This window comes from Pezoporus wallicus, unplaced genomic scaffold (genome assembly GCF_028554395.1).
Source record: "Pezoporus wallicus isolate ANWC-B61680 ecotype Strahan unplaced genomic scaffold, APGP_CSIRO_Pwel_v1 contig_7073, whole genome shotgun sequence".
Taxonomy (NCBI): Eukaryota; Metazoa; Chordata; class Aves; order Psittaciformes; family Psittacidae; genus Pezoporus; species Pezoporus wallicus.
In genome coordinates, this window is record NW_026641326.1 from 3,549,908 (window position 1) to 3,838,265 (window position 288,358).

General features: G+C 41.1%; 1 protein-coding gene and 1 long non-coding RNA gene across 3 annotated transcripts; one reads left to right on the plus strand and one right to left on the minus strand.

Annotated features, from left to right (window-relative positions):
• Nucleotides 1–66,728: 66,728 nt before the first annotated feature.
• Nucleotides 66,729–209,575, minus strand: PDZRN3 (PDZ domain containing ring finger 3). Of its 2 annotated transcripts, XM_057422868.1 has the most exons (10): nt 208,809–209,575; nt 202,803–202,889; nt 201,535–201,642; nt 83,826–84,079; nt 81,234–81,321; nt 73,133–73,231; nt 72,179–72,241; nt 71,390–71,491; nt 70,202–70,318; nt 66,729–69,154 (listed from the first exon to the last, which is right to left on the minus strand). In XM_057422868.1, the coding sequence occupies exons 1-10, from the start codon at nt 209,523–209,525 to the stop codon at nt 67,604–67,606; spliced, it is 3,186 nt and encodes a 1,061-aa protein (XP_057278851.1). In that variant the 5' UTR covers nt 209,526–209,575; the 3' UTR covers nt 66,729–67,603. The 2 variants fall into 2 exon arrangements, with proteins under 2 accessions (XP_057278851.1, XP_057278852.1); XM_057422869.1 differs by lacking the exons at nt 201,535–201,642; nt 202,803–202,889; nt 208,809–209,575 and adding an exon at nt 99,626–99,934.
• A 51,313-nt stretch (nt 209,576–260,888) lies between these two features.
• Nucleotides 260,889–276,991, plus strand: LOC130606493 (uncharacterized). The gene is made up of 4 exons (XR_008973982.1): nt 260,889–261,203; nt 261,887–262,051; nt 276,260–276,440; nt 276,937–276,991. It is a non-coding gene; the product is annotated as an uncharacterized LOC130606493 (long non-coding RNA).
• The last annotated feature ends 11,367 nt before the right edge of the window (nt 276,992–288,358 follow it).

Genomic DNA, 288,358 nt, shown 5'->3' on the forward strand with positions numbered 1-288,358 from the left:
CTTGCTTAAGCAGTCGCTGTGCTTGGTGAAGCAGAACCCTAGGAGTCAAAGTTGCTAGAACAGTGAAGCAGAATAGTAAGGGTTACAGCTGCTAGGCAGAATTGTAGTAGGTAAGATTCATAACTTAACATTTAAGACATTCTTGTTTAAACAGTATCTTTAGAAAGAAAAGGAACAAAAGACAGCCAGAGTAACAAAATTTGCAAACTTGACAAGTTTCTGCTTTAAGATACATAAAACCGGCTTGTACCAAACCTGAGGTTTGGACAGGAGCTGAAACCCCATTGAGTCTGTGTGAAAGCAAGAGGTTACTCGCAGTGATGAAGAGGAACCACAGGCCTTCATCCTCATGACCCCCTAACGACCACCACCAGGAGGCACTGCACAGGCACACCAATGGGACGAATGCCAGAAAACTAATTATAATACTAGACGGGAATAGGTTTTGCATATGTATTAGGCGTGAAGCAATCTCATGTTTAGGTAATCATTATATGTAATATAAACGAACTGAATGGCGAGGGAAAGGTGCGCATGCTTTTGGAGGAACGATCCCCCATGCGCCTCAGCGCTGAATAAAGCATGCCTACTTTACAACTCTAACGAGCTGTGGAGTCTATCCGTGTATCACTCCATTTCCTTCAAGTACCTGAGCTGCTCTGTCAGCCCTGAGTTTTAGGCCTCAGGCCCGACTTTAATACTTGCAATAGAGGAAGCTTGCCCCTGCAGCATGTGCTGGGGTTATAAAGCCTCGCCCCCCTCCAGAGCGATGTCTCCCACTAACCCAGGCTGCGTCACCGCCTCATTAAGGTAATTAACCAGGTGCGCCGCTGGGCTGGGCTCTGCTCCCCTTACAAGCAGCGGCTGAGCGCAGCGGGGCGGCGCCATGTGGCGGCCCTCGGTCAGGGCTCCGTGAGGCGGCGGGGAGTGAGACCGAGGCCGTGGTCCCGGCGCCGGGCCGGGGCGGGCCGAGCCGAGCTCTGCTGGTGGGAAACGAGAGTTTTCCCGAGTGAGAGCCCGGGGGAGGCGGCGGGGCCTCTCCCGGGTGGCTCCGGTGACAAATCCCTGCTGACAGACCCCGGCCTCCGCAGGGAGGTGGCCTCCGGGACGCGCTGCAGGTCAGTGAGGATGTCCCCAGATACTTAGGGTAAATCACCTCAGCAGCAAGTTAAGCCGTTGTTCCTCGTGTCGTCCTCTGCTTCCACTCTATGAGGAACACGGCTGGTGACCAAATTCCTGCAGGCACTTCTCATTGTGTTGGCAACCCCCTTGGTTTATCCACCCACCCTGATTTGTGCTTGCCAGACTAAACAAACACATCCTCCTGCCCTTCCCTCACCATATGTGCTGTTCTGAGCCTTTGCTCTTCTCCCATGTGTCTCTCTGTGTCCAAACCAGGACCCAGGATGCCAGCTGGAGCCTCCCAAGCGATGCCTCTGGAGTGTTCTGTGTACGTTTCCAGGTGAGAGTCGACTGTATTTGATTTGAGGTCCACCATGACCTCCACGTCATTTTCTGCCCAAGTTGTTTCTGAGCTGCCATGTCGTGTGGCATGTATTTTACCTCAAGCATACTGTTCCCCTCCCTCATCTTCTCCCAGCTGCATTGTGATGTTTTGCACCCTTTCCAATTTTTTGTTTTATTTTTAATTCTCATCCTGTTCCATGAGGTCTTTAGAAGTGGTTTTCCCTTCACTGTGCTCTCAGGGCCACTTCACCTGCAGTGCCATCTTGTTATTAACACTCTGGAGCAGACACCTGTGGGATTCAAACTGTCCTTAAGCTGTGCTGGAGGCGAGCACAGAGAAAGCAGCGCTCCCAGCCTTTATCTCTGAGACAGTGCAGTTCATGTTTGCTTCATTATTCTCTACTTACGCAACAAGTGCAATAGTTGTGCGTTAGGGTCTTCAGTGAGGGCTGGTACTGGTGTGGGCCAAGCGGCTCGTCCCTGTGGGTTTCAGGTGAACCGTGGCAGGCAACAGTTCCAGACTTCTCCCACCCCTTGCTGTGCCCCTCAGGCAGCATTGGTACCATTCACCTCTCAGCACTGTTTCTTGCAATAAGCCGGGGCTGCTGGTGAAACCTTTGCAATGCCCGGAGGCAGAACTGAAGAAATGACCTGGGAAAGCTGCCTGGCTGCCAACTGCTGCCTGTCTTGCTCTGGGCTCCGAGGTGGTTCCAGCAGTGACCACAAAGTCTTCCTGGTCCATTTTTAATGCTCAAACTTGCAGAACATCAGTCACAAGGATTGAGAAAGGGTGCTGAAAAGCAGGATGGGGCAGAGGGGTTCCTTGAGCATTTATTTCTTGGTCATTCATCCTGGAGAAGGCTCTGAGGTGACCTTAGAGCAGCTTCCAGTGCCTAAAGGGGCTACAAGAAACCTGGAGAGGGGCTTTGGGCAAGGGCCTGTAGGGACAGGACAAAGGGAATGGCTTTAACCTGCCAGAGGGGAGATGGAGATGAGCTCTTAGGCAGAAGTTCTTCCCTGTGAGGGTGCTGAGGTGCTGGCACAGGGTGCCCAGAGAAGCAGTGTTCAAGGCCAGGTTGGATGGGGCTTGGAGCAAGCTGCAATAGTGGAAGGTGTCCCTGCCCATGGCAGGGGATTGGAACTGGATGAGCTTTAGGGTTCCTTCAAGCCATACATTCTGTGATTCTATGATTCTGCTTCTGTGCAGTTGAACAATGCAGGGTTGTTTGAAACACCTGATGAAAAGGTTCAAACCAGGCTGCAGAGTGGCCAAGAGCCCTTCTTAACGTTGTTTTGTGATCTTGTGGGGAACAAAAATGAGGGTGATTGATAGAAAGGCTGGTGAGAAAGTGGAGCCTTCTCTGCCTGCAGCACCGACAGCACGCTGTAGTAACGAGTGTGGAGACGGTGAACTCGGCCAAGCACAGCAGTCTTCACACTCTTCAGCTCGCGAGCGGAAGGACGTGGATTCCCGGCGTAGGTAAGCAGGGGAAGGAAACTTATGTTCAGGTTCCTTCCTGTAATGAGGAACCCGAGAGCGGGGAATGCAGAGCTGCCCTCTGGGACATGGGGGCAAGGCATGGGGAATAATCTGAAGCACGGATGGGAGACGTTGGGCCTCTGGCTGCACACTGGAGACCCGCATTCCCTGGATGGCATTCCTGCATTCCCTCTCTTCCTGGAGGTCAGAGGCTCCCTGTGGCACCACTACATTTGCGTGTGCCAAGTGGAGGAGAGGTCTCTGGCACCTGACAATGACAATAAAGCTCTCTCGGCAGTGCTCTTCTTGCCGAGCAACACGGTTACACCCGGGAGAGGAGCTGAGGCACCCACCGACCCTGTGGGCGCTTTGTGAGGAGGGCGCGGCCTCTGAGGGTCCAGAGAGCGGCTGGCCGGGACCGCAGACCCCCAAACCCTCCTGCCGGCTCTCCCTGAGGCGGGCAGCGGGGCCATTCACTCCTCCGCGCCGTCTCCCGCCCCTCGGTCCGGCCGTTCGCGCGCCGCCGGAACAGGCTGCGGCCGGCAGAGGGCGCCGCCGCGTCGGGATGGTGCCGCGGCGCCATTTTGCGGTCGGCGGGTGGCGCTGGGTGCCCGCGGCGCTGGGTGTGTGAGGCGCTGCTCGCGATGAGGTGGCGGCAATGGCGGCCGGGCCCTGCAGGTGTGTGCTCCGCCGGCAGCGGTCCCTGTGCGGAGCGGACCGCCGGGGCTGTGCTGAGGTGCGCTGCGCAATGCCGGGAGTGGAAAGGACAAAGGCGTGAAAAGAGGGACGATTTAAATAGGGGGATAGCAGTCATAACTGCTCTTATGTTTTTACATCGGAAATAGCCTTATCTTCAGTGGGATGTGCTGAGACATGAAACAGCTTCTGCAGCAACTCTGTCAAACACCTCACCTAAGTGCTGAGAAATTAAATTGACTTCCTCCAGATCAGGAGATGAGCATCCAAATTCAAGGTTTTGGTTTTGTTTGTTTTTAAATCAAAGATAATTCTATAATTCTAAGTTTTGCCCTTCTAAAGATTCACACCTTCACAGACTTTCCTCTCGCACCCTTACTCCAAGTGAAAGTCGGGTTGTTTCTGTATTGATTTCATGACTCCAGGAGGTGGAGCTTTTGAACAGATGCTACAACACAGTAGAACAGGCACTGGAGATGCTGTGGGAGTTATCAGCCTAAGAGGTGAGCCTTGCGAAGGGTTTTTTGCTCCTTCCCTGGCCAAAGTTGGAAAGTGCTGTAACTTTGTTACTGTATCTGTAGGTTACAACAGGCTGCAGGTTTAACACCAGTTTGCTTGAGAGGGGTTGATCCTGTCAGGGATTCAGTGGCGAGAGTGCTGCTAGCCTGGCTTGTCAGGAAAATCAGGGGAAGGGATACAGTGCAGCATACTTGCATTGTGTCCGAGCCTCTGCTTCCCCTCTACAGTCCCCCAAACCTCACAAACCATTGGAACAAGACCATGGAAAAGGTTTCATCAAATCAGTGTGAGTAACAGGAAGCTTTTATGCTCTGTGTGCTGCATTGAGGAGGGGCATTATCTGTTCTCCTTGCTCATAGTGCTTGGGAAAAGGAGTTATGGATTTAGATGGCCACAGGGAAAGAGGCCAGGTGCTGGGGTGGTGGTGAGGATAAGTGATGTTCTGGAATAGGTCACCCAGCTTTCATAAAGCCCTGCTTCCCCATGATGGAGCCAAGCCCTATGATTTGAGATGGACTAGATGACTTCTTCAGGCAATTTCTGCCTCTTTTTTTTAACTCCTTGTAATTCAACACTTCTGGAAGGTTTCTGTTTTATTGGGCAATGGGAAAGTATGAAATTGTGCATTGCCCTGCCCTTGGAATCAAAATACATCAAATCCAGAACCTCAAGTCTGATCCTCAGATGCAGTGTCTGGGAAACTGAGGATGCCTCCTGCAAGGAATTATGGAATCATAGAATAGTTAGGGTTGGAAAGGACCTTAGCATCATCTAGTTCCAGTTACATGGCAAATGAGAGATTAATTGGTTTTTTTCTTTCTTTCTCCAGGTAGTTTCTTTTTTATCTCGTATTTTCAGTACCTAAAGCCTTTTCCAGTCTAGTTTTAGAAGAGATGTGATAAAGCTCAGTTGCTTGAGGTATTTAAGATAATTCTACTCTCCAGTGTGCTTGCTTTTCAGGAATGGTTGGTTATTTGGTTTTTTTTTTCCCTTAGATCCTCAGAAACCCTCTTTATTCCATCCTGTTTCCCCAAGATATACTTGAAGGTATGGTAATTCTTCTAACTTACATCTATTACTGAGGGACAAGCCTTTCCCTTTGGAGCCACTCCTCTCATGTGTTGAGTCATGTTGACTCATTATCTTTGCTCACAAATGAGTCCCAATGAGTTCAGGTGCTCTTTCCTGAACTCCAAGGCCTGTCGTGCATTTTATTACAACTTGTAAAGATGGTAAGGAGACATGCTGGGTTCTCCATCTAGTAAATGACTGTTTATGTGCGAGTCAGAGAGGGGCTCCTACTTACCACTGGCGTCACTTACCTCCCTGGGAATCTTAGTGAGGAGTGACTGAACCTGTTTACGTGGGCCTCCTTGCTTCATGCAGGTACCACATCCAGGACTTTGCCTTTGGATGTTACAGGTGCTGGCACACCCTCCTACAACAGCAGGCCCTGGTCAGGGACTGTCTGCACTCTAAGTTTATTCGAGGAGCGATTCCTTTAAGTTCCTGAAAAGTGCTGGTAGCAGGATGTTGACACATGTCCTTTCCCTGCAAAAGTGACTGCTCTGATCACTGGGCTGTCAGGTGGTGCCCAAACTTGATCTTTTTTTTTCCTGTGGATCCATACAACTTTGTCCCTTCTTGTGTACAAGGGATAAATTAAAGTCATGTGGACAATAAAAAACTTATTATGAGGCACTTCTTTCTGTGTAATAGTGTAATTTAGAACAAAGTCTACCTTAAATGGCAAAAGGAATGCTTGTTTTCTCAGTGATCTAGGAATATCAGAGTACGTCTGTGCTCAGAGTCTTACCAGCTTCTTTCTACTTCTGTTCTTTTGATTATTTATTCCTTTTTGCATTTTCTTTGACTTTCAGCTCAAAAGAGCTGTGTGCCATGCACCAAAGGCCTGCCTCTTCAGATCTCTGACTGTGGGCCTTGGATATCTTGTTTAAATACATGTATTCAAAGGGGCCCGTGTGTGGCAAAGACCAGAACTAGGCACAGAGCCTCTGCTTAGAGACTTGGCAGTACCACTGCTGAAATACCCCACAGAAAATAGACCTGACTGTGGGGTCTCAAAGGAGATTGTTCTCTAAACAGCAGTTTTGCATTACCAAGGCATTATTGCAGAACTCTGTTAGTTCACAGAAACCTTAGGCAGGCTTTCTCAGCCAAGTGAATACCCTTGTATTCCCATATATAGCTATCTTGTATAGCTAGATATGAATATGGAGAGGTAGGAACCTTTAGAGGTAAGTTACTCTGCAGTTGCAAAAAAACCAGCTCTTAAACATAAACATTTTCTTTCCCTTCATTTGAAATAGTTAACAGTGGTCATTTCACCTTTATATATTTTTTAGTAATTTTCAAATAATAAAATGAACTTCCAATTTAGGAACTTAATGAAAAACATTAACCCAATCTTTGCATCCTCATAAGAGGGTCAATATATGGATGTATCTTTTGTAGTGCCTGGCAATAAACTCTCAGATGTTTGTAAAACAGGCTACTCACAATTTTGTAGAGTAACACCCCCCCCACACCCCCCCCAGAAACTGAAAAACAGGTTCTCAATGAAAAATTGAGGACTTTGAGAAGAATCCTTCATGTGAGTATGTAGGAGGGATCTTCACCATTAACATCTACTTTATTTCAGCTTGGAGGATGTCTGTTAACAATGCAAGCTCATCAGCCTAGCAGTAGTGGAGTAGGGTCAAGAGGTTGGGCTTGGTGCAGGTTTGAGGTTGTTGGGTTTTGCTGTTTCTCTACAGGTAAGGAGGGACATTTCTTATAACTTCTTTGTGACTTTTCCTCCCCTAATAGAACCTAAGCTACTGTTTTCAATTCAGTTAAATCTGTTTTAACTAGAAGGAAGGCTATGTGATGTCTGGGGTGTGATGTATTAATAAAATGGCTGGGACATTGACCTAACATGAAAGATGTGGTTTTGATGAAGGAGGTGTATTTCCTTCTAAATGGGAAAGGAGGCAAGAAGCCCAGCTCTGATGTTACTTCAGCTGAATTTTAGCCAAGTAATGCTGGACTGACCAGCCTCTCCTGCCCTGTTTTAAAATGGATGACAAGAGAAGTGCCTGTAGTGCATTACCTGCTTGGACTTAAGCCACTGTCTCCTTTTAGGAAACTGTAGTAGTTTATAAAGTGCAACATCTTCAGGGACCAGTATGGCTTTGATCAGCTTTTGTTAATGAGTGAAGCAACTAATAATGCACTCGCTTTCCAACAGCAGTATCTTTCTCTCATGAGATGCCAGCAAGTACTTTAGTGATTTTTGAGGTTTGACACAGGATGGTTGTGTTACCACCTGGTTGCACAGAGAAAAGAAGTATTAGGTGATCTCCTTGGGGAGATGAAGCACAAAAAAGTAAGTGTGAACTGTGTGGCTACCACAGCATAAAAATCATTTTCTGTTGTGCAGGTGAACTAAAAAGTAAAGGCAGACAGACAAATGAGCCCTTCCAGGCTGATATATCTGTGCTCTCCAAAGCAGTAGTGCAAGGAATATCTGATCTCACCACAGGTGAACTGGAGCAGCAGCATGGCAAAGAGAACTGAGCCTCCCAGCTAATGGTGTGATGGAGCAGGCTGCCCTGTGAGCACAAGGTCTTCTCTTGCTCTGTGTGAATTTCTGGCCAGGGCAAGTAATGTATTGATTCTTACTTTCTGTGGGGTGTCTGGCTGTTAGATCTGCCTTTGATTTTTCTTTTTAGTGCTACTTTTAACTATGACTCTGCTCACTTCCCAGCATGCAGGAATACATGACTGGATTTGCTCTTTCTAGCTGAGCTGTGGAAAAAAGTTCATGTGGGACAGTAGTAGCTTCAGCTTGTGTGTACACCCCAAGGCAAACTGGGTTTGATCTGTGAATCATAAAAGGGCTTTAGGTGGGAGTGCTGAATTCTTTTGCATGGGGTTAATTAAGAAGTTTGAGAGAAGTCATCCAGCCTCCCATAGCTAAAATAATTCCCCATATAGCACCTTCTGCAGGGATACATCTCTTGTTTGTAGCTGTATTATTCTTCTGCAGTCAGCAGCAGGCTGAGTGTGGTGTCTGGCATTGCTCTCCTGTGCGTGCTCTCGGACTGAGAAGGCAGCTGAACCGTGTGATCTGATAATGCAGGGCCTTGCCCGCTTTCATGTGGTAGGTATTCACACTTGGGGATGTCTGATGTTTCTCTGGAAACGTGCACTCTGATTCCAAACACTACTCAGCTGCACTTCTGCTTTAGCAGTCTCTGCCTGGGACTTGCACTGGTACAGATATGTTGGTGAATTTAGCTTCTTCCAGCAGACTGCCTGATCTGGTGTGTACTTTATGTGTGAATTTATGGGAGAATGTGCTGCTGTATGGGCTCTTTCCCCTTTCCCACCCACCCCTGGAATTGTTTAGCACAGACTATATTGAAGAGGGCATGACAGCTAGCACTGGACAGATGGGAAGGGCAACTGATAGTAAACTAGTCCTTTGAGTGATCTATGGGCAAAATCTGAGAGGTCAACCGTAAGATCTTTGATCAGGCACTCACTTAAAGGACAGACTTGACAGGAATGCAGAATTAAGCCTGACAATAAAAGTAGTTCCTAGAACTACTAGCAAGTTTCACTGATAAGGAGCTCCAAGTCTTGGCATGTCTTAACATTTGTGATTCATTCCAGAAGTAATACAGAACCAATATTTTCTATAACTGCATTTAAAAGAAGTGTCATTTTATGTTGGAGTCTGCTGCTTTTAGCAATGAAATTATTTGCTGGTGAACCTGTCAGGTTGTGGCTGCACAGTCTCTCTTTGGCTGGTGGTTGTTAGAAGCAGTGCTCCTGTGCCAGTGGTTGCCCTTTAGACCCGAATACATCTGGTACTATTTAAATATGTAGGAAGGCTGGGCAGCTTTTTTAATTTTAAACCAGCATTATTTGAACTAGGTCAATCTTTATAAAAGTGTAATGAGAAAACTGTAATGCAGGAGAGGGATAAGACAAAGGAAGGGGGGAAATGGAGAAGGAAAGCTGTAGGTAGATCAAACAGTTTGTGGCAGAGTGTGAATCTGAACCTCTTACTTCTGAGTAAGGAAGTAAGAACTCAGTTCCCAGAACTCAAAGCATTCAATACTGTTCTAATGTTACCCTGTCCTTAGCTGTCACCTGGGCATGAGGCTGTTCAAAGGATCCGAATGTGTCTTTGTGATGTTTGCTGATCTAAATCTACTGCACATGGCTGGAGGAGCTGGTTAACTTCTTGTGTGAAAGGTTAGTCTGCAGCTGAAATTGCTTTAGGTGGCTCAGCTGTATTTTGTCAATAGAATGTGCCATCAGTGGAGGAATTGGCAGTAAAGTAGCTTCTGTGTGCTTGTAAATGGAAATCACATTTGAAGGGCAGCAATAGAGTATTTGCTAGATGCAATCAGCAATTGTATCATTACAAAGTTGGTTTTCTGGGATTCAGAATTTGAATGTGTTTAATTGCAATGGGCTGATACGATTTATAGCTTGGACGTGATACTTTTTCATCTATTTTGGCTGCTGGAAAGTGAACTGTGAGATGTGAGTTGTATGCTAGCGAGTTCAGTGGAGGGAAGAAAGTGATGCATTCCTCATGTATTTATGTGTTGGGAATATACCCTGTAACATCTCTGTAAAAGTCTTGAATGTTTGCAGGGTGGTGTTCTCTTGGCATGGTGATCTTTTTCTTTCTAGGTAGATGAGATGGAAATATCTTGCCAAGTGATGAACATTTCATAACCATGAGCACATTTTAGTGTTGATTTCTGTCCGTAGCTGAAACATGTGGAGCAGGTTGACCTATTTATTTAGACTGTATTGATGGGGGCCTACAAGCTTTTTCTGCATGGTGTGGCTGTCAGAGTAAGGCTTGATCTTCATTGGAGTCTTCAGGTATCACTGTAGAACAAGTGATCTTGGACAGCGTTTCAACGCATCTTATTTGTCCACACAAAGTAGGTTCCTACTTGTAAAGGACCTTTTAAGAAAGTATTTAAGAGCAGCACATTCTGGTTTGCGTGGAGGGAAACAGCAAAAATTGTCACCTAATCTTGATCAGCTATATCATGTTGTCTGTCTCTGTCCATGAGTGCAATGAGGCACACCTTGCTCATATTTGAAAATTGGCCGTCAAAATTATGCAGTTCCATGAACTCTTCACTATTCTTTATGAAATACTGTCATTAGTTGATAGAACTATGAAATTTTCTATAGCTGGACCATGGTAAAACTTCTAATGAGTCAGTCCAGCCCATATGTGTTTTGTACAAAGCAGTTCAGTGCCACTCTTGGATACCAGTTTAATCCTTCTCCAAGCAGTCTGTGAGTCAGTGTCCCAGGGTGTCAGCCTGCAGGAAAATACATGACTCTTTGCTGCTTGGTACCATTTCAAGGCAAATGTGAAAATGAGCTGAGGCTGCTGCCGTGCTGAGCTGCCACACAGAACTGAGATGATCTTGCTGGCCCTTTTCTGTGGGAATACAGTTGTGCCTCTCTTTGCTGTGGCTGTGGCTCTGTTGATCACGTCTCTCCACTGTAATACAGTGGTGATGGGGACTGGCTTTTTTTGATCAAAACATATATTTGGCTGTGAGTAGAGATGCTGTTGCTGCTTCTGGCTTAATCTGTTCTTCCTGCTGATCTCTGCCCTGAGTCGCAGCAGTTTGGGTAATTGGTGACACAAGATTTGTTTGTTTAGGTTTTTTTAGACTTAGCTCTTCAATAAAGAGCCCTGAACAGCAGACATGCTCTGGGGTACGTCACCCAAGCGAGGGGGCTGTCCTCAGTGAGCACTGTCCTGCCTGAGGATAAAAAGATGGGATTATGGAGCAGCTGTATTCCCTCACTGCAGGGAAGGGAGAAGGGGTAGGTTTGTGGAAGCTGCTGGTGGAGAAGGACTCTGTTTAATGCCAAGCAACCTAAAATAAAAAATATATATATTCAGACTAGGGAACTGATTCAAGGAATATGGAAATACTAAAACAAATCCAAATGCACTGTCCCTGGCAGTGTTCAGTGCCAGGTTGGACAGAGCTTTGGGTGACATGGTATAGGGTGAGGCATCCCTGCCCATGGCAGGGAGGTTGGAACTAGATGACCTTAAGGTCCTTTCCAGCCCTAACCATTCTATGAGTCTGTTTTTTTTGCATGAGCCTCAGACCTCGGGAAGTAAACAGGTTTGTTCTTTGCTGTTCACATGGTTTAGTAAAAGTAAGATGCCTCTTTTTTTTTCCTGCAGGCTTTTCATGTTGTTTTTTTTCCTTGTTGCAGTAGAATGTAGGCTTGGTAGCTTAAGGACCAAAAGGATTAATAGATTTGGTTTATACTAATGAAGTACCAAGCAGCCTCAGCCAGAGATCAGGGCTTTTTCATATAAAATATTATGCAGGTTTCTAAGAGAACAGAGAAAAGCCCTTCTGCCATGCTATGCAGTTTATCAGTTTTCTACAGCTTAAGACCCAGACGCTTCTGAGGGCACGTGTTCAATGAAGGTTTAAATCAAATGCGGGTGATATTATGTAGGAATATTAAATGAAAAAGCTAGTTTGATGTCAGCAGTTTTGACCAGTGTACAATAATTTTTAGCTTTTGTACAAAAGCAGCAGCCGGTTTAGTACTCTGGTGACTACTTAGAAAGAACGTGCTCTGTAAAGGTGAGAGGAAAGCTTTGAGTAAGTGTTTACCAATCACAACGCAAGATGCTTAAGAAAGATAATGTGAGGCATGGACAGACTCTCCCAAAATCCACAGAATGCCGTGAAAGTGATGATATAATAGGTGAGAGTAGGAGGAATAACTGGCATGTCATATTAACTGTAGATGAAGCACTTCTATATATGCTGGAGGAGTGTGGATGTGTGAAGAGCCAGGCATGTCGATTATCCTGTACCTGACCCACATCCAGTCTGGTCAAGAAGCAGAGTTGGGTGGGTACAAGGAGACTCCAAAGTCTCTTCTGGAGTTTGGACTCTGGCTGCTCTTGTATAACGAAGAAAACAAGGAATTTGATCCAGGTCTCTCATGCCCTGTAATAATGTCATTCTTGCTGGTTTTCCTTTGGCCTTGGGGGCCAAAAAATTGTTAGAAAGATGGAATGAGATACCATCATGCTCATGACTAGATTTTTTTCCCCCTCCTTTTTTTACTTTTTTTGCTCCTGTTGCTCACTCAATTATAAAACCTGGATAAATGTGTATTCTGGTCTAAATATTACTAATGTTGGCAGTAATTGAAGGTGAAACTGGCAAATGTATCTCTCAAGCCATTTCACAGAGTAATCATTTATGAACGTAGCTGTATTAATTTGTTTAGTGAGATGCAGAGAAGCAATAAAAGTGATTGACTAAAAACAATTAGAACAGTAAAAGTAAATTGTTGTGTGCATTAAAACCTGCTGAGCCTGTCAGAGGAAAATTGTAGGTTTAAATGTGAAAATTAAAGCTATTGATTTTAGCTGGTGTGTATGTGGCTACCAGAGTCCTAATTTGTTTGAGTTTTCTTAGCTGAAAGTTGCTGAGACAAGAATAAAGATAATCCTAACACTCACTCCCAAAAAGGCATAAGGCTTCAGAAAGACGTATGTGATAAATATTTGGGTTGTCTTGGGAAGATGGGAATGTGTTTTTGAGGACTTATATTAACTGTCATTATCTTGATACTGCAGAACTGCATGTAAATATTTACCAATAATGGTAACTTATTGTACTTCGGAGAAGATGAAGAATGAGACATTGACATGAGGGAAAATACAGCATTGATACAGACTAGATTACAGGCTTCTCGCTTAATTTATGTATGTGGCGTTATTGTCATTTTATTTTTATGTCTTATAGTAAATCTTGCATTCAGTGAACTATTATTTTTTAGTATTCAATTTATAGCACAAAAAGAGTGCTGTATTTGGGCAAGTATTAAGGGATAGTGGTGGGGAATGAAAATCCAGGCTGTGCATGAATCGAATGAGCCAGGGCTTTAAACAAGTATTATGTGTGTTGACTTGCCAATGTTAAGCAATAGGTCATGGTATTATTTCCTCTTATAGTTTCTTTAGATCTCTTTATAAATCACCCTTTGGACTGTAAAATGTATTATTTGATGGTTAAGTAATTGATCAATAGACAGCGGTTTTTAAATCTTGCTTTGAGGAGTGTAAAGCACATCTTCCAATAGCCTTAGTGTTTGGGTTTTTTTTTCCCCATTTTTAGGAAGCAGACTCTAAGTTTTATGTCTTACAAACATTGAATCAGTCTGGAATAAAAATCTGTGACCTGCAAGTGATAGGTGCTGGGGAGCTCAGCTGCTACAGCCTTGACAGGGTTGCGGTACAGAGCATTGGGTGGCATGCACGAAGGGGTCCAGAGCAGCAGTGACCTGGTGATAAACCCTGACTCTAGGCCTTATGAGGAGGGAACCTCATACAGAGGAGTGATGAACTCCTGGCTGGAAAGTGGAGTGGCCGATTTGGGTGGGTGGTTCGACATACCTGCAGGACAGCTGTGAATCCAGAGTTGTGGGATGTTTATGGAGCCGGGTACCCAGGATAAAAGCAGCTGGCAGAAGTCCTGTCTACATGATTGACATCAACATCAACTCCTAAACTGGCCCTTTCTGCCTTCCAGTCTGCTGGGCTGAGAGAGGGAGGGCAGCTTGGAGCAAAGAGCCACATTATGTGTGCACAGCACAGCGTCACAGGCAAGTGTTTGTCACACCAAACCATTTCCCTTTGTGGAAATAACCTGCTGGAGAGAAGTGACTGCTGTGATGACAGAAGTGAGAGGGGAGAGATGAGGAAGAGTTTGACTCTTTCTACATGCATGAGAAACACAGAGTTCACAGGTAGTGTTTGTCTCAATAGGGGATTTTTGTTAAAATGAAAAATTCAGATGCTAGACCCAGTTGATTTGAACGCTGTGGCACACAGCAAACTATTGGGAGCCTGTTCCACCAGATGAACTTTTTAAGCTTATATTTGCAGTAGATAACACAATAGAGAATACAAGTAACTTGCAGTCGCTACACAGCTAGCTGAAGTTTCTCTTTACTTGTCAAAATAACCAGCTCTGTCATCATGCAGGGGGGTGGAAACATCAATAGTGGTGTCACTGAAATGCCATCAAGAAAGAATTATCCACCTTTTAAGGTAGTTGTTCAGTGATTTATTTTTCTTAAACAGTAGCTCTATAATCCTTGTTTAGCGATAGCAGTTGTGTTGCTTTTCAGCTGTTTTTGCTGGATCAGAAATCCAGGGGAGGAACTGTGTGCATCTGCTGCCGTGTGCCATTTGCTACCAGATCCTGTCCTCCGGTACAATGCAAGTCCCAGAGCACTGCAGGAGTGCGCCAGGCCGTATGTCTGTTCCATCACGTGTAAGTGCCTGAGGGAGGGGAGAGGTCCCTGCAAGAGGGTTAACTTCGAGCAGTTATAAGGAAGCTGTCAAAAGGGGTGTCTCTTCTGGGCTCTGATTCAGCAAAGCTTGTGAGCATCTGCTGAAGTGCTTTGTTGAATCAAGTTCTAGCAGAGAAACTTGTCAAAAGCATTTTACCTCTATCTAAGCAACTGTCATGCTAATCTTAAGCCTTCCAGAAACTTTGTGCAAAGTGTATTTTTCTAATAGTGACTCTCAGTTTGAAGGAAGGTTTTATAATGTATGTCAGTTGTAGACTGCAGGTTAAGCCAGAGTAGTTTTTCTATTTCTACCTTTTCCTAGAAAATCACAAGAAACCACAATCCTTATTAAAACTAGCATTAAGCCCTTGTGTCACATTAATGCAACAGCCTGTGTCATTAGCATATGCTTAATAAAGCACTACTTTGCATCTCTGAAGTAGATTGCCTTGTAGCATCTGTATCACCTCTAGCAGGACTGTTACCCCTGACAAGTTTTCAGTTGAAGTAGAGATGGTGACGAAGAGGTGAGGCATGACTTTCATGGGAGGCCACTCTGTGAAAACTGTGATAAAGCTCTTCTGTAGAGTATGTTTTCTTTGTTCTGAATTCTTGGTAATGGTGCAAGTGATTACTGGGAAGTGTGGTCCTCAAAGTCAAAGGGAAAACTAACAGCATTCCAGTGAACTGAGCATGTCTTCTCACTATGTGTACCATAAGTGACAGCTTAGTTCTCAAGCAGTTGTGTCTCCTTTTCCATTAACTAATGAAATTCACTGCTCAGGCAGTGATCCTTGTAGATGATTAGGGCAAACATGTCCATGTGCCCACAAATGGACAATAGCTTTCATGAGTATGCTATAGCAACAAAGTGAGATAGTTAAATTTTATGGTCTTACATATGCAGTAGATGTCCTGACTGTACATTTTTATATAAATAATCATTTATTCACACCAATTTTATTTTCATCAGTGTAAAACTCAGTGAGGTTTATGTTTAGCATTATCACAGGAGGAAACTATTCCCTTGAGAGCAGAAACCTAGTGAATTTTCAAATAAGCACCACACCAGCATTTCCTTCCTTGTGGAGACTGTAGCATTCAGCAATTCCAATTCTGCTGGGAGCTATAGCATGGCACCATTATAGCAAATAATTTGAGTGGTTATGCTCCTAAGTACTCTTCCTGGCAATACCATGCTGAGCATTTGAGGCAAAGCGGATGTGATTTTTATCTGTGGTTTAAGAATAAGAGCGTTTCTTTTCCTATTTATAAAGATGGGACTTGATCAGGACCCAGGACATAAATATGTTTAGGTGAAGGTTGATGTTAAAAAAATAATCACCTACCTGTTTGTAAAGGGAGATAGGAGCTTCACATGGCAAATTCTATCTCCCTCCCTGCGGGAAGCAGATCCGTGCACCCAGCCCAGCGTGTCACTAAGGTAGGTGGTATGGATGTATACAACTACAAGGTTGTATACTGCTAATACAAATGTGAACTTTTAAGGCTTATGCAAATGGAAATCTCCACACTGAGAAACGTGAGCAGGGAGAAACAAGACTGATTTTTTTTTTTCCCTTAGTGGCTAGCAAAGATACTCACTGCACTACTACTGGGATATTAGAACTGTATTGACTCTTTTAAGTGTGAACCTTGGACTGTTCCTTTGGAATCATGAAGTAATTAAGATTAAATATTCATTTTGATACTTAATGTATCTCAGTCCGGGGTAACATACTGATTGTGATGTGTTCTGGTATGTGCTGTAAGCTCTGCTCACCTGTGGAGATGATTTTTTTTTTTTGAGGGACCATATTTTAGGATTGTAAAGGGTGCAGAAATTCTTGTCTGGAATTGCAACTCCTAGTATTGAAGCTGAGGTGATATTAGTCCTGAGCCACCTTTCTGTCCATAAAATGACTTCAGGTATTGTAGAAACTCAGTTTTTGTTCTTTTCCAATTTTTGTTCTTTTCTACCATATACATAATTGAAACTATAAAGTCCAACCTTGTTATAGAATCATAGAATAGTTAGGGTTGGAAAGGACCTTAAGATCATCTAGTTCCACCCCCCTCCCCCCCCCCCGCCATGGGGAGGGACACCTCACACTAAGCCTTGTCAACAAGGCTCTGTCCAACCTGGACTTGAACACTGCCAGGGATGGAGCATTCACAACTTCCTTGGGCAACTCATTCCAATGCCTCACCACCCTTACAGTAAAGAATTTCTTCCTTATATCCCATCTAAACTTCCCCTGTTTAAGTTTTAACCCATTCCCCCTTTCATTACAGTCCCCTATCATTACAGCATCCCTATAGCCCCCCTTCAGACACTGGAAGGCTGCTATGAGGTCTTCATGCAGCCTTCTCTTCTCCAGGCTGAGCAGCCCCAATTTTCTCAGCCTATCTTAATATGGGAGGTGCTCCAGCCCCTGATCATCCTTGTAGCCCTCCTCTGGACTTGTTCCAACAGTTCCATGTCCTTCTTATGTTGAGGACACCAGAATTGCACACAATACTTCAGGTGAGGTCTCACAAGAGCAGAGTAGAGGGGCAGGATCACCTCCTTGGACCTGCTGGTCACGCTCCTTTTGATGCAGCCCAGGATACGGTTGGCTTTCTGGGCTGTGAGCGCACACTGAAGCCGGCTCATGTTCATTTTCTCATCAACCAACACCCCCAAGTCCTTCTCTGCAGGGCTGCTCTGAATCTCTTCTCTGCCCAACCTGTAGCTGTGCCTGGGATTGCTCCGACCCAGGTGTAGGACCTTGCACTTGGCATGGTTAAACTTCATGAGGTTGGCATCAGCCCACCTCACAAGCGTGTCAAGGTCCCTCTGGATGGCATTCCTTCCCTCCAGGGTATCAACCGAACCACACAGCTTGGTGTCATCGGCAAACTTGCTGAGGGCGCACTCAATCCCACTGTCCATGTCAGCGACAAAGATGTTGAACAAGACCGGTCCCAACACCGATCCCTGAGGGACACCACTCGTTACTGGTCTCCAGCCGGACATGGAGCCATTGACCACAACTCTTTGTGTGCGGCCATCCAGCCAGTTCTTTATCCACCGAGTGGTCCATCCATCAAATTGATGTCTCTCCAATTTAGAGACAAGGATGTTGTGTGGGACTGTGTCAAGCACTTTGTACAAGTCCAGGTAGATGACATCAACTGCTCTACCCCTGTCCATCAGTTCTGTAGCCCCATCGTAGAAGGCCACAAAACTGGTTGTAGAACATGAACACATAACTTTTGTTATGTGAAATGAACATGAACACATAACTTCTAGTGCAAACTGGATTTAATATATATGCAAATAACCTTTATCATAGAAATAAAATTTCATATTCATAATTAGTAATTCCACTTATGCTGTGTAGTATGCAATGGCATTGAAGTGCCAAATAGATTTTGATTTTTAAACCCCCCAACCAAGATGGACTCTGACTTTTGGCAGTAGTTATGAAGCAGAGCAATGAGAAACAGTCCTAAACACACAGTCCCATTCGTTCTGAGGAATTTTTTAATGAAGATTGGAGTGGGTCCTAAAAAGTAAGTCATGTATACTGTCACCCCTAAACTTCACTAGCTGGTCGTAAACTCCTTTGGGGTATATGCTGGAAGGCTTTTACATGTGGATAGCTGTATCTTGCATGCTAAAATCAAACGTCAATGTGTGATGTGGAATCTGGATTCATCAGGCTGAAGGTGGAGTTAACAGATAAGCTGTTACAAAGCTGCTGAAGGGAAATCTGCACAGAAGATGGTAGTGTCTACCCTGATTTTTCAGTCTGGAGGCTCCAAGGCTGTTTTCATTCCTCAGATGGAAACCATATTCCTTTTCTTTAAGGTTTGATTGACTGAAGGCTTGGGAAATGACTGTAAGTTGCAAGACCACCTCTGTAGCAGGGGTAAACCCCTGCCCAACAGATCTCTTGCTTTAGGTTAGTGTTCCCTTCAGTGTTGTATTGACTTTTTCCAGCTGAGCAGCTGGTTTTCTTTGCCCTCAGTTATCAAAGAGGAAAAATAAAATAGGAATATGTTCCGTAGTACCAGAGCACACTCACTGTTTGCTTAAATCTGAAGGGTAACGTGTGAGTTGCTCTTAAATTGGAATATTAATCAAGAGAAATGTATGCAAAGCTGTTTTACTGTGTCACTTCTTGACACCTGAGCTGAGTGCTGTGTTATATTTCATTGTCTTTGCATCCTCTTTCTTTGCTCATCTCAATATGCTGGGAGAAGCTTGCTCACACCATCCTTCTTTTGTAGAGTGAATGCATTAGGACCTGTGCTGGAAAAATGATACCACTCCATTGAGTTGAACTGAGGGTTTTGGTGAAAACCTTACTTAATCACAGTTTTAGGCATAGTTTCAAACAAAATAGAAATCAGTCCAGATCTGTTTGCAAACCTTCCAGGCAGATTTGGGCTTTAGTTCAAACTTCAGAAAACACAGGCCAAGTTTTACATAATGCACTGAAATCCAAACTTGCAAGGATTTGGTCACTCTCACAGAAACTTCATACAGCTCCAGTGAGATACCTCTTCCAAACATTTAAACTCTGTGCCATGAAGAGATGAATTCTCCCTTTCTACAGCTCTGCAGGAAAAGAAAGTCACTGTGACTGTTGTGTTTGGAATTGTATGTGCACTTACAGGAGGGGTTTGCAGAGGAACGTTTGTTTTGCTGCATGGCTGGGGGAAGAAAAAAATTGTACGGTATTACAGTGCTAGTTTCACGTGTGTTATGGTGGATAACTATAGCACTGCCAAGAGAGAAATTATAGCAGGACTTGATGAGAAGCAAGGTGGCATTTCAAGAAATGAAGAGCTGTGTTTCTGCTGGAGGAATGCCGGTTCTCTGGGGTCCTGCACAGGAATAAAAGTAATGAAATAAAATTGATGTTTGCATGAAATTCTGCAGCTGTGCAGTGCTTCTACAGAGAAACAAGAAGATGTAGAATGAACCCAAAGCTTAACATAAATGTTCCCGTGGGCTCTGCTGGCTCTGGGATTTTGCCTGGCCTCTGAGGATTTTGTCATGATGATGTGCTGGAATCCTGTCCTCTGAAGTACAGACAGCTCTGTTGTGGCAGAGGTGTGTGTCCTATTTGTGAGGGTCTGAAGTCCTGACGAGATAGTTAACTTACTCGTCTAGATTGGCTTTAATTAGCCTAACTGGCTGCAGTGCATTTAATTTTGCATGTTTAATGAAATAATAAATGAAATGAAAATAACAGGTAATAAAACCTGTTCTGTGTGTATTTCACAGCAGGTTTTGGGCTCAGTGTGTTCCTCTACTTTGCTGTTTTTTAAAGAAATTGCTTGACTTGGTCGAGTCATTTGGTGCAAACGTTACGTTCATTCAATGCAATTACTGTTCAGTAAGTCTCTGGCAAGAGCAGTGGCATTTGACAGCACTCCTCCACTATTGATTTAAATCTATCCGAAACAAATGATGTGAAGTCTCTGAAAGGATGTGGAAGATTCCCTTCCCCTGGTAATACATAACCTTGAACTTGCAGTCAAGCAGTTTGCTTAACAATTTCACAAGGTGAGCTCAATACAGACATTGTCAAACACTATCTTTTTAATGTTTTCATAGCTAATTATATTGTTTCTTTCTAACTAATGCTGGGAAAATAATTATTTTATGAACCATGATTTTATTTTTTCAATTCTAAGAACACTTTAGATTCACTGATGCAGGTTTGTTCTTCAAACTGTGCTCCACATTGTAACAGCTTTTAGTTATAAATGTTTTTGCAGCTTTAAGTTTGAGAGTAAAAAAGAAAGCCTTTGTTTGCTTAATGAATGTGGCTTTATGGATCCATATAACATCAGTGCCTTAATTACCACAAATGGCTAATAACCGCTTCCCTGTATATGGGAATGGGCGGTGCAGTGTGACTGTCATTAGGAACAATTGCATTTTCTCTCGGTAAGTTGGTGAAAAATGTAAATCCTACAGATAAGTGCCTGAGGGCATGTTGGATCACCGTGCAGCAGAACTCTTGTTACAGAAATGGCTTCCTCTGCTGGAGTTGAAGCAGAAGAAATGGGATGAACATTTGTGCATAAGCCACAGTATTTTTTATGCTCTTTGTGAACATTTTGCAGTAAGATGTCTGGTGTATAGTTTTCTTGGATTACTGGGAAGAGCTGAATATTGGCAGAGGAGTGGTTAGGATGTGTTTTTTCCTAGTAAGATACAAGTCCTTGGCTTTGGGCAGTTAAACCAACCCTGTGTTCCATGGGATACAGTCAAAAAAGTTGTCTTGTTCTTCCTAATTGAAGGAGCTCACAAAAAGTCTCTTGTGATTGACAGAGAAAAAGGAAAGTTGGCCTTTGCCTTTCACAAGCTCCTTAAGAGACAAACCATACCCTGGCTGGCTGGGTGGGAATGTCACAGGCCGGGATGCCAGCTCTTCCAATGAATTAACAAAAGCTGAACATCTCGCTGCTGTTAATTTCAAGGAATGCAAACAATTCTGTATGGGGAGCATCTTAACAAGTTTCATTTACCAAATTGATGCTCTGATTAGGGAGTTACTTCAAATCAGGAATAAGATTCTCTATTGGGACCTATTGGGTCTAATAGAGTTCCTGACTTTCTAGCTCATTGTGGGTGATGTGAAAATCTGCTTTTGATCTTGCATTGCTCTTTTTATGACTTCCAAAGGGGTAACTTCTCCAACATGGCTCAGAGAGGGTCCGCACAGATCTTTGAGAACTTCAGAGCTGTAGAATAAATGGGCAAATCCAATATAGTGCTGCTTGTGGTTTCCCTGTCAAGATATAGGAAACTTCAACCTCACTGGAGTCCTGTTAGCTGAAAGCATGGCACTGTTAGAAATGCATAGAAGGAAGGGAACAAGACAGCAGAGTGCTTGTGGTTTAAAGCTTGGATGTGATTTGGGGTGTGTTTGCTCTGGCACACCAGCAGGTGCTAGTGGGAGTTCTCGGCAACCTGATCCTTGTGTCATGGGGGCAGATGAGGTGCTTTAGTCTTGTGTAGATGTCGGTTTATGGTGGTGAGCTGGCATTGGAATAGCTCTGTGCTTTGTTGCTCTGTGCCATGCTGACGGTATAGTGCCTTTTTCAATTATCAGTATGATGAGCTGATGTTCTGAGGCCTATGGAGAACGCACAGGCTGCTTTGGGAACGGTTTCACTTTGTTCTGTTCTTGCATTGCATTGTGAATCTTCATTTTGCAGAAAGCTGCCATGCCATAAATCGAGACGAAGGCAACACAAGATAAATGAGCTGTACCATCCTTTATGTGGAAGATTTTATGATGTATTCTTCCCTGTACGAGACTCCTATCGTACTTACCTCTTAAAACGAAGACTGGTGAATAATGGCTTAGGCAAGCAATAAATACATAATGCAATGCCACCTTTGAACCCTGTAGCTTATGTGTAGGTCAAAGATTATATGGGTTGTAATCATGATTTATGCGTTCAGTCTCTTGATATTTTTTAGACCATCTTTGCTTGTCTGTTGGTATGACTTTAATTATTCAATTTATTTTTAGGAGACTGCTATGATGTTTCTGTTACTCCTACAAAGTACACTTTCCATTTTTCTGAATATGATATAACTCAAACTTTGTTCACTGTACAAAAACTTGTGTTCAGTAGATGAGTGTGCTCAGAAAATTGTGAGTAAAGATGTCTATGCAAGTGTCTATTCAAGATTAACAACTTGTTAGAGAAAACCTGATTTGTTACTGGTAACAGGTTTAGCAGTTTCTTATAGCAAATGATGCAAACTTACTTCCTAATCATTGCAGAACAACAATTACACACAGACACCTCAACAGCTTCCATATTAATTAATATCTCTCACTGGGTCATTTGAAACTTTAACTGATGAATGATGACTATCTCAGAGCTTCCAAGCTTAATGTTGTTTGATGTTAAAAGTGCATCAGTCAGTCCTTAAGCATAACTTAAGCACCTGCCACTATCTAATTATTTTGTTATTTCCATGTCTCTGTTTTATGCTGCTTGGTTGCTGTAGCTGAGCTATGAGCTTACCTCATAAGCTTACCTGGCGAAGAGCTTTCTGACCTGATGGAAGCAAATACCGTCATTTAGTTCCACTTTCTGCTATTCTTGCTGTTTGGCTTGCAGGGGCTTTGCTGCAAATGAGAGACCTGCACGCAGTACCCCAGAATAGTAGCTTTCACACAAAGCTTTGTTTTTAATCTTGCCCTTTCAGGCTAAACTGCCAGATTTGGTGACAAGTGAGCACATTCTGTCTGCTGTTGCAAAGCAGCTCCACAACTCTGTTCAGACACTGTGGATGGGCTTGCTTCCCTTCTTGGTTCTTTCCTTTACTCTGTAATTTGAAGTTAACTGTTCTGTGGAGCAGTAGGTGCTCTTGCTTTGCTTTGTTGCTTGTAGGACTGCTCAGCATGTAGCTTTCCTGCTTTGCCTTGTGCTGCTATTTGTCAGGCTAGTTCTGTGTTCCTTGTTCTTGAGTCCCAAGGACATCTCAAGTAAATCTCCTCTTGGAAGATACTGGCTTTATGGTTTATATGCTCAAACAGTGATGCAGCAGCCACGTAAGTCAGTGTATTCTTTCTTGACTGGCATGCTCTTGGAGGTCTGTCACTTCAGGGTTGAATGACAGACATGATCCATTCCCTCCTTTTTTAGTGTGTGCACTACCACAAATGTGCATTCACTGAGTGTGACCGTGATGTGCTACTGACAACATCAGGCTTTATCTTGCTGGGTTTTTCTCTGGTGGTTGATAATTTGTAGGCTGAAGGAAGATGCTTCTGGCTTTGAGAGGGATGGTGTAAGTGCAGCCTGAATGCACTGAGGGGCTGGGTGGCACAGACTCTGATGAAGTACTGCTTACCTGGCACTGCTGTAATGCGCTGGCACTGGCACATTGGATCTTCAGTGTCAAGATTTTAACCCACTGCCTCTAAAGCATATGACCAAAAGGTTTCAAAGCCACATTGTTGTCTTGGGTATCATGGATATTGTCATGTTTTCATGGATATTTTAATCCACTGTTAGCTATATTAATGTAACTTTTATTTTGTGTTTCAGTTGTAATGATCTGTGTAATCCCATTAACCATCTGGGAGCTCAAGCACGGCCCATCAGAAGAAAACCTCAGAACAGCAACAGTCAAATGTAAGTGGTACTGAACATACACAGTTAACAATCAAGTGTAATTGCAAGAAATAGTGTTTGGAATAGATGACTGTACTCCCGCCCCAGGGCATTGTGGCAGATGCAACATAAGGTTTAATAAACTAGGTCCCCATTGCCAGTATTACTCTGTATAAGAGTAATAATAACACTGAGAGTGAAAACATCCATCAAAAGCTGACAAATCTCACACAGTTTATACATATGCACGTGCATATCCTAAAGATGCTACTTAAATCTGATGGAACTGCAAATAAAAATTTTTTAGTGGTCTTAATGAAACATCATTTTGTGCTTATTACTGCTTTCATGTGAGGTTATTTTTGGCAATCATCTGAGTGTTGTTGGAAAAGGTGCCTGTAATTACAAAAGTAAATAGCAATATGTTGCCTGGTAAATCATAGGTACAATAGCTCTATTCAGAGAGAAGCTGAAAGTTAAAACTTTAAACATAGCAAATATTTGCACTTATTTTTAGCACAGAGGCTGTGTCTGTCTTGTTGCGTATTCCACCAAGAAACCCTGCTAGACAAATGACTCTTATTTCAGTTTGTGGGTGGCCTAGTTGCAGATGTATGTTTTTTTTTTTTTTCAAGAACCAGAAAAAGAACATATGTATGATAAAAACTGTGTGTGTGTGTGTGTGTAGTTTATGTGGTTTTTTTTTTTGTGTGTGTGGATTTTTTATGTTTAAAGTCCCAAAACAAATACCAAGGAGGACATCCCCTTGAGCTGACCTGGCTACTGCTGCTGTGAGTCCCATGAGTACCTGATGCAGGGGCCTGATCTCTTTGTTGGAGCTGGCAATATTCCCTACAGGATTCAGCTCTGACTTAAGGCATGATTTCTTCGGCAGTTGCCTGATAGGCCATGTCATCCTCCTTCCTCCTCTAGAATACCTACTGAAATAAAGTGTTCTAAGATATATTGGTGAAAACATGTATGGGCATGAGTGGGAAGGGGGAAGCTGTATACTTAACAATTCTTATGGCAAGATCCAGTAAGTGTCAGTGTCCTAGTTGAGTAGGAAGGACAGAAAGCTGCATGTTACGTATGAATTTAAAATGTTGGTGTCGGTTAAAAACCTATGGTTCAACTGTGTGTAAGTAGTTACTTTCAAATGGTATTTGTTCTTCACTTAAAATGAACACACAGCTTCAGAGTTCAGCTTCCAGATCCATCTTTCTGCCTTGAAGTTTGAAACTTCAGTGATACCTGGGATGCTGTGGCACTGGATGCAGGAAGTGAGGGACTCTTAATCCCGCCAGGCAGAATCTCAGGCCCCACTGCAAATCATGTTATCCTTGTTTTGTGGTGTGGGTTAAGGAACTTCTCTCATGTCACCAAGCATGCTGGCCATAGGGACTTCCTCTCATGTGATCCATCAGTTTGGAGCAAAGCAAGCACAGGCTCTTCCAGAGCAATGCTGAACACTTATCCTTCCTGCTGATGGTAGTGGAAGATCCAAGGAAACCAAGTAGCAGTGTGCCTATACCTTGTCAAAGCCTGTGAAAGTTGAGGTTGGAATAAGCTTAGTTAGGCTTTTATTGGAACCTGTTGCGGAAAAAATGCACTTAGTTTTCAGACAAACATCCTATTTGCACTCAAATGCAAATACTAACACTTGTTTAAACCTGTTGCAGGTGCTTAAATTATGCATTGACTCCAGCAGAGTTAATAACACAAGTAAAAGGAAACCTAGCCATGGGGCTTGCTTAATGTTACCTTAGAGACTGGGTTTGTTCCTTCGAAAATGTATGCTTACTCATTAGTAAGCTATTCCATAAACTTCCACTTTTCTTCTGCATAAAATCTGTGGCTATTGGAGCATGTAGTCTTTGACCTTCCAAATTAATACCTTGTAGGATATTAATGTTGTACATCCCTTTGGGGAGAGTTAAGCAGGGAGAGAGACTCTCTGAAATCAGTCTCTGAATACAACTGTTCAGACTTCCAAGGCTCCTACTCCAGCAGTGTTCAGAAGCCTGGGTGTGTCTGGTTTTGAGCCTTTTCTTGTGCTTACCAAGCATTAGGAGCTATGTAGAAATGCTTATTAGTTGTTATTACTGTCATAAAACTCATGATAGGACCTGAACTGTACAAAGGGGCTTCCCAATTCAGGAAGGTGATATATAGGCCACACTGGAAATCAGGTTTGTTGAAGTTAATATTCTTTAAATGTGTTCTTTATATATCTTATTAGATATATTTGTAGCCAATGACCAATAAAATAGTGTTGGGTTTTGCAGGTATTTTTTTCCCTTGAATGTGTGATACATTCACAGTTTCTAAAAGGAGGGGTTTGTTGATATTGTATTGCTCTGCTGCAAGAGCTGATATATTAAACATTATCCCAGAGGATATCTCTGGTCTTTAATTAACTTTTTTCCCATGGGCCTATAATATAGCATTATACAATATTTGGTCAGTACCCTGCTCTCCTACTCCTGTGCAGGACTTATTGGCTCTCATTTCCTGGGGGAGCATTATGAGTGCAGACAGGAAGAATGCATCAAATGAAAAGTTAATTGTGTTTAAGCTGTGGGTGAGAGGGAAACAGGATTGAGACTTGCATTCTATTGTCCCTCTATAATAAGAAAAGCTAAATATACAGTTTCTTAGGCCACTAACCCAGGAAAGAAGGGGAGAAAGAACTACCCCAGTCACAGAAAGAATGAAATATAAAATATGCAGGCAGCCACAGGAAACTTGATACTTTAGTTTGAATGCTCGTTACAGGTGATGGAGGTACGAACATGCCAGTATTCATAGGGATTACTTCCTGAGGAAGGATAAAATCCTGTCTGCTCCCTGAAGGCCATTATGATTTGTCCTGTTACTGAAATTCCATTGTGCAAAAAATCAACAATGAGGGATGGAATAGAGGAACTTTAGCCCTTCACAGGTTTATTGTAAATAAGTACAATGTATTTGATGTCCTGCTGAGGGCAGCTTCATGCCTGAGTCTTGGCTGGCATGGGTTCTTTTAGGGGGAAGCAAAATGGAGCACGTCTGAGAATAGATTGTGAGCCACTTTTAAGTGCTCCAGTCCCAGCTACATGGCTTACTCATGCAAAATCTGTTTTGTGCAAGGACATGAGCTCCCAAGGGGGTGATAACATGAGAAATAGCAGCTGTTTCAGAGCAGGATTTCCAATATCCCCCTCATTTGAGATGTCCCTATTGCTTATAAGACATTTTCATTGGAAAAGCTCCAACTGTCAGCAGCAATTTACCCAGCAAGGGTCTGTTATTTTGTACCCTAATATGGTTAATGGGGCTGTGTGGAAGCAGATCTTTAGATGTCTGTTTGATGTGTGAAAAGATATTTCCCCCCATGGTTTCAGTGAGATGGTTCTAGGGTTTAATTTTTGGGTTTAAGGCTTTATATGAACTAAAACTTGGTGAAAATTGCTGGATCAAAAAGGTGGATGACTTCTGGTTTAGTTCTGTGCCTTCTGTCCAAACCAGTTGAAGTCTTACCTAGCACTGGTATTTCAGGACAGCTTTAATCAAGGTTTATTTAATACTAGATCATCATTAATTCAATAATTTGTGAACCAGAGAAATTTTGTCTTGCATGTGAGGTGTGTAACTTGACTGAAAATGGATTGTGTTTGTCTAGAATTTATCTGACTTTGCCTGGTCATATTCCAGGTTTGAATGGTAGAGGCCAGCTTCAGAGGCAGAGCTGGGTTGACTTCTAGTGACTGGAGAATATAGTGGGGAAGAAGGAGGGGTGCAGAAAACAGACAGAAACGCTGCTGTGTGGTAATTCACTTGGAATGTGATTTGAATATAGCCACAGTCTGTAGAGTACACAGATCTGCGTGTGTTGAGTCAGAGCAGCTCAAGACCCTTCCAGTAGTGAGTATGTGTGTTCTTGTAAATCAGAATTATTAACTAGTGTGCTGGGACCTAATGCGTCAACTGCACATGGCAAGTGTCTCGCCATTGTGGAGGCTTTGTTACTTGGATGGCTGTAACCTCGAGAGACTTCAGGTTTCATTGCACTGTTCATACACTTAATTAAAAAAGACTCTGTTTAGTCTGCTGTCCAATTCTGCAGATACCTGCATGTTCTTACCTGCATTAATGAGAGTAGTTTTGCTGGAAATTGCTGGAGATTGTCATAAAATAAAATTCTACATAATGATGGACTAAGCAGACTGAGGAGTACTTCTATATCCCACAGTATTGCTGCAAGGCCAATGCTGCTGCTGTTTAAGCAAGGCAGGTTATTAGTAAGCCTGTGTTCAGTTTTTAGCATATGCCACGCCTTGTCACAGCATAATCTGAGAAGCTATGCCCTGTGTTACTGTCACATCGAGGTATACTGATCACTTTGAATTTTGCTGTCAATGTGATAGGACAGCATGTGACTGACGCTTGTTAACACAGTGAAAGCAATCGGGAATCTTGATTGGCAATGCAGCTAAAAAAAAGCAGTTTTCTGAAAGTAGCCTGGTGAAAGGGGTCTGGAAGAAGAAAGGAGGGGTGGGCAAAGGAGTATATTTAGCTTTTTAATGTACAGGAATTCCTACATGCATCTTTCTGGTGGTTCGGAGTTTTTTAAGAATGCATAGATGAAGTGCTTAAATGTGTTAACGCTTTTCTAAGACAACACTTGTATTAAGAATGCAATCGCACAGATACTGCTGAGCCTGGCTTTAAATGTTATGTCCATAATATCAAACCAAGGTGATTGGATCGAGCATCCAGGCTGTTTGTACAGAACATGTTTAAATTAATTTAGAAATGGTATTTTTCATTGAGATGGACAAAGTCATTTTCTTGGCTATTTGTTACATGATGGGCTTTTCTCTGAAGGTGAACGTTATGCAAAGTGCTATGTTTAACCATTTCTTTGCATATTGTTTTTCTTATATACAAGAATATAAACTTGTTGCTGTGCTGCTAATCTTGGAGACAGCACATTATAAGAACAAAAATATCTCCTGATACCAAACCTCACAAACTGTGATTAAAATAACTGGCAGTGGCTTGATGAGGAGCTATAAAGGGGTGTTTTTAACTACCTTCTCAACCTTTAGTTCTTTTATCAGGACACTGTTAGATCAAATTCAGTATCAATATAATTTAATTATGCAGTTTCGGGTAGGTTTAAATAAAGGTGATCGCAGCTTATATTGGTTCATGGAGACATCATAAGAACCTTTATTTAAACTTTGTACAGGATTATTTTCTTGTGTAGGTAAAGGAGATGCGTTTGAGATGAGTATGGTTCTGTGTGGAGGGTGGGAAATGGAATTAATCCTACCCATTGATTTGTGATGATCTGTAACTTATGACACTGATTAGCTGTCTGGTCTTAGATTTTACAAGGAAATTCAGACTGTAGGCATAATTACATGGTGTGAAGAGTGGGTATACAAGTTCAGTAGCTAGTAACTAGACATGTACCTTTCTACCAGCTGGATACCATGAGTGCCGCAGAAGCTATCTCTGAAGGAGCTGTAGTTAGGATGCCCTATCACTCAGCACCAGGCTGTGCAGATAATATCTGGCAACCTCAGAAATCAGAGCTAGGTCATCATTTGGTTTAGCTGCATATGGTAGATGCATCTATGTAATGGTTACATGTATGAAAGAAAGAAAAGTTGTGTATGTGTGCTGAGAAAGGAGTTAAACAGGTTGTTTCAGTTTCGCTGTGGTGGGGAGGTAAAGGTGCAACTGTGTATTTTTGTGTTACCACTGCAGAACTCATCCAAGCCTGAAGTTTCTTTGTTAAAGTATATGATGCTGAGTTACAGCAGCATCTTTGCTGGAGCTGTCGCTGGGGCAAATCCACCTGTCAACAAAGCAGCTCTGTTGCTCAATCTTTAATGCTTTGCAGGGTTTGCTAGTGGCCAATGTAAAAATCCCACTGGAGATTAATTATTAAATATGTTCTTTTCCTTACTGGAGATTTATAGCACTTTGTGTCAGATAACACCTAGGTCTTTGGAGAATGCTATGATGCCAAGTGTCAGTTCTGTTAACATCCATTACAAGATGAAGATTCATGCTGTGGTGCAAATGGTACTTGAAGTCTTCTACTACATATGTGCCTGTCTATAGCTAAATATCCCTCTGGAGACTGGCAGTTCAGTTGCTACTCTCTTGATGCAGCTTATTCCATCTGTCACTGATGCTTCAGCACCAAAGTGACACTTCTGAAATAATAAGGGCCTGGATCTATTCTGACCAGTTTAGAACTCATCAAAACTCTTCTGCCTTCTAAAGTTAGGTCCTACCTGAAAATAATAGTAGTTTGAGAGAAAGGGTCTGTCCCCCCCTAGGAGGCTTTGAGTCCTAGGCTTAACTTGGTAAAATAGCGCTCTGAAGGCAGCAGGGCTGTTGGCAGTACATAAAAGAGTTTATATGTGGGTCTATGTATGGATTTGCCAAGATTTTGAATCTCAAGGAGAATTTAAAGCATCTGAATCTTTCATTATCTCAGCTCTGGTAAAATATGAAGGCTTTTGTGCTGTGGCATGGTGCTATTTTATTATAATTTATTTTTCAGTAGGCCTCAGGAAGCAGAGGAATTGCTTTCAAACAGCCTAATTTATGGTCTAATATTTATATAGGACTGATTCACAAATAATTAGATATCTGTGCTGGTATTGACTTTCCTTTTAAAGGGCAATAACTTAAGTCTAAAGAAATTGGTGTGGAATTTTCCCCATTCCAGAATCTAAAAGTATTTGTTTTTCAGAGTAAACTGTGGATGACACTCACTTCCCTGCATGTAAAGTAGTGAAAAAAACTCCTATGTTGGTTTGGATACAGAAGAACATAGGCTTGCTTTTTTTTAATGTCCGATAACCACCATGTCCCACTGCAAGATTGATGTTCTCAACACTAACTACATTACTTGGTGCCTCCATGAGAAACTGAATTCTGGGGTTTCTTAAATCTTGCCCTGGGAATTGTTTTCCTTCCAAGTTACAAAATCCACACACCCATCTTGTGACTGCTTTGTGCTTAACAGATGTTCCTTAAAAGTGGCCAAATGAGACCAACTAGGGCTTCTAAAAGAAGCTATTGAAGAGCAAGAGAAGTAGGATGGGTGCAGTGCAACCTGCAAAACCTGAGGCACCACTTATCTCTTACTTAACTGCTCTTCAAACTCTTGATACCCAAAGTTGTGAATGAGCCATATGGCAGATTTGGCAGTAGGCATTTAACCCATTGCCCAGACCTTCCTTTTCCTAATGCTCCTGGAATGGAAACCAGTTCTGCCCCATAGAAACTGTTTTGGCTGTATGTGAGCCTTTGGCAGATGGGCAGATGTCATCCTGATGTTCCCAAATGGCAGAGTAAATAAGGACTTGATGCATCGGGATGGTCTGCCTGAGCTCCCCAGAGACTAAGAATGCCAATCTCATCATGTCATTTCCCAGGGCTCTTTTAATGGGAGGGTTATTTTCTTGGTTACAGTACTTGGTAGGCAATGGATCCTTTTGTTTTATCAGCCTTACCTGACATTAGGATTAAGGCTAATGCGGACTAAATGCTGTGTTTTGGAAAGGAGGAGTGGAACACTTGTGGGAAGCAGGACAGGGATTTTAAGCTGAAAGTGCAATGGTCCTTTTGTAATGAAGTTCAAACTGTTTTTAAAAGCTTCAGAAATGCATTAATTTGGATTCTTCCATGAGGAGATTGTGTTGCATCTTTTTGGTTTTGAAAAGCAGCAAATGAATGGAATTACTTGTATTTGGACAGGACCTTGCACTGTACAGTTATGCTGTCTCTTAATGGCAGAGATAAAGCAGGGAAGACTTGGAAAACTCATTTGGACTTTGTAAAAGTGTAGCAACATTGGGCCAGTATTGTGAATGAGATTCCAGGGTATGATGTATGTGTTAAGACAACTTGGATAACAAGCCAACAGCAAGGTCTGCTTTGCGCTTAAATATTTTACCAAATGGCATGAGCTGAAGCTTGTGCACAAGTGTGAACTTGCAAAGAGCGTATCAGCATTTCAAAACTGAGTATGGATATTTCTGCTGAGAGCTACCTAATGGTGGAGAATTGTTTGGGGTATGGAATAATTGCTGCTGTTCTTTGGCTAATGTTAATATTTGTCTTTTTTTGGATACTTTCACACTGTTAACTTGCGATGGGCCCATTTTTTAAGGTGATATGGAATTATGTAGCCTTGTAATCTGTATCACACTCTTGAATTTAAATTGAGCACAGTCGCTGTCCTGAGAATTCCCTCTCCCCCTGGAGCACTGGTGCTCTTGGAGTGGAACTAGATAAAGAAAGTAACAAACTCTCTGCTTTGAAGAATGGTCTGTAGAGGTCACAGATTTGTGGAAACTTCTTATATATAGTAAAAACAAAGCAAGAAGCTACCTGCTTGTTGCAAGCTCCAGTGAACTGGGGGGGGGGGGGGGGGGTAATGTTTGATTTCTATTTCTTTTAAATTACATAATTGCTACACTTGGGTTGTGGATTACCAGAGCAAGTAATATTCTGCATCCAGTTGGAGCTATAATGGTACAAAGCAAACCACAGAATATCCATTTAAATTACTTTAATGGTTTAAAAACCTGTGGGGAATTTCCCATTCTGTGCAGTGCTGTACCTGGCAAGACTGATTCTAGCAGTGCCTGTGGCTTTGGAGCGTCTGCTGCTCTCTGGTGATGTGTGTGCCTTAGGAGGTGCTGCTGAGCCCAGCATCTGAGCTTGTTAGGAGGAAGCTGGAATGTGACATTCCCAGCTATCTGTGGAGCTGTCTTATTAGGAAGCAAAGAGAACTTTGTGCTTTCACTTCTCCTTTAAAGTTGGCAGTGAATAGGAAAATGTTACTTTGCATCTGCAAACATTGAGATTTTAAACCCCACATTGCTATGGCATCATTTCAGGCTTCCAGTGTTGGAATGGAAGAGGGGCATCTAGGTCTTAATAGGCACTTGCCTGGCAATTACAGCACTTGCATGATTCAAATCCCTGCTCCTATTTAATATGAGGTTTTAGAAAACAGGGTTTTCTAAGGAGGGAGGGAGAAACTCCAAGTGTCTGCATGCGACATAAGAGAATAATCATCTGGCTGGTACTTAACAACTGAAGTATTCTACATCTGAAGTTAGTCTCCCTGGACTAATGAAAGTATTTCTCACACATTTTCATGACTCTTGTGTCAGAAGATTTATCTCATTTCTGAGAAGACCTGTACTACCAAAATCATTGGGCTTTCAGTAGAAATGGCCCAGCCAAATTGTACTGAGCCAAAACCCAAAAGCCATTGAGCTGGGAAACTGAGCTGAGTCTAAAGAAAGCAGTAGTGGTTACTTAGAAGAAATCTTAAGAACCTGCAACAGGCTGTTTTTTTTTTTTTGTTTGGCTATTTAGAGGCTTCCCCAGTTTTAGCTCAATGGTTATTAAAGAGATTTCTACCTACATTTTCCCACCCCCCAACATTTAGGGTGTTTTTTTTTACTTCTTAAGAGCATTTGTGTTTGATTCTTGTAGAGCTTTTACTTATATAATCATATGAGGGAAGGGTATCCAAGCAGAGTAAGCAGCAGTGTGATACAAAAACATAAATGATGCAATCTGAATTTTCATTCATAATTAAAATATTTACTTTCTAGATTTATCTTACTTAACATTTCCCAGAGCTGCTGACAACGCCTCTCTCCTTTCCGTGCACAAGCCTTTCCAGCACCCTGGGCACTTGCTGTGCTGAAGCCTGCACCTCTGCTAGGTTTGTTACCCTGTGACACACTTGCCACTTACTGTACAGATAATAGGCTCAGAAACCTGAGGTCAGATTTAGTGTGTACTGGGCTATGGATTTCTGCATCACATTGTATTCCCTGAGCATTTGTTGTCTCTGAACTTGCTCTTTAAATGATGTGCTTTTGTGGGGTATGCACAGTCATTTTGTGCTGCCTTTCATAGTCAGGGTTGTGCTCTGTGGAAACCCTCTGTCAGAACAGAGCTCTTGTGCAGTAAGATAAGACAAAGAATGGTAACTGGGAGAAAACAGATTTGGCTATCTGTGTCAATTATAACCCTCAAACACTACAGAGAAGCAGTGTAATGGGCTGGGCAAGATGGAGCAAAACTCCAGCACAGCAAAGGTCAGACAGTGTTTCTCACAGCATAGCTTTACTCTGCTGACCCCTGAATGTGCAGGTGTGACAGTACATCTGGACCCAGCCGGCTATACTTGTCCATTCTCTGTTGCTGCCCCTGGCTGCATTTGCTGCCGTGTAGTGCTTCACATTGTTATGATCATCCTGTAAATGGTTCCCCAAGATAAAAAGGTAAGAACATAACCTGGTGTTTCAACCCTTTGTGGTTAGGAACAAATCCTAACTGAAATGTTAGAATTTTGTGTTAGAAACATGGATCTTAGACACCAAGAGCTTGTTGGGGCTCTCTTTGGCAGACTGGGGAGGCATGCTGCTAGTGGTGGGTAAAACCGAACAAAAGAACAAAAGGAGGAGGAAATATGTGGAGTTTAGGGGGAGGCACTGTCATATGGCAGTTTTATGGACACTGGTTTATGGAGGCTGGTAATGGTTCATCTATGCTTTGTGTGGCACTTGCAGGCTTGGAAGGTCCGTTTTGTTGCCTGCAGCGCTGATGAATGTGTAATTATACATAAAGGTGTCCTATAGGCATCTGAGATAACGGTTCTTGCTGCTGTTATTTAATGCTGAGAGCTTTACTCTGCAAGAGACTTCTTATTAGCATGTTTTACTTAATTTGCTCTTTGTTATCAATTTACTGTCCTGCAGTTACTCCTGCAAATTATAGCTTGGAATTTGCTAAAAGCATGCATTGCCACTGGTGCTGAAGAATCTTTGCCTCAGTAGAGTCATGTTGTACTTTGTAGGAATGTCACTGATGATGAGGTAAGGTAGAAACAAGTCTGGCTTTTAGTCATGGAGTGATGGTTCTGTGTCTTAATGGTGTTTTTGTACCTTCAGTTGACTTACTCTCCTTTTGGCAGGGTAGGCTGTAGAATGAAGCCAGTGTGATTAAGCCTCTCCAATGTTATATTTCATACGTAATCATATCACTCTATGGTCAGTGCAGAGCTCTTATAACCTACAAGCTTTATTTCATCGTTGTAGCTTCTCTCTGAAATGAAGAATGTGTTCTCTTCAAAAAAACTGATCAGTAGAGCTTAGGCACTCTCACAACTGCAGCAGCTCTTTGTCTATTATTTTGTATGTGATTGCTATAGCAGGATTGCCATTCTTGTTGGCAGTCCCTCAGAAGGCACGAAGGTCCAAAAGGCCTGGACGTGTAACTCTGTCTTCACATCAAGCTCAGCAGTGCTTCTTTGCTTCTGTACAGAAAGAAATGAACTGTACAAGATATTTGGGTGTCCTCATTGGGAATGATAGCATGAACACCATTGTCCAGCTCTCCTTTTCCTACTTTTACTTTTTCTAGCTATAAAGAACAAACAAATACTTATTCTTCTTGTCCCTTTTCTAGGTTCTAGCCATACTCTGTTCTGAGATTACACATTAAATCAGACACATCACTCAACAAGCCAGGTTTTCATCATTTGACCCCTTCAGTACTCTCTACAAGTACACTAAAGAGACAATATAAACTGCTGATCTGTGATCTCAACAGGAAGTTTTGTGTTCCTTACAGAATCATTTTGTCCTGTGACTCAAATTCTGTGGGATCATGGGTCATGCAATACAATTACCCAATTTGTGGAATGCAAGGATGTTCTAGAAAGGTGGAATTGTACCAAGGTTCCCATGGAGACCTGCAGAAGGAAAGCAACTAGAAAAAGTGGACATTACTTTCAGGGTAAACAGAAACTACACCAGACACTTGGGCTCCTGCTAAAGAACAGCTTTTTCTTTGTCATGGTTTCCTATTAGGGGAAGGGAAACATTGAAAGAGCACGTGGAGAAGGTCACCATGGCAGTTGGGGGAATGAGATGAATGGTTTTATAGTTCTGTTTTTCTGTTATGGTGATGTTTTTCCCCAGTTCTTTCCCACGTTTTTAGTGGACTACTGCCAAACAGAGCAGAGTTACTAAGACAAGATGACCAGTACAGCTTTTTGTACAGAGAATGAGCAAAGTGAGATGTGTCTGTCTGCCCTGCAGCAGGTACTTAGGTGCAGTATGTGCTTTACTGCTTACATGCTTCTCAGGATCTTGGATGGAAATCAGACTTACTTGAACAGTCAATGTCCTTTGAGACATAACATCACAGTACTTATCCTCCATTAGCTGTGGATTTCACTTTTACTGAGGTATTTGGCTGACCTCTAATTCAATTTTCCTGATAGTTCATTGATTCTTTTTTTTTAAGAGGTTGAATAGACCCCTTTTGTTCAGTTCAGAGGTCTGTGAGTATTTACCTGTTTACATCTCTGGAACTGTCTTTGAATGTCTTGGTTCTTACCCTTTTACTCTTTGGCAGCCTTTACAGGACTTTCCTTTTGGCAGAGACAACCACATATGTGTGACTTCTGCTGTTAGTTTCTTCTTCTCAGATCGACATGGGAAAGTTAAAAATAAATCAGCTTTTAACTGCAATATTCTCAGCACAGATTGCATGTGTTGTCCACAGCCTCTCTGCTTCGTGGGCTGTAATGGTGAGGTCTTAATAGTATACCTCAACAAGAGCTTTTACGAAGACCAGAAAGTTCAGTCCATCATTTAGTCTGACTTCCTGTGTCACACAGCCAATGGACCCTCACCCATCAATCTCTATGTCAAGTCGATAGCTTCTCTTTGGGCTCTGACATACCATTTGAGAGAAACAACCAGCCTCAAGTTCAAGACTCCCAAGGAAATAGAGATTACTCCATTCTTGGGTACATAATTTTCACTATTATAATCTTTAGATTCATGCAGTTCAGGTAGATATATGTTGTCTGATGGCGCCTCTGAAAGCACAGTAATCAAAGGGATTCAGGTAGGCCATGAAGTCATGAGTGACATAGAATCATAGAATAGTTAGGGTTGTACATCAGAGTATTTGTAGAATTAGGCTGTGACCTTGTCACAGAAGGACTTTGCTGTGAGTTGGCACAGCAAAGTGGCTGAAATAAAGGGGAGTATGAGCCCTGTTCTTCTTTCATGTGACCTGTGTTTCTGTTGTAAAAAGTTCATCTCCTGTTTGAAGCACAAGCTGTTATGATTCATGGTAGCACCTTATTTTGCAAATATCAGTTCTGCAGTAAAATGCAGAGCTAATTATGTGCTGATTGCTGGGCTAAGAAGGGCAGTGTCTTGGCAACCCAGAGTACAGAGCTGCGAACATGTGTGGCAACGATTACAGCCTCCCAGAAATATGAAAATACATTTGCAGCTCATCCAAAGGGTGCATTTCTGATGGGGGGAAAAACGTGGTGGCATCTTTTGAGTCTGTACTGGAATGCTTCTGAAATGGCTGATTGTGTAGGGAAAAATATTTGTACTAATACAGACAATTAAACACCCAGCCAGGGGATGGAGTCACGTCAAGATTTTAGATCAAGACTGAAGTTTTTCCAAATAATATGCTTTAATCAGCTGGGAAACCTTTGGAATGGACTAACACATGGCAACAATGGTCCTATTGAGTTTTGGCTATGTGAGTATAGACCTCAATATAGCTATAGAGGTATAAAATAGCTATGTATAATACTCTCTGTTTAAATAAAAGCAATTCACATTTGAATCCAGCATGGATATGCTATAGAAGCAGTGATATATTTTTGTGCCTGGTACATTATCTTTGTGACTCTGCTGTATGAGATTTACATGAATAATGTACCAAAAGACTACAGAAGATACAGCACTTCTTGATGGAGAATTATATAAGAATTTTGCTTTGTCTGTCTTGGATAATATATAACTTAACCATTCATTTGATGGATGAACTTCGTGTGAGCAGGGTTTGTTGAGTAGGTTGAAAATCAAAGAGCAATGATTTCCAAACACCCTCCCCCAGTTTCCAGACAATGATCCATGAGTATTAAATCTCTCAGTTTAATTATGCTATAAGTTGCAGGGGAAAAATGCACACAAAGAAATCAAATGAGGTCTGTGAGGCATTATCTTTCCTATAGTAGTCAGTGGAGGAGGCTCTGTTGCATTTGTCAGAGATGCACATAGGCAAGTGTGCTTGGAGATGAGTGTAGATGTTTAGCAGTCTGTCCAAAAGCCAACTTCATGTTTCATATGATGTGTGGAAAACACAGAACAAAAATCTCTGGTAGGCTGTGAGGTACAGAGAAGTTAGACTCATGTAACTCAGCTGTGGAGAGTTCTCAACAGAAGTATCATTACATACACACTGTACATTTTTCATTTTCGTCAATGCCTATCAATGGCAGCTGATGGAGATGGTATTGCTCTCAATGGATTCTTGCCTGACCCACTGTAGTCATGCTTATGTGCAACCAATAACCTTTTTTCTCTAAATCAGACTTTTGGAAGGTCCTCACTCAAACACAAGATTAGACCTTAGACAACTTACTAGGGGAAGGCTTAGATTCAGAGGTGGCTTCAGAAGTTGGGTTACATGAAACTTAGCATTGCAGCAGACCTCTGTGATGGGCAGCCAACAGAGAATGTTACTGTGATGATTACGAGGCTCATCTCCGTAAGGGTCTATGCCCAAATCACTCCGGGTAGTAGCTAATGCCAGTTGTGCACAAGACCAGAAAAACAAAAGCTGAGTGCCTCTGGTGTGGTTGACATGCTAAGTAGGATGGCTCTGATTTAAGCAATGAGCCTCGTGTGAAGAATTAGTACAACTGGATGGCACACTCTGTGTGAATTTGGCTGAAAGACACTGGTTTTTTGGCTGGGTGTTTGGCAAAGATGGAATGGAAGTGCTGTGAGCCGGGTACACAGAGCTGCCCATCTGCAGAACTTTGACCTATGCCAGTTGCCTTACACTGGGTTGTTGGAGGAGTGAGCATCATGGTTAAACCTTTGTTTAACTTCCTCTCATCGCTTTCTCACCTATTCTGAAGCAGGTTCTGTGCATGGCTTCAGAGCTTCAGTCCCCGCTGCAAGCTGTCTGAAGTTGGTTGTGTTTCAGGTGTTGGTGACCAGTAATCACATATTGGTTCACCCAGTAATCACCTTTTTATATGCTGAAAGGGTGCAAACTTAGAGTAATGCAGGTAGTTTACTAGCAAGTCCCTCCAGCAGATGTACTTGGTATTTTAACCATAAGCAAGTGTAGAAAAGCATGATGGGAGTGGGAAGGAACACACAAAAAATGGTATTTTAAAGGTTCTGAGTTAAATACAAGTTGAAAACTGGAGCACAGCAGCAACACATGGTGCAGAAGCAAAGAACAGCCATGTTAAATGCTTTCTTATTTCTGCCCTTACTGAAGTTTGTGGAACTGGTCTCTGTGCTTCAAGTTACACATGTGGCATGTATATCTGTGCGACCAGTTGTATGCAATGGGATGAGGCTCATTTGTGAGATAATTATGTGGGGTATTTTTTCTCTGTGAAAAAGCCACTGTAATGGAATGGTACAACAGAAGCTGTAGAGAATTTTCAGCTAATTTCTCCCAATTCCCATTGCTATGTTGTGTAATACCTGTGTTTTGTGGTTATTAGGTCTGGTTCTGATTCTACGATTCTATATTTCTTGAGCTATTAATTAAAACTTAGTGGTCCCCATGTACAAAATGTAGTAAAAGCAAATACAACATCTTTTCAAGCTAGTTTTGTTTAAATGTATTACAGGTAACTTAATATAATTTGGATTATATGGTTGGAAGTGCTTAAGCGGTCAAACATCCTTTTAGTTATGCTGCTTACTCCACAATTGAAATGAGAAGCAAAGCCTGGGCTGTTTCACTTTTGCTTTTATTACTTTATGTGCACCTTTACGCCTTTAGAAATTGATGAAAATGAATGCTGTACAGAGCAATGTTTAATTCAACAAAATCTGCATCAGTCTCTGGAAGTTGCTTGAAAACATTTCTGATGGGATTAGGTCTTGTTTACTTTTATAGTCCTTTATGTCAAATTGTAATCTTGCTTTCATCTAGTATTTTTAGTTCTGCTCGCTCAAAAATAAACCCTTATAAAATATCTAAGAAGTTATTTTTGTAACTTAAACTATTTCTTGCAGCAAACCAGACTCTTACATGAAAGTTTTCTATTTTGGGGGAAGTGGGGAAGTGATGATACTTAAAAAGCCCAGCTAACATCTTTAAGTAAATAATTTGATTCTGCAAAGTTGTCATGATTCCAAGGAGATGACTTGTGCTGAACACAGAGCAGGCAGTGGCTGATCAGCAGGTTGCAGCAGGGCCGTTAAATGAGGGGTGAAGACAATGTGAGTGCAAAGCCAGCGCAGTTGCTTTTTCACAGCTGATAGGCACTGTTGCAGGTGCATTTTCTTAATGAAGGTTAATTTGTCTCATATTTTAACCTGACAATACTTGGTGTTGTTACTATATAGGTTTACTTAAAGAGGCAGAATTGGGGTTTTCTTATGTGAGATTGGGTATTTGATTTCAAGAGTCATCTGTTAGCATTGAATATGAACTAAAGTTATTCAGAACAGTCCCATTACATAGACATTTTATGAAAGAAAAAGCATTTTGGTTATTTTGACAAATTGGAGCAAGGCCAAATTCTCCTGGCTTCTCTGGATATAAATCATGGGAGACTGAGATAAAATTGAAAAGATTGCTGTTGATTAAGACTTGCTGAGGAAGAACCAGAAATGGCAGCTTGAGTACCACAGAGAGTTAATAAAATGGTCTTGTAGTAATGTTCCTCTTCAGCATGTGTTCTTTAATACTAAGCCACGGCACACAGTTCAGGAAAATACCAGTTTGGCACAGTGTCCCACCAGTGTTTCCAGTTGAGCAAGGGGGAAGCTGTCTCTTGTCCAAGTATATTTCCAACGAAGGACCTACAGCCCCTCCCAAAGGAAGAAGCTGTCAGACTGGCTCACACCGTGTTGGATGGGCAGAAGCAAGCTTTACACATTTTCACTTGGGTGCCCCTTAGTTACTACTGCTACTGGCTAGTGAGACACACTTGCAAGAAGCAATATGCTGGCCTGCTGGGTAGTCTATTGTCACATTAGAACAAGAGGGGTTTGCAGGAGTGTGAGCTACTGGCCTGGCTTAGGTTTAACAAGATCACCCTATGCAGTTTAATTGTAATTGTAAAAAAAAAAAGAAAAAGGTAGATCTTCTGCAGTTTCTTATTAAGCATCATGTGTAAATTATCCATTGTTATCCTACTGTACTTCGTAGCATTTTAAATCTCATATGCCCCTTGTATTGACTGTTTTTCATCCAATATGAGCTCTCATGAATGCAGGATGCTGAAGTACTGGGTTAAAATCAATTCCACCCTTCTGAAATATTACCTCTATGCCAGCGACTTCCGCTTCAGGGAATCTAGTTCAATATCCTATCTTACACTCATATAGATGACTTCTTTAGCTTTCTTATTTCTGGAACATGCAAAGGGATATTCCTACTATTGTAAAGTAAATAACACCGAAAAATCAATGGGGAAAAAGGGTCTTTGATCTCTCTGGCAATTGGGAAGGGAATTTAGAGCTTTTTTCCTCACTTGAGTTCTGATCCTGGTGAGTAATAACCAAAACACACCATTGCCATGATATTTATACAATAAGCCAGTGACTTTAGTTTGGTCCATAGTAGATACTCATGGAAGATAAAACAGCATAACTGCTGACATATGAGCTGAGAGTCTCAGTGAGGAGGCCAACAAAATCAATGAAGATATATTAAGCTCTTTCTCACACTTCAGACAGAGCCCTTCTGGTTCCGCAGGTAGGTAGCGCAGGGTGGTGTGTGTCTGCTGGCATTTGCAATGTTATTATAATTGCATGGGTACAGGATTGCTATGAGGATTTCCATGTTACAAAAGTTCTTATCTCGTTCACTCACTAAGTTGTCTTTAGAAGTGGGTTTTAGTAAGGAAGTGGCTGTGTAATAAAATAAAGCTAGATTAGAGTAACAGGGGATGCTATTTTGGGATACTTTACTAGATGTTGCTTATGGTGGGGTACAGTGTTATGGTATAATGTGGTGTGGTAAAGAACAAAGTGGGTGGATATTTGACAAGGGTTGTACTTAATTCATATGATCCATTACTTTTTTTCTGATTTACTCAGAACCATTCTTGAAAATGATCCCTCAGTTCTGTTGAGAGACTGGTTTGAGCAGTGCCTTTAGCATCTATGTCTGCATCTACACATACAGATATGTTTTCCATCAACGGGAATCACAGCCTTACTTGAGGAATTGTATAGAGAAGATGATGAATGTGCTGCAGTCTAAATTAACAGCCTAAGTCCTCAGTTATGCAGAAAGAGCTAAGAAGGTTCCTTGATAGAGTCAGAGCCTCTATGAAAACTGAGAATAAAGGGAGTTTTGGTCAGTCACAAGGATTAAGGCAGAGGAAACAGTTTAATAAGGTGGGATTTTGAAAATGTGAGGTTTCAGGGCCTCATTTTTTGAAAGGAATTAATGCCTATAGAGTAAAGTCTTCTCTCCATTCTCACAGACTCAGTTTCCACAGTGCTCCTATGGTCTGTGAGGCCACAAGTTCAGGGGACAGTGAGGTATGAAGATACTTGCTTTTAAACCAGAATCATTGATCAATCCAAATTTAACTTAAAGACAGAATAAAACAAAACAGCCACAGAGCAGCAACATTTATAATGAGTTAAGAACAAGGAATGCTTGTGGCTCTACCTCTGATGTGCAAGATACTGATAGGTCAGTGGTGTCGGTACCACGTGCTGGAGTGGGCTGCAGGGATTGTTAGTGAGGATCTAAGAAGACATTGTAGTGTAGGATTGACAGCAGTGCAGCTGCATTTTGTGTGCTTCCTTCCAGCTTCAGCACCTTCTCATGCAGTTGCACTTCTCCTAGTTGCAGAGCTGGGTGACTTGCATATTTCCATAACACACTTTTCTTTGGGATAGACATACCCAGTGCTTATATGAGGAATCAGCAGTTTTTCAGAGCTAGTTTTGCAGGCTCCCAAGTACTGAGATAAGTTAATTTTATTTCTGCCTCACCAGGGGAATGATAAACACAAATCTTGCTTCTGACTGAAATCAAATAAAAATCATTGCTCCCCAAAATGCAGTCAAATTGCATTTGGGATGCTGACACTAGTTTCAAGAAGCATATCCATCCAAACAAGAGTGTTACTCTCAAATCAGATTATGATGAGGTCCTGCTCAGAATGGTACTGGACTTCCAAATGTGCTATCCTGCATATTTGGACAAATGCTATCCTGCTGATGTTAAATAATTGGGTGATAACTGGAGGGACTCTTAAGGTACTCTCAGTTTCACCTGATTTTGAGAAAAGAGGTTTTTTTTCGTAGCCTATGAGCAACTTCTTACATTTACTTTGCAGATGGTAAAATTTCACTTTGATGCATCATGTGTGTGTTCTTGAAAGATGTGCTCTTAATGCTTAGTATTTTATGTGCATACATAATACCTGATGCCTCAGGTACTATGCTTAACCTTAATGTTTCATGTAATGCATTTTTAAGCTACATTCTTGCTCTTTATATTGATTAAATTTCTGATAAACTTGCTGGTGAATAGTGATATTTTATTTTTAGTAGTAAGTTCCCAGAGCTTATTTGATGTATGATTAATAGCACCCATGCTAGACTGCCCTACTGCTCATAATCTAGTTTATTTTGATTAAATGTGGAGTTAAGATTTCTCATTAGGCAAAGTTCTGTCTGTCTGAATTACAGCCTACTTAGTTGTCTTCTCTACCCCTGTGTAGGAAGCTCAGATGTGGCTTAGTAAACAATGAGGATCTTATCTGTAATCAGACACCCCTCCATCCCATTACAACTGTCCTCATGTTTTTCATCCCTGATACACAAAGTGTTGGCACTGCCATGCAAAAAAACCCTCACAGATGCTCTGATGCCTTCATTAACCCTTTAGGGGAAGGTTTGAGAGGGCTTTGGAGATTTTCATACAGATAAAGAGATAATGCGCTTGCACACATAAGTTATCTTTGGAGATTAAGGTTAACATGGTTTGTGCTTTTGTGTTTAATAAAGCTATGGTCACCATATATGCAAATAGATCATTAGATGTATTTGCCTGTATTTTAAGTATATACTTAAGGAGATACATTTGTGATTTTACCTCAACCATTTTATTGTTGGTAACAGAGGTTTCTATGTACAAATCGGTGTGTGTGTGTGTGTGTTTCCACAACATTTTATTTCCAGTGCTGTTGTGGACCAAAATACGTGATATACCTGGCAAGTGATACTCCTGTTTGAGTTGAAGGGCTGAGTATAATGATTTTCTTTTATAAAAACAATGCTTAAACTCAAAATAACTGTTTTTTTTTTTTCTTACTGAACAATGGCCGTTTTGAATCCTGCCAGCTTGAAGCACAAAGACCATTTTTAATAAGGTGGTTTGTTCCAAATGAGCACCTCAAGGATTCCTCAGATCCATCCTTTTTTTTTTTTTAATCTAGACATTTTCTCTGGCTGGAATTGGCAAATTTACATGAAACATGAGCTGGAATTTCTGAATCTCTACAAGCCCTATCAGTATTCTTGCAGATGTCTGCAGGTCACATGCAGTGGGTCTGAAATGCTCTGTGTGTGTACTATATAGGTCATACGTGTAAACCCAAAGAGGAATACGGTGGCTCTGCTGGACAAGGCCTCAGTGGCCAAGCTGATGATCTGTTATGTACAAAACCAGCTTCCGCAAGAGCAGCTGGTAAAGAAGGGGTATCCTCATGGTTAAGGCAGTTGTGTGACACAGGAGACAGGTTCAAGTCTTTGGTGGGAAATTCCTGACCAATTCTTCTCAGGGTAGTGCTAGGGTCTGTCTGAGCTTTCCTCTTGTAATGTGCCTCTTGTTTGTCTTTTGATGCAATCCTGACCTGTATTCTGGTTGATGCTTTTCAGAAGCGTAATGCTCTACAGCTTCGTGCATTGCAAAAGGACAATTATTACACAGCTTTGCCTCATTGAATGCAGTAGGTGCAACTAGGATCGTAAATCTCCTAGATGACAAAACATAAAATGTACATGGAAGATCTAATCTATCCTGTTCTGACTGATAAAAAAGAAGGGTCGCTAGTGGGTAGTAAATTAAGATGCAGTATAAAAGTTGTACCTGTAGGTGTTAAATCATTTAACCATGTTGGGCTCACAGGACTGTCTTTGCTAATAACTACAGTGCAGATTATGTGCCATTGGGCTAGGAAAGAACACAAGGGAAGGTCAGCACCTGCCCAGCCTTTCCTGTATAAATAATGGCTTTTGCAGATCCTCATGGATTACTTTAGCTATTTTTGTGATTATACAGTGTTTCATCAGGATATTATCAAAGCACTGGGCAGTGTGGCAGTGTTGCATACCTTTAAGGCAGTGTAGGAAACGAGTGGGCAAAGACAGAGTTCCTTCACTTTGGGGGTCCAGGGTGTGTTTTGCTTAGATTTCTTATACAAAGAAAATCACTGAGCTGCAGAAATGGATGAATCTATATATAAACCCATATATCTGAGCCTTTGTGATAAAGGCTATTCTGGGTGTTCCCCCACTCTGCTAGGTGTCCTTTGAGATATATATATATATATATATATATTTAATCTTCTCAGTTTGGTTGCAGAAATACATTGTAGTGTTGGTGTCTAGCAGGCTTGCTCCTCTCCATTATAACCAGTGTCACAAGGCAAGTCTCTGAGCTCCTGCTATGTGTGCAGATGCACAGGTGCATGTGCATGGAACACACTGGTAATGATTGCAAGCCTGACTCAGTAGATTTTGTTTATAATTCTCCCTCTTCACTTTAAAACTGAGTTGTAGCATTTGCCCTTGCAATTGTATTGAAATCCTCACTGCAACAGACTTTCCTGCTGAGCCCAGGCTGCTTGTGTGAAAGTAAAGCAGGTGGTGAGCATGCTGTGAGTTGGAGGATTTAGGCAAAGAATGGATTATGTATTTCATTGAAATTTTAAGCTCTTCCTCCCTTCTCTTGGTTCAGAGGCTGGAAATATCAGATAGATCCTAAAACTAGGGTCTTAAAGTGTATGCCTGAAAACCTCTACTTCAGCTCAGTAATCTGCCTTCCCCCCACGTATTTTACAAAGGACTTTGTTAAAACCAGAAATTCACCTTTAAGATTGCTGATGAGGAAATCTGTTCTTCATGAAACAAGTGTGTACAGGGTATTGTTTGCTACATAAAGACCCAGTGTTTTGGACTGCATTTTCCAAAATCTGATACAGAATGACCCATGCATAATAAAAGAGCTCTTCTGCATGCTCTTACTTTGTGACTAAAAGAAGCTGCACAGGTTAATGGGAGTCAAGACCCTTCTGAGTTTGCCACCACTTGCTGAGTCAATTTAGGCCTCAATTGTCAAGATACCTGACAGCACTGATATAACTCTGCTCCTGCTGACATCAGAAGGGGTTAAGGTTAGCCTAAAGCTAAGTGCCTTTTGGAAAGCTCAGTGCTGGACTCTTGGTGCCTCTGTCCAAGCTGTGAAAAGGGAAGCATTGTGCTAGGAGAGGCAGGTTACTTGGAAATGTATGGCTGGATAATGTGTTACAGAGTAGCAGTGTTGAGGGGAGATGGCAGGTTCTCTTCAGTCATCAGAGCAGACAAAATATTCCAGTTTTGGTGTACATTGAAGTTTTCAAGGTAAGCTGTTTTAATGCTCTCTGGAAGCAGTGGAGCAAATATGCTATCAGGCTTTTTGACTAATTTACCTGCTGAAGGAAAGAAGGACAGAAATTGTGGAAAAGGTGGACTTCATCCCATGTCCTGATTCTTCCAAACCCCCAAATAACGTGAATAACCAATGTCAGTTTAGGAGTATAGAATGAAACCCTGGTCCAGCAGGGGGGGGGAAACCACTGCAGCAGTGCAGAGCGTTACAGTTTTCTGTGAGGTTGTGTGAGTTGTTCATGGTCAGGAATCAGGAAGCCAACTACTTTATGAGCTGCTTTTTGTTGCTGCATATGGAGAGAAAAAGTGAGCTGCTTTTCTGCTGAGCAGTGAAGTGAGAGCTGTGGGAACTCTGCCTGGGAGGTGGCAAGGATGGAGCAGAAGGGCTCTCCTCCTGGGGTTGCAGATTTGGCCAGATCCAAACCGGCTGAAGTGAGACATAAATGTAGTTTGTCAAAAGTATGGCCAGGGTTCTTGTGCATGAATCTTACCTTAATTTGGGGTTGACAACAGAGTGTCCCAGCGAGAGGGTTTCACTTGGGATCAATATGAAAGGTTTGGATTGCTCTGGGGGCATTGTGCTGCAAAGGAAGTAGAAGTTGTGTCTGTAACTTCAACAAAGTTGTCAGCTTGAAATATCTTGTGGAAAAAACGCTTATCAAGGTAGATTGTTTTCTATATACAAAGCGGTGTGGTTGGAGTTTCAATTCTTATAGGAATTTCTACTATCAATGTTTTTAAAAAGAGATGTTATAAAATTTTGAAATGAGTAAGTATTTCCTTGCAAGTGTGCTTGTGTAGAAAGGGAAGGTGAGAAGTATATGGGGGGTGAAATTGCTTCAGCATCCAACATGTTATCAGCCCTCTTTGTTATTCCATTTGTTTTGGGAGGGGAGGTGCATCATGTCGCCTGCTTTTGTGGAATGAGATCAAGCGGTAAGAAATGAACACCTAGAAGATAATCAGAGCCAGGTCAGGATGATCATGTTGCTCCATGTTGCTCTCCTGAAAAACAAAAGCAAAATGAATTTGTCCATGGCAGATTGATTCATACGTGGCATCCGGTTGAATCCTGGCCTCCTACTGATGCTCCTTCCCCAGCAGCAGCAGCAGTGTCTCAGGTCAGGCACAGAATAGCAATGCCAAGTCATGGTGGATATTTTGCTAATGCCCCTGTGGAGGTTTGAAGTGCTGTAAAGGCAGGATGGGCTGCTCTAGGGCTGGCTAATGTTAACACCCAGAGCTCTATTTTGCTTTGCCTTTTGGTTTAAATAGGTTGGTATTAGTGTTACAGCTGTGTTCTGTGCCTTGTGGCACTATTACAATGAAAGATCTGTCAGCATTTTCAGGAAAAGGTGTTAATTTCAGGCACTTACAACTCAGCAATAAAAATTTGCTTCCAGCAGGAATGTGAAATACAAGTGCTTAGTAGTGGTGTTAATATTTATGCACAATCTTTCATAACAATGGCTTAGCAATTTAAAAGTGATTTCAGCTTCACACACTTCTCTGCCTGCACCTTGGAAGGCTGCTTTTCTCACTGGCCGTATGGGTACCAGGTATATTTTGTGCTAGAGATGACAATTTGTCTACAGGGAACAGTCATTTCTTAGCTGAGAATCCAAAATTATGGATACCAGCAATCATAGCAATAACTACCAGTTTCCGTGTTAAACTTCTTACAGCTTTCGTCACCATGGTATCTCCCAATTGTGGCTGAGCGAGGATCCTTTTGGGAAGAAAAGCAAAAAAGACCACCAAGACATGCTGCATGGAATAAATTCCCTTTTTTACTCTAATGAGAAGTTTGTTTGGCTGAGTCTTCCAACGTATTTGCTTTGTTTGGGAGTTTGCCAAAGGTTTTTGTACTTATTCTTTAGTTTGCATCACATTCTCAAAGTTGTAATGCTAATTTGGTGATTTTTCATGTCAAAACTGTAGTGTTTTTGTACCATTTTTTAAAAAAATCTATCTTTTCAAAATCTCTTGCCATTTGAAGAAAATGGCAGCAGTCAATCTTTAGAAGAATCTTACATTGTCAAGGACTATTAATTGCATAGAGATTTGTTGGGCAGAACCTCAGCTGTTCCCCAGTATGGATATCTCAGTTTATCCCACCATGGAAGATAACTTCTGCAGCCAAGAGTGTCATAGAAGCATAAGGAATCTTTCCAACCGTGACCATGATTTCATATTATTAATATTAGTACCTGAATTTCAAGTACAGTAAGATTTGGGTGAGATGGTATTTAGTTACTGCTTACAGTAGTGCTATGGTCAAAACTGGGACCTGTGATGCAGGGTAACATAGAAGAGAAAGAACTTGGCTCCTAAGTAGCGTTACTGACCAATTGCAGTCAGTGGATGTTTTGAGATCTTCGAGCTGTGATGTGGCAGTTTATTTCCAATCACCCAGAACCAGGGATGGGTGAGTTTGAGCAATGGTCTCCCTTTGAGCTCCCTGAGCAATAACACTGAATAAGAGCACACAGCTCATGACCTGCTTTGCCTGGACCATCTGATAAACTCCCAGTGATGGCAGCAGCACTGGACAGAACTTGTGGTTCATCTCTTGAGTCTGGAGGGTTAATACAGTTTACTGAGAAGTCAGGTGTCTCTTGGCAGAATTCCCCATCATAGCTTCTAGTTTTGCTGATGTCTATTTGGGAAAACCTCAGAACTGCACAGAAATCAGGTTTTGTGGTCCTGTGTCTCCTGTTAGAGATGCAGCTTCTGAGGAGCCACACACCCCACAGGTACCTGTCCCGGTGTCAATGGGACCTCCTGTGCAAGTAAAGACCTATGGGGTGCTTGGGGTTTTGGAGGTTGCTCTGCAGCCCTATGGCCTCTACCAAATTTGGGGTTGGCAAAATATCCTGCAACCCTGTCTCTTTCAATTTTTTCTCAACTGCTTGGCACGTTCCTTTCTCTTTACCCTTTCCATGTAGTAAATCTTGCTCTTGCTGACAGCCCTGGTAATTGCCTTATGTAGAATGAAAGTCTTCTATTATCTTTCTCCATTTTTATAGTATGCAGGCTTCCACAGCTAAGTTTAAAAGGACAGAAAAATTCATGGTGTTTGCAGTAAGAGCATGTTTTATGCTTGCCTGCTGCTAAAGCAGAGGGAATACTGCCCTGATATGGAGATGTCAGGGGCACAGGCCTGTATCTAAGGCAGTAAATGTTTCTTTTATTTCTTATTCCACTTTATGCTGGCTGCTATTAATTTTAAACTTTTCTTGGCATTTGCAGCAATAAAAAGGATAAAACCCTGAGGCTTTGTTCTGCTTCTGAACCAAGCCTTCAAACTTCAAATGAAACTTAGGAATATCCTGCTTTCAGAGAAAGCTGGGCTCTCTTATAAATATATGTAAGCATTGGGACACCACTGCCTTCAGGCTGAAGGCATTATCTATTTCTGATGAACTCCATACAGAGTATGCCCAATGTGGATGAATAGAGGCAAATGTCTAAAACTCTTTATATAAAAAAAAATCTATCTTCCAAACTCTGATGATGCTGTCCAACTGTGGTGTTAATGCTGCTTTGTGGTTTTTACCTTAAGCCCTCTGAGGTGCAACAGGTAAAGAGTATGTCTTTGGTTACAGCCCCTGGTGCTTTTATATAACTCAGTGCAGAGGCCATGCCTTCAGTGTGCAGCCTGAGCTGGGAGAGGGCTGTGCATTGTGTCTGGTGATGCACAGCATCCTGAGTCCCCTGTGTACACCAGTGCTGTGGACGCTCCCTGTCGCAGGAGATGTGGTGGCACAAGGTTCAGCTCCAGGCATTCTGCTTTGTGGTGATTCATTTTAAACTTGGCCTCACTTTTACAGAGAAACCTCAGAGTACCCAGGGAAAACAATGACATGCTTGCTGCTCTTGATTTTGTGGATTGATTTGTGTACATCAGGATTCCAAAGCCTCCACAACTTGAGCTCAAATGACAGAATACGTGATGCTTGGCAGTGGTACATAGGGCTGGAAAGAAATCCAATTGTATTTAACTGTGAGACGAATTTCCACAACCTTTGATTTAATCACTGGAGTATTGACAGGAAGGTTTGGCTCAGTACTTCTCCATTTAGCTGTGCTATTTGGTTACTAGACTGGAACCGCATACAGCAGGTATTGTCATGTTAGTGAAAAGCATCCCACAGCAAGTTCTGCTCTGGCACGCAGTCTGAACAACGAAGAAATAACAATTCCTTGCTTGACCAAAGACCGTTCATGAAGTTGGGCTTGCTGGAACATGAAGAACTCTGTAATAATCTCTTGTGAATATGTGATAGACTCTGCTCTTCTGCCTGTGAGAACTGTACTGCTCAGGGCTTGGCACCCTAAACCCAATCTAATCTGCAGTGTGGGCACAGTTTTAAATGCTGACACTGTCTGGAAGCTGTGAGTGAGACCCAGTTTGGTGTTGTTCATCTTCTGTATTGTATTAATTGCAACCCTGAAAATAAATATTTGTTATGTAATTATGTAGCAGTGATGAACATGATTTTACTGTCCAAGTTTTCAAGGGACTTTTAGCCAAGATGCTGCTTTATTTTGTCTTGGGGGGCAGAAGTGAAAGATTCCTTTTTCTGAAGTGCTATTTTCATTCTGCTCTGTACAAATAAGAAAAGAAATGCTCCCCCCAGCTTTTTTGACATGACACCAAAGAGGATCTAATCTTCATAAATCTTTTCAAGGGTGCCTAAATTTACTTATGGTTGGTTTAGTTCAGTTTGCATGCCATAGTGCTGTCTTCTGTTAAACAGTTGATACACCACCCAGCTTTTCACATTAATCACTGCACTCTGTGCTCAGTTCTTCCAGCTGAAGAGCCGTCTATTGAGTTTCAGTAACCACAGCCAAATGATCCGATTTTTCTGTTGGTTGTTTTAGCCAGTGTTTAATAAGCCTATGGCTGGTATTGCACCAGCAAAGGTAAGTTTTGCGATAGCGCATTGGTACATCTGTCATTTTCTTCTCTAATTCTGTAACAGAAATCATAACTAACATGGGAGCTTGTTCATGAATTTAAGATTTGTCAGTAATAGACTACAAAAGCTGCCTTGATTGGAGCAGATATGATTGCCTTTTGTTTTCAGAGTCCACTGGTTCTTGCCTCCCAGCCTGTGTCAGCCCCAACTCTGCCCTGGGTCTCTCACCCTCATTTCCTCCTTAACCTCCCCCATCTTTTCAGCTTCCCCTCCCACTTATGGTCTCAACTCTCCCCTTCCCCTTCTGGACTCAACTCTTCCCTTGGCCTTCCACCCCTTGGTTGGCCTTCTCTCTATCTTGGGCCTCCCACCCCTCACTTGGCATACACCATTTCCTCAGCCTCCCAACCCCTGTTGGCCCTCAACTCTTTCCTGGATTCCCACCCCCTGTTGGCCTCTGTTTTGTTCTTGGCCTCAGTCCCTATTAGTCTTATCATTTTTCCCAGCCTCTCAACCCTGTCAGCCTTCAACACCCCGTCAACCTCTATTTGTTTCCCAGCATCCCAATCCCAGTAAGAATCCCACACCCTGTCGGCCTCACACCCCCATTCAGCCTCCACCTTTCTCCTGGCCACCCACCCCTGTCAGCCTCAACATTTTTCCCACACCCTGCCAGCCTCCTGCTGCCTGTCAATATCCACTTCTTTCCTGGCTTCCCAACCCACTCTCAGTGTCCCAGCCCATGTCAGCCTCCTACCCCCTATTGGCCTCTAATATTTTCTCATCTCCTGCCTGCTCCCTGCCTACACTTCACTCTGGTGTCCAGCTCCCTCTTGGCCTGCAGTTTTTCCCATTCTCCCAGCCCCTATCAGCCATTGAATTCACCCCTCAGCCTGCTGCCCTCAGTGGGTGTGGGCCCTGTCCTGACTTTGTCTCTCTGTGTAAACACGTCCCTAGTATTGCAGTTCAGGCTGTTTTCCAGACCAGGTGATGACTGTTTTGGGAGAGTGTCCAAAACCTCACAGACATTGCATCCTTTTCTCATTTTGATTAGGAAAAAAAGAATAACCTTGAAAGAGTCCCAACTTTCGTGGTGCTACTGGCACTGTGCTGTGGAGACGGGCATAGGTGAGCTGAGCTGGCTGGGATGAGCTACATGGTGTGGACCCAGCTCTGCCACAGCTCCACGCTCTGTGGGACCTCCCAAAGGGAGACAGCAGAGCAGCTCTTTGCACTGGGAGCCTTCACATGGCTCTCTGGAAGCAGGGGTGCCTTCCTCCATGCAGGTGGAGCTCCCTGTGGATGTGTTGAGAAAGGTTTTAATTTCTTTACTTTAGATAAGAGGTGTCAGCACTGCTGACTGTGAATTTCTGGTTAGAGTTGGCCCCAGTCTCTAAATCTGGCCCTGTCTCACCTACACTTCACCACTGAAATTCCCTGCATCTGTGCGGCTGTGCCTCTGAGTCTGCTTTAGTATCTTTAAATACTGTATTCCTTTTCTAATATTTAGATGTGTTCTTACGTCCATCTTTTAAGTGCTATGATATCTAGCATTGCTGTATTATGAACAGTAAATTCTCCATTACTTTGTGTATGCACACACAACAATATATGTAAGGCACTATTTTGTGTGTGTATTTATGTGAACTCCTAGAGATGATCAGTAGGGTAAAGACGTGCAAGTGATGGGGGTTTGGAGCTGTACTTCCCTCACATACAGCTGACAGTCTTTTTGAATCTACTTTGATAGTCTCATGGAGGTTTGAGTTACTTGCCTCTGTGAAACCAAACGGTGGGACTTGTAAGGACAGTGCGGTTGTGAAGGGCTTATGCCTGTTCCCACAGAAGGCAGTCCTGGTGCTTCTCTTCATCCATGATGTGCAGTTCAGATTTCATGTAGTAAAGCTCCTGTCATGTTAGCTGCCCGCTCAGCAGCGAAAGGGTTGTCTGGTAATGAGGTGATCTGCAAATACCAAATCACATACAACTATTGAATGAATAGCCCAAATGATTCATTAAAAATACACAAACACAAATGGCTGTAGAGTAAGAAAGTCCCAGCTGTTTGTTCTCCTAGAATTCTTAGGAACACAAGTTTCACTAAGGTGCCTGAACCATCTTCTGGAAATGGGAGAGGAAGGACAGGAATCCTCCTGCCTTTAAGAGAAAAGCACAACAGGAGACATTGCTCTGCTGTAGTTCATGTGGGGTGTTGCTCTAATCCATAAAGCACAGTCACATATTCATATTCCAAAAGCGCATAACTTATTTCATGATAACAGTTCTCCCTGGAGTGGCCTTTCTGGTATTCTGAAAGCATTTCTTGTGGAGAAAATCTCTCTATTTTTGGTGCTGACAGTTTTAAAAATATCGAACAATAGTTTCAACTGAGATAGTGTTTCACAGAGATTAAAGCAGCTCTTCAGCCTTCGCTCATTCCAAGCTGGGGGGCAGGAGGAGGGGAAAGAAATTCTTTATGTAAAGACTAATAAAATGTAGAACTTCCAGCATCAGTGTTTGTCAGGTCCAAAGAGAAATGTTTCATAGTTTTCTTCTAGGAGGCCAAACTGTGGAGTTTTCTGTGATGAGAATAGCTGCCTCTGTAGTACTCTGTCAGGTTCTTCCAGGTGCTTGAGCCACCTGTGAGGGCAGTGAGCAAGACAGCGAGTGACATTTGCTTCTTGAGGGAGAGGGTTGTGCTGAAAACCTGTGTGTTGTGGGTGGTGAGCCTCTTGCTTTCTAAACAGCACACAAAGCATTGCAACATTGGGTTTTGGATTTGAACACATCCTCTGCAGATACATATCCTCAGATGATTACAATACGTTACACAAAACTGGTTCAGCTGTTGTTGTGATGCTACAGGAGAGTTTTACTTTGACAGGCTTTTGAAAGCACATTTCAGAGCTCAGAATTTATTATTCTATCACTTTTCAAATGAAAGAATTTATATGCACATTTCCTGATGTTTTGTATTAATTCTTCTGCTATTGAGTGATCTGCCATTCTCCAGTGCAAACAGTATACATACAGAACTGCATAAGCAAGTGGGATTTCCTTTGGCTGGGTACTTTCTGCATTTCCTGTATCCCAGAGAGATTGGGATGTAAATGAACATGGTGATCTTGGCTGGGCTGAGTTGCTGTGAGGAGTCTGGAGTCCTGTATGCCTTTCACCACTAGATTAAATTGCCCTTCCATTCTGGGGGAGGTGAAATACGGGTGGTGCAGCAGTTGTTTGTGTTTGTTTTTAATAACAAGCTTTCAGGCAATAACAGGCAGGCAGTGTCAGCCTGATGTATTCTGGTTTGATTTCAGGCATTACACAAGGGAGCAGACTATTTTCACATCTCCCCCTAGAGCTCTTTAGCAACAACAGCAGCAATAATAATAACAATCCAGGTTATTAAAAAAAAAAGAAAAGAAAGAAGAAAACATCACACCAGTTGCCTTAAGGAGTAGCACAAAGCCATGGGAAGGCCCACTGAACCGGGCATCTTTGCTCCCAGTGTAAGACCAGTGCATGTAAATAACAATATACAGTAGCGTGGCACAACGAGCATTTGTGATATTCAGGAGAAATAGGTAAAAATATTGGGCTTTTCACCAAAAATATAATATTCTCAACCCTTTTTATGTAGGAAAATTCATTTTTGCCTGAGCTTATTAGAACAAGTGCTGAGAGAAGGTGTGAAACTGCAGTGAGTCAGACTAATGCCCAGGGTGGCTACCTGGAAAAAGGCAGTGAGTGTCTAGGCTGAAGGGATGGGCTCAGGGGTTTGAGGAATGGCAAATGTCAATAGAGGGAAGAGCTGATGCCTTTTTAATGGGAGAAGGGTCAGTGGGTTGGCAGGAGAACTGATGAACTGCCAGGATAATATGCTGTGTGTAACACCGGGGCAGTGCCAGGTCTTCTGTTTTAAGAGCGCAGTGTCTGTCTCCAGGAAATGGCACAGACTTACCTTTTTTCTGAGTTTCAGACTTGCCATCTTATATAGCTTTAGTTAGATCTTTTCTTTTCTTTCTGTGTTTCTTTTTTAATCTAAAATGATTAAAAAGAGAGCCTCTAGGCTCTTTTGTGCTGGAAATCTCAAGCGGGCACAATGTTGGATTTCCTGGGTGGTTATCAGGTGTGTTTGTATGGTGCTGGAGAAAGGAGGTTAAAAGAGGAGTTCAGGAAAGGGGGAGCAGTGCTGGAGGGAAGAATTGTGTAAATCTTTTGTGCTCTCTCAGCAAAGTTTGTATGAACATTTCATCAGAGCAGAAGCAGCAGAAATGAAACTTTTATCAGGTTGGAAGAGGGTGGTGGCATTCCAGAAACGTTAAGAGTGTGTGACCTTATTTTTTCCATTCAGAACCAGATGTGGAGATAAGGCTTGGACTGGAAAAAACATAATCCTCTAATTGTGTAGCTAGGGAGGGAGGGGGGAAAAATGGTATTACAGTGGATGGAGCCAGGTGCGGAGCCAGTTGTGTCAGACATGGAAGGTTCTTCTAAGTTTTAAGCTGTCATCTGCATCCCTGATGCCATCATAGGCAGAAGATATTCTTTCATCAGCAGTTATCATGAAGAACTGCATTAATTGCAAGGGGTTTGCATTGATTTGTCTGAGCTGACTTTTTCTCCTTCAAGTCTTTGAGGCAATAGCTACCAAAGAGTTAAAGGAACTGCAGTGAATACATGGCGGGTAGCTGCACTGTCAGATGAGAATTATGCTAATGGAAAGGACATAAGAAGCAAACTTGAAGTGTGCATATTAGTGAGCATGGTCGTTGGTTAGTGTTTTAACATGTGTATAGTGGTATGATTCAAAGGATGTTGAAGATCTTTCTGTCTCCATTTCTACTGCTGGGTGTTTTGCCGTATATGAAAATGATCCAGAAATGCAGGTTGCACTTAAAACAGCCAGTGTGATTTTTCAGATTGAGAGAAGCAAAAAACATCTCTTTGTTTCTTTCTTCTTTTAACCTTCCCCTTGTTCTTCAAAACAAGGCATTAATCAATGACAGTAGAAACTGCTGCTGTTAGGGCTGTCAATGTTTATAGCTTTGGGTTTAATAGCAAGGACATAAATACATACTTTTCATTACATTTTTGCTGTTATTTGCTCATCATCCACAGTATCTGATATTATCATAACTCTTTAGTTGAAGCTATTAAAGTTATGGTTTGTAGCTCACACTGGCACGAAGCAGACAGAGAGCCATAAAAGCAAAAAAGCCTCATAGATTGAGATTCAACTATTAGGCAGGATGGGTCGTTTTCTCACTATTCACATAACAGCAACTCTAATCTTGGTAGATAGTATTTTTGACCTTTCTTTCTTATCCTGTCCTCTCCCCCCTATAAGATTTCTGATCATCACACTCGGTGCTTGTGAGGCAATGCCTGGAGAACTGTGTCCAGTTCTGGTCTCTGCAGTTCAAAACTGACACACAGACTGGGGAAGGTCTTCACAGGGACCCACATGGAGAAGGCAAGGGCAATGGGCACAAGTTGCATCAGGAGAGGTTTCATCTTGGTATAAGAAAGACAGTTGTTACAGTGAGAACAATCACCCAGTTCTGGACTGTGACAGTAAAGCTTCACTGGATCACTTATTTAGAACAGTGGAAGATCTTTGCGGAGAAATTTCCGTCTCTCTGTATTCAGCTCTGCCTGGGAAATTCCTCCGCTGGGGCCCTCCTCATAAGTACTTTATTGGGAGGACTCCTTGCTGTCAATACTTTGGCCTGTTTACAAGTGGGTGGGTAGAAAGACAATGAACTAATAAGACTAGTTTATCAATTAAAGATTGCCAATAAGAAAGCCTCAGTTGAGACTTGTCAGGATAGGAATAATCTGAGATGGTGACTTCATGGGTATAAATCATTCATCTTCTGGCAGAAGATGCCTGGCTTCCTTCAGCTGTGGCTGGAAATTACTAGCCAGGAAGTCTAGATCTAATTCAGATCTAGTTTTAACTGTGCCAGTTCTTGTGGTGTTGGAGGCTCTGATAAGGTATGGCCTAATCTTTCTGCCATAGTAGGAAGGATCTACATTCATAAGGGCCTGATCAAAAATCCACTACCTTTAGTGAGTTTTGAACTAACCTCTGAGGACTCCCAGCCATTTCATACCTTGTCTCAGTTTAAATCTGCTTATTAGAATATAAATTTACAAAGAGTACCAATGCTTTTACATCTGTCCCCGTTCAGAACTAGTCAGTCAGCTGCTGGCAGAGACTTTTGCAGGGTTTTCCCAGCTTTCTGCAAATAATCCAGGCTTATCCTTAAATAGCATAACTGTGTCAGAGCATTTTAAGATTTATTTTAGTATCTAATATTCCATGTTACTATCAAACAAAATAAAACATCCTTTAAAAAAAGTCTATACAAATCTAATTTTATTCTCTCCAAAGAAGTAGCAACTTCTGAACAAGTTTGATTTGTATTTCAAGTAAAAGGTTATTCTTTTTAATCTGCTAAATGCTTGTAGTAACTCTGCTTCACAAAAAGAAACCAGAAGTAAATGCACTTCCCATCTCCCTATGTAGCAGTGCAGTTACTGCTTTTAGTCATCTGAACTGGTACGTTAATTGTATCTCTGACTATGGGGTCCTTAAATCCTTGCTGAGCCAAGTTCTGTCCCCTGTGATGTCTGGGCTTTGTCAGCAAAGCAAATTCCACTGCATCCAGGTTTTCCAGTGTGCCTGTGTGTATGAAACAATCACTGTTCCTAGATTGCACTGAAGGCTGCAGCCACCCTTTGAGGCAGGATGTTGTCGTGGTTTAACCTCAGATGTTCTGTTTGTGGTTGCTTTCCTGCATGGATGCGCATGTACATGTGCACGTTTTCATTTAGGTACCATGCCCAGCTTCAGTGTAGTGGCTGAGCTTGTCGTTGTCATGTTCTATCCCTTGTCTTAACCTCAGCCCGTTTTTCATCCCATTGAGATGAGAGCCTTACACTGAGCAGGACTGGAGCTGTAAGTGGATTCACCCATTACAAGGGGTCCTCATGACATTGGTGTGATATATATCTACTGGAGAGAGCTTTTCCTGCTGCTGCACTTTGGCATCCGGTTCTTCTTTTCCTGTTCTCACCAATGGTGTTGCAGCTGAATTTGTATTTCAGTACCACAGAGAGGACACTGTTTGAATTGGAAGAGACTAGAAATGTCTCAAACAAGAGATGAAAACACTTCATTGTGTGTCCTGGCTCATGTGGTGATACGCATGGAGGTCTGATGTATCAGTAGTTCCCTTCCCCTCACTCCCATCTTCATTCCTAAGTCAGAGAAAGGGTGAAACCTCTTGAGGCCTTGTGAATAACCTGCTGTAGTGTTTCCATATGACTGATGATCTATGCAAGTAAGGGCCTTTGTGTCAATGTTTGAACAAGCATACTTTTGTGGCCTATAAGTAGAAGTTTGGTTGTACAGGCAGGAGCAGAGACAGCGAGCAGAGCACTGTGATTGTTGGCTAAATGAGAAGACTACAGATGCTTTATTCAGTGGCAGTGTTTTTTTAGCTGGTCACCTCCTGTCCTGGCTGAATTCCTCTTGACATCTGACCACCGGCTGATAGTCCTGATGATTTGCCTTTCTGTAGTGAGATCTCACACAAGACTGCCACTCCTGAGAGAGAACCCACTTCAGACTGGTCCAAGGTGGGGAAGAATCACAAGCTAGCATACAAATCCTGTGACAGGCTTGCAGTTGCTGCCTTTTGTAATGTTCTCTGTTCACTGTGGGTACTCATTTCTAAACCCTTTTAGCCCTCTTGTATGGTGTAGCTTCATCAGGCATTAATTGCTTTGGAGCAGTTCTACCTCTGCAGAGGAGAATAGCGTACCTCTGCCTGGGAATAGATTGTTCTGTTTTGCTTGCCACAACCATTTATGTATTTGATGAGCAGATGAGGTCTACCTGGTGTATCAGTCTTCAGAGAGTATTTGACTTACCTTTCATAGGAAAGTGCTGGCTGCATTTGTGGGCGTCATTGGAGTGAAGATTCTTAATTTGGTCCAAATGGATTTAAAATAATTTGTTAGTACTTTTTCAGATGAGTGATGTGCTTGGTCACTGACCTTGTAGGTGTAAGTCGTGTTCCTGTTTGTTTTAAGAAAAGAGTTTTGCTGGCTGAACTGATCAACCAGGAAAGTGACAAGAGAGGTGAGAGATGTTTGAGGGGTTGCTGGCATAGTTAAAGGAAAAAGGAGAATATTATGAAGTACTTTGCTGGGTGCCTTGCTACTGCTTGGGGGTTGGTACATGGGTAACCTGAGTTGGAAGCAGGTTTCTTCCTCCTACAGTGGAGAGGATGAAAGTCTGAACTGCATTTTTAAGGCCACCTTGTTGCCTCAGATGTTGGTGATGACTTGAGGTTTAAAGCTGTGCTGGGAATACACAAACCCTTTGGCAGGCACTTGTTATTTAGCAGAATTACTGCATTTTGGGCTTCTGTACCCTGGCTGATGACACTAATCTCCATGTTAGGAGACAAAGTACCAGCTGTGCCTCGTCCTATTTGTACTACTTTAGCCACATGGATGTTCATCCATTTAATTTGGAAATATTTCTCTGCACTCATCAACAGCCACATTTCACAAACTGAAATTGCCATATTTATTCTGACTTAGTTTTGAAAACGACAGATGCTACAGTGCTGTAAAACATGGTGAAAGGGTTTTCGAGCTTTGGTTTTGTTTCTCATTTGAGGGTGTTTGATATATAAGCTATTAATGCTCCTGAGTGAAGCTACTTTTCTTCAGCAAGGTCTGCTCCCATAAAGTCAAGTGAAGCTTCCATTGTGGAGAGAGGTGACTGGTGCTGTTTATGCTTAGATAAAGGACTTGGAAACTGTACTGGGACTCAGGAAAGAGAAGAGTTGGTGCACAGTGACTCACGAATACACGCAGATGTCTTGTATGATGGTTATTACTTTTTCTTAATAATGTGACTTTTTCCCCAGCCTGAATAATTCAAAAGAACAATACTGCTGTGTGCACACCTGAAGCTGTGTAACCTTCTCTGTCCTCTGGGCGTGTGGTGTATGTGCTGCTTCCAGTGCAGATATTTTAATAGGATAAATACAAAACCATCTGCCAAGTCTTGTGTGTCAAGTGAGAGCCTTGCACACTGCTTCTCCTCATGCCTGACCACATTCAGGGCTGTGGTACGACAGTTCTGCAGCAAGATGCAAAAGCCTGGCTCCCAGTCGTGGACACAGCGACCAGCTGTGGGGTGCCTGGGGTCACCGATGGGGACAGGGATGGTGCCACCATGCTGCTTACCTGGGTCCTGGGACCCAAAGGACTCTGGTAATACAGGCACTGCCTTGTCCCGCAGCTGAAGGGCCATTCACATCACCTTTCTAAAACCTGAGGCTCTGCCATTGTCTGCATTAGGAAAGTTGGTACAAAGTGTGCTTAATGAAAAGCCTGGCATGACTAGGACATGAAGGACACGCTGTAGTGTCCAGCAGAAAATGCTTGTGGAGAAGAGAGCTGGAGGCCTGTGTTGAAACTATTAATTCCCCCTTTAATGCCTGCTTCATTGTGCCTTTGGGCTTTGTCTTAAGGTGTCACAGATTGCAGCTTTCTTTGTTTATCTCATGTTTAGTAATCCTTGATAGTGTCATGTGGGAGCAGTGGATGGGGCTAGAAGATCTCCAGGCCTTCCAGCCTCAATTATTCTGTAGTACAGATGGGCAGAGATACCTACAAAGACTTCCAGAAAGAATAAATGAAGCAATATAGGGAGGGTCAGTCTTTCCTTATTAGAGATAGTTTTTGATGGCTTTGAAATAGAAATACTAAAAAATGCTTATCAGTTTGTTATTGAACACTCATGTGGTGCTTGCCTCTGCCTTGAGTTCAGTTTGTGAGCAGAAGTCTGGGGTTTCTTTGAATCAGATTTCAAATGCACTAGAGCAGAGGAGTGTTTTCTGGAATAGCTCTGTAAAATTGGCTTTGTTTTTTGTTACATTTGGCATCTGTGCTTACTGGACCTTATGATGTAACCGAGTTGTGCTGCTCGTGGAAATTATTGCTGCTTTTATTTTGGCTGCTGCCTCGAGGCCTGTGGACTGGTAAATGTTGGATGCTTGCATTTAACTGGAGCTAAGCAGAAATTTGTCAAAGCTTGGGTGCTTTCAATTTAGAGCCTTTTGATTTACTTTTATTAAACAATTATAGATGGATTTGCCTTTTGGGGAGTCTTTGTTTATGGCATTCTAAGCTAACAAAGCTCAGCTAAGCTGAAGGATGGATTATCGAAAATCAAAGCTTGCTCTCCTAATAGGGACAATGGAATCCCGCCTGGTCCGAGCCTCGCCATGACACCTGGGAGGCCTCCACTCCAGTATGATAAAGTATTTTCTTTGAGAGAAGGTCAACAAAAGTTCACTTTTACAGAGAAGTTCTTTCTCTCAGTTAATGGGGCTCCCTGTTGCATGGTCCTGCAGTTGCTTAACATAAAAAGGATGGATTGTCAAAGAAATTACCTTTAAAGTTCCTCCCTGGCAAACTTATGTGAAAGGACAGACCACGTGTTCTCTCCTGGCCAGACAGAGCAGTCCATGACCCAGCCAACCAAGCTATCATGCCCCTTTGCACTTTTGCAGTTTAGGATTTGTCAGCATTTGGATTTGAACCCCATGTTTCTGGGCAAGTGCCATTCTTTAGGCTTGTATTTTATAATAGAATCTCCTACCTGGGTTTCAGAGCAAGCCGTTTTATACTTTTATGTTGTGGAAATGAAGGCATTTCCAAGCCTTTGGGGATTTTTCTAGTCCCAACACAACAGATTTATAATTTAATGTTAAAATGTTTTGTGGTTATCATATCACGTGTGAGATGGACTAGGTCCTTAAGGACATAGAAGCAGAGCCAGACTTGGCCAGGGTTTGTTTTTGGTGTACGTTAGGTATGTGATATCCTGCATATGTAATTGATCCCGAGTCATAGCTGGGCCCAGACCCAACTGCAAACCTGCAGGGATTGTTCTTTCAGGTCCCTTTCTGACTTCGCTGACTCATTTTTTCCCAGTAAAGGGAGAGACGGGAGTAGGGTGTGAGAAAGCCATTACATAAGGCCAACATCATCTGCTGGGAGAGATAGGCATGGACTGTTTGGGCTTGCTTTGACTTGATTTTTCATAGAGGTGCTAGAAGAAGACTTTTGAGAAATTTAGTTATCTTTTAAAAATCACTTTGATTTTATATAGAAAGAAAAGGTGAGACTGTCAGCCCAGAGTTTCATTCAGGCTTTGACTCTAGTGGAGCTGCCCTGATTTTCTAATATTGGCATTATATTTGTGCAAATTAAGCCCCCAATTAGAGCATTGTTACCAAGTCATTATTTTCATTATTAATTGATTTGATAAAATCTCCTCTAAGAAACATTCTGTTCCTCAGAAGAGGGCAGTTTTCCGTAGGAAACTAGTAGAACTTTGTTCCCATTTTGGACTTGCTCAGTAAAGAGCATTGCGATTATGCTGTTAGATCCATGATGTTGATTTTGGTAACAGAATTCAGATAAAGCTTTAATTCCCAATTTTCGAAGAGGTAGATTGCATCCAGTAGAGTAGACATTTAGCTTTAAAATTCATTTTAGTTTTGTTTTCTACCTAGTTTTCAGAGTGGGCCATTGCATGTTTTTATGCTACAGAAATGAGGCTATTTCTAGTGTTCAGGGCATTTTAGGATTCCAGCAAGAAGGTTTAGGTCACAGCTGAGAGGAGGGCTTGACACAGGAATGCTTGTAAGCAGTGCCTGCTAACTTGTGAGCCTGGTTTATGATCAGTCCTGCAACAGGAATAGTTGCACCATTTATTTTGTAATATGAGCTCTAACACAGATCTCCTGGAGCAGGGCACAGCTTGGGGTGGCACTGTATTAGTAGGATGATTAATATTTTTTAAGTGGCCATTAGCTGGTATGTGGGAGGTGTGGGCAGCAGCAGAAACGCAAGCTGTGCTCTGGGATACGAGGCTGTGATGGCCCTTCTCTTCATACCCTTCACTAATACAGTTTAGGATAATTAACTATGTAAGTTAATAGCCTGTTTTCAAACCCTCTAGATTAGTTGGAGTCTTTCAGATCACATAAGTGGGCTTTGAGTCAGGCCTGTGTATTAAAGCCCTCATGCTCGAGCATGGAATCAGCCCAGCTAAACCTTATGTGTACCCCCCCTTATTTTTTTTTAATGTATAATATACCGCTGCCACGACTACCATCAGGTTCTCCAGTAGCCAGTCATGTTTCCCATGCCATGAACTGGGAGTGAGATTTGCCTGCAGAATCCCTGAATCCGGTACTATGTTGTGTCATGACAGACAGTGAGAGAAAAGGGACATTAATTCTACATGTTTGCATTTGACCAGTGAGCACATCTTCACAAACCCTGGGCAGCTGAGGAGCTGTACTCACGCAAGACAGCCACCTCCCTTCCAGATTGACTCTGGCTGGAAGCTCTTCTGATGGAGAAATGAAGCTGCTGGGATGAAATCCCAAGCAGAACCTTTGCTATTTTGTCACACTAAAGAATTTACATCTAATAAACGCAGGGGCCTTGGGCTGGATGTACAATATCTGCTGTGACAGTTTTGGCCTTTCTTTTGTTTTTTTGAGCTTTCCCTCTAATTAGTTTATGTTCCAATAAATCCTTAATACAACTGCTTTAAACCCAATTGAAAATGAAACAAAAAGAGGAGTTTAAATGGCTCATGGCTTGCTCTGTATGGCTCCCAGGCATCCGAGCAATTCTGCTAACAAGTATCCTGTAACCTATTTGCAAAGGCCACTAGCAGATAATTATATTTGGTTAATTTACATACTTTCAGTTTCTAATCCTAATGAGTTCTCAACCAGCAGTCCCTGGGCAATATGTTGTGTTACCTCATTCTATTTGCCATCCCTACTGTGCAAGTTCTCTTCTTTTAATTTACAAAACAATGCTGTTAGGTTTGGTTCAGGGCTTTCCCATTTCAGCGCACATCTACACTGGGTGATTCCATGCCGACTGAAACCCTATTTGCAAATAAGTATTTTACATTTTTATAGATCTTCCATTTGGGAGCCATTCTGCAGTTTAGGGAACCTGACCTCGGTTTGACACAGAGCCTATTTTCATTGCAAAGAATCAGGCTAAATTCTGCACTGGCCAGTATCCAGGGCATCCTGGTGACATCTCTAGTTTGCTGAAGGGGGGTATGTGTTGGTCAAGGATGGGGACTGGGGTGTTGGTCTGTAATGGTGTCATGCTGCTACCACAGCAAAGGTGGAAGTGGGGTGTGGGGTAGTAGGAATGAATAACGGCTGTGTGAGAGCCGCTGGGAGCTTGTAAGGCTCTGGTAAAACTCAGGGTGCTTGGCAATTGCTTGTTCCCATTTTGTGTATTTAGAATTTAGGATCTATTCCTGTGTACAGACTATTTTGGGATCAGTTATCAGCCAAGTCTGAGATTACACTCAGTCAAGTGGCTGAGGAGGAAGGGAACAGGAGAGGGACGGAAAAGACTTATACTTTCAGGTGAGCAACACTCCATTTTGCTCCTTCCCTTCAAACAACATTTAGAATGGGCCCTCCTCATGGAAGGAGCATATCTGCCAGTACTGATCACTGCAGGAGCCTGAGTAATTGGGATTGAAGTTGAGTGTCGAGCCAAGGACAATCCAGCATGCTGAGTCAGCATCTTGCAGTCAAGCCCCTGTGTCCATTCTGTGAGGATGGCTCTGTTGCTCTGCAGGGCTGTGCAGCACTTGGTGGAGAGCACTGGGTTTCAGCTAAAGCCTGTTGTAAGACTGGAGATGAAATCTCCACTGCTGCATGGAGATTTCTTGAATGCAATGTCCTGTAGGCAACTAGAATAATTTCAGTTGTTACCTTTTAATCACTGGGGTATGTACTACAATGCAATCTTCAGAAAAGCTGTTGGATGAAATATTTCCTCTCCGGCATCAAAGGCTGCTTTCTGGTCTGATTTATTTCACTGTAATGAGGTCATCTTTGGACTAACGTTATGGTAATTTCCAATGTTCTCTTGCAAGCAAAAGAAAGACCCCAAACCTCCTTTTTACACCACCACATTAAGTACTCTGATGAAAAAGAGTGTGTGATAAGGTACCTGAGAACGGGAAAGGATTTGCAAGGCTTTTGTCCAGATTTCCAGGAAAACTGATAGACTCTATGAACTTCTGCTAGTTAATAAATCATCAGGAGAGGGGTGATTTTTAACTGACCAAAATAACAGCAAATGTTTAGTGACGAAAACCTCAAAAGGTGTGAGAATAATTCTTAGCCAATAATTTTATTTCAACATGTTAAAGAATGTGAACTTTGTACTGTTGATGCTTTGGTGTAATTTCTGTACATCACACTTGAGTTCCCAAATACTTTTCTGCTGTTATGCACATGCATGCAAAGCTTGGCACTTAAGAACTGATGCCTAAAGGAAACATTACCTGTGAAGTTATTCCAAAGCAGCCTGTTTTTGTGAGGAGCACCTTGATGATAATTCTCCTTAGAGCATTTAAAATCTTACTTTAGTATTTCCAGGTAGATGAAAGATGGCTTAACTGTCTTTTCATGCCTGATTGTGATTCCACACTAATCATAGCTGTGCCTGTGCATCTGAACTTTAGGAGAGGCAGTATTTGGCAGTGGCTCTCACACCTGCAATTGGGATGAACAGAATATGAACTCAGAGTAAAGCAGATTTAAGCCACAGACAGCAAGTGTCTTAGGTTGAAGAGTCAGAGTGCTGTGAAAATCATGTGTTTTTCCTACTGTATCACTCATGATAATAATGGCTGGTAAGATGTCAGGTGAAATCCTGGCTCTAGCAAAGTCAACATAAAATCTTTCATAGACTCTACTAGGATTGGTACTTTATCCCAAAGGAAAATATCATCTGAAGATAAATTTACAGAGGCTTATTGACAGGAGTGCCAGATTTCAAGGGGCACTGGTAATTTATAGGGCTGAAGATACACTTTTGGGTAGTAGTTTTTAGGTGGGTTTTAAATACCACTAAGAAACCACAAACCAAAGCAGAACAGGAGAGAAGAAGTCTTATTTCTTTCTCACAGGTCATCCTAAATGCCTTGTGAGTTGAAGATATGCATTGCTTGATTCTGCTTTTGATATTCCTTGTACTTCTCTCTTGCCTCTTACTTCCATCCCTCCTTCCCTCTAGAAAACCTCAATCCAAATTCCCCACAAAGCCACGATGCAGAGTATTCCATCAGGTTTGTCTCTGGGAGGCTGTCCAGGCATTTCTGCAGCACAGGAGCTACGCTTGAGGAAAGAACACTCTTACGTGGTGAAACCAGAGGGGGGTCAAAAGAATTTAAACTAGTTTGAAATACAAAACAATAATTTATTTGACTTCATTTTACTTGTTAACGTTTATAGCTAATGATGATTTCATGGAACTGCTTTTATAATTCAATACATTCAAATCTATAAAGCAAACAGTTACTACCATGGGCTTTTCAAATTCCACAAACTGTCTTACAGAAACAAATGAGCTGTACATGCACATCTTTTCAATAGGTTGCAACATTTGCAAACATGCTTGAAACTCCTTTAAAGCTGCAGGACAGTGTCCTCTGCGTCAGGCTTTTCAGATGAAACCTATAGACTGTCTTCAGAAACCTTAAAAAGGAAACTGTTTAGATTTTGAGCATAACTCTAAAAACTGCTGTTTGATAAATGTCAAATATTACAAGAGAAATGACTCTAATTCTGAGTTTAAACCATCAGCTAAATATTGATAAACAGCACTCTGTGTAGAAGTGAACAACAGCAAAAGAATAGCACAAAATATGGTTTCACAAAAAATAGGTATGTGCAGTTACCCCTGTGGGTTTTTTGCAAACTTTTAGGTAAAGAAAAGCATGGGTACCTTTTAATATGAATATAGTCTAAGCAAATTACCTGTGTAAGTATGGTTAATACATTTCTGATATTTAAACACTTCATGTAAAAGGTAACAAGTAAAAAAGTACAATCAGTATTCCAAAAAGCACTGCTAATATTGCCATTGATGGACATGGGCAAGCTTCCTCTCCACTTTATAATGGAGATCCTGGCACCCACAGTTGTAGAGTTCAGTATTTGAACTATAAACTCGATGACTGTATCTTATATACAAAACTCTTGCCACATTGAACGAGGCATTGATTTCTACCCCAATGGTAGTGTTTTATGTACATAACTTAGCAATGGTGATTATACAGTAGTCACTGACAGGAAGGAATTGTACACCCGTGTGCCGTCTGGTGACTTAGTGCCATGGGTTAGCAGTTCCTGGATTGTCATCCAATTGTCAAATATTTTTTTATTTCTCTTCTTCATCATTTTTTTGTGGCTCAGTTCAATGATATTCATCTCTTTCTTTTCTTCTGCACCTTGCTGTTCCTTTAAGCAATCTAACCTGCTCTGCATCATAAACTCGCGCCTCTTCCTCTGCTCCTTCGCTTTCACTAAATGCTGCTTCCGCTCTTCCTTGCTCCAGTAACGGCCCATCTTCATTTCACTGATGGCATCATCGTCGGTGGTCATACCACTGCGCTCCTCCTTAATCTTTATGGCACGTTCTCTCAGCAGCCTGTCCCTCACTGGCCTCTTTGTAATGTAGCGGGTTCCATCGCTTCTGACCTTGACTTTCCACTCCATCCTTGGTTCACTCTGGCTTGAATTAAAGTCTTTGCACATACTCACCAGACTCATTTGGCTCTGTGCATACTCCACTGCAGATTTCTGTTGGATCAGCTGCATGTAGCTCTGATAATGCTGTGCATGGGCAGGAATATGAGCATGCTTATATGGTGAGTGATGGTATGGGGATACATAGGAACCAGAAGGTTTCTGACTGTGAGTAGGGCTTTTGCTTCCATCACTGGCTTTTCTCTCCTTGCTTTCCAGCTGCTTGCCAAGGTCAGGATCTTTCACAGAGGCATGGCATTTACCAGTGCTGGATTCATGACTTTCTGAGCTAGCAAATAAATTCTTTTGGGAGACATTATATGCCACTGCCCCCTCATTACCTTGACAGTTAATGCCTTCTGCAGTTCTGCGCAGCGAATTGTCAGGGGAGATCTCCAGCGTGAGTGGTGTGCTGCGGCAGCTTTCGCCTGTGTTATAGGCACTCGAGCTATCCTTGTCAGACTTCTCAGGGAGCTCCGTAATGTCTGAGAGCTCGTGCCTGCGAACATCGATGCTTGTGTTATAGTTGCGGAACCCGCTGTTATGTAACATCCAGGGCTCTCGGTACTGATCCTTCAGCTGCTGCATTTTATGAGCTCTCACAATATTCAGGCACTCCAGCTCGATATTGCGCAGCTCCTCGTTCAGCATCTCCAGCTCTCTGTCAACGCTTTCTTGGTCGCTTTTGCTCATATCCAGAGTGCTGTTGTGGTAATACAGGCTGTAAGGGTTGGCAGACTTCACCTGGCACTTCAGTTCCAGCAGTTCCCGGAATCGCTCACATTCATCCACAGGGATGCCAAGGAAGTCGACATCTGTGCAGTCGGCCGAGATAAACGACTCGTTGCTGAACTGCATATCGCCACTTCCCAGGGTGTCATGACTGTACATCAGCTTCTTCTGGCTCCCTAAAGTGTTGGAGGAGGTGGTGTGATCATCCGCGTTATTCTCCTGCTCGGAGCTCTCGTCGTTACGAGTGCTGTCGTCTGTGCGCCCCACACCACTGTCTTTCTCGTGCTGGTTAGATAAAATAGTGGCTGTATCTGTGGTACCTCCATCCTCCTCATGCTTCTTCTAACAGCAAAAATGAAAAGACAGAGAAATTATTGCAAGGACATGAAATATTTCAGGGTGTTTATTTTTCAATCAGTTTCTCAATCGTTGTTACACTTTCTGCATCTTTGCTTTTACTTGTGTGGTAAGAATACTATTATAGAATCATAGAATAGTTAGGGTTGGAAAGGACCTTAAGATCATCTAGTTCCAACCCCCTTGCAGGGACACCTCACACTAAACCATCTCACCCAAGGCTTTGTCCAACCTGGCCTTGAACACTGCCAGGGATGAAATGCTGACCAAACCCACAGCCTGCTGTGGATGTTCTTTTCAGAAGAACCTGAGGTCTGCTTTTCAGCAGTTATATAGCAACAGTGGTAGAAGTCACATTTCCAAAATGTTTCTTCTCCCACTTAGAAGCCCAAAAGTATCCAGTCTACTGCAGTGCCAAGAGAATATGGCTCTTCAAAACACACAGATGCCACAGAGAATATAGTTTTAGAAAACTCCAGCCAAAACCAGAAAAACTATTAATGAACTTTTATGATTGTATGAATTGTGGCAGAACGATGGGGAATAGAAGCCCATATCTGTGGCCCTGTATATAAACTTTGCTATATAAAACCTTCTTCTTTGCCTTACTCCCCATACCTAGACCTTACTTGAGTCATTTGCTTGAGTCATCTATTTGGATTTTAAGGTTTCGGGAGGCAGGGTGCTTTCAGTATGTGCATGCATATCAGATAGGGGATTTTATAAGTTAGTCTTCTGACTGCTCTATCTACTGTACACATAGTTTATACTGTCAGTGACCACAGACAGAACAGTGGATTTCTAACTGTGACCATTGCTGTTAGAGGCAAAAGTAAAAAAAAAAGGTAACATTTTAAAACCTTTTGGTCCCCAACATGAGGTTTGGGGCAGTCATGTAATGTCTTGATTTTATAGAAAGCCCTTTTGCCTTGATCGTTATTTGAGACACTAAGTGTATTCAGTCAAGTTCAGTGCTGGAATATGGAGTGCAATGTGAAATTGTGACACTGCTGCACAACAGAGTGGCAGTACCTGCTGGAGCATGCTGGCAGTAAATTGCATTGCCTGGTGGTGCTGTTCCTCTAACATGTCCATGTGCAAGTCATCCAGAAAATCATTTCTGTCATCATCCATCCATCCTTCATCCAGCTATGTGAAAAGGGAGGGAAAACCAAACCAAATGTTGTCAAAAGAATGAAGACTGACTTAAATTACATTCCTTCTTTGTGGAAAGTCATTGAGAAATCTCAGGGGATTCCTTCCTGTGACAGTGCTGCCATTTCGTGAGAAGGAGCACACATCTCCTGTGCTAAGTGTGGGTACTGACTGTCCTACCTCCCCTCACAGCCACCTTCATCTCAAGCAGCATGATTTTATCTTCAACAGATATAAAACAAACCCAGCCTTTTCATCCATGGAAATAATTCTAAGAGTTGGGGCTGTTCTGGTTTGTGCATGACTTGATTAGAATGTATAGAAATACTCCCGAGCCCAAAGCCTGAGCACACCATGTGCGAGGTGGCATCAAGGGCCAGAGGGAAAAATGCTGGCTAGGGGTCTGTGAGACTTCTTTACTCCTAGCTTCAGTCATCCCCAAGGGGAAGATCAGAAGCATCCAAACTGACAGGATAGCCATGAGCCTGATCCTGTGTCTCCAGGTGTACTGGCAAGGGTTGCTCTCCCAGCAGGAGCAGCAGAGACAGATCAAAGAACAATGCTCATGGCTGTTTGTTCAACATCTTTGTTGTGCTAATTCCTGCTCTATAAAGGGATCTGGTTCAACCTTTTATTACAGCTGAGGATGCCTCTTGACAGTATTTAACTGCATTAAGAGATGGAGTATAAAGGGCTAAATAATAGGTGTTTTAATGAATGGATAATCAATAGCTATAGGAATTAAGAGTTCAGTATGTTCTTCAAAGCCATGGCTTGAAACCATCCATAATACCTTGCACTGATGTTTGTAATAGCATTGCAGCATATATAAATCACCAAACACCTTATAAATTGAACTTGAAAATATAGACATAAGTGCCATGACTGCTGAATTCCATTATTTTAGATCACCTATATGTCCAGACAAACTGTGTTAACATGGTTTTGGGTAGATCTGGTAGATTTAAGTAGATTAAAATTCTTCAAAAGAACTGCTTTCTACAAAACCGCAGATCTTTTGATAAAGACTAAAGAGAGGGTGTTTTTTTTTAGTTCCTACAGTACCTGAAGTTCTGGTCTTGCAACAAGCAAGGAGATATTCTTGCTCTCTTCACTGGTGAGAAGTGCCACTGCTTCTTCTCGGTTCTGCACCTCTATGCCATTGATCTTTAAAGAAAAGAGCAACACAATGAAATCTTTTCATAAGGATACTTAAATGCTGCTGTGATGGTTCTACAGAGTGGCATGGCTGGACAGATCCCAGTGCTGTGTGGGCCAGGCACACACACTATTCACATCTCCAGCATGTAAGTGTTGGGGAAGTGTGTTGGTTTGGACATGAGAAGCTGTTCCACACCTCTGCATGTGATGTGCAGAGCTTTGTTACAAGGAGAGAAACTGGAGAAGCACAGTTAGGCAGGAGCAGAATCAAACAGCAGGTCTGGTGGGTGGGAAGGAACAGGAGCATCCTAGTGTGGGACAGGTGAGATTGAGGTTGTGTGTGCTGCTGCCAGAGACTGGATGGGATGTGGACCTCTACTCATGTTAGTGTCTATGCAGACTTCTGACAAAGCCCCTGTGGCGTAGGATTGTTGCACCTGGAAGACAACTCATGCCTGCATACAGAACTAGACATTCTGCCTCCTGAGCAAGTACTAACATCCCTGTTAGTGCTGGCCAGGACTATCAAAGTCTGACTGGGACATGGCAGAGGAAAGGGAAATACCCTCATAAAATTAAAAGGAAGTACATAAATACCAGTCAGAAGGGAATAATTTGTAGAAATTATGCTGAAATAAAGACATTGCAGCAGGTTGCAGTGTGTTAGCAGATTCCAACCATTTACACGTGTACCTGAATAATGCGATCCCCTTCTCGGAGTCGACCGTCTTTTGCAGCAATACTATTGGGATCGATCTACAAAATAAAGAGAGCTGTGAGTGCTTTGGAGGTTTGAGAACTCAGTATTTACTTCCTGTGGTAAACCCAGTATTGGTAACATAACTGATACTGTAAGCTAGTGTGTCTGTTGCTGCTGCTATATCTATAGTGTTATGTCCCGATTAGTGATTATAGGACTTACTCTTGCTTGTGTCAGACAAAAAGTGAAATGCCAGTTAAAATGATGAAGTCAAACCCATTTCTTCCTGATATGTGTCTTCAGAGAATGTAGGTTTATCATGTTTGCATGACACTGAGTTACCTCATAATTTAACTTTTTGCTTTACAACACAGTGCTCTGATTAGAACCACTTTTTGCATACAGAGCAGGAAGGATTATATCTTAAGTGATGCATTTTAATGGCAGATTTTAGATTCAGTTATGAGTTTCTTTCCCCAAACTGCTGTTACTAATTTGAAATGGATTTGCATGCTAAAAAGATTATGTATAAAATGCTACTTATTGCATGAAAGAGAGCAGAAAGAGACAAAAGGGCCCCAAATCTTTGCAAATAGAAGTGCGGGGTGGTGATTTCGTCTTTATTTTATGTTGTTTCTGGGATAGACAATAAAAATTAAAGGGGGAATATATATGTTTTCAAAATATTTTGAAAACATCATCTGAAACTGAATGCTGAGACTGTGTTAGGGGAAAAACGAACACTAAATACTAACAGAACGAAGTTTGGCTCAGTGGATGCAGGATTTCACTCCGTTTGGAGGAAAGGAATAATAATTAGATTTCTTCCAATTACTGCATTCTGACTCCTTTTCACACATGGTACAAACAGAGGATGAATGTCCTAAATGTCCAACACTGCAATTTTAACAACAAATTGTATCTTATGGAAATCAGCTCAATCTTACCTCACTCACATAAATACCCATGTCATCTTCATCATCCGTTCTGTAACATACAGTAAGGCCAAGCTTGTCCTGGCTGTTCACTCGATGTAAATCTACTTCCTGAGGTTTAAAAAAAAAAAAAGAAAGAAAAAGGGAAAGCAAACCCACTGTCAGTGAGACACTGGTGACTGATGGAAGCAATTTTTCAAATACAATGAATATATTTTGCTTAAGTGATATAGTGGATCTCTTTTCATTTCACTTGTGGACGAGGTTAACTTACTGAGCAAAACGTGATTATATGCAGACAATCAATACCTGGGGCATTTTTGACCTTTCAATCAATATGAAGTCATTTTGAAAACAGACCCTTTATTGATCTTAAAGAAGAAAAATTACCTATATTTCATGTAGTGGTAAGACTTCAAACACTAAAATACTTATAAAGTATGATTTCAATATTTGCCACAGCTGATATATATTTCCTTATAAGCAGGGAAATTTTCTGGCTTTTTAGAGAAATACATAATACTTTATTACTTGAACTTGTCTAATCTTTACAAGATGATGTAATAAATTTCTTAAAAGTGTGACTGAAGATCAATACATTGTCAACAAAGCAGTTGGTATTGGTAATAGAAATATAATAAGCACTTTAATCTCTTGCAAGGGTTTGGTTTCAGCAGGTCATGGTTTATTATTCTAGTGCTCTTTGGTGGTCTTGTTAAATCTTGGAGACATTTAAGTGATCTTAAAACTATATGCTTCCTCTGCTTTTTTTGCCATGAGGATTTCATGTGGGTTGTGTTTTCCTATGTTTGCTGCTGCTCTGTGACACTGGGTTGTAAAATCCACGTAGATGCCCACAGGCTGCAGGATGCTCCTGCCTAGTGCACAGTTAGTGTGACCATCCACCTTTCAGCTCTACCTTCTTGCTACTCAGGGACAGCCAGGAGCCTAAAGACCTTGGGGAGCCTTGTATGCTTAACCAGCTTGTTGCCACTACTGTGTCAGTCCTGAGGATATTGTTGCAGGGAGAGAAGATGTTTCTTCATAGGTAGAGGTGTAATAGCAACTGTAGTTGTGTTTTTTACTTCCCTTATGTTGTGGTTTAAACTCAGTCAGCCATGCAGTCTCTCTCTCACTCCCTCCTCTTCCTCCCCCTGGCTCCTGGAGGGATGGGGAGGAGAATCGAAAGAATGTAACTCCCATGGGTTGAGACAAGAGCAGTCCAGTAACTAAGGTATAACACAAACCACTGCTGCTACCACCAATAGTAATAATAAGGGAAATAACAAGGGAAGAGAATACAGCCGCTCACCACCTGCCGACCGATACCCAGTACGACCGAGCAGTGATCTAGCCCTTCCAGGTAACTGCCCCCAGTTCTACATCCTGGGCATGCCGTGATATGGAATACCTCTTTGGCTAGTTTGGGTCAGTGTCCTGTCTCTGCTTCCTCCCGGCTTCCCCTTTTCCCTGGCAGAGCATGAGACTCAGAAAGTCCTTGGTCAAACTAAACAATACTGAGCACCAACTAAAACCATTGGTGTTATCAGTGCTGTTTCCAGGCCGAAAGTCAAAACCACAGCACTGCACCAGCTACTAAGAAGGAGAAAAAATGACTGCTACTGCTGAACCCAGGACACCTTAGAAGAGTGTTTGGCAGTGAACAAGGCTCTGAAAGGTCCCACTCCTGTGCAGCTAACACCAGGCAGGATGAAGGAGGCAACTGTGGGGTTCAAGCCCCATTACTGAGAAGGGAAAGAGTGGAACCAGGCAAAGATCCCTGTGTGGGATCCGAGGGGTGCCCCAGCCCCAGGGCTGACCCTGAATCTCATGTCTGTGCATGGCCCTGTCCCTTCCAGTGGAAAAGTTCTGATAACAAGACTCATTATTTCTGAATGTGTCTCTGTTTTGACCTGCACTGTGCCATTTGTAAGAGGCAAGACAGTAAAACAAGCTGATATGAATAATTTATTGGCATGTCTAGATGACAGCTGCCAAGATCAGCAATCTCATGTTATTTACTTGTCAACATGTGTAATTTCTTTCTTCTTTTTTTTTCCCCAAAAAGAACTGTGGCTGTAAATGTCAGTGACATTTCAGATGGTATTTAAATGGTTTTAGTCAATAGTATCTGTGGTGAACTGCTGCTCTTTTTCTCCCCCTTTTGTTACTTAAGGGTTTGAATACAGTGCTTTGGTAGTGTTTTTTTTTTTCAGACTTCTAAAGCTTTGGGGGCTTTTTAGAGAGGAGATGGAAATTCTTCAGATGAAAAGATGAGACAAAGTGGATTCGATTGTGATCTCATTTGATCCTTGGGAACGCCACTGCAGCCAATGCTTTCATTCCATATTTAACCAGGGTGTGAAATGGGGATGAGGTGGGAATTCATGAATTAGGCCTAATTCAGGCATAGGATGATTCCCATATTTCAAGCATAAAGATTTCGTATCTTCGGGAAAGTCTTTCTAAAGTTTACTGCTTTCACAATATGGCAAGAAACTAGTGCTGTAGCTCATTCTGCTGTTTGTCACACTGGTAGTGAAAATGCATATATATATATGTAATGCTAAAAACACCCCACAAAACCAAACAACAAAGCATGGTGACCTTGGTCAGTATGTAAATAGGTCCTATGTAACCATAAACACTTGCCAGCACCTTTTGAAGCAGAAGGAATGGAGGAACTAAGCTATCAGTTTCATTCTTACCTGCCGCATGTTTTAACAATAGGTGTTTTTCCAACAGTGTACAACTATAAAGGGTATTACTGAAATAATTAAAAAGTACGTATGGGTTTATAGGTAAAAAGCACCATCCAAGACATCACCTGTGCTATACTGGAAAGTAATAAATCATCTGGTAAATGAAATAATATGTACTTTAAAAGGAAACCATATATATATTGTTTAAAAACAACTCACAAATAAAGCAGCAAAAAGCTAAAGCAAACAAAAAGATTTAGAGCAGGTGTTTAGAACCTGAATTTTTATGAGTAAGTAATTGACAGACTTACCCTTGGGTACAATCCCTCTAGTCCTTTGTCGGAACAGAATAAGTGGGTTTGATGCTACCCAAACATGATAATTTTGGGAACTTCAAGATAGAAACAGCTGCTTTCTGTAGGTCTTTGCGTCAGTGAAGTTTTAATATAATCATAAAGGTTTGAAATGTTTGAGAGATAAAAGTGTGCAATTCCGGTTGGAGTTGAAGAATCAAAACCAGAGTCTTCAAAGCAAAGTTTATTTTCCATATTCAGAGTCAAGTCTGTATAATGTACAAGTACATGAAAGGGGGGAAATAGAAAACTGGCAGCTACAAGTACAAGGTGTTACGGTTGGTTGTGTAACTGTACCAGGAATTAACATGGGTCTACAGAACTTTGTAGGTGTAGTTTTGCAGTGCCACAAGACTTGCTGTTTCTTACTCCTGTGTCTTAGTGCTGCACATCTGTGCAGCCCAAGTGCCTGATCCTGCAATGGTCCTGCTGCAGAGAACAGCCGCTGCGTGCACAGAGACCCCACCAGGCCCTGCTCTTTCAGATCAGGCTGGTGCACTGTACAGTCACCAGCTGAAAGCGTATTTACTGCTCAACTGGGGCTCTTTATAAAATAATATGAAACCTATCAGCCACCTACATTGCAGAAGGGAGACACTGAAGTTATTCAACACCTGGTCTAGATGTGCAGAAATTAATTAGCAGACAACAGTGATGTCCACAAAGTGTGGGTTACCGGGGCTACATTAATACAATAAATGTAAAATTTTCATATAGGATGTAACTTTTAAACTCACAAATAATGAAAATCTGCTTCTGTAAAAGGTAAAAAAGTGACATTTTGAAAGATGTTCAAGAGAAATATTTGTATGGTATTACACAATAGAGTCTGCAAAAGAGAACTGGCTGAAAGATTACTGGCTCTTTATCAAATGTTGAGCCAAGGAGGGCTCAAAGAGCTAGCTGCTGAAATCCATATGGCATTTGTAGCAAGACAAGAAGAAATGAACATGCTCTATGACATTATACCTGTAACCGCTCATAATAATGAATTATGAGTAAGTGATAATGGTAAATTAACCTCTCTAAGCTCAGAAGATCCTTCATTTGCAAGAGATTATTGAATTATTGTACTGCTGATTTAAATTTATGGCCTGCCTGTGAAGTTTAAAAAATCTACATCCTTTCTATAACAAGACAGAAATGAGCAGTGGAACTCTGAAATGAGAGGACAACAATGGGTAAAGTAAGCTCAAACATTCACAAAGCATTATCCAAAGCCTGCATAATAAGTACTCTGTCCTTTTGTCTCTCTCCCTAAGAAGTGCTGTTGTGTGTCCTGACACACCTGACCAGCAGAGTGCAATTTTTTGCTATTCCATTAAGTTTCACCCAGAAAAGCATGTCAGGGAAATAACAATCGATAAAGAACTATTTCCTTTTATAATGCATGAGGCCTTCTCACTCATTTTGGCAACTGACCTTGATTCAGCAGAAGGAAAAATCTTGTTCTTCTGTCTTGAAGATAAGGAAAGTGATCTTTACATTTGTCTGTTCCTATAAATGTGGTTTCAATGTAGGTAAAAGCCAAAATCCAACCCCTCCACTTTTCAGAGAAGAAAATTTCATAAAATAGGTTTTCTTTCAAACATTCTTCACACTAGAGAAGAAGTAAAAACCTGCCTGGAGGTTATTGTGCCAGCCCAACGTTGTGATGGTAGTTCTGTGATGGACCACAGAGACTGGTCTTAAGTCATTAGTGGTGCCAGGGAAAGCCAGATAAAACTGTTTCTCACCCGGGTGAAAAGAGTTTTAGGATGCCTGAGTAAGGTAACTTGAAAGATGCCCAGGCTCTTTGCCAAGCAGATGGCCAGCCGTCCATGATTAAGACCTTTCTCATGCAGTAAAGAGGTGTTAAGGCCAGTTTGAAGTCCTCCAGAGAGCTAGGGGAGAACAACCTTTCAGTATTAGCTTGTCAGCAAGTTGGAATGTTTTACCACTGTTGGATTTGTTCCAAACAAAGAACATACAAATACTTGCCTCAAAAAGCACAGTTATGAAGTTGAAGGAAGGTACTGCTTTTTAATCCTTTACAAATTCAATCACTGCGTTAGCAGCACTGCTAGGGCTGAAGTCCTTTGTATTCAGAGACATTAATGCCTTGAGAAGCTCCTGATCAGTGCAACTCCCTGCAGAGCAGGAGTTTTCATTGTAAAGACATATATTCACATAAAATATGCTTTCAAACGCTTTATAGCCAAGATGGAATAAAAATTGCAGAGTGTGTGACGGAGCCTACTGATTCCCATGTGTCTTGCAAACAGATGAGAGAAGTAAAAGCAAACTTTCAACCACAGTACTGAAGTACACAGTAAAGGGCAGAGCCTGAAACCCTGGTACTCAGCTTTATTTATGGTTTCCTGAAAGCAGGGAAGTATTAATTTCAAATTTTGAAGCCCAGATTTTCGTGCTCAGTGTGTTCATTTCTTGCTCATCAGATGTTACGGTTTTATGCTTGGAACACTGAGCTGTGTGCTGGGAGGGCAAAAAGCTATTTGCATATATCTGTTGTACTTCACTCTTTTGATGTGAAGGCTTCACTTCTGTCCAAGATCGAGTGAGAGTATCAGAAGGGAGGTTTCTTAGCAGTTAGCGAACATTTCATGTAGTTTTCAGCCCCGAGATTTACTTAGTCTCAACTAGCCATCCAGCTGAGTTCAGTTCTCAGAAAGAAAGCAAGACCTAAGTGCAAGCTGCATATAGGAAAGGGTAAAGACAGAAAGTCAGATGGGAGAGAACAAGCTCCCTTTTTGATGTGGAATGTACTCCCTTGTAATGTGAGAAAGTGAACACAGTGAGAAAGGCCTCACTTGGGCTGTGTGTCTGACAGCTGGACAGACTTGTTTGAATAAACATATTAAGGCATAATGCCGCCGAGGAATCCTGGAGTGACATTATTCTTCCTTTATGAGCCTGAAATGACTTCTGGCTGGGCCTCTGTGAAGAATGAATATACTTTTAATTTCTAATAAAACAGTAGTTGAGGATTTAGTCCCGCTTTCCTTGTGGCATGGAAACTTCAAAGGAGAAGAAATGGTCTTTATTTTTTTTTGTAGTAGGGAATATATGGCAGTTACCTCTGAGTCATCCATTAAAGACAAATATTGAGAGGTAAAACTGAGAACACAATTTTGGCATCTTGGCAATACTGCCAGCCTAAATTGTTTCCTACGGATATTTACGTTAGAAACTTGCTGTGAACTTGGGTATTTCACTGGTTTTGCCTTGTTTACTTGTTACAAATCACTAGCCAGTCAGTTATAGGCCATAAAAGTTTAGACGAGGAGCTTCTGATTGAAATTCAAAGCACGCTTTATGGACACAGGATGCCAGAAGGCTGACTTGATGGCTTTCTTACTTTAGACATTGCTGCTGCAGTCAATGAAACAGTGCCTTTGTGGTCTTTTAAAACGTATCTATCAAAAGGCAAACAAAAAAGCAACTAGCCAGTTGAGTCCCTGTTAGCACTTTGACCTTCCCATTGATCACAGTCTCTACAATTTGAACAAGAATCTTTAGTGGTTTTTAAGAACGCTATTAGGCTACAGAGACTTTTCTAATGTTCATCTCCCTGTGTTACTGAGCTGATCACCTCTTGCCATGAAGTACTATATCAATGTCAAAATTATTAATGTTGTGGTTTAAGGCATATTAACGTCTGGCTACTGAAGTGCATGTGTTTAAACTGTTTCCAGCTCAACTGGTTGACGTTCTAATGGAAGCAATATAATTTCTCCTCAATATTAGATTTCCTAAAAGATAGTTTTTGAAAAGACACTGGCAGAAAATACTGATTTGTTCTACATTTTCCCTTACGACTGAAATCTATATTGTATTTGTTTTTCTTTAAGGAAAAAAAAATGCACTTGTTTGAAAAGTAAGGCCTTGAAGTCTGCTAAACAGCATTTGTTTTACTGGCACTTTGATTTTATCCTGCCTTTGATTCGTGTTTGTATACCGAGATGAATTGCTACCAGATCTGCAGCATTTGAAAACCGCGTGCACATTTTTTATGGGGTTTTAGTCCTTGATCCCACAAACACTTTTCTAGAAGGGAACAACTTTGTGCTTGTAGAACATCTGAACTCTGCTCCCACTGAAGCTGTTGATAAATGTACCACTGATTTAAACAGAGCTACAGACAAGTCAGCATTGCTTGCTCTGACAAATAGGCATTAGCAGGGCCAGGATCTAAGAAATCAGAAATCAGAAGTGCAAGCAAGCTAAGAGTAAACTATTCACTTACTGATAAACTTGAATGGATTAGCTGGGTCAGACATTGCTGGCAGTATTTGAAGTATTGAGATACTTTACTGCTATTTATTACAAACAATTTAAAACACTTCAGTGGGTCAGTACAGCTTAAGTGTCTTGCAGAACTAAGGCCCACAATTTATATGCTGTGCTCTGAATGGTTGGGAGCAGCTTATTAAAATTAAGTATGGGAAAGCTGAAGATGAACTTCTGATGGGATATACAAGTACTAAAATCCCAAGTGATGTTTAAAGATTTGGCAATGGGAAATGGACTTGCATACCTTTGTGACTGGTTCAACTTTTATTATCTATAATTTTCATTACTTAGAAGTTACATATGTATACATATGAAAAGAGAGGAACAGCTTAGTATAGTGGCAAATCTATTCTGGTCTTGTCTTGTAAACTTACAATACTTCTAAATTATATGATCAAGAACATCTGTTTCTCAGCTGGGGAATATTTTAAGGGAAACTCACATTTTTATTGTGACTATGTGGAACAGTGCCTGCCACTCACAAACTTGGAAAGTCTAAACCAGCACAGGTATACAGAATTTAATGAATGGAATCAGTGACTTCATTATTTATGTTAATTTGTTAACTGAAGTTCTAGCTTATCAGTCCACCATGCACAGTTAAATACACTGATAAAGGTATCAATAAGGTTTCCAACCTGCAAAGTAACTAATAAGCAACTGTATAAGTATCTGCTTTGAAATGTCTTTTTGCTTTATATACAAATAAAAACCATGACAAGTGCATGTAAGCTGTCAGTAAGTGAAATAGTAAAGACCAAGTACCTCTAATTCCAACTCATCTCGGTCCATTTCTTGATGAATTCCTCCCATGTAGTCGTTTGGGTCATAGTATTCATGCACTGATGGATGGCTGGGAAAAAAAAGGTGTGTTTTAGAACCGCACTAAGGACTCACTATGACAGCACTCAGCACTCAGTACTAACTAGAGTTAGCACATTAATCCATTCTGAGCTTAGAGCAAGTCATTGTGAACATGATGGACTAACAACCACACCAAGAAGTTGCCCATCGTTAATGAATGCATTGTACCACTTACACCAATAAAACAAAAATTACATGTATTGTAAGAGAAGTCCAAAGCATTTGGCACCTATTAATGAATGTGAGACTTGTAAAAAGCTTTAAAATTTACTAATGGATTTTCTCCAAATGTAAAGCTGACTTGGGGAAAAAATACACAGCAGCCAAGTAGGGTCAGGGGTACGAGGTGATTGCTGAGAGGGCAGGTATTTGTCAGGGTTCAAGATGAGAGGGGATACTAGATTATTTACTTGTGAGCTCAGGTTATTTGCAGACATGAAAGTAAAACCATTCCTGGCTGGCTGCTTGGCATTTCTACTTTGCTTTAAAGACAGAAAACTTTATCCAACTGCTAAGTATTATAAAAATAATTTGCCATCCAACTGTTTGGATCAGCGGCATTCTGTTGATGGGTTTGAATGAAACAGGCTGTGCCTAATGAGTTAAATACTGTTTAAATATGCATCACTCTTGATATTGCCATTCACTACTGGCATGTTGCTTTTCACAACTTGAGCTCTCCAACTCTTTGCTATCTATACTTTGAAAACTGTAAGCAGTAACACTCTTGTGATCACTCTTTTCTATGCTGGAATTATTTTCTGCAATGAAAGTAAGCTCCCTTTAATTCTCCGTTAACTAGATACATGTTTCTTTGTAAGTGTGAGGCTATTTACGTAACAGCATCTGCTAACTGGCTGAGATACCGATCTTGTTATATGCAGGCTAGATTAATGTGAATGGGATTTGGAGAAGTTACAGAAAGCATTAGGAAAAAACAACTCTGTTTGCCTGCACATGCTGGGTGACAGCACACTCAAACAGCTAATGGACTGCCCTTGTGTGCAGGGAGAGCCGTGAGGCAGGCTGGGTACTTGAGACCAAGATCTACAGCTCAAAGTAAGGCCATTGATGATACCAGCAGTTGCAACAATTAAGGGGGAATATGAAGTTTCTTGATAGGACTTACTTACCAATACCACTGGTATTATACAGGCATGTGGCAACCTAAATGATTCATCACAAATTAATCTTTGCTGTTTCCCTAATGTAATTGGTTTTGCAGTTGAAAAGTTGCAGGCATTGAAAACCCCTCTTGTTGGGGGTATGCAAGGTAGGTGATCTTAGTATAAGCGTGTCCTCTCCACGGTGTGCTAAGCTCTGCTGCTTGTTGACAACAAACAAGCTCAAAGCTACAGCCTTTTGTCAAACATTTCCACTAAAACATGCAGCTGCACTTGAATTTTCAATGGGCTGGGAATAAGTGGCTGTGCAGTAATATCTGATGGAACCGTCTTTCAAATAACCAACATTACTGAGAGTCGTGAAAGGAACAGACATTGTACATAGAAGCCCAGTTCCTGGCTGAACATATGAATGTTAACATGCTATGAAAGTAACTTAAGAGCAGTACAGCATCAGTGGCTGTTGGTAGTCAAAGCCTATTTCGTAGGAGTGCCGTGTGGCATGTCTGGAGGGGTGTGCTGGGGTGTGTTTGTGTGCTGATCCAAGTTCAGAGCTTGTGCTGCCTGCAGGCTCCCCTTCCAGAGCGGTGCTGTGCAGCCAGGACACGTGCACACTGCTGCTGCCTCTCACCAATGTACAGGATCATCTCAAAACGAGGTACTGCTGTTGATTGACCAGATCAGGGTCTCTCATACACAGCAACCGAGATGTTCAGAGTCCTTTCTGTTCCTTTTTCCCCTGTGGAGATGCGTGGCAAGATGACAGGCAATATGCATGGGTTCCTTGGGGAGCTGTTTTCCTCTTGAACAGCATGTGAGGGCGTGGTGTGTGTGTGCCAGCAGATAATTGTCATTTTTATTTGTAAGCACAAAAGCATCAAACTACCATTAACAATAATTAAAATTTGATTCTAAAACATCCATGACAGCACTGGTAAGTAATTTTAGTCCTAGAAAATAACTTATTTGAGTAACATCGCTGCAGGGTTGTAATAAAGTAATTAATACACTGGAACAGAATGTAGCAGCTCTTAGCATTACACAATTTATGGCAGCCATAAAAAATAAAGTTAAAACATAAGCAACCCAAAGAGGCAGTGAGAGGAATTATAAGAAGCAATAACTTTATCCATCAAATGCCAGCAAAAAATAAGCTTTATGAGGCCATGTTGTGACTTAGTGGCATTACTCATGTGAGTAATGGCTTGCTAATGTGTAGGAAAAATGAAAATGTTTTGAGTTACGGCTCAATGGCGTATGAATTCTGGCTACGCATTCACCAGCAAGTAAAGGTGAGTTGATGAACTACTTCTAAATGTCACATGAAGGAATGCAAGGATTTTCAGGGGCTTCACAAACTGATACTTACTCTTCAGGTAGGAGGTATGGGTCTAGCACAGAGACGGGTGGCGTAGGTGAGCCCATCTTGCTTAGAGCCATGATGTGTTCAAAAGTGATATCTGTCTGTGTGCCCACATCTACGAGCTGACAGTCCTGAGCAGGAGTGAAGCCCTTGGTGCGTGGAGTTCTTCTGAGGACCTGCACCACAATGGGCTCCTTTGCTGTCTTGAATGCTTCCACTGCCTGCTCATGTGTTGCTTTAGATAAATCCTTCCCATTGACCTGCAGGAAGAAAGCAAGCAAAGCAATGAGAGAAACAGTCAGGAAGTAAAGGATATCTTTGTTGGTTTTGGCTGTTAATGCAAAAGTCTCAGCTTTTATCTAAAGGTATATACATCAAGAACTAGGAGCTATTGTGCTGTTATGCATCTCTCATTTCCCCCTTTCACTATGTAACTTTACGAATCTTGTGCTCTGCTTTTAATTTTGATAGTTTGATTTTGCTGGATTCACTCTTCCAGCTAAAGTATAAACCAGCATCCTGTTTGTTTCTTGCAGATTAGAAATCTCTCAGCCCTTGTTTAAACAGAACTATTACTGATTCTCTTGTAATTTTTCTAGATTTTGTTTTTTAATCTTTTAACCTTTTTTTTGCTGAACATAACTCCTGGGACAAGACCTGAAATTGAAAAATTGTGTATTTGTGTCTGATAAACAGCATTTCAGATGAAGCACCATGATGGTACGCAGTCACTGCAAGAAAAATCTGCATCTTAGGGATGGGCATGGACATCATCTGGGGTACTGAAGGGAAATAATAAGGAAAAAGCAGTCATGGGCTTTTTGGCTTTTAACTAATTTTTTGTCTGTATAGCTTAGTCACTTTCCATCCCCAGATCTCACCACCATTATCTCCTGGCTTAATGAATCCTTATACATTGCAGACCATCTTTGCTAAACATGACTGAGACCCCACTGAGACCTGCCAATACTTGACATGGAAGGTGGGGGTCTGAGAAGAGAATTTGAACATAGATCCCTCCTGTCTCAAAGTAGTGAAGCTTCTGTTCATAGCAGCAAAAGTGAAATGAGGCATTAAATTCTATACAGTTTTCAGTCTTTGGCAAGCAGAGGTGTCCTTCCTGATCCAGAGAGAGGTGTTGAGCACTTCCAGCCCACTGTGGCTTTGCATTTCACTCATGCTCAGCTTCCTACCGCACATGGTTTCTAATGATCTTTTCCATAAGTACTGAAGTGTACCCAAGGGCTGCAAAGGAGATGAGGTCACATTGGTCAGAGTTCCTATAAAGCTGCAGAACCCCAATTCCCATTTTGAGTTTTGGTTTGTGAAAGGTTTTAATGTTTCTGTGTGTCTCCAACTGTACGGACTGTAATTTTATGGCAGCTAAACAGAATGAACAGTTTGGAACGAACTGAAAACAGGTAACTATAGTGAAAAGACTGTGTGCCCACTTCCAGCTGCTTCCAGCTCAACATGGGCATCTCTCTTGAAATCTGGACTGTTTATTGTTAAGGTATCCACAAAACCAAACGCTCTATGGGCTCGTATGCAAAAACTGTCACAGAAATAGTGGGAACCACTGGTAACGCCAATAAGTTTTTATACTCTTTTAACATGCAAACTGTTGGCAATTTAATACAGATGAAAAGAAGCTGTCCAGAGCAATTTGTTTGTGAAAGTTGTATAGTGAAGCTACAATCTTAAAGCATCATACTATCATATAATTGTTACCATGTTCTTTGGACTGGGGCAAGCACTGGCTGACATGCAGAGATAAACTGCAGTTCCAGATTAAAAGATGCTGCTAGCAGTGACAGCAAAGACCCCTGTCGCAGAAGTCCTTCTCATCAAGGAGCATGCTTTATATATAGATTTTCTTTGTGAATGATGTCTTGCATTGTACTCCTTGCAGTCAGAGAGCTACTGACTTGATAAACTGCATTACAGTTATCTATTATCAGAGGTGTGGGATGCACAGTGGAAACTGTTGCTGTCTGCATGGAAGAGTATCTTTTTCTTTCCAAGGCATAAAGATAATGAATCGCCGTGATTGGACATAGATGCAATAGTGTCCAGCCTCAGGTATTAGTGGTGGCTGCTGCTTTGTCATTTCATCAGTTTTATCCATGTCTGAAATATACACTAATGTGGCAATTCTGCCACATCACCTTCTTGAATATGACTGAATCTCTAAAATGTATGCCCAGATTCTGCTGTCTTTACTTGTATCAGGTCACGCTTAGTTCACACTGTGCTATGCCATGTTTAGTTCCATTAAAGTAAGTTGGGCAACTGAACGAGTAACATTACTCAGCCCAGTAACTGAATTTAGCCCATACTTAACATATTGCCTACAGCAAAATGCTGGGCAGTAATGAAGAAGGTTAACTTGAGTGCAGAATAGATTGAAAAGGCTAAATTCCTGCTGAATTACCTTGTGCACATAACACTTTTTACGCTGTCATCTCTGGTTTATCTTTGAGAGGTGATGACACCAGTTTTTTTGTTAAGCCAGCCGAGAATGGAAGGTGTTAGCATTACATTTACATTACAGAAACACTTGCACTGAACACAATTGCTCCCAGTAATGCATGTAAAGTTTGGCCTGGTCAAATTAAGTATCATTAACTCGCCCAATTGAGCAGATTACTTTAAAACAATTTGTACAGCTGTAAAATGAAGTTCAGTGTAATGTTTTCTCTGGAAAAAAGAAATGCTGATTATGGTTCGAGTTTTATTATTTGCTGCAAATTAAATGTTGCACATTTTACTGTGTGCATCCTAATGTTTTTTTTTTTTGTGCAACTAAATCCAGCAAGCAATCAAAATCATAGAATCTAAATTGCATCCAGTGTAGTGTTCTTCAGAAATGTGCTCTTGAATAGAATAACTCTTGAACAGGAAACTTTTCACGTGAGCTGCTTTCTACATCTTTATGCTAAAGCCTGGTAAAATCATGCAAAGGATATAGCTTCCTGGTTTATTTCCCAATATTGTGAGGAACTTGGCTTACAGACACTTTAGTACAGGCTGCATTTTAGTTCAGGTTATTTAGGACACTTTGGTTTTGCAGATCCATAGACTGGCATCCTCTGGGCTTTTGTACGCAACTGCTATATAAACAATTTTAACTCCAAAGTCAGGCTGATATCGTGCAGGGAACAGGCGGCAGTCTGAATGTATCATAAATTGCTAACTACAGGAGTTATTTCTAAGCAGTGTTCTGACTACTTTCTACAAGCTGATAATGCAGTGAAAAACAGGAGTGCTGCACAGCCAGGCGAAGGACCTGAGACCATATTTTAGGCTTCGGGATGAAAACCAGCTACGTGTTAATCTAATACCTCTCCTCCTGCAAAGGAAACCTTGTGTAGAAAAGGTTTGTGACTTTCTGGCGATACTCAGCATTTTATAGGCCTGCCTACTGCATCACTGAGTGCCCTCTCTGCCAGCAGAACTAATACCTGCAGGTTTCCACAAATGCCCATTCATCAGTGGCTTAACTGTAGGTCCTGGGCAGTGAATTAGACTGTTGAGGAACATGTGCTCATCTTGTTCTGCTTCATTAGCTACAAGGATAGCCCCAGTGGAGGGGCTGGAGAAAACCTGCAGGCAGGGATGTTACAAGTGCTGTAAGTAATGGCATCAGGTCTGCTCTGCCAGAGCCTTTCATCTAGTATTGCTGGCTCCAGGTCAGAACTGAGCATTTCAGTGGGTATTTGTATTCAACAATCTCTACATGGGCATTTCAGAATACTAGGACTCTGCAGAGCATGATAGATAAATAACTCTTAAGGGGGGATTTATATTTGATATATATACAATTTTATATCATGGGCTTGATAAGATGGCAATGATTATAGTAAAATGAAAACCTAACTCACTGTACTGTTATTATTATGGGTTTCTTAACCCACTGCTAAAATATGGTTGGGGATTTTGTCTTTAGAAGTTAATAATTCTATGAAACCTTGGGAGTACCCACATCCTATCAGGCAAGCCGTCTATGGACAGTAGCCATTCACAGGCTCAGTCTGCGCATCTCTTCTAAGAGACCAATTCCTAAACCCAAACTGAGTGAAATCCTTTTAGCTCTTCAGGTTTCTGTTTTTGTCAGCAGTCTTGGTCAGTGTGGTGCACTGCTGACCTACTAGATGTGTTCAGAACTGCACTAACAAAATAAGAGTTAATGGATTGCACAGAGCTATCACTATTAACCATTTAGATTCTGAATGTGGAATGATGGAACAATTAGTAATGGTGCAAAAATGTGCTCTCAAGTGATTTACGGCAGGGAAATTACACTCTAAACCTGGCACCTGAAAAAATGGACACATTATGACGTAAATACCAAGTAGTGAATAGTTTGTATTTACTGGTTTTTTTTTTTTTTTTTTAGTATTTCCCATCCCAGCACATCAATAATATAATTTTCCATTGAAATGAGGAAGGGAATGCTGAAATATCTGGATAACAAAACCTCATAATTCTCAAGTCAGCTTATGTATAACAGAGCTAAATTGCTTTTTCCAGCTAGAAAAAGTAGCAAGTATTAGTATTTTATTTTTAGTAGCACAGAAATGATGCAGAAGAAAAATATGATGATACCAAATGGCCTTATTTCTGGTGTCCATGTAGAATTAGTGCTTGTGGCTAATCCTGAATCCTTTGACACTTTAGCAAATAGATGATATTAAGATGTTTAGTTTCTGTCTGGAAAATTCATCACAATTGACAATTATTCCCAGTGCTTAAAAGCCAATAAATATATCTGTATAGTTTCAATTGTTAAAACAAAATCCCAGTGGCTCTATAATCATAGAATTCATTCCTAATGCTGTTCAATTGTACTCAGCAAAATTCTTCCTTAAAAATAGTTGCATCTGAAATAACACAGGAAAAAATATCCATGCAAATGAATGCTTCAGAAGAGTGCCAAAACCTACAAATATGCATAATTTCTTAGGAACATGCCATGTGACAGAGACAATGGGATCTTTCATGGCACAAAAGATGGATAAATTAACTTGTCTGAAATGTTGAAATGCTTAGTTTTGGATCTTCTTTGCATTGGAAATATACTGAATATGGAGAAAGCTGTAGTTCTCTGCAGTGTATGATGTTAAACTGAACTGAATGGACCTTGATGAAATTTGTGGTGGAGCCAGACAGGCTCAGCATCTGCATGAGACACAGAGATAAATACTCTGAATTAAGACCATACAGCAAATAAGGATGGGATGCTTAAGTTTTTTAAAATATAAATTATGTAATGTTTATGAATTAGAATAGTATTTAGAATATTTGAATTTATAGTATATACTGTATATTATGTTCTTTTGCACAAAAGTAGGCCGCAGAGAACACACTACCTTAAAATCTACATTGTAAAGGCAGTAAGAAATCTATACGTAAACACAGCATGGTCCTGTCTGGGAGTTCAGTGTCTCCTGGAAGTTTTCTTTTAATACTTGGAATGAAAATAACACAATCCCTTGAGCTTGATGTCATGGCTCACTAAAGTCATCGGAAGTTTTGCCTTTGCAGTAACTTAGTTCAGGCACTGAGTGAAACAGAGATGAGTCTAATAAAAAAGCAAGATGTTATGAAGCTGAGTGTGCCATCAGTATTCAACTGGCATGGCCAAACTGTGATTATGGAAAAAAAAAAGTCATCATAGCCAAATAAGTCAAAATTTTAAAGTAAACTATATGCTGTATCTGGCCAAAAATGGAAGCAGCAGATGAACTTCACTGTCCAACCTTAAACACCAGGTGAAACTGCTGAAGAACAACCCATGACAGTTAGGAGATGTGAAAGCAGCAAGTACAACATGACTGCGCCTTAAGACCAAGCATCTAAGAGCCATGAAAAAGGCTAGAAATGTTTTAGTGCTGTCTTGGAGATAAAATGAGTAAAAATATGCAGCAAGATCTTGCTGGGTGTAGTGTTGGTAAGACCCACGTGCATTGAGTCTCTGTTCAAATCTCTCTTGCATTGATAGCTACTTATAAAGGAGGTTGTCAGATACAATATATTCTGAACCTGCATCATGTAATGTGGCATGCATATGTATTATAGAGTATACAATGCTAACACTACACATGGCCACTAGAGAGGGAGAAAGAACGTATCAGTGGTGGGCAAATCAACAAGGAGAAAGGAAGAAAACCAGGAACTGACGTCTTTTTAGGCTTGTGAAGAATTTGCACTACTGAGCTAGGACATGGCTTTCCAGATAATTTTCCGGTGCTGCAAGAGTGTAAGGCATTGGATATACAACAGCTTCTCTCTCTGTCAGAGCTGTGTGAAATGTTTGGCATCCATCCTGTGGAAATCTATTAATTCTGGCTATATGTCATGGTGAAATTCCTTTTGTGAGTACAGACTTTCTCATGTTGCTTTAAACTGTACGTACGTGCTTTTACTTCTACTTAACAATTTTTGTACTGGGAGGTTTGGGATCCTCCAACAATCCCCAAGCCAACTGCTGCTGTTTAGATGCTAATTTCAGGCCAGATCCTCCTGAGGTCAAATTTGGCACAGGTTCTGGAGGCTGGGAGCCTTCCAGCCTTTGTGCAGCGAGGCTGGTCCTGGGCAAGGCAGAGGGAGTATGCAGCCATGGCTGAGATTACAGAACTGCGCTCTGTTCATAGAAAACACACTCTTTTGTCTGAGGCATGAGGAAAGTATTTTGATAGGGTAGTACACGGTTGTGTAGGCTACATACATGTCATTTTATCAGTAGCTGCTGTTTAATTATTTAGCAAAGTAAGCACTTTACATGTTTTACTTTTCGGTGTGGGTAGGGAAGCCTGTTTGCCACTTTCTTGATGGCAGACATAAATTGTGGCCTTTCAGGTGTATCAAAATGTGCCACTTGTTTACACAGACAAAATTTCCTCCTGGTTACCACCAGTTCTTATTTTCTGTTCCTTCTGATACAATGCTTATAGAAAACGTGGTGTCTGTTCTTTCTCTGTTCCTGTGCTAGCAGAATTTACACACCTGGGTTATTTACACAAGAAAGTGTTCCTTGAACTGACCTGGAGAGGTGATAGAAGGGCATCAGGACAGGGCTGTGCTAGAAAAGAGCTTTGCAGAACCTCATGAGGCAGGATTCTCAATGTAGGTGAGAAGTTCTGCATTCAAGCATGTGCAAACATCATTTGCAATAGTACAGATGGAGTAACTCTGGCCACTCATGGAAGCAGTGAACTGAAAGGCTGAGAAAGCCAGAAAATCTCTGCATGTAGAGTTTATGGTGTGTAGTTATAATTATTTTGTACTTTATTTTTGCTTAAATAGCGTATATAACATTGTTTGCTGAATGTTGGTAGTACACAACAGATACTAGAAAGGTTTTCAATACAAGAAAATTATTTTTCCATCCATCAAATTAGACTGATTTATATGGGTTTAATGTCATGAATGGTAAACATTTGTATGCATTGTACGGCTTGTTGGTTCTTCTGTGCTTCACAAATGTCACAGAGAAAAAAACTTTTTTGCTTAAGAATGAGTAAGCAGCTTTTCTTTGTAGAAATTCATGCAAATCCTTGGGAAGTGCACTATAAAAATGCTAGTTCTTTTAGACTACAGACGTCTGTGCTCCATTTAAAACGCTCTTTATGGTCTGATTCACTTCTTTAGCAAGTTCTTAAGAAGTCTGCATATTAAGAAAAAGCAGCAGAACTTTAAAGATTTTTATAGAAACTGGAGCAGCAAAAAGCCCATTTTCTAAACCCCCTTTTCCTCAGGAATTGGAGAAAGGAGGTTCAAAATACAGGTTAATTCTTCTTGCAGCTCCATCTAATCCCTCTTTTATTTCCCTCATATGGACGGTCTCTCTCTTTTCCAAAAACCAGAATTATATTGTTTAGTAATAGACTGTTTCCATGTGTGTGCATTTCCCTTCTGCCTTGTGAGCCATCCATGACAAAATAGTTAAGACCAAAGAAAAATTCTTTACTTGAGAGTACAGAATACATTTGTTCTCTAAACCTTTAACTTCCAAACGGAAAATCTTGGGAGAAAGACCCTTGAAATAAAGGAATTTTTATTCTGCTAGTAATTAGCACATTTACGTATTAACAGGGCAACGCTAGTACTGTTTATAGCATACTAAGATGTGCCTGCTTTTGGTTGGAGGCTCCGGCTCCACCCCTATGTATCACAACTCAAAACCAGAGGGAATGAAAACAGATTTAGACTAATGCTGGGGATTGTGAGACCTTGTACTTTCCTTATAAGCAAAGTTTATTTGGAACCCTTCTTCTTAAATATGCATTCATCGTGTTAAATGGCTTTCTATCAGGGCAGAAGTACTTCTCTATGTTCTTTCAGCATGAAAAAAGTAATCTTTCATGTATCTGTTCATGGCTTAATAACCCTGGCCCATGTGAAAACCAGAAGTTTACAGGCGCTCCCTTTTTAACGACTCTGCCATTTCAGTAGCATGACCCCGAGGGAGCCAATCAATTATATTTGTGAGTGAGGTACAAATGACAGCCATAGCTAATCATGAATTACTAATGACCAGAATCAGCAAGTGCAATTACCCCCCTTCTCTCCTTCTTCAGATTTACCCATGTATAGCACTGTGCCTCCAGTCTGGCACCTTGGGCTGCTGCTGCTGGCACATTACATCGAAATGCTCTTGCCCTTCTATGTACTCTTCCCAAGAGGCAAAACCTAAGTCTGTGTATTCGCCTAGTAAGCAAATTACAGTATTGTTTTGAAGGAGAACTTCTAAAATAGCTGTGTTTTTCTATGTTTATGTTTACTAGACTACACAATGATAGTAAATAGCATAAAAAGATTAATCTGTTCAGTTGAGGGTGTAATGTTACATGGATTTAAGCTACACTGGAGTAACATACGAAACCAGTTATTTCCCTGACTCAGGCCAAAGTCCCTGTAGCCCTTTCTCCAACAGTGGCATGCAGAGGCTGCTTTGAAAATGGGGTAAGATGTATTTAGAGGGAGTTTTCCCCTGCCATGCTTTTCCAGCACCTACAGCTCAAATAGTTGATAGCCTAGAACTGTTTAACACCATACCTCAATTAGAGTAGTTCAAGTTGGTGTATAGACCAGGCCTTGAAGTAATACTAGTATTATTTTAGTAGCATATCAGTCTGTGCAAACAAAGTGTCTCTGGAAAGCCTGCTCCAAGCAAAAAGACACAAAGTGTATTGTACAGATGAGAAAATGAAACACAATCCAAGTTAGTGATCTTCCCAGAGGTCACATGAGAGTGCACCACAACTGAAATCTGGACACTGATCTGCAAGACACTGTGTTTAAGACCATTCCAATTCATGACATTCCCATTTCAGCACTGTTGCTCATCGTTTGTAGCTTTGAAGTCCATCCTCTCACTCCCTCCCTTCTGCCACAAATGTCTCAAGTGACATGAGACACGGAAAAAGCAGTTGTGGGGTAGCTCTGAAGATAATCTGGGTTGAAGAGGGTTATTGAAGTTGGTGCCAAGAAAAGACGGAAAAATCACCCAATGCTGTTATCTGGCAGCCAGGCAGCAGTGACAGGTCCAAGTGGGTTTGTCAGTAAGAGGGCCTGCTGCTTCAGTAGCTACCTGGTACCTGCAGAGTAGGCTTTGTCATCATGGGCCATCCACTTCCTGAAGCAGAGCTGTGGTTTTGGCTGAAGAAAACTAACCTCAGAAGGTGTTGTGTAGGTAGGAGTCCCACCACCTCCTCACTTTATCCTTCCAGTCCTTCCTGCCTGGTCATGGCATAACGTTCTCATAGTGTCCTATTGATAAAAACACCTTCATTCTCTTTTTTTGGCTGAAATTGCTGGCAGTTAGGCAGATGCTGTCAGGTCAGAGACTACTCGCTGTAAATGCACGATCCAGGAAAATGATGCATAAATCAAATATGGTTTTAGTCTGACCATACAATTATCCTTTCTGTGAAGGAGAACACTTATTTCTCAAGGGTTCCCAAGGAGTCTGATGGTAGTGTTTGAGAAACAGAGTGCTACTGAATGCAGCTAAGGGGGTGTCTCAGTGTAAAGCCAGTGGACAATGTGTCCAATCACCTACAACATGTCCATGTTCAGAATTATTGATACGAGTAAGAAAGCACTGCCATAATGTTTAACCATTTTTCTTTTAGATGGTGGCCTCTGCCTTTTTTTCTGGAGATACGATGTGTTAATAGGAAGGCTTCTTTCAATAATCACTGTTTAAAGTACTGAATATTGTAGTCTTGTTTAAAGTTTATGTGTATTTTATATTATTTATTCTGTCAAATCCCAACCTCATACTGAGCTCGGGAGGGCTGGCTGGACCTGTCTACATTTACCCACTGAGTTTCCAAAAGGAACAATCCCTATGTACGTATAAAGGAAAAGTTGTCCTGTCCTAGTGAAAATGAAACCTAACCTTTTGTTTCATTATTAATGAACACACCAAAACACATTTATTAAATCTGCACTTTTTCATTACTCCATATGTTTCCTTTTTCCCAGCCCATGTCTGACATGTGACAGTAAAGCACAGCGTGATTGTCCCTAGTGCCTTCTCCCTTGTGACTTCCTGCCACCTGCTTCATAGCGTTAAACAGATGTGTAAGTGTAAAGCATTACAAAACTCATCTTTTCAATCATTTATCACCTAAAAAAAATCCAAATAAATCTATGCTTTGATTAAGCATTTTATCTGCTCAATGTAAAGAAGAAAGGCACCACAGATTTTAGGAAGATTATGTAGCAATAAAATATTCCACATGCACAGCAAGTCAGATTATCCAGTTATATCACAGGTGACCATTAGGCATTTTATTTCATATCACATCTTGTTTATTTTCCTTTAGTTCCCAAAATATTCCTCTAACACGCAATAGATTTCTCTGGAAGATACTTTTTTTGACAGAGGCATTGCATTATTCATCATCAAGTGAAGAGGAAAATTTCAATTGCCAGTTTCTGGTAAATGTCTAATTAAGAAAGGGGACTTCTGAGCCACAGACAGGCGCCACAATCATTAAAGGGCAGTTTTCTGAAGATTATGAGTCTCCAGTCTGTCAAGCAGAGTTTTTCTTCAGCTGAACTAATTCAGCAGCAGAAAACCTTGTCTAGAACAAAGCCCTCGGAATTAACATCTTGTTTAAGCAAACACATGCCTACTTTGAAGTAAGTGTGATAGGTTCACAATTGTTATTGAGGTCAAGTTTAATGGTAGTGAAGTGACAGAATATAACTTCAACACTACTCTTAATTTCAGCTGCAGCACAGATTGTACATACAGAGTATCTGAAACTATACAGTGTATTTCAAGCAGACTAGTTTACTATAATTGGCACAACCAGTCCAGTTTTAACATGGAAAACTACTGATATGTAGACCAACTAATTCTCTGGCTGCCTAATTAAATTTGAGGGTGTGAAAAGCATATGTACAGAGGCAATTATTTTTGTTTCCCAAATCTTACAGTTTTGATTAGAATTTTTCTGAGCTGCATATTTATTTTGTCAAGCTTCATTTTAGCCCTGATTTAGGATCACATCACTGCTCAGTAGGTTTAAGCCTAGTTAGACTACATCCTTACATCAGGCTTACTTAATGACTGATTATTTTAGTCTAATTTTTGCAGATCTAAACATGTGAATGGAATTCTAATGGTGAAGGGACCTAAATCAATGATCATCTCAGTGCAACTGGTTTGTGTGCGAGTTCTGTTGAAGGAATAGTCTTCTTGCAAGTGATGCTGCTGGAAGTTGCCAGTGAAATATAGTGTCAGTTAGTTCTTCATCACTACCATCTTCTCATTAGAACAGCAATTTGTATGCTGACCTTGGTTCTTTATAACCTTGGCTGTGGCGTATCTTAGTCTAGTTTAAAAGACAAATCCAGCTTGCCCACTATTGTTTTTACCCACAGTCATTTGTACTTGTCTCAGAGATGTGCCAGGCCGACAGCATGTGAACAGGGCTTTCAAGTTACTAAAACACTATAAAGGTCACTACAACTGTTTATTTATATATGAACTTTAGTATTTGTGGAAGTTGCCAGCTCAACAACCATGGAGGCAGAAATCTTCTGACCTCGGCCTGTCTGAAGCAAGGGCAATGGCAACGTGAGCTTCTTTCCTACCAGCGTTTCTATCCTTATTCTGGAGGGATGGCCTGGAAGAAGGAGATAGTCTCCATACTCACTGATCGCACGATTTCTCAGCTGGAGGTGCCAGTTTTGATGTGTATTTTTTATGGTATATTCCCACCATGAGAACTGGATGAAGTCCCACCATTCTGACTCCCAGGGAACAGCATTTTGAGTAATATTTGTGCAGTTTTGGTCATCTGCGATTTAAAATTCTGTGTTCTGATCCTTGAAAATACCAAGTGTCCATTTAGGAAATGATTTCACACCTCCCAGACTGTGTGTGAACATGTGCTTAGTAGGAAACAGGTACTGAGAAAGTTTTCCTAAGCTGAGATCTGAATCTTTTTAAATTTTATTTTACACACTCAGAAGTGCTCTCAGATGATTCATTCTTCTGTAAGTTTCCTTCAATAAAAATTACTTTTTGGTCCTACAGGAAGTGGCCTTCAAAGGGAAAAGCCCTTATTTCTGTTATTGTTTGTATGGGAGCTGATGACATTGTGAAAAGTGAACTGATCTAAAACACCCTCCCAATTTTCTGGTTTTCTTTCTTCCCCCTTTTCCCTCTATTTTCATAACCTTCTTTCTTTTGAAGAAATTTTCCATTTAAGTAGAACCCCAAAATCTAATAGCATATCATGACTTCATTTCATACGCTGCATGCAACTGGGAACCAAACCTCAGGATACATCTAAGATATTATGTGCATCATGTTGCTGCCACAAGCACGCTTATTGTCAGTGACATTGTTCTGCATGAAGATTTCAAGCTGCCTCAGTCCCCTTTGTATCTAATACAAAGCACTGATATGCACAGCCACAATAGACTTTAATGACGAGGTGTCTTAATTTGGTTTTTATGATGTGATTAAAGGTACAATAAGGTATGTGTTCAACAAGAGGGAAGACCATTGTTCTGCATCATTAGGCTCACAGCAGCCCAAAAAGAAATTGTAGGCAATGTGCCAAAGCCCTTAATGAAGAGGATCTCTTTGAATTATCTATGGATGAGGAAGGGATAAAGCCTGAGCCCTGGTATATTTGATCCTCTTTGTGCTCTCTGTTATGAGGACTTATGGAGCCAGACGTACTGGACCTTCTGGAATTGTAATTTATTGAAGCATTAATTTCCCAGCCACGCTAAAGCTCTTGGCCTAATAGAGAAAGTGCAGTTATGTCCTATTATTAATTCTTGCAAGTGTTTTCGGAATTCCCACATCTCGGAGTCATGAACTTATACAAAATAAGGCTAAGGAGATTTATTTGTAACAATGCTCGGTATTTCCTAAAACCAAGTTATGCAAATTTTGTCTAACTCACACTTTAATAAAAGCTCCTTCTAGCTTTCTCAGAAATGGCAATGTCATCTTATCACCTGATATTAGGGTTACATGGATGATACCAAATAAAACCACTGTAAGAGGTCTTTGTTCTCACTAGCATATATTGCAACTTTTGTCTTTTATATTCTGCTATTTTACATGACAATGATTCTTCATTTCCCTCACCATTAAACTTTAAGTGATGGCTTTTATGTGTAGGTTACATTAGGATGCATTTTTATAGTTCCAGTGACATTTAATTATCTGGATGTAGTCCATAAGGTATAGGATTCGCTCCCTCCTATCTTGTGAAACAGAGAAATCAAAATAGCACCCTGCTAAAATAATTTTATGCAATAATTTATATTCTGGAATAATCGGGGATTATAGTCTTAAATAATTCAGGTTCTACTATGTTAGAAATCCCAGCTTTATAGGATTACATGCACCTCTCACTTCTGTGGAAGCTGGGGGTATTCCAACCATGTTTCCCAAAGGACTTCCCTGCTTAAAGTTAATCACAAGTGCTGTGCCCTGTGCTCCACACGTTGCTGAAACAAGGCTGCAGCACTTTGCAGGTTCATTTCTAAATCCAACCTAGCGTCAGGGGATCTGCACCTGCAGCCAGCACTGGATAGTTCAGTCAGCTCAGATATCAGTGAGACTGTTCCTGTGACTGATTTTTAAGGACGTGTATTTAAAGAATGTTGTCCTGCATCTGTTGAGAGATGTCAGTAACTTGCAAAGGTTCTCTGCCACCTTCATTTCTCAATAACAATTGTGCAAGCTTCCTAAACAACCGAAACATCCATAAGTTGTTGCTGTCTGAGTTTGTTCTGGTTGTTGCGCTCCTGAATGCGATTCACAATCCTTAAACCCAGACTGAATGAAAACTTGGTGACCTTGTGGGATAAGTAACTACTACCACAGCCGCTGCCTGATCTGAACAGAGCATTCACACAAGCGGTACCAGGCACCAGGTCTGCTGCTGTACTGAAACTAGTTGTCAGTACCAAATAAAGTCTGAGAAACCTGATTACCTATCTCCGAAATTCTTCCCACCATCACATGCATAGGAGCCTAGCAAGTGGAAGTGAGCCATTATAAATAGAAATGACAGTAGACATGTCTTCCTATTTGCTCTCACAAGTTTTCTTTTTCTTCCACAAAGCGTGAGTGTCCTTTGGGTGAGCGAGCAAAGATTAGATCAGAACTAAGCCTTTAAAATTTAATCACTTCCCTACCAGCATAACATACAAACCACATATTTTATTCACTTTGTTGTCAGTGACATCAGTATCTGGGATGAGATGCAGGGGGTGATACAGCAAGGACACAGGATTTCTTTCACTCCGCTGAGCAATCCCCTCTGCCGGTGAGCGCTGAACACAGCAGCGCAGGGAAATGCCAACCAGCTCGACACCCCTGTGACTGCCCGTCATTGTCACTTACCCTAAACCACCTCAGGAGTAGCAAGGTGGTAGAGTACAGCTGGAAGGAGCTGGGCAGCTTCTGTGTATCATCTGGAGGGTTCATACAGAGAACCCACTACACATATTCAGAGATTACAGTAAGCTATCTATGATTATTTCAAGAGAGAGCTGTAGGAGTGTGATCCTAAACACCTGGCCATTGCTATGCATGATTCTATCACACTGTTTGGTCCAAATCGTACTTCAGATGTGACAGAGTGAGAAATTTCAGAAACAGACAGAAGGAAAAAGCAGAAACAGGAAACAACATTTTTGTAATAGAGGCTAATGTGTTACCACATTTTTAGAACACTTATCAGATGCTCAATATGAGTAAGTTGATATATAAAGATCTGTAGAACTGTTTTACTTTGCTGTCAGATCTAACTTTTTTTTTAGCTGACATGTCTACAAGGTGCAAAAACAACTACTTAGACAAGAATAGACACTTAAAGACCACACTGAGCACTGAATGAGTGCCTTGCACAGAAATAAGTGTCTATGTACTCGTAAACAGATACAATCCATTCCTTGCACATCTTCCCTAACTTCTTCAAAGAGTGTGTGACTAAGCCATGATCCTTGGTAAGAAATTTTCTGTAATGCACACTGGAGAAATTAACACCAGAGTCCTGTTTTGTGATGGAAAGTTTTGTAAAAAGTCTGATGTATAATAGCATACATTTAAATACTGCATATTCTGCAAGTGGGAATGGGAAGGTACATCATAAAAACATAATCATTCTCATACACTTATCAATAAGGCAATCCCCCTTTCATTGCCACTTGTGTAAGCACTTTTTGGTATTCTGTTTTCCCTGTCATTAACAGTGGTCACAAGCCCAAAAGAGAATATTTGTTTCTAGAAATGAAATCTAATTCTTTACCTGACAAACTTCATACAGTAACTTGTACTGTTCCTCTTGCTTCTGCAGAGTGCACAGGCTGCATCCCATGTTTAAGTAAGTGGCAGAAATAATCTTCCTTATTCGCCAGAGCAGCCACAGCAATCTCTGTTAGCAAGCATGCATGCAGGTATCCCTGAGACCCCAGGTGAGCGGGCTGGACCGCAGCGCTTCCCGGTGGTCTCACACAGGCTGCTGCAGAGCGACTGTGCTCTCGCCTTCCGTGCTCTCCCTCCGTCCTTCCCTGGCAGCACACAGCACTCCCTCTGCCGCTCTGCCGGCTGCCGCACTGTGCTCCAGTGCGCGCACTATATACTGCTACTCATGCATATTAATCAGCTCTCATTGACTATTCATAACAGACAGTGATACAGAAGCTATAATTGCCAGCTATGACAGCTGAAATTTCTCTAATTAACAGGCAAGTGCTTCAGTAGCTGGCATAATAAAAGACACTAACAATTTTGTAAACCATTTTGTAGCAATTACAAATAAACATGACTACGTTTTACTACGGTCCCTCAGGATAATTCTTAACATATTTAAGCAGGCTGCGAGTACAGTTTAAATGTAAGTCACAATGAAATGAATGTAATGGTACAAAACTCAGTGGTGGCTGTGGCAAAGTTGAATATGCTTGGTAGCATTTATTTTCCTCTCCTACTGTGGTGCCATCTGAGAGCCTCAGTTTTACAGCAGGAGATGACTGAACAAGGCATTTAGCAAGCAGAGAAAGGGCATCTCTGTCCCTGAAAGCCTACGTGAAGCCTTAGGACCTGCTACAAAGCAGAAGAGATCTATGTGAATGTATGTGAATTCAGGGAAAAAAAGAAAAGGAGTGCCTTGGATTAATATTTATAATTCTCTTTAATATTTATACAAGTGAAAAGTGGGCATCTATGCTACTGACTCTCATTGTATTTGAAGAGCGTAACTAATAGCTTCACATATAATTTGTTACATTAGAAATGAACTTTACCAGATTATAAAAATATGTGGAATAAAATAAGTATGGCATTTATAAGTATGCAGTATGTGAGTGCCTAGATCCACACTGAACCTGTGCCATAGATGCAAAAGATAAAACATCAGTGAACTGCCCAGTGAACTAGAAAAGTCCTCATAAGTCATAATCTTTATGGATATTTTCCAGTCTGTAGGAAACACTACCTTGTGTTATGAGTTTGGATTGACCATGTGTTCTCCAATAGTTCAAGCATTCAGAAGGTATGCATTTTTACAATCCTTATTTCAGTTTGTTCTGCTACAAAGAAGAGCAGATGATAGAACAGCTAGGAATGAGACCAAAGGTACAGTTCTAATGCAGGCGTTGCATGGCAGAGGCCCTGGATCTTGTGCTGTGCTTATCTGATTTCTACCTATTTGCTTAGTGAGTTTCTGTGGATGACAATGGAAATGTTGTGCAAGGATTATCTGTAGCTTTTATGTCCAGACTCTGTGCATAGGTATCTTGCTGTAGGTATCTTGTAGGATACCCAGCTATTGCTATGCGTGTACCGACTCACAGTTTGCATTAAAATGATCAGCTCCTGAAACACAGTTCACGCTGGCCATATGTGTTAGTACTACGCCTCAGTAAACAGACACTGTGACAGGAAGAGGTCCCTTAACTCTGAGCCTGTGTTTTGGTAGCAAAATCCGCTTACCTACAGGAAAAGAAAGAAATGAGACCTCTTCAAATCCCTGCCAAACATCTGAAAGCAGGTAGGGACTCCACTCCTGTGTATGACTGGGATATTTCCCTGGGGAGATCACCGCTGCAATGGCGGTAGAACTTGCTAAGTTAGAGCAAGTCAGAGGTAGCCTTGACCTTACTCTTGGCCCTGTAAGCTGAAGAATGATCCAGGCTATCCTGGTTAGAATCACAGAATTCCAGGTTGGAAGGTCCAATGTTTCTTAGTGAAGCTTATCTCAGTTAGATAGAGCAACAACACACCACGGGCTTCTCCAAAGGTGGTTGAAAGCCAGTGGCTGTGGATCCTGAGCAACTGGAAAGTTCTTGCATGAGGGAACTGGTGTTCCCCAAGAGCAGAAAAGATGATGATGATAACTGAATTAAGAAAAAAAAGAAGACCCTAGTGAAATGGTAGGAAAATCTATGGCTTTGATTAGCTGGTTTCTGATTTTGTAACTTAATTAAGCAACTTCAGAGTAAACTTTCAAAACTTGTCTATGATTTGGAGTCTTTTCATGCAATTCAGTTTCTTCTTAAATACTATTTGCTATTGAAGTGTTATTGTTCAGTTCAGGTGCCGGAGTTCAGTCAGGATTTTCTTTAGCAATAGCACACAGCTGGATGTGATTAGAAATAGAACAGAAACATTCAGGATATTTCACTTCCAGTTTCAACGGAAATGCACCTATTGTTTATTTTCCTATAGTAACATGATAGACTACATGAGGTAACACTTCATCTGATTCAGAAAGATAATCTGTAAATCAGGAGAATAAGCACAGGACTGTTGTTTTGATGTAGGAATGGAGGGATCCCATCCATGTGATGTTTCAGATTCTTCAGCTAATAAAGCCTGAGCATGTTGCTCAGCACCAAACTGTGGCTTATCAATGCAATTGGCTTCATTGCACTGTTGCTGTGGTAAATAAGCTATCCTGACAGTCAGGCCAAGGCTTATCTCAACGGAGATGTTTTCCATTATGGAAATCTAACTTGTATTTCTCTATTCATCTCATAGGCAGAAATGGTAGTATTGCCTCAGGTTAATATAGACTAGTTTGTACAGTGCTTTGCCAAACTTTTAACATTTGGGCTGTAAGCTTGTGTTCTGGGCATTGTCCAATGCTGATTTTTGCTTTTAATGGTACACTTGAGCCAAAGTGTTTCAGTCATTTCCAAGAGTAAGATTAAAGAAAAAAACCAACATTGTTTGCCCATGTTAAGAAATTCTGGATATGTTTTCTTTGAGAAAGTTTTACTATCAACATAATTTGAAACAAGAATTTGAAGTTTGGCACAGGGACAGTTTGTATTGTTCCTGTGAAATCTGCTAAATTTGGTCAGCTTTTAAGCTGTTGCGGTTTGCATGTTCTCAGTACAAAGTTGCTCTGAGTTTCTGGTTTAATTCTCATGAGACTTCTGCCACAGCAAATGAGTTTGGTGGGTGATGCCAGAAGGTCTGACAAGACCAGTTCCATTTCCTAATTGCTCTTTGTGAGGTTTGAGGATTGATATCAAGAACAAAGAGATCTTCTCAGTGCTCCTCACTGCTGGACCCAGCCAGCCAGAAAGAGCCCCCTGAGCTGTCCGGGATCAGTGGATGTTAACTGTGTGATATTATAGCATACGTATGAGTTACAGGAACCCTTGTCCATGCTTGCTGTACGTGGTGAAGGTAAATAGTCTTCCTTTGGTTTGTCCACATAAAGCATCTTGTTACAGGATCTGTCATCTGCGTTTACAATGTGTCATGTGTGGTCTCACCAGTGTGCCACAGATAATAAGCTTAGCAAAATGTATGTGTAGTGGATGGCTTATATCACGTGTAATGTGAATATTATAGTGGTCCCAGCTGAATCTGAGCAATCCAGACTGAATGGGAAGTTGGTGAGCCAGCTGACTAGGAACAATAGTAAATAGCCTTTGAATATACAAGGTGCCAGCAAAAGCTTTCATTAGCATTTATCTAGATTACTTGCTCCCTGACTGATCACATGTGACCAAGTCTGCAGTAAACCCTTTTACCAAGATACCTGGCTCCAACTATCAGACATTTGTTTTTGTGTGTGCAAGCTAATTCCCAGGGAACAGAGGAGTGGAAAGCAGCCAGCCTGCATGGGCCACCATGAAGGGCAGGGTGCTGCTCTCGTCTCTGGGAAGCTGGATGTCCTGGACAGACGGTGGGTGCTGGTGATGAGGGAATCCTGCCACAGACCATAGGCTGGTTTTGCTGTTTGTATTTGTCTTAGTTGCAGCTCACAATCTCTCAGCTTGTAGCTACAAGCCCAGTATATATTTCACTATTTAAATGTTTTATTTATGTTAACCATTAAGCCCGTCAGGTGTTGGCAGGTAAGGGGAATCTACAGGAGACCAATGCACTTGAGGCGTCCTGCCTGTCTGCACGGGATGGTGAACCAGAATAAAGAGGGAAATAAAGCACTCATGAGGGACCTGCACCCTGGAGGGGAACATTATTAGGGAACTCAAAGGCCAAAAAGCGCTCTCTGCCAGCTTTTCAAGGGTAAGGGCTTCGGCTGCCAAGTGTTGGCTCTTAGACAACAGTTCCCACCAGCAAGAATAAACTCATGTCCTTTGTGCGAGGAGCAGATGGCACATAGCTACTTCACAGATCTGGGCAGACACCAAACACTTGCACTCGGTTCTGGGAGTTCCTAATGTTTGAGTGGCTGAGTGCAATATTAGTAATGGTTTGGCATTGTTTATTTTGTTTCTTTAAATGCAAGTTGGCTTTCCCAGTATGCAGTAACCATTTAATGTTATATTTTTGTACATATACTTAGCAAGTTCTGTTTAAACAAACGATTCCTATTTAAGCCGCGCTATTAGGGAAATGTTTGCTTAATGTATCAATACTTTAATTACTTTTCTTGTTTTTACAAATATTTAAGACGTGAGAAACAAAAGCTAGGGAAGAGAACAGCTGTGACTATAAATAATTCTAACATTGGTGTGCTGTATAAACAGAAGTCAGGAAACTGTACAGATGATGAGTACATAGAGTGGTGCAAAAGAAAGCTGTTTGTGCTACACAACTGTGCTTTAAAGTAAGTTATCTGGAATTTTTCACTGTGTTAGGGTGCTTCTCAATTATAGCCATTGGGTTACCTCTATTAAAGCCTGAGTGCCTCTGTTGAGAATGTGGTTAGATTGGAGTTCTGTTTCCCTGTGTTTATTTGGAGATTTTCAGTACTACAATCCACTGATAGCGCTGAAGTGATGGACTCTTAATAATACATTTAATTAGTGTGGATCTCCTTTAAAAATACCCGTCTGAACAGTCCTTTGTTGAATATGTGAAAGCAAACCAGGGTTTTCTACGGCATTGTGCAGGCACACAGTTAAATACATACGCTAAATATAACAGCAAAAAGATCTCAATTCTGTATTATTTTTTGCATGTGGGCATAGCAATCTGCCTGTGCATTGGAAGCCTCAAGTCTGGAGCCAAAATATTTAAACTAAAACATACCACAAGAGAGGATGTGAAAGCAAATGTAAAACTTTGGCTTTATTCCCATCAGTTAATGTTGAAGTCTTGAGATCCTTATTTGCTCCACTTAGCATCTCTGAAAGGGTTCCAATTCTCAGAAGTAACTTAAATGAAATGATACTTCTTGTTAAACCACTGAAGGAACTCTTCTGTCCTGTAAGCTCTTTAAGGAGTCTGATACCTCTTTAATTTATGCCACTTGAGAAAGACAGTAACATTATAGGAACATTAGAGCAGCATCACTGTAAGCGTTGCAAAGTCAGTAGATACGAGAATGCTATTGTGTTAATTCAGTCTTTCATGAAGCAGAAATTATGAGGTCAGCATAGGGTAAATAACTGTTTAATATGCCACTGAGACCTTATGATGGGGAGAATTAGGATGCTAAGAGCTGGCCTGTGGGCTATGAAACTCCTCCTACTGTGGGCTGCCTCTTTGGGTGTCTGTTACAGCAGTGCCAAGAGGCCTTGGTCAAAGATTAAGACCAAAGGGGATCTCTGAACCAGAGAATGTGCATGCTGGATTTACGGTGATGACACTGTGATGGAAGTGGGTGAAACAGGGTTTTAGCTACTGAGGGCAGAGGATGAACTAATCAAAAGGGAGTGCTCTTTCACCTAATCATAAACCAGCTCCAAAATCACCATCTGCTAGCTACGATACTTGAAGCCTAGCAATGCGCAAGCGAGGGACCTGAAGGCAGATCACACCTTAAAGAGCTGTTCTTTAGCTCAAATCCCTGATGCACTATCCTTGTCCATTCTCCCATTCATGACCCAATGTAGTCAAGCCACTATGAACCACAAAAACAAACGTATGGAAGACTTGCACGGGAATGAGAAAATCTGATTACAGGCTGGATCTGTGCTCTAAAAGCTTCTTCCGTGTTAGCTGAAACCTCAGCTTCCTTGCAAAAAAGCAACTTTTATTTCCTGGGTTTGTCACTGGAACAGCCAAGCTCATCTCTCTAATTTGTTACTGGCTATTTAACTAGCTACATTCTGTTTAAGAAGAATGACAAATTTAAGCTTGGACAAATTGTCAGTTTTTTACATGGTAAAAGCTGTGATTATCGTTAGCAGTTACAAGAATAGGAAGCAGAGAACTAAGAATATTTAAAGGAAGAAAGTGGATAATGAAAGCATAGGAGTGTGGAGTCAAATGTTAGTTATACACTTGTGTTTATAAGGTTCATGTGCTCTCAAATCTATAATTACTTACAGAGCACATATCTCCCTTTTGATTTTGCTTTTTGCTATGAGATGTCACTTTAGAGGGATAGCATTGGTAAGCATAGACTGCTTTAAGTGATGGTTCATTTTAAAAGTGCTAATACACTTTTAATAATCTCAGAGCAAGCAAAATGATTCAGTGTACTTGAATGCCGCATAAAAACTATTGACATAATGCTTAATCTTTAAAACTGATAGACACATAGCCAAAAGCTAATAAAGTTCATTCTAATACAAGCGATCAAGTAAAATAGTATATCATAGTCTGTGTTAGCTTTGGATCCGGATCATATAACTGTAGCCCAGGGACAAAGAAAATTGAAGTGATTTAGAAAGGTACCCAGTAGGATATATCTGATATTAGGCAGTTTGCTGAAGCAAAACAGTAATGTCAGAAAGATACAAAGGTGTAAAATCTATTTGACTGTGTCCAAATGCTTCTACTCTTTGACCTTAATGTCTCCAGATGAACTGCCGTTAGAGTCAGCTGAATAATGCTTAATAATATATGGCCAGAAACTGCCAAGACCTGCTACAGATCACAGCCTCCACTTACTTCTGTATTTTAACTACTGTATTCATATTACGAATTTGAAGCCATTGTATTTGAAAAGATATTAACTTTCATTTCTCAGTTTTTACTGCTCCACACTTAATTTGGAACAGAGCAGAACAGGAATCCCATCTATGGTTCATCAGGTTTTATACTAACCATCTAATGAAAAGCGTATTTGGGAATATTGACTATTAATAGTAAATGGCAGGCAAAATGGAAAGAATTACTTATATGTTTGCCTTTGTGTTCATTTCTAGGTTCAAGTGGACAATAAGGAATCTGACTGCAAATTCACTGGTAGAGCTCCTATGCAGAAAAGACCTTGAATGAAGCTGGATGTAAGACTTTCAGGAACAAAGGAAACGTAAGTGTTCATTTCTGTCTTTGAGTTGGGAAAATGCATTTGTGCTGAAGGAGACTGGCATTAGCTCCAGCATTGGTCAGTGTGATTAATTCCACTGTAGGCACACAGAGAGGCCATCAGTGACTGCAGGACTCTGCTGGGTGTGTGATGCAGCAGTCATCTCTGCTTCAGCAAAAGTACAGTCAAAAGAGAATAGATGTATGAAGTAAGAGGAAGGAGCAACAGAGGCAGTTTGCAGTCCCAGAGGCAGGCTGTGCCTTTGCTGCAAACTTCACCTGTGCATTCACAGCACCAACTATGACTTAATCTTGAAACTGTGGAAGAAGACAAAGGATGGCTGAGGTCCTATTGAGTGCTCTAGTGTTTAGCATATGAAATACATCAACAACATAGCATCATATTTGGTTTCCATTTATCCTCCTTGCAATATAATCTCATCAGCATATGAAATTGCAGCGAAGCTTGTTCATTTCTTGCTTCTTTATGAAATCAATACTATTGCAGTAACACTGATTTGCTAAAAGACACTCTAAGGCATTAATCTGATCTCTGATACAAGGAGGACACTTTTTATGCCTAACTTGATTCATCTTCAATGAGGAATTCTAGTTCAATGAGTAAAGTCTGCTGTTGGAGGGCACACAGTTCCCAACTTTGCTCCTTTTATAGGTAACATTACTGAGCTTTATCTTCAATGGCAATGGAAGTGATTTCCTCCTGTTATTAGCACTGTATTTCTATGAAGTCCTGTGAATCAATGGGAGGTTACATGTTTACCTTAATGAAAAAGATAAATTACTTCCATAAGTTATTGTATTGGCTAACTGCATAGAGTTATTATGTAGATATACTTCCTCTGCAATTTCTTCCCTCAAAATACATATTCCAATAACCACTATTGATTACACAGTATTGAAACGAACACACATATACAAACATTTGATACAAGAAATGGAAAAGTACATAGGCAATCAGACACAGTGATGAATACCAATAATAAGCCAGGAATGCTCATTCCTATTGGAAGACACATTCCCCCACTAATCTTGTCATTTCCAATGAAGTCCCAGAGCTGCAGGCTTTCCATGATGCACAAACTGCGCTCCACTTTTCCTGCACTTTCGTCTTACTGAGAAAGTTAAGACACACGTGTGTTTCTCTGCATTTCTCTGCAGAAAGACCAGTGTCCTTAATGAGAATTTTACAGGCAGAATGTAAATTAGAAGACAAATATTAATTAATGAGATTATCTCGTAATGCACAAAATAAGTGGATGTGGTTCCTCCAAAGTCTTACTGCCTGTCTGGAGTTTCTGTCCTGCTGGTTATCTGCAGTGTGACACTGGGCTAGGAAGCTTGAAAGTTTTTATGATTTATGGTATGACTGTAGCTTTGCAGGTTAGTTTTCTATGTTGTGGTTATTGTTATGGTGGGTTGTGGCTTGTCTAGTTTGGGTTATCAGGTGTAGTTGAGAAATAAGTTAATGTTTTCGTGAAATATCCCCTCTCCACTTTCGTTATCCTTTGTTGCTCCCCCAAATAAGAGGGCTGCTGCACAGCTCCCTGCTTTCTATTAAGATCATTTTTGTCTGCTCTGAATGTGATGATACAAAACTCATGCTTTTTTTAGGGTAGTGCAATGTAATGAATGTACTGGATTGCATGTACATGTCTAGAGGCACAATCGGTTCATGGCCGGGAGGAAGAGACTAGATTTCCGAGAAATACACCTACGAAAGCATTAAGTAACTCACAAATAAAGCACAGAAAATGGGGGTGCCTACTTAAAATACGAGATTGGTTGCCAATATGACAATCAACACAATTTCCTATGGTACTTACGATCTGTTTCTGTTTATCTGCTGCAGTTAGAAGGTTATAAACTACCAAGCGTGTATTACTAAGTCTTTGAAATTCAGGTTTCTGTGTGCTTTCTTTGAGTTTCATGTTCTTAGAGAAGGAGAGAAATTACAATAATTACAGCTTAAAATATTCTCATTTCATGGTGTGGCTAACAAGTGAAACTACAAGTAATGATGTAATCTAACATGTCAAAAACAAAAATGAAAAGAGGAGACAGAAGGCAGGATGGAGCCAAGGGATGCGATGTGCCATGTCATCTTCTAATTAACTAACTGATCCTTTAAACTGTCAAAATCAGCAAGGAACTCCATGGCCCAGTGTCTTATTAATATTCATACTAGGCCACTAGAAGCAATGATTCCAGTCCCAGTGGTTATAGTTAAACATTAAAAAAGAGGAAGCCAGGCTAGCCAGGGCTGCAACAGCTTCGCATTCATAAGGAAATGAAGGCAGGCCACCCTGCTTCCTCCAAACCTCTGCTGGGGGATATTCTCTGAGGATGCATATTGATTTCTGGATTATTATGGGGGTTGTATATTGAAAAAAACAATTCTTTTTCTTCTTGCTATGAGCTGCCACATTTTTAATCACATTGAGCTCTATGTTGTCAAGTGGAAGATGCATGTAACGCTTTGTAATATGAGCCCATTCTTAATTTTGCACACACCAAATGAATCCACAGTTAATAAACCCGTTGTTTAGAGGAATGGGTGAACTCATTTTGCCTTGTAGGATGCAGTTCAGGATTGGTTTAGCAGAAATCTGGGGCCTGCAAGAAAAATAATTGTCCATAATCTTCTTAAAATACAATTATTCTCTTACATTTCAGACTGCCAGTCTTTTCCCAGCTCCCAGTTTCCTGAACCTTGAAGTCTAAGGGAGCAGCTGACATTTGGTTTCTCCATTAATTTTCTGTTTAATTCTTCATGGCAGGACAATGCTTTAAAAAGTAAAATCCTCTCTGCTCTTCATTACATGTACTATTTTAGGGCCCAGTACAGGTCTGCCATGGGCAGGGATGTGCCTGTGTGCAGTAGGAGATGGGGATGAGGAGGGAATTCATCACGCTCTGAAGTCAAAGGCAGTTTTGGCATCAGCCTTGTATAAGTCATTTTAACTATGAGGGGGAAGTTAATAGTAATTTTAACTATTTTGAGGGCAGTTAATCCCATTTTACACTTGCCATTTCTATCTGTGCATGACACAGTAAAAAGCAATATATTATGCAGCACTTTATAGCAGTATGATCAGTAAAGGAGTAGCTGAGCCATAAATCAGGTGCTGTATCTCTAAATGAAAAAATAATTAAATAGTTTGAATCTCATTAATTGATATCTTTGATTTAATTGATCTACTAAAGGAAAATGTCTTGGGTTACCACCCTGCTCCTGTTCTCTACTGTGCCCTTTACCAGTTTCCTTTGATCTAACTTTTCCACACTTTCACACAGCATCTAGAGGACATAAAGCATTGCATCAACCACCTTTCACAGCCCTCTGCAGATCCTTGTCCCATGGGAGCAGGCAGGGTGAGGAGCAAGTGCTTAATGAGTAGAGGAGCCTGGCTCCTCCTGATGCTGTGGGCATCTGCAGCTCTCCTGCATCCCTCACCAGCCACCAGAACCATGCTAACAGGTTGACTTTGGATTCTCAACATGAAGTCCTCTCAAGTCACAGCAGGCCAGTTTTGGTAACTTAACTAATGGCCCCTGGGGTTTCTCTATCAGCCACAGGCCATGCCCTGGAGGACTGTCAGCATAGCAAGGTCCTGCACAAGCCCCTGGGACCTCAGAAGTGGTGTGGAGCTCATGTTACTTCCTTGAGAACAGTCTTCCCTGATCATGAATACACTAAGCCTGCACCTAAAATGTGCATAAAAATGGATGGCCTGTGCCTATGGAGATCTGGTATTTGTCTGGGCAGCCTCTCAGTGCTTTCTCACCCAGAAAGGAACCTAATCTCCAAGCAAAGATATCAACCCAAATATTTAACAACACAGATTTTATTCCATTGTTTAAGCTCTGCTATGGATGAAAGGATGGCTCAATAGGAAAAAAAATAGAAATTAAATACTCTAAACTGTGTATCAGCCAGGTTAACATCAGGCATTTAGCTGACACTAAGATTTGTTTGGGATATTAATGTCTATCTGTTTCCCTGCTGGCCTTTATATTAAATCTATTCAAGCAGTTTATAGTCCTTATTGTGAAAGTTGTCTGAATGAAACTATCTATGCACATTGGTAAATCAGTAGGAAACAAGAATCTGGAGTCACAGCAATGCTGTATTCAGAGCTAGACTGTTTTTCTCCAGTAGCTTGTTGGCTTATTTTGCATTTCTGTCAAGCAGTTTATAGAATAGTATCTTGTTCATGTGCAGTTTTATAGCGATTCTTTATCTGAGAGCGTTAATCACCCTCTACTTGAAATCTGCTTTAAAGGAGAGGAAGCCGACTTCACCTTTTTTAGTGTTTTCCAGTATTTTTCCATATAGGATCACATACAAGTACAGTCATAAACACTTCCCTGTATCTAGTATGTGTTCCTTAATTAATGCATGCTTCAGAAAACCTTCCCCATAACTTGCATAGGAACATTTATGTTTCAAACATTATCCATTTAGTTTCAGTGTTCGTTTGAAAGCATTTCAAACATTTGCTATCTCTGCACTTGTATTTTCTTCCTTATTGTAACATTAATTTTGTTTTGAATTAGAAAAGGGTAAAAAACCAACTTTGGATAACAAGACTTTCCTAAATTCAAGCTTTCCTGAAAATACTTCTTGTGCAGGAGGTAGCAGGGCCAATAGTGTGTGGGGATCCTCTGCTTGTAAACCGGGGGATCTGTACACAGATTACATTCAAATGCATTTGAGTCTGTGGAAAGAATGGGATTCCCAGCACTCCTCTTTTTAGCTTCCAGAAAAGTCTCTGATTAAGCTCTGCTGAAAGGCTCCTGGTTCTGCCTGTCATTCAATAGTATTTTAATATGTCCCCTACATGTTGAAAAGACAGCTGTCTTCTCGTCATAACAATATCCTGTTGATGCACACACTATAGTTGTAAGTTAATGTATAATTTATGAATTAGGTTTTTCAATAGTCCATGAGGGGGTATATTAACTATACATGTTTTGTAAATTTTCCATCTCATTTTGGCACAGGATAAGTTATCAGTAATCTCAGGAGAGAGATCTATGTGTATGAGTGTATGTGCGTATTTTATGTTGGTAATATGTTAATAACATGGTTATCTAGAGAGCATATCAGAAAATACACACGCCTGCAATTTTACCTGATTTTATTGCAAAGTGATAGTAAGGGTTTTCTGAAGGAATAAACATTACAGTGTTTGGTTGATTCCTTTAAAAAGCTACTGCACAATTGTATTTGTCCTCAGCTTGTTTTTCTGCATAATTTAAAAGACAGCTGTCATATCTACATGCTATCCTGTCTAAAATCTGACATTTATACAGTGTTAAATAAACCCCATACTGTGCTCAGCACTCTAATGTGAGCCTTCCCCTGGCCAGCAGCCGTGGCTGGGGATGCCCGTGCAGGGTGGTAGGGCACCGAACCATGCAGGCTGGGCTTAAACCAAACCTGGCTGTACTTTGGGAGAGGGTCAGAAGTTAAGGGTCAGATAAGATGAGGCTGTACATTGCTGTTTGCTGGCTGAGACGTGGTGCTGTGTCTGCCAGGGAGGAGGTCTGGGTGGTAAATGGCTGTGCCATCGCTGAGCCACTCAGGTAGCACCCCATCACCTAAAACTCACCCCAGGACTGGGGTATGTGGCTAATCCACAGCCTGAAAATGGTTTAGAGGAACAATACTGAGAGAGCTTGAATGGAACAAAATGCTGGAAGAACAACAGCAAAAACTCATCAAATCACGCTGCACTATGAGAATGAGCGGGAGTTTCTGCAGAAACAGAGTTCAAGTTAATTGCATGGTAGAGACTGGGACTCAGGATCTGATTTATGCACTGCAAATATATATATCCTTTGGAGAAAAGGCCATTTCCTGTTTAAAAATTTAAAAATGCTTGATTAGAATCTGTGGATACCAACCCAAACACATTACACTACTTAATCCATTAAAACTCTGAAAGCCCGTTACTTATCGTACAGTGATGGACTGATTGTATTTAATCTTTCCTCCTGTGAAGTTGTTTTCATTTCCTGCAGCAGTGTGCACTCCCAGCAACAACACCCCAGCACAGAGTGTTCACTGGCCACCGCTGCAGCTGATTATAAAAGTCTATTGTCACTTGTAGCTGTTTTCATATAAATATTGTCCATTTTATGAATCCTTATTATTCTCATTGTAAAGCAACGTGAAAGCTGGAGCTGGATGGTAATAAGGGTACCTGAGCAAGCAACACTGAAAACTTCTTATCTTTACCATTAAATTAAGTCAGTGTCATAAACTCTAATAACATTCAAATGTTTGCTACACTACATTACTTCATGAACAGCACTTTTTAACTGAAGCTAACCACAGAGTATATGTGTTTCTTAGAGGGGAAAGAAAAAGGCGATCTTGACATTTACTGTATTTGTCCAATAATTGTTATTTACCAAGTAACAAAGGTAAATACTCTTCTTAGATTAACTTTCCCTGCTGAATAAATAACACACAGGCAACGCTGCAGCCAGACCCTTTCTTTCTCATACCTACTCGTGGATGTTTTGTACAGCTGAGGCTCTCTTAGAAGTGGTGTTCAGACCAGTTAAAGGATCTATGAAGTAGAAACAATCACTGAGTTGGAGCACAGGGCAAAGCCCTGGTATGGAACATTAGTGTCATAGATAATTCATTTCTGTACAGATAAAGCTCAGAAATCTTTTCCTGTGGAGTTTCTCAGTCAGGGCTAATTTCATATTTAGGTCTCTCTTTATCCTTAGATCGGTGAACATACAAGCTTCTTAAAGCTGTTTTCCCGGGTCTGTGCTTCTAAGTGATTTCCTCTCCCTCTACCACTCACACACTTCAAAAGACAGAGCTGTAACAACAACAAAAAAGTACTAAACTGCAGTGTCCTGAGCTCCTCCAATTTTAAAATAACAGAGTAGTTTTTTAAACAGGATATGTTCTCAAAAAGGTGGAATACATACAGGACGGATCACTTCCACAGTACATTTTAGACTGAGAGGTGGAAGCGTTTGCTTGGTTTTGGTTTTCATTTAAAGAGTTCCCATTATGTTGCATCCACCCTGATTTTCCTCTTAGTACCTTCTGTATAAATTCCATTGGGAACTTTCTGTAATAAATTTGGGAAAAATGGTGCCAGAGAGTCAATGACTTCACAGTTCATGGAACTGTAAGTCTGGTGCTTTTTCCTTTCTCTTAAGCACAGATCTACCTAAAACTTGGGATTTATGTTAGTGCTTTTTCAATTTAATGTGGTGATTCAGTAGGCAGAAATAAACAGATGGCTTCTGCGTTCTTCTGCAGAATCTGGATTTGTTGGGTTTTAGTTCAGACATGAAGAACAGTAGGAAAGAAGAATGGGAAGACTTATTGTTGTTCCACACATCATCTCTGAATGGCAGGAGGGCAAGAACTGCCGTTATAAAATATAATGTAGTCAGAAACCTCCAAAGGGTGTTATGTTGGGATTTTTAAATGCCTAACATTGATTTAATTCAAAATGATGCCCCAATGGAAACATGATTATTATATCTGTTAACATATCTCCAGGAATCTAAAAAGCATTGACGCATCAGTCAGGTATAGTTACCGTTACATCTTTAAGTTCTTCAGTAAGTCATTTTTAAGATAATTCTATCTGATGGTATGGTTTTTAATAATCGCCATTTGTTCAAAGAAGTGAATCAGCAGGAAGAAATCATGTGAATCTTTTCCCTGCTACTGCAGATAGAGCCTTTTAGTTGCTCTGGTAGTTACTCCGATCAGTCTACAGGACTTGTATGATTAGCCTGCAAACTTTGCTCCTACCTGCAAGAGAAAGAATTAATCTTTTCCCCTGTCACAGCACACAGCCGGCATTGTACTCTTGGTCAGGTGGCAATTTCTTAAGTCTCATGCTTAGAGTTAAAATCTTGCTCTTGAGTTACAATATGAGACTAGGATTTAAGTATCTGTTTTGTGTGATTAAGAGTAATTCTGAGCAATTAAAGAAAACAGTTCATTTGTGGCAGGTGGCAGAAAGCTAAAGAAGATAATTACTCTTTTTAGCCATCTGTGTTAACTGCCATTAGCGGAATTAAACTGAGATTCACCACTTTGAAATTTGAGGCAAAGTTCCTTTCCCTTAACTACATAATAGAACATTGTCTGAAGTCTAATTACCAAACAAAAGTAGGTTCCCCCTGCTTGCCAGGAGGTGCCTATTTGTTATTTTTACTTAAAATGTTGGCACTTTGAGACATGATAAATTGAAGAACTGCTTGTCCTGAATGTCTCTGAGTAACATGTTGGCTCTGAAAAACTGCTCAACTTTGAGTGAGTTTATCCCCAAAAGTCCTCATCTACACCATCAGCTACTGCTGAAATAACCTTCTATTGAAAAGTAGAAACATTTCTGTGCCTTGCATCAAGTGTCACAATTCTGAAATAACCCAGTACCCCTCCCTATGTCTGCTGATGACCTGAGAGCTTCAACTGCTGCTCGTAACGCTGTTAAATGATAGGGAGTCACATCACTGCTGAGGCATCTATGCTGCAGAAGGGTATGAGCAGTTTCGGAAGTATTTGTTGAGATATGGAAGGTACACATCATCAGAGCAAAAAAGCAACCGTGGGAATGGGAAATCTTTCCTCATATAAGCAGCAGCGGGAGGAATGTACACAGAGCATAGTTATTCCTGCCTCTGGAAACTACCAGAAGCTGGCTGGGGTGTACAAACCCATTCTGTATCTCTCTAGCTGCATAAAGAGTATGTAGCACCCAGCAGTTACAGGCCGATGTAAAAGAAAAATACAACTGTGGCAAAGCAGTCGCATCTGAAATTCTAGTGTTTCTTCTGATGTCTCTAGTTCCTACAAATTGTAAGGAGGCAGCGTTTCATCCATATAGTACCTGGCTCATGTTTAACCTTCTGGTATTTATCAATCCTGTCTCCTCTGTACTTTCACTTTGGGTATTAGCATTCTGAAAATTCATGTCTCACACTTGTAACCACACAAGAGACAGATGCAGGAGCTGTATTAGCTGGAGAAAAGGTTACTCTGGAACAGTTACTTAAGTTTTCCAAGTACTAATGATACTTTTGAGTACTGAAGTTCTTGGGCTTGGGATTTTTTATGGTAAACATTATGCTTAATCACCAGTAGGAGTTTCATTTTCACAGGATGATCCCAGCTAATTACTGAATCTTTCTCACTGATTGATAGCAACTGCATTTCATTGAAAAATGGGGGGATTATGTTAAGGAAATTACATTTGACTTTAATGACTGTAATGACCATTTTTAAATTTAAGAGAACATTATGATTTCTCTCTTGTGTGAAATAGTTTACAATTTTGTTTTTCAAAACCCAGATCTGCATTTAATGTCAGCACTTGTGTAATTGTGCTACAATTACTCTTTAGCTAGGAGAGAAAGAGGACACCTAGAAGAATACTGTACAACAGGTCTGGCTGCAGAAGGTACTGTTCTGTAAAGGCAGAACAGAACGGTCACCTGAGATGGTCTTTAAGTAAGGCATATGTTCACAGTCTGGTCTTCTTTACTGGGAGGGTGCTGAGGCACTGGCACAGGGTGCCCAGAGAAGCTGTGGCTGACCCATCCCTGGCAGTGTTCAAGGCCAGGTTGGACGGGGCTTGGAGCAAGCTGCTCTAGTGGGAAGGTGTCCCTGCCCATGAGAGGGGGTTGGAACTGGATGAGCTTTAAGGTCCCTTCCAACCCAAACCAGTCTGGGATTTAGCTGACGTAACAGACATACAAGAAATGAAGGACTGAGGATGGAATCCCCAAAATCTTAGCTCTTACAAGTATCTTAGGTATCTCTTAACAGCATTTTTTGTGTGATGGGCTCTCTGATGACAGCATGGGCTACTGCTGCTGGAGCAGCAACTCTGACTTTGCCAGAGGTTTTCTCCTTTTCCTTTTTCAGCAGAATCAGTATGAAGACAGTTCTGCGTGATTTGTAAATACATAGTCTGTGTTGGCAAACTGGCATTAACAAAAACTGCTTTCTGTTGCCAAGAAATAGGAAGTTTCTCTTATCATAGTATTTGAAGTGATTGGCAACATGTGAGCAAAACATACCCAGTTAGTGCAAGACCTCTTACTCTGTATAGGGACTTAGGGCATCTCTTAGATGTACCTCCTGTGGAGAAACAGCGTGCCTTCCCGAGTGCTTTTAGACTTCAGATTTACGCAGTCTGAGGTGGAGATGCTATGGACTCTAATGGAGAGAGTATTTATCTTCATTTTTGCAATTACTGACAGGGAAGCAAAGGCTTGTACAGTTGGGTCTGCAGAAATAAAGGACATACAGAATAAAATGAGCCATGTTCTCAAGATGGAAATCTGGAGGGTTTATTCCCTTGCCTTCATTTCTGTGCCTTGTGAGTCACTTGTGTAAGGAAATAACACATTCTGTGTTTTCTCCAGAGTAACTTCACTGTTAGTCTGTAAGGGCAGGGTTCACTTACAGAAATGTAGATACAGATACCTGGTGCCACAGGTCATCCACACACTTGGCAGGTAAGATGCAGGACTTAGAAGGACCTGCAGCCCTTTGAAGCAGTATCTGGGGGCCAGTCCTGATACTCAAGTGCCTAAAATGCTGATAAACCTGCCTGTTGAGGCAGCAAGATCCCTGTTCAGGTGTTGTATGAACACTATTGCCAAGCTGATCAGGCAGCTGGAACAAGCTGAGCTGTAGTCACATCTAGACAAATTAAGTATGTGTTTGCATAGGTTAGATGTGATTCTGTATAAAGCTTCTCCCTGTGTTTATTGTGCTGTGCTCCAGAAGTCATTGCAATGTTCCGTTAGCTAGTGAGATGTCTTTATTTGAAATAAAGGGAATATTTGCTATGGAGGAAATATAAACAAGTTGAATTATAATGAACAGCTTTATGTTAAATACACACGACAGTTATTCAAATCTCCTCTATGAGCCAGAAATGCTGGAAGTGATGTTGCTAAACTTGCTTTGCTGTGCAGCTCTATGTCCTTCCTAGATACTCTTCATTATTCCCTTTCTGAGCTGTGTTCTGGGACTTTAATACAAAAGAAAGAAGGGCGGGGGAGGCAGAATTTGTGGAGGAGAACAAAAGCCCTTCAAATAAGTCTTTTAGACACTTTTCACATTCTAATTGAATAAATTGTACAGAAAATCCTATGTCTGTAGTATACAACTCCCCAGGTGCTCTCAGCGACTATATCCACAGCTGTTTATATTCAAACTAGGTAATTTAATACACTTACATCTGTATATATTGTACAGTGTCTTTTAAAATCAAATGCCTTTGAGTTTTGACTTAGAACAAAGCAAACACCCTGTGAAGAGACACTGCGTCTCTCCTTGGACGTTACCATTCATCTCTGAATAGCTAAGCAACATTAAAAATAGAGCATTATGCTGAGACATAAGCCCTGTTTTAAACCAGTGCGTAATGTCACTAACATGACATACATGCACAGAAAAATGTATGTATCATGTCAGCTGGCAAATCAGCTACTGCCTGGTGCTCCCCAAGGGGAGGGATTCATGCATGAGGCTGCCAAAAGAAGGGTCATGATTCAGTTTGGCAGGGGCATAGCCTGTCCACATTTTGCTCTAATTGCTGCTTGTCATGTGAGATGTGGTCCTGGGTGACACTGTGGCTAGAATAATACAGAAAATAGACACCCACGACCTCATATATGCCAGAATCCCGAAATGCTCTGTTTATTTTGCCAGTGATCATTAACAACTAAAATAATTAGTGTTTCATTTTTCTCCCATTTTTTTTCCCCATCATTTCTTCCTGAGTGATGCAGGAGTCAACATAAAGAAACCACAGTACATTAAACCAGGCTCATTTTTCCTGGCTGATTTCTAATCTTACAGCCAAACTGCTTGTGCCTCACTTTGTAACTTCATCAACCCAGGGAAGAAAGGCTAAAGATACTTAAGTCTCCCTGTGAAGCCTGATGGCTAGGAATGTCCTACAGTTTATTCACAGCAGGAAGCAGTGTAATTGTCAGCTCCCTGTTTCTCCCCTAAAGAGCTGTTCTTTGGTGAAGGCAGGGAAAAAAACTATGAACAAGAGTTTACAAATTTGGCATCTGGTATTGAAACTGCAGAGGCTGAAAATGACTCAGCAGCTACAAACTACGGGACAGAGCAGCACTCTGCATGTAACGACACCTCTCCTTTTGCAACTCTGCTGTCTACAGAACAGGCTGGATTTACTGGAGGTGCAGTTTTTTGAACGGGGTAGACTGGGGAGGAAGAAACTGCATGTAGTTTGGTGTGGCTTTGCTGGAGACGAGGAAAATTATAGGAAAGACTGCAGGACAGTGGAGGGATGGAGTTTTTTTATTAATGCATGACTGGGATACATTCACAGGTTGCATAAGGCTTTATGCAATCCTATGGTCTGTATATTATTACAGTGATCATATAGTCCCTTTACTGAGCTCAGATCTCATAAAATGATGTAAACCAACCATGAACGACTGCAGAGTATTCCACTGTCGTTATGGTACCTCTGGGTGCAGATGCATCCCAGCCTGTCTTATGTGTCCTACTGAGACAGGAGTGCTGCTTTGCAATAGGACTTCTTGCCTTGCCACAGGTCAGTGGGAGATGTTATGGCCCAGGGCAAAGGTTATGGTGGCAGCAGATGTAGTGGGGTGGCAGAGGATGGCAGGACCCTTTACAGACCAGCAGGGCAGGCAAGCAGAGGGGAAGCTCCAGACATAACATGAGTGGTGACCCTAAAAGCTGCCCAGGACCTGGACACAATGTCCTGAGTCCCGCAGGGAAGCAGTGCACAGAGCCCAGCCACCCTGGTTCTCCAGCTGATCATTTACAGGCACCAAGAGAAAGGCCTTTGTTCCACTTGTCCCCAGTAAGCTCTCTGATTCCTTGTGCAATTATCATTAAGAGTGTGTCCAGTGTTTGAAGGAGTTGGCCATTTAATTGTATAAAAGCAAAGGTTTAACCACAAAAGCTGCCAGGCACTCCCACAATTATCATTTATCAGCCAAACAGAATGTCCTCGGGTTATGTATTCATCAAATGTTTATTGATTTAAGCTCTGGGCATTTTAAAGGATTAGGAATTATTACTTCTGATTTAAATAGTGACATATTAAACACAAAACAGTGTTTTATAAAGGAACAGATTTTAAGAGTTGCACAACAGAAATAATAGTGAACATGAGCCCCTCTCCAGTGCTTTGGAACTAAAAGATGGTCTCTATATACAGCAAGTAGCCAAGGATTAAAGTGGGCCCATTTTTCACTTCAGGAGAGACTTTGCTCATCTCTGTTACTCCGTTCAGAGTAGTAAAGGGTATTATGTCCCCTGAAAATCTTTGCAATTAATAGATATATGGAGGGCAGCTTCTCCTGCTCCTTACCCTGATCTGGTTCTAGCAGAGTAATTATTCATAACACCTGAAAAATTACAAAACTTCCTTGGTTTTAATTCAAAATGCTGACAGCAATCATGGGTTGGGTATTTGAACTCTACTGGGACCAGTATTGGGTCACTCAGGAGAGGTGCTGTCTGCTTAGGAAGGAATCTTCCCACCCATTTCGGGGGAAGCTGATCACCACAGAGGTGCAGCCATCAGCATGCAGTCTGAAACAGAAATGACACATGGCTTGGGAGAACAAAGCACTTGCAAGCTTTGTCCAGGATGTAGATATATTATCTATTGAACTGTGCCTCTGAAACAGCTTAATCAGATCAAATAATCCCCTGGACATGGAGCCGATCTTTACGGAGGGCTCAGCGGTGAGGAGTCACACGGGCTGAAGATGAGCCACCAAACCAGCCCAGGATGGCCCCTGCCACCAAACACGCATCTGCAGAACTAGCTGTACCCTGAGCAGCCTGGGTACACTTTCTGCTTCACCTGGCCCTTATCTTCCCTTAAGGAAGTTCGTTTAAGGATGTGTTTATATATACAAAGGGCATTATCATTTAACATTTTACCTTGGCCTTTATAGGCTTGTCTTACATGTAGTGTGAAATTCATTTATAGCTGAAGCCTATTTTGAGTGAAGGGCATCTTACACAGCAATTTATCACTGGCTAAAGAGCCTGGGGCTAGGAGTAGACATTTACTTACAGAATCTTTAGACTATTTTAAACAGGCCTTTGGGACCTCCCTACTGACCAGCCTATAACATGCCCTTCTGTAGCATCTCTCTGTGCTATTTCTTTTAATTGACTAACCTCAACACTGGCTGTTCAAAATCACTTTAACCCAAACATGCCCCCGGTCTGAAGCTCCTAATGACCTTCCCCTGGCCCTAAACACATACAGCTGAGACAATGCAAACATCATTTGGAAGATGAGTAAATTCAATAACTCAATTACCACTGCACCAAAATAACATTTATCAAACACTGGCCACAGTGGTTTGTATCTTCAGCTCTCTCTGTTTCAATGGCACGGCATTTGGGTGAAAGTAACTAATCGATTTAGGAATGATTAAATAGAAATTTGTAACACTTGGCATTATTAAACCTTCAATCTTCATTACAACTGCTTAACAATTACATCATGGGCTGTGTAAAATAAATTAACAGTAGCTGGAAACAATCTTATCATAAATAAAGACAGCAAAGGTATTAGACTAGTGTTCAATAGGAAGTCTAATAAAAATACATATATTGTGGCATTATTGGTAGGTTGTAAATAACAAGGCTTGGAGGAGTTTCCAAACTGGAAGATTTTTAAATCCCAACTTCCCCCCCCCAGCTGGAATCTAGCATTGATCTCATTTGTTTTAAAAGGTCTAATTTAGTGGTAGAGCCAGCAGCCTGAGGGCTAGAGATGAGTTAACAGGTCACCCCCTGCATCCTCCTCTGAACCAGAAGAAACACTTCCCTTACAGCTGCTCTGAATCCCAGGTTCTCCTCATGGCCTCCACGCTCTCACCCTTTGCCTGAAGTTCAGTGAGTTTCTAGTTCTACCTGCTCCTTCAGACATCCAGGAGTGCCTCTCCTTTTCCTCTTTCAGGACCAAATCATTCAGCATCTTACCTAAGTTAATTTCTGAAACAATTCTGGAAGTCCTGTAAAATTCTTTCACGTGTTTTCCTACATCTTTGTTCAAAGCCCAACTTTTCCGCAAACATCCAAAGTGGGCAAATCACGCTGTATATAAGGCACCTATTTTGAAACCTTCACTTACCACTAAATGATATCACAGCATTTCTTTAAAAATAACCCTGGCAGGTGATGTGAAAGCAGCTCGTGAGTACTGCCCTGTTTTACACTGTAGCTATTGCTCATCCCTCTTTGGACCTCTCCCCTGGTATTGGAGAATGGGGACCAGAAAGTTCCAAAAAGAAACCATAATCTTTACCTCCACATGTAGGTTCCAAAAATAAAGTAGCCTTTTCTTTCATTTCCTATTACCACCTCTTCTGGACATTGAAAAAGAAACAAGCAATGACCCTGATTCTGAATGACTAATGAAGTAAAAACAAAAACAGAAATGAGAAGATATAGCAAATATTTACCGAACAGTATTCAGCTATTTAGATAGCTGAATGTTATGTTATAACGTGTTATACATGTGTTATACAAAACAGGGAAGTTTTCCAACACATCGACTACTACTATTACAATGAAAAATAGCTTGTATCACTGTTCTCCTGTTAAAACTGGGATGTAAATTTAAGCCACCACGTACCATGACATATAATAAATCAGATGTTATTGACAGTGGTAAATATAGTCCCTTGCTTCTTTCTCAGAGATGAATCAAAAGAAAAGATGGCTACATTAAAGCAGCTCAGGCCTATAATTTTCTTCTAGTCCCAAGCATATAGCAAATGCAGTTATGTTCAAAGTTGTGTGTTTTAAAAGCTCAGAAACCAGGTCATTAAGCAAAAGCCATCAGCATGGGGTACGACCACTCAAGGCCCTTTATTTATTTATTTAATTTAAAGACTTTTTTCTTAAATGAATGGAAAGGGAAAAGAAAAGCCCCAAAGATGAATGTTCAGGTGTAAAGGCAGCAAGCTGTGAACTGAGCTCTACGATAAAACAAGGTGGTTCTTAATCCTCTAAAGTTACAGCGCACATGCCTACGCTCCAGGAGGATAAATGAAGTGTGCGTGTAAGGCTTGAGTTCAAAGTTTAGCATTATTTAACTGAAGACCATAAAGTTAAAATCACAGTTCTGAACTGATTAATTGATTGTACACCACTTGATTAATTGATTGTACACCACTTGATTAGAGTTCTTGCTTGTTTACTTCTATCAAACCTTGCACATGTATGTGCTCAAATCCATGCAAATATATGCTGGGAGAATCCTTGCTATCAGGAGGGGGCCTCTTTATGTGAGTAATGCTTTGCTACAAAGGACACCAGTAATTCGTTTTTAAAGTGAAAGCATCCACTTCAAACTTTACCGCTACGGGTTGCTACAAGGTTAGCTTCTGTCCCTTCATCCCATCCCATAAACATCTTTAGTATGAAAATAATATGAAGAATGGGTAGAACAGAAAGCTGAAGAAGGCTTTATTAACCTTTATCCTCAAGGAAGTACTCAGTGTTCCCAGGGAATGCTGCCCACTAACAGCCCTGTCATTACACACACCTCTGGTGTTCCAGACGAAGCTGTAGCACAACTAACAGCAAGAGGGTGTCCATATAAAACCAGATCTGGAAAGATGGCACCGCTTTGCAGAAAAATATATTTTGTCCTAAAACTTGGATTCTGATACAGCAGACTGCAAAGTGCAATATCTGCCTCACTGAAATCCATTTAATAGTTACATTAACTTTTGTGTGTCCTCAATTAGCCCTAAACCAGCTCATTTCATAAACTGACAGATCTATTATTACAATACAATATTTGGATGCTAGAATATTTCCAAAGCATGATTAAAAAAACCCCAAACAACATATTTAGACCATTTAAAGTGAAATTTGGTATAATTTGTTATTAACTGTGTTGCAGTCATTAACATAAAATACATAAACCACTTTTCCCAGACAGAGGAACGTGTGTACCATGTATCATTTACTGCACAAGAGGGCTGTTATTAACTTTCCACAAATATGATTTTGGGAAGTTCTGTTCCTCTTACAAGCAAGTTCTGCTGATCAGCTGTGAAGTCTCACATGTTAAATAGAACAGTGTTAAAACCATGGATTGACTGGGGTCTGGCAACTGGAAAAGCCTTGTTTTATCTCAAGGCTAGTGGCTTGATTTATCCCAGGCCAGTGGTTGATGAACTTTGTTCCAGCTGTCACTGTCAGGGCCTGGGTGGGCTTGGATCAGGATTGGGGGATGTCATTAAAATCTAACATGAATCAGTATCCTGAAAACATACCCAAAATGATAAACCCCAAAGTATTAACCTATTGTTCCAAAGCAACAGGTTTCCAAGTTGTACTGAACTTGGATGAATGGGGGAGGAAGTTTCTGCTGTTTCAGGCTGTTTCATATCGTGCCACGTTTCTCTAAAAACAGAGCTTGTCCTTAAAAGGCCAGGAAAGATGATGACATTGATCCAGAAAGATGAAGCATGTTTCTACACCCACAGCCTTAGAAGCCAAGTCCAAAGCTGTACAAAGTCAACAGAGGAATTTCCATAGACTTCAAATGCCTTCACATCAGGCTCTGGGGAGCACACATGTCCCATGAGAGCCTGAGGAAAGAATCAAAGAGTCTAGAGATTCAGATGCTTCCACTTGGTTTATTTTATGACCACACCACACTATATCAGAGATTATCTCTGTGACTGGTGTAATTGTAATTTGTATAGGGCAGGGCTAACATCATCAGTGCCACAGCCTAAGCAGCCCCCATCCCAGAGCTGACATCTCACTTCATCAAACCCTGCTGAGACAGATTTTGTTTTCATTATTTTTTAAAATAGTAATAACTCAACCAGAAAATGTGAAACATGCCTTAACTTTTGATAGCCTTGTGCTGAGGTGTATTTGCATTAACTCCCCAGGCTAGAATATGAATTCAGGATTCAGTTGGTGGTCTCAACTAATTCCTACTTCACTGTCTACAGTCCTCAGGTTTTGAATATCGATGATTTCTAGGTTCATTATCTAAGATTGATCCTGTATTCCATTTCTTGGCCATTATAAACCATTTATGCCATACACCCATGCATGCAGGAAGGAAGGATTTTGTATCTGAATTTCTGAATCTTCATTTTGGCTAAAATATTTGCAAGATGTTACAATTCCCACAGTATCATGGCATCTGGTCAGTAATTCAGGCATTGAAAACAACCAGTGAGAAGCAGACAGTTCCTCTTAAATGAAGACTGCAAAGATGCTACAACCAAGACTTAAGAATCAGTAGTTGACCCTAGTCCCAAAGCTTGTAATCATGTGCATTATTTCCTCTCTCTGACTGGAAGGTGCTCTAACACTGAATCGTGTCTACTCGGACTGTTAGTTCAGTCCCAAGATGCCTGAAGCTTGGACAGACAGCTGAGCTTGGTTATCAGTGACAATGTCTGGGCATCTTTTCAAATGTTTAACTTTGTTAAGCTTTGTTTAGCTTTTGCAGACAGTTTTAAGACTTGCTACTGACGTACATCCCACTACGTTTTGCACTAAGCTAACTGCAGAGTAATTGGTAGCAGATGCAGGCCAATACTGCAACAAGCATGGTTGTCGTGTTATCGGTTCACATGACAGCAGATGATCCTTCCTGAGTTGGAAGCAAGAATCACTTTGAAATGATTACTAAACCAGCATGTGTCATGGCCATAGGGTGAGGCACACAATCTTGGGGATACTGGGCATGGTTAGGACTCAAACATAGTAAAGATGTTTGAGTTCAGCTCTCCACGCTTCCCCGTGGTAGTTCTCCTGGTTTTGTTTATTTATGGAGAAATAAAGAGTATAATGTGGAACAGTAAAGCTAATCTAAAACATCTCAGCTAGATGTGTTTTAGTTGGCAGGATAATAATAACTTAGTAATAACCTCACAACAGCACTAGGTGTATCACAGAACGAATACAGCCTGTGCTCATAAATGTCCAAGTGTTTATGGAGCAGGATAAATTTATTCCCAGAGTTCACCAGCTGCTACTGAGCAAGTTATCACTGTTCTGGTTCAGATTTTCTATAGATGTTGCTGGGGAGCTGTGCCTACTCACACACTTCAATCATCGGGATGCTGGGAGAAAGACACTACGTGCTGCTTGCAAAGACCCATCAAGTTGTCAGCCGTCGTACCACCTGACACTGTTTTTATTTTGTGTAGAATGTACACACCTACTCTTGTCAGTCTGGTGTTTGGGAGATGTTAGCACAGATACTCTGATTCTGTTTGAATTCCAAAGGCAATGCAGCTACAACAGGGGATGCCTGTAATCACATCTAGCCTCTGAGAAAGCAGTACTGCAGCGTGCCTTCTCTGTACTGTTGTTATTCTCTAACTTACATTGGAAGCAATGTTTGAATGTACAGCTGGTTGTAGATTGAGTAGCACCAAAGAGACATATTGTCATGGGATATCCTGATCAGTTCAACAGTAAAATTAACAAACTGGTTAAAACAGGGGAGGACTAATGACTTTCCTTGAGTTTCAGCTTCTCATGTTTCTTCTTTTTTCTAAACTCTTAAGGTTGGGTCTCAAAAGAGACAAAGGAGAGGAAGACCTCAATTTAGATGACTGTTTAAGTTGGCACATCCATCTCATCAATTTGCTAGAGCCTATGGTTGCTCTTAAAGAACATACAGCTCACATGCACCTGTGACCTCACTCTTTAATGCATGTTTAAAGCCCAGTGTTACCAGGTGAACTTTGTTTAAAAGCAATTTTAGTTTCAGATGTAATTTTTGTATTGACATCTTTGGCATCGCAAACGAACCCAAAATTGTAAATCTTAATTACAAACCCATGAAAAATGCAGTTCCTGTGTAGGTACCAAACAGCCATACTTGTGTTGGTGCAAATGAGGCTATCCTAACACAATAATCAAATGAGTTTCTCATAAACTCTTCTGTAATCCAATAAAGTCACAGCCTTTTTTTTTTTTTAACCTTTATCAATCTCAATCTGTAATATTTACATACATATCACAGATAGGGGATGAAAGGGAACTGGAATAACTGACAAGCAAACTGAGATAAATGAGAAATAACCAATCATTATGGCAAAGAAGCAAAAGGCAGCATTATGGAGAAACTTTATCGAGTAATTAATGATCTATCTGGGAATAATTACATATGACTCACTGCTTCCATTTTCTTAAATGGATTTTAAAGCTATTAAATATCCCCTTAACAGTAAACAGCATGTGAGATACTGCTTTGGCACTTTTGTCCACAAAATTTTATCTTAATCAGTGAATATGGATAGTCTTGAGGAGGAGGGGATGAGCAGATACAGCTGTCAGGTAGTGAGGGATGGGCATGCTTGCAAGAGAAAGGATGAGATAATGGATAAGAAGATACAGAGCCTTGCATATTAACAGTGTTAAAATCACCTACATTATGCAGATCCAAGTAGCAGACTATGTCTTTTTATGGCCAGCACAGTATGGGTAGGAAAGTTGCAGAGAATGCCTATCACAAACACTCTGTAACTGGCATTTCTGATGTGCAGACACAGAATGACGTTGGAGAAGGAAATCCCACCATGTGCATCAGTTTGAGTGAGCAAAATAATCTAAGGGGGATTTAACTGCAGAAGATGCTCTACAGAAACCCCTCCAAGAGTTTCAGGCCAACACTCATGGCATTGCACTGCATTTTTTATTGAAAAAAATAAATTCAAATGCTGATGAATGTAAACTAGAGAGAGATCCAAGAGGACCCAAACTAGGGAGAATCTCACCCAGGGAGAGTCTCAAATTCCACAGAACAGCCAGAAAATGCATTTTCATTCCCTTTTCCTATGCAAAACAATAAGGCATTACTCCAGTCTGTGGGTAGTGTGGGTTTGAAGAGAGTACTGCGTGTAGGTTTCTTATTGAGTACCCTGAAGAATAAATTATTATGGAAGTATTAGCTGCATTGTTTTAAAAATAAACCAATTCAACTGCTGTTTAAAGCACCCAATGCTTTCAGCAGCGACAGGGATGGAGGGAGCCTACCTGACAGAATAAACTGCTCAGGTTAGACAACTCTAGCAAGGAACACTTTGTTGCATGCTCTAATCTTCCATAAAGAATGTAGCAATCCAAAAGCAAAGAACATAAGCCCCAACACAAAAGCTATCCTCAAGGAGCAAAACTCTTGCAGCACACAGCTGTTTCACTTAATGGCTACAGCTGTTTTTTTTCTAAAGCTAAAATTTGCTTAAAATTGCACAGAAATTTCACTTGTGAGTCTGTTTGAATGCAATTCACACACAAACTGAACATCCCACCAAAAATAATTCCATCGAAACATCAGCAGCCTTTAAATGCTCTATTTCAAAAATCCCAGCCTTTGCCATTAAATTCTTCTTCTTTTTCACCAAAAATAGTGTATTATGCAGACATGGTAAGTATATGAGATGGGTTAATGTCATTATTGGTGTTCTGTATGAGCGCTAATGACCTTGCATAAAGCAGACATAAATTATTTTCACATACCATCCCTCGAGTAGCTTTATGAAAATGGATGTAGTGATTGTGTACTTAGCTCTTCAATTAAATGCCAGAGAAAAAGTGACTTTGGTATGGTTTTGCCACTCGATTTCATGGAATGATCATTCCCAAAAGTGACAGTAACCTACTTTTATGCTAAAGGGCAGTGATTTGAAGGACCATATTAACAAATCTTAGCTGTTGTATTTTGCATTTAATTTCAACTCAAAATGCAATTTAATTGGGAAGACGTTTATTTAAATATTGAAATGCAAGCAAAGACAATTTTTTAATCAGAAAGGAAGAAAAATGAATACTTCTGTATTCATCTCATACATGATTGTCCTGGTTTCAACCACAACGTTTATGACGTATATGAAATATGCAGAAAATACTTGTTAAAAACATGACTGAGTTTGATTTTGAAATGTAGTGCATAGATCAGTTTTGTAGCTATTGCCAAGCTCATACAATGAAGAAAAGACAGTTTTACACAGTTAGGTGCTTTGCATTCTACAAACTAAACCAGATGTATCAGTAAACACATCAGTTGAGATCAGCTTTAACTGCAACTTTTAGATGCAGATGTGACTTTCTGTTGCTGGGGCATTCACAGCTGCAGTGCAGGCTGTGACCATGTGCTAACCTTTCACTTGAGCTGCCAGTGTTAGAAAGTGGCCTAAAGAATACTCCTGATCTCACTCAGATAAGCTTCCTGGAAGTAACGTGCTGTGTTTAAAGGATTCTCAATCAATTAAACAGAAATGCAACACAACGCAGGCACATGTGTGCAATCCTGCTTGTGAAACTTCTGATTCCACAGATGTTAGTGGATTAAATTCTCCCACTGTCAGCGTTTTTTCTCAAAAACCCCTCAGATTTCTACATTGAGAAACAAATATGCAACAACTTGATATATATTGCTTTAACTGTTTCATATACCAGGATCAACAAGAGCATAAGAAGTGTAAGAAAGCAGCTGAATTAAACATTTTTCATAATAGGCAACATATTCTGGCATATCCTCACAAAAGTTAGTTTTCATCTTGTGTCTGCTTAGTTTGAAGCAGAGCAACCCTCCTTTGGAAATAACACCTGAGCTGAAGTTCAAGCAGCTTGTGAGCTTCATTAGCTCAACCTGCTGCTTATAACAACATGCAGTTAAAACCAATGCTACTCATAGACTGGGAATTAGCGTGTGGATAAACTTGAGACAGGGCAACACTTCATTTAAACTTCAGTTAATAGTGAGCAGCTAAGCTCCAGAAGACATGCCATGTGGGCTTAGGAGCAATGCACTGAATGCAGCCCACCTTGGCCAAATCTTCCAGCTTCAACTTGAACACCCAGCTCTCAGCTGATACAATAGATCACTCTGTTCCCAGTGCCAGCTTTTGCTAGCCAAGAAATGCATGCGGAATTGCATCATAAGTAAAATAGAACAGGGATTATTTCATTTTATTTCTGTTGCTCCTGAATTCATAGCTGAGCAATTGCACAGTGCAATGTATGAGCACCTAAATGTGTGTGCTTTTCTGTATGTAAGAGCTAAAATAACCAGCTTGGAACAGTGTCGCCTTTTCTGCTTCCCAGCATATAGGGAAAGTACGGCTAATTGTTATCTTTGGCCTCAGTATGACTTTATAAAAGCAATGCATAAAAAATGTGTTGACAGAAAGCTGAAGTGCCACGGTCTTTTCTTTTTGATCATCTCAACTTAAAATAGCTTTGACTCTATGTAATTCTTCCTTTCCATTTAATTCGCTGGTTGAAGACGTGAAAACAACTGTTTCCAGAGATAAACCCATGGAATTAAAATTATAGTGTCCGTTAGTTCCTTACTCCTATGCTGGTAAATTAATTCATAAATGGGAATATTAATACTTCTGATGAAAATACATCCTATAACTGCCTTGCCTAACAGATAAAGGCCCAAGAGAAAGACAAAGGGAAAAAATGTATTAAAGAAAATTAGTGTTTTCATTTTGGCCATGAAGTTTTGAGTTGCAAATGAAGATAAGGAAATGAACTGTATTTCCTGTTTATGTTACCGGGATTCTCATTAGGTGTCTACTCTTTGACCTGTGTTGTTATGAGAAAGAAACTAAGACAAGGAAGCTTATACTAATGAGAGGCAAGAATATCCCTGCATATTCACAATTAGAATAAATGTACTGGGGAGCCAGATGGGACCCTTAAAATCTTCCACAATTATATGCCTGCCACGGATAATGGCAAAGATTCCGCAATGGCTATTTAAAAGCAACAGTTAAATGAATAGATTAGCAGACTACTTTTGGTTTTTATTTGTCTTCTCCCCCCTTTGGTTGTGTTTTGATGTTTGGTGAGTTCTGGGGAAGAGAGAAGGGTGGGAGAGAGGTGAGAGGTGATTTACTGCAATGTTGTCATTTAAAATGGTACATTTCATACAGCCCAACTGGAAACAGTTATTTGCTTGGTAGAAAGACAGCTGAGGAGCTGAATAAATTTAGAAGGAAAAAAAAAGCCTATGGTGGCTTTCATAAGTAGCAACTAATTCTGTCATTTTTATCTAACTAAAACACCAGTGTCCTTGCTTCTACCACAGCTTGCGGTATTGCTTCTCTGCTTATAATCCCCCCTTTCCTCATGCGCCTTTCCTCTGAACCGTATCATTCTTGGGTTTTGGTCTTTCTCTGTATTGAGTGCCTTTTGCACGTGTGAATATGATTTTGTGCGCCTGCTTCTTGCTGATCAAAGAATACCCGTTTTTCTTCAGAATACACGTTTCCTGAATTGGTTATTCATGATGCTTCAAAAAAATCTGCTTGTGCTCAACTCTGTCACTTTTGTTTGGTGACTTCAGAGCAACTTGTACATTAGATATTAGCAATCCTGAAAATCAGACCCCTTCAAGGTATCTGTAACTGAACATGACCACATAAAGTGAAAAGAGAGGTTAATTCCTACAGAGACTGATCGACCATCTTTTAATTGCGTGGTCTAGTGTAGTTCAAACATGTATTTACAAACCCCAAAGACCCTGCTTGAGCTTCTGTCACAGACCCTGTGCCAAGAATTGGTGGGTGTGAGTGCGTTCGAATGCCCATGACGAGGAGAACACTCCATGCAAGGCATCTATCTCAGTATGAGTACAACAGAAAGCAGTGAAAAGCTTCTTGAAAATTTGAAAACCAGTTGTGCTTCACTTGATTTAAATCTGAAGATAATGCAGGAAGCAAATAACCAATACCAGTCTTAAATCTCTCTGTGGTATATGGACCATGGGTTTATTTAACTGCACCAAGTGCTGAAAACAGTCATTTAGGAAAACATATTTTGGCACCATAAACAAAGTCCAATTACTTCATTTTACTGTGGCATTCAACAAAATTACCAAATAAATAAAACCTTTGGCAAGGCTTTAAGATCCACAAGAGTATCCAGCAGTGCAACAAACAAAACAGTCTAGTTCTGACTGTTATAAAGTGGGTAATAGACACAGTGGGCCCAATTTTCCAAACCTTACAGTAATTTCAAGAGCCCTGCAGAGTGCTCGCTTTTCACTTGTTTGCCTCACCTCCTTCACTGGGGCTCGTAATGAATTTAAACTGTATAATTCAAGAACAGTCGATTCATTGTACAGTCAACTTTGTAGAGTTTCTAAATTATAGGTACGCTCATTGGAAATAATGATGGAAAACCTGAAATTGCAATTGTATCTGCCTTGGGTCACTTGCATTTGAATTCAGCATTGCTCGGTGAGCTTTACGCCAGCTCCCTTGGACCCAGGGCAGCAGACCGCTGACTGCGACACAAAGCACAGCCTGAGCCCATTAACTGTGAGGCTCAGTAGTGTAAATTAGCCTACAGAGAGCACCTGGTTGGCAAAGCTAGACTGCTGCCTTTTTTGGTGTACCCTCTATATACTGTCCAAAGATAGCCCGAGAGCACGCTGGCTTTCCATGGAGTAGAGCTAAGAAATGACCTGCCAGTAGGTGCTCCTCCCAGCCCCCTGCACCCCATCCTGCAACACAGCTTGTCACTCATAAATTGGTGGAGAAATAGGTTTGTTTCCTTCTCATAAGGGATGCTGTTTGTCTGAAACGCAGTGTTGCCTGTTGGTGGCCCTGCAGGTGAATAAGGGCTGTTTGCACAGAAGTCCACGCTGAGTGCTCAACAAATTTAGGGTTTGTCTAAACTTCAGAAGAATGGGGTACAATTTCAAGGCAATCAACATGAAAAGATTACTGCCAGTCAGCTAGGCTGCTTGCCCTGTGCATGTGTAGGCTGTCAGCCCCCCACAATTACAAGGCGAACCCTGCAACGGTGGTGGAATGGGAGCTTATAGACAAGAAATTATTGATGGTCAGCTGACGAATGGTAACTCATTAAGCCGTGGTAATATTATTGCTTGCAATGCTCCGTCCATACAGTTAATCAATTTTTCTAAGTGAATGAAACTGAATTAAGGCCGCTTTAATTCCAAATTAGAATGTTGACACAAGCAGTTAGTGAAGTTTGACTAATCCATTTAAAACAAACTTATATTTGTTTCAGTAGCCATATGTAGATAACTCTGGGATAGGTTCAACACAGCTACTTCAGGCTTAGTCCCTCTAAACAGCCCAACTTAATCCAGCCCTTACCCTGTAAAGATGGAAATCCCATACCATAAGATAAAGCTATAAAGCTGAATATCTTAGCTCAGTATCTACTTGGCTGTGATATATATTATATATGACAAATATTTAGGTACTTTTTATCAAGTGGATGATGAACAGGGCAAGATGAAACACTGAATGCAGAAAAAGAATATAAGCAATCACTACTTAAATCAGTTTATGCATTTACTCTTCATGTGTCATCAGCATCTTACCTCAAGCGTGCATGGACAAACAAAACCAAGTTGCAAGAACAAAGCAGATTTGGTTAAGAAATAATGCTGATAAACATACAGGAAACAACACATAGAAAAAACTTACTGCAAGTTTTTTCTGTCACTTAGGTATATTGGCCATTCAGTCTTCATTCATGACCACTCTTAGAAATGTGTGCAGCTTGTCTCATTTTTAACTGCACAGCAGTGGAAGAATAATAGTGATACTCAGAGTGTTAATGCCCTTTTAACTTCCATTATGCTTCGGAGTTAACAAGCCATCACAAGGAATTCTGCCATGTCTCATTTCTCTGAAAGCTTATTTCACCTTAACATCTTTTAGATACAGCTTCAAGCATCTGCCCTTCAATTTATATGTTGAAGATTTACTTCAAATCCGTTAGGCCTACAGACTTACTTTGCCTTCATGCTAGATGTTTTACTTTTTTATAGTAAAGAAGGTTTAGTATAGACCAATGGCTGTCATATCAAATAATTCACAGGAAACACTGGAAAAGTAAAAGCATTGGCACAGCGTGCCACACAGAAGAAATATCGCACCAAGACTTGAGAAGACACTGTTGCCTTCTTAAAGCTGATGAGAATTTTGCCACTGACTTAGTGGAGACAGGTTTACACCCACAGCATCTTGAAAGTGAATGCTTAGCCGCTGAAGCACGTGATGGCAGCCACCCCAGAAAAACACCAGCTTGCTGAATCATGACATATGCTGACTCAATGCAAAACTTGTTCTTAGCTCATGGACTGAGGTTTTGGCATGACTTTGTACCTGCTCTCATTTGATTTGCCACAGCATTACACAGGGATGGCATAAAGCTAAGTGAAGGAAATCTTCTAACAAACACAAAATGGAGATGACAGGATCACAGAATAGCCAAGACACTGAACAATGGCAGGACACAAGATGACTGGAAGCAACTGCTAAAGGAAATTAAGATTTATTTCCTGCCCTGAAATATGTGGAACAAAATCAATTTATTAAATTTTATTTCATCCCATGAGAAGATACATCTCTGAAATGCACCTCCTGTGTTCAAAATATTCTGAACACAGACTCAGGTTATTCTTCTCCATTTAGTTCCTTTCTATAGAAGCAGTTGTGTCACTCCCCTCTGTGTTCTGGTACGCAGAAAAGTCTGGTTAGGGATAGTTTTATTGTACTGACTGTTACGGGCTCCTCAAAACAGAATGAGACTTGGCCACTATCCTGTGTCTCACTAATGCCAAAGTTATCTCCCCAAGTTACACAGTCATTCCGTTGGGTTAATATGGATTTGTGTAACAAAAGTTATCAGATTATTTTAAATACTAACCTGCCTCCAAGGAGTAATTAGTCACAAAAGAATCAAGCACCTGAACACAACTGGGTATCTCTTATCTCTTCTTGTTCATCCCTATGGCCTGAAATAACAGCAAAATAAAGGGGAGCAAAGTCCTTAATTAGTTCTAAGCACTCTGCTGGTCCAACTCATAATGAATCTTTTAAGCCACTCAGAACAGAGTTGGTGCACCACAGTGAAAACTTTTTTGTACCTGCCTACCCAGGAATAGTGCAGTGCAAAAAGCCTGGAGTTCTGAAACTATCCTGAAGCCAAGTAAACAGACTTTTGCAATCAAAGAAAGTATTGTCCTGTGTGGACTGAAACAGCTCCAGCCCTGGGCAAAGAGGAAAGGTTTTCCTGAGAGCTATCTATAGCAAATGAGATGTAGTACAGAAATCTAGTAAGTGCCCTTCACACTGTTTTCTCTAAAGCAGTCTCCAATGAATACATTTCAGGCAGCCTTGTCAGTGCTCAATGTGAGATGGGCCAGAAGGTGAAAGACTGGTACTTCTTCAGTCCCCCGGGATTGCCAGCCCCTTAACAAAGACTATTCAAATCATCTAATTAACTAACAACCCTACTTCCAAAGATCCTTCCAGGTGCCCATAGAAAGACAGTTTCTGTTAGGTTGGCATCATTTCCATCTAATATTTTTTCCCTTAAAAGGAATTTTGCACAGTTGGCTGAAAGCTTTTCATCTTACCTGGGGATAAGAATCCTGAGTACTATAAATGTGGGGCTCAGCAATGTTCTTTCTACCTGCTGATGTTTGTTTCGACTATTGCTCACACAAGTAAAGATACCTAATTCTAGAAAATAACTGCAGTTTATTTGATACTGTGCATGAAATAAGCTTACATGTAGCTCATTACAGGCATGAGAGGGAGTCAGGTATTATGAAAGAACAGCATTTACTTTAAGGTGATGCATTTCTTTTTGGGCTAAGTATTTGGGCTAAACTCCATTCCCTTCTTGTTGGTTTGGATGCTAAGGAGCTATCCATCTCTGCACCTCTATAGCCTGAGTACATCCCTTTCCCAGGAAAGCCAATGTCATTGATTAAGAAGAGAACTGCCTAGTTAGCTACCTATCCATTCTTCGGCAGGGAGAGACTTGACCATGTGTTATATCCTAATCTCTAGCATTACAAACAGGTCCTGGTTTTCCTAGAATTAATGGTTACAGACGTATCGATCTAGGTGTGAGAAAGGTCACACTCCCAAAAGCCAGACACATAAATGAGAAAAATGGAAATGAAACAGCTTTACTCTTCCCGCTGTGTGTTAACAGCTGCTGAGCTGCAAAGCATCTTTCCAAAACTGTTTGTCTGCATACAGGGCTGAGACAGGGAGTTAAAATTTGCCTTAGCTACAGTGTCCCAGTTTACTATATCCTAGCTTGTGACATTCCGACTCGTACAAGCCTCACCATCATTACCAATACTGTGTTTTAATCACAGAGAATGTCACCTTCGTATTAAAATGATCCACGCAGTTTTCAGCGTATGTGATTCAGCAGAGTCCTCTGAGGCTGAAGTATGCCCATGATATTATTCATTGTTTTATACTGAATGAAGAGAGAAACTAATTCAGCGTCCTTTTGTACTGGGAATAGTATAATGCATGTGATTTTCCACTTTGAAAAGATATTTAATAATCCCATTTAATGTTGAGTTAAACATTTCATTGTTTGCCATGACTAATCCAGAGATTTGAAGGGAAAATTCCACTTTAAAGTGTAATGGAGCTTCTCTGTTCCTTCCCTTCTGAATTAGTACTAACACAATTTTGAGAGTAAGTACCAATTTGTGGAGCTATTTTGTAGCATGTGTCCTAACACACTTATCATGAGCACAGTGAAATAGAGGGTGCTTTGGATAACAAATGCAAATTCGGTCAGACTGGTAAAACCAGTGCAGTCTTCACTTAGAGAAACCTTCTAATGAAACGAATAAACTTATTCTGAAAGATGTTCAATGGAGGATGCAGAATAGGATTATTCTACTCCATCAAGCACCCTTTTGATGTTTAATGAAACTACAACAGCAGGTAAATTATGGGTTTGTGTTCACTGCACACTTTTTAATGAGATTATAAAGAAAAATCCAATATATTACAAGTGGGTCAAATATATTTTTGTGTCTCTGTCTTGAGAGAAAACCTCCAGAATGATCACTTAGAAGTATGCATCTGACTACTGACAGAACGTTTAAATAAACACAGTTATTAAAACATAAAACCAGTGAATGTTGCTATTTACTGACACTTTCAAGCATCAGAAAAGCATCAGAATGCTTTTGAGTCTGTCATGGCCAGTGAATACGCTCATAAAAGTATGTAAATATTTATGGGTACACAGTAATGCACTTTAATAACAAATTCTACTGTAGTATTTTAAAGAAACACAACTGCCCCAGCCACTGTTGATAGTGCTGTCATTTAAGAAAAAATAACACTGTATGTATGAGTGTGGAGGGGAAACAGACACTGAAGCATGTGCCACACTGCACGGGGTTACAGCCCTGTTAACATTTCCAAGTAAATGAGCCTTATTATTCAAATACCTCAATTACAGGAGCTCTTTGTCAATGTGAAGTAATTGTGTATGTCATACCTATATGTATGAAGGTGATACTGGTACAAAAGTGCTTTCTGTTTAACTAACCCTGCTCCTGGTGACAGCAAGCATCAAGCTCCTTTTAACTTCCAGAGGAGCCCAATTAGGCTGAACGAAAAGTGGAGCTCTGAAAGCTCCCACCTGGAATAAACCATGGCACCAAGCCACTGATGCACTTTTGTGTCTCATTTGCTCACTTAAACCAGCTCCCAGTGCTGTCCAAAGCACTGAGCTGCTTCAATCACGTTTGCAATGATTGCTTCTTTCTCCTGAGCAAAAGTTACACCGCCCTTTTGTCCAAAATGGGTCAGTGCCCACCTAAGGCCTGAAACAAACATAAAGATTTCATCACCTCTAATTCTGCTGTGAGGAGGAGCCTGCGGCGCTGGATCCTCCAGCCCAGTCGATGCGTGTGGGCTCAGGACCCATTCATCTGGCACTTCTGCAAGCCAGGCATTCTGTTTGCAAAACAAAGTCTTTCAGTCCTGGCCAAATGGCTAAATCACTCTTCTTCCACTTGTCAATGCTTCTGGTTGTAAAAAGACAAGTTGTCTGGGGAGGGCTGGATGCATGTCTCAGCAGTCTGAATTGGACATGAACTAATTGGAAGCTTCACTGGAGATGAACTAATATCACACGCGCTGTCTGCCAGGCAGGCAGCGGCTCTCAGTCGCTTTGCACCAGAAGTCAAAGGAGGGCCAGATTAAAAAGAATGATTTAACAGCACAGAATTCATGTTGCCTTTTCTCCTGAGATGACCGTGTTTGATGGCTCCAGTGCCACCTTTCAGGACCTGCTGGGAGTTGTGACGGGAGATGGACAAACTGACATTCACAGGCTCAGATTTGTGGAATTTGGGAAAACTTTCCCTTTTGCTTGCCCACTTCACTAAATCCTCCAGAGCTAAAGTCAAGATCGGTGTGACAGCCATGTGATGTAAACTGAGTAGCACATATATTCAGCATTTACAATTTTGATAGTAGGTTTCTTTTACTCAAGCGACTTACACATTTTGGCAGTAATACCAGTTCCAATGGTAAAAGCACATATCATACCATGAAACTTGCATCTTAGGGAAAAATTAACACTCCTTTTCACTGAACCAACAGGAAAAACATGATTACCGGGCTTGGCAATAATGGCTTAAAGCATGTTTTCTGTTTTTAGAAAAGAACAAGGTTATGCTTCAGATTCATCTACAGCCCACTCTACTGACTCTTTGCTGTCACTGCACGACAGCCCTCACAGGAAAGGTCTTTACATTTGCCTAATGTGAAGTAGTATTACTGCACCAGGGAATGTGACATACTGCAGTAATGTGAGAAGCCGCAAAATTTACAGTAATTGTTATAATGAAATGGAATGCCTTTACTTTAACTCCTCATTCAGATTTGATTAAAAGTTAGTCAGTGAGGTTTTATAGGCTTTGGCTTAGGTGTTAAGACCCATGAAGTCAATGAGATTGAGAAGGTGCTCAAATGTTTTGTTAACAGGCCTGGATTGAAGCACATATTTTATAGGTCTGCTGGTGCCTTTGGCTCTCATTACCAGGCTCTGTCAGGTTTAGCTGTGGCAGTTGTTCCTACCCCCAGCTGTCTGCTTTGTGTTGATGCCTATCGCTGCTGTTGCAGCAGAGGGTATGCGTCTGTACATCAGTGTAGCTCACACTTGTATTCCACACTCCCCTCATCAGTGCTTTAGGCTGAAATACCAGGCTGTGAACTGGGGCACTTGAAGTGCTGACACGTGTCCCATTCTGTCACCCTTCCAAAAGGACGCTGATGCTGGAAGGCAGTTATTAGGTGAACAGCTGGAGGTGGTCATGTCTTAAGCCACTGCAGCTAAATCTGCCAAATCTCATCTGTCAGAGCACGCAGTTTATATGTTTAGCTTGATGTGTATGGAACCTTTGGATTACCAAATTACTACTTTACATACAATGCATTACCCCAGATGAGATCAACTAAAGCGAAATGCAAGTAACAACTGGAACATCTGAATGCTTCAATAGAAAACACATTGTTAAGATAACTGAGAGAAAATACAGGATGCCTAAACTTTGGACATAATTTAATAATATTCTTTGGGAGAAAAACAAAAAGATGTTATCTGCTTGCTTGATAAATGCTTCAAACTTACAAAGGTCTGATCTTCATCTGTTTTAAGTCAGAGTGACTACACTTAAGTCATAGGAGCCATGAAAGTCAACAGCAGATGAAGAGCTGGCCCTAGTTTGCTATTCACTAATCTTCAGGGAAATCGGAAGATTATGGACAGAATAGTTTCTTTCTCCAAGATAAGGAAATATAATACCCCTACAGTGCCTCTTATCCACCCTCAAATTCAATCTGGAAAGTTTTTCCTATTTTCTGAGCTTTTTGTAGTATCTCTGTTCTATAAATGTAGCCTTTCCAAGTTTAGAGGCATTTTTAATGTGTTAAAGCTGTTGTTCCATTTCTGGCCACAGCTCCCTCTTCTCCTGATTCCTCTCAAAAAATTGAAACCTGTTCTTTTCCTGCTCCTTTCACTCTTCAGAAAAGTTTCTTCCTCTCTTTTGTGAAAGCAAATGCTTGCTCAAGTTACAATTCCCCTTGAGTCTCTCCATTGTGTCCCAGCTTTTGACCTTCTCAGTGCAATGTGCATGTGTTTGTGTCCATGCGTGGGACAGGGCAAACCAAACTGAGATCTCAGCATTGTTTGCTTCATGGTAATTCTCATCACCATCACACCTAATATGTTTATAAAAGTAAACTGGGTTATAGATGAACTCAGAGGCAGGAACTGAACTGTATTCTCCCGCTGTTTCTAGTGCTGTAGTGCCATCTAGTGAAGTATCTACAGTAATCATTCTAGCATGTGAATCAAGTCCATTTTTGCATTAATAGCACATTTAAATATAATGCTGAGTACATATACTACTGTTCTCTATGAGTGTGCAAAATTCCATACAAACAGTGATCAGAAAAAATCAACTTTTAACTCACGTAGCTTCTTAAAAGTACCTCAAAATGTGTTTCCAAGGCACTCAGGTTGCATGTAATCTAACATTCCATTGCACGCATAAAACTTGATTCTGAAGTCTTTGATAAAGCCATTCCAAGTAGAGACAAAGGAGCCAGTTGTACCCAGTTTGTAGACTAAACATCTAACTTGTATAACTGGTCTCAAAAAGCTGCTGACACTATTTGCCACATTTGCAACGGAATGTAAGGGCCTGTTATTTACCTACAGTATTTCCTTGAAATCTTCAATCCTGCACAGCTGCTTATTTGTATGAGATGCTCAAAACTGCCTAGAAAAGCAGCTCATGAGCCAGTGGCTTCAAATGGGAAATCTCACATGTAACCCTTCCCCATTCCTCCAGGTAGGATCCAGGATTTCTTTCATTAGTGTTTAACCTCCTTTGGGAGAGCAGCACTGTGAGTCAGGGCTTGGCACAGCACAGGCAACTGACTCAGTGCCCAGGACTCTGTCCAGCACAGCCCACAGGGGATTCCAAGATGTGCCCCTCTGCCAGCGATGGGCATCAGGGTAAGAGCTCTTGGTGTTACGCTGCAGCCACCAAGCACCCCTTGCAGCTGGCCTGCTTCATGTCCAGCTTCCTTCCAACCTGACCCTTTCCCCCACCATGGTACCACGAGCACTGCAGTCAGTATATGACAGAACTGGCACATGAGGTACCACTGCCATGGGGGGACTGGAACAAGGTAACGGGGGCAGCTGCAGGGTCTGTGTGAGGGACGAGCACCCCAGCGAGGATGTTGTGTGAGTCTCAGGAGCAATTTGTCAGCCTGGACAGATCTGTGTGTAGGTGACACTGCTATCCTTTAATCAGCGAAAGAGAGAAATGAATAGTCATTGTCCACCTGGTCCTGTTTGATTATGGATATCATTAGTCTCAAGTACAAATAGTTGATAATATGTCAGTGAAATCATACAAACATTGTTTTTAAAACTCCATCATTATGTCATCTTAGTCTACCTTAAAACTCCTGTAGAGAATTATCACATGATCAAAGGTGCTTTCTTTTATCTTATATGTTTCCATCTCACCTCTACTATTACTGCTTCTTATGGTACTGTAAAAGTCACGCTGGGCTTACAAACCATATACACTGTGTGATGGGCTGTCACAGATGGAGACAGCCTCTGCCCAGAGGATTGCAAATCACGGATCGGACCCAGAATCAGTTAATGAATGTCTTTTCACTGATCTCAGTGAGGTCTGGAGCAGGCCTAACAGCAAAGATGTTGTCCATTAAGTTGAATTTTCTTTTGGATGACATTTTGGAACTGTTAGCATAGTTCACATTTCAGTTTCCATTGTCTGCAACCATATGAACTTAATATTTTACAACAGTTTTACATACAGATTGTAAATCTGATTTCAGTTACTTCTACTGCTGCTTTATTTCATTTAAGGAAATTGGTATTAAATTGTTGGATATATTTACGTGTCCACATTTGTTACTATTTTAGCCTGTCTGAAGTACCCTGCAACCTACAATGCTTCATTCTCACCATTAATTAAAACCCTTGCAAAGTTAACACACCCAGGAAGGACTGGTGAGCGAGCATTGTGTAACACATGAACTCATATAAACTCTAAATGTGACTTAATTAGTTGATAATGGATCATTAATTACAAAGCCAGTGAAATGAAACATATTGTTGTGGGAACGCATAATGGAACTATTGAGAAAGAATAAATTTGTTTTTAGTGAGTACTTGTCTGCTAAGAAAACCACCTGTGCAAATAACTGGCTCAAATCAGATGACAAGCAGATTTTTTATTGCACAAGAAAGATTTTGGTTTCCATGACAATGCACTTAGGTCAAAGTAGCAAATTCTATCTTTTTCTGCAATAAACATCTCATTTACTCCAACAGGTTTAACTCGCAGGTTTATAATGTGTCTAAAATATATTTATTAGCTAGCAATTATTTAATACAGCAGCTTCTGCCCAGAAATTGCTGTCCAGCAACTAGGGATTCAGCTAGAAGTGTATGGGATCTATCCTAAGCCCTTTGGCATTTTCAACAAATGCTGTAATGCTGTTTGGCTCACAGTAACCTACTGTGAGCTCTGGGGAGAGCTAAGCAAACAGTTTAAATGTTACACAAAAGTTTTTATTCAATTGAATTCAAGCATTTATAAAATTATATGAAATTAGGTCATATTCATAGCTTGTCCAGTATTTAACATTTTCACCAGTAACTGCCTGTACATCTAATTTAAAATTTAATGACATTACTTAAAAAAAAAAGGTTTTGCTGATCTAAGGGCAAATATGCTTTATTTATAGGCTCTTTCTCAGACTGAGAATGGAAAGTACAAATGTGTTACTCATTAAGCCCCACGTTCTTACGTGGCTGGATGTCTAAATCACTGCTTCCCCAGGGTGCCTACACCAAAAAGTGCTGGAGTCAGCGAAAATAGAAAAATAGGTGTTCTCATTTCCAGTGTTCCCAATCAAAGAAACAATTAGTAACTCTCTGAAATAATGAGGGGTCTATTCACCAGAGCTGCCTGGAAGCAGCTCTGAACGCCGAGACCTGATGGAATTACATCTCAGCCGGCCAAACAACTGAATGGTGCTTCCATAGCAGGAGCTGATCCGAGCCCAGGATAGTCACCTTTGTGTTGACTTGGCAAGTCACTGAGTGCAGCACCGCTGTTTCCCTGCTTTCTGTACTGGTTTCTTCTGATTCTGGCCAACTCTGTGCAAGTGGTGAGTGTGCAAGGGCTCGCAGCCATGGCTGGGTGCAAAAGCCAAGGACATGCCATGTACTGGAACATATATTTGCATTAGGTGTGACATTTTGCCTTGCTAAGGACTAGTACCTAAAATACTCCCCTTCTCTTGGAAACACTGCTTCCTGCAGGGAGGAGGAGGAGGAGCCTCCACGAAGCTCCTCCAGCTTGTCCAAATGTGCTCTCTACAGTCTCCTCCCAGTACCTTTGGAAGTTCTTGGCTGGTTTCTGCCGTCCCTGGCAGATGGTGGAAGCACAGAAGACAACCCAGCTGTGGTGAAGGCTGGCGGGGGGCAGGAGCCTGGTGGCTGAGGAGCACATATGCAACTCTGGGCAAGCCCCAGCATGCTGGAATATTGCTTGGTGGATATGTCAGAGGGAGACAGGGAAGGCTCAGGCTTCTGCGACAGAGGGAGACAAAGGATTTAGGAAAATCCTTTAGGAAAAGGGGCTTTAAATTATAGAAAAATGGTTTGATTGGCTTTTCTGGCAGCAGGACAACCTTTTGTCTTTAATTTCATCAGCCCAGGCTACATAGTAAATAGAACACACCTCGTTCTATCTCGTGGGCACATAGTGACATTATTGGCATCCATAATTACAGACCACCTTTTGAAAAGTGTTTCTTTCACAAAGACTTTCTTCCCTTGTTTCAGTCTGAGCCATGTTCAAGAAAGGGGTAAGGCAGAGAGAGGTGCTGCAGTTCCAGCCTTAGTCTGGAGCTCTGTATGCACACCAGAGCCAGTTGATTTCTAGTGGCAGTTCTTTGTGTAGAAGGACACACTGGACCTTTTCTGTATTAAACAAGCTGGATCTAGGGATGAGTTAGCACAAAGGAGAATTCATGCAGCAGCAGCAGCGGGCAGGACAGCAGGGACTGGATTACAGCCACAGTTCTGGAGTAGAACAGTCTGAAGATACTTAACAGTATTTAATGGTCACTTTGGAAAATGAAGTGCAATAATCACCTTCGAGTCTGTCATTCAAAGGTAGATTGTGTTGTGCATGAAAAGAGGCAGCTGTATCAAACACCTTTCAATGACAGATTTTTTGGAGCAGAATCTCTGAAGACAGCCTGTGTAAACTCTGTTCCTCTTCCCTCAACTTTCAGCTAAAAGATGTTTAGAAAGACTTTTTTTTTCCCCCTTTCAGTTAACAGTACATAAATACAAGTCACACCCTACTGAGACTTCTTTAGGACAAAAACTGAGTATAAGGTTCTTAATAAAAGGTGGAGTATGTTTTACATAATTCTGCTCCCAATATCCACTATTCCCAAGTGAAGAAAGAATAACAAAGCTTATAAGGTGAGACTGAAAAAGAGCTAGTGAGGCAAGAGCTGGTGGAAGTTAGGAAAACTCCAGCATGCTCAAACATCAGAGATGTTGCTTCCCATCCTCAGAGCACATCTTTTAATCTGAACATCCCCTGCACACAATGAATGGCAGTTCAGTGTGGAAAATGTTCCTTGGATTAGCTATGCCCTACCCCTACCTCCGGTCCCGCCTATTTAAACATTGCACAAGCCAATGCAGACAGCTTATTCTGTTTCATCATCTTCTTTGATTAATATCTATAGCCAATGTGTTAATTACTATGCAAAATAAGAGTCAAATTCTGGGAGCAGTGACATGCAAATAATCAGAAGAACCAGAACACATCAATACAGGTTTCCAGAACTGGACACCAACTCTTGTGATAGCTGGCTGGACACGTTAGGTGTCCTTTTGTTTAGTTTTGGGGTTGTTTAGTTGTCAGCCTGGTCTGAGCTGAAGAGGTGACACCAGCTCTCCCCATGCACAGAGCAGGCTGGCACTAGATGGCTCCCGAGCGACAGGCTTGGTTGGGTTTTTTCTTAATAGAGCTTTCTAATAATATCTTCACTTTCTGGCTTAGAACTTTGCCCAAAACTTCTGTTCCCTCCTGTTCATACAGTGTTTTTTTGCAATTCAGCTTTACATTCATAAGCACCGTGCAGTTTGCTGCTTCTTGAAGCAGACAGGAGAAAATAGGACTCTGCCGTGCCCTTGGCATGGGGCTTAAGAAGAACTGGCTGGAACTGCCAGAGTTGCCGTCACAAGACATAGCTGTGGAAGCAGGAAGCATGTCCTGACTCCCACCAAAGCTTTCATGAAGACTTGCAGAACTAGCTAGGAGCCAGCTTAATTGGCACTAATTGGCTTCCCTTGGCTGGTCATGTCTCTTTGGAAGTGACTTCATGTTCCTTTTCACAGAGAAGCACGTACACCTGGGTCCTTCTGAGACAGTGACGGCGATCTCCCCATTTCAGGAGGCAAACAGCTACCATCAAGCTTAGGTTTTCAAAAGCAATGGACTTTGTAAGCAACTGAATGCTCTTGAATTCTTCTCCCTGATGTGCTGTGGTGATCACACAGAAGTTCAAGTTTTGACAGCAGCACAGCTCTGAGCTCCCCAGAAAGTCTACAAACTGAGAGATTTAGTAGCTTATCTCCAGTAAACAGAAATAAACAGAAACCTACTTTCCTCTCTGTGAAAACAGATAGAGGAGCATACTTTCTAAACACAGCACGCACTTACAGTCCTAAGGTAAAGCTTCCCATCTGGGGAATGTGTCATGGAAAAGTAGGTCAGTTTGCCTATCCCTGGATATGTATTCAGTGGCTTGGACACATGCACTAGTGATGCAGAAATGTTGGCGCAATACACTCTAGACCTCAAGCTCTCTAATGACAGGTTTCAGATGTAAGTAGAGTTTTATGAAGATTACAAGCACTGAGACCACTGCAGTTTCTAACCCATTTAATGATGGCTGTATGGCACAGTGGTTGGCCTTGGGGGCTGTTCTGCTCTTGGAGTATGACTGCTCCCACTGCTGAACCTCAGGCAGCGTCAGTGGTACCCAGGTGCCTATTTCTCTACTCCTACTCCCGTTTTCTCCTGGAAGGAAAGGTGCTTGTGTGGGCAGAAGGGGCCCAGGGGTGGTCTGACAGCAGGAATGCAGTGTACCAGCATGACCTATTCTTTTAATCTCTGCTATCAGGAATTGCTCTTTTGCAATTTCACAGTTCTCTGGGTAAGGAGAAGCGTGTCACTACCACCTCCTACAAGTACAATCATCCTCAAACTTCCTGGATGTGCGGAAAGGGTCTACTTTACAGATCAGGAAGGTTGCCTTAATAGTCTTGCAATCCTGTGCTGAGATGCAACCTACTGAACAGTCCAGTCCCTGCAGCTGCACTGTTCAAGAAAAGAACAAAGCACCAAACTGAGAGCATTACCTGCAAACATTTGTGGCATTGCCATCAACTTGAACATCATGTGGAGGCCCAATGTAGAAAATACCAATTTCTATCAAGTTCTTCACTTTTCCATTCCATATTAATGAACCACTTTATTGATGCTGGAACAAAGAAAAGTGGCACTTCCTTGTGCATATTGGATAGATTTTCTCAAGTCCATCCTCCCCATTAGATTAGGCAATGCCAGCATTTAAAGCTTTTAACCATTTGCATTTTGAGGGATGAGGCAGAGTAAAATGATCTTTTGATGCACACTAAACTTACCAAAGCACTGCTCAGTAAACCTATTGTGAGCTAGCAGCAGACAGGAAACACCTGGCCTTCTGTGGTAAAACATCACTGGGACTGCACTGTACATTTTGGAACAGATCATTTTGAATTGTTAATAAATATTCATCTTATTGCATTAAAACACTGTGTGTCCAGTGTATAAACACTGGTGGAGCTAAATTAAATATGTGCGATGTTAGTCATCTTGACTTCTTCCCCCTACAATGAATACTTGACTTCCCTTCCAAGAACATCCGAAGTTTTAAAACCTTAAAACCCCAGAAGATAGTTCTATCGGATATACAATTTAAATATCTCTGTTTCTGTTATTCTTTGTTAACACATTTCTCCCATCTTTTCTAAATGGCTCATTATAAAGCTAACTAAAATGAAGCCTTTGTTTCCTTTCCTGGGAAAAGCCCTGCACCTTGGCAAACACAGCCCTGTAGGCTCATACAGGAATTCGCTGCTGCTCCCCTAATGGTCTCAATTTGAAAAACAAATCTAGAGATGTCCCTAATTATGTGAAAGCCAAAGGGCAAATGGTATAGAAAATCCTCAGGCCTTTCCTCAAGAAAGACACAAAATGTGCGTATCTATTTCTGCTGCATTGGCATCACTTCTGCTTGTGATAAAGGCCTTCAGAATCACGCCCCAAATTGAGAAGGATTTCCCAGTTTCAGAAATGATTATTTAATTGTTGCAAATCAGCTCTGAACTGAATGAAGACCTGAACCTTCTGCTACAGCGTGTCACCTTGTGAAAATGGGGGTGATGTGGCTGCAGGGGACACAGCTGACAGAAGATCCAATTTGGACTCGGCTCCAAATCATAACATAGATCCATTAAAGGTCACAATAAACAAGTCTTGCATGCATCCAGCTGCAGATGCTTATACATAAGGCTAATCTTTGATAGATAATTTGCTCAGGTTTGGGGGCTGGTTCCGTGTTTCTCTTGCCTAACTATAATTCTTAAAGCATGCTTGCTGATAACTGTGTTTCCATGTCCTAACAGCTCTCATTGTTTAGGTTTAGCATAAGCATTCACCAATTTTCAACTAAAGTATATCGCCCATGGAAAATTAATATCTTTTTCTGTCTTTTCTCAAAGCATTTTAGTACTCAGGAAAACAAGATACCATAAATCTAAGGAAAGAAAAGCTGCTTTCAATTGAACAGGAAGAAAAAAGAAAAGGCAAAGTCTGTTGTGCATGTGTGTCAACAGCTTTCAAAGCTGCCATCTGAGCACAAAAAAGCAATCAGAAAAGTCATAGTGCTCATGCAAAAAAAATTTCCCTTGGTGAGAACTCCACAAGCACTGAAGCAGCCTTAAAACTTGGCTTATTGTGTCTGTCTGTAGCTCTGCGAAGAGGACTGCTTGTTTCTATTTTCTGAATGTGTTGAAAACTAGAACATGGCAGCTGTAATTCTGCTGTACAGCTCCCCCAAACAAACACCCAAACAACCCTGACCACCTGTTTTGAGCAGACTTCAGCTGTGGAAAATGCCTCTCCAAAGGGAAAGTGTTGGAGAATATTTGTCAGACCCTGAAAGCAAGTGGGTTCTAGCTGAGATTTATCTATATGCATAGCACCGTATTATTTATTAAATACGTATTGCTTTGTCCCTTCTGCCCCAGGGAGGTTATTTATTTGTGCTGTCGTCAGTGCTGTAAAGAGGAGTATTTCTTTACAGTGAGATGCATGATGTAGGTAGGACAGAAATTTCAGCCTCAGTCATTCCTGCTGTCCTATGGGGCACCGGAGCCCAGCACCCATCTGGCTGGATGAGAAGCTCAGTGCAGACCCTGCTGCTGGGTGGGTAGAGCATGCTGTGTTAGAGAGGACAGGAGCCCATTTAACAGTCAGCTCCTCCTGGAGCTGGCCCTTTGGCTGGGCACTTCATGTTTCTTTGCCTGGCCCAGGTAACCAGTGTAGTTTCCTTCATTCATATTTGCCTCTAGAGGGGATGAAGGTCATCTGGAATAGACAGCACTTTGGGGAGACCTAGGCACTGCTCACAGACTCCTCCTCCTTTTAAATACCAGTCACTTGCCCCATGGAGCATACCCTGTATGCTGTGGCAGTCACAAAATCAAGTACTATGGTAAATGAATGGAACCGTACTTAGTACAACATCTGCTCTGCAAATTGTCTCTGAACCATCTTTCTTTTTCGTGACATACACAGCAGTGATGTTTTTTAACTAGACCTTTACAGTGCTATGGTTAAAGAATGCCATAACCCTCCTGCCTGGCTCCATCAGCTGGCGCTGCCTGAGGAAAGCCATGGAGCTGCTCTGCACATAGCTCCTTACCGCTGCTGCTCCAGGCACCCTCCCAGCCATTGCCACTATCAATTTCCTGTTTTCTGTTCACACAAATAATCTTGCAAAATCAACAACATTTGGGAAGGCCATTGTGTTCAACAGGTATTAGTATTTCCATAAGGAATCAGGCAGGCTGGTGTTTAAATGACAGAATACAAACACAGTGAGACACCCAAAGCATTCAAATAAATTCTTATTAAAATGAGTGGTAAAAGAGGTAGAAAAGGTACATGCAAAGCATCCTGTGGAAGTTTGTAAACTTCTGTTTAGCAGCATTGCCTATAAAATAGTAGGGTAGAGTAATAAAACCAGATGCCAAATACTCAGCTTGAAGATGGACAGACAGGGTGGAAGGGCTTCTTAAGTGGATGAGATGCTATTCCCCAAGCCATCTAACCTGACGCAATTTGCATGCAATAAATAGATCACAGATCCTCTCATAGGAGGATTGTTTTTGCTAAGTGGTAGCTAAGCAAAGCATTCAGTAGCCTGCTTTTCTTTTTTTGTTTTGGCTGATCATGGCCAGTGTGACGGCAATGAAATGGATGTAATTGAAGATTAGCTCATCCACCTTGAACAGATTTAATAATCCTCATTATCTTTTTTATGCCAGCTCCCTCCTCTACTACAGAAGGAGAAGCTCCTATTACTAACAGGCCATCTGACTCCCAGCCCAGCAGTGCTGACTGTCCTCACTGCCAGGTATCCTCATGTTTTCCATCTACTGCCTAGAGGCTTCCAGGGCACTGAGGTGACTTCACCCCACCACAGACATTCATGTGGAGACTGATCTTTTTCCCTGCTATGTTCAAAACACTAATGGTCTTACTTGGTATCTGGAGACCTTTCATTTTAGAATTTACTCCAGCTGGACTGCAGAGCTGGATTGAGATTTCCTTGGTAGCCTTGCCCCACACTGCAATGCTGAGAAAAAGCTCAGCCTGTTCACAACCTCTCCTGCTCTCATGAATGGCTTGTTTGTATGGGTGGTTTTGCCACCAGGCTTGGTACTATGAACACTCTCACTGTTACTGTTTAACTACAGTAAATCAGTTAAAGACTAACTGTGGTGTTCCGGAGAAATATTTTATTTCATGCAATGAGACTGGCCTACAGTCATGTATCTGACTTCCAGACTGGAAAGACTATAAAGAACAATGATTTTGAACTTCGCTGCATTTTTTCAGTGACTTATACACACACAGAGTAAGGAAGAGAAGGACTTTGTGCTTTAGCAAGCTCAGATGTGAATACATCTTCCTTTTCCAATACCGTACTGGCAGAGAAAATATTCTACTGGGTCTGAAAAAAATTAGCAGATAGGTGTAACTGTGAATGTATTTTTAATGAAAGATTTCACTGTGCCTCTCTCTAGCTAACTAAATATGCACCAAAGAGCTAAAAGCAGATGTTATTATGATAACTCCTAAGTGACCAGTTCAAACATGCCCTGCCTGGCGGATGTTAGGGTAAATGCTTTTCCAATAAACTCTCCAGATTCTAAACTACAGCATTTCATTTTTCCAGAAGCCTCTCAAGTATGACCATGTGGATTTGCAATGGCAGAAACATCCTGCTCACAGCTGATGTTTTGTCAAGCTATTTGCTTCCCCAAGCCAAGTCAGGAGAAAAGACATAAATATTCTTACAAGCAGGTCACTTATTTTCCAGCTGACATGAGTTTTGCATGCCGCTATTTTCACTGTATTTTCCCTACACACACAGAGTCCATATTGTTATAGGGAAAGTTTATATGAGAAAATTGACCTGGCACAGTTTAAATTCTTCTGGCAAAACTGGAGTAAAAACCTGTGTGGACACTCTTTGCACTGGAGATTGGATATTTTCAGTTAATGAAAAGCTATTAGGAAAGGATTCAGATGAACTAAATGAGAAGATTTAATTTGAAAGATGGAGTTTGGCACCACTTAACCGTGTTTAAAAACAAACAAACAAACAAACAAACAGATTCAAACTGTACCATGGTGACTTTTCCATGCAGAAAACCCCTTAAATTCTCTATCATTTTGAGATCCTATGCTTTCTGCAACCAACCTGACCGGCTTTAGGACACAGAGAGGATGGTAAGTCTGTTTTGCATTACTCACCATCTGAATAGGGACTAATCCCACTAAAACATGTAGACATAAACCAGTGAGAGATGAAAATCAATGCAAACTGATAGGCAGCATGTAAGGAAAATCCGACATGCAAAATATTAGAGAAAATGAGTTTTAAATCCCTGTATGAACAGAATTAACTTGTGACATCTGAAACATGATTTAATACTACACCAGATGCTTGCGTTTTTAGAAAAGCATATGACAATTTTGCACAGAATTTTTGCTTTAATTATTAGTGTGTGAAAACAGCGTGAAGGAGGTGATCACAGTAAGTCTGAAGCTTTGCTCTGATTAACAAATTAGCCAGTTATAAACAGATCAACAGTTCTAAACAGTCAGAAAAGCTGATGACCCTTGAAAGCGGGCTTAAGCTTTCATTGGGCCACTTATTACAGACCACTTGCTTTGGATGCAAACAATATCAGGTGTGCCCCCTTGGACCAGAAAATCTCTTTTATTAAAAAATGAAAGAGCACTCAGTTTTCACTAGCTGCTTTGAAGTAATGGCAGTTATTCCTAGTAAGAGGGATTTTCAAGACCCAAAGGGTCTGTATTTAAAAAGAGACTGCTTACACTGGCATGCTCCAATTTAATTAACTCAGATTTGTAAATGGAAGATCTATGTTAGTTGTGTTTGTAATAGGAAATACAAAAGTAAAAAGAGTTTGTAATCAAATGAAACATATAGAAAGGGGGTAGTATTTTAGAAGTTAACACATCAGAAAATATGATGTTGAAATGAATTTCTCTTCTGACGCTGTGCTGTCATACACTGTAACATTAAGTCAATCACAGAATGGTTTGGGTTGGAAGGGACCTTGAAGATACTTAGTTCCAACCCCCTAACACCTTCACTAGACCAGGTTGCTCAGTCTTCATAACCGAGTTTGAAAATGCTCTTGTATTTTTCTTTGTCATGAAAGCAGTTTCAGTATTAACATGCAGCTCCTCTTTGATACTTTGAGCAAATGCAGGTCCTGACCTTGCAGGTACTTTTGCATGAGTAACTTTATGTATATAAACAAACGTATTGCACATACAGTGCTGGGAATCCAGAATTCCTTTCTCCAAGAAGAGAGGGTGGCTTGTCAGTACATCCCTTAACTACAGAAAGGTGACATCTGACAGAGCTACCATAGCTGAAAACACATCCATTTCTGTAGCCCACTCATTACAGAATGCACCCTATGACAGGCTAGCAACTCAATGGATTGGTGAGTTTATTCAGAGATAATGCTTAGACACACGGGTCCAGAACATACTTTCTCAGTGTCCAGGTTTCAAGCTGCTGGTTTCAGTTCCAAAGGATGACCTCGTCTAGCTTGGGAATTTTCACATGAAGGCTGTTAGTGCATCTGGTTTGATTTGTTTCTAATCAACCAGTGTGGATTTTTAAAATGCATTCCCTTGGGAAGTTGAGCTGATATTTTCAAGGAAAACAATAACGAAAATTCAGCTTTGACGTGCACATTTTTTCTGCTTATACAACAAAAACTTTTGCTTTCAAGTCTGTGGTGTTCCAGAGACGCTGGGGACCAGAACTATTTTCTTCATGCCAAAGTATGCATTTCTTTTCTAAGTAGATTATTTAAAGAAACCTGTCCTGTTAAATGGGACTTCACAGTGCATCAGTGCTTAAATGCAAATTGTATCAAAATCTGTATTAAACAACAACAATAATATTGCAGATCTATTTATTTTTATCACCTACTGAAATCACCTGTTGGAATGTGAGTTTTCTGTGAGTCAGACCTCTGCCCTGGTAGGGTGGAAGACCTAAGGAGGCACCGAGAGAGCAGACTCCAAACCTGGCTGCAGTGGACGCTGCTTACACTTATCCTACATCTGTGGCCCCTGTGGTGAGGCCTGATTCTCTCCTGCTTGCGTTTTCACTTGGCTTCAACATCAGAGTCTGCTGGTTTCCTGTTCTGTGTCATGTCCCAGTTCCCATTTTTGCCTGGATATTTATCATTCTACTAGTTGCCCTCCAGTGTCAGTTGACAACTGTAATTAATGGGTTTGATAGCTGTCTTGCTTCATCCCTACCACTTTCTGGACCACTAAAATTCAGCCCTTTGAAGCATTTACCAATGTCCCTATGCTTTGGTTGATGCTCGCCTGCAGAACATGCAGTGCTAAGTAGCACTTCCACCCTTCCTACCTTTAATATAGAAAAGTTAGGGAGGTTTCCAAACCAACAGTATTTCACAGAACCTAGTAAGATCAATCAGCCATGAGCATAATATCCCCAAGGAAGCTGTGGATTCCCCAACACTGGACACTTAAGATTTGGCTGGACAGGGTGCTGCAACATCTAGCCTAGGTCCTGCTTGCCTAGAAGGGTTGGACCAGATGATCCTTGAGGTCCCTTTCCAGCCCTTCTATGATTTATGTTCTTGTACATTATATATTTTAGTTGAGATTGGTAAAAATACCTGTAATTAGTCATCCCCAGCAGCTTTTCAGCCCATCTTTTCAGTTACTTGCGCTTCACCAGTTTTATGCAGGAGGCTGAAATGATCCATGCTGGATATCTGCTTCACATATAGTTTTGTGGAAAAAATTTCAAGCAAAAAAAAAATAAAGCTCAGCTGTTTCTGAGAATGAACATAGGGGGAAATGAGCTGTTTTGAACACAGTAAACATCAGGACATCAAACCTCTTACTTCTCAGGCGGGCTGTGGTGGCACACTGCTTTAGCAGGTAAGGTCACCACTAAGGCCGTGCTGGGTATAAGCTGCATCAGTGCTGCTGGTCCAGCACCAGGGAAAAGGAACTGGAAGGACATGTGCTGTATGAGAAACCAGGAAGACAGGGGATGATGATGGGAGAGGTTTTCTGGGAAGCGTTGCTGTACTGGTGTTCTGCAGATCACTCAAAATGAGCTTTCTGCAGGTGGCCACAAGCTGAATGTTCCCCAGAGTGTTAATGCCCAGCAGGAGGCCCCTCATGTGGCTGCTCTGCTGGAGTGCTGTCACCCCACAACCTCCCGCTACGGAGGTGTCCCTGCACTAAGCATTCAAAGTGATGCTGCAACTCTAAATACTCGAGAGATCAGGTCTAAGGTTTACAACCTGTCAAATCTGGCCTGTCACCCACCACAGGATGACTTTTTTCCCTGTACTTCAGGTTCCTACCTCTTAATATCATCTCACTTTGCAGTTGGGAAGATTAATTAATGTTTGTGAAAAAGACACGAAAAGGGACAACCGTGGCAAAATCAGCAAGTCTGTTCCTGAAGCAAAGTTCAGGCTGTGTCAGTAAGTCACCCATGTGAAACACCCCCTGAACAATGCGGGTAACACAAAAGTGCTGAAAAGCCGCTCATCCCACCCAGTGCCACTAGCTGTGTGCACTGAAGGGAGGTTTTGGGGACATGATGTGATCATAAGAATAGAGGAAAGAATATACAGCTGCCCTGGCTGTTGAGCCTTTCAATGTACAATTTCACAATCTTTTAATGCAGTCTGAATGTGTAACATGCGACACATGAATTCAAATGTGGAAGCTCTTTGTATGCAGCTCCTCGCTGTTTGCTTTAGAAATTCCTAACTGCCCGACTGATGCAGACCCGCACGTACAATAACCCTCAACAAATTGCTCTCGCTGATAATCGAGGTGGCAAGGGCCAAGGTCAGAGTTCAGCTCTTTCTGATGTCAAGGGCCTTCCACTAAAGCCCAAAGCAGCATGTGATGCAGGAGTGCTCTTTAATGCCTGCTGCCATTAAAGGCTGCGCTCCTTCACGCTTCGCTGGAAGCTGGCTGGGACACTTGCTTACATGAGTGGGTAGTTTAAAGCTCCTGTTGGTTAATCCCCCAAACAGCCCAGTGACTGCTTTCATGAAGTATACTGGGAAGATTAAAACTGCCTGGGTTTTTTCCCCTCCTGAAGTTCACAAGAAGCTGCCAGTTTAATTTGAAAAGCCTAAAAGAGCACCTGAAAATGCATTTGAAACAAAAACAGATGGATGAAGGGTATGGACATTAGAGTTTCATGGTTTCCAGACAAGCTTCAAGTGATTATTTAACACATTTTATACGAAGCATTAGAACAATATAGATTATATCTCTGTTATAGTTGGGGTAATGCTACAGACCTAGAGGGGGAAAGGTTAGTCTGATATTGAAAGCTTTTCTTCTCCTCAGTCAAGCTTTTATGTTCTCTAAGGAAAGCTGGCATGCCTAAACAGATTATAGGGGAATATCTGACACTTTTATTATTGCTTTTCAGGAAGAAGCCAATATTCAATATGAAACAATACTTTTAAAATTTAGAAACGTGAATGTTAACTGTTTATCATTCTAACCTCAGCAGCCAAAGTCAGGCTCACATTTATTACAAGGTGAAATCACAAGGAGCTGGAAGGCAGTGTGTCAGTGTTCAGCTCTTCTGAACGTTTAGGTGCTTATCTCTTCTTACTGTATTCAAAAGGGAGTTGGGTGCCTAATGTGGGGACCTGGATTTCATTAGGCAGCAAGGATCTTCAATAGGGGATATATATACATACACACATATATAGGAGCTCAGTTTTGCACCATTTTATGTCTATTTTTGGACCTAAAATGGAATTTAGCCATGGCATGATGATATTCCTTCTTGCCCCAAGGTTTTCTGTACTATGTATGTACTGTGTCTCCTCCTCTTTGGCCACATTCCACAGGAATTGGTTTTTTTCTGCTTTAAACATATGTAATTTTGGATAATCTTTTTTTTTTTCTGTGCAGATATGCATGTTTTTTCATATCACTGTTTCTTATGATGACCAAGAACCAACATCCCTTATTCTCACATTTAAATTCTCTAGATAATCCAAACACTTTCTGTTACTAAACCTGAAGGTAGAAGTAACTACAGGAAAAACACATTGTTGAACTTTCCATTCTTTGAAATCCTCTGCTTTCTTATGGCTCCAGTCAGTGGTGCAGCATGCAGAGTAAGTTAAGTTAGTACAAATCAAGATGTGTGATAATCTGCTTAATGAACTTCAAACTAATGGTCTCTACACTTCCCATCTGTGAGCTCTTAGTCCTTGCGCAGTCTGTTTTCTACTGTGGGGGTCTTCAGGCAGATCTGATGCAGAACATTGGAAAAACGTGTAATTTGAAGTGATACAACCAACTTGCAATTATCCTCCTCAGGACTGCTTGCTATGGTTTTTTTCTGGTGGTTCATGCTTTCATCTTACTGCTTGGGAACAGCATTTGAAGATTCAGCAGTAAAGCGCTACCACTGATCTGAACTGTAACTAACTGCCCAGGCTTGCTCCTCAGGGTTACTGTACTTCCTGTTATTTTGGGCATACACTTTCTTATGGGTTTAACAGCACACGCTGATGTTTCAATCCCAACGCCCTTTATAAGATGTGAAAGTGCAGCCTCGGAGTGCCGCTGTGCCTGTCTGCGTTGCAATGAATGGCTGGCTCCTTGACATGGAGCAATGGAAACTCCCTTGGAATCTGCGCCCTGTGCTGTTACTGGGTGTTTTGATGTGAGCTTGGAAATTTTACAACTTGCTTATTCATATTTGTAAATGGTCCAAAGCAATGAGCCAACTTCTTACCAACACACTGGCCATTCTTCTGGAAGTGTGAAAAGATGACAGCATTTTCTTCCATCTCAGTAGAAAATGTCTTTCCCAATGTAAATATTGGCTAATGAAATGCACTCCTCATTTCTACACCAGCATCTTTTTTCTTCTTCAGACTGCAACTTGAAGTATTTATAAGTTATGCTGATTATAAATAGCATATTTTTTTAGTTCCAAGGGAATTTTTTCACTCCCAGTCAACTGCTTTTATCACTTCGTACTCCATTAATACACTTACTTTGTACTAACTAGGAACGAAGAAGTCTGAAGGTATGCAGAACACATAAATGCAATCAGAAGGTAAAATAATGCTACTTTTTGTACTAAAATCTGTAACTAGTTACTCTAACAAAATCATATGGGAAGGCAATCTGATCCACATCTTGCCTGTTCAGAATTGTTTATGGTATGTGATTAGCCTTCAATAAGTCAAAGATGTGAATTTGTATTTTCTTTTGCACCCAGGCAAGGCAACAAGTAAATATTATATGACTTCAGAGGAATTTAGCATATGATAATAAAGCGGATCAAAAATCAAGCCAATTGCCTAGGCAAATAAACAGTTCCCATAACTCCACAGATCTTTAATTGGAGTTAGAAAGTAAATAGTTGTGGTGGGTTGACCCTGGCTGGATGCCATGTGCCCACCAAAGCTGCTCTGGCACTCCTCAGCTGGACAGGGGAGAGAAAATACAACTCAGGGCTCGTGGGTTGAGACAAGAACAGGGTGAGATCACCCACCAGTTAGTGTTATGGCCAAAACAGACTTGTAAATTAGTTTAATTTATTACTGATCAAATCAGGGTAGAATTATAAGAAATAAAAACTGAATCTTAAACTCCCTTCTCCTCACCCCTCCCTTCTTCCCAGGATTAACTTTATTCCTGATTTTCTCTACCTTCTCCCTGCCCGTGGTGCTGGGGGACAGGGAATGGGGGTTGCGGTCAGTGCATCCCACATTGTCTCTGTGGCTCCTTCCTCCTCAGGGGAGGGCTCCTCACACTCTTCTTGTGCTCCACCATGGATCTCCATGGGCTGCGGGGGCACTGCCTGCCTGACCACAGTCTGCTTCATGGGCCACAGGGGAATCTCTGCTCCAGTGGACCACCACTGTCACTGATGGGCTTGGCCTTTGCCAGCAGCAGATCTGCCTTGGAGCTGGCTGGCATTGGCTCTGGTGGACATGGGAGATACTTTCAGCAGCCTCTGACAGAAGCCACCCCTGTAGGCCCCCCACTACCAAAACAGCCACATAAACCCAACACAATAGTCAAGCAGCTTTCAAACAAATTCAACTGAGTAATATGAGACATGAGAAATCTCTTTTAATTTAGTTACAACAAAAAGGAAATGATGAAATGAAAACAAAAGAATAGGACTGATCTTTTGCTGTCAGTGTTCTTTTTTGGTTGAACACAAAAAGCAGTGATTTACATGAACTAAAAACCAAACCCATCATTTTTTAACTGACCATATTATTTTCCAGGAAACTGATGAGATGATGACAGCTTCTCCAGGCTTTCCCATAAATTGCATTCCTCAGAATTTTACTAACACAGCACTGAACTGCTACAGTATTTCATGTGTATGAATTAATCTCTGAATTAATGTTACGGCTGTGCTTTACTCATTTACTATTACTTACATGCACATATATGCCATGATTATTTATAAAGGAATAAAGTTCACATTTTCTACATAAATATATACTCTTTATGTCTCTCATGACTTACTCTCATTAGCTATATACTAAATGATGTTAGACATGAGACTGAGTATGTTGACTCTGGAATGCAGCAGTTACACGTGGTTGACTGGCCTCATTGCTAAGGTTTATAGTGTAGTTTCATAGTTCATAATACAGCCCATTTTTACAATATAACACCCCTGCTAATAAGTTTGTTACATAAGGCCACTACTAAATAATGAAACCACTATTATGTTTAATTTACCTATTAAATTCTCTGTAGCAGTAAATGCTCTTACGGAGTTTGTTATTAATGTGAATAACCTCAAGATTGCTGCCAACGCTTCAAACATAACATTTCTGTAAAGATGCTGCAATCAAATGATACAGTGCTTTACAACTTACTCCTTATTACAAAATCAGGGTGGGATTCCCTTTAATTATATGAGATCCCCAGAAATGTTATGGACTCAGTGGAATGGACCAAAGGGCATAAAGTTGTGCCCAACTGCTAGATCCTTTCAGGTGCCCCTTCCATAGGATTGCAGCATGCAGAGGAATATGTAACATTGCCATTTGTTTCTGGATTAACTCAGTTAAGTAATTTATGTAATTTATGTTGAGCTTTCAAGTATGCATGAAATGCAAGGAAGTATCACAACTGTGAAGATTTACTTTCAAACTTCCACTTATTTCCATTACGGACAGTAGAGGAGCTCTAGAGAAGATGTCAAAGGGGCTGTAAGTCCTCCTGAACACAAAGATGCAGTGACACCCTGGGGACAGCCCATTCACAGAATATAACCCTCTCTAGCCCCAGCCTGAACAGATGATGGATGACAAACAGCTTTTTGTTATAACAAAAAAGTACCTAACTGTAAAAACATAAATATTACTTACCATCATCATTAAGGAACTCTGAAATAAAAGCTTTTCAGAGTAATAAACTCCATAAATAACAGGTTTTGTTTTTCTAAAAGAAGTCAACTTTAACAAAGATCTGCCTTAATAAATCTGCACTGTGACCTCAGGATTCAGTTTTAACAAGTTGGTTTTAATCCTGTTAGTTTAAGATCAAAGAAAAAGATTCATGGGCAGGGTTAAATGGAGAAACATTGAAGGATTTAGAAAAATATGGCCAATGCCCACACCAGTCCTTCTGTCCTAATTAAGTTTATGTTTTTCTAAGTATTGCTGGCAGGAACTGATACTCAGAGACCTAAGCCAAAGTAGCTCACTTTAACCCGAGGGCATTTTTTCACTTACTTTGACTGTATTTTAGGTTTTCGAGATTGAAGTATTTAGCTTAGTTTCCTAATAGCTATCTTTTGGGTTTTCAAGCTACACTTCAGGGCAAGTTAAGTACTTGTTACTTCTCCATCTTATTTCTACTTTTGGCTGAGTAAAATCTTCCATTAACTTTCACTGATCTCATTCTATACAGTGGTCTGAACAAATGCTATAGGACTTGCACTTCTGATTGCCTCATGGATCACCTGAAGATGAATGATAGTTTCTGCTCTTAAATGACTTTCCTTGTCTTTTACACATTGTAGTACATGAAATGAGATTGCCCTGAGACAGAATGGAGAGGCCAAAATCTGCTTATCAAAGTTCTGGTGGTAAATTATGCAGTGTTGTCTCTGTGGCCTTTCTGGAAACCAGGCAATGAACAGTTAACTTGGGCCATCCATTTCTGCATCTGTATGTATACATGCAATGTACAGTCTTAATTAAAACCAATCTAACTGCTGAAGTGTAACATTACTGAGCATGACATGTATTCTGTCATGACTTCAAAATGCAAATATGCTTTTTGACTTGTTATGGAAGTCCTGCTTGCCACACATTTCTAAATAAAGCCCAAGAGACTGGATTTACATCTTCCCCCTCTTAACCCTTCTCTTAATCACTTCCCTCTAATTCCACTTTTTTTCTATGTGTGTGGCTTGAGCAAAGCCTCTTCTCTGTAATTGTCTTCTAAACTGGCAAAAGGACAGTGCAGGGTGTGACCCTCCTCCAGTTTTCTGTGCACAATTATATCCTCCTGGGCCCCATTCTCCTAGGAGCTCTCCCACGTCCCTGCTAAGTAGCCAAGATTGCACAAAGCAGTCAGATTCCTGTTTCACATCTGTGTCTTCCTACAGCAACTGGAGCCATAAAATGAGTTGTCATCACAGTATCTGATAATACTCTGAGCCAGAGGTATGTTCACATCTGCGAGTGAGTGGGCTCCCTCCTTTTAGGTACAAAGGATGGTACATCCCACTGCACTACACTTAGTGTTAAGTGGTACTCTTAGTGGTGAGAGATGCTGCAGAGAATTTCAGAGGAGCAGAGAAAGGTCCACACAAAAGAGGAGAGCACTGTCACCAGAGAAATACTGGAGTAAAGAGTTCCTCAAAATGCTTCTCTGGCAAAGATTCATTTTGAGCTATTACATTTACTGTGTATTTTGCAGCCACTCATAAGATTTCACTGAGTATAGGTGTCTCTCAGTTTATGTAAGCAGTGACAATGCTTTGTAGCACAGCAGTGCACAATAGGGCATGTATGAGTACACACCCTAGGTTGTACACTACCCTTGTTTACAAGTTAGTGTTACACAGTGTTACGTATAAGGATGCTACTCCTAGGCAGTCCTAGCTGGTACCCTCAGAAAAGACTGGAGAGAATGTGTGCTTAAACAACAGTCAATATTGTATTCCTGAAGACCTAAAGACCAATTTTATAGAAAAAAAACCCATACCTTGTATGTTAGTCTAACTTTACTGGTGTTACCTTAATTCTCTTCTGTTTGTTAAACACACATGGTTTTGCCACCCGTTATTCAACAGTGAGCTCGTCTGACAGCTCTTGGCATACAGTGATTTTTAATAACTACCATCCATTGGCAGACACTTACTTCTTTAATAAGTACCATCCACTAAGCACACATACCAGAGATATAAAATAGTTTTATTAAACTAAGCAGAGGCACAAACCATTAAAATTATTTTCTTACTAATAAAAGTCAAATGTTTACATTTATTAGCACTATATTGAGTTCAAACTGTATAAATGAGAGGCTATTTTGCAATACCTCCCACAACAGTTTTTATGGGGTTTTAGAATAAATCTTAAAAAAGACAGCATTTTCTTACAAAACATAGCATCTTCCAACATTTTGATTGTTCCTAGCTGCGTTGTCCTAATGAGGGAGCAGCAGCAGAAGCTGCCCATTCCACCCCCCTTGCTCCAGCATCGTTCTTTCTCTGGGACCAGATGTCAGTGTGTCACCTCCATCCCTCACGAGTCTTCTGCTGCGGAGCAGGAGCTGGGCTCACCATGGTGCAAACTCAGCAGCACTGAGTGCTCAAGCTACTCCGTCACCTGGACTACTCCTGATTCCATCTCCTGATAATCCAATTTATCACCTCAGTGACTGAAATTAACCGTCAACAGAAGCAAGCCAGCGTGAGCCGTGCCCTGCAGCCAATCCTAGCCATGCGAGACTGGTTCTCTGAGCCACCAAAGAAGCAAAACCTGTTACTTTTCCCCAGACTGATTCAGTTTCTGTGGACAGTCTTTTGTTCCTCTTTTGTGACCATCAGCAGAGAGGCCAGTTTGGTTTAACTGCTTTTAACTGGGTTTTAGTAGAGTAGTTTAGCATACTAGACCAACACAACCATACTGAGAGCTACCTTAATTGTCTGGGCTGTGCAAATCAGTGCAGGTGACCTAAAAGTGAATTTAAATGATAATGAAAAATCTATCTAGGCCCCTGGCTATTTAATTTGCTTTATGACACCACAACTGCAACATGAAAAGCTTCAGGCCTTCAAGACGCATAATGTAACTTAGCTTTATTTCTGTCCTTAATAGAAGCTTATAGAAAAATGGGAAAACATTCACTATTCACTGCACACTGAAGTAACAACTGTATCTGCTTTACATGGAAATTAGTATCACCAGCTATTGCACACTTTCCAGAAGAATCTCCTCAAAAGAACGAGCCAGGAAAGCATTCTTACTACGTGAACAGTCAATATATTATGCTAAGCTACAGTAACAAGCCATGTGTAATGTACCACGTAATAGTTAGAAATAATTGTTGTTAAAAGACAGCATTCCCAAATACTTCTGATTCTGACTGGTGTAGTTTGGTATTTAAGAGTCGACATAATGAGCAGGGACTGTTAGAGCCATGCTGACTTGTGCCCTGCTAGTAGGGGCACTTTTGAACAGTCTCAAGCAAAAGAAATCTCAGAATCTGCAAATGTCATTATTTTGGAATTGATCTCTGACCAATAATCCTAACCGCTCATATCTAACTCTCTCCCTTCTTCCTCACCCTTCTCCACCTCTTTGTAAGGTTTCTGAAGTACCAGGCAGAAACAGGGGAAGGACATGAGCCAGCAGATCCCCCAGCATCACTGACAAAAACATTTTCAGACTCAAGTATCACTGTAGTAAGAATGTTGTGAAATATACCATGAGTTCTCACTGGCACATCCCAGTTCCTCCATGCTGTGAAACAGCACTGTGCTCTGAACCACAATATATATGGTCATACAAAACACATCAAATATGTAGCACTTAAGTAATGCTGTGGATGCTGCCGCAATGTGGATGATGGTATACAGAAGCATGAAGCACTTTGGTACCTTCTACTGCATTTTTCTTCTGGTGTTCTGTTTGTTTCTTTTGGGTAACATGGAATCAGGTCAGCATCTCTATCATACTACATATCTCTATCGTACTGTATACTTATTAAAGTCATCAAAACATAAGATTTACTTGTAGGTGCTTGTACAACTGCAGCATTGTATCAACTACACAGAGTATCTGGAACTCCTTCTGATTTCTCAGATGTCTTTAATTTTCTGCAGTAATGTAGGTAAGATTCAATGCAAAGCCTGGCAAACAAACCTCTGGCATTGCAATAACTATCCATAGTTATTATATGGATAATAATCCATATTTCCAGAGAGAGATTGATTTTTTCTTATTATATTTATTATAATTTTCTTTATTATTTATTATAATGATATTTTCTTTATTATTATATAAATATATATTTATTATGCTAGAAGAATTTACAAAATGAGGGTTTATTTTCTCCCCAAACTCTTACACGATACTTACTAAGTTTCAGACTTACACCCCTATTTTGTGCAAGATGTTTCTGTACTAGAGAGTCCTATGGCAAGAGTCACCTGGTTCTCTCAAAGGATGCAGCAGTGTCATGGCTGCACACACATGCCTCCAGGGATGTACAAGCAGAGCTCCCAGGCTGTAGTTCCTGGGGAGAAAAAGCCTTGAACGTCCTGCCTCATGCCTCTGCAAAGATACTGCAGCGCAGGCTTGTTCTCAGGTGGTATCTCTTGCCGCTCATTTCCTTTTGCCAAAGAGGGAATGGGAAAAGAAGAAATGTGTTATTGTCTTCACTCAGCTAGTGTGAACTCAGGGAAATGCTGGGGTGAATTCCCAGCTGGTGTCAGTCCCACAGCCCTTGATGTCAGCAGATCTGCGTTGAAGAATTGCAAACTTGAGCATATTTGGATCACATGCTGTTTCTTTATGGTTCTATAGATGTGACAGATTTTCTGCTGAGTCCCAGCTGCTCTCACTTTCCTGTTTCATGCACCAGATCCTCAACTAGGGTAAAATCACGGATGACTGGGTCAAACCATGACTATGCCAGGTTACACAGCCTAACAGCTAAACTCCCTGGAAGTTGTTGTGCGAGTGTAAACAGCGCAGTGCCGCTGTGTACAAAACAGGCAGCAGATATTCTGGTCTTGGAAATGTCTGGAATGAGTCGCAGCGTGTAGATGGCTGGCTGGAGGAGGCTGTGGAGCCTGCAGAGTGCTTGGGCTGACTGTGATTTATGTTTGCTTCCAGGTGCATGTAAATTTTCCATCCCCCATATAGACTCCAGCACTGTGCTCCACAGTCACAGGAGATTAAAATTCCTGCACATTTTCTATAAGTATCAGCCGTGTTGAGAAAGCAGCACTGGGCAGCACCGTTTGTTTTATGCTCACAAGAATCCTCTGCAGATACATGTATTTTCTTAGCATTTCGTATTAGCATGAATTAAAATATTCCATTTGGGCAAAATGTTGTTTTAGTTAATTTCCTACAGACTTGTTTTCAGCCCGTTTCCAAGTGAATGGTGAATAGGTCTTCAGTTGAACACAGCGCTTTCAGAGCCTGCTGCTTAGAATAGCTCCCCGCTTCTCAAGTATTAATTGTATCTGGTTATGTTTAAATGTCATTAAAATATGCAGCAAGTGATCTATGGGGATTCATATTTCTACCAAAAATCGAGCCTGCACCTTAACTTCCCACTGCAGGAATCTGGGATGGGTTTTTCCCACTGTGCCTGTCGCAAACATCTGCCACTCCTGAACACTGACAAGAGAACTTGCAATCCAAATTTTCACATTGTAGCTGCATGCTTTTAAGACAGAATATTCCGATTTTATCCATAAACTGTTTCAAGAAAGGAAAGGGGGTAGAGGAGGCAAGGAAGTAAGCCAAAGCGCTTTGACTTGCTTTCTGTTTTCAAGTGTCTCAGTGAGCACAGTGCCAAGAAAAACAAAGTCCAGAGCAGTGAGCAGCGGGGAGATCCTGTTACAGCAGCCGAGCACCTCAGGAGACGGGGCTGCCTCCACCGAGGGGAAGGCAAAGAAGGGGAGAAATGGGGACCTGGCTGCCCATGAGCCCCAGCAGCTGCCTCCTTGGGTGGCGTAAGGACAGGGACCGCATCCTGCAGCCTGCCCTCACAGGATGGGGATCAGTGGGTTGTTCATGTGAGCAGGATAAGCGGAATCTGACCCTGGCTGGAGAAGAGCTTTCAGAAACGGGTAATGGGAGAGGGCTTATTATTATCAGAATAATAGTAAAAATAGGAGAAGTGTAAGCGAACATACATATGGGACTACTAACTGCTATCCAGCCAGTGTGGCCAGCTCTGGCTTTTACAGTTTCACCCATGACCTTACCGTAAGAGAATCAAAAAACAAAACCACTCCCTCCCCAGCATATGTATGTATTTTCTCGGTGTATTTGTTAAGTCTTATTTGAGACAGCCAGTATTTTTGTCTAGTTAGAGTATTGATGGTAGTGAATTGCTCTAGTAGAGTACTATTGTCCTCTAGTGAAGGGTAAGGCAGCAACTCACTTGTCTTATACATTAGTACAGGGAATTGGGACAAGCCTACAAAGCTCCTATTTATCACCCTTTTAAGAAGAAAGCAGGGCTGGTATTCCTTCCAGACAGGCAAAGAGGGAATGGGAAAAATGCACAGAGCACATAACATATCAGCATACAGACGGAGCCTTTTACTGCCACGGGTAAGTGCCAGACTGTCCCCCACCTTACTCAAGCTACACACGAAGCCTCAGTCTTTCACAGGGAAGATAGAAGAACAGAAGGAGCTAGCTGGCTAAGCAGAACCTGTGAAACTGTTACAGGCAGTTACACTGGACCTGCTGTCACCACACACTGTCACTGAAATGCGGCAGAGCTGCTGCCGCTGAGCACCAGGAGCTGAGCTGAACCTCGCGTGTTTCTAAAGTAGCATTATTTTATGAGGGGCAGCCTGTCAGGGCTGCAGCAGGTGGTGTGTGAACTTTCATGGTGGTGCAGTGACCTGCAACAACCCTGCTATTCCTGTCCTTTGCTTCTCCAAGGGGGAGCTGCCAGTCTCCTAGTGACACAGACTCTGCTGGGTTGTGAATGCCAGCAATGGCACAGGCCACTTGCAGAAAGACTGGCACCTTCAAGGAGTGTGCAAAACGAGGGACATCAAGGGCAGGAAAGCTGTGCTGCTACTTGACAGAAAGAGATGTGGCACTGTAAGGGTTCAACTGCAACAAATAACTCCAGATTTAGATTGTGATACACTTGAAAGCAGAATAGGGCCCCAGGGCCCTAAAGTCATCCTATCTGATCAACTAAAGGAGACCTTTGCCATACCCTGGGAAGCACAGGGACTGCCTGGGGCACCCAGAGGCCTTGATTGCCCTGAACAGCCTCACCTGGGTCACCCTGCCCACAGGCCCAGGAGTCCATTTAAGCTCAGCTGTGGTGGGTCAGGCTCTTCCTGTGCTGTGCTGTAGGGACGCCATTTGTGCCTGAGGTGTTTGGACTTTCTTGGCTTGACCATGGACCTGCCTCGCTGCCTTGGCTCTGCCTGGTGATCACTGAACTATAGGTAGGGCATGTTATTATTATTACTGAGCTTTTTCAATAATGTTTTTATTTTCAATGCAGTGTTTTACATTGCTATCAGTGTTGTGTTTAAGTTGTACTAGTTCAAGAACTGCGGCCTGTTACTGGTTTGATCCTTCTGGGTTTTGGCACTTTGCCTGCTATGCTGGTTGCATCCTAGTGAGCTCCTTTGCTAAGGCAAGCAGCAGGCATAAAAATGAACTGGGAAAGGCTGTGTTTCGCTGTGGATAAAAAAGGCTTATTTCTCTGATCCACTTCAAGAGCTATAGTTTAGGCCTTAGAAGCGCCTTTCTGGTAGGTGTTACTTCTTACAATGGAGACCCTCCTGGAGGAGGAGGCTAAACCGGCGCTTCCACGTGCTTTGGCTGGAAAGGCTGTTTGAGCTTCTGACAAAAACTTGGAGTAGCTCAGGTTTGCTCTAATTTGTGCCTTGCTGCCCAAGGTCCCAAGGGGCTGTTCAAGTTGCCAGAGATTACTGCGGAAGAATGAGTGATAATTTGCTTAAGGCATTTCCATGAGGCTTCAGTCTGCCAGCTGCCCCTTTGAAACTGCTCAAATCATCCTCTTCCTCTCTCCTGCTTGAACAAGGGGAACCATTATGTGTCCCTTGCCACTGGTTTACAGATGAACCACTATGTGGATGATACAATTACTGTCAGCGTTGCCAAATACTCCCTGGATCATCTAACTGGCATAACCCAGTCTGAATGCACAAGGCTCTTTATTGTGGTTTCCCTGCCATTACACTGTTAGATGTTGATACTTACTTGTGAACACACCAAAAATAGCCACTGCAACTTGAATGTATTTTGTAAAACTGACTTTGTTTACAACTAACCCTTTACATCTATATGGAGACAGAAGAAGCCAGTGTTTGGAGTGTAGAAATAAGATCAAATAAACTGGTTTTCTAATGCTGCCTTCTGTCCCTTCCATCATCCTCCCTACCAATAGATTTCCATCTGTAAAAACATGGCCACCTTTATAAATGGCTGAGATGTTCTGATGAAAAGGGGTTTTAACATATGAAAGACATTAATGCAATTGCATAGAGAGTAAAAGACATCAGCCAAACATCCAGCCTATGCCATGATCCAGGCAGCAATACAGTAAACTATAATTGCTCACTGCTGGCCTTCTCACAAAGTACTTTCCAAGACAAGGTACAAAACACTGCAAGAAAACCAGTCCAGAAACCTAAACCTGAACTCTGATTATCAAGGGAGAACCAGTTATTTTGAATTACAGAAGTTGATACACTTCAGGATCAGGTAAGTTAAAGATTGTTCTGACAGAAACCTGTAATCCAAAAGAGAAGTTCTTTTTTTTAAAAGGAGCTTTTCACATTCTAAAAACCTTGTATACAGTAGTGTGAGGAAAGCTTATTGTGTATACATGTGTGTGTGTATATATACTATCCAAATTCTGCTATCAATTACACTGATATGAATCTGGAACAATTCCAGTGCTATTTACATGTGTCTAAATTAGAACAGACTGTGGTTTGTTAATGAGGTATATACTTTCCATTGCTGTATACTGCTCTACGATAGCAGAGATTTGTTGAGATCAGCTTTTCATTTTCACTAGCGTTAGAAGTGCTTGAAGGATATCTTCTGCTCTATAGCAATGGGTACAGTTGTAGTAAATCTCTACTTTCTAATATTTAAAATGATCTCCTATGAAAACTCTTTGGTTGCTTGAATATAATATGATGACAAGATTTTGCATGTATAAACCTAATTTGGTGGTAATAGTAAATACTTTTATGAATTTTGTACTGATGCTCCTGTGTTAAGATTATTCATCCTGTTTCTTAGCCAACAAAGCAAGGTGTTGATTGTTTTGCAGAGTAAAACATTTCCTCACACTGGGTTTGCCTCTAAACCAGTGTAGTAGATTTTAGCCTATATATTGTTCAGTTAGGCAATTTTGACATTTGAATGATCTACCACTGGAAAAGACATCACCTGCTAAGTGCCTGAAAATTAATTTATCATCAAAATCCCAGTGCTACTTCTATTTTCATTCCTTACATTCAGCCAGTGCCAGCTGTGCTTTACGACATTCAGATGGTGCTCTTCATACTGCTAAAAAATATAGTTGGTGACCATGCAACAAGTTAGTGTAGTAACACTAAGACTATACAGCCATTTAGGTCAGGAAATGTAAAATAACATCTTATAAATAACTCACAACAATAATTCTTAGAGGTGGGGAGAAAGGAATTAATAAGGGCTTTAAGAATTACTGATTTATTTCTGCTAAAAAATAGCATTGTTAACTGTTTTCTTGAAAAGATGGAAATACATTATGGGTTAAGCTCTTTCACTGGTATGAAAAAGGAGCACCATTTCAGTCATGTAATGGTGAAACCAATTTAAAACTCTAGTTTTGTGCAACCTTGACTCAGTGTGTACTCTTTAGCACTGTGCATTTTGCCGTTTAATACTGTTCTAACAAATGATCTTGTGAAAGTCCGATGGTTTCAAATGAACTTTACTTTGTTCACTCAAACCCAGAGTTGAAATGCTTTGGGCTCGTTCACGCTGCTCATGACCTTTGTGTGAAGGTAGTCAATGGACTTTCATAGAGACCAGGACAAATGTTTACAACAACAGTTATACAAGCCAACAGCTCATAAATCACAGGAATGCACAAAATATAAATCAAAACCCTATTTTTAGAACAAGCTACATTGCAAATACTCTATGTTCATAAGCTTGCCATGCTGGCACAGGACTTGAGAGACCTGGGCTTACTTTACATGTCTACCACAGATTGCTTGGATAACCCTGAACAAGTCTGTGTATCTTGGTTTAAAATCTTTTGAAAGAGGGATAGAGTAACTCCCATTCTCTTGTCATGGACCAATACGAACACAGGAGGAGGTTTGGCTAGAGTACATGTATGGTGTCTAGCATAAGGGAAATGCAAGGAACTAGGGCGTACGTACAAATCTGACTGACATAGTGCAGAAAAATTGCCAACTAGACTATTTGCCTTCAGTCAAATAAGATACAGATTTTGAGTACGAACAATATCTTGCATCAGAAAATGTCTCCCAGTGCCAGTAGTGGAAAAGCCAAGAGTTGAATGGCAAGCTGCATCAAGTTCTACTCATGCAGAGCAGTAGGGTGGTTCAAAGTTTCCCTGCTACTAGTGAGTCTGAGGATAAACTGGATAAAATGGCATTTCTAGGGCTGTGAAGCTGGCCCCATAAGTAAAAAAATGAAAGACAAACTGATACAGGAGATAGGGGACACAATATCAGTGGAAAATGTGCACTTTCACAGCATGCATTTATACAATCTGTACCCCCGAAATGAGAAGAGGAAGTTGACAAAGCATGTTATGCTTAATAATCACACTTTGCTAATAGGCCTATCTTGTATGGTTTAGATACTGAAAGAAAAATAATTAGCATGTCAAGCAAGTGTTAATGGGCTTTGTCAGAACATAGACAACCACACATGCACTATTCAGGACATCACAGTACCATTTAATGGAGCTTTAAAAGTGTAATTTCAGAATATTTTAAGCTTTAAGCTGCAATGGTTTTTAAATAACAAGTTCACTAGAGATAAATGACAGTTGTTTCAAAACTAACAATGCAGATTCGTTCTTCAGTATGCTCAGTTTTCTGGCCTGTTTCTGAAAGGAAACATTATGCTCATTTAAAGACAGCAGCTGGTTTGCATTTAGAAAATTTGCATTATCTTTTCTTGGAACGGGATCATCAGCCTTGGGTTAGAAAATCTGGAAATATTTCAAGGAATATTTCTGAGCTGATTTCCGTCAGCATGTTTCCTCACTCCGACTTCAGGAGGAAGACTGACCATGTGGTCACAATTTATCCTTGATTTCCATTAGCAGAGGTGAATACTGAAACCAGGACTTCATGTGAAAAGTTTCAGGGCATAGTTCTTAAATATTAAACATGGTAGAAGTGTGCAAATTGCCTTAAGTGCCTTGTATCCCTACTAGAAAACACTGTATTGCCGTAGGCCGAAAGGATTAGTGTTTTTTTATTCACTTGTGGTTTTGCTGTAGGTTTTTGCCTTGTTTACAATTTTAACTTTACAGATTTCTGTGAGTAAGGTCCCTTTCCCCTCTTAATCTCTATTCCGAAGTCATGAATCAAATTATAATTGCCCCATTCATTCTTCCACTGATACAAGTTGCTCATTAGAAATACCAGTTATTACAGAAATACCCTGATCTCATCAGGCTGGAGCTGCAGGCCACATCTCCACCTAGTGTAAATCAGCCACGGGCTTACACTGAAATCAAAGCAGGTCTGTTTAATCAGAAGATAACTAGCCCCAGGAGATACATAACCATCAGGCTTGGCAGAAAGACTTAACAGTTGCAGTGGGTAAAGGTGCTTTTTCTGTACATTTTTTTCGTAGTTTGCCATTAGAGCAAAAATGAAACAAAAAGAAACATAAAAACCCTTTGGAAAATGAAATAACTAAAAATTAGGAGATTACTAGTTAAGGCTGAGAATGTACACTTGTATATCACTACTGTATCAATGTAAGCGTGGTCTGCTCTGAGCCATGGACTGAGAGGGCTTTTGTATAAGAACAGAACTCCATTCTTGACTCTGACCTTGTGCAAGTCACAGGGGTTAGTCTTCTGTAGGCTTCTGAATGTTGGAAGCAAAAACATTTACAGGGAGACATCAGAAACACAAATCAAGGTCTGTGTACTTCAGATCAGTTTTGTGCAAACACCTAGCATGTTAGTCAACATCAACTCTTAATAGTGACTTCATCAAGGCCCAAATGTGGTTTAGGACAGTCAAAGGTTATGCTGATGGCCATGCTGAACTTTGTCAATGGTCCCATTAAAACCTGGGGCTACATAAACCAGCAGAAGTGGGATTTTAACAGGCTACCATGATCAATAGATATTGAAAGTAAATACCCTCTCACATGCCAATACCGGTGTTATTTACCTGTGAGATTTAACAAACCCACTCCTCAGACTTCAGCTTTGAAGGCTGTTCTGATAGAGCAAATATGCTGTGATTAAATCCTAAGGTGTATACACGGCAAAAGCCAGACCCCTGCTCCTAAATGACTCTCTATTGGCACAAGTAACTAAGTGGACTTACAAAAAGCATCTCAGATCTTTGCTCAAAGTCCCAGGAGAGACAGTTGCAGTGATTATCCTCAATCTTGAGAAACTTCATAGCTGTTTTCTCAGTTTTAGGCCATATATTTGCTATGCACATGAATAACTTAAAATGAGAGGAATTCCTGATTTGCATTACGTGACTTAGAGTTTGAGATATTAGAAATGTTAAAGCAATCAGGATTTCTCCAAATGTCACTCTTGAAAACCTGAAATTGTTTGGATGAAATAATAAACACTGTTCATACATGTTTCAAAATAATAAATAATGACACATATAGGGGAGTATGTTGAGCCATCAGGGGGATGGGATACTATATATGTGGTAAGAGCTAGGTTGAAAGCACAGTATGTTAGGCAGTTAATGAGAGGCAAGACTGAAATCTGGCACTCCTTGTTGATCTTGGGTATCTACCTGGTGGAGTAAAACAATTTAATATTATATTTAGCCATATACCATGTGTAAATTGCTATTACAATTGGTAACCCTTTTTCTTTAATGCTAACAAGCAATTGTTGCATGGACCAGGTAGTATAATGCAGAGCCCAACTTGAACAGATGATAGCCTGGCCATTTACTCTCACAGAACTTGGATAAAAGCCATAAATTTTATTTCTGAAAGCATGCTGGCCGTGTCTTGATTGAGCCAAATGGAATGTTCTTACAGCAACAAACTCCCTTAAATATTTCAGCACAATTGGATTACAATTATTTCAGTGCGCTTAGCCCTGGAGACACTGATGTATCCATAACAAAGTTGAGTGCAATAAGATCCCAGAATAGGAAGGACCTTCTCAAAAATGTGGCATGATTATACATATCTTTTAAAACTCCTAAGGGTAAGATACTTCAAGTCTGCAGATGTATGCAGCTATTTTGGGAAAGTACTAAATCATAAAAACATTGTTCTGAAACTTGTGTTCAAGATGTATATACACACATGTATGTATTGTGTGTGTGTATATATTCAAAAGCTAATGCAATACATCTGGTGGTCAATAGCTGGCTTATCTAGGGACAGTCATTCAAGTATTTGAGGCACTGGAGCTTGACAATAACCAGACTAATCTTTAATAATACAGACCTAAACTTGCCTCATGTTATGGTTTTTCATGAGAAGCCAAGAGCGTAAACATTAGAAAGCTCATTGCTGTGCAGGTGGTATTTCCACAGAGCATTCTGGGTGCACAGTATTTGTGTCTTGGGGGTGTTTCTCCAACTGGCAACTTCTAAAGAGTGAAACATTAAATGGCTTTGCTTAAAGGGAATGTTAACAGTTGTTAGCAAGGAAGGGTTTGAATAATTTTGCCATACACCTGTCTGGATTAATTTTGTTTTCTGACGTATTTATTGGCTTAATCATTCAGTATTTTATACTTGTAAAATAGTACCATAATCTGCACCATGTAACAATAAGATAAACTTGGTGATTTTGTTGTGGTACTCCTTCTGCCTCAAACCCCTGATTGTTAGGTGTCTCTATCAGAGGTGCAGCTGTAAAAAGTATGTGGTTTTTGGTCAGTACAGTTCTAAAATCCTCTACACCTGAGGATCAACAAAACCCACATTGGACTGTTTCATTTAAAGCATTACTTTGCTGACCCACTGTGTAATTGTTCTGTGTGTGAAATCTGAGAGCTCAGTACTGCCTGCCTGGTGAATCTCAATGTAGTTGCCTCAGTCAAATGCACATGTCTGCAAATGGCATTTTCATGAATCGGAACACTGTTATGAACCAAAATCTTGGATGGTATTGCTGAGAGCCAAGCAGTTGCTCGCAAAAGACTCCTATTGCTCACAGTCTTTCATAATACTATATTGCTTTTTACGTGTCAGCTTTGTTTCTAACACTTTTTGGTAACTTCTGCTTATTTTAATAATAAAAAGGAGACTAATAATTAGAACACACTGAATGTTCTGGGTTATTAATGCAAGTATTCACGGCATTAGTCTAGCATGATAGAAAATATCGTAGTGTTATTCACCATGATATACTACAGTCAGCAAATGGATAAAGATAGTGACTGCAGATTGACTTGAATATCAGATTGTGTAGGCACACACAAAGTTTCACTGACTTCAACTGAAAATGATTTTGGTCCCTGCTTGTTGAGTGTGTGCATTTTCCAGTTCAGTGAATTTACTGTAAATAAGAAAAAATACTGTTCACACAGGACTCAAGAATTCCTTGCTCTTGAGGACAAGACTTGCTACATGGATTTTCCCGTAGATCTTTCCATCCTTTCCCTTTATTCTCCTGTAACACAGTATATATATTTTTCTTGGGTTCTGTGAACACAAAGTTGTGCATATATTTTAATCAAGCTTAAATGTCTCAGTGGAAAGGTGTACAGCATCATTTCTTGCTCCCACACCTTCTTTTTGGTGCCTATATGAAAATCCTGAACTTCATTACAGCCTGTACCCTTTGGTAGATGGCAACCCAAGAGAATGAGCACAACACATGCCTGCTGTGCACTGTGACAGTGGCAGCCTGCCCTGTAATGTTACTGTATCTGTATTAGAGAGGTTCATGGGGTGTACTGCACTTTGCTCACACATTTCTGACCTGTGGGCTGAGCAGGAGACACTGTCAGACAATGGCACAATTCTGCCATTAGAACTAGAGAGCTGCTGTAACATTCTTGGAGGAGAATCAAGGAATAACCAATTATCATCTTTGCCAGAGAAAGTGATGCGATTTTATGCTTTGGTTCATTACTTTGCTGGATGATGCAGTCAGTTATTGTTCCATTATTTTGAGGAAAAAACCAGTTTCTGAGTCTACTAAGAACCTTTCTATACTTGCTGAGTGGTTAGGACTTTTCATTGGCTAGGCTACTGCCTAGGACTGTTAACAAATCCTCTATCACCAACTTCAGTAGATACATCTATTTCCAGCCTAATCAAAGTCAGTGGGGATAATCAGAGTCAGAAATTGCTCAACATCAGTAAGAGCAGCATGAACTGTGCCCTAGGTACTCATGAACTGTGCTGTCTTTTTACTGAATCATGCCTTAAATGTGAATTTAAAAGCAAGATGTATTTTCTATATTCATTAATACTTTTTGTTCTCTAAGGACACACTGTGTATGTACGCATACTTAAGTACAGACATGCATCTTTTGTGCCAGGATGGTTTCTATTCTACCTCAGAGTGCTCAGACACTTCTTTCCATAAAGCACAAATAGAATATTTAATTATAGAGGCTCCAACCAGACATATGCTAATAAAAAACAAAACATAATTCTTCTCCTTTTGCATTGGTTTTATATTGTCATAGATGTCTTGAAGCTTGGCGTTATACTAGCATAAACTTGTGGAATTAATAGAAAATTATCAAATACTTGCAATTGAATAATATCTAGTGTTGTGAACTATTATGCCAATCAGAGTCGTGTTCTGTAAAACTTCATGCAGTGATTTACACTAATGTTGCCTAGAAAGGGCTGTGCAGATGCCTCTATGGCTTTTGAGGATAGCAAAGAACAATAAATCAGGCTACTTTGGATTTGATATTACAACTGGAAAAGATTATGCTGATCTTTACAAAAAGGAGAGGCTAGCATTCTGATGCACAGCATTTGATGGTTACCACTCATTTTTGTCATGAAGAAAGGAGCAACTTGTGCATATGCTTTTAAATAGTACTGTCAACATACTGTATTTCTAAATCAGCTTAATCCATTTTGCTATAAATGGAAACCATGCTTTCAGAATTTCTGGTGGGAATTAGTTAACTAAGTGCTACAATTTGCCAAACTGCATTTTATATAGAAAAGGAGCTTCATGAATCAAAAGCAGTGTTTGGCTGTATATAAATAGGCTTCCAGAAAAACGTATGCCTTGTAATCACATCTTGATAGTCTAATACCTTGTATAAAATCCAGAAACTATTTTCTGCATCTGACAATGTTTACAACATGGAGCCTGAAGTCTGCCCTCCTATAGTTCTATTTCATAGAACTTTGTGGCAAAACACTGAACTGTCTTCCTATTTACAGCTTGGAGGATATTTATCTGTCAGGTGAGCACAAAGTTCTTAATTCCAGTCACACTTTGTGTGAAACAGGATGCAAGAAAAAATGTAAGCCAAAGTAGAATGTAAATTGTCAAATAGTTATGAACTTGCATCAGGCTTAGCAGGCAGTCCCACAGGGTTTAGACCTTCTCTGCAAGGACAAAGCTATGTTTATTCCAGCGTTGCCTTCTTTTATGGCTGCGGAGGCAGAGACTGCCTGAAACCACATCAGCAATCTCAGCTGCACATCAGCAGACGCTGTGTTTTACTGCATTACCTGAAGCGAGAAGGCAAAGTAAATGCCAGGGAGGGTGGTGGAATTAAGTTTTAAGAGACTGGATAAAGTGTTCCCATTTGAGGAGAACTTGAGACATAAGAAGGGATGCTCACGTGATCTGGACTTGGCTGGAGAGAGCACCCTGGTGTTCCAACCTTTAGATTCCCTCTGGTTATTTTGGCCTGATATGCTGCAGGTATATTTATATCCTGCAGGGTTTTCAGTGGATTATCAGGTGCTTGTTTTGCTTTCAGCTAGAGAGGCCCTTCTGGGGGAAGATACCTTTTACTATCTGCTTGACAGCAGTAGATTTGATGGATGTGATTTACAAAGGGGGGGGGGGGGAAATGGAGTAAGTGCTTGGAGATGATTGACAGGCGCAATAAATGTAACCCAGTCTTTGAAGATAAATAATGAATGGTGGTGCAGATGCAGGATTATCCTTTCCCTCTCTATAAAGGCATTTCAGCTTGTGACTAGTGCCCTTACTTTTTCATGTGTTGTTGAAAACCGAACATATGGTTATGCTCAATGAAAACAAGGCAGAATCACTGTCAGATGAACACAGATTAAAACCATAAGAGAAATCTGACCCACTCAGATGCTGTGGCATTAATGCCCTCCCACTCAGCTGTAAGCACCACCATCACTAAATGCCTAGTTCCTTCTTGCAGGCTTTGCTGGAAGCACCCTCGCAGCAGCATAACAGGAGAAAGTCATGTTGTTGATGATGCATGATTATCAAACACTTTCCAAAAGAAAGACCTTGGTATCTGTGATTATTTGCTGTGAAGAACATGCTATCACTGCATGTAGATACCGAACCTTTGTAAGAAGACATGGGCCTGGCACGTACTCGATACTTCAGAAATCAGTAGCCTAAGTTCTGCAGCACTCCTGATAAAGCAGTAAACCCTATGTAATGCAGTTTGAGTCCCCTCTTTCACTGCTTTCTTTCCTAAGACTAACCTTTCCCCTCTGAGTGCTCAGCCAGCCTTCCCTGTAGTTCAGAGCTCCTCCTGCCAAATGCATTAGGTGGGAAAGCTGACTCTTCTTATTCATATTCCAATTCCTCTGCCAGAAATGGAAGTCAGGTGTGTTTTACACGACAAAGTCAAGACTGGCAGCGAACAGCGAGCCTCTGGAAACCTGCAAAATTCTTCCTTGGCAAGGATTATTTTAAACAGGGGAATACAGGGATCCTATGTCTGATATTAGCAGTTGGCCATCCAGTGACTGCAGCTTTTGTCTAGGTGCTAAGCTTTCTAGACACATCTTGAATTTGCTGGGACAGCCACAGCTCCTAAATCCCACAGGAAGGCTGCTTCAGGTTTTCAGGGTAGGTTGAGACCAGCCTCTGACAGGCTGCTGCCCCTGCTTTCCCATGGGACCAACCCAAATGAACCCGATCTGTAATAATAAACATATATGGAGATGACTGCATCACAAGCAGAAAGACTCATGGGTGCAGTGCTTTTGAATTATTACTGTAAAATATTCAGAAAAAAAGCTTGCTTTGTACGTGTGCAGTAGATTATGGGTTGTAAAATACTTGATAATTCTGCATTCTGCTATGGCAGATAGCAAGTAGTGGCCAAGATTATTAGTATACCAGTTCAGTGCCTGTATATGGGTTGATATCACCATCTGATGCCTTTCCTGTCTCTGATTTCGATGAGTCTGTGATATGTGATATGCATCATGCTTTACTGTGTTAGATCATATGTTAGAGGTCTGTTGCAACATTTGTCAGCATCTTTGTAGAGGAAAAAGAAACCCTAGGAAATGTACTGATTCATTACTAATGTTTAGCCAAACATGCAAAGCTGGTATATTTAGCAAGCACTGCTCCAAAATCCAGAGGAAAGCAGTGTAGTTGGTAGCAAATCTGCTTCAGTAGCTTGCTTTTCAAGAGAAATATGAATTCCCATTTACAAGAACCAAATCTTAAAACTTTTCTTCTGTTTGTCCAAAGGTTTATTTGTTGGAAGTGTAGTGATACTTATCTAAAACACCCCAAAACTATCAATGATTTAACAGAGCAAAGAAGGACCATCACTGTTTAAAGAGGAGACTCCCAAGAAGAGCTGAAAAGCATGACTTTTTCTACACAACTTCACTTAAAAGGAGTTATTTAGTGAAGCAGTTGAAATCCTTTGAGTAAAAGTATCTAGTGCTGTTCTGCGCAACACTCTTAAAGGTTAAGTTGTTAGCTGTCAGTGTTCAGTTCCACACTGTACTGCTGCTGGGGGAAGGGAGCACTAACTATTTTTCCAGCTCTGCAGCCAGACTCTCTCTAAACAATTTCCTGCACTGGGTTCATGTAAGAGACTATATTGTTTCTAATACAAGGAATGTAGTTAACCACAACTGATAGACAAATACCTTTTCTTATCACTAATGGATTACAACACTTGACTGCAAGAGTAATTTAAACCTTACAAATGGCACATTGAAACCGGTAACAGCAGTTATGCAGGGAGAATTGTTGTTATAACAGCTTTTCATTGTGTCTTTCAATGTTTGTACTGACAAGTAATTATTTTTTTAAATCGGCAATATAGCTTTGCTTTTATCCACTGTGTCTCTGAAAATGACAGCTGCATTAGAATATTCTGTTGGTCTTCAAGCTGTGGGCAATATTTCATGCTTAGCAGTCCATAGTGACAAAGAAATGATAGCTCAACAGTTTATATGTTTAGAGCAGGGGAAAAAAGTTCATTGTGTTTATTAAAACATGAGAGACCTCAGCAAGATTAGGGGCCCAACTTCATAAATCTTACGGGTAAGAAACTGCAAATGTGGATATACGTAACTAATCCCCAAACACATGCAAGTTGCACAGACAAACTGTGATTTGCCTGATGTTACTTAGCTCAGGGAACTGGGGCATAGAAAGATGAACAGCAGATTCAGACCACAAAGCTCTCCTCTGTCATGGACTATGCACCTAGAGGTAGGCAGCAGAATTAGTCCTTCCTCCTCCTCTTCTGGGCCTGTCATTCGTATTCCTGTGAAAGTCCTTTGTTTCCAATGGACAGATTTTCCACTTTTTGGATAAAGAAACCCCTAAGTTTCTTCACTGCATTTTTGGAATATCTATACTATGATGACAATGAAGCTATTGATGCTTACTTCTGCCTGCTGAACTCCCCAGCATCCCAGCCCATAGGGCATGCTTCATGTACAAAGATGAGATCCACCTGGGTACTGACCTGCCTAATGCGTAAACTCTGTGCAGGTCCAGGATTCTCTAACATTACACACCACTTCCTGGAGGTGCCAGTGGGAGCTGATGCTCGGGTAGACCCTCAGAATAACCTTTCTGAATTGCTCTGGAGGCCTTAGGTGCATGAACTCTCCATCTCCCACTCACCAAAGCAGACTCTGAATCTTACTCCGTGAGACTGGCTCAGGCTTATGCATTCACAGCCCCCTTCTAGTTCATGTTTCCCTTTTAAAGCTCACATCTAGGAATCATTGTCGTAAGTGAGAACATCAGTCTTCACACTAAAATTGTTAGCTCTTGGACAGAGGCTTGAAACTGAAATGTAAGTTCAAAGGAAAATTCTCACATTCTTGTTAGAGCATTTCTGATCTCGAGTCAACCTCGTGACTTTCTACCATGCTTCAACAACAGGCTCAAACAAAATGGTTAAGTGATTCTTGCATGCATGTCAAACACTGTCTTAGAAACATTCAGTCACACTGGGAGATATTTTTAGCTTCCCAGCGACTTTGTGAACAGTGTGTGTGAAATGAATGAAGGAATGATCCTGTGATGAGCAGACAGGCCAGGCTGTGTCCATTCCTTGCAGTGGCAGCACCTGCATGTGGTTTCCTTCAGGCACTGTGGATTCCAGTGTGAATCACTGGATATAAGGACATGTGGTAAGCTCTGGGAATTTTCTGGTATTAATTAAGCCCTGTTTTTGTGTTGCTCTATACTCGCCCTACTCAAAATCCTAATTACTAACAGGTCAGTTCAGCCACATAATTGCATCAGTTTTACTGTAAATCTCCTATAATTTTTATGTATGCAAATCAATACTTCCTAACATAAAGCACAAACATGTTTTCCATCTATCTTCCTATTATTTGTAATTTATATATTCTCTACAACGTTATACCTGGCATAAGTCAACTCCCTACACTGAAACATGTTATTCAAGCTAGTGGACAGTTGCCCTGTTTTCCCTTTTCATGTACCAGGAGACCAAGTGGCACTGCCTTTGCTAATCCTATGCTTGAAGGACTGAAGATGGGGCTGCTACTACTACCAGGCTATAAAACTCCTCACTGAAAGTTAGTATCTGGAGATATAATTAAAAGCAATTATGTTACTGTAAGTTACTTAACAAATAGCCATATCTCAGCAAAATGATGGCAACTTCCTGTATGTGCACTCTCTACATTCACCATGTGGAAGCACACTGAGCCAAAATCATCCTGGAAATGATGATTTCAGCACAATGGGGAAATACACCCTGAACTTTTAATGTGAATTTGTCATCTCAAATGTCTATTCAATGACTCACTAATATTTTTTGGTGAAATGAATTGGAAAGATCTGAATATAATTATACTACTAGAGTAATTAAATTACTTAAAATATAAAATAATTTTTATCAGAAAATATCTGGGGATTCCAGAACTCAGTTCAGTTTACATTCCTATTTCTGACTGCCTTTATGGCTTGGAGAAATCCACCCTCAGTTGCCTAGAACCTGACCCTCTGTTTGGTAACATTGTTCCTGGGAATGCTCTTTCTCACAGGTTACTTCTGTGACCCTGCAGCAGCTGTGCCTCTTTCCCCTGAAACAGCCTGCAAGAGTCTGCCTGTTGCAGATGACTTCTGCATCTTTCGATGGCTTTGAGTTTTGTAATGGAGAGTATTGGGTCACCCTCTCTGCCTGCTGCTGTCCTACAAAGACAGATGGTGTGGCTGCAGGCTGCGACCTGCCCACAGGGCAGGAGAGGGGACCTGCAAGGATTGAGTACATATAGGGTTTTCCCATGGGGTTTTGGCAGGTTGCTATGGAGCCGGCCCTAGGGCTCTCACAGCAGGCCATACAACAGGTAAATCTACCTGGAGGTTGCTCTAAGGCTGCCATTTGTACTAAGGCTGCCATCTGTAACCAGTACAACTGAAAGCATAAATAATACATCACTTTTTAAAAGTCAGAATGCCTTGATTAGGATGGCACTTCCTGGTGTTGTGAAGGAATAAGTCTGAAAGTTTTATCTTGTTGTATATACAGATCTTTACAGCTATTATAACTAGCTCCAGCAGCGCTATTAGGAGTAGGCAGACTGCAGTACTGAGTCAGCTCCCCAGGCTTTCTAGTTAAGAGACTCAAGTCAAAACACTGTTTAACAATGTTTTTCCTGTGTTGCAAAACAGCATGAGTGTGAATCATGGGGTTTTGGTGGGAAGATGAGTGCGAAGTGAGCAGAGCATCCAGGGGCAGAAAGTAGGAAATCGACGAACAACTTTTCTCTACACAAAAGCCTAGAAACACTGGGACTCCTTCTCTCCTACCCTGTACCCTGTGCAGTCATAGTTAAATTACAGTGAGTGTGAAACGCTACAAGTGCGAACAACAGTGTCTTACATGCTTTGCATGTTAAATAAAATGAGCACACAAGGGAAAGGTAATGGAGAATATGGCCCACTGGAGAACTTATCTCAAGTAACAGTTTCTTCCGAGTTTGAAAATCATTATGTGTATAGCACTGAGATGGTCTGAGAGTTAATGTTTGATTTAGTGACTCCTGGACTTGTTAGGAGTGTGTGGTCTGGATCTCTATTTTCCTGCTTTCCAGAACCTGCATTAGCATCCCAGAATATGGGGCTAGTTATGAGCTTCGGGTCCCAGAGTCATATGCATTTTAGCTATCACTTTATCACTCTTCTGCAAGTCATCTTCTCCAGTATAGATAATACATATTCAGTAACTGTACCACCTTCAGTTAAAACCAGCAGTGTGGCAGTGCTATAGATGGTGTATGAGCAGATCCTTCTTGCGTAATGGTTTAGTGTTTATACCTTTCCAAATATATTTTCTGAAAACATTTTAATGTTATTTTATTTCACACTGTAAAAACTCGGGTTTCTACACAAATGTCAGGAGTAACAACAATGAGATCCTTAAATAAACAGTCTTTTGGGGCAGTTCTGTTAGAAGTATGTGCTTCAGAAGTGGGTGCCATTTGTTGAAGCTTGCCCTGAACCGTCAGCATACCTTTTCAATCAAAGCAACAGCTGCCAGACTGATATAGTCCTGCACCAGAATGAGAACCCTTCAGAGTTTACATGCCCTTGTCTTATCTCACAAGTCTGTAGCTGCTGATACCGAATCACTAAAAATGGCAGCAGAAACAGTATTTCAAAGCTAATCTAGTATCATGGGCTGAAGGGAAGCTGCAGTCCACCTCACCCTACATTCCTTGAACACCCAAATGTCCCTCTGGGAGTCTTAGGTATACAAAGAATAAATGCTTTATCTGTAAACTGATTCACATTTCATTCCTTTTGAAAAGGAATAGTATTAATTGCTGTTAGAAATAGTTAAATATATCAAGCTGGTGTTGAAGACAGAATTCATGGATAAAATATTTTTTGTTAAAACTGGAATTTTAAGCAGCTATTATCACTTCTATGGATGCTTCCTATACATGAAAGTGCAGGTACAGCTTGTTCATAGGGTATGTAACTGCAGGAGATGTAGCTACAGCTTAAGAAGCATTTTAACAGTTTAAGTCTTCATTTTCAGGACTTTTTGTGAAGAGATTTCCATTTTATCTCATACGTCTATTTTAGTTTCAAGGTAACAGAATTGTTTGGAGGATTAGTAAAATTCCACAAAGTGTTTTGGTTATTAATGGAGTGATATTTTGCCTAATTTTGTATCTTGGTAATCTTTCTGTCACTTTATGCTGCTGCTTTAGTTCCAGTGACTGCAGCTTTCAGGACTGGTTAGCTAGTTTTTTCCAGCATGACAAACAAAATGTGGTTGTAGGTGTGGTATACACTTTAATATAGGTCCAGTTGGTTACATCAGGAGTGATGCTTCCCGAGTCTTTTTGACTAGCTCAGCATATTTTCATTGTCTTGTCAACTCATCTTTAAAATGTTATGTATTAAATTTTGAGTATTTTCTATCTAAGTCTTAGTCTAGACAGAAGCATTGCGATGCTACCACAGATTTCCATCAGCACATGACTATAAAGGTTTAGCACTAAAGCAACCTGGAGCTGAGGACTGCAATTGTCTGGGTTTACTCAGCTCTCCAGAGAAGCAGGCTACCTTTGTGGTTAAGTAACTCGATGGTCTAAAAGGTCTGGGCTCCATACCCAGCTTAGCCATGGAATTGGGTAAATGAAGCTCCTGTGCCTTGATTCCCTGATGACAGTGATCAGACATTGTCACGAGGGAACTTGACTTTGTCCTTCTGTACATTTTGTACATTTGCATGTTTTTTGAGACAGGCACTACCATCAGTGGGGATTCAATTTCCATCAGGCCCCCCAGGCACTACTAGAGTAGTAATAAGACCCAAAGCTTTGGAGTTCATGTAGCTTTTGTGTTGTGGGTTAGAGGTGAAGTAAGACAGAAGGTGTCTACCCTCTTCAGTATGAGCACAAAAGCATTAGCCCCATCTGATTATGATGTGTGAAATAAGCCCATGAAGTCCATATGAGCCCCTACCTTAATGGGCAGCCTCACTTTGTATCTGGTATGCTGCTTAAATAAACCTTTGAGTTCTTTCTGTGATAGCTGAACAAGTAAAAAAACCTCTCAGATGCTCAAGTGGCATTAATACAGACTCACAGTTTCTTAGCACATCCTCCAGGCATGAGTAGTTCTAAGGATGTGAGAAAGCCAGAAATGGAAAGAGCAAATGCTCTTTATTCCAATGCAACAGTTGTCAGAAATAACAAGCCAGTTGTAAAACTGTCAAATATTTGATGCTTATGTAAAGCACTATGTAATTTACCTTCTGTTGCTAAAGTCTGTTCTGCCCTATTCATGCCACTCAGATCATTTCTCCATTTAGTACTGGCAGTAGTAATACTAAATTAACTTTAGTATGTTCTTATTATTACCAGTATTTGATCATTTTCATTAGGCTTTCTACCTCCTACCACTGGAAAAATAGTGTCAGTATGACTCCATACTAACTGCAGCAGGGAACTTGTAGGAGCTGAAAATATTCCATGAAGGCATTGCTATGTGGACTATTACTTAAATAAGTACAACTCATTTTTGATAAGGATTTCAGGCTTGGGCTCTATGGATTTCGGAACTGCCAGTGGACATGGCGAGAAAGCCACAAGACCTTCCCATGGGGCAATTTCTGATGCTATTTGCTCTACTTAAAAATAGAAATGCTTCAGACCATTCTGATACTGCAGAGCTGAGAGGCATCCTTAGGTCAGTTTTTAGGCCACAGTTGTAGTCTTACTGGGGCCCAAATCTAGGCCCATCCAGAGGAACAATAAGGACAACAGGTATGGGAGCAGACCTTAGAAAATCACACAATATCGTACCAGTCCATGAAATAAATTGATACTGGTTTAATGTAAGTATAAGAAAGTTCATGCAAGACCTTGATAACAGTCTGTGTCTAGCTGTACAATGTGATGGCTCATCCAGCTCTATTATCAGGAATCCTTTAACTGCATAAATACAAGCTGAACATCTTTAAAGTGGAAAGAACTTTTATGCACGGGCTTGAATAGAAGTATAAGCAAGATGTGTTATTGGGCTGCTCCTGAGTATTACATTAGATATTTGTTTGCTCATTCATTTTTAAGCAGAAAGAACAGAAATAACAGTTGCCCTGACTGCTTATTTTAAAAAGCCTATAAAAACTATGAACACAACTTACTGAAACTCCTATCTAACTCAGTAAGAAATAACTGATGCAGCTAAAATGAAGATCTTGGAAAGACTACAACTTTTATGCACTGCATTTTGACTCTAACCACCTGTTGCAAGGATTCAAAAAATAGTTTCCAGTGTCTTTCCACATGCCAGGGCTCTGTAAAAGAGGTCTCTAAAAGGGGCATCTGAAACAATAACAGTCCCCACCTGGAAAGGAAAGTTAGTGTCAGTCTTTGCAGCAGCCTGGCAGCTGCTGATGTGAAATTCTTCCTTTACTGATGGGGAGGGGAAAATGGCCATTTTTACTTAAACTGAAATCTTACTTAGGTTTAAGCATATGAAGTGAGAAAGCTCTCCCTGGCACCTGTCAAAATGTATCAGACATCACTTTGCTTCATTGAGCCTATCAGCCTTTGCAGTCTAATAACAGATTATATTGGTAGAAAACAACCCCTACAAGAACATCTGTTTACCAAGAAAACTTTCAGTTCTATCTCTAAGAAGAATCAGCTTTGCCTTTCTCCCTCAAACATCCCTTGTGTCCCCTGCAGCTGTTCTCCCCTGAAACAACAGATCGATTCAGACTTGCCCCAAAAGATCATAACCAAAAATTTCATCCCTCTCAGGTTTACCAAAGCAAGGGGACTCTCACTTCTTGCTGCTGCAGCACACAGAACAGGTTTTTACATAAATGGAGATGTATCTGCTTGGCCTTGTGCACTTGTGCTGTTGGACTCCCAGGTGATTGAGAGTGAGATAGAAATGTTTGGGAATAAAAGGTTTTAGGCCCCTCTATGTAAATTCTTGTAAAATGTTATCACAGAAGCTGAAAGCCAGACTAATCACAGTGATGTGTTGCCCTTGTCTCTGGACAGTATTCAAAGTAAAGTTAAACTTAAGCTGACAGCTTTTTAATTTCTTTAAATGATAAGTTTTTCACTACACTAAATGCCCTAAACCAATTGTGATAATGCTCTACGTTGAGTTTAGTAATCCATAACAAGCTGCAGCTTTACAATCAGATTCTACTATTTTGAGAAAATCCCCATAGACAACAGCAAAATTAACTCACAGGATGATTTTACAGAGGAATGAATCAGATACGTATGAAATACACTGCACAATACTCCAAAGTAAACCAGCTTATTTAAGGATGATTCTAAATAAAGCTGTTACATGATATTATGGTATATTATTATAAATAGATAAAAAGCTGGAAGTTAATTTTAAATACAACTTCATTCTTTTCAGCAGCACAGCAGCTGCTTCACACTAATTTGTCTATAGCAGTTTGTGAAAATGTTCACTTACATCAGGTACTCGACCACTGGCTTATCTGCAGTACTTGTATTTACATGGCCTGGCATATCTCCCTACATGCTTGCATTGATGCCTTCAGTTGAAAAATCCCAATTCTTACCCCTTTGCATTAATTTGCTCAATTTCTGTTAATCTTTTCATACTTGCTTAACACTATTATAGAACTTCCTATAAGTATTATTGCTTGCTGCATGCCTGAATTGAAGATGTTTTCAAGTTTTAGAGGGAGGACTAGGAATACAGTTTTTAATTGTATGCAATGCAGCGAAAGCTACATCTATTCTTTGCTAACTTCCAGATTTTATCCAAAAGAAATACTTCCTAGCTAAATTGCTTGTTCAAGAAGAACTAAAGAAATCTCGTCCCTTGCTTTCCTTTATAAAAAAGCCTCTTCTGGAGATGTGCATGTTTCTTTTTCTTTCCCTTCCTTATATATTCACTTATTTTATCCCCTATACAATAAAGGAATTATATAAACCAACATCTGAATATACACAGCTTTTATAGAAAGGTGATAAGTGTATAAAATTACATTAGGTCTGTTAGGAAGTCTTTAAATGCCTGTCTAATAGCTTTCCCCTAAGTGGCTCCTTTAGCTTTATGTTTTCTTACATGTGAAGCTGTTCCAAGTACCAAACTACTAACAGAATGGAATCATATTTTATTGTTCTTTTAATTTTTGACTGAGTTTTACCTATTTGTTTGTTGCTGGTCTATAGCTATTTTGTTTCTTTAGAATTTCAATTTGGCTCAAGCTCTCAGCCTTCTCCAAGTAGGTGGTCTGTAACATTAAACCATCAAGCAATCAGTTTTATGCTTTCCTTTCTAACTTGAGCCCCAGCTTTCTTTTCACAAACAACAGTAGGAAATCCTCTGTCTGACACAGTACAGCATAAAGCAAAACAAAAATCAGGCTCGTTTGTGGTTTAGAGACACTTAGTGCTCTTAATGCCTAAAATGCCATGTGTTTTGATAGTATACTTTAATCCAAAGGCTATTTAAAGAATAGACAAAGTAATGACTGGGAGAGAACAACAATGACAATAGGAAACTGTAGCTTTAAATTGACCTTGATCTAGAATTTAATTTGTACGTCCATCCAAAGGAAATTTTTAACTGTGGAGTTGAACTACAAACTACTATAGAGTAAATTTATTTAGATCATAATGCAAGAAAATTATATTCAGAGAAGAAAAGTAATTTTTAATAACATGCATGCTTGATAATAATGCAAAGTATGATGTCTCTAAATTGGAAAGAGTGGTAGAAGTCAATGTGTTTCAGTTGCAAGTCATTCCAGGTTCCAAGCCTGTCTCTACTCTGCAATTAATGGTAGGAATAGAAATCGGCAATAGAAAATGAGTGCAGTGTAACAAAAATAATGGGAATATTCTGAAAAGGTAAAAATAACAAACCAACATTTTTTTCATTGTCAAACAAAGCCAATCCTGAGTTTCAGTTTCTTAGAAACAAAATACATAGTAATCCAATGTAACACATGGTGGTTCACTATCTTGTGTAAAATTTAGTTTGTCAGGAGAATAAAAGCAGGTAGTAACAAGGGTGTTACAAACTGAAGAAAGTAGAAATCGGGCAGTTTACAACTGAGCTGTTATGAAGTTGGACTGAACGGAAAATCTGTTATTGTTTTCCATAAAGTTCTTCTCAGGTGTCCAATTCCACAATTTGGATTGTTCAATGACTGGTTAAGGTTTTACATACTCAAAGGAAACGTAAAATGAATCGGTGTTTTCCACAGATCAGCGGATATGCCATTTGTGGATTATTTTCACATGCTTATAGACTCTGACACTCACTAGTAGTACCCAAGACCTCAGTTTTTCTTATTCTAATGCATATACTTAAAAAGATGAGTATTCCCTTTGGCTTTAGTAAAACAAATTCCATACTTAAGCACATGTTTTATATTTTCAGGCTTCTTCTCCCCTGTAACAGTCATCTTATGGTAACACTACTTCCTTTCAGGACAGCTTTATCCAAAGGGTCTCCTGCTCACCTACAAATCGTACTATAGGCTTGTATGGAACTTAGAATAACAATTAAAATTAAGAGTTTTAAATTTACTTTTGTAATCATTGTATTAGAACAGATTTTACAAATGTGGCCATCAGGTCTCAAAACTCACTGTGAAATCCTCACTGCTGGTTTTTAGCTCAGCAAGATTTCTGCCCTAGCAGATACCAAATTAATCAGACACTGCTCATTACTTCAGGTCAGGATTTGTCTTTCCGTTCTTAGCAGCTTTCAAAATACTGTTCTACTGTCCTTGGCTACTTGCTTCCTCAAAGACAAGTTCCTTTGAGAAAGGGCTTGCATGGTTTGAAATGTCATGGTTCGCAGTTAACAACAGGTCATTGATTAACACATCAAGGACAGATACAAAGACACTTATTCTTGAAGCATGTCTGACACATACTTATTTCCATATCCTTTTTTCCCTTGCAAAATATGATGAACATAATCTGATTGTGTGAGAATATGGATGACTTGGTGTGATTATTAGTCTGGTAGCAAAAAGCAGTCAAGACCTTTCCCAAGACCTCCATTTATAGCCTTCATTTGCATTCTTCTACAAGGAAAAGTAAATTCTCCCATGGTTTATTGCTTCATTGACAACTCACTTTAATTAAGCAACCACGATAATTGCATTTCTTCCTGAGACTGCAGGAAAGCACTTTCTAAGCAGCTAAAAGCTTTTGGGCCTTATTTTTTCCACCCAGAGGTTTTCAAAGGAGTGGAATGAAATGGTTGCAATCAAGACACAAGTAGCAAGGGAGAGACTGCAATCCTTGTTCATACTGAACAGAACCTCAGGCTATGAAATAAACAAATGGAAAGCAAATTATTTTTAGGGTAAGTTATTACTCGGGACAAAAGGGACAGAGTTAGCAACAAGTGTATCATCCTAGTTCAGACTGTGGGCTTTGGTCCCTTTGTTTAGTAAATCTATTCAAATTATAACAGTATTCAAAAGTAAGCATAAAGTCTAAGTAATAGACTAACAGCACATCACTCAAATCTGAAGGACTGACACGACCACTATTTTGCCCTTAGATTATGCATGAAATTAATTTCATCCTTAAAAACTATACAGCATCTTCTTAACCCCCAAACTCCTCCCTATTTCTGCCTGAGACACGTTACTAAAATGCTTCTTGTTAATCTAATGAGTTTGGGTGTCTAACAAAGAACTGCAGCAGAGCATCTGGTGAAGGCAAGCTGGGAAAGTGTGCTAAAATGCACAGTGTCAGCCCAGTGAAAGTAGCCTTCAATAGTCTATAAAGCTTGGAGATTTGCTAGACCTGACAAGAGGCTAATGTATTAGCTATTGTGCTCTTTGACATCTTTGCTAATTCCTGTGTTTATTACTTGCTTCTAAAGTAGGCTGCAAGTCTGCAAAAACCTTCTGCAATAAGAAATCTGCAAAGTGGGTAAATAACCTTGCTTTTTGGTAAACTTAGAAGGAGAGAAAGGGAGAGAACATTTTCATTAGCAGCAGGAGGCAAAACTGGCTAAAACTGAAGGAAAAGGTTCTAGTTGCTAGAGAAAGGTTTGTAATAGAAACAGTCAGCAATTCCCCTGCTGCAGAGGAAACTTTGCCTACACAGCTTTTAGGAGGAAAGAGGGAGGCCAAAATGAAGGGAAAACAATGAAAGGTTATATTAAAAAAGAGCATCGGTATGTACTGGCTCCTTCAAGCACAGGAAGGAATCAGAGCAGGCTGTGTGAACTTTAAATTAAAACAAGAGTTGCTAGCAGGACACTGCATCTGAAGACAGTTCATTGCTTTATGTTTCAAGTTGTTTGATGCTTACCACTGCTAAAGGCAGGCTGTGAGAGGCCTTTCTCTTTAGCCTACAGCATGAAAGGTGCCAAACTTTTACTCCAAAATGAGAGCTGGGGATTCTTGACAAGCTAGCAGGAAAAGGAGAGTAATACTAGCAGAGAGAATGGGAAAATGCTAAAAGTACAAATTACTTAATTGGAAACCTGTGGTTGAGAACTTCCTCAAATAAGGGAAATGAACTTGGTGCAAACCAGTGACAGTGCCCCAGTAAGTGTGGCTCTCAGGGCTTTCTCATATGCCAACATGCTCATTATGTTAGCAGCATTTCTTATTCCATGATGCTACCATTACCTGGCTTTTGTTTGTTTGGATTTGGGATGAATTAAACTTTAAAAAGTTTATTACATATTTTTCCCAAAGAACACTGAATGACTTAAGAATTATTCCTACCTATAGGGTGAGATTTCTTTAAGATTTACAATCTGTGAATATTAGTCTTGATTCTGAATGAGCTACAAGGGAGACATAAATAAACACGCAGCCAGTGGGGTCTCCTCATTAAGCAAAGATTATTTCTTTCTTTGCAAGAAATCTGTCAGGGAAAAGCACTGTACAGAAAAGAGGTTTATTTATTCTTAGGTTTCAGCAAATGACTGTGAACTTCCACACATAGTACACATTCACTGAGTTCATCAAATGTTTCTTCCAAAAAAGAGCTTAAAGAGAACTGCGGTAAAAGGAAGTAACTGTGATAATGTAAGTTAACAGCCATGGGGTCTGCCCTAGCAGTCACTCTGGTCAGGGGACAGGCTGCTCTGTGCAGGATTCCTGGTGGCTCTGGTTTAAAGCCATGCCCTTAGCCATGTTTAATTCAACAGGTTAGACTGCATCTTCATGTAGAACAACATGCCATCTGCTTACAGATCAATCCCACCTTTGTCTTTTACAGTAGGTAGTACTTTTTCTGCATCAGCAACATTGTGTTGCTGCTCAGACTCAGCATTTAGGGGAGAAAAATGAGCCAGAAAGCAATGGTGCATCTCCACACGCCACATGAGAAGGATAATTTTAACTTCCATCTGCTCTGTGTTTGCAGATCAGGTTAGATACTCTGGGATTTCCAGTGAATTAAATGGGACCTGGTCTGAGCCAGCAGTCTGTTCAGTTTAAAGTACTATGGCCATAAGGGTCCTTCCTTTCTCACCATGACCTTCTCTTTATCATAACACAACCTATCTCTATCCAAATGCATACTCTCAGAAATCAGCAACAAATGATTTCTTGGGTTATCTTAACTATCTTTTGGCCATGATGTGGCTTCTTACTGATAAACACTAACAAAGTTTTAAGTAGCAAAAAATAAAACCAATCACCCTCTTCACTTAACTCACAAAAGCTCTACCTAGAGCCTATTGCTATTAATAAGCAGATTTTGGTCTTAAAAAGAGAAGATTGTTAAAAGAAAGCAGAAAACTATTTTTATTTTGAAATTAGGTTAGAGAAAAACACTTTGGAGAATGCTGTGAGGGTGGAGATCAGATGAACTTTTTGTGTGTTTCCTTTGGAGGAAAAAGAAGTTATGCAATTCCAAGCAGTCATGTGGTATGGCAGCTGCTAAAGTTACTGCTAATTTTTATTAGAGCTGGCCAGAGCCAGAAAAAGGTCTGCTTTATAAGCAAGACCTTTCAAGAAATAAACTAAATCTTCCTGAGCTCAGAGGCCAGCAGAACTGAAAGAAGAAAAAATAGCACTGAAGTTTGCTTTCCTTTCCCTGTCTCCCCCAAATGCTTCAGGAAACATTTTCACTCTCCCTTCCTGTTGCTGGCTTCTTTCTTGTATTTGTCCAATCAAACATACATAATATTTACTAGATTTCAGTTCAAATTCCTGCTAAACCCATGGCCCAAAAGGACTATTTACATTCACAATGTGTATGTGTACACCCAAGGCAGAAATGTGATCATGTGCTACAGGCTTTAGTTGACCTTGCTGTGAAGATGGGTGATAGACTGGATGGTCTCCAGAGGTCCTCTCCAACCTGTGCCATTTGGTGATCCTGTGAAGCATTTAATAACTTTATTTGTTATACCTGAAGATGGGATTTTGAAATTGCCGATATCCTTGTGGAATTTTACAGGACTGTGCACCTGTCTTTGAAAATCTGTGCCTAAATAAAATTAAACTGGGTTCTAAACTTGATTACCAAAGCTTGGTGATCTTGATTACTTGCTTCCAGTGTTGCACATCTTTGAGCACTTCAAATGTGGACAATGGTAAAAAAAAAGATGAAGGCAAGTACTTCCAGATAAAATTCCCTACATTACAGATCATTCATTACTCTTCATGTATCATCTAATCTCAGATTAAACAGGATTAATTCTGTACTGCTGTGAAATGGAGCATATAATTAGGCTGTGGATCCTATACGGATGCTATAGATAACTATGTCAGTGTAAAATGGTATAAAAGAGCCTGCTGTAGGGTGTACTCTTCCTGAGATCCACAGGTCAAGTCCTCAATAAATTAATAATTTTAATTTGAAGATTATTTTAACACCAGGCTTCAGTAAATGATTAAAAAGGGGCTTGCACCAATGAAAGATACTGGTTTCCATATTCTGACCTGCTTCATACAATGAGGTACATTTAAAGGGTAATTTAAGTTACGGATAAGATGCTTGTACTATCTGGGAATTAAATGGCCCAAAGTACAGCCGCATCACCTAGTCTTTCACAAAAGGAATGCCTCTTGTCATGTACAGAGGGATTGGGTGTATGTCTCTACCATCTGCTGATCTACCCACACAGCCCATTTGTACCACTCCTACTTCCACTCACAACAATTTCTGAACTTTCCTTTTTTTTGAAGTATTATTCCCTCACCCGGTCTTTAAAACCCAAATTCCACTTTCAGAAGTAGATTCTCTTCAGAGATGTAAGACTTCATAGACACAACCTTCTTTAATAATTTTACACTGTTATAAAAGAGTTAACGTAATACAAATTTACTTTGGATACTAAAATGCATAATGAAGTCTTAAAAGCAACTTAAAATACTATTCCCATTTAAAAGCCCCAGTACTGAAGCAAAAACTTCTCCATTACTATTACTGGCAGCCCAGTACCATTTGTATTTACAAGTATCTAAAAACTTTACAAGTCCTGTAGTTGCACTTCGTAGTGCAACATGAAATAGTGAAGCTATACTGGTTTAAAATGTATCCAAACATGATGCATAAAGGAGCAGTCAACAATGCTGGAATTATTTCACAATGTTGATAAGTTGTCACCTCTTAGTGTTTAAGGCACAGAACTGCAGTTAATTGTGAATGGCTTCCAGTTTTTCATAGTGTCAAAAATTATTTAATCGGGCAAAGGAAAAAGCCTTATGTATGAGGAAAGAATGATTCTAACGCCTTTATTGCTATACAATTTGAGGTAATAAATTGGACCAACTTCTCAGCACTCTCACTTTCCATGTTTTTCTGCCTGTAATGTTTCATGTCCCATCATAAACTTGGCAATTTAGAAACAAAACAAACTCCAGACAACCCCATGCCTGATACTGAAATTATTTTGTTCACTCTCAAGCAGTAAGACCTGATCCGCCTTAAGACCTACAAACACCACTGACCAAAAGTGACTTTGTATTATCCATCTTACTGGAACAGAATCCAGGATTTAATTTCAGCTTCTGTATTTTGCGTGCGGAAAAACAGTGTTGGGAAGAAAGCAGAACTAAGGTGCTTGTGCCAAGCAAGTCTGCATAGCATGCTCTTGTTGTGAAGAAAAATCCCACCACCAGAACAAACCAGGTTTGAGCTGCAGGATCAGGATTCGGGATCGCCAGGAAGATGTGGTCACCCACACATCAGTATTCTTCACATTTGTTGAATAAATTACATTTTTAATTCCAAATGAGAAGTTATGCAAATTTTCCTCAAGTGTATTTTGAATAGCAATGGTCTGAGCTTCCCTTTTTGCCAGTTAATTTGCACTTGCTTTATGCATATCTTTTAGTACAACTGGCATGGTAATGTACTGCATATGTACTAAATTGAGGATGATTGTGCCTGATTGCCCACTTATTATGACACAAACAAAATGTGTGAAAACAGTTGGTAGGACTTTCTGTGTGTTTTCTCTAAAAAGGCTCAGCACATCCAAAAATCTAAAAATAAAAGCTAACAGTTAATCATAATGGTTTGGCTTTCAAATGTGGAAAACCAAACAGATGACTTTAAAATGCAAGGAATTGTGCCACATGTGAAAAGAAGATTAAATTGTTCTCTTATATGCTCTGCATGCATCTTCTTTAAAAGAAGTATGTTAGTCTGGCACGTTTCTCTCTGATTAGGTACAGAGAATACGGAACAGCTATTTTTCACTTCTTTGAAGAGCAATAATTCATAAAACCAAACTGTGAGTTTCTCAGGTGGTTTGTGTTTTCTCTTCATCAGGAGTGTCACAGCCATGGGCTGATGTGCAGCATTGTGACTGCTCCTGGAGCCCACAAGGCAACACACCAGGCTTGTCTTCCAGCACAGGACCACCTCCCCACCTCGCTGTTCAAAGGAGGGAACAAACTGATTCCCCCACCACTGCACAGCCTGGCAAAAGGCAGGCTAGGCACTCACCAAAGCCTGCTTTATCAAGATAATTAGCATGGATTGGTTTACCAGAAAATAGTAAACACAGCTGAAGGAGAACAGATGAGAATTCATGAGCTATGTGATCAAGTAATACATGAGTCAACTGAGTGACTCCCTTGCTTAATGTGAGATTTGACAGGCATGGAAATTATCAAAGTGGTTTGCATTTCCTTTCCAAGTCCTGTTCCTTGTAGTACCAAACAAGTTACTAACCACACCAAAGAGAAAAAGCTTTTGGGGACATGACATATGCTACATGTTCAGTGACTTTCACTGGGTTTTAAAGCAATATAAAATGCTGTCCTATCAGCAGAACTTTTCTTCTGCTTTTTCATGCCCATAGTCATGAAAAGTTTGATGCAAGAGAACCTGACCTCGAAAGTATATTCCCCTTAATCATGTATTTTTCTCAAGCACTTTCCTGTTTAACTGTGCAATTCCACACAAACTTGAATGATGCTATTTAACTTCTCTGCAAGCACAGTGGATGCTACGTTTCAGCTGCAGAGCCGCTCGGGCTTACACCCTCTGTAGCCATTTCCCTATAGCAGGGATGTCAAAGGGTTCCCATAGCTAACAGCTGTCTGTAGCACATGAGAAGAAGAGGGATTTGTCCTGTGTTCAAGATTGTAGATTATTCCCAGAGGAAAAAGGAAAATGGGGCTGTCAGGAGAAAATGCCGATGATGTGAAGATGTGCTAGAGGTTGGATGTGACTGAACAACCTGGTCTAGTGGAAGGTGTCCCTGCCTGCGGGGAGCTTTAAGGTCCTTTCCAACCCTAAATCACTCTATGACTGTATGATTCCAAAGCACAAGAGCAAAGTCACAGATTAAATATTCAGGAAAGCTGAGCAGCTCTGGAGACTGCCAGCAGGTAGAGGGAAGAGGGAAGTGCAGCATGAAGGGCTATATGCAGGGGGAGAGGGGAGAGACAACATTAATTCCATTAATTTCAGCAGTCTTACACAGATGGGATCTATACCTGAGTTGAGAGAGCTTTTTTTTTGATGATTCAATTCTCTGTTTTTCATTCAGCATGCCCTTGAGCAATATTCTAAGTTTTCACAGATTCCAAATACCCACATTATATTTAGGGTCAACATGCTGTGGACTTTTGTTAAGAAGAAAGAATAAGACGGTGTGGAAATGTGAGGGGAACCCATGCAGAACCTTTTCAAGAGTTGCAGCACGGAATGTGCTTATAACTTGAGCTCTTCAGTTTATTTATCAGTGAAGAAGCAGAGACTGTAGGTCCGTAATACTAAAACTGACACTGCTTTCTTTGTTTGCAACACTTACATTTTGATCCCATCCAACATATTTTCCTTTTTTGTTTGCGGGAAGGACATTAGTACAGTATTTAGTGTAAAAATACTCTGTTTTCTGGCTCATCCCCCTGCTTCCCCTCCTCCCTGCCACCGCATAAGCTGTAGTGCTGGTATGAAATCAGGCAAATAAATTTATGAGAGGAAAAAATGCAGCGATAACCGAGTCTGCCTGGTTTCATTTACATTTTCCTCTTAAGGTTGTTATTATTCCCTTTTGACCAAGCTGTGGGATCCGTGTTTTAGCACAGGCATGATGCTGCTTTGTAAGATACCATTAACAGATACGGACAAAGGGCTTGGAAAGTTTTCTAGGAGTATAAACTAAAAAAAGCTGACTCTGCTGTAGCTGTACTTACTGCCCCGTTGGGCTCGCTCTCCTCAAATACTCTAATGTGCTTGCGTGTCCTGGCAGGAACTTAAACAGCCAATTCTTAGTTACTGTCTGAAACAGTTTTCTTCTAGAAAATCAGTTCCTAAGTGTATGTAGCTGCACTGTAAATCTTGTTTGCAGAGCTGAACTCTTCCATTCATGACAATGAAAATATTCTGTTTAACCTATGTGCTTGTCAGAGTTCAGCGTCTGCTGTAAGTGCTTGCAGGAAGTTTCCTGCAAGTAGCTATTGGCTTAGGTTTATCCTGCTGAAGTGGGCATACGCTTAAAAAGCACTCACCAGTGAATGAGGAACTGAAGGCTGTGTTCAGTTAATGATTTTATTTACTGATTATTTGTGGGAGTTTCCTGTGAGCTGTCTGAGTATTGGTGAGTGAACAGGGCACACAGGATAGGGACAACTGCATGCTGACAAGAAAGCCAGAGCAGCAATACACTGAATCCTTTCAGCCCAGAGACTCAGTCTTGTGGAAAAACTAGACCCCATCACGCACCAGCAGACCACATGAAATGTTTCTTCATTTATTCATTCACTCGGTTTTAAAGCCATCCTTCCCTCAGCAGCAGATCTTTCTTAGTACATTATTGACAGGGAAAGGTATGCCAAGTGCCTGCTAGAGCATCCTTTCTTGCCTTTCCTGCATGGCTTACATAGTTTCTCTGTGCCGATTCTACTTTCAGGGGCTGCGTTGTTAACAGAGCTACCAAATTAATTTTGCTAAAATCTACCTTAGCCACCTCATGTGTGCTGCAGCACACTGACTGCAGAGTGAACAGGGAACACACAGTGAATTTTGTACATACACAGATTTACTAAAATGTTTCACTGTTCTTATGTGCAACCTGTGAAGAAGCCCACATAACAGAAAAGCAGCCTACAATTTGTAGTATGTAAGTGTGCTTTGGGGAAAATCAATCAAATGCACTAAGGCATGTTCTCAGCTCCTAAACTAATGATCCTTCCTGTGAGCAGCATGAAACACTGCGCAAGTCCCAGGTGGCATAAATCCTCAAGGTTTCAGTGGAGCTGCAACAGTTTGTACTACTTCAACAGTACCCTAATTGTTCTTAAACTTTACGGTGGCAAGCAGTCAGCATTTCAAGGGTCTCCTTCTTTCTAAGCATTCCTGAAGCTAAACAAACAAGTTTTCCAGTTAGTGAGAAGAGAATGCCATATTTAATTTATAATCTTGCAGAGCTGATGTGCTCTGAAAATCTAATTTTGTCTTAAGAAATGCCAAGCAGCTGCGTAGAGGCGGCTTTCATGGCTGGGAGTCGAACCAACTTCTGTTAAGAGAGGAAATTAGGACCATTTTGTTACCCTGACAAAAATGAAATCTATGAGAACAGTAATTCCTTTGCATAAAAATCGATAGGTTCAGCATGTTCTTAACATGGCAATTTGCTAGAGAGCATCTTAACAGTAATTCAGTAAATCACTAGCGTTGCATTAAATCAGCTGCTCGCTTTGAATGTGTAAGTACAGAGCTGCATGAAAAACGTAGTCAAATCAGAGAAAATCTAATTGTACCATTAATTCCTCACTTCTAAAGTAATTGGGAAAGATCTGAGAACAGGTATAGGTTAAGAAGCATTGGTTTACATAGAACAGTTACAAACAGATCCAAGATCCAAGCCTTCAACCCTAAACTGACGGGAATGTCTAGAAGCTATTTCTCTGTATACCTCAGATTACCCATTTGGAAAGTCTGGATAGTATTATTGAGCAGTGAGGGGGAATTAATAAGCAGTTAACAGCCATAACATGATCTGCATAGTCCTACAGAAACACTGAATATCATTATTATTTAACAGATTCTGTGAAACAAAGTACAAGGAAAAAAGGCTATTTCTCTGTATTAGTGCTACATGCTGCTTTGAAGACTGAGTAGCACAGAGCATGCAACATTCATCTTAATGTATGTCATTTAGTAGTAGAAACATGTACTTCACCATGGCATTACTTAAGTCAGTGATATGCAAAGGGCTAAGAAACCACTTTTACAGAAACTTCAAGATAATTCTAAAGACTGATTAACTTTATATATAACCTTCTAAAAATGCAGAACAGGAAATCCAAACCCCATAAGGAAAATATGTTTAAAAATTATCTCTGACATAACTCAGAGTTTATCTCTGTATCCATTTGTCAGGGGATAGAATTTGCAAGTAAATATGAATATAATAATGCATTTGCTAGCAGCTATAAACATTCCTGTGTCTGTCTAATCCCTGCTCAGTAATTAGAGTTGTGACAATTCTGAAAATGAGAAATGATGCTCTTCTTTTCTGTATGTGATCCAAACCACATCCATCAGAAGGTCCACAGCAAAGAAACATTTTCCAAAAGGAAATCAAATAATTCATGTTTTACTTCATTGTAAATTCTCTGTGATGGATGCTGGGATTAATTTTGAAGATGTTACACTCAGCAGTTTATATTGGAATGTATTCTTTGAAAGAGTACTTACAATCATGCTAGTGATACATAAAACCTTAGTATCGAATGAACAAGTCAAAGAAGTTTGAGATAGCAAAATTCAGTTCTAGACAGTTAAGTGACCATCTTTCTTTACCATCTTTCATGCTTCTGAAAGCAAAAGTGACCCGCTACAATGCTCAACTCCTTATGCCAAGTTCCATCTGAATCCTCCAGCTGTGTCCTGCCAGTTACTGCTAAGTCTGTAAATGAGTTTTCGGCCAAACTGCCAAATAAAAACTTTGGTTGTGTAAAGGTTATTAGCAAAATTTGCCTCTAGAAGGCCACTATTACTGGATATTACCTTATTCCCATCTAGATAATCTACAGGGTATTTCAAGTATCTAAGATAACTGGAGATTAGTATCATAAAGCTCATTTAGATGTCTCAATTCAGGAGGTGTCCCCTTTCTTCTTTAACCCAGACTAGGGTTAGATACAGCACACTAAATATAAATCACACAGAATATGGAACCACACAGTTGTTTTCAGGAGCTGATGTCCACACTACACGTACTTTGAGGGCTCTGTGTTAGAGCACTCAAGCCTAGTTCTGTGAACTGGATGCCTGCAGTGGCTGGGTTGCATTAATTGCATTAATATCTGAAATAAAACCCCAGTGAGCCCGCTTGGGGACTGCTCCACAGTGGGAACTGAACTGCATTAGCTGGGCACCATTCAGAGACTTGCTTCAAAAGGACACGCCTAATCGAAAGTCAGATGCTGATGTGGAGGCACCCAAAGTCAACTCTTGGCAAACTATGTGCCAAATTTTCATCACTATTGTATGTATTTATGTATATATTTAGAGGTGAAAAGAGTGAATATGAAAATGAGTTTGTGGTCAGCCCAGTAAGAGTTGTCAACACATGGGTTGCTGCTACCCTTGGTGTGTTATAAGTACAACTAATTGCTCTAGTGTCTTTATTCTGGGGTTTTCTTTTATGTGAAAACATAATTTGAGCTGTGGAGAAGACTCTGCACAAACATGCAGCATCCAGTATAATGGTATTTAGTTGCTTAGCCTGGCCTGTGCTAACACTGCCAAATGCTAAACTTGTGGAGAAACGGAGCAGTGAGGAGGGAGTTAAAAGCGGGGAGAAAAATAAAAGCAGTAATGAAGAAGGTTGCTGGATACAGAGAGCTGATGCTGCAGAGTCCATGGAAGTTAGCTGCCCCTGTGCCACTAGTGAGGGTGACTTCTATGACTTCTACAGACAAATGCCGTATGACTGCAACTACAGACCAAGTTACAGTGCTTACACTCAAGGAGACTGAACCGAGTTTGCAGAGAGAGACCAGGACATTTCCTAACTTTGGAGTATTTGGTTTTCCAAAGTTTTGGTTTTCATGAAGTTGTTTGCTTTATGTGACTATGCACTACTTCAGAAACGGATGTCAGCTTTTCAAATATGTTTTGGGGAAATACAGGCTTATGGGAAAATGTTCACTTCCAACAAAACTGCACCGTTCTCACAAAGTTGTCCAGACCTTTTCCCAGTTATGTTACATCATATAAAAAGTTGAAGCAACTCTGGATCATTTCACAGCTCAGCTTCTTATCTTTTTATAGTTCTGCTACTGTGGTTCCATTCTTTCCCATATGAAGAAACTTCATTATTATTTTATATCCTTACTAAATTGTGAATACCATTTACCGTAACAGTACAGAAAATAGCAAATACACACTGTCCCCTGCCAACAGAAAATCCTTAACAGCTGTTTATTGCTCATTTGCAAAACATAAGAGCAATGGAATTCAATTACTTAGAGAAACTGGCTGTTCCATGATACCCTTGGCAACAAACACCGCACTTATCTTTTTGAACAATAGAGTCTTAAAGTTTCTCCAGCTTACAAAAATAAGACAGTGAAAAATACTTTTTCTTAACTGCAAAATGCTAAACAATGGAAACTGACTCACGATCAGCTGCCTTTTGTTTCACTAAAACAAACCTTTTTGTCTCTCTCTTCCCCCCAAAAAAGAAATCTACTCACTGCAAACTGCAAGAAACATTTCAAGCAACCACCTCTTTCACAGGAAGGACTTTTTATTGAGGTCAAGACTTTGGCAAAATGAGAAGAAATTCAGACTGCAATATGAGCAATGTAAGAACTTACAAACAACATCTAGGGAGTTTAGACAGGTTTATAATAAACCATGCAGAAAATGCAGAGCAGCATGTTTTCTAGCTGTTCAAAACTTGATCTTAAATACCAAGAAAAATAAAGTCATGGTTTACACTACAGATATTTCATATATGCTTTTAACTAAATAAATTAGAAGTTTCCAATAGCTTTAAAAAGAGATATCTACAGCATACCAGATAGATGCTAGCTCCTCAAAGTCAGGACATCCACATGCCATCCATAATCTGGTTTCTATATTTAGGTAAGAACTACACCTAAAACCATGAAGGTCAGCACTGAATCAAGTCAAGCATATTTTAACAGACGTGTCTTCTAGACAGTGTTTACCACGGTACATTTCTTCCAAACCCACGCTAAACATCATGCCACTTGAAGACCAGAGATGGAATCTGCACTATTAAAAGACAGTGTATTCACATACCTCAATAATCCTGTCATGAATCTGTAGCCCTCCTTCCTTAGCTGCAGGCCCCGTGTCAACTATTTTTGATACAAAAATTCCTTCGCTAGATGAACCATCTTGATTATCCTTTAAGGATGAAAAGAAAAATACATTATTGTACCTTGAACTAACTCTAATTTGCCCTCAGCTTAAAGTTGTCCATGTCACAATGGTGCATGTGATTTGAAATAAATATTACTATTGATATTTTAATATGGAATTACTTTGTGCTGATGAGACCACTTGATACTCCTATTTTGAAAGCATAAACAACCTGGAATGGACTTCCATTAGGCACATTAGTTGCATGATAATGTCTCTCCTCTGACTTAGGCCAGCTCAGTAGTACCTGTCATTGAAATTATTCTTAACATAAAATCCAGTGAGATGGCAGCCTGCTTGCACAGCAAACATAAGATAACAGTGCACTTTTCATTTTAGTTGCACAGCTCTTCCTCTGAAGGCTTAAAAATAAAACCATGAAAACCAACATATATGAAAATATCTAACAAGATACTTTCGTACCCATTTCATACAACATTTTGTGTCATCAGCTTCTACCAGTGCAGACGGTGTTTCAATGAAAAACTCTAACTATAAATAAAGAATAACTTTCAAGTGAATTTACTAGGAATAAATCATGATTAATGTCAGATTTCCAAGCGGCCAAGAAGTAGTTCTGAATGCTTTCTAAATTACTAGGACAAGGTATAATCCATTCCTTGATCTAATTAAAGTCATATGCAGCAGCTCCAGCCAACAAGCATCCAGAAAAAATACATTAGTGAGTGTATGGTGCAGGAAACATCTGTTGAAATCACAGAAGTCAGAAGTAGGTTGTTTAAGTTCCATCCCTTCACCTGCACAGAGGGCTGCTTAATCTCTGGTGGAAAGGAGAATAAGTAACGTTTTCTTAATGAACTGTAAGGGACCTAAAGCTGTGGGCCCTGAACTCATGCAACACCTTCAAAGCAGTAATGGTCTGAGAAAGAGATACCATGCTTTCACCATTCTGGGAGTGATGCTGCACCAGTATTAGTGTTGCTGTAATGATGTGCAAGAATACACACACTGTGAGAGAAAAGACAGTGTAGTTAACAGACATCCAATACAAATCTGAATACAAGATCTGCTCTGAAGGAATCCCAAGAGACCCAAATGCTTGTCAGCAGCATTTTTCCTTTAAGTGTTGACCTACATGCTTTTCCCAACTGGAAAGGGCAAACATATTTTAACAATTAACATACCACGCATGGTCGGCCACCAATAATATTAAATCCAAGAGAGCCAGAGTCACGATGAAGGATGAGTGTCAGTGCTTTAGTTTCTTCACCCTACAAAGAACAGATAAACATATTCAAAACATTTGTGTGCTTTGGTGGGTTCGACAGCTAAAAACACCTATCCAGGTTTGTCGGGCTGATTGTAGTTTAGAGAAGAATGTTCAGAACAGCTTTGCAGGAGCAAAGTCAGCAGCTCCCAGCCACCCCACTGTTCTCCAGAAGTGCTTCTCTGTGAAACCCACCCTGTAAGATTTATGTGCATTTTTTATTGAGATCTACAGTGAGACACTTAACAGCAACAGAAGAGTTTTACATGTAATACTGATTCCTGCAACTACTTGACCTAGTCATATGTGATGTGTTATGTAAAATACCCCACGTTTCCGGTAGTCAAATTCTTGACTTTTCCAGTGCTGGAGGGTGACTGAATCTTAGGACTGCATTTTTATGTTGCTTCTCTCTAGTGCTAACTGCATGGCATTGTTTAAACAGTATCAAACATAGTGTTATACAACAGAAATTCCCTGGTGAGTTTTAGAAAACAGCATTAAACAAAACTGCTATGACTTCTGCAAAAGGCCTAGGGTGCCAATTGCTATTCACAGCGCCTGGCACAAAGAGGTTTTTTCTTTGGAATTTTAATACTAGCAAACCAGAAATCTTCTATCATTGAAAATCCTTACGTTAATTTCTTAAAATACGAAGTTCTGCAGTGAACAGTTCTGACTGTATAAAAAAAATGTACAACAAAGATAGATTGGATGGACCTATAGTATCCAGAAGACTGTGTAAACATGGTGTTTTCTTGTCCTCTTACCTCAGCTTGTTCCTAACTACAAACTATACCAAAATGTCCTTTATGACACCGTGATGTTACTTAAGTCTGTACTTTCATTAAGACAGAAAGTGTGCGTACTGTAAAGACAACTAAATCCTCACAATGTACTAACTATAATCTCAATCAAGCAGGTGTTCTTTACAGCACAACATTACAAAACTGTAAAAGACACAACAGCATAACACTACAAAAAGCCATCTGAATAACAACTATAGGGTTGGTATGTTGTGCAGCTATAGATATATACGAACCTTGCCTCCTGCCAAGATCTTTTTGTTTTATCCAAAGGGTGAAAAAGTTATGAACACAAAAAAAGTTTGAGGAAGTTATCTTACAAGTCTGGTTTTCATAACCAATTAATGACAAAAAATTACAAGTTACATTGTAATTCGATGCAGATGGTTTTAGTTTGTGCATTTTTCTTCTAACATGTCAATTTGAAGTTGTCAATCACACATTAATGTCTATTAAACTCATAAAAAATGTCAAAGTAATCCTGGATTACTGAATTACTCCTACAGGTTTGGGATGGTAACAAAGCCCAGTTCCCTGCCAGTGTAAACTGGCAGAGCTCCACCGACAGCATGCTCAGAGCTCTACCACAGGGGAGCTGCACAACATACTCCACCTGGAAATCTGGTTTACAATCTTAGTGTCAGTTTGTGACCACTATCTTTCCTGCCGGTTGATAATAAATAGACTTGGACCTGATACAGAGAAACCTGGATGAAGTCTGACTGATGTTATCTGAATTTGCCTGTAGTTGGCATCAGTTAAGAATCAGGTACCCAGAAGTGGACTGAAAAATGAAATAAAGGCTATTTCCCTGCAAGCCTTCGGACCCAGACCTCAGACAGGATTTCAAGGAACAAATTTCCAGTCCTGTGAGACCATTTTCAGGGACTGATGATTCAGGATTTGAAAGACAAAGACATACTATTGCCACTGTGTACTTCCCCTATTATGCCTTAAGAAGGCAAATCAAAAAGAACAATGAAGAAACAGTTATGACATTGCTCTCAAAACACTTCCAGTAATTAAAGTTGAATGTTTTCATTAAAGCTACCTTACATGACTATGATATGATGCTTTTTATACCCAGCTGAACAAGTACTAAAGCAGGTGGGTTTGAATGAGTCAGAAGTTGTGTGTATGTGTGGAAACTAATGCAGTTTTTAGTGGGTAGTCCCTGAAAAATATCCATGAGGGCTTTAAAGAAGCTGCCTAGCCAGTTCAGATGGATTTGTACACTGTCTCCATCTTGGAAGCAGCAATGTTATAGAGCACACGTGCAGCTGCAGAGCACTAATCCCCCCACCTGTGCTAAACTGCCCCAGCACCAGGGAGGCTGCAGTGCGTTGCTTTAACACTTGGTTACTTTTGCAGATTCATATCTTGAGTCTTAACAATTTCTTTAACAATCTTCTTTGCTTCATAAGGAGTCCACAATGCAAATGTTTTTTCCAGGGCTCTGCCTTTTTCTCTCCCTCTAACGTGTCCCACGTTCCAGAGAAACAATCATCAAACAGCGAGGTAACTGCGGAAATGCAGTGGCCAGCATCCAGCCCTGCCCCGTCACCTGGTTCAGCAGCAGACTTGATGGTTGCTGGCATGTTGTATTCCCACAGCTGAACAGAACTCTTACACATAATTCTTGAAATTACTGTACTTCCCAGCTGAGCAATGTGGAGCTAATGGACTGCCTTTCCCTGTAGATATTGCAAGTCTCTAATTTCTTTGGTAGTGCTGTGGCTAAGGTCTGTCATCATTACAGGAGGTACTTCGCCTCCTCATTTACCAGCAAAAGGGCTGCCAGGGCCAGTCCAGTGGATCCTGCCTGGGGACAGCCTGAGAAAAAAGTATCATCTTATTGTAAAGGACTTCATCTGGCTTTAATGGAATTAAAACTTGTTACCACTTCCACAGAGGTATTAAACCAGAGGTCCTGGATACCAGATCATAAACTGGTCCCTGTATGTGTGATACATTTACTGAAAGTTCAGCCCTGCTTTTGGTTGTCAGGGCAGCAGAAGGGCTTCCACTGCTGGCTGCAGCCAACACAGAACTGCTTCCAATTCTCCCTTACTCTTTTCTTCCTAAAGGACTTTGATGGCTGTGTACATAAAGGAAGGACCAGATCAGCTTATCAATAGGTGTGAACAGTGGTATGTTTCAGCAAGGATTAAGCATTGTTTGAATAGCATAAGGTTTTCCTTGACTATTTAGACTTTGATGTTTCAGGGCTGTTTTCAGTGTCTGATCAAAAGAAATACTAATTTCAGGTAAGACACACCACCTTCCCTACCACTCCTTCCTCAAGCTTGTCCACAATAAGCCTCACCTCTTCTCAATGAGGAATGAATAGTCGCACTCTGAATAAACCTTCAGATTTGGCTTTTGATCAGACATCTAGTAAATACACAGTGAAATTAAAGTCAGTAGCAAACAAGACATATGGAGAACACTGGAGTCACGGCACATCTATCTTTTAAGGGACTTACAAAACTGTGAGGTATTTACAGATGACTGTATAAAATACGTATTTTATGTATATCTTCTCTCAATACAGTCCTGGCAGTGTTAGAAAACTTACTTCAGAAATGGGGATCAAAGTGCAGGACAACTGTGTGTTCAACAAGTATCACAAGGGAAGTCTATACTAAGGCAAACCCAGACCTGGGTCTCCAAAGCTGCTGAAGAAGTTCGTGTCAGCCAAAAAACATATTTCTGGGTCTTTCACGAATCGCCTAATGTCACTCAACATTTCACTAAGCATTTACACAGAACTATACGTGTTTCTTCTGTTTTGACCAGAGGATGTCATCTGTTTTATTCTAGATTGGTTCTACATCTGTAGCAACAAGCAGTCATCAGGCAGGGAAGTCACACAATCCTTCTTCTTCATCTGCTGAGGAGCCAGAACATCCTATGGTGAGTTTTGCAATCACATCTAACCTATGAACCCAGTCTGTTACTGCTAGATGCACTTGAGTTTTCACATAGCCTGAACCATCACATCTTATAACAAAATTCATGAGATATGACTAATGATCGTAATTAATGATAGCAAAGGTGCTGCCTGCTTTGAATATACAATTGCTTCTGAAATTGAAATTGACATTAGTTATTCCACATTACCATATGTGTAATCCGTGTGCTCAGGGACCTAATCCTTGGGCAAGTATGTATGCCCTGCCGAGTGTTACAAGTCTGTGCTGCACAGTGCAGAGTCCCTGCTAGAAAATAACCCCAGAGTACAAACTTGGAAGCATGCCACAACCCCAAATTGGGAAAGCATCTCCTGCACAGGGGTCTTTTAAAAAAAAACCTCTCTAGTGCACAAAGATGCATGTTTCCACATTGTACTTCTCTCGGAGCTGGGCAGAGGAGAGCTGTTGGTATTGGAAAGCTGCCCAAAATGCTGTGAAAGACATGTAATTGATTGACCACTAGACCACAAGTCTGTGGTGACATGACACCTTCCAGCTTTCTTCAGATTCGGCGCCGCTTCAGAAAACTGCATAACAGGCTTTTGTAATAGGTCTGAAAATGAGCACAGTTGTCTCAGCCAGCTGTATCCATACATTTGATAAAAAGTATCGCTGGAAACTACACACCGTGCACATTTACAACTATGTGAAGTAGTACCTTTCACGCTAATAGCAGCTCACTACACTGTAGAGAGTTAAATAAAGCAGAAACAGCATTATCAATACCAGCCACAAAGAAATGAAGGAGGGGCAGTGTGAGAATAAATGTGTGCTGTTTAGGAGCAGATCACAGACGAGGAGGTCGAGGTTTAGTGAGATGATTTCCGACGGCAGGACTGTTTGGACGGGTTTCCTATCAGCAGCGATGCGAGAGGGAGCAGAGGCAGCTGTGGGCTAAGCTGCGAGAGCAGAAGGCTCTGCAGCATGCCATTGTACAGGGGCTGCAGGAAAAGGAAGGTTCACAACTGACATGAACGTGAACCCCCAATTTCTTTTAATAACTGTACTAAGATTTTAACTACCACCATGTCCAGTATTGCCAGAAGTGGAACCAGTACATTCAGTATTAAAATACTCTTTGTGTTTTGGGTTAGCAGAACATAGTAGGTTGTTTTGCTCTGATTTTTTTTTTTTAAGAAAAACGGGAAAAAGAAGAGACTAACACAAAGTTTTGTTTCATTTACACAGCTTTTAGAGCCTTAACGTTACTAAAGGTGTGAATATAGGTGTTTGACAGTTTTGAACAGTTTAATACTGCTGTGTCTGTGGTAGCACATTCCAGGTCACAGGGAGGACTCTGAATGTCTTCATTTAAAAGATAATTGGTTTCTAGGGCTTCCCTCGCTGGGGAGCCTCATTCCAATTAAAACTTAGGGATTGTTGTAGCTCTGGCTTTTGATTCTGGTCATTTCACAAATGGTCTCATTCTGAGGGGCTGAAGTCAAGTTAATTTTTTCTTCCTAAACTGAGCTCTTAAAAGGACCCAGTGCTGCTCTGGAAAAAAAAACATGCAGGTCTGCAGCTGAGGTCTTGTATTTGGACGTTACAAAGATGATGGCTTCAGATCATGAAACAGCTGCTGGCAAGGTGTCCGAGCTGTGTAATAGTTAATCCTAAACATCGCATTTTGTAGCAAGCCGTATTGTGGGACGCGAGGTGAGCTACGGGTCTGGAAATCATTGGGTCACAACAGCCTTTCCAACTCACTCTGCTTTGTGTTACTCTTGGGAGTCTATTTCTGGTGGTTTAATACCATTTCCAGCCCTGGAAATTCCATTTTTGCTGTTCAGAGTTTTCTTTGGGGAGAGAACCAAGGCGAAAAAAAGTAACAATACCGAGACCTCGGTATTTTGATGTGTGAGCTGCCATCTGGGGTCCAGATAGTGATGATGGTCACATTAGCAAACATACACATATGGAAACCGGCACATGCCGGCTACTACACCCCACAGCTCAGACGTTCCAAGGGCGCGGGGCCGGACGGCTCCTCGGCACGTCTCCCGCGTACCGACAGCGGGTCCCGGTCACCCCTCCCGGGGCCGAGCGCGCCGCGGGGTCCCTCCTCCACAGGGACACCACGGAGAGGCGTCCCGAGGTGCTCGCCCCGCGAGTGGGGAGCCTTCTCCCGGGAACCCCCCTTACCTTGCCGGGGGAGGCGGCGCGGGCGCGGGCCAGGGCGTCGAGGCGGGCGCTGTACTGCGTAAAGCGCTTCTGGTATCGCAGCGCCGTCACCTGCAACTCCAGCTGCGCTGCCGCCAGTCGCGACAGCAGCGACTGCTCGCGCTTGCCGGCGCGCAGCGCCTCCTTCTTCAGCGCCTTCTCCAGCGCCGCCGCCCGCGCCTGCAGCGCGGCTCCGTGGGCTCGCAGGGCGCGCAGGCAGCCGTGCCCGCCGGCCCGGCGCTCGCCGTGGGTAAGCATCAAGCCGCAGCCCTGGTCGCAGAGACCGGCGGGTCGCGCCTCGCAGCGCTCCCGCATGTGCGCCTCCACGTCGCGGAGATTGAGCACCTGGCGGCAGCCGCGGTTGCGGCATTTGGCCGGGGAGAAGTCGCAGGTCTCGGCGTGCTCGCCCAAGTGCTGGAGCGGCACCACCGCCTCGCAGCCCCGAGCGTGGTTGTCGCACTTGATGTCCAGTTTGAGGATGAGGCTCTTGAGCGGCAGGACGTGGTTGAGCTCCTTGGTGGAGATGCGCTGGCAGTTGACGGGGCAGCTGCCCTGCTGCACCACCCAGGGCAGCACGCAGCCGGCGCAGAAGACGTGGCCGCAGGGGGTGGTCAGCGGGTCCTCCAGAACTTTGTTGCACAGGTTGCATTTGAAGTCGGGATCCACGTCCCCGCTGAAGCGATCCAGCTCGAACCCCATCCTCCTTCCGCTCCGCCAAAAACAAGCGGAAAAGAGGAAAAAGAAAAAAAAAAAATATATATATATATAAAAGCCCAACCAAAGTAACTGAAGTGCGGACCTGGGACGGGAAAAGGCGAAAACAGCAATAAACAATATCCGCGGGGTACCGAGGGAAGGAGCCCGGCTCTCCGCCCGGCCCCGCCGCCGCCGCGGGCTGCTCTCCCCGCCGCCCCTGCGCACAGCGCCGCCGCCCGCCCCGGCACAGCCCGGCCCCGCCCACCCCGGGGGTCGCCCGTGAGGGACAAGGGGGTGAAGAAGGCGGGGAGCGGGCTGGGCTCCGGCCTGTCAACCCCTGCGGTGGCAGGTAACCGGGAGCCCAGGAACGGGGCGTGCCTCAGGAGATGCGAGTGCCCGGCCCGGCCCGGCCCGGGGGGAGAGGAGAGGAGGGGGAAGCGGAGGGGAGGGCGGGCGGTGGGTGAGGAGGAGGACGAGGAGGGCCGGGTGTGAGGTGAGGCAGGGAGGAAGGAGGGGCGTAGTCTGCCCGCTGATGTACCGCGCAGCTGGGAACAGCGGGGTGCTCGGGAGGGGTTGGGGCAGCGCGGCCAGAACGGGGACTCTGAAGGGGAGGAGGAGGAGGCTACTGAGAGACCGGGCTGGGTGTTCTGCCCCTCAGCGGGACATCCTCACCGGGCAAGTGAGGGGCGGTGCGGGCAGGAAGGTCTGCCCGCACTGCCGCTGTCCTCAGGGAGAAGGGAAACCGTTCTCTGCGTGCATCGCCTGTTAATGCCACGTGGATGTAAGTGAGGGTGACCAGAGAACGTTACCACTTCTGATAGCTGTTCCTGCGGGGAGATGATTTAAAAGCGCTCCAGAATATGCTATAAAAAGCTAGCCAGACCACACCTGAAGTACCAGACATAGCATTAGGCAAAACCAATTTCTCTTACAAGGCAGATATTCGAGCGCTGAAATAAAAAAAAAAAAGGCAATAAAAGCGAACACCTTTGTTCATTGTGGATGGTAGAGCAGAACTCACATGCACTGAAGCCCCACACCAGATCAATTGTTCTTTTAATAATGCGTTTTGCTTTGTGGCAAAAAAAAAGCCCAACTAGAAACTTTAGTTTCAAATGACCTTTAGTATATGCCTATTATATCATGGTAAAATGATTCTCCGAACGTCTGGGATGATTATTTGTTAGTGACCTTTACGAGGCAATGGACTGGTGCTTACACAACTGTGTTCCCAGTTCAGTCTCGGGCAAGTAGATTTTAGCATTAAGGGTTTTCACTTTTCAATATGAATTCCATCTGTAGTGCTCATTTCATTCTGGTTATTAATGTTCCATAAAGCTTAAGGTTGCTCTTGGCTGTGTAGCATAGACCCACTGAAGAAAGTGTGCAGCACATATTTAGGGCTATATACCTAGCTAAGGAATTTTTTGTGTTTTTCTTTAGGAATTTTCTCAGGATTCCTCTCTTCACCAGTCTCTCTTTTCTCTAACCACCCTAACCTCCAGCCATACGAGCTGCTGATTCTCTATGCTCAGTATGGAATGTCAGTACACTTCACTAGTAGGACACTGTTGTCTCAGTGTGTCACAAAAGCTTGGTTAGCTGTTGCTAATCACAGCATCTATTTTTCCATGGGCATTTTGTCTGAGATAAAACTTCAGATTAGTGGTCTGGGGATGCACATGGTACAAATGAGCAATGAGGGATCGTTTTCACTTTCACAGCTGCTGTATCAGACTACATCCAATGGGGAAATCCATCAGTGCAACTGACCAGGAGTTTATAAAGTGCTTCATGCATTGAGGATGTTTGTAAATAGAAATAGAAATACATTACTTCCTTCAACCATAGGTATAAGCAGTTTTGGTTTAGTTTCAAAGCATTCAGTTTCAAAGATGTTGCTACAGGATGGTCAGGGCCATTCCTGTTGAAGCCAGAGGCAGAGCTTTTATTGATATCCACGAGGATGATGTCGGTACCAGGTTCCTTGAGCTATTTGAAACTATACAAATATTTGGATGGAAAATATGGGCAAGAACTTGAATAACAGTTTCATTTGGAGTCATGGCTGGGCAGATGGTGTGCTGAGTTCTGCGATATACTTTAATGTGGCATTTATGTACGAATAGATTCTTTATTTATAAATGAAAACTTTTGAAGGCCACTGCAGTCTTGCATTGAGACTACACTTTGGAGTGCTGACAGGGAACTGAAGTTCCTGTCTCCCTGCTGCTGTTATCCACAGGAGAAGGCACGAATGGAGCTTTTCCTACTGGAGACACATTTCAGTTCTCCCTTGAAAAAAAGTGTTTACAAAGCAGCCTCTCAACATGAGCCTTTAATGTTATTTTCAAAGCCTGAGGTTGGAAACTGAAAAGAGGTTTGCTTTCCAGATATTGCCACCAGGGCTGAAATTACATTGCCACAGCTGAGGAAGGTCCTTTTTATTTAGTCAGTTCTCTCCTCATCAGAGATCGTGTACTGGGGTGGGACCATTACTGAGCTGTTTGGGCTTTGTCATTTAACTTTGCTGTTCTGTCATAAGAGGGGTGAGAGCATGTCAGTTTGTGCTTTGGGATGCAGCACAGACAAAGTGCCAAGTTCTTTGCGAGAAACTGTATGGGGTTTTTACGTCATTTACTTGCCTTTAAGACAGTAGAAACCATTAGGTAAAGCAGAGAAAAAGTTGTATCCCTCTCCATGGCAATGATCTGTGTCATTCTTCTACCTTACTTGGTTCTAACAAAACCCCTAAGGTTAAGAGGGCACATCCAATGTAACATGGTCTTCCTCATGCACCTAGTTCATGAGTTGGAGCTGCTTGGAAACCAAAGCTCACAATGGTCCTGGGCATATTTAAAATATGTTTAGTGTACTTGGAATAGAATCCAAATCACAGAATGGTTTTGGTTGGAAAGGACCTTAAAGATCATCTAGTTCCAACAATATGTGCAGTGTATTTAAAACGTATCTAAAAAGTCAAGCTCTTCTCAGCATTCAGTTCGTTGCCAAGCACTGAAGCAATGTACAGTTATACATTTGAAAGATTCTGTATTCTATGACATTTTATGACCTTTCTTATACTATATAGGTTTTACGTGTTTTTCTTAATCTGTGTAGCTCCCATCATTAAAATTCAAGGGAACTTGCCTCAATCCTTTATTTCTACTGCTGGTAGAAATACAAGTTTGCAGTAATAGAAGATATACAAAAGAGCTGGCACATGTGGACAAAATGAAATGTCAGTCTTGTAATGGTAGAGCATCATCTGTATCAACCACAGTAGAGATGCTTCATAATGATAATGGTTTATATGACATTTATATTAAGTATTTTGCAAAAGGTTAGACTCTGGCTTGGCAGTTGAGCTAGGGTTTCTGGGGTTTATGTGTATGAGTAGAAGGTCAATGCAATATTAAAGTGGATGCTTAGGAGTAAATTTTATATTAGCAATAGAACAAGCTGCATCAAAAATTTAAATCAAATCCCTCTGTTTCAGAAGAAACACATAAGTAAGAAGTAGATGGCACATGAGCATCCTTTCTTGATCCATACATATTTTTGTATAGTTGCTGAAGAGCTATTCCATTGCCTGAGCAATCTAGCTGTTTTCAGACACATGCTTGAAGGACTGGCATCATTTGAGCCTACTTCATAACTGCCTTCCTTCTCTTCATCTCTTCACACAACTAAAGTCATAGTGAAGTTTATATTTTATTTATGTATAATTGAGACATAAGGTTCCCAAGAATTTTGGTTCCAAATACACTTTTCCTTATTAATATGATTAAAGAAAAATATAGAATAATGCTCTTATTTCTGGGGCTTTTTATGAAATTTGATCAGTCAGCTGTGTTGAATTGAATAGTTGCATTAATTCACTACTACAACATCTGAGAGTTGAAGTTATTTATTATGCATTTTATTATGAACAAACTCTTTGTGGTAAGGGAGAATTAGCCATATTTTAAAGCTGGGCTTAATGAAACTTGGGGTAATGGAAGTGCCCATTGTAATTCAGTAAGTCTTTAGCTGAGTGCTAGAAATTGAATTCTGCTTTTCCTGAGCCGTTCTTCAGTTGATATTGGAGCCAGTTTTTGTGAGCAGTTGCTTTTTATGAGTAAAGCTGTGATTTGAGTACAAGACTGAGGCCCAAATCTGACCACTGCTTGCCCAAAACTACTCAAGGATTCCAAATTTCAGTGGAGGCTACATCCCAGAAAGCACTCAGTATCCAGTGCTATGACCACAAATGCTGCATCTTGAATTTCTTGAGCAACACAAAACGTGCAGTAGATATTGAATTATGCTGTAGACACCACATTCTGTACTATGTAATTTCTTTGTCTTTTCCTCCTTTATTTAAACAATTTTGAGAGAGAGAACTGACATTATATATGCCTAATTCCCTTTCACACATCTTGCACGTTGTAAGTAATGATAATGTTTAAATCCAGACTGCAGTTAACTCAATGGTAATGGGTGGGACATAAAATGCAAGCCATAATTTAGAGGCATATTCTGTAGGAGCTTGTACGGTGAATTCAATAATAGTGGAGGTCAGTCTGTGTCTCAGGAAAGAGAGCGAGCTTAGTGAACACAAATTGCTGTGAGTCTTTTCCCCATTTTCCGTGCATATGGATGTTGCAGACCTTCCAGATAGTATTCACACAGATAGCATGTTGCATGGTTAGGTGTTTGGGATTGTATTTAGCTGACAAATCTGAGAGCCTTTGGATTGCCCTTAATTGACAGTCTGGCCCCATGAAAAAAGAGGTGAAGCTGTATTTATACGTGACTGTGTGTTCATATATAAGCATTTCCAAAAGTGTTTAAGTCTAACCCTTTTCTCTTAAAATGTGAAAGATATTCCTGTTTTCAAGAACAGGAATGGAAATTTGTTCACTTTTCATACTGTCAGGATGATTGTGAATAATGTGGAATGTTCTGGTTTTTTCCACTCTTTTATCTCAGGATGCTTTTGTACCATTTCCAAATGGAACAGTTCTTAATACTTGCACAAGGTGTATTTGACAAGCAGGCTTTTGTGATCATCCACTATTTCTTAGGAAAACAGTTGTCCTGCTTATATATTTAAAGCACTGTTGAAATTTTTCTAAACTAAGGGAAAATTCCCTATTCAAACATATGTCTTAGTTCAAAACCAGAAGCCTTGTGGAAAGCCCAGTCTGTTAGGTAAAAAAGTCTTAACTTCTGGGTCAGGTGAGCCCTGAGATAGAAGGGTAGGAGAATGCTGCTTTGCCTGATGAGTGCGGCAGCAGGATGTTGTAGAGACCACAGCTGTATGTGGGCTCAGACATCTTTGGATGGTAAGTCCAGCTGTTGCTGCTGACCTCTGCCTCTGGAACTATCTAAATTACTGATTGCCAGAAGCTAGGAGGGAATCACTGCAAACAGACGGTGCCATTATCTGTGCAAGATGAGTATCCCCAACTGATTGCTCTTAGAGACAGGATTCTGGGCCTTGTTGACCTTTAATTAGATCCTAATTGAGCTTTTGCCTTTTTTGTTTTTTTGATAGCCAAGGTATTTTGGAAACATTTTCATTTTGGTGCTCTTGGCTTTTCTGTGGAATTTATTGCTTTAAAACACAAGTTTTTAAAAAGTGAGTTGTAGTACTTAGAAATAGTAAGCTCAGATTTCAAAGAGTTATTTCTTTATTTCTAGTTGCAAAGGGAGTGGGGACAAAATGAAGCTGTGGGTAGAGAGGTGTAGCAGGGATCTGTGAAGTTGAAGCAGGGACATGACAAAATCTGCCTGTTGAAAAGAAGTAAATATGGTGAGTGTGTGAAATGTGCCACTTGAAAAACGTTGTGTGCAGGTTTAGAAAATTAATAATAATTAGTATATTTGATTTTCAATGCTGCAGTAAGTTTAATCCTTTTAAAATAAACTTGTATGATGAGGCTAGGATAAGCATCAAAGTGGGTATGCAGGTCAAAAATGGCTTGTTGTGGTCTGGACTTCGATGGGAAACGTTAAGAATGTTTTGCATGTGTGCTCTTCCTTCAATTCCTTTTTGGAGTTAATATACTTTATATACATCAAGTGTTAAAAGATTTCATATAGGAGGATTTTACATCAGCGTTCTGCTTGGTGTGTTGAGATTGTTTATCCCAGCCTACGCAGAGATGTGCAATAACATCCCGGTGATGTTTTGGAGAAATTGTGAGCTTGGAAGATCCCAGATTCACTGTGCAACAGAAAGTAAAGATGTCTGTAGGAAATTTCAGCATCAGAAAACCATACAGCTGGAGAGCTCATCCCCAAAAACTTCATGTTTATATTTCAGGGATCCTAACTCAGTGACATTCTTGCCAGGGAAGTGCTATCATCAGGGAACTGTTAAGCCACTGTTAAGTGTGCAAACCTCTTGATGCAAGTTAAAGTTTTCATTAATATTAATGATCAAAGATCTTAGGAATTTAGTCCCCACTGAATTCGACAGTCAGCAGATTAGTAAGTCATATGCTAAGAAGCTTACACTAGGTCAGGCCATTGTTTTTCTTATTAATATGCATCAATGTTTACTCTTAATTCAAACTGGTGCAAGGGGTGGGAGTTGTGTGTGTTCTGGAAACCAGGCTTTCAGTTTAGAGAAAGAAAGAAGGTACATCCTAGCTATTCAACAAGCCCAGTTTTGCTATTAAGAGACAAAAGGTGGGTTTTTTAAACATGAGGATGTTTGGTTTTTTTTTCTCTTAAAAGGAAGAGAACTCACACTTGTAGTTACGAAGACTCTTTCTCTTTGCATGAGCAGAGTCCTTTGGGAACTCTAAATCTCTTTAGGAGTCATGGCTGAGTAGGTACAAAGACCCCAAGGCCTCTCTGCTGTGGCTGGTTTGTGTAACTTTCCAGTTGTGCAATGATGTGGAGAGTCAGGAGCTTTAAAATCTGCTTGTGCTCTGAGCTTGAGTGTTGTACTGCACAAGATGCTGCACCAGATCCATTCAGATTACATTGTTAAATATTAATATTCATTGCTATCTTGCTGTAGTGAAAAACATTTTGTGGCGCTCTCAGAACTGTTTCAGGTTTAGGCTTATTTTTGTTTCTCAGATATCTTGATGTGGGCAGCTTCCGTCTCCTTTTCCTTTTCTTTCTTTTTTTCTTTCTTTTTTTCCTATTATGGTTTTCTGCTACTAAGTCTACTTGAAATTTCATGAACATTTTAGGCATTGAATGAAAAAGTACAGGTGGTGTTCATAAGGTCTCCTCTGAACTTTGACAAAGGTTTCAAAATGAAGAAAAGTCGCTATCTTTGTATTTTGCCAGTCTCTGCTACATTTACAGTGACAGAATGTGAGCCACTCAGCAAAACAGGTTTTAAGGTAAATACTAGATCTGACTGAAAAAAATAAAAGTAGAATTTTCTGAAAATTCCTTGAAATGTCAAATTTGTTGTCACTGTCAAAATTCTGAAATAGATCATTGTAAGGAAATATTGTCCTCTTTTTTTTTTCCCTACAATTTCTAAGTAGAAAATGTAAATTTTCTGTTCCATTTTTCAATTGTACTGAAATAGATGCTTACATTTTTTATTTCTGAAGTAAGTAGGTTTGAAAAAGCAAACGTTTTGTTCACCAGGATGCCACATAAAAAATGCCAGGAAAATGAGTTATCTGAAAAATTAGCAAAGTAATGGTGATGATACAGTTAATGCTTGCTCTTAATTTAAAAACAGTTTATTTTCAAATATACCGATATAAAAACGGTCATAACTTTTTCAATCAAGTCTAATAATACAAAGGACAAGCCACCAAGAACATGAAGGAGTCTGTTTCTTACTTCTTTTTAGGACTTAATAATGAGGCTGAAACTTCAGATTCCAGACAACAGAGGATGGTTTGGAACAGGGAGCAGTGTGGATTTTCATGTAAGTCAAGTTTGAATGAGGATTGTGCTCCATGTTCGGCTTATGGCTGATTTTCCCTCTTTGGGGCATACATCTGTGAGGAGGATTGGCAGCTTTGATCATGTGGGGAATAGAGATAGAGATGGAGATTTCTGTCAGGAAATGCTGTCAGTGTCATATAGACAAGAGAAGGAAACAAATGGAGGCCCCAGAGGGAGCGGTTGACATCCTCCAGGAGGTGAGGAGACTCCTATGGAGAACAAAGCCGGTCCCATGTGGGAGCTGTGATGTGTTTGTGTCCTCTGAGATCTGTGTTTGTATCTGGATTAAATGGTTTCAGGGACACCCACAAGGTCACAAACTCCACTATTTAAGGTTGTTCTTTTTCACTTGTTTTTCTTACTTTTACTAATTAGTGTCCTACACAGTTTGTTCCCAAACCTAGTATATCTGTAAAGGAGTAGAGACACTTGCAGGACCTGAAGATAGGCTAAGATAACTAACAGACACGTGTCAGAAACTGAGCTGAGGTCCATGATCTAAACATGCCAGTCTCCCAGGCCCACTCTGTGGCTCCTTTTGACCAAGCCAAGGAAATGGCTGGGAGAGGATCAGGAATCCTTCTAATGTCATATCCCTATTTTTTCCAAAAAGAGGTGTTGCTATGGCTTGCTCCAGAACTCATCAGAATTGCTCCATGAACATTGCAATGGGAATAATATTTTGAAAATGACCTGAATAGCAGTTCCCCAGGTATTGCTTCTCCTCTCTCAATGCAGCTCATGTTTTTCACTGTGTAGCTATAATAGGAGGCTGAAATTGTAGCAATTTATTTAGGATGAAGGCTTTCTCCCAAATTGCAAAGCAGAGAATCCTGCTAAACATCAGGAGAAGATTTGACTAGTAACTAGTACAGGGTGTTAATGTGTTTGGTAACAAGTCCCTTTCTGTAGCTGTTTTCTGCTGCAGGCTATTTTAGGAATATGATTGTTTCGGTATAATGGCTTACACTGTATGTTTGCACATTGCTTTGTAACAATGAGGACATTATGAGATTGCTCCCATACCTACTCTTTGTGTTCTGCTAATTCGTTTTCCATTAGACAGCATTTATAAAGACTACATATTTTTCCATACTCCAATTAAAATACCTGTTCTTTGTAGAAGGACCTTGTGCCATAAAGTTAGGGAGACCACCTGTAGTACATAAGGGCAACACAAAACCTTCCTGCCATTTGCAAACGATGACTATGACTGCTCCCAGCATCCTGCATGTTCAGAAACTTGGTGCAAGGACCTTCTTCTACTTAAAGAGCTGCATTTGGGGATCAGAGGTGCTTTTCTTACCCAGTCTGTTGTTTGATCATTGGAACTGTAACTAAAAGACATGCTGAGGAGAGCAGACTGGCTGTGTCTCCCTGGGACATGTTCATGTAAGACACTGGCTGCTCTGTGCTGTGTCTCTGGCTATATGCAGTCAGAGTGGATATGTGCTACTATAGCCCCAAGTAACTCCAGCTCCAAAGCCTGTCCCCTTAGCCCTGTCTCTGAAGACTGATTTATTTGGTTCTGAAGGCAGGTATCACCTAAAGATGTGGAGTTTATTCTGCAATAGCTTTATGTCTTTCAGTACTTTTTTCATTAGCCACTGTGGAAATTGATTTTTCCCTCTTAATGTAAGAGAAATTCTGTAAGATTTGTAAAGGAAACTGGGCTGAAAAATCATAAAAAACCGTGGTATAAATAGTTGGTTTATAGATTATTGAAGCTTGATGAAGTAGGGTCTAGTGACTGATTTAAGTCATTGAATAACAAGATAGAAAGTCATGGAAAAAGCCAAAGGTAACAGCCTTGATGGTAGAGTTAAATGATTTATCTGACCATAGCTATTCTAAAGGCAAAGGTTAGCGTACGGAACTGCTGTTAGGAATTATTCCAGGAGGCATGCAAAGCTCTTTCAAGTTGCTGAAATGTGTTTTAAGTTGTACATTTGCCATTCTCTTAGTATTAGCCTCAGTTATCGTAAGAGTACAGCACTGACCTTTACAGTGTAAAGTTAGCATGTAGGCAGTTATCAGGAATTTATTGAAGACAAACAGGTTGAAATAGGACAGCACCAATGGCAACAGTAAAGGTAAAAACTGTAGGTAATAATGGTAAGGTCACAGTTTTTTATATTTAATATATATAGTGAAGTACTATGATTCATACTTTCATATTTTTCCAGCAGATCCCAACAGCTCAGTTACCTCTGATGGAGGCAAAATACCACAGCTAGCAGTAATTTGGTCCTAACACCCATTTTTCTTCATTTTGCGCTGGCACCTGCCTTCCTTTGCTTTCCTGTATCAGCCTGCTTGTCCTAGCTTTTTCAAACTGCCCAAGTCACTTCTCTCCCTGTTGTTGCTTTTTGTGTTTCTTCTTTCATTTCTCCAGTCGTTTCCTTGTATTCTCCTTGTTTTCTCATCTCACACTGTCTACCACTGTGACTTCCATTCCATATCTTTCCAGCCCACGGCATCTGGTTTTACTTGGCTGTCCTTGGCAGGCCTTTTATATTGCTCAAGGGGTTGGCTTCTTACTGGAATATACACCCTTCTGGGGCCTTGGCTGGTAAATGTTAATGCTCAAACTGTGCCTGCACGCTGTTGGTGGCATTTTGCAGAGTTCTTGGTCTCTGGAGTCAAGTCTGTCACAAGGAGAAAGACTGTGTTCTCAAACACTGAGGTTTGCTGTGTTGCACAGAAGGGCAACATCTAAGTGATATAGAGGAGGCTGCAAGGTATGATCTACATACCTTGAAAAGTAATGAACCTATGGAGACAACTTTAAAATAGTAAAATAGAAAGTGGTGGAGGCAGGTGCTGTGTTGGGGAAGATGCTTCTCTCTTTTGGTTAGAAACATTGTCCCACATGGGGCAGGACAGGGGGAGAGGAGTGTATAATCCTACTTAAAATAGCTGTGAAATAAAAATATCCCAAGTAATAACATCTGAAGAGAGAACTACAGCTCTAGTGAATATAAAATGCTTAAACGCTGCTCAGTTCTGCACAACAGAATCCATGCTGTTTTCCTTAAAGCAGTGCATGAATTGTTGAAAATTCACAAAAGGTGAGCAAAGGTAATGAAGGTAATTTCTCCCAAGAGGGAGAAAGATAAGAGAATGGCAGATTTCTTGAAATGTGTGGACACATTGATGCCTCTCATCTGCTGGAATCTAGCAACTTGGTGGGAGTAGTAATGAATGGAACTGATCATAGAAATAACACGCAACTTAGCCTTGCACTCTCCTAGCAAGAAATTTTGTTGCGCACAGGGTATTTCCGCTCTAGCACTGATTTATCTGGGGGATAAATTAGCCTCTTTATTATTTGTTGTTGATTTTTTTCACATGGCTCTACTGCTTGACTGTTATTTTCCCATAACATTTGCCCAGCATGCCTTCAGAAGTACCAGATAATGCTCACAAACACTCCAGAAAAGTGCCAACTAAATATTCCAAAAAGTACTTGAAGATCTTGTGCAATGTATCCCCTGCTTTTTCCCAGCTGTTTTTTAGCATTGATTTAATATTTCCCCTGTGAGCAATTAGCATTTTTGTGACATTAAACACAGTGGGGAGGTTGTGTTTCCACATATGAGTAAAGTGACCACTCTGATTTTTCAGAATAAAATAAATGTTCAGTGTTCCTCCTCACCAGAAATTGCTGCTCCAGAGTGCTTCTGAAGGATTTGGTTTCTTACAGTCTGTTGGGGTTGTCTGTGGCTTCTCCAAAGGAAATAAGGTACTTTTAGTATTACAATTCAGACTACTCAAAATACATAGTTTATGACACTTTGGTTTTCTACTGGCATCAATAGGCTTTGCATCAGGCTCTTAATATTCCATGTAACATCTAAAGAGATTACCTGATGTATTTTTCAGTCTACCTGTGTGCTTCTAAAGAAGAGATATCTATGCCAGCTGTCTAGAGCGTAAGGAATTTAGGTTATATAGATGCAGAGCTATGCAAATCTTACCTGTCTCATGGAACAGTTTTCATTCACTTCAGCAACAGTTCTTTTCTCTTTACTTCCCTAGAAATTGTTCTAAGCAACATAACCCAAAGAAAGACTGATGAAACTTAGTAAATACAAGTTTTGTGCTGTTTGTTTACTGCTGATTGTTCCATTATGAATCCAGTCCTGACTCATACCAGGACTGCAGCATTGCTTATAACCTGTTTATTTGAAGCCTGTGACTTTGGGAAGCACAAGAATCATTATGCAGAATCAGGCCTCTAATTAGACTGGTAACATCTCAGTAATGCGGGGTTGCTTTAGCAGGGCAGGCAAAACACAGTGTGATTTGCAAAGCACGTTGTCTTTTGAGGATAAACATTTCTGGAGCGTATTGCAGGCTCTTAAAATCCCATCCTCTGTGAATACAGTTGATAGAAATCAACTTTACCATTCTTTATAGAGATAGTGGATGTCATAACAATGTTCCAGGTAGATCTCAATATGATCTTAATGCAATATTGAAAGGAACTGTCTCTTATCAGATATAATGAGCTCTTCCTTTCTTCTGCTTCACTCAAAAAATGACATTTAGACTTGGACTATACAGATATGAAATAGATAAAGTCTCTATGGACAGGGCATTCAGCACTCTCATGTCTGCTGAATGGCCACTTTTCATGAGACATTTGAACTATGACAGTTAAAGTCATGACAGTATTTCAAGCATTCAATACATTGCCTATTAGGAACATTTTCTGTCACCAGTAAATTCTACATTAGTTATGTTATTAAGCTCTGTGATGGATTTCTAGGCAAATACTTATTAGTCCAACATCACACTGTGCAGGAGAAGCTGCTCTATGCACTCTGCATACTCAACTGAAATTCATGATTCCTGAAGTCTAAAAGATACATCTGTGCTCAGACAACTGTGCTCAATCTATCACCTACCACCAAAGGTAGCAGCTTTCCCTTCAGATAACCAATGAACTATTTTCTAGCTTATTTTCTACATTTCTGAGGTGGGAGGAACTGGAAATCTAATACATTGATGCTCACTGTGGGTTTTGGATGGAAGTGCAGGTAAATACAGTAATATGTTCTCGATCTTGCTATACGGAAGATGCATTTTAGGTTTAATGAGTTTTTTTAAATGATGAAGGAAATTTTATTGATTCTGTCCAAGATTTGGCAAATAAAAACTCTTGCTACTCTTACTAGTGTTAGTGAAAAGCTGCTGCTGCTCTTCTCCCTCTTTCACTGTACTTCCTCTGCTGTTGCTTTTGCTTGTGACAAGTTACCATGTTTATGGGTATTCTGAGGAGTATTGTGTGAATTTCAGCTTACATTAGGATGGAGGCATATAGGCAGAAATTATATTTATTATCTTCTTATTGCTTATCGGAATGCCTGTGAGCTGTTTCTGAGGAGAAACCCCTATTACCTCTTTATCAGTCAAAGCACCCAGAATATGGGACATTTTGTAAATCCAAATGATGCTTTAGTAAGGATCTTGTCATACTCTAAGACGTGTATTGCAGAAGTGCTTTCATGACCATTTAGAATGTTTCTTTTACCTCGGAGCCCACTGATAACATCAAGCTCCGTGGCAGACTTTATTGTTGCCTTTGGGCTTGTCATGTCACTGGTTCAGGCAGAGCGCTCAGTTTGATGTTATTTAACTTTGCTTCCAGCTCCCAGTATGTTCACTTTATCTGTCCTGAAAATAAGACCCTCTCCACTAGCAGAGTTACACAATTTGTGAAGAACTTTCCCTTGCAAAAGGCAAACAGATAGGTGCTTGGTTTATTCAACAAGATAGATTCTGCTTAGAAGAGAAGTCAGCTTTAGCCTATGCAACATACATGGTATTGCACTTGTGCTTGGATAAAAAACAAGGCAAATAAGTCAGCCTTTTTTTAAATGTAACTCTTAGTTGCAAGACTTTTCTTAAGTCATTTTTAGGATTAAAAGATATTGTATTGGAAAAGACACCAACAGCCCCAGAACACATCAAGACAAGTCATCGCAGGCATTTCTTTTCAGCTACAGCAGGTCCTTCTACAACTGACAGGCCTATTCAAAATTATAACAAATGGGTGTCTGACATTTTAATCTATAACTATTAGTTTCATATTTCATATGAACAGATTTCATATTTTCTTCTAAGAAAACCAAAATAATGACAAATACAGAAAGGCATCATTATTATTATCCATTTTCAAAATGAGCAGCAGACGCTGCGTGTCAGCTTTCACAGATTTCAACTTCAGTGCCCAGCTTTTAACTAGAAAGCAGCTTTTTGTGCAAGGTGTATGAAATGACTTCTGGAATCGGACAGCAGTTGAGTGGAACAGCTTAGTTAAGTCCCAGGTTGCTCATGTCTAGTCTTGTACTTTTGCCATTTAATCACATTATCCCTAACTTTACCAAGAAAATGTAGACCTAGTAGACAAAAACATTAAAGGCAGAAATGGTAGACAGCACTTTCCTTGATAACTTCTGCAGCCTACATCTAGAAATGCCCAGTTTCAGGAACTAGCACTAAAACCTGACATTACTATTTTCAGCAATAGTATCACATGAGTGAACATGGAGTTTGAGTTAATGACTTATACCTGAGGTGCATACTGTACCTCTAGAACAGGACTGCAGTGGTCGTACTGGGTAACAATAATACATAGCAATGTTTCTGTATTAGTAAGAATATATGTATAAAAGTCATAAGAAAATATAATACTATAAAAAGTACATACATAGAATAAGAACATGTAAGAGAAAGGCAGAGAGAACAGAGTTAATAAATAGGGACTCAAAAATTACAAACTGTTGTAACTGTAATGCCATACTTAAAACAAAATGAGAGGTCAGGGGTCAATCCCTGGCTGTAAGTAGTATCTGCAAACTTGTGCAAAATCTTTATGAAGAATGATTACTGTTGACTTTAAAAATGACTGGTACTGACTCATGCTGCTTTTGAAGTCTCTTTTTTTCCTGTGATTTGCTTATTTATTTTCAGTACTGATTAATTGAGAGAAACCATAATAAGGCGGGCTTCAAGGCTCAGCTTTTGAGTTCCTTAATTCAATCTAGAGAGATCATTGCTCCAAATAAAACTAGCTGTACAAATATGCCATTGTGTAAATGTTTGAGAGATACTATTGGACTGGAACAATACCCAGACATTATTGCTAAGATTTATTGTCTGGGAATCTGAATAATATTCTGTAGAATCTCTATTATCAGTATCAGGCCATGATCCGTGTTACTTTAATTGGCTGGCAACATACACTGCAGCTTGTTATTCTTGCTATCTACTTAATCCTAGCAAGAGTAAACTAGTCTCTGGAAACAGCAGTCTTATGAAAGAAAATATCAGACTTTATATAAACCAGACTTAGGGTTCATAGAGAGGAGAGCCCTTGTCCTCACTAGACTAAGTAGTTGTTGCATGAATAACCCATGCAGGCATATGGAGCACCTTTGTTTTCTTTGTTCTGTGATGAGTTGAAATGAGATGTCAAAGTTAATTCATCTCCTGTTGTGCTCAAGCCAAGGAAAGAAGCACCTTTCTGTGCTACTGGCGATAATTGAATGTCCCTGGGCTTTAAGGAGCACACTATGTTCGGCAGCAGTCACTGTGCATTTCTTGTTCAAGGTTGATTTAGTCCAGTTTAGTTTGCTGTTTGCATGTTTTGACTTTTTAATTTAGTCATTGCGAACATACAGCTGAGAAAGAGATCCAGGTTGCAGATGACATTGGGATGCCTAAATAAGAAGACAAACTGTTCCGTAATGCTGCAGGGCGATGGCAACTATGTGAGTTCACAGTTGGTTTTCACATTTCACATACATGAGTTTACATTTAGATCCTTCCGCAAGGAACTGTTTGGCATCCTTGTGTAAACAGTGAGGCCTTCCTTGCCAGAACAGGCTTCTATCCCAACCTCAGCAGGCATCTTACAAAATCTGAGGAAGTCTGAACCGTCCATGTGAAAGACCTGCATCCCTGCATAGCTCTGCTTTCCTTGCCTACAGCAGAATGGCTTTACTGTCATTTGTGCTGCTGCCACAACTCCTGAAAGGTTTCAGTGCCAGGACTTGTCCAAAAGCAGTAGAGGAACCCCTGCTGCTCCCAGGCATGCTCCCATCTGGAAACACCTTCAGGGTGGTGAGAGCAGGCTGCAGAACACTGCAGATCCTGCTGTCTTGTTAGCTCCATTCTCTACCACTGCTTTGGTAGTGAGCTGTTTGGGGCTACTTGTCCTCGCACAGAGCACATGGCTGTATCTTCTCATTGCGTGTTAACCATGAATACATAGGAAACTAAATGATGACTGGTGATGGGTCAGAGTTCCTCTAACTAGTTAGGCAATTTAGTTACTTAATAATTAACTGGCTAGACTTGCCCTAAGGAAAAAAAAACCTTTATGACTATTTTTTTTAATGGAAAAAGGTATGGTTGCCAGGTAACAATAGCATTAGTTTGATGGGGTTTGACCTAAGCAGATTTATTTTAGGTGGATTTAAAAGGGGGAGGCAGGTAGGAGGATAAGGAAAAGTGAGTTAGTACAGTACACAGTGCACAAATTATGTTATTTCAGAATCAGTGCAGAGGTCTGTAAGTGGTTAGCCTGTGTAATGCTTGTCACCAAAGACTGAAGGAACAGTTCTACATATGTGAAATCCTGGGGCTTTTGGCATAAGGTCTGTTTGGGTCAGGACTCTGCACAGTGTGTCTTGTTCTTAATACTAGTCAAACAAGAGTTTTACATGACAAATGCAGAGTATTTTGATTTGGACTCAGAACCATTTTGTTCATAGGCTGGGTAGCAAGCCACAACAGACACCTCTGAATTCAGTAGAAACTTCTCATTAAAACTTTTCCAAGAAATAATTTTCCACTGGACCTGCTTGTGGTTGCTAATGATTGCACCAACTGAGCTTAGGTGTTCATAATGCAATTCAGGTCCTGCTTCACCAGTGGAAACACGTGCATTGTCATTTATCAAAGGCAACAGTCCGCGTAATTGCTACTTCTGAGTGCACTCACGGAGATGTTCTGGGCTTTGCAAATCACTTAGAAACCACATATGTTCTGAGTATCTTGTCCAGTGGTTATATCCAAGCTCTGTGTAGATACACATGGATTCCTTCCAGAACTGTTTGCAGTGTGGTAGGGTTGAATGTTTGGGTTGAATGTTGTATCATTGTCCAAAAAGCAGTGTGTTTGGAGTGGCAAAATCTTTTCAGACCAAGTAATTTTTTGTCTTTTTAGACAAAGTAATTTTCCATCTGTTATTAGAGCAAATGATTTAGTCAGAAAGAGCACAGAGTCTTCTGGCACTCAAGCCATTTTTAACAGCTTTTGTGGGATTCTTCAATGACACGAAGAGCAAATTATATACTTCAAATTTATGCATTTTTTCGCTGTATCATTTAGTCTACTAAACGTTATTGCATCTTACAGACCTTGCCTCCCTTGTACTCTTGGAAACATTGCGATTTGAACTCAGAAACCTCCACTTGGGAATTACAAAACCTCGCATTACGTATCTTACTCATTGCAGAACTTGAAAGGAATCCCTGGAGTCTTACTTGCCACGTTTTCATTAGGTTTAAATCTGATTTGCTGTAAAATTCGACAGAGCTTAATTGAAAGAGTTTTAAATTGGATGGAGAGAAGATCCAGGGATTTATCTTTAAATATATTGTGGAAGTTGCTTTCTTAGTTATAAGTAAATTGTGGTTGGACGTGAGCCTGAGCTCTCAAACAGCAGTGCCTTCAGCTGGGTCTTGTAACAAGTTTCTGAGCTGGTGTTTAGTGACCATGGTAATTAGAGATAGTGTGAAAGATCAACTTGATTTTCCAATTTTTTTTTTAATTCCCTGTATGATGCTTAAAAATCTCTCCTGGAAGAGCATTTTTTAATCTTTTCAAGTCTTTTTCAGTAATTGGAAACTTTTTTGGACTCAGAGTTACTCTGGTGTCTGGGTTCATGCTTATGGGTGAAACCCTAATGTGAAACTGGCTTGAAAAACTGATTTATTTCCAGCAGTCATCCCTCTCACCTGTTTGAAAGGGTGTTTCAATCCAAATCAAATTGATACATTTTCATTTGGGGGAAGAAAAAAAGGAAGATTCAGGAACATAATTTTCCAAATAAAATATTGCGGTATTGTAAAACGAATGTGAGAATAAGATTTCTTGTTCTTAAGCTATTTTGATAGTTTAGAAAATTCAGGCTTTTAAAAAATAAAAAATCAAACCTGAAACATAACATTTTGTTGTATTTTTTCTCTGAAAACAGTGAAGTTTTGTTATTTGACTGCATTTGTAAGTAGAAAATAGCCCGGAAATGGAAAAGTCAGTGTCCTGCCCATCTTAGGGTTCCCTGGAGGATTTCTGTTCCTCGTCTGCTAGTGGAAGTCTGACTACTTCTCTGGAATCATGACGCTAGACAGCGATAGCATAAAAATGAATGGTCACATTCTGGTTTTCCTTCAGGGTATCCAAGAAAACAATTTATATCCATTGCTGTGTCAGAAGGGGAGCAGCCACAAGTGTCAAATTCACTTGCAAGGGACTTGGTAATGATGAGATCTGCCTATGGTTGTGTTCTGGATAGTTAGGAACAGTTAATTGTGTTATTTTCTTTAGTCTCACAATCTACCTTTAGATAAAGCTGTAGCAAGGCTATATGCACTGAGAATACACACAAGTATTGTGCTTTTAAAGCATATTGCTTGCTAGAAGCACTAATACCAGGATCAACATTGCCTATGATAGTGCACAGATCCATCTCACCATGCAGTTTATCTCAAAGGGATCCAGTTAAATGGTTGAGTAAAAATCAATTTTCTATGAAGTGGAACCAGGTTACATTAGAGTGGACAAAGTCATTATGCTCAGAAATTTTCCTTTACAAAACCCCATGCAACAGGTGAATGCTGAGATGGATCATAGATGTGTAAAGAATCATAGAATCATAGAATGCTTTGGGTTGGAAGGGACCTTAAAGATCAGCCAGTTCCAGCCCAAGAACATGAAATGATGTGTGGAAATTTATTGCATTTTATGTTGGCTGTGTGACATTTTACTGCATTAAAATATCCTTGTGGCTTCCCCCCCCCCCCCCCCTTGTTTTAATGTGAGACAAATGTGTGTGCCATACTGCTGTGGCCACGCAGCTCCCAGAAAAGCTGTCAGCCATCTCCCAAGCTACTAATGCTAGAGGAAAGCTGGAATTACAGGGATATTTAGGGACATTCCTTTTCAAAATAGTAGGACACTGAATGGAATTGATCTGCAGAAGTAACTTAATAAATTCTTAGAGAACTTTCTTCACATCAGAAAAGCGCATGTATGTGGGCACAGAAGTGTGCTACACGGTATAGAGTAGAGAGTTTGCACCCTGGTATTTCATTTACTAGTGAGCTGATGATTATATATGTCCTGCTAATTTCCTCTTGAGCTATGTGGAATACCAGAAGCCTAACTGAGATCTGAAAAATGTAGCAGTACTTTAAGAAAGCTTCAATTTTACCCTTCTTTGTTGCTTGGTAACAATAATTGTAGCCCAAATAAAACTTGAGTTTTTTTAGTCTTATTGTTTTTTAATCAGAAAAAAGTTCAGCCTAAAAATAGTCCAAACCTCTTTGCATAACCTCATCAGTTTCCCCCAAATGCTGCAGGGAAAAAAAGCTTTGTCCCTGGCCTGTTCCAGTGGAAAAAGTTTGTGGAGTTTGCATGGGATGTAAATTAAAGCAGGAGAAAGTCATAGGAAAGCTGACAGCAACTTGGTCTGTTTTAAAGAAAACAAAGTGAAAGTCAGTGGGAGCCTGGCTGCCCTGGAATGCCTGCCCCAGTTGTGAACTGCGGAATCCAGATGGTTTTCCTCCCTGCACGGGGAGCGCTGCCGCAGCCTGGCCAGGCCGCAGCTCACCAGCAGTTATACCTGCGTCCCACGCCACATCCTTGGCAGAAGGGTGGGTTTGTTCCATATCCGTACTGCTGGACTGCTGCAGAGAGGCCCTGGCTGTGCGTGGAGTCCCAGGGGGGTTCAGCAGTGTGCAGCAGCCGTGCCTGCTTCTCCTGGTGAGGAGGAGGAGTGTGATGCTGCAGCTGAGCTTTGGCACACAGGGACAGCACATTTCAGTCAGTGCCCCATACATTGGGCTTTTAAAAGCTGCTACATTGAAATATTCCAGATATTTAATAGATGAAAATGTCCTGTGCTGTTCAGAGACTATTTCTGTTCAGTAGCAATATAAACTTTCCAGTGCTGCCAGTATGATTAAACTTACTTGGACATTAACATGTAAGAGGAGATGATTCAGATTTCTCCAGTATCAGGAACTGGATTATAGTCATGTTGTTTACTTTGGCCGTGGCTAAGCCGACATCGCTCCAAGTGGAGAATCTCCTAGTCAGAATCACCGAGTTCCAGGGATGGATGGGCAGAAGGACTGGAGTATGCTGCACATAGGGATCTCTGGATCCTTAGTGGCAAACTGCACTTTACTTATAATTGGGAAATAAATATGTCATTGTTTTCAGGCACATGTTAAATCCAAGTATATGCCTCCTTTATGAAAGGGTGTGGGAAAGAAGGAAGTAGCGTCCTAATTTTGGAACCCTCTAAAATATTAATGGTGCCCATATCATAACTACAGATTAAAGAATGTGCCTAGAGCATGCACTGCATTCTGCAATTGCCATGGGCCACGGTACTGCAAGGTCACATCTGATGCTGGGGATTTTCCAGTATTTTTTCAGAGGTATTGATGTTAATCAGCTTTCAAAGGCAGGGTGGCATGTTTAATGATGATGGAAGTGTCTATCACTAGTGCTTTTGCTAGCTATCTCTTGCATGCCTTACTTCCAACACATCCATCAAGATTAACTAGAATTTACTATGTTCATCTTCCTTTCAAGAGGTGTCATTAGAGGTATGTAACCATTTGTAAGATTTATTCTTTCACCTCGAGGATCCTGCACACAGGAAAGGTGTGCAAGCTCAAGGAAAGCACACATAACTTGATTTGGGATGAGGTGAAGGCTTCACCTTATCAGAAAAATTGCTTAATGAAGAATAAATATCAGCCCAGGGTACAGTTCTACCTGACATCAGTTTCCCTCCAAGGCAGGTGCTGTCTGGTCCTGATGTAACTGTTTATGTGGCTGCTTTTAAAGTAAATTTGGTTGCCACCAGGATGCTCAGAATACCCCCAGTGCTGCCAGCAGCATGTCTTTAACTCTTCCATGATGAATCACTTCTCAGTACTTGATGTGCCATCTCCCTGACCTGACTAGCTTGCACACCAGGAGCGATGCAGAATCCCAGAAACATCTCTGGTTCATTTCGGTAGTGAACATATGCCAGAACTGATGCTTCTGTAAATGTTAGGCTTATGATATACAGTGTGCTACAGAGATGATTTGCACATGCTCGATAAATCCATCAGTATCCGTTTACCCACACATACATCATAGCCTGGCAGTCCCAGAGGCACGGCACTCATTGCAGGTGCATGGTAGAGTTGATCCATATGTGGTCAGGCAGAGCTGCTTGACATCTGGAAGTGCCAGACTAATTTACAGAACCCTCAGTTTTTTTCCCCAGTGACATTTATGGGTGGGAAGGTGAGATGTTGCCTCATTCATTCATTCATTCATTCATTCACTCATTCATTCGTACCTACGCTTGTAAGTAAGCCTAAGGAGCCAAATGCTAAAATCTGTCTTACTCTAATGCTATAATTTCTGAAGTATTTCAAAGAGGGAAATTCCTTTGAAGGGAATTAAGGAAATGGAGTATTAGTAGCTGCTTCCTTTGTTTCCAAAATTTTATAGAGGTCTGAATTTAATACAGGATGCTTGAGTAACATAGTGACTTCTTAGCTCTGTTAAGGAACTGCAAGTAAAATGTGGGGAAATCCTGGTGTGCTGAATGTCTGCATGGCTGATTGCTGCATTCTCTCATTACATTCGCGTTCTTCAAACCACATCATGGCGTTGGGCAAATTAACTCAGGCCCTTAGTGATGCTGCTGATATTCCCGAGTCCGAAAATCCGCATACCTGAGTAAAATTTTGGAAAACCTAAATAGTGCCTGCATCAAGGCAACCTCAAGGAGGTTGCTTGGAGCCCATATGTAATTTATTAAATACTACATGTAATGGAACCCAATATTCTTGGAACATGAAGCAGCAGCTAAATGGAAACTTTGGCTATCCCCTTATTGATGTTTCGTACTGAAATATTTTCAAGATCAAAGTTCTGTTATTAAAACAATGGGCATAAAAATAACAAAATTACTTTTTGTAAAACAAACAGATTCTTTGTATCTGAGAGGCTTTTCACAGAAATCTTTATTTTGAAGCCGTAATACGTTACAGATTTCTGGGCTGTGCTACTTTGATTCATTCATTACAATATTTTTAATTCTGGCATGTTGCAAAGGTCTAAATAAAAGCATTTTAGTTACATAAATACAGACTCTGTGGACTCAACAGTAATATAGTACGTTTGGAAAACTGTCATTTACTCTGAAAATATACAAAGACCCAACCCCAGGCAGAATTTTCTGCACATTGTAAACATTCTCACAGTATGGGTATAAATATCCCTTTTTTGATTCATTGCATGCCAGGTCTTCAAGTAAAGAGATAGAAAAAGAAGCTCAAGAAAAGGGATTATAAATTTGCAGAGACACTTAAAGGCAGTGAAAGCCAAACAAGAAAAGAGCTTACAAAGTTTTAAGACACTGTGTACAGACAGGACCATAAAATTCTAATAACAATACTAGATAATATAATCTCATACTTATATCGCTTCCATCTGCCAAGATCCACACAAGCTGTGGTGTGTTTAAGAAGTTGTTGTGGAGGTTGTATGCAGTGCTCACTGTGTCTGGTGGGTCCTGGGCAGAGCTGGGCCAGTGTTTGATCTCAGGGGGAAGTTTAAAAACAATTTAACGTGGTCAGTGAAAAACTCTCTCCAGTTCGGTGCAGGGAGCATGTGTGTGTTTGCAGCATGAAATGTTTCAATACCAGCTTACCAATTCTCCTCATTACTTCCAGAGCAAAGGTTCCTCCCTCCTCCCTTTCAAAGTCTTTGCTGCATCAATTTCTTTCTTTGGTTTATGAACCGTTTTGTTCAATATCCTTCCTCTGACAGTGCAAAGCATCTCTTGCTTTACAGGGAAGGAAACCCACCAGTGGGCAATGATATAGTGTGTTTCTGAAGCAGAAGATTTTCCTAACTTGGTTGTGTGGCAAGCAGCAGGAAGCATGAGCACTTACAACACGACTGCGTTGGGCCTATCTAATGTAGTGGCAGATGGTCTCACTCTGGACCCATGTCCAGTTGCTGATTTGCAACTGTTAATATATCTAATTTTGCAATATCTTGCAGCAAAGAAATTGGTGTTCAGTATCCAGAAGTACTTAATTTTGTTGGTAAGGGTTGATGAGCGCATGTAGATTCCCCCTCCTATAAACCACATCCTTTTTTAAGGAGAAGGTAAAGATATGGGCAGTTCTCCTCCCCCCCCTCCCCGGGCCACACCAGCAGAAGCTGCCCAGTGGCTTCCCCAGCCCTGCCCAGGGAAGAAGAGGAAGGAAGGTCCCGGGGCCATGGGGAGGAGGTGGCTGAGGGCCCTGGCTCCCTGCGGGGCTGCAAGACAGGGGACCTGGATAATGCTTCATTTTGCATGTAAATGTATGTAAATTTTTGTGGCTCTAAAGTAAATTTAGACCTCAGAAACTAACGATTTTGGCACATTTTTTTTTTTCCTTTTAAAAGCATGTTTTAATTGTCTTTTAAACATGCATTTAAAAACACACCATTTCATGCCCAGTAGAGTAAATCCTGAAGCCTTTCTCAAGCTGAGCTCCTCTTAGGAGACTTGTTTGCTCGCTTCCTGGCAGAGTTCCCAAAGCCTTGATAGCAGTTTTATGTGAGTAAAGCCCTGCGTATTTGCATGACACTGAAGAGCTAAAATTATCTCTAAATGGAGCAAAAAAATTGCCAGTATGTATTGTTCTGAGAAAGATTGCTCTTTGGTTGGCCCAGAGGGGACATATTGTAAATATGATTTAAACATGTCTCTGCGACTACTGTCTGATCTTATCATCAGATGTTGCTGTGGAATTTGTCTGCGCGGACCCTAGAAAGGAAAACCAGATTGAGAGCATTAGCTTGTGCTGTGAGAAAATATCTTCAGCTTGCTTTGTCTGGCACAAAACCCCCCAGCCAACCAACCCTGCATTAGAAATATGCTATAAAAAAGGAAACAAACATTAAAATGCTGTCTGTCTACTTTGATCGCTCTGAACTTAAAATGTAAGTGCTGCTTATTGATTCTTTGATGTCAGGAAAGTGACATTTTTCTCCAGTCCTGTCTGACTGTTGTGATGAACTTCAGGTTTTCATCTGTCATCCTGACACTAACGGTACAACATGGCTCTGAGCAGAATCACTGCCTGGAATCCAATTACAATAGAGAAGAAGAAAGCGCTTTTCAGGGTTCTGTATGTTAAAAATCTTGTATTTGTCCAATAAATCATTAGTCATCTCACAGATTGGTCTGAGAGGCTGACTTCATGTCAGAAGAGGGTTTTCTCGGCACGAGCCAGCAGCGTATGTCTATATGCTTATAAATGTCTGAAATTAAATGCAGTTTAAGAACTTGAGTGTCTTATCAGGCAGAGGTCACAATTAGTTTTGTAGAGCCAAAGCTTTTTATGTTTTGTCATTTTCTAACCACTGAAACATAAGGTAGCCCTGGAAAGTGCTGTGTGTTGAGAATAATGGTTGCATTTTCAAATTGGTTTAGATGTATCTAAGAAAGATAGGAAGATGATTAGGCATAAAGGAGTATTTACAGTAATCTGACAAGATTAATAGCATGTTTTCTATTTAATTCATACCTAGGGTATCTTTCTAGATACCAAAGATATGATTTCATAGGTAGAGTACCTAGGACAGGTAACATAATTTATATGGGTCACAGCAGCATCGAATGCAGGACGGTGAAAATTTCAGTACAGACATGCTCTGGATCTGTGGGTGAGCTCAGAGAGCCAATACACATGAAAGACCACTCTCATATCTTCATATTACATGGCCTAGCTGTGTGTCAACACTAACATGAGTTTGCCTATACTTGTCTGCAGTCAAACCTTCTGCTGGAGTAGAGCCATCCTATTGGGGAAGCGACTGAAATCTCCCCTGAAGGCCAGTTACAATAAAGCATCTAATGAAGATAAATGGAGAAAAAAAATGGCCATTTTTCTAGTTCTTTTTGCATTGAAGGGTACATGGTGGTCACTTCCCTCCACAGCCTGTGTGTTGAACAGCTGTGCATAATGCAAAGAATCTTGTTGCTCAAAACATGCCAGCCAGGCAAATACTCTGCTTGGAATAGGGACTAGTGACCCTAAAAGTTAAGTCTGGAACCCAGGTCCTGGATATATTCTCAACTTTGCCACTTGCCAGCTGGGTGGCCACTGGGATTAACTAGCTTGGGTCTACATGTTCTTCAAGCTCATTTTGTGGTTCTGGCATGGATAACAACTGAGAGAGAAGACAAATAACTTGGCCGTGTCTTCCTCATTGGTTATCTGTTTCAAAGATACCAGTTTAGTGCAAAGTGTTGCCTCTCCATACCATCATTCTCATAATTCCCATGGTTGCATAGTCTTACTGAAAGAAACCTCATCAGTCAAGTCAGCAACCAACAATAATATCAGAGTATACAGTACACAGAGAAGAGACTGAACTCACTGCATGAGCTCTGCAGATACACTTCTAAGTGCTTTGCAAGGCAGTCGCGGGGGGGGGGGGGGGGGGGGCAGCATGTAGGCTTGGGACAGATGTGGGAAGGAATGAAGACACAGGCTGGAACAGTCTACAGTTTAGACTTTAGACTTCAAACTGCATGACAGGAGAGGTTACAAGGAGCTTCCATGAGCAGATTTGCAGACTTTAGGAAAATGCTTAGCAGAAGTTGGAGTGGTTATTAAAAAAACAAATTTTACCTACAGGAGCTCTGAGTAAGACTATAATCAAAACTAGATCTGAAGGTACACTGTGTGTGGAACAATAAATGAATGAGTAAGCCCTTACAGATTCTATGTAGTCCTTATATTTTTATAGAAAAATATTTATGGTCAAAGGAGTCTCACACTTGTGTAAACAGAAACTTCCATATAGTAAGAATCCTGAAAAGGAGGGAGATTTGTCTATTTGGTAATATCTCTGCTACTTTTTTTGCTTCTTTAGCTGCTGCTGCTACATTCTGTAACTCATCTTTTTTGTCTGACTTGATTCAGAGACAAAGATGGGGTGCAGCCAGTGCATTATAAGGAGGAAACTGTTTTTGGAGCACTTCCTAAAAGTGCTGTTATTTTCAGCAAAACTTGTATGATCAAATATTTGGAAAAAAATCTATCACCCTAACGCATACCACATTTTGGTAATGCATCTAATCTGCTGCTTCTCACATTTTCACTGTTTTATTTCAGGAAAATGTTAGAAATCGGTGAAGTTGTTATTATTTCCTCCCAGAGAATAATCAAACAGACTAAATGGCAATGGTGAGAAAATTTCATATACAGCAACAATTGATACAATGGCATTAGATTAAAGGGTTGGGGTTTTTTTTTCCTAAATTCTGATTTTAAATTCTGAAGTTCTTTTATTTCTCTAAAGGAAGAATAAGAATAAATTTAAGTTTATCCCCACTGGGAGTAGTTTTGAAGTCAGTCATAGTCAGTAGCTGTATGTACCTACTCTCTTTTAGTCTGACTATTTTGTGTATTTTGGAATGCAGAGTTTTTGTATAGTGTATCTCAATAAATGCCATTAGAAATGTCCTTTCTTTTACCCTGGTGCCTGTTTTGGAGCAGACTGGAGAATACCAGGGGTAGGGATGTGTTATTTTGCCTTTTGTTTTATCTGACTATTTGAATTCCAAGTAGAACATGACAAGGGCAAACTAGACTTTTGAACTCTGACCTCTACTTTAAATTGAATGTGAAGTCTAAATATCTTCCTCTTTGACTGTATCCAAAGAGAGGTTTGTCAGAGACATCTTATAACCTTGTGGCTGCAAGGGTATCCTCTATTAATTAAAAGAAGTTTTCTGAAGAAGTTCTGGCTGGGGAGAATAGACAGGGGGCAAATGTGGAGAAGAAAGGCACATTGTTCCAGGAGACAAAGAGAGGGGATCCATTTTCATAAATCTGCATTCCCAAGACAACTGTTCGAATCTGGTAAAAGGTCCATTTCTTTGAACTTACATACCAGAAAGCTTTTATTCCTCTGCTCTGCAGCAGACAAGAGTACAGGTTAACTGTGTCTCATCAGTAGTTTGCTTTAGATGATTCAGTGAGGAATTCTTTAGTTTAATGATGGAAGGTACTACCTAGTTCAAGAAAAAAATCAAAAGGAGAAAGAATCAAAGGGTTACCTGTGGTGCCAGACAACGTTTTAGAAGATTCAGTTTCTCTGAGTTTTCAAAGCCCAGCTTTAAGCTTTATGGTTTTCAATTCCTAGATGTTATAATTAAGGATTTAACGTTACTAAAAAGTTGCTTATTTATTCCTGGAATAACGCATACCAAAATTCTGACCATGAATGTCCACCCTAGGCTGAAATCTTTCGGTTTGGAGTTCTCATTGCTATTTCTTCTCCCTTTGAGACTAAATGGTAGTATAAAATGGCCATTATTTAACCACAGCATAAACCAGACACAGAGCCTCAGCTCCTGTTATTTGTACTGCGGTATGAAGCTATCTTTCACTGCTAACACCAAATCCACACCAGTTACAAGTTCTCAGCAGCACTGGATCAGAATTATGTGCTCGGCTACTCATGCAGAATAAGCATATTTCACCAATTATTCCCAGTGCTTCTGAAATAAAAAGATTTACCTCAGTATTTTCTCCAGTAATTTTAAGATGTTTTACGTATTTTTGTCAGAAGAGCCTCTAGTGAAAAGAGGCCTGAGGTACCTGTGTTCACATAAGAAAAGCAGCGCCTACATAATCTGAAAAATGCCAATCTGAAACAAAGTGAACCAAGAGTGGAAGAAAACAGATTATGAAGGTGGAGAAATTACTACTGCTGCAGTAATATGCAGTGAAGTCCTGAAGCCCTTGTGCTTCTGTTCCCTACTAGTTTTCAGTCCTTAATGTTTTCAAGCATTTTGCCACCACCAGAAGGGCTACTATACTTTTGTACTTTCCTAAAAATGGTAAGAGTCCTGGCACAATCCCAGCACTTCCATGACTGGGACTAGAAGACAGAAAATCCATCAAGATTAGAGCTGTAATTGAGATCTCTAGATACAAGTTTGTCACTGTCAGGACAGAAAAATGCCATAAGCTATGCTAAGGTTCATAGGACAAAGAGGCAAGCAGAGCCTAACTAGAAGTTAGAACACCAAGAACTTAATTTGACACTAAGAAATGAATTTATGCGTTTCCTGGTCTGAGTTTACAGGCTGCAGAAATACTTGCTTAAAGGGGATGCAACCTGTGAAAGAAAAACCTGCTGAGATTTAAAAATATAAATGTTTTCCTTACTTCTCCTGTTCTCTTCCTTAGCTACTTGTCAACCCTATGAGCTTTCTCGTCAGCTATTCGGATGATGGTTCAGCCATCTGTAATGTTTGTCTTGAGAACCTGGAAGAACCTGATATTGCATCACCTTTGGATCTGCTGATAGGTGTGTGCACCTCAAAATGTCCTTTTCTTGTACAGCTACAGACAGCTACACCAAGTAAAATGTTTCATGGTTTTTAGACCTGTTTAAATGAAGACAAAATCATATCCAGCTTCTTTTGAAATGAGTGTAGAGGAGAAACCAGCATGCCAACTCATTTTTAATCACAGTGTCTGTCTGTGGGAATACATAAACATATGTGCACTTATGATTTAAAGACAGTTTGATAAATAGAGTAGCTGATCAGAGTCTTTACTGTTTTAAACAGGAGTGGTTTCTTTGAATTAGTGAAGTTTTGACCAGTCACAGGATTAGCTAATTAAATCCTGTGTCCATAAAATGGTCTGCAATCAGTAATAGTTAGACTCTGTGTATTCCTGTATAGCTGTCCCGCATTGTTGGTAATTGCAAATGCTTTTTTTCCGAGGATAAAAGGGCACGTTAGTAGAGTGTAGCTAAAATTACACTTCTCACCACTTTAGCTGGTTGTCCTTTGATCCTTGTATCATCACAGACTTTTGCACAGCACTTTGAGGAGTCATAGTAATTCTCAGAAATTATTCTTGGGCACTTATTCTTCTGCTTTTTCATATACATTTTAAGGTTTCTTTCATCATACCCTATCACTGTCTTACAGCCTCTGCTCGTCTAAAATATCTAAAGAAACATTGAGGGATAAAATCTGTTCTTTGTCATGTAGTCTGCACACTGGTGCTCTAATTTTTGCCCTTGCTCCCATTGACTTTGGTGAGGTCTAAGCTATTTGAAGTCTTGCACAGGATACTCAGCAATTATTGCAACCTAAATAGACTGTCAGTTCAGAAGGATCATAGTTTCTTTAGAAAGAAATTTAAGCATTTTAATTTAAGAAATTAAAAAACCTCAGGAAGACGATAGCCCAGGTAATGTCTGGATGATGGAAAGTATTTGGAATATTCCACAGGAAAGAAGAAACTCCAAAGCAGAGGATTTATATTGTCTGACTGAAGTGTATGTGGAATTATTATAAATGTTTTTTATCAATAGGAAGAGTTGAAATATAGGATTAACTCCTAATGAATTGGAGAAGGGTATGCTCTCCCAACTGGGGAATATAACCTAAGTTACAGTGGCCCTTTAATCTTCAGGTTCATAAAATAAGTAATGTGTTCCTGACTTCACATACTAGGTCATCTGAAAGGCAATGATTATTATGTTTTTCATTAGGAAAGAATGAGGGAGATAAAGACTAAGTGAGATAAAGGAGATTCATAGGCCTTGTAGGCTTTAAACAAACACGTAACTGATTTGTTAAGGGAATATCTTTTTTTTTCTGAACAAAGCAATAAAACTGCAGGTAAGGAAAAGGAAGCACTGGTCTTGGAAAGTATAAGATGTGTGAAATGGGAAGGTTTCCAGTATAAGAAGGTGAAAGATAAGGGTGTGCATGGTTGCCAATTATTTTAATGTGCTATTGGATTTCATTATGTGTTACACTATATATAATAGGTACTGATGGGTTATTAAAGTAGCAGGAGGCTTGCTGGCAGATCTAGGCTATATTTATGGTGTGGGTTTCAGAGAGAAGGACCTAGATAAGGTGCGGTAAATAACAGATAAATTAGATTGTAAGAAAGAAAGGTCATTCGTGTATTGTTGCCCAAGGATTTAGTGTAAATGGATGGCCAGGGCTGGCACTGCTCAAGACACAAAGGGGAGAGCTGGGGAGAAGTTAAAGCAAGGCTCCAGGCTGCTTGGGGAGTGTGGGAAACCCAGAGGTCTGGAACAAAGGCTCTTACGAGTGTCACAGGAACTGTTTGTGTAGTTTGTGCTCACTGTATTTGGTGGGGAGGGTCAGTTCAGGGCTCGCATAGCTGGTTACAGATTTTATCCTTCACCCACACACAGTTTGCTGGGCAGAAGTCCCAGGATCTTTGTGATTTCTCAGTGAAGTGTGAGCCCACTGGCTGAAGGCTGTGCAGAGCTCACAGGAGAATGCACTGGTAACTCTGTATGTCCTCATGGGCTGGTGTGAGCTTAGCAGGGTCAGATTTAGTGCACATCTTCCCTTTCCTATTGCCACTCCCTGCTGCTCCCTCTGACATTGCGGTTCTGAATATGGGAACTGCCTGGCAAACAAAGCCTTTTGGGCAAACAGAGATCCACCATTGTCTTCCTGAGGCCAATACATCATGAGTATGTTGAGAGGGTCAGGGAGTCTGCTTCAAGACAGACACAATTGAAATGTTGAAGGCTTGTTAGGAAACCTCTTGGGTCTCTAGTACAGCCCTCTCTTCTGGGCCAGAAGTGACTATAAATATCTGTGTCTGACACATACAAGTCGTGTTAGAATGGCAGCTGTAAACAGGAACATAAAATTTGATTTCAAGGAGAGTTCTGTTCTGGGAGGTCTGTTGGAATCCCACTGAACCCATGCTCAGCACACACCCTACAGAAGGGTCATTTGAAATTTGAGATGCTTTTAATATGAGGGAGAAAAGAACTTGAGGGAGTTGATTTGGTTTTTATCTTTGAAAATGAGAGCCACAGTTTTTGGTGTTGAATATTTGCTTGCAGCTGTTGTTAAGGAAGGGAAACTGAGGCACATTGTGAGTTAAGGGCACAGGTGGCTGTTGTCTCTCAAGCTAAGCATCCATTAGAAGTCTGTGGTGAAGGCATAGCTTTGATTCCTGAATGCTCAACAGCATGATGGATTGGGAAAGCAAAGAAATAACTATGGTAGTAAAGAGACTTGATGGAGAAGGGTTAGTGTATGAGTAAAAGAAAGGAGAAACTGGGTTGATGTAGAAGTGTCTATTTATCTATTGATGTAAGGGCCAATCACACTTTGGTCACGTGTATCAGTTCAGAACTGACTGTCAACTCAATGCAAGTATCTGTCAACAGTGGAGTCCTCTTTGTTCCACCACACTGAACTACAGCTAGGACTGCTATTAGCAGCCTGTGCTGGCTGATGAAAAGGGTCCATTCAGATCTCCATTATCACTTACATTTATGGAATTAACTTATAAGAGATATTTATCACAGACGATTCAGGTTATCATATTCTCATTAAAAATGCTTAATACTTACCAGAATTATTAACATTTGCAGAGTGAGAGTTATGAAATTCCATGTATTTTTCAAGTGAGGCTTCCTTGGCATGATTTTGAAGCTACACTTTCCATGTTTACAGAGAACTTAAGTTTTAGAAAGTGATTTCATAATTCCCAAGGAGAACAACAACATCACGCTTCTGTCCAAGGGGAAATGGATCAAAGCGGTTTTGTTTAGAGAGCAGTCACATTTCCTCACATCACTTCCAGTTGTTGCAGGGCTGTTGTTGCCACATCATCACTCCTAGATGTGCATCAGGCTTGGAATGTCATTAAACTTTGTGTTGTGGCTTGCAAAAATGTATTTTACTTTCTACTCTGTGTGAAGGGAAGGAGGGAATTTTTCTGGAACCATTAAAAATAGGCCCAAAATGATATGAAGGGGTTTTCAAAAGGAAATGTTTATACAGAAGTGAAAAGCTGAGTGGCTTCTTTCTGTCTGTCTTAGGTGTCAAAGCTTCACATTTCCCTGAAATAGGGCAAATCTAACTGCTGTGTGAAATCTACCTAAGTGATGTACAAACGCTTTCTTCTGCAGAGGTGTTAGAGAAACCCTGAAGGAAATGCTAACTGTGTAGCCCTCTTCTTCTGCCCCAGTTCCAGACCATTAGTCACAGGAGTGGTATGCAGCTTGCAGGGGGAGCTGGACTGGCTGCATCTGCATAACCACAGTCTTTGGCCTGCCTGTGGCTTTTCTGTCTCAAGTACATACTGGCAGCTTGTGCCAGCCAATTCTGGAGCCAGCTTGGAGTCCCAGCTGTAAGAACTGGGAGTCTTCTTCAATTGGTGTGAAGCTGTGCTGGACTCGAGTGGTCGGAAGGCTTTGGATCAGGTTTTGCCCTCTGCAATTTGTTCCAGAGACCAAGTGAGCCGAGCAGAAACACTGCCAAGGCTGCAGGCCTGCCTTATGTGCTCGCTCCATAGGAATTTCAGAGCAGCAGCAGCAGTGCTGGCTTTGGCTGCTTTCTTCACAAAACCCCCACGCTTTACAAGGCTGTATCTCCAGTTACGGAGGGATTCTGGGTGGTAGGTGAGCTAGAGAGTCGCCTGTCTGTAGAGGGGCTGGAGGCTGCCTGCGCTCCACTGACTGCAACTAAACAACCTAAGCAAAACCAATATTTATCCTGTAAAGGCTGTGAATAGGTTTAGTAGAAGTTGCAAGGAACATTCAGATTATGTGAAACAGGATAACCCTTGAGGTCATGCATTGGCCTGAGCTTTGCTGTGAGTGCAGTAAAAGCATGGTTTTTGAAATGAAAAAATGATGATTTCTACATTTATCATCAATGGAAAAATTGTTTTAAAACTGGACAACAGTACGTTTTGTTTGCTGCTTGTTTCACTAAACCTTAGACTATTTTGGGAGGCCAATAAAGATTCACTGACGTCAAAATGGAATATTAAAGGCAGATGTTTCTGGTTAGCTTATTTATCCTGACCAGTTTTCCTGATTTTTCTTTTTTTTTGGGAGATAAGTCTAGACTCTACAGAGCACATTTCCAAAGTGCTTTTGAGCTGATTAGTTGTTTATTCAAGTTTCTGGAATAAGATGATCAATTTTATCTCCTCTACCTAGTGTCATTACTAATTAAATTAGTATGTTGTATTTTGATAAGCCAACAATATTAATGTGCTTGATCCAGAAAAGAAGTCTCTTTCGTAGCAGCAATTATCAGTAACATTATTAGATGCAGATGCAATGTGCCACCAGTATGAAAAATCAAACATCTGGGGAAGATGGATGTTCAGGTAAGTGATACAAACGAGCTTTAAGATTTAGATAAAGCCACAAGATTAATATATATGAAGAACTTTGTCTCTGTGAACTATTTTTGGTTCATTCCCTACCATAACCCCAAATGTATTGTACACAGATTAGTTTCTCAGAGGAGGCAAACTCAGGGTTGGATGTAACAGCAATGTTGCTTCAGATGAGGGTGGGGAAAGTTGTGGAGCAGCATGACACGACACTGCTCTGCCACAGGATCCAGACTCTGCGGCAGCCAGTGCTGATAGAAGAAGAAATATTGCTCCATTAGCTCTCATGTTAAATATGCTCTGGATCGGGAGAGCAATAAATATAAATACAGACATTGGTTGCTGGAACCAGTCTGGTCCACTTGCAGAAGTAAAAGCTCTCAAGGCTGCTTCCAGTTATGCCACCTTTTTTTAGGCAGCTGGTATGGCCCTGTCTACATTTCTTTCCACCAGAATACGGGTGTTGCCTCCAGCAGAGGTTACAAGAGATTAAGGCAGCAGACGGAGGGATGACAGGCTGCATACTTCCCCTTGCTTGAGGAGATGAAGATCAGCTGTTGCAGTTGTACCACTGCCTCTGCTGTCCTGTTATACAGCCCTTCCCTCTGCTGGGAGACCACTTTAGGGACCCAGGACAGCCATGGTCCCCAGGCAGTGGGAAGAGCTGTTGCTTCGTCAGAGGGGGATGGTAGGGGAAGGAAGTGGAGGATGGAAAGAAAGCGCAAAAGAGACAGGCATGTCCTCACTATCCTCATGCTCCAGACAGTCTGAAACACATCAGACTCTTCATGGTCTTCTTTGCCATCCTTTCCTCCTCAGTGCCTTTCCTTAACTACATCCCCAGCCCCTCCACCTACTTCAAATCTCACTGGTCTCTCCCAGACTTTCTTACCCCTTCCACCTTCCTCAGGAAAACCAGTGTCAGCCAGACTTTGTGATCCCTTCCCTCAAGCTCCTTTATACCCACCTCCCACCACAGAAATTGGTATGAATTTTGCCTGTATTGCTCAGCAGCCTCAGCACTGCTCCTCTTCTCCGATGCCCATTGCTTACACTCAGCCTGACTTCACTCACAACCTTCTAACACTTCCCATTTCTCAGCTGCTCCTGCCCATCTTCATCTCCTTCAGTTCCTGCTGGCTCTTTACTGTCTCTTCTTCTCTCTCCTGCTGTCCACAGACTTGATCTGTGACCAGCACAAGATTAAACTTAGCCAATATTTCTGGGAAGCCTTTAATTAGATCTGGGAATAGAAACAACAGTGTCAACCTCAGACTAGCAAAGCATCCTTCTGCACTTGGCTCTAGCACTGCTCGCCTTGCCAGTGTGCTACAAGAGCACCCCGGATTTGGCTGAGGATATGGCTTGGTTATGGGGCTTTTGACCTTTCTTCCTTCCTAGCTTAATTCTATTTTTAAAACTCAGCCAGGATTTTCTCTCTTGACAGCTGGATTTGGCTCAGTATTTCTGTACGATTCCATAACATCATTTTACAGTCTTATCGTATTACTTATTTTCATTTTTAGCCTAGGGCTTCATTTGAGGGCGCTGAAGGAGTCATTGTAATAACTAACATTCCACCAGATGTGTAGCACAATAGCCAATAGCTTCAGACAAATCTTTTTATGGTTTTTCTATAATAAACAATAAACCTTCAGTTTATGTGAAGACACATTAATGCAACTTTCCACATGTAATTCAGCTTATAAGAATCCAGAAAATAATGCCTAAGTAGATTAGCATGAGCCTTACTGGACATTTAAGGGAATATATTTATTAAAATCTGCTTTGGTCATAAGAATTTGCTTGACTTTAATCAAGTAATTGAAACTATATCGAACTGGACCCTGCCAGCCTTGCACTGTTGGACTGTGCCTTATTCTAACTGAAAACAAGAGGTCACTTCTGGAGTCTGTGACCATTTTATCTGAATTTGGGTGCCAGAACTGGGCACATTCTTACTAAGAATTATTTGATTATGTGGAGTGTAAGCAGTTGTGTCTAGACATGACCTATGTAATTCAGGTGATGCTATGTTCTCACAGGGTTTACTCATTGCTTTCCTACAGGCTCTTTGTATGGGGGCTCTGCTATCCCATGAGCAAACTGGGAATCAGGCTGTGGCTCTCAGTCCCAAGTGTTGTCCAATTTTCCCTTCTCCAAGTGTGCATCTGCTGGTTTAGGAGTGGGTAATACACATCACCTTCCCATCCATTGGTGCATTTTACTCCTTAAGTACTAGAAATTCCCCTAGTATCAAAACCTGCTACTTTACAGCCCTAGAGATCCTCTGCTCCTTAGCTGTATTGCTCACTCCATGCAGTGCTCAGGTTGGACAGTGCCCATTTGGCATGCCCTTCACTGTTGCTGAGATCTTTTTTTTCTCTGAAAGTAAGGGGGAGAAAGGGATGAAAACAAGGATCTCAGAGACCACTTTGCCCTGTCTATTTTATATGACAGTAAGAAACCACTGTATCACTGCAGTCTGGTCCCATGGTCCTGCATCATATGGGTGAAAACTGGGGATTTTTGACCTCTAGAACTGAGAGCTGTTGAGAAGGGGTAGCGTTATGAGTTACAGAAACCTGATGGGAATGTCTTTGTAAGGTAGATGACTTAAAAGGTCAACTGGAGTGCTAATACTAAATAGCAAATATACTTTTTCTAGGGTCCCTGACTGCTCACTATCATCAATCCCATCTAAATAGCCCCACTAAGTGTATATTCCAACTTCAGAAATAAATGCTTTAAAAAGCATAATGTGAGAGCAATGTTAAAAGTTTCCCCGTGATCCATGCTTCTCTGTTCTCTGGGGATGTCTATGGAGTTAGTGTTCATGTGAGAAAATGGCAGGTGGATCTAGGGCTAAATTCCTGCTAAAATACTCTGCATATACGAAGACAGAACCTGAAGGACGAAATCCTATTTATCTCCCTCAATATCTTTTGATAGTCTAAATCTTCTTGAATTAAAGAGATCTTCCTAACCCAGTAGGGTTCATTTGCATGGAGCCAGGCTTTATCTTTAACCAGCAACTGGTCTGAATATGTAACAGCCCATTTTCTTCTTTCCCATTATGCTATTAGCTAACTGTTGAGTTTTTAGCTTCATGATGTAGCAAATGCAAAATGTACGTATAGAGTCATGCTAGTCTGAGGTTTATCTTTAACTAGTGTATTATCTGTAGATGAGAAAACATTGCTGATGTTATGCTCTATATAAATGCTTTGATACTTTTCTTGGGGTCTTTAATTTCACCTTTTCTATGTCTCAGAACAAAGAGATTACTTACAATTATGCAGCAGGCAGGATTGTGGTTCTGTATGCAGAAGCAGTGCTGGTAGTGTGCATCTGAGTTGTTGTAGTAGTATATACTTCACTCCTGCACCTGTATCATTTTAACTTCTCTTGATCCCCCAGTCAAAGAGGCTGGCTCTGCTCAACCAGTACCTTCCTTTCCTTTCCTTTCCAGTATTACTTCAATCTTGTAGTTCTTTATCTTCATATTAGGAATGCCAGAATCTGCAAACAGTCTACTGTTAACTGGAACAGCAAAGAAGTTTTGATTGCAGTAAAGCTTGGGCAAAATATATAGCATGAAATTATGGGATGATCCAAATAAGTGGGAATTTTGCCATTGGCTCCAGCAGAGCAAAGATTTCATGCTTGTTTAAGTTTGAAATCTGAAAAGCTGAAGGAAGTGAAAATGCCATGAAAACTACTGGGAGAAAAAAAAAACCCGAAACCTACACAAACCACTTAAAAAGGGCTAATTTTCTTTGAAGCTCATTTCTTAATAGCTAAACTGGGCCTTGGATAAGCACCAGGGTCTCCAAGTAAGTAGAAGTTGGACTTGATGGCAGAAGAGTCTTCCAGCAAACATAAAAGAACTTGGAGAGCCAAACATGGACATTTCTACTCCTTCATCTGTTGATCATTCATGGTTTCAGTGAACCCCATTTTCTTACTTCGAGCTCTTCTAGAAGGACCAAATGTCAAAGGTTAGTGCCTGTGAAAAAAATACTGTAAATGTACAGTTGCTCCACTGAAATCCAATACATTCCTTCACATTTCTGGTGATTTCCTTGAGAGCAGAATTTGGTTTTACTTTCTAATCCATCATGTCAAATTCTTTGGCATTCACACATAAATAATGACTCCCAGGCAGTTGTTGAAGTGGGCACTGCACGAAATACTTGTTTATCCAATACTTCCACAGAGCCTTCTATTCAGCTGTAAATTATTAGGGAAGAAGAATGGATGTGATTAGCTATGATAGCCATTTCTGCTCAGTTGCTGCTGTTACTTCAGATAGTCTTGCTCACTCTTCAAAATCTAAAGGCCCTTCAGCTTCTTGGCTGCTTTGTACAGCTTGTCCTCATGGTTTTTCATCCATCTCTTTTACTGCTGGTAGTTCAGATTAGGAAACTGTATGTTGTTTTTCAGTTATCTGCAGAATGCTTCATCGGCTTTGAAACACCTTAGAAAAGCTCTTCCAGTTTGTATTCAGCCATCTAACGCATAGTCTCCCAGGTTCTTTAGTGTGGGAGGTGAGGCTGAATCCAGGGAAGACATGCTGTAATGCTTGAATTCCTTAAATCAGTTATGTTTGGGCTGTGTTCCCAGCCTGGGCCTTTGCTCAGGCTCAGCTTTTCAGGTAGAACTGTTCAACAGGAGCTGCAGACTGGATGATATTGAAGCATGAGGAGACATCTCTTTTGTCTGACAGTCTCATTTCAGGAAGGGACCATGTGTGGATAACCCAGCTTACATTCAGCAGCTACTCTGGTAGCTTTGATTCCTTCTGTGCAAACTGATTTTGGTGTAGGCTGTTTGATACACCTTTGTCAGAAAGTGGTTTACCTGGCTGGATTGAAACTGGGAGAGATTTTACACTTCCCTCTTCCACCCTCAGTTATGCAAAATGAAAGAGAAATTTTGGGGGTCTGTTTTCTGGATAATTTAAAAAAAAAATCTTCCCTATGTGCTTCCCTTTTCAGTGTGATAAATCTCTCGGGTTTATCATGAAAATTATTTGGTATGTTTGGGTGGGTACTCCTTATCCCCAAATTTGCCTGTTTGATGATTCTTTAAAATCTGCTATATTCTCTCTGCTTTCTCCAATCCCATCTGTTCTGTGTATTCCTATTTCCACTGTAAACTTTATCACCATCCACCCTGTCCCAGCTTTGCTCATTCTGGGACGGCCTTGGTCTACAGTAGCAGGAAGAACTTATGTCTCTTCCCAGGCCAGCAAAGGGATATACAGCTTCTGCCCAATTCCCTTCTTCGTCTTTCAAACCAGGATGGAGAGAAGAGGGAAGCAGGGTGTTGAGGATAGAGGGGGAGTCCATAGGAGCTACTCCCTGTGCTTGAAAGCTGATCCTATGTATCTGCTGATATTTCCCATCTCTGTTCTTCCTCCTTCCTTCCAGACTCTTACTAAGTTACTGATGGGAGTGAAGAGGCATTGCCTGCTTTGAGGACCATTGCAATTGCTTCAATCCTGGGAAGCAGATATGAGGATAAACAGCTTGTCGAAAGGTTGGCTGAAGTTTCCCTTAACTTGGCTAAAGTTGGAGGCTCTCATATGATGGGGAGAACAGATTCTCCCCCTGGCCAAAACCCACCACTTGCCAAAACTCCATAAGACTTGGCAACCTGGACACAAGTGTTAAAAGCATGAAGGCTGGTACTGTGTTACACATGTGTTGAGTCTATATGGTCCCTTTCTGGCTTTGAAATCCAGGAGTTGCTGGGTAATTGCAAGGACACAGCTGTGTTTGTGAGCATGGCTAATGCTCACTTGTGCTCTCAGGTTAAAGCCAGCAGAGTGTGAGGAGCAAACCTGGGGCAGAAATGTCTCCAGACCCTCAGACCTCTGGGGTTTTAACACTGCCATTGTCTGTAGCTTTAAAATACCTTCCATAATTAACTATCTAGCACTCTCATATAGATACCATATCCATGAATCTACAGTTTTATCAGTATTTCAGACCAGCTGGCCTGTTCTCCACTGTACATTCTGTTCCAGTTGTGAATTTAACTGAAAGCCATGAAGCTGTGCTGGAACAGGGGGTTCCATTTCTCAGGAGTTTACTGTGATTTCCAATTACTTTCTATTCCAAAATGAGGATGTAACACAGTTTTGAATTCTTGTGGCATGAGCTTTTGGGGGAAAAATTATTTTAAGACAACAGAAACTTTTAGGTTTAATATAATTTTAGTCTGAAATGGATTTTTCTGTTTTATATTGTGTAATGTAAGATTAAAAGGATTGAAAAAAGCCATATTTCAAAACAAAGAAGTTCCACTCGAAGGAAGTCTGAATGTTCAGTCTCAACCTAAGCCCCGTTCCAGCATTTTTCAAAACACAATGTCACTGAAACTGACAGATTTCTGCAAACATTTTGCATTCAAGGAAACCAAATTTCCTCCTGGAAGAATATCCTGCTGGTAAACTCACAATCTCCATCTCGCATTACTTGGCAGATTTCACATTAGACACTGCTTGTTTCCCTGGCCTTATTTAATACTTTTCTTGGAAGTATTGCCAGTTTTTCAACCCAAATGTGGAGAACCGTGGCCTGTGATGAAATACACATCAATACTGCTCAATAAAAACCTCCTGAATGCAGTTTGTCTGTGGCAAGTCACAGCTGAGAGGCTGGAGCTCTATATTCAGGCAGTTGAAGGCAGGAGTCTGCTTCATGCTCCACAACACCCCCAAGGTGTGCGTTTTATGGCACAACAGGATGTGCTCCACTGTATTTTGAGTACTGCTCGTTGTGCAAGTAATTCTTCCAAACGTGTCCTTGCGAGGAGGCTTATAGGACATTTAGAATAACATTAAACTCTGGAGAGCCCTTAGAAGATATTGCAGCAATACAGATACTTCAGCTCAGAGAGTTGGTAAACCAGTGACTAGATCTAGTCACCCTGTAATAGCAGCAGCCCCAGTGCTCTTGGGATGTAGTTTGTTGGTTGTTCTCTTCACCTGTGTTTTTTCCCCATCATTAATCTGTTTTTGTCTTATGTAACAATTCAACTTAAGCCTTCACAGTAAGCCACCCATCATAAACTAAAGTTGATCCCCATCATTGCAGTAAAGATTACACTCTCTGCAAAGATGCCTGTACTTGTGTGAGAAAGCATTCTTCCTCCTTCATACCAAGTTGGACATGTGAAATGAGCAGAGGTGAACAGGGAAGTCTGCTTTTCCCTGGTCTAGGGTAAATCCAGCATGCACATGTGGACTTCAGTCTGCAGGAGAAATCATCCTGCTCATGTGATCATCTCAGCACAATGTCTCTTTCTAGATGTGCATTCCCCACAGTCACCTCTGCCCTGGCTCCTGCAGCCACTCTCTCATCACAAGGAGAGGCCTTCTTTGACTGTGGTGGTCTCTGCATATCCCTTCAAAATTCAAATCAGCTGGCACTGCTCAAGCATGCCGTTAACACACACAAGCTATGAAAGATTAAAGGGAACTCACGTTCCTCCTCTCCACATGAAAAGGGTTTGTAAACGCTTTCAGTGCTTTTTTTTTTTATACTCATGGTAAGGAAATAAAGCTGAGTCAAACAGTTTTCCAAGATCTAAGAAAGAGGGCTCAGGGTTATTTTGTACCCTGCCTCGGGTAACATAGCTAATAACTCTGATCTCACAATACGTGGTGTTAGGAGGGATCCAAAGACAGCTGTTGTCAGAGAAGTGCAAAGAAATACAGGAGACTTCAAGAGACACCTTGGAGCACAGCTGTGAGCTTCTCAGCTGCTTCTTAGCAGCGCTGGGAGTGAAATTCTGCTGTGAGTGTTAATGTCATCACCTCCACAGACTTTGCATATTGTAAAGTGACACTTCCTGGAGCACTGGGTATAGTTGTCTGCCTCCATTTGGGTTTTTAGATGTTTGCTTTCTGGTTTTTTCTTCAGCTTTGAAGTCTCATTTTTGATAGCTGATATATTTTGGAGGCCTTTGGGTGAGCGGGACCAAGCCAGAACAGACCTTGCAAGGCCTCTCTAAACTGCTAGATATGAAATATAACCTCCAATATGCCTGTGTGAGCACAGGCTGTATCCAAGCTCTGAGACATTTCAGATGGGCATGTCTTGGGGGTAGACATGTAGCATCCACCTCTGTGCCAGTAGTTGAATGCCCATTGGATCCGCAGCCCTGTCCACATTAGCAAGTGCTCCCCTGCAAATCAACATGATGGGATGTGCTGAGCCTTCAGCTGCAAACACAGCATCGGGAGTCATAAAACCAAGAGCAGCTTCGGGGCATGTCAGCAGCTTGTGTACATTCGCTGTGATTTTGCTCATGGGCCATGGTACGCACAAGGATTTGTGGCTGAAGGGCCACTGCTGTAAATCCTCTTCTGCAGGCACAGCCTAGGTGTGAACGTGCTCCTCAGACCTCTCTTTAGATCCAAACTGGAGCTAACATCTGAACTTCAAAGCTAAACACAGGGTGTCTTGTTTAAAGGAAACTTTTCAAGTTGATTGTGAAGCAAAATTAATCCCCTCACTGTGTCTTTTTGTGGGTTGAAACCAAAGGCTCCTGAATCAGAATGGCTGAAGTTTGTGATCCCGTCTTAGAAAAGTAACCTTTATTTTAGACTAAAGAAACAAAAAAAAAAGCAAAAGCAAAAGAGGAAATGTAAGATGATTAAACAGGATTCTGCTGTTCCCCCGGTGTTCAACATTTGCTGTTTCTGTTAGGTCATCAGCCACCATGAAACCAACATTTAACTTACAGACTGATTGCAGCAGCTGCCTGAAGCCCTGCTCATAACCTCAGAAACCAAACTAGAAAAAACCGTATCCAGATGAACTTAGTTTAATTTGCTCAGTATATTTGTAATGGAACATGGTATTGCAGATGGGCATTGAAGTTCGAGATTTCATCTGCGTTAGATAAGGGAAGAAAGTGCTACTTTATACAACAGAAACTATTCTGGGTTTAATTCAATAAATTGTAATCATGTGCAGTATACTGTGTTCACAACAAACGTCCCACATATCCTGGAGAGAAAAACATGAAAGGCTCCATGTCTTTAGCTCTGGAGTTGTTAATCTTTTTGAATTCGTTTGGTTTCCCTTAGTGCAGCACTTGCTGTATTTAGAGCATGACAGTTGGTTCAGTGAGCGTGACTGTTGGGTCACAGCAAACAGTGTTTGCCTCGTTTTAACAAAAATCCCATCTATCCCTGGAATACAGGTTCTGCCCAGTGAGGAAGGAAAAAAAGCCCTCTTCTAGCTTGTGTTGGTGCAAGTCTCCTAGATCTTAGTACATATGTCTGTAGATGGATCATTTTGTCATTGTAGTTTCTGAGCACCTCTGTGTTTATTTTAACAAAACTGTACTGAAACACAACTGAAACACTGATTGAAGCAGGCAGTGGTGGGGCACTGAGGTGGAGGGGGGCGTTGCAGGAGGCGTGTATGTGACCCACTGAGGGTTTAAATCCTGGCCTGAACTGCTGCTGATGGGCTGCTGGACTGTTTTGTTTCTTCCTGTGGCTCGGCAAAATCAAGTGGTGATCTGTTGTTACTCATCTTGAAAGGGGGGGATGGAGCTGGAGGAGACGGATGGGAACTTTCTCTGTATTATTCCAGGAGAGTAAAAATATACAGGCTCTTTTCCTGTGTGCTGGCTGTTGGACAGGTGCCACCAAAAAGACTTAGCAAGTCCCTAAAATGTGTCCCTGTCTTACTGATGTTTTCCAGGAGACCGATCTAGTGAGATTATCCTTTGCCACACATCCTTGCAACTCATGCAGGAGGGTTATGCAGGGGAAAGACCACACTGTGGACAGAGAAATGCTGGGCTTTAGTAGCTGTGGTCCAGTTTGCAGAGCCAGCAGAGTCCTGGCAGCCTAAGCTCCCCATCCCACAGATCCCAGTGCTTCACCCCTACTGAGGCTGAAGGGAAGCTGATGTGGGTGCAGTGTGGGTGGGGAGGGAGCAAGGATCAGAGCGCATGGGAAGAGATCCCCCGATCTCTGCTACTGAGGCTCAGCATCGAGGATCTGCTGCTGAGACTTGCTGCATGCTGCACACCCTTGAGTAGCTACAAGAGCTGTCTTGGAAATCTCCTCCGAGGACTCTTCCTGCCCTGGCTCTGTTACAGACTGAGGTCAGTGCTGGGCTCCTGGACTCTCTGTCTCTTTCCATAAAGTGAAGATTTCTGTAATTAGGATGATTCCAAGAATTTCTATTTGCCTCATGTGCTTTTCATTATTTGTTGTTTATTTTCCTGCATGAAATTGTTAAGCTGCTCATGGCAGGAAACATTTGCATGAACAAATATTTTGCTGGTTGTGCTCCGATCAGGAAGTCACCCAGCAGGGACATTGTTTATAGTTGCTCTCACTCTCCCTTTTTAAAAACTATAGCAGAGCATAGTTACCCTGCATGGGGTACCCATCACTGGCATTTCAGTGTGAAATCTGTGATGATAACTGAGTAGCAGTTGGCTTTCTATTGAAAGTCATTGAAACATCCCACCTGTCACAGCAAATTTACACATTCATATGCTAAAAAGCTCTGAATCAGCTGGTGTTATGTTTCCTTTCTGAGCCAGATTGTTTGCCTCTTACTCTCACTGAGCAGCAGATAGGTCCTCCAGTATTTCCACTAGGGTAAATCCAAGCGGGTGAGCGAGCACTTACAAGCTGGTCCTCAGTGATTTGGTCTTTCAAATGTGACATGAAGCAGAAGTTCACCACCTGGACATGGTGTGCTATGGCAGAAGGGAAAATACTAGTGTTTCTCTGCAAACCCTGGATCCAGTGCTGATTTGAGGACTGATTGAGCCAGATGGTGAGGTCTCTGTGCTCATGCAGTTCAGGTTTTCAAGAATTCCTAGGCACTGGTCCACTTGCAGTTGCAAAGCTTAATTGTCTTAGAAACATGCATCTGATTTTCAGAAGGTGTTCCTGAGTCTGGCAGGTTAAGACACTGCACCCTTCACGCCGTGCAAAAGCACCTGCCTCAGCTCCCTGCGCATCCTGAAGCGGTTGGGGTAGCTTGATGGTTGCTGCCACAATAATGCATTTTCCCCCTATGCCATGCTGATTACCTCTGGTGAGGCACCTTTCAGTGCAGCCACAGGCTGTCCAGGCTGGAGCTGGCCTCTGGCTAAGCTGGGGTATTGGCAGAGGACATCCCTGTCTGTCTGCACCCCGCAGAGTAGTCAAAACTTACTTGAGCTGGGTTTGAGCCTCCAGGGCTTTGGGAGGCTGCAATGCTTCTACCGTAACTAAACTGCGTCACAACTTTGAGCCCATCAGCCTTTCTCTTGACACTGCAGGATCAGATGCTGTCTAACACCAGGGACATTACTGCCACTCACATTGTGATGTGACCGAAGGCTGAAGTGGTCCTGTTGGGCACAGGACATTGTTGTTCTGTAATTCATCTGCTTTACTCTGAAAAACCTCAGCACAGAGAAGCAGAGAAACTGGTGTTGGAGACTGCCCAGGGCCTGTGGGTCCCCATCTCCCCAGTACGGTGTGAGTGATTTAGGTTTTTTTAACAAAACAGCTAATTCAGTATTAAGGATTTTGGCTGTAGCCACCTGATGGAGGACGGGCGCATGACATGAATGAGGACTAATTAGGCGGCGGATGTGTAATTTGTCATTATTAAAGCTGCATTTGTGCTGGCAGCTGCTGTTTGGAGGCTCGGCTGAGGCTGAAGGCGATGGTGGATCCAACAGTGCCACCTTCTGATAACGCAGCAGAAAGGTACGTGTAGGTTCAACTCCTGGCCGTGACAGACCCTGAAGATCCAAGCTGGGACACACAAGGGGAGCTTACGGGAGCTGCTCTGCCTGCTCTCATGGGACGGCAGCTGCTCTGCCTGCTCTCATGGGACGGCAGCGTTCCTACAGTTCCCCAGGTCAGGCATTACCTCTCTTAAGTCCTGTGTCAGCCTGCACATACGCTTAGTGCTAGCTTGTGAGGAAAAGTATCAGTTTTAAGCTGTTAGGTGATAAGAATAGACATACCTTTCAAATGTTTCTGTTGAAGAACTGTATCAGGAGATACTGCTGATACACAAAACCTAGTTCCACATATAAATCAGTTTATCTTGTATTGGAAAGTCACTGGATAATGCAAAACAATTAGAATGCAGATTTGAAATAGTTTTAAGTGGGAATTTTTCATCAATTTACGTGCACTGTTGAGATAAATTGGTCTGTTGGTCTAAGGCACACTGAGCAGTGGCTGATATTTCTTTGGGCTGAATTTTAGCATCAGATAAAAAGGACCAACTGAGAAATGTTTGGGCCTCAATAGATAATACAGCCTGGAAAGCATTCTTGTTGCATCCTAAGTGATGTAGGTTGGTAAACTGAGGAGAGGTTGAATGTACTGTTAGTGCTGATAGATCCTCAAAGAAGGTGTCCTCTGAGGAACTGTGAGAGTTTGGAATAAGGAGCTTCTGATGTGATGCTGGCCTGAGAAATGCTGACATGATAAGTGTTAACCTGCATTGGCTTCCATGTGTGTGAGGCCTCTGAAGAGGTGGTTGTACATACGTGCTTTTGCAAATGGATCTGCTAATCTAAAGATCCCTATGCAACCATTAGCACTTGAGAGTGTGTGTAAATTTATGACATTCCCCAAGAGATTTTGGTTCTATAAAATTAAAATACTGGCAGGCTGGGACAAATATAATCCAGGTTCCATGTGTTTCCTGGTATATAAAAAAGAAAATAAACATATTTTCTCTACACCGGCATATGAAAATTCAAGCCACTAAAACATCTCTTTTCCATTTGAAAAACAGCAATTCATTTGATACCTTAACATCAGGCTTCTGGGATGAGCAGATCTAGCACGGCGTTAGCTGGTCCTTAAGTCTATAAACAAGATGAGAACAGTAAGCAAAATAGGGAAGAGGATGAAGTGGTATCTTTGTGTTGCACAGTTATCTTTCCAGACTTCTTGCAGTGACTCAAAGGATAACGCTCCCTTTCTTCCCGAGAAAGAGTCCTCTTCCTTTCAGACCTCTCTTCAGTTCCTCCCCTAACCTTCCCACTCTGTGTTAGCTTTAGACCTTGTCTGATTGCACAGTGAATTCCTTCAGTCTTGTATATTGTTTCTGATGAGTAGCAAAGTTCCTTCCATGCTGTCTGCACATAGGGAAGAAGAGAAGAAGTGATAGCAGGACTCTCCCTTTTCAGACAAAATAAGCTATTTATCCATTTATAAGCCTGAAATAAAACAGCACCCTCATCAGTTTTCTTTCATGTTGCATTTTGTTTATTTTTCCCTGACCCTCTGGTACTGCATCACCCTCTGCCTTGTCCTTCTATTAACATCCATTCACCAAGGTCCCTTTCTCTGTCGTATCACCTACAAACATCTTGGCTTTGCTTACACAGTGCTACTGAGACCTGTTGTAGCCTGTCCGGTTGGTCATACCTCTGTGCTTGCCAAAAGGCTGACTTGCAAATGCATATGGCCCACGGTGCCCATCTCCATCCCACATTGATTAGATTCACACTTGCATTGCCCTCATGGAAGGAACTTTTCTTGCACATTGACAAAGTGCGTATGTTCCTTCAAAACTTCCATAAAACTCCCTGTGGTGGTTTGATACTCATCAAAAATCTGCAGATTACAATGAGGCACAGCTTGGCTGGATGATCACGGTTACCTTGAATGCCCTGCTGGCTCGCCTGTATCCCTGGATTGTCTTTCATCTTGTTTTAATTGCAAATTGCTTCAGGGTGGGTTTTATCTCCATTATCTTTGTACAGTAGGTCAAAGCACTTGACCAGAGCTCATGGGTCCTGCGGTAGTAGGACTAATAAGAACATTCTGGAGGCCTGACAATATTTAAGAGGGTCTCTTTGGATACAAAACATCACTAAAATTGTTTTCAGATCAGCAGGATTTTGCCTCTCATGTTTGCTTTTATATCATTAAGTTCTTTTGAAATATTTACTGTGTTTTGGTGTGATTAAACAAAAAGATTTTGTTTGAAGCCGTTTTTCTCTTTGAAGCATTGTGTTATTAAAGCTGCTTGTGTATAAGGCCAGACATTGCTATTGAGGAAGGCAGTGCAGAGCTCAGTTAGCCAAGCAGAGCCATTACACATTGCATCTCCATCCTGAACTGCTCTAAGGTGAGCGTGAAGCTCAGTAGCTGACTCTTGGGTCTGTGCTTTAAGAGATGGTTCATCCTTGTAGTTTAAAAAGGGTTCAGCTACATTTTTCACCAGTCTGGAAAGGAAGGCTGCAATGCCTTCCCATAACTATAGCCTTCAAAGTTTACGTAATATGAAGCAATATTAGCAAAGCCAATGTGATGTCAACACTATAATCTTGTTGGGGTTTGCATTTTCATATTTTCTGGTATTCTGATGCTAGAAAATAGGCACTTAATGACTCTGTGGGAGTATGAGGAAGACTCTGGGGCTGGGAGGGTGAAATGTTTATCCTAAGCTGAATTGCCCAAGCGCAAGGGAGTACTCTGGTCTCTACCCACTAGGCAGTGGTCTCAGAAAGACTGTCTGTCTGCAACTGGAGAGGTTGATTGCTTTTGGCTATTGAGAATCAGTCTCAATACAAGAGAACTGGTCAGTGAGAGAGCCTTGCTGGTGTGTGTGTCTCTCATGGCATCAGTGCTGTGAAAAGCTCTTAGGAAGTTATATGTCTTTGAGTATGTTTATGTGAGTCAGATATACACAATCCTTATAAATACTTATTCCATACTTGTGCAACACGTACATTTTTAGTTGAAGCAAAACATTTGTTCTTTTCACACAGAATTTTCAAGCCCTGCAGTGAAGGTGCAGATTGCTGTAATCTTTTTTGCTAAACAAGACATGTCTGCTACAGAGTAAGATGGGGTTAGAAAGTGAATACACCCTAATGTTTGCTGCACCAGCAGTTATGACCAGCCATCCGCCAAGGGCTGCCCTCCAGCTTCTCCATGGATTTGAAATTCAAATCGTTTGGATGGCCTTTACTGCTGTTATTCATCCCAAAACCTCAAAACCCCCAATCTGCATCTATCCATCTTTGAAATGATGAAGGGTGTATTGGTCTGGGAAGGGGAAAGAAATACCCTGAAATAGCCCTGAAGGGAGTTGTTATGTGCGGCGGGTAGAGCCAGGATATTTGCTGCTCACCCTCTGTCCTCAGCTCACCTCCCGTGGAGGGCTCTGAGCATCAGTGACAGGAAAGGGCAGCATGTTTTTGAAATGAGTGGCTTTTGCTGTGTTGCCATTCCTGGGCCCAGTTACTGTGGCTCATCAGATGATCTGCTATGGAGGAGCATGTTTCTCCTAAAAAGAAGTTTGTGTAGCTACAGCTGAACACACTTGCTGGCCCAAGCCAAATGCAAAAAGATATTTAAAAGCATGAGACTTATGCACTGAGATTGGGCCTAACTGTTGCTTTGGGTCTTTAAAAATTTGACCTGAGTTTCTAAGGCACTTGGGCATTATTGAAGACATTCCCTTGGAGATGTATGAATTCTATTTCTGGCCAGCTTTGTATTTAATTATCAGATGGTGGTTAGAACATATATTACCATGACCTGGAAAAAGAGAATTGCATTAAGTAGTGATGGGGGCACTGGGGCTATTTTTCTTGCTGTATGCCAGAAGGTGTTTGAATAAATAGACAGCATATTTTCTTATTGTTCTTCATCTTGATTTATTACCATTCTTGAACATTCCCCCTTTGGAGAATCCAGTTACAGTTCTTTTTCCTCCAGAGCTGTACAGGGAGAGCCAGCTTTCTATGAGTGGTCTGTAAATATATGTCAGCAGATTGAATCACTTTTTTTCTTCTATTTGTTTGCAACAGATAAGACAAAGAGAGCTTACTCTGAAACACTCAGTTTTGGAAAGAGAAGGGGAACAAATTTAGGACAAAGACCACCCAAAATATTTTCAAGTTCAAGATTCCAGTGAAAACAAATACAACAAAAATTATGTGCTTCTGATTAGTTACATGTATTAGCTGGTATTGTTCCTCTTTCCAGGCCAAATGATTTATTGTTTTCTCTCACACAATGTTAAATGTAAATTGGAGATGTGTAAAATTACATTTGACTGCAGAGCACAGTGTGTACGCAGTGGGTAAGCAAAGTTAGCCCCATATGTTCTATACATTAAGAGTACATAGTTACAGTGTTATGGCAAGAAATGCCAGCTGTTAGGTCATGATATGAATGATTTGCAGATTGAGAGCTATCAAATGTATGAATCTGTGACAACTGCATAATGAACATATTGAAAAGATTGTGACATTAGTAGACCAGCTGTAGAGTGCCCAACTGCTCAGTTTTCCTTTTTGCTGCATAATAAAAGTGAGTTATATTCCTGACTTCAGAAAGAATAGGGTCAGATCTGCAAAATAAAGGAAACTTTGCAGGGGGAGGGATTGGCACCAAAATGCAGAGTGGGACCCCCAAGTCTTCTGCACACCCTCCTGCAAACCTGAACAACCTAGGCTTTTGCAGCTTCTGCTCTTGGCTCAGGGTTGAAAGGGTGATCAATGCCAGTTCTTTTCCTTCCCACGCTGTGTGTGTTGGGAAGGGGAGAGAGGGCAGCTCGGAGAACAGCTTGGCCAAGAAAAGCATTATGTTGCTTGGTTTGTGAATCCAGATTGGCCTTAGGATGTAGGGAAGTTTGCCTGTAGGAGTTAGGATGTAGCCTAGTTCATGAAAGGCTTCAGCCAGTTCCCACTGGAGTGAAAGTGGGGCTCTGCTGTGTGAAACAGACTTTCACACACTACTTGAAGCAATTCAAACAGGAAGAGGGCACATGGAAAAGTGAAATTCATTGCTCAGGATGCAGCTGTCACAGTTTAACTTCATTTTTCTCCCATATTTTAGCGCAAACCACTGTGACTACGACTGAGGCAGTCATCTTGTACCACCTATTCTTCTCTTTGTTTAACACTGAACATCAGGATTTCTTGGTCTAGTGTTATTGTGTGTGTGCATGCATACATACACATACATATGAAATTGTGTGTACATTTGTCAGTGGTAGCTGAGCAAGTCCTGCTGTTACAGCAGGACTGCACACCTGCATTTATGCAGAACGTTTACTGATTGATGACAGTTTTCAAAACATTTCTCTTTCCCATGTATTGGATTTGTGCTGTATGTATTTATTTATTATATAATTTGTGCCTCTTCCAATTCATTCTGTCTCATGTTTTCCTTACCAGTGTCAGTTGTAGTCAATTACTTGTGTAAAAAGATTGAGAACCTAATTTATGGCATGATGACATACAGTAGATACACTGCTCCCATTAGAACCTGATGAAACCTGTCCATTTGTCTTCTCAGTGTGCCAAGTCAAGTCACAGAGGGTAGACCTTTGACGAAGAAAGCATATTTTCTTACTTAGCTCCGTTCCTAACTAGCTCAACTTCTAGAAATAACATTGGTTGGCCAATGAAAATGCTTCTTTGATAGTGGTAGGAATTTAAGATAAAAAGCAGCTGGGTAAGTTTTTTTAGACGAAAGGAAACAACTTTGAACTCTGCAGACAATGTAGTTTAAACCCAAACAGATGTGGTTTAATCTTGGTTTTGATCCTCTTGTAGATTTTCTTTTAAAATGCGTGCATGTGCACAGAAATGATGACTTTCAGATGTCTCAACATAATTTGTTAAGAGTATCACCTTGGTGCGTAAATCTTCTGTGCCAAATACTTCACGTCTTTGAACATCGACTGAAAGGTACCAGAGAGAATTTATGTTGGTCTTTTGGTGCTATCCTGCAACTGCGTAATACGAACGTAAAGTCTGTAAAATGAGAAACTCAGATGTGTTTTTCTGGTTCCCAATAAATCTTTTTACCGTGAGGGCCTAAAGTAACTCCAAGACGGAAAAGACAATATCAGGCTTATCCAAATTAGCAAACCCCTTTGATCTGAGCCCAGCCCTGTCTTACTTTGATAGCTATTAGTTACATCTGGCATTTTCATATGCTAATTTCCCTCTCCCTTCCCCATATATTAATAGAAGTGGAAGTAAACATATAAACAAACTTCTTTTCAATAGATAATCAACTTTTGATATAAATGTGGTGGTGACACTGTCTTTCAGCATATGTTCCAATCACCATTAAACTTCAAAGCACTGTGCAATCAAGACCTGCTTCTTCCCTACAACCAAATCAGGGGATTGAATACAGGAGGGCTGGCTAGAGATGTGACTCTGCACAGATGTGAGCATCTCTTTCTCCCCATCCCCTTTCCTTACTCAAATCAGGGATGTGGGAAGGAAAAAAATCAGAGCTGCAGGAGGAAAAGAACAGGAAGCAGCCAGCATCAAGAACAACCTCTTTTCTGCTTGGCAGAAGTGAAGAGCACTTAGAAAAAAATAGTGATGCTACCATAAACTGAGGTTTGAAAGCTGAAGCAAGTCCCAGTGGTAGCTGAGGAGAAACTTACAGGTATTTTTGCAGATGGGTATGTAGTTTTAGCAAGTCTTATATTTAGCCTAAGGTCTCAAAAATATTTAGGCCTTTCACACACATTGAAACTAAGGAGAATTAGTCATTCAAATGTGTTTGTAGTATTTGAACCTTGCTGTGTTTTCCTTAAATCTCTGTTTCTGGGATGAAGATGTTATGTGACACTCAGCAAGGGAAGATTTTATTTTGCTTATCTTTAGGGTGGTAGGGAATATGTTGAATATGTAATGGAAATGTGTCATAAAAACAGACCAAGAAACAGACACCACCCCCACCACCACCACCCCCCCCCCCCCCCCCCCCCCCCCCCCCCCCCCCCCCAGTTCATTATCTTAAAACATACAAATTTTCTGATTTCTTTTGAGGAGGTTGATTTATGATTTTAGAAGAGAATGCAAATGCTGTGCGTTTCCCATGTCTTCATCATGTTGTAGTAAGTACTTCTACAAATGACCTTTACTGCTGAGCCTGAGAGAGCTCGAGGCTTGCCCTGTGCCTGGGATGTGTTGTGCCACCCTGTTGGCAGAGCTCTGAAATTAGCCAGGCTTTTCCTGCCTTACCTCCTCTAACACACTTGCTTCAAGTGCAGGGACCTGGAGGTAAGTCTTTTTAAAGCTAGAGATAAAGCCATCACATGATTTCTTATAAGATTAAAAACATAGCTTGTAATAGAATAAATACAGCCAGATATCCTGGCTTTTTACCATGACCTAAGCAACTGTTGTTTTAGCAGATAGCAGGAAGCTGTTAGTAACCTGTTCTCAGTGCCTGGTGGAAAAAAGGGTAAAGCTGCTGTAGATCTGACTTTTGAAGCTCATCTGGACTCATATGTTATTATCTATGTTGCCAGAGGAGGCACCTGCTACTGCTCAATTTCTTTACTAATCTTCAGGGTGGGAATGTATTTTGTCAATACTTCCATTTTCTTCTTATTTATTTGTTTCTCTATAAGTAGTAAGAGTTTATGGTACATAAATGGATTTATTTTAAGCGGCCTTTTAAAATGAATCTGCTGGTCCTTTTTTACAAAGATCTTTGCCTTATTGCTACACACGGTAGGAGTTATGAAAGGAAATACTCACCATAGAGAGCTGACAGTCCAGGCAACCAAATGGCACCAATTGCCTTCTGTGCATAGACATGAAAACACTTGGTGCATGGGATCTGGTGAAGAAAGCACTCCAGAGTCACTGAACAAGCTGGTACTATAGCTGTACTTTGTAAAGCATGGCCCTGTTTTGTGTGTGTGAGGCTGCCAACTACCCTTGAATCAGCAAGAGCTGGGTCTTGAAAAGGATATGGCTCTGTGCCTTGTGTGCATGAAAAGCATTGTGTTTAATAATCCTGTGTAGATCTAGTCATCCTTTTTACTTTCTGTACCTGCAAATATGAGAGCAGATGTGCAAAGCGCTGAAGATGTGTTGGGCTTTCTGACTTCCTGCTTATAGTCTGTTCATCCTGCGCAGCAGCAGTGTGTTGCGTTACGTACTTTTCACAGCATCTTCCTGAAGTGCCAAAACCCCAGTGAGTATCGTGCATCCCAAGTGGCAGCATCACACACCTGAGAGGCTACAGAGCTGTTGTGTGGGCCCCTCTGCTTGTGCTTTCATTTGAGCTCCATCACTCCACAAGCAGCACAGAACTGAAATGTTATTTTGGCATCCCCATGAAGGGCTGATTGACAGGCAGGTGGAAAAGGAGGCAGTAATGAATGGCAAGAGCAGTCATTTGCACAGATGACTACAGAAAACCCGTAATCAATTAATAATTTGCATGTTCAGAATAAAGATGAGTTGAGGAGTAAATTATTAGCTGCAGTCTAATAGCTCCAGCTAGATGATAGCAGATAATTTGCTATGCTTACATTAGCAAATAACTGAGGTAGTCAGCATACATCAAAATCCAAAACTGTTGCAGTGGAATCTGAAATGTACCTATTCAGCTTGAATAAACCTTCTCTATCGGTGTGCCTTTTAAAGAAAAAGATCTTTTCCATTAAAGAAAGTTTTTTGCCCACTATTTATCTTTTACAAAAGGTTCTTGTATTTGAGAAGAAGGAAAAGCCAGAACCCATCAGACATCCTCCCTCTTCTCTGCTCCCCCAAAAGGCAAAATAAAAACCTATAGTATTTGAATTTTGATAACCGCTCCCTGGAATTTTCCTAATGAGTTCTTTAAACCTCCTGTTATGTGTTTCATACATATATATGGTAAGGTGCCACTACACTTGACAGTTGCATCTGTAAAACATCCTGCCATGCCCGTCTTAAAAGTCTGGAATAAATCTTGAGTGGACATCAGTGAGACCATGCCTAGACCTTTCATTTTATTGGAGGTGGCCAAGTTCTGCAGCAACTGTTATCTAGTAGCACGAATACAACCAGTGGGGGTTTTCTATTAAAAGCTGTGTATAAATTGCAGGAGGTGTAATTTTATGGCAAGTGTGAAAAGTCAATGAATATATTTTAGGTGAGTAAGGAACAGGATTTTGAATAATGGATTTTCTTTTCCCATTTTTTTTTACATTTTCAGGGTGATTTCCCTTATTCTCCTGGTTTGGGGTAACTTAGTTTTGTGAGGCACACTGTAAAAGCATAAAAATTGGGATTTATGAAGTAATCTGAAGCATTTAACTATTAAGCAGCTGCTGACTCTATATGGCAACATTAAGTACATGAAGGAAGCCGCTTGGTCAGTGTTCTAAATGACATGCTTATGACTTGTAATTTATGCATCACATCCACTTAAAATTGGTGCTTTAAAGCTTGTCTCCTTGTATGCAGGCAGCACCTACCTTCTGCATTGGGTTCTTCAGTTTTTTAATTGTTACCCAATGTTATGATAGTGATACTCAGAGATGCTGGAATGGTTTGAGCAGCCAGATGGTGAGATTGGTGAATAAAATCCTGGGACTGGGATGCAATCATCCAGTGCTTTTCTGATAACAAGTATTTATCCTGCAATGCTTTGCTTTTAATTCAGCTGTTCCTTGCCAGCTAATCAGAGACAGCAGTAGACATCCTCTCTGCTATAATGGGCATCAGGAATTGCATTTCATGGGTGAATGTTTCTCTAGCAGAACTTTCCAGTCTCTGCCATGCCCTCAAGGAGCTTTGCTGCTGCAATATGTGGCCCAGACATCATGTTGTAGTCGCCTTAGGATAATTCTTGGCTGCATTGAGAGCTGAGCTTGCCATTACTCTTCATAACTGGTTAAAAAGTGTGTTTGTGTGTGTATATATACACACACGCATATATAAATGTATATATATATGCATCCTCATTTTCAGATGGATGATTATGTTACTGAGCCAGAAGTCCAGATTCATCCTTTTCCTACTTTTAATCATTCTGAAAGACATGAGCTTTAGTCCTCCTCATCCGTCATTTGCAGACTTCTTTCTCTTAGAAATGCTTTCTAGACTGTATTGGCATGGGTAGACTTGCTGCAACCTTGGAGATGCAAGCCATAGCAGGCCTGCTTATTTTTAAAGGTATGTAGCTGCCCTTTGTGTGTAAATGTTGAGGGAAGTTCTGTAATTTTATGGAATTGTTCTTGATTTGTATCACTGTTAGCTAAACAAGCAAGCTCGCCGTCTCACATCACCTTGTCTTCTTGTTGTGTGCTGGTTCACATTGCCTTGCATGACACATTTGGCCTGGGCATCATTCCTGCTGCTGGCTGATAGCACAGAGCACCTGGAAAACCGTCTCGCCAGGATCTTTGCAATCTCCACCATCCCTGGGTGACACAATGCTGGCACTGTGGGCTGCAGTCTCCTGCTGGGCTTCCCCAGCTTGAGGTGCTCAATGAATGGGCCCTGCAGGGGCTCGGCTGGGCCGGTGTCTGTTCCTGGAAACCTGGCTTGCTCCAGTGGATAGCTGCAGTGGGGCTGGAGGACTTGTGTGTGTCCAGTGCAGCTGTGCTATTGGTAAAATGGGAGAGGAAGAGCAGTGTTACAGGAACAGTATTTCCTGTGCTTAGGAGTCAGCTTGCAGCTGCAGGGATTTGTAAATTTAAAGGCCTTTGATGATGATGGTGTTAGATTGAGTTAGAGAGCAAGTCTGAGAGGCCTGCTTGGTAATGGCCATGTGTTTGCATGCTTCTTTGTGGTGCATTTTATGCTGTGTATGAGATGTTGTTTCTCTCTTATTTCCTACTTGTTGGTAAAAATATTTTTTGACAGGAAGCTATAAAAGAGGTTCAGGATGTACAATTGGTTTTAGCTCAGGTTTTTCTTATGATTCAGACAAGTTTGGAAGTAAAGTAAGATTTTAATAAGCTTCTAAGCGACTTAGGAGACTAAATGGTGTTCTGATAGTCACTGCATCTCGTTTTAGGGTGCTGCTTATGCCACGTACTCCCACTGCAATCAGCAGAGCAGTCACTGTGAAACTATCTTCTTCATGAGTGCTGTCACAGTGTATATGTGCAAGATACATTTCCCTGCTCTCTGATATTTAGTATTTAATGGTTTATTATCTTACCAGATTGACAAGAATGTCATACTCTGGAAAGGTTTGTTCCAGATGTTAAAGCAATGAAGTTTTATTGTTTTACTTTTAGTGGTAACATTTGACACGATTTTATGTTGTGCTAAGGAATGCCAAGGAATTACTTGCTGCCATGGTGATAATATTTGTGAAAATGCTAATAATATTATATATAATCCAATAGGCTTCATGATGTTTCTTTCTCTCTATGGAAACTATGGGATTTTTTTCCTATACTCAAATTTGTTTTTCTAGAAATATGTAGTCAAAATTGTTTGTAGTTACACTGCTATGGGTCCTAGTTGATGTTTTAAATAGCAGATGTTCCAACACACCTCTGGAGGTACAGGTGTAAACCCACTTACCACCTTTGCATGAACACAGTTGTTTCTAGGGCAACAACACAGATCCATTTTGCTGTTGGAAACTTTGAACACACGACATACTTTGGATGTAAATGTGCTTAGTGACAAAGATCTGGAGTCTCTTAGTCCACAACTGTCCCCTAGGGACAATGCTAGTATTCCATTTTGGAGGGACATGAGGAGTAAGTGTAGAGAGGGTGCACTCATTTCTCTGCACTAGGAGGGCCACACAGCTCAGGACCCAGAGTTAACTCAAAACCAGTAAAAGGTAGGGTTAAATATCCAGAGATTTGAGATGCAGCCCTACAGCACTGGGCTCAGTTTCTGGTCTCCCAGTCTTGTGACATAACCGCTGGAAACAGTGCTGCCTGACTGTGGGGAAGTTAATTCAATTGGTTACAGTCAACATGTTTTTTAAAAGCAGCAAAAGGTTAAATCATAAAGTGTTGGGAGACCATCAAAGTGGATTTTAGGGGAAACAGAGGAGTCTAAATGCAATGGGGTGAGAGTCACTGAGGACTCAAAAACAGAGCCAAGGCTTCTCACAGGAGCCCTGCCTCACAGCCAGCTGCTATGTGGCAACAGTCACTTAGCGTGAAGGAACATCAAATCATGTTCATTAGGCTGGAGCATGAACTCAGGCACTCTTCCACTTGCTTGTCCTGTGATTAGTGAGTGTAATTAGAAAGTCTGTGCTCACTGGAAGGAAACCGCTTTGGCCTGTGCTCTGGTATGGATTAAACGGCAAACCAAAACATCATCATGTTTTGACTAATTGCTGTTGAAACTTTTCAGCAAAATGTCAAAACTTGAAGCGAGGCCACATCTGAAAATGAAAGTACAGTAAGTACATGGCTGGTATTTAAAAAAACATCAAATTGGATGGATAGATCTAAGGGAAAATAAATTGCCTGGGCTCCATCAAATGAAATTCAAGTTCCATATATTTAAAGACATGTGGACTGTATTTGGAAACATCCTATACAAAGGCCTCACAGCAAAAATGGAAAAGATGTGGCTGCAGATAAGCAGTCATGTTGAGAATAGAGCGTAGATCATGGATCAAGCATGAAGAAGGAAAACTAAAGGCAGGATCAAGTGTTTGATATACTTTAGTAGGTTTCAGAGATCTTGTGGAGTATTTCTTCCCAAACTTGGTGAAGGAATGGTTCCTGTCAGCCTCCATGGACTTTAATTCAGAACTACACTGGAGGATTATGGGAGAGGTGGTTGTAATTCTCAGATTCTGCTAATTCAGAGATTCCAGAGCTGACTGTCAGCAAAAGATACCTGGGCAACATTTTCTGGTTGCAGTAGTGAGTCAGGCAGTTAAAAGTCTTGAGTTTTGATTGCCAGCTGGAGTGGAGACACGATACTTCCTCTTACTGGTCTGCGTAGATGGTATATGGTGGTACATACCCTAAACCAAAGCTCTGATTTTGGTTGGTCTCTCTGCAGATCAGGCTTTCAAAAGCTAATCAGGACCCTACAAATGAAGGCAGAAACATAGTGGTTTTGAAAATATATACCCTACTTGGGTACTAGGTGGGTACCAGAGTTTATCGTGGGCAGTTGTATTGTACCTTATTAAAGACTAGTGAAACAGCCTTAAGTATAACCAACAGTTTAATGTGAAACAATTGGAGGGAATTGTGATTGACTGTCTGCTGGAGACAGGGAAGGGCATTTCAAATGGTCTTTTCTGCTGAAGGCTGGTCTCTGGGGATGCTCTCTGTTAGCCCTTTGTTCACAGTCCTCTTCTCCAATATCTCCCATGACGGCTGGTATTTTTCATTCCTCTGCTTTACACCTGTTTTGTGTTAACAACCAGCAAAAGCTGAAGCGTGACAAAGAGAATTTGTCATATTATTGTGGCTCTGACACAGCTGGGGTGGGATGCTGATCAATCATGTACGGGTGGCTGGCTCATCAGGTAGCACAGTCCATGCACACAGATCTTGTTGCTGAAAGCAAGTCAAAATCATCATTGATTTGCAGGTGGATTAAGGGATGTAATAGCATTGCCTTGCTGAAAGCTAGAATGTGGTCCATTAGCAAATGTGGTTGGATGGTTTCAGTGGGCTTTTTTCAATGTCTCTGTTCCTTTTGTTTTTATAACTTGAGGAAGGGAAGAACATTTTGGGTACCACTTGGGACTTTCACTTAGATTTAGGTCAGGAAGTAGGCACTGTTGTAAAACAAGGTTGCACTGGTCACAGTATTTCCAAAGGAGGATATTCCCAAACAAACAGAAACAGTTCCTGCTGCTTGTTTCGTCCTTAAAAAGCATATTTTCTTAAAGACTTCATCCAGTACTACCCATCAGATAAGAGCTGACCCTGCTCATGCTGATATTGTCTGCAAATTACATCATTTTAATAATACTGTATACAGTACTTGTGTTTCTCACAAATGAACTGTTGTCACTGGATGACTGAAAAGCAAATAGGAAATGTAAGGGAAGGACTCAGTGCCAGTTTAGTTTTATTTATAAGTCAGCAGGATTTCCATCTGATGTGAATTACATCCTACGCTTTATATGTCTTTGTTCTAAACTAGCAGCACTAAAAAAGTTTGGTTTTGGCAGATTCTTATCTTATTTTTGTCCGCGTGCATTGTAGTCTTCCATTTAATGAAGGAAACCTAGAAGGATTTAAAGAAAATTGTTTAAAAGGGAATAAATAATGTTCATGAGTTGCCTTCTGTCCTGCAGAGGACAGGTCCTGCAAATGCCAAAATTCCAGGCCAGCTCTCAGAAGTAACTTATGAGCATCACAGCCTGCTTTGCAAATCAGTTCTGCAGCAACTGAAAATGGGAGCAACAAGAATGGGAACTGCTGTAGTAAGGGACAGAACAGGTATTTGGAGGTTTTTGCTTCAGAAGCAGTGGTGTGCATTGGGCTGTGCTGCTGAATTTGAGTCACAGCTGAGCATTTGTTGCACTGTTTAAATTACATCAGTGGCACTTACCAAGTTTTAGTGTTTTTACCCATCTACCCGAACACTTGTACTTTGAAAGTGATAGACTTCTGAAACCTTTTTGTTGCCATCTGTGTTCAAGTCCTACATATTCTTCCTGGTACAAATCAGAAAGAGTACTTCAAATCTTAACCACTTTATCATGTTCAGAATACAGAATATCAGCAACTGATTCCGAGCTGGGAAAAAACTTGAAATGTTAATAACTGTCACAGAATACAAGGGTCACAATGCCTTATAGAGAGCTGAAACCCCAGTGCTGTGACCCCTGTAGCTGCATGCCAAGCTCCTTGGGTACACTGAGTTTCTGTGAGCCACTCCCCAAAAGGAGAGGTGCTGGGTAGTGGATCCCCAGGTCTGCTTGGCATGGGGATGTGCTCAGCTGGTGGGTACAATGAGATAATTGCCTGCAGGTGCTGAGGCTCACAGCTGCAGGGGATGATTAGGAGCTGGCCCAGCCACCACTGGTGCTTTCTGGAGCTGTATGGTTGCAGTGTGAGCTGCTTGGGGGTTTCTTTGTCCTGTTGGAGGGTGCTGTAAAAGTGTAATGCTTATTTCTGCCTCCAGTATGGCAGGGTTATTTTCTTCCTGGATGCTGCCCATGTTTTTGTCCGTGTGGCTAGGTGAGTACAAGGCTTTTGTGTGTGGTGGGTGCTGTGTGTGCAGGCTGCTTTGGGGTTTATAGGTGCTAGTGTGAGAGTGACTGTGGCTTTGTTTTAAGATGAAAAAGGCCTCAGATGGCTTCAAGTGTTAATTCTACTGTAAGCCTAGCTTTGACTTCAGTTGTGCAGAATATATTCTTACAGATCTGGGAGAGATAAGCTTACTAATTAATGTTTAAGTACCCACCTCCACGAGTACTCTGAAATTGCTCTTTCAGCACAGGCTGAGTAATTCCAGGATTCAGTATCTGAAGGCCTTCCAGCTCTATTAGTAATAATACTAACAGGGGCTCTTTCCTTTCTTTGACAGGTAATTAAAGGTGAAATTTCTGAGATTAGAGTTGAGAATCTCTTATTAGTGCAGCCTGAAATCTGACTGTTCTTGGTCTTAAGCTGGTGCAGGTTTTTTTTTGGGGGGGAAATACCTTTTCTATTCAGTGGAAACTACTGTTTTTCTCTGGGGAAAATGGGAATAATTTTCTTTTTGTGCTGAACTGATCTGGAGTGTTTGAGCCCTAAACACAATCAGAAAGCATTTAACATCTAATCTCTATAAAAACATAATTATCAGCTTTAGAGTAGTATTTCATGCTACCCAGGTGGATGGTGATGTAAACGGAAAGGACTGGTCCAGAAGAATGGGGGATTTATTTAAAACGGTTTTAGATTTAGCACTATTAAATATGGCTCTCTGTCCCACTGCAGTGCTCGGGGGTGCTCACAGCTGGCTCGTTTGGAGGCAGTGCGGACAAGAAGGGCTTGTGTTCACTCTTTAATGATTTCTCACCAGAGATGTGGACCCTGGAGAACTGGAGAGGAGCTGTAACTTGCTGTGATTTTTCTGGAAAATCAAATAGTGTGGCTGTAGGGAAGTACTGAATAGTGTGGCTGTAGGGAGGTACTGAATAGTTTGTTTTGGACCAAAAGGTTTTCTCATCCTGTCCCAGCCCATCTCATCCTGTGGTGTCTTATCTCCCAAACAGCCCGTCTCCCTCCAATCCTTCTGGCCCCATGCAACACAATTAGTTGATATCAAATCTGCAGGCTTCTCTTATCTCTTGCTGTGTCCCCTTCTCTCCCTCCATCCTCTTGCCACGCTTTTTCCACACCGCTGCAGAAGACCCTGCCAAGGGAGGGAGCCGTAATCCCTCTGAGTGGTGGGTCTGGAGGCAAAGGACCCTGAGGCTCTTACTTCTTGGGGACAAGTCTTGATCAATGTTATTGCAGTTGGTTAAGGAAACAGGTCAGGTCTCGGTTCATGGGTTTGGAATTGTGTTTGCAAGGAGCAGTATTTGGGTATATTGTCTGTTACAATTACTGGTGTCATCTGGACAGATGATCTTAGGTGTGACCTTGAACTTTAGCCCGTTGGGAGGGAGCAGAATTCAGTGAAAAATGATGCACTTGGAGGCAGTGCTTGGATTTAAGACCAAAGGGGTTATGGAAGTGCAAGTATTTAACTGGAGTTTCTTCTGTAGAAGAGGGAGGCAGAATGATAGAAGTGTGGACCACAGACTTTGTTATTTTCCTGAAGTGTAAGGGAATACAGGTTGTCATTATCACTTGTCAATCCTGAGTTGATAAGGCTTGGAAAAAATGTTACTAGCTAAAATGCATCTCTTTATCCAACACACTCAGGTGGCTTTCTCGGAATGACATGCAGAACTGAGTAACACTGTGTATGTCTTATTGAGAGAAATCTAAAGAACCACACCTGGAAATCTGGACGATCCATCAGTGGAGGAAAAATCTATTCTTTGGTTTGCTGGTATTCTTGGATTTAATTGTTACAAAGAGTAATAAGCAGTGCAAAACCTGCTTCTGCTTCTCCGCTCTTGGCTGAGAAGCAAGAGCTGTGGCATGCAAAGATTAGAGCTTGCAAATGTATTGAAATCGAAAAGATATTCTGTCCAGACCTGAAGAAACATTTGGCTGCATTTAGCAATTTCTGCATTCTTTAGCATGACCACACAAGCTATCCTGTCACTTAAACTCTGAGCGTGGAGCTGGGACCCTGCTACTGCTGTACCTGAAACAGAGGGTGCTATAAATAGAAAGACACTGCTGTTATTCTGGTGGCCAACACCAATGTAAACATGGGAGGTGTAGACAAGAAGATGATAAGGTACCAGGAAGCCTTTTCAAATTGAAATGCCACGATACTTTTGCCTGCTAGCTATGCTGTGTGTACAGCTAATGAGAATTCAGTCCTGTCTACTTTCAGCCCAATTAGGGAGACAGGGGTAGAACAGATGGTCGGAGCTCAGGTGTGCCACAGGCAGAAGGAGCAGGGGACAGGGGATGAAGCCAGGCAGTACTGGTGTTGATGGCACCCAGTTGAGAGCAGCTGGGTGTGGGTACATGTGAGTGTCAGGGCTCTGGAGGAGCATGAAGTTTGGGAGAGGGTTTCTGACCTGTGTTTACAGCTTGCTGTGACATGCTGTTATGGGTGCTCTGCTCTGTGAGAACAGAGCAGTGACAACTGTGTTATTCTGGCTCAAATACTGCTGATCCTAAGAGCGTCTTGGCATCATTGTTGTTATTGCTGTTATTCTGTTATTTCCTCCCTGTGGCTCTGTGACAGCAAACTTCTGTCATGCAGCTTTTCAGTGTGGGAACCATCTTCTCAACTAGAGCAAGTAGGGAGGAGCGAACACAGTGCTGCCACAGCGGGGTTCTGCTGCTTGCAGTCTCTCAAAACCATGATATGTAATGCAGTAAGAACTTACAGAAAGCTTGGTGAAGGCGGAGAGGAGCTTTCCTGTTCCTTTGTTGTTGACCTCTGTCAGGAAGCTCACAAGCACTTGAGCTAGGCTGGCTCCCTGGTATCTCCTGCGCAAGCCATGGCTTTTCCTCCAGGCCTCTCCCACCTGAAACGTGCTCTTTTCTGGGTCTGCTGTTTTCCTTGCACTTCAAGGTGCTGACTCTTCCTAGTTTGTTTGCTGCTCTTCTCCAGCTTTGGTCCCTTTTTAGTGCAAGAATCCTCCCCGTGTGAGAGGAGTTAACAGCAGCATTGTACAACTGCCACACAGTTTGGTTTCTTGTGTTCTTGTTAAAGAGGAGACACAGGCTTGTAAATATTCATCTCTGAGGTATGATTATGCCTTAGACCACAGTGACTACAGACATCTTCCTGTAATATATTTTGTCTGGGCTAGGTTGATTAATGAAGCTGGAAGCATGAGAAGGAAAACTCTGGGCAACTCCGATGCTGCACTTAAAATATCCCATGTAAATTAATATTTATGAAGCATGTTGTCTGCTTTAAATTTAGGCCCAGGGGAGAAAATATGCTGATATATATGAGTAGTCTGATTTCCTTCCCAAGCTCAGCAAGACTCTGTGCCAGAAAAGGGCAGCAAGAAGCTTTGAACAAAGAAAATGGAGCCTTAATGTTTCTAGCTGTTGAATGAAAGATCTGGGCCGTGACAGAAATGACGGAAGGACGGACTATCGGCTTCTCGGAAGCCCTTCAGCATTTCCTAATCCTGTCCCTTTAAGAAGTGCTGTGTTGATGTAATGAGTTCTTGAGGTAATGACCCTTTAATAAATTTAGGGGAAACATGACCACCCTGATGAGCTGTACTTTATTTTCAGAAGCAGTTATGATTACTGATGTGTTGCAATTGCTCAGTTCTGTGGCCAAGGTAGTGCAGGCCTGCTACAACGCCAGTAATTTTAGTGTTAGGCCTCACAATTTGTTTCTCATTTGAGGCAATTTGGTAACTGAACCACGGGTAAACATACTGATGCATATCTTCCTAGTGGAATCAATGACCCAGTAGCTTCAGTGCAAAGACCGTGAGATCCTCTATCTGATACTGGCTATTGGGCTGGGAAAGGGCATGCTGTGAGCACTGAGGAGGCCAAGGCACGCCGTTATGTTGGTGCTGGGACTATGGTCGATGGCCCTGCTTCTGCAGTGTCCCATTGTCCATCCCTGTTAGCCGTACTGACTGATGTGTCCCTGCGGCTGTGCAGCCTGAAAACCTGAACTGAAAAAAGCTGCTCTTGTTTGTTAGTGTTGTTTTCCTTTTTCCCCTGGTTGGATCGCTTTGGAGGTCCTGTTTGCCGTGAGAATTTATGTAAGAATTTCAAGTAAGAATTCATGTGGGAAAAATCCCCTCAGAAGCTGTGTAACGTATTTGTGGGGGAACCTATGCAGCAGCCTCAGGCTCAAGGAGAAGTGCAGTGGAGCATGTTCTCTCTTAATTTGCTTGAGTCACTCTGCAGAAACTTTTCAGTGAAGTGCTGTTGAGCTACAAATACCGCTAAACTTCAGTTCTAAAACTGGCCCCTGCATCATTATTTGAAGATGTTTGCTACTTCTGTGATCAATATGAGCTGTATTTCTCATGAGCCTCCATGCTCTCAGAACTGAGTGTGGTGCTGGGTTGTGTATTTCGTTGTCAGTCTCCTTTAACTCATTTTGTGTTCTCCAGCATTAATCTTTTCTTGTCAATGTTTACTGAATCTAATCCAGCACAGCTTCTGGAAAATAAAACAATTGTTTAAATTGATGGGTTTGAACAAAACAAATCATAAATGAGTACATAAGCTTTGAAACCTCTTTTCATCTGGGAAGTTGGGTTTATTTATCCCTGGAATGTGATTATGGAGCACAGATTAGAGATCTGCAAGAAGACCGTGCCACCTGCAGGTGCTGGTAAGGGGTGCATTTCTGCATTCCCCAGCAGTGTCCGGTGCTGGAAAACCTGCAGAGCTGCTTCTCGCTCTGGTCTGCAGGGGGTCAAAATAAACGTGCTCAGTTTTCTTCCATGCTTCAGTGAGAGGAAGGCATGGAATATAATAGAGATGGTTCTTCTAGAATCCCCATATTAATCAGTCTTGACTGAGTGTAATTAAAATGGCTCAGATGATGTGGGGTCATCAGAGAGTAGCTTTTCCTTCTTGTTGCCTTCACAGAAAACAGCCTGTGCAGCTCTAGGCCTGAGGTCCCCCATGGCCAGAACCCTGATGCTTTGTTGTATTGGCTTATGTATTAACTGATGTTCTTCTATTACTAGGAGGCTGATGTCTTGCAGTTAGGCTGGGAGGTAGAAAGATGAAGCTGTATTTCTGCTAAGGGTGCACTGGTACATAGCTCAGTGAAGCCAGTCAGATTTCTTACTGCTCACTGTCAAATTTTCAGCTATCTGGGACTACACTCAGTCTGAACCCAAATGCGTCAGGTTGCAAAACCAGCACAGTGGTGTTGTTGGAAGCCAAGCTGCCTTTCAAGCTTGAAGCCTCTTACAAATAAATGTTGAAAACACTGGAAAAGAGCATGGATGGGAAATGATATAAGGAGAACAAAACAAAGTAATGGAAGACAGCATGTGTTGCTAATTACCTGCCACTCTGATTTCTGAAGTCATTTTTCATCCATGAGCTACGTGGTCAAATACAGCAGCAAACTAGGAGTGTATGTTCTAGCTTGTGGGCATGTTAAATACTGGAATTGACATTATGTCATTGCTGTTACAGGTCTTCTATTTAGAATCGTTTTGCTGTAGCTTGGGGAGTGCTGCTGGAGCTGGGTAGTTCATCATAAGTTGTAATTGCATAAAGATGATCTGCAGTAGCTCCCCAGACTCTATTTCCACTTGTAATTGGCAGATGAAAGAAGACTCTGAACAATTATCTGATATTAATTATATCAAAGACTTTTTGGATTCTCCTTGTCTTAAAAGTCTCAATTTTTGACATGACCAGAGAGCTTTGTGCGGGGCAAGGGGGAGCGAGAGGGTAATTCTTTCAGCAGCCTTAGTCAGAAGCTGACCTGTGCACCAGCCATCATAGAGCATCCTTCAGGAGCTTTAGCTCTGGCAGTCTCGTGATCTCCATATATCCCAGTGGTGTATTAGGTCAGCAATTATCTGGGCCTGAAGGTTGACACTGGACTTTCTGGAGGAGAAAGCACAGGGCTTAGAGCTGAGCTCAGTGTGCCCTGCTAGGTGTTCACAGACTTCAGTGTAGTCCTGCCTGCTTATACCTGTAAGAAAATGTCATCTTTTCATTTAAACATTTTATGCAGAGTGGGCTGAAAACTAATAGCAGGTACTGAAAATTCAACCCCTGAAACAAAGTAGTGGTTCCATACCTACTGCAACGAAAGAGGAACGTTCCACAACTAAGACTTTTATTGGATAATATATGCTGTGAGGAGAAGGGAGATGTGGTGTTGGTATGAACACCTCAAGTATGCCCAAAACTTTGCATCCTAATTTTGCAGAAAAAGTATTTATAAAGTTATAGCTACTTTTGTGGGTAAGACTGGACAGTAATGCAAACCTTGTTTTGGCAGCATGCTTTCATAATGTCTGAGAACGTTAAGGAGGAGAAATTCTAACATAACCATGCCCTGATAGTACACCTCCTCTTGCTCTTGGCCATCCTGTCTGCTGTTAGAGCTGTGTGTGCTGGGAGGCAGTGAAGAGTTCTGTTAATTCCAGAGAAATTCTGGATCAGATAGGTCTCTGTTGGAGGTATGTTATGAGTAAAATGTGCTTTTTATCTGCTGGGCTTGTGTGGACTGTTCTTGTACTCTGACAGTCCTGATTTCTTTTTTAACTTGCCCTCTCTGATGTCTAGTTTTGTAGCAGCTGTGTTACAGAATGGCATGGGAAAATGTGAATTAATAGTCCCTATGCTAAGGAACTAATCTGCAGTCTGTGAAGGCCAAAGAATGATTTCTGTCTTGTTCCAGAGGGTATAAAGCCTGCGGGAGGGTATCGGTTGTTTTATGTAAACCTGGAGTAAGCCTGCAGCCAAAAATGGACACTAATGGATGGAAGTTACAAACTGAGTTTTCTTGGATTTTTTTCACCCTATGGTTCAGTCTGTAGCAAATGTAAGGACAGAGCTGGTGCTTCAGCCTCACAGCATGAGGGGCATCAAATTTAGTTGCTTTCATTTCTTGATCCCAATTTTCATGAATGCTATCAGCATGTAGTATATTTGCCACCTCTACTTCTCCTTCAGGTTTACTGGAATCAAGGCAGAGGCTTGCATGCTAGTGGAAGAGGACAGAGAGATGCACAATGTGTTCAAATATAAACCTTGTTTTCACAGGAATCCAGGCAGGGAAAGTAGCAGTCAAATATAAATGCATACGTCACTTGCATTGCTTCTGCTTGATCAAGCATCCCAGTGTCTGTGGGACTTCAGAGGGAAGCTGTCCACTGAGGGTAGCATGAATAATGGCCCTCGCACCTTTTTCTAGAGGGGTAATAATATGCAATATTTATTGTATTTGCTTGAATGCTCAAAGCTTGTTTTGCCTGACTGCTATACCCGGCCTGGCCCCTGGAGGGCACCAACAGCCAACAGTACATCTTTTTTCACTTCCCAGCTATTACCCGCTGACATAGAGCACTATGAAGATGGCAAATATAATGCCACGTATAGATTAAAATGAACTTGCTTTGCCTTGCATAATTTGGAGATGCAAAAGACCAATTTCTTAGTGTGATTAAAACCTGCTACATTTCAGGCTTATTCATTGAATCGGTATTTCCAGTTAGAACTCAAATTAATCTTTCTACCTTTAAACAAGGTAACAACGGTGTAGTTATATTTATTCAGCCTTTAAACAACTGGGTTCAGTGTAGTTGTATATGATTAACTACACGTACACAATTGCAGAAGGTTAGGTCGGGCATGACTCAAGTCGGAAGGGAAATTCATCTCATAAGGCTGAAAATCTGAACCGACAGTTCAACACTCAGCCTAATGCTCGGGCCCCTCCAGAAGGGAAAAGTAAAAAGGAAGAGGAGAAAGGCAAAAAGACCGGCTCAGTATTAGAGCCATGTTGGATTGTGTATGCTTCCCTCTGGATTTATTTAGCCTGTACTCATCCTGCTTTAAGGTTGCATTAAAGCAGCTACTGAATTACTTCCATCACCTGTTAAAAAAGAGACATGATGTCTGAGTGTGTTTGTGGAGCACATCTGTGTGTCTGGATTCTGTGTGCAGCACTCAGATGGAAACACAAGTTATAGGTTTGTGAATGGAAACATTCAGCTGGAGCACACAGTGCTCTGCATCAGATGCATCTGATGTGGTGGGTACATTGGTAAAGATCCCTAATCCTGTGAAATACCAATAGATGGGTGTTGAGAGCTCACCTCTATAAATAGAAGGCTAAGGGATAATTTGACCGATATCACCCTAAATTCAGGTACCTGAGACTTTATGTGGACTCAGTTGGTCTTTGGAGGGGCTTGGACTGATTCTTCTAGTCATAGATTGTGAAATGAAATGATCATGCTTTGGTAATAGAAGGCTTTCCTGTCTCACTAGTACAAGGCTCAGTGGCCAAATGCCAAAACCTGACAAATCTGCAGAAAATGAAGCAAGGAAGCAGCTGATAGAGGTTTTGGTGAAGTGTGCATGACTGACCATGTCCAAGTGGAGATCAGATACCTTTGTGAAATCTCAGCTCTAATTCCAGGATTAATTCTGGGAATCCCATTCTTCCCTGTGCTATACAGGAGGTCACTATGAAGAATGTGATACATTTTTACTGCATTACTATGAAAGGGAAACTGGCAAGGTTGCATCGGGCAGGCTGCTACAGGGAAGCAGATGACTTGATGGTTCAGCTGGCAATGGCCATTTTGCAGAATGTGAGATGTTTCAGGGGATTTTTGATTCTTATTTCTGGGAATGGCAGGAAGTGAAAAGATTCTCAGTTGGAATGGTTGATGCTCAAACTAGCACAGCTGAACTGCAGCAGGCTTGTGCTCTATGACAGAGTGCCTATAATATGTGTGAGCTGATGCTCTTTCATTGCTGGTGAGCCTAAGTTGTGTTTCCTTGCATTTGCAGTAGTCTAAGCCTGTGCACGTAGGCAGCTGGTGCACAGTAACTGCTTAAGCAGGGCTTACTTGATTTGTGTATGAGCGTGAGGTTGCATACACGAGGCACCCTTCAAAATGGTGTTAATTGCTAGTTGTTTTATCATCATGAACAACAGCCGTACAGAGATACCCTGAGGTGGGGTCATAGGTGTGTTTTAAGTTGTGCTGTCACAACTTAGCTGAATCTGGCCTGCCAGCTGGCTGCTGCCAGGCAAAAGGCAGTTTTTTTCTAGGCAAAAAGCCTTTTTTTTTCTAGGCAAAAGGCTTCTGCTTTGTGCCCTATCAAGCAATCTATGGCTTGTGCTTCATTAACTCAAACTTGCATTCTACTTATACTTGTGCAAGAAGTGAATACTCAATTTTACATGTGTTTCTATTTAAACACCAGTTTAAACACTCTAAAGAAGGTTGAAGTATTTCTTTGTTGGCTGCTCTGCTAATTGTCCTCGCTGTCATTCATTTTCAGGTTTGGGCTGAATTACTTCTGCATCCGTCAGCAAGCACAAGACAGGATGGCATGCCGATTATTTTTGTTTGCGCTGAGGACTGTCTTTGACTCCCTGAATAAGAAAGCATCTTTACTCCCTGCCTCTAATGAGCCGAGAGCTCCTGGTTTCCAGCTCTGCAGTGCATGTGTGAAATTGGCCAGCAGGATCCAAGCTGGGCCTCAAGGTAAGTGTGAGCAAGTCTGTAATGAACTCATTACGTTTATGTAGGTTGTTCTTTGTTCAGCAGCTCAAATTGGACCACAGGCTTGATATTTCAAGTAGTACCATTACTCTGCTGTTGAAATACATGGTGATGTTGGGTGGGACTTGCCAGTCCTGTGTCTTCACTTTGGGCCATGAGTCTGTCTGTGGTTTGGGTATGAGAAAGAGGCAGGGATAGAATTTGCTTGAACAACCCCACAAGCAGTCTTTGTGCGGCTTAAAACTTGTGGGGACTAAGTGGGCAGTCACCTGTTTCTAACCTGTCCCCTGAATTACTCCACTCTGCCCAGCATAATCTGAAAAGAGATGAGGTTTGTCCTAATATACTTTTCTTGAAAGACTAGCAATTGAGCTTGCTGTGTGAAATCCTCCCCTTTAGTTACTAAGAGATTTTATTCTGGATAGCACCCTGCATATGTTTTTCAGTCACAGCCAGATGTAATTCTGGGGAAGCTGCTTTGCTCTGTTGCCTAATTAATAATACATCACTTAAAAAAAAAAATAATAAAAAAATCAATGCATATTTAACTGATAAGCTAGAGTAGCTTCAAAAGCACTGTTTCAGTCCATGAGCTGCATAATACAGTGCTGTGTGTCTCTCAAAATCCTAACTAGAACAAAACTTTGGATGTGTGAGTTTGCATTATGCTTCTGAAGTAGCTGGATGGTTTAATGTGTTGACTTTTCATGACTTTCCCCCTGCCCTTGGAAAGAAAGGATGGAAAATACAAAGCACAGTAGCTTAGCGAGCTAAGTGAGCTAGCAGAGGTAAAAACCTCCTTCTGAAAGGGATTTGTAACTAAGATGAAACCTGAAGCAGAGAAGTGAAGTCATAAAGCCATTACCCAGCATTACTTCTCCCTCAACCAGCTGTTAGTCAACAAGCTACTCTGGAAAGCAGATTATGCGACTGTTCCCTTCTGCTGAGGAATGCAGGGAAAAATAAGGTGTAAAACTAGGATTTAGGAAAGGATTTTTATCTACTGCTGTCACTGTACAGCAGTGGCCAGTGCTTTTCACTGTGTACTTTCTCATAATGAGGTAAGAATTTGGCTCTTAGTGTGAACTTTGCCATGGTCACTGAAGCTGATTGTAGTAAAAGCTGCTGATGCCTTTATTTGTAATACTGAGGGAGAAGAAAAAGTCATTATTACAAAGACCAAGTAATTGTATAAAGCCAGGTTGCAAGTTCTTTAATTCGCTCATGGCAGTTATTCCTTACCAACACAGACTTTGAAGAGGAAATGACATGGGTGCAGAGTCCTAATGTGAGCATCCACACTACACAGTTTCCTCTTGTTTGTGGATGTTGTGGGACTTTTTTGTGTATGTGGTTTTGATTTTGGTTTGGTTGGGGTTTTGTGTGGTTGGTTGTTGAGGTTTTTTTTGACCAGTCTGCTTCTTGCTCATTATTGTGTCAGGGAAAGGAAAAGTCTTTAGGTTTGTTTTCCTCTGGAATCTTGTTTTCAAAATCAGAAGCTTCCTTGATTTCTAGAAGCCTTTTGCAGAGGTGATGGAAAGGAGCTACTTGTTTGCCTGCCTCTGCCATGCTCCCTGGCTGCCCAGCCTGGCACCCTGTGTCTGTTTCCCAACCTCTTGTTCCAAAGAGGTATGCCTCCAAACTCCCAGGGCACAGGGGATATCCTGTGTTCTCTGTTTTTCGCATGAATCAAGGAATAGCAACAAACAGCTGTCTTCTCTGATACTCAAGAGTGTACTTCAGGAGATAGCTGTAAACAGGTGAGCAATACCAGGTACTACTTGTGGCTAAGTGGTGTTGGTGTTAGAGTTTCAAGGCTTGGGCTATGATGAGATCAAAATACAGATCTTGCAACAACAAGGATTGTTTTGATGAAAGCTGATGCTTTAAGTTATTTTGCATGGGATCTAGAGGAGTGGCCTGTGTGATCAAAACATCCTGCATTGTAAGTAGGCTCACAGAGAGACTGAGCAATGCCAAGTGAGAGGAGCTCACGGCCAAGACCTAATCCTTAACCCATAGTGGGACTGTGCAGGGCATGATGCTGGCAGTGCAAGCAGTTTTTCATCTTCTGGTCTTCAATCATGAGCTTTGAAAGCCTGTGGACAGTTCAGCTCTGTTATATTTTTGCTTGAGGGTGGAGGTGGTGGAGATGTAACTAAATGCCATTGAAGATATAGAAATCTCATGTGGTGCTGTATAGACCTCTGGAGCAGAAGAACTGCTTTGATGTGGCTGTACATGAAGTGCTCTCACGGGCTATAACAATGGAAGTCAATTCTAGCCTCAGTTAACAAACAAAACTCGCTCATCCTGAGGATGTCCAAAAGGGAATGTATTACAGACACAGAGGCCATAGATTCAGGAAACTCTAAAACCCATCTCTTCCCAGTGTCTGACAGATTTAAGAGAGTTCAGGTTGCAGATGTTCAGAAGCACCAGTGGTCAGTGCATACACATGACAAGAATCATTAGGAGGATAGAGTCTTTAAAGTTATTACCAGTGCTTTCTAGAATACTTTTCTTGGGCAAATGACTCCTACAAGCAGAGATAATTTTTATTTAAATGATACTAAATCTTCCTATTGCTGTGAACCTGATCTCAAAAATGCTGAAGATTCTGTTTTTCAGTAATCTGGTTCAAGGGAGCCTTCTGGCTGCATTAAAGGTGTTAATAACTTACTTGGCCAGGAAATTAATTGATCCTTACGGGTCCCTTCCAGCTCAAGATATTCTGTGATTCTATATTAAGCAAGAATGATTTGGGAGCCTTGCCAGTAAATGACTTGGAGGAGATCTTGCATGTAAGTTCTCCGAAATGGTGTTTAAACTCTGTATTTGTTTCGCCGATATCTCCCAAGTTGGGTATCAAGCTGTGTTAGTTAAACCTTTATCACTTCTGTGAAAATTAAGTCTTTCAAGGGGACAGCTTTAAAGATCTCTGCATTTCAAGAGTGCTTTTAACAGATATAACTTTGTGAAATGCTCCTTAGCACAATTGCAACACAGTTAATCTGCCACTCTTCAGAGCTGGCTTCCAAGCTGAGTAATAGAAATTACCTCAACCTCTGTGTATGTTTGCAGCTACCTAAAGATGGTGATTGCAACAGCAGGGAAACCAATAGCTCTGTGCTACCTGAAAATTAGTTTTATCTTGTACCAGCTGTGAGTTCCTAAAGAATCTCTGAAACAGCATTTTCAGTTATTAAATCCAGTTCCTGATTTTGTGAGCAACTGCATAACAGAATCGTGGTGAAATAATCTGGAAGGACATCAGAGAGGTCATGTAACACATCCATCAGCCCCAAGGCAGGATCAACTATATATTAATCCTGACAAATATTTATTCAATGTGTTCTGAAAGATCTCCAATGGTAGCGAGATGCTCAGCTAATCTATTCTGTCTCCTCATCTCTGCCGTTAGAAAGGTTTTATTGAAGTTTACTCTGAATTGTTCTTGTAATTAGAATAACTGAGTAACTTGTCTTGTATGTCCCAGGTATGGGGTAAAGATTCTGTTCTACTCTGTATCTGAAGCCTTTGAGGTACCCCCTTGAGTTGTCTTCTTTTTAGGGTACACAACCCTTAATGGTTTTAATCTTCCTTCAGGTTATGCTTTGCAGATCTCTGATTAGCCTCATTGCACTCCTTTTACTCTTTCCAGTCTGTACCTCTCTTGATCTAGAATATATTTTTCTAGTGCCTAAAATAGTATCCATCACCTGCTTTTGATTCATTAAGAGTGTTTGAAATATGTTTGGTATCAAGCTTGAAATAGACATGTATTATGACTTAAATATTACCTGGGAGATTGGTCTTCCACAGTGCAAGAAGTCCTGGATAAAATTAGACCTAATACTAAATATTACTTTAGAAATAAATGTGTATTTGGAAATGAATGTGCATTTAGAAATTAAATTGGGGTTCTAATCCAGGCTTTAGCAATATCCAATCTTGGTACTTTGCTACAGTAATCTGGACCCAAACAAGCTCCAGTGCCAGTTGAAACTGACATTTCCCTACCCCCACAACTTGTTTGTTTGTCTGTCATGTCATGGTTTAAGCCCATCTGTAAATCAGAACCATGTAGTCTCAATCTCATTCCCCTCTTTCCCCCCACCCTGCTCCTGGAGGGATGGGGAGTAGAGACTCAAAAGAATGTAACTCCCAGGGGTTGAGACAAGAGCAGTCCAGTAACTAAGGTATAACACAAATCACTGCTGCTACCACCAATAATAATAATGATAAGGGAAATAACAAGGGAAGAGAATACAACTGCTCACCACCCACCAGCTGATACCCAGCCTGACCGAGCAGTGATCTCACCCTTCCAGGTAACTGCCCCCAATTCTACATCCTGGGCATGCCATGCTGTGGTATGGAATACCTCTTTGGCTAGTTTGGGTCAGGTGTCCTGTCTCTGCTTCCTCCCGGCTTCTGCTCCTCCCTGGCAGAGCCTGAGACTCACAAAGTCCTTGGTCAGAGTAAGCATGACTGAACAGCAACTAAAAACATTGGTGTTATCGGTGCTGTTCCAGGTTGAAAGTCAAAAACAGCACTGCACCAGCTACTAAGAAGGAGAAAAATGACTGCTACTGCTGAACCCAGGACATGTCAATACCCTGTTTCAGTTGTGATGGCTGTGTGTGTGTGTGTTTCAATTCTTTGAAACAAGTTCCAGATCTTGCAGCCAGTGTGCAAGCACTTTCTTGTTGTGGAAGATACTCATCTGCACACACTCTATGGTATGACAGCTTATTTCCTGAGAAATCACATTTGTTGCTGATTTTGCCTCATGAAACTTCTGAAGTCTTTTTTTCCCCTCCTCCTGCAATTAAAGCCTGCATCTTAGTTACTGCCTTTTGTTTCCTTTGAACTCATCAGGGGAAGAATATAATCAGATAATATTTGAAATTACAATCTTGGCTAAGAGAAAACATAAAAATATGAGGTAGTCATCACCTTAGATTAGCATTTCAAAGCTGATAAGTAGACAGGCCAAATAATCTGCACTCATTTCTGAGCAACAATTTAGGATCCTGGGGAATCAGATACTGCACTAAGCAGCTTTGAGGAATATAAGACTCAGTTAATCAAGGCAGGAGAATAAAGCTGCAACAGCAGAAGCTGGAGCGATTTACCAGTCACTCACAGCCAAGGAATGCATGTATTCTGCATACTGCTAGAAAATTAGGGGTGTGCAGCGATAGAAATGGCAATGATAACATGGAGGTAAAAATCTGGGACTAAAGGAGACCATTTGATCCGTTAAAACCAGTCCAGAAGGCTTCAAAACCTCTGGCTCTCCCCCAGTAAGCCTCACCACACGCCCAGCTTGGGCACGGTAACAAACTCCAGACCTTCAGTGGCAGTGGAAAAAATTGTGATGTGCCAGAGGGAAGCAAGAAATAGGAAGCTCTTCCTGATCTCTTGAACTACTGAATGAGCAGCAAATTTGTTAGCTAAAAAAAAATCCAGCTTGTGCTAAGAAACGAGTTGCTTTCCCAACTTCAAAGCCTCTACCAGGCTGTACAGGGAGGATAATTCCTTCTACGAGCAGTCCATTTAACTCCTGGGTGTGTGAGCGAGATGGACTAGGGGAGCTCCTAATAGAGGTTCTGGGCTTTTTTTGTCTCCCAAAAAATGTTTAGCAGTTCAGGCTTAAGGTGAGAGAATACCTTTTTGAAAGGTTTTCATGGAAATTGCTTCCGTGACATGGCCAGAGATAAATCTTTCTGTGCTGTGGCTGCAGAAGAAATCAACCGTGTGAGTTATAGCTGAAGGAAATGTACTTTATTACCTAAACCATAGTCATTTTCTCAGAAACTTTGTTCTTCAGGATGCATGATGGACCTTCTAGAAAAGGTTTTCACTTGCAAGCACAGCTTGATCTTGGCAAATCTCTCCTATTGTGGGCCTGTTGCCAAGGAGGGACAGTGGAGTTTAATTAAGCAGGTTACAAAGATGTGTGTTGCACTGAAGTGGACAAGGGAGAGCCAATTCGTAGGGTGACTTGGGCTTAGAGTCTTGTGTTTATTATTCCTGCTTTGAGCATGAGAACATGCTCAAAGGTGCTGAAGTCAGTGAAGTTTTGGCTCAGTTTTGTAGCAGTGTAACTTCCAAAATTGCCTCATCTTTATGCAAGCTGGCTTTCTGAAGCGTTGGCACTCTGTGACATTCTGCGTGCTGTGCTAAATTTGGCAGGGTTTTTTCATGTTGCATTGGAGCTACAGTAGTTTTGGAGGTCTGTGACTTGTTTCAGTTATTTACTCTGCAAAAAGATTTTTATAAATCCTCCTTTCCCTTTCATATTATTAACTTTCTTGTCAAACTTTTATTTAAACTGCAGAGACAAAGATGGATCTTTTCTTTATAGCTCTGCAAAGTTAGATTTACTTCTTTGACGTGTGATTGAAAGCTAATCTGTCTCCTTTTTATTGGCTTTCGGTAAAGCATGTATTTCTTTGTTTCCCTTTTTCATTCTGTATTGTCTTGTGAAAATATGTAACTGTACTTCAGGCTGTAAAAAAATTATCCTCCTACAGGAAAGAAAAAAATGACAGCCCTTTATCCAATCCAGAGAAGGTTTATGTCTTTAATTAGCACCTTGGATTGTATTCGTGTATGATTCAGAGTGAACTAAGAGCAGTAATAAAGGTCCTGTGGTTACCTCTGACCTTGTAGAGAAGAATGCTAAAGCCGGAAAGCTTTTTTGGCTCAACATCAGTGACAACTACTTGAATTTGTCTGTCTTTGGAGCTAACTTTTTGCCATAAAAAGCATGTAGAGTGCTCCCACTGCAGTTAACTTGCTTGGCGAAGGGCATGGTTTGGTTTGTGGGTTGTTAACGCCAAAGACTGACATTTTAAATGGTGTTGGACTCCACTTTATAATTGGTCCTTTCAGTGCTCTAATCCTGCAGTGTATGTTTCCAACCCCTCTGCAAGAGTTATTTCCTGTTGTTTTTTTAATGCACTTGAGGGCATAATAATGGCTTTTGTGTTATGCCACAGTTTTAAAGATAATATTACTATTTATAGAGGTTGTTAATGTTTTGCCTTACTCAAGCACATGATCTTGTGATCATAGAATCATAGAAAGGTTTGGATTGGGAAGGACCTTAAGATCATCCAGTTCCACCCCCCCTTGCCATGGGCAGGGATGCCTCACACCAGAGACCATGTTGTCCAAGGCTCTGTCCATCCTGGCCTTGAACACTACCAGGGATGGAGCATTTACCATTTCTTTGGGCAACTGGTGCCTCACCACCCTCATGGTGAAGAACTTCTTCCCTCTATCTAACCTGAACTTCCCCTGTTTCAGTTTAAACCAATTACACTTTGATCGTCTGTAGTATTATATTAGGCAGAGAAAATTTTTCCCCATATCTATGTCATTCTTCTTGACCCCTAAAGAGCTGAATGAGCATGAGGGTTATATCCAGGAATGTTGATCCTGGGACTGATGTTGATAGAGAGTGCTGACTCACAGCAGGCACCCAAAGTTGATCCATGTTTCCTGATGCAAGGAGCATCTCTGGTCTCTCTAGCAAGTTCCTGACCCTCTACAGCGGGGCTGGCACTTCAAAGGCATGTTGCCAGACTTAATGTATTTGCTATTTGCAATGTTTTTGCAGAGTTGCAGGTAGGGAGCACCAATAAAACCACATTTGCTACATGCAGTAGCTAAATTTATGAAGGTGTTTTGCTACGTTTTCTATTCAATGGCTCTCATTACATCAGAGTGTAAATAAATACTGTAGCCACTTTTTGCTTGTCTTCAGGGATGAAATACTGTTTCACTGGCATGAAAGGGGAGGTTCAGGTGCCTGATAGAGCAGGGCAGTGTATAGCTAATGTTCACTGCTGCTCTGCTGCTGAATGTGTGGAATTGCATTAAATACAACAGAATTGCAAACAGAGGAGACCAAATGCTGCTAAAATTAGCAGCTGTTCAACTTGCCAGTTAGTGACAGAAAAAAAATCTTCAGAAGACCTGTGCTTCACAGGGTTTTGAATATGGTCATTGAGTTCTGTACTTCCTATTTTTGGGCTGAAAACATATGAGTGCGTATTTTCACTGATGTGTCTGTACATTCTTTAGATGTGTTTTGTTCTGGTGTTACTGAGGTTTAATCATGCAGTCCTGATGTCTATTAAATACATACTTTTTTTTATATGGGCTTTTAAAAATAGTTGCAAATTGCAAAGTAATAATGTTTGTTTATCACCTTCACCTTGTTTATGAAATCATGATGTATTTTAGTACATTTGTTAGTGCTGTCTACCTGCAAAACTGTATTGCAGTCGCCTGTTGTGCAAAAAGCCTACCAACAAATCTCACAGAATCACAGATCTCAACCAAATCTTGACCAAAAAACCCCCAAACCCCCTGTTTAAACCAGGCGTATTGATGTAGAAAGCACCAGAGTACTACAGTAACCTCCACCCTGCAATCAAATGGCTAGATAACATAACCTTGAGGAGCTGAAAAATATTTCGGAGCACAGATGCGCATTTCCAAATGAGAAGTTGGGTTCAGAAAGCAGTTATGACAAACTTCAGCATCCAAGGTTAATTCATGAATGTTGAGACAATTGTGGGGCGAGTGGAAATTTCAGCCTTGTGAAATGGAAGGCTAAGGAAATAAAGCAAAGAGGGAAACTGGTCAGAAATGGATGAGAGAAGAACATAAATATTAAACAATAGAGAGGAATGTGTGTGGACTAAAGCTACAAAGGGAATTCAGCATTTTATTGGTTTAAAAGCCCAACCAACAGAATTATTTTCTGCACTCCTTATCTAGCTGTGGAATAGCAGTGATCATTCGCATACTTTATTAGGCCAAGTGTT

What these genes read in the sequence shown, in the direction of transcription:
- PDZRN3 (XM_057422868.1), bottom strand. Translation starts at nt 209,525, where the DNA reads ATGGGGTTCGAGCTGGATCGCTTCAGCGGGGACGTGGATCCCGACTTC. An exon ending in AAGGGGATCGCATTATTCAG is followed by an intron (nt 71,492 to 72,178) that starts GTACACGTGTAA and finishes TTTTCTTTAAAG; the next exon opens with ATCAATGGCATAGAGGTGCA. An exon ending in TTGCAAGACCAGAACTTCAG is followed by an intron (nt 70,319 to 71,389) that starts GTACTGTAGGAA and finishes CTTTTCACATAG; the next exon opens with CTGGATGAAGGATGGATGGA.